Source organism: Apostichopus japonicus, chromosome 19, assembly GCF_037975245.1.
Source record: "Apostichopus japonicus isolate 1M-3 chromosome 19, ASM3797524v1, whole genome shotgun sequence".
Lineage (NCBI taxonomy): Eukaryota > Metazoa > Echinodermata > Holothuroidea > Aspidochirotida > Stichopodidae > Apostichopus > Apostichopus japonicus.
In genome coordinates, this window is record NC_092579.1 from 14,391,126 (window position 1) to 14,660,999 (window position 269,874).

Consider the following 269,874-nt stretch of genomic DNA (forward strand, 5'->3'; position numbering starts at 1 on the left):
GTTTCTGCACATTCTCACGTTGTATTGTAAATGTTTAGTCGTTGTATGGGTATAGTTCGTCGCCACTTACACGGGTTACTTGAAACCATGATTGGTCTCCCAAGACTCACTACCTTACCTCCACCCCTCACGTGTAATGTTCTGGATCCTGCCATTGGTTCACAACTCTGACTTGATTTCCTTCAAGGGACTTTCCTATACAAACAACGATTATAAAATTTCTCTTATTACTTTTCCAATGTTCCCTTCATGAGGTAGAGCTAAGCTGCCGCCCCAAAATCAAAGAATAGCAATGACTGAGTTTTGTGAAATCCGGACTTAACTATAGTTACCAATTTCATGTTTTCCACGCAATATTTCAATATTACATTCAAAATGTCAAGTCAAGACAACAACAAAAACATTGTAAAAGAATTATCTTTTTAAACATGTAAGATATCTTCAATTCATGAATGAAAGTGAAACAGCTTGCCATACGTGTATACAAAAGCGTTGAAAGTGAAAGTGAGGAAGGTTGGAGCATTCTGCACATGACTTTTCATTACAAACAAGATCTTTATCACCCAAATAGTTGTTCTACCTAGCTCTAATTAACTCTAAGTTATCATCGTAATGCTCCTGTGAAAAAGTTTTCTGCACCTTCAGTGAATGTATTGTTCATAAAACTCTAAAGATTGAAATATGAATTATTACAGCTTTAAAAAAGTAGGCAGCACCCAGATTAGTAAACCAAGGGCCGGAATACAGCATGATAAAGCAGCAAGCTGTTTTTGTAACTGTACATAGGCCCACAATTACATTAACACACTTCCTTGTATAAGGATTGGTGCCTTCATTCGTAGTATTTAATAGAAAAGGTATAACACGTTTCATTTTGTATAAATTTTGCTTCTTTGAAACCTCTTTCGATCAATTTCTTTTACTATTAAGCTGTTATTGTTGTAATAAAGCTGTCTTCGCGTTCTCAGGTTGTTGAATGATGTATATTTCTATTAAATATACCCACTTGCGATCGGTAGTAACTGTCTACTAACAAGCTTTACACCTCACAAAGACAGTTAACACAGTAGCAGGCAATCAAATAAATTAATATTTCGTTTCTTATATATCATAATCCGTTAAAAAAAATCCACTTAGTGTCTCAAACTTCCGAGAGAAAGTCAAGTTGTTGAACATGAACAGTCACAAGTTCATTGAACCTCCAAAAGATATATAGTTAATGTGTGGAACTGTCTTCGACAAAGAGACAATGTTAATAAATGTCCGAAGTAAAATTTCAGTGATTACTATATATATCACTTACATTGGAAAAAAAAGTCGCAATTTCGAGAAAAAAGTACCACGAAAAGGAATCGTCCATGTTTACATGTTGAAAATAAATGTATAGTTTCCCATTAGATCAAATGTGTTCAAAACTCTTTACTGTTAACTTAGACATCAAAACATAAGATACTGCGATAAAAATGAATAGCAAATGCGCCCTTTCTATCAAATTTCACTGTTGTATTTAAAAATCAATTTTGGCATACAAACCATTTTCCACATCCGCATTAGGTGTCAGTTCAATCTCTTCGTTGCTAGACTTGTCCATTACTCTAGGCGAGGGAAGTGCTTGAAAGCAATCATTGGATGCGAAATCATCTTCACGGATATCATTGTAAACATCTTCATGTAGATCGACCTCCTCCGTAAGCTGGACTGATATTACTGGATGTGCCTGAGAATCGTCAATATGGGTCTTGTCGCCTTTCCATTCTTCATATGATTCATTTGATATCATTGCAATCGGTTCTTCTTTCAATCTGTCTGATTCTTTCAAAGTGTTCGACCATTGGAACTTGTCCAAAGTAACGAATCTTCGTGATTTTGCCGAAGTCCCGACCATATTTGATGTCGAAGGTAGTGATAGCCAGCTTGCTAACTTGTTTGCATCATATTCACTAATCTGCTCTGGATCCTCTTCAAAATGGTCATTGGATGACTCTTTAACATTGTACGACACTTCTGAATTAACTTTTAGCTTGGTATGGCGTCTTTTGCCACCCTCACATCGAAGCTGATGAACATTCTGGGAGAGCTGGGTAGAATTTACGACTGACATCTTGTCGTCATCACATATTCTTGGTGGAATATGTGAAACATTTCTACCATTTTCATCATTCTTCTTCGAGTCTGTCGGACATTCGTCAGCTCGCAAGTCCATTCGTGGTTTTCTTGTCCGTTTAAGAAAACTGTATACTATGATTACACAGAAAAGGACAATCACAAGCAACGTAAAATAAGTGCAGCATCGAGTCCATATTTGATTCTGACGAGGAATGTTGCAAGACTAGCAGTGCGTTTGCACTCCCGATATGATTCCGTACCTTACCGAAGCACTCAAAAACTATCGATGCATTATTGGACATTTTGGAGTTGTTCACTTGAAAGGTTATCTGGTCATGTTTAGCAAAATTCGTGACACTATTTGGGACTTCGGATTTGATCTTCCAAGTAACATTATCTAGAGGTCCTGCGTTACTTGAGCAGGTGAAAGTAATGTTACCTGAGTCATTCATGGCATACATTGATGGTGTTATCATTACTTGAAGCTCTTCCAAAAACAAGATCGGTGGAAATGAACAAGAATCTTCAAATGATGTAGTGCTCATTGATGATGGAATATCCTGACGAACAATGCAGGAAATATAGCTGTTGTTCATACGCACAGAGGGTAAAATTGAGATGGAAGCCTCAAGACCATTTCCGGATATGATCACACTAGAATTCACTGATGATCCGTTTTGAAATTGGAAGGAAAGTGTAGATTTTGGTAGTCCTATGTCACCAAGGCTGCACTGTAAAACGGCTGTCGCATTTGTCACATCATCTTTGAAGAAAATGAGCTTCTGGGAACTCGAGCAGATGGGATTTGACGGTCTGTAGTTGACCAATACGGTCACAGATATTAATTTGAACGGTTTCTCCTGCATAAAACTGTAAACTCCAGCTTCGTTTCTATCAATGTTCTTTATAATGAGTGTATGCTTCCTTCCAGAATCACTAACTGTCGACGAATAGCCATATTTGTTTGGATTCCCTTCCAGGTGTCCGTTATTTATGATGAAACTGTCTTCCCCTGTGTCTTTAAATATTCTACCAAAGCCATCACTATGATACACCAGTCTTACATCCTCACCCTCCAGTGCTATATATTTGTTGGTAGGCGTAATGGCTACAGCGCAAGTAAAGCACAATAACACGAACATGTAGAAGTTATGTATACATCCATAGATGAACAAGTTTTCCATTTCTTACCACGGAATGATGAAACGTATTTCAAGTTTGCATGTGATTTATCTTCTAAACGGCTGTGATTTTAGACGAGATCATAGTAACGCGATGTCTTGCCAGCTGATAAAAGCATTCACAACGGAGATATGAATAATATATATTTTATATATGTAGACAATTTACTTACAGTATTTGATAATGGATTCCTCTTCGAAGAACAATTGAAACGTTCAATTTTGATAGTTTTCCAAAGTGCAATTATTTTCTCATGTGGTAGATACCGCTAGTTTATTAGTGGGACAGACATTAACAACTCCAGGCCTAAGTACATATGACATCGACGTTCGTATTAACTAATATGTTAATTACATTTATGACAATTAGAAAATTGTCATGATTATGTTTGTATACAATTAAGACTATACAATCAGTTTGCAAAGTTCACCAAGTGAAGCCTTTACTAAAATTTAATGTTACAATTAAATGCCAATTATAATTGTGAAAGTGAAATGTTATTGATCACATGTGAAGTCCGTAGAGAAACTCTCAGATGTTACTGTCATTAGTTTTACTTCATTACAGCATACTGAGCATCTGCATCCTTCTCACTTGGAACGAGGTAGCATTCTTTGTCGTAGATGAATTGTAAATCCCCTGGAATCTCTATGTGTTCTTGGTCCTCTTTTGCCTTGCCTTTGATCCGTTGATAATGTCCTGGAATATCATAAATTTGTAAATTATCTTCGTTAGGTTGGTGTTCATTTCCCGACACATTCAGTGTATATTGATTCTGTGAGTTTATTAATGATTTCTTTGTCTCGTAACAACAATAAATCATTAAACAAAGGACAACGACAACAAAGGCAAAGAAGAATGCGAAATAAAAGTATGATATCAAGTCCATCTGTGATCCTAAAATGGAAGCTTGCAGGAACAGAACTGCTTTTGCATCCGCGGACTGACTTCTTATCACGCCGAGGCACTCAACATAAATCGATGTATTATCGATATTTTTGGGAGTATACAGACGGAAATTCAAGCGATCGCAGTTACTAGCAACGAAATACTGCTTTTTGGAAACTCCAACGTAATTTTCCAAGTTAAATTATTTAGAGGTCCTGCGTTGCTTGAGCAGGTGAAAGTAATGTTACCTGAGTCAGTCATGATATACACTGATGGTGATATCATTACTTGAAGCTCTTCCATGTAAACACTTGGAGGAAATTAACAAAACTCTTCAAAAGGTGTCATGTTCATTGATGAGGAAACTTCCTGACGAACAATGCATGAAATTTTTGTATTATTGAAATGTTCAGGGGGTACAAATGAAATCGATTTCTCGAAACTATTTTCAGATTTCGAAAAAGTAGTATTCATTGTAAATTTGTTAGAAAAGTGGATGAAAATATTAGGCTCTTGTCGTCCAACGTCTGATATGTTACACCATAAGACAACTGTGTTGTTGATCACATCATCTGTAAAGAAGGAGAGTTTCTAGGAACTTGAACAGACGGGTTTTGAGGGTATGTAGTTGACCACTACGGTGAAAGATTGCAGGTCAAACTGTGTCAGTTGTAAAATGTTGTATTCACCAGCTTCATTTCTAGAAATGTTCTTTATAACTAATGTATGATTCCACCCAGATTGACGTACTGTGAACCAGTCATCATATTTCATCGGTTTCCCTTCCAGTCTCCCGTTTCTTACGATGATGTGATTGCTGTCTTCGACGCGATATATCCCAACAGAGCCATTACTCTTATACACTAATTTTACATCATCACCTTCCATGACAATGTACTCGTTGATAGCGATCGTGACTGTAGCGTATTGAAAGAACAACAAGATGGACATAGAGCAATACATTTTTTGTATTCTTCTAAAAGCAAACAAGTTTTCCATGTCTTTGCTATATCATTATCGAAACTTATTTCAATTGTATCCTATTCTTTTAGATTCGCTTCCACTGTTGACTTTGAAACCTTTGCGCTTAGGGGTGAACTTAATAATCGCTTAATCCCTTGCAGTTGATAAGACCCTATCGAGAGTTTAGTAAGGTCTCTGAATACGTAATCCGTTCATTATTTGAGAGAGATTTCCTTTCGGAATGAACAAACTTTAAAAAATAAATTGATCATTAATTTCCTAAATGTCTGATTTCTTCACGTAATACAGATCTTTCGCTGATGGTAGAGAGAAGGTAAAAGATCCTCAATTGTTAATGTGTAACAGTTTTGTATAAGTTTTGCTAGTGCACTGGTAATAGCTCACCACAACTAAGATAAAGTAACTGATAAAATGAGAATATGGACAGATGAAAAACAGACACACTTCCTTGTTTCAAGTCATTGTGCCGTGCCCCAATCGTGCAAAAAGAATTATCAATCCGTAAGATGCGACTTATGAGAACCACTGGCATGCAACCTTCAAAAAATACAGTTACTGATACAGCTTAAGCATTCAACTAACTAGATAAGAACTCTGTTTTGTTCATAACTCCCCATAATATGATCGTAATGGATCTCTATTTCCTTTTAACGATTGAAGTGGCGTTCAACCATGTAGAGTGATAGGTTAGTTCAGAAAAAGAAAAGAAAAACAAAGACTTTCTGTTTGTTTCACATGTCAGATATCACCTGTTTAGTAAATCGCAAGGATCGCCGTTTAGTTGTTTTCATTCCAAAAAGCTTCAAGTTACCATTTTATATTTAATGGTCAACATAAAGAATATCTAATGCAATCATTACGTTGTCGTTAAATGCATCTGTTAAGCTCAAGGAACATTTACTGCGAACAGCAATGGAGCATTGGGGGAGTGGTGGCTTCATGGCCTTGGCTGGCTTTAAGAAGATCGCCTCGCATGTAGCTGCAATGGACGGTTTCGATAAGTGATAGAATAAATCTAACATTACTCAAACCTGTTCATTAGGTGGTCACCGTACTTGAAGTAAACTTAGCCATAGAGAGCATTTCCGGTTTGGCAGAAAGTGTAGAATTACAATGGGGTGTTTAATGTTATAAACTAATTTAAGTGAAACTTTTTACACTAGTGCAGAACGTCCCCCGTCAGTATATTGTACTATTGTACTAGTTCTTGTCCCCCTCTGAAAACCGGTTTTGTCTTTCTGTGTTATAAATTCACGTCTGGCATCACAACACTGAATTTTCGACAGACTCTCCGATCATCTAAGGGGCAATAGCCAACTCATTTTATTCGAGATCTCGCGAACCAAGTTAATCCGCGAGAGAATCTCGAGGATCAATTTAGGCAACGTGGGTTCGCGAGAGCTCCATCATTCAGCCAATGCTGAAATTCTTCTAAAAAATGCTTATAATCGAAATCGTACATGGGTAAATAATTTCCAATGTACACTCGGCAAATTGCATAAAATCTCATCAAGTTGCCAAGGACACTTTGACATCAAATGTTGAACCGCGTCATTTTCAGTTGTGAAATGAAATAAGTTTCTTTAACAATCATGTAATTATTGTATATAGGCTTAAGTGCAAATTTCGTGAAACGGGTACATTACTCATAAATCAGGCAATTGCAGTCGGATAGCCTCAGAAATATCGTGGGTAGAAAAAAAAAGATTCACAAATGGTTTTGAAATATAACTGTAACAACAGCAATTTATTTTTGGAGCAGTAAACAATTTTGTATATTTAACGTAGGCTATTAAATTTCACAGGCAATGCAAACTTTGCTCACACATCAATCTGTACAAGTAGTACATTGTGGATGATGTGACTGCCGCTTTCGATTCATGAACAATTTAGCATCCTTCAAGCCCAAATACAGTATTGGAAAATACTTAGATATTTCCCTACCGTGTATCACGCCTTTAGTAATTCAACACAATAAATGTGCAATCCTGACAGGCCCCTTTGTCGTATTAAAGAATTTGGCATTTTTCAAATCAATCTAAATAATTTTATTCTGCAAATTTCCAATAACGTAATTGCTTTAATTTGAATGTTCAGCCACGATAGACAAATCGATAGCCTTTTGAAGAATTTACACAGGAAGGGGTAATATTAAAACGAAACTGAGTAGAGTGATAACAATAACGTGTTCAACAACAGGATGTGTGCATATGATTAAGCGAAACATATAAGTGTCACATTATAGCTAGGAGTGAGGATAATAACAGGAAAAGGTTAATGTTCAGTTGAAATGTTACAACATGTTCGCGTTACTTCAATTCAACAATACTTTATGTACAATTTTTAATTACCGGCAATACCAGATGGCCAAACATTTAAGTCACGAACTAATTTACTTGCTACAGATTTATAAACTGTATTCGACAGCAGTTTGTAACTCTCCTGAGCCTTTGGACGCTGTTCCAATGTCCCCACTCCTTGCCCGAGTCAATACCACCTGTGTGTGGAATACCAGAACGGTAAGTAGAAGATACGTTTACCCTCAATCTTGTAATTATCCCCTGTTACATTAGAACGGTTCCTCGAAATATGTGACAACTACTTATCACAAAATTATTGCACTCAGACTAACAACTCCATCATTATACTTGAGAGTACGACACAATAGCTGTGGGTTTCACATTGAGCTATTACGAGGGTACAAGCAAAAAATGTACAGTATTGTCAACGAATGTATAACCCAACCAGTTTAATCATTTCAGATGTTACTGTCATTAGTTTTACTTCATTACAGCATACTGAGCATCTGCTTCATCCTTCTGACTTGGAACGAGGTAGCATTCTTTGTCGTAGCTGAATTCTAAATCCCCTGGAATCTCTATGTGTTCTTTGTCCTCCTTTTCCTTGTCTGTGATCTGTTGATAATGTTCTGGAAAATAATACAAAGAAAAAAGAACGGAGCAAGAAAAATAACATGGTACACAATATGGCAGAAACATTAAAACCAATGTGGGTGCGCAGTTTCGGAAACTCGTAGACAAGCATTTCCCTTGTGATCATGCCTACGCAAGAACAACGTACATCAAAATTGGCTACAGCTATATGGAGTATGCTGCAAATAATAGCAAACCCGAAGACCAGGAAATTAACTTGCAACTGTAGAAAAAAAAGGAGCGAACTGCCCCCTGTCCGGGGAATGTCTCGCCAGCGATGTAATCTAAAAAGCAAAGGTCACTACTGGTCAAGAGACAGCCGTATATATCGGTCTACAAGCTAGTGGAAGCTTCAAGGCAAGCACAATTTGGTGTAGGACTTGTTATAGGCTTAAACTTTGCAACTGCTCAAAAATATACTTCAAAATCAAAGTCAATCAAAATCAAATGTAAATTAAAAGTGAAATGTACAGATGTTTTATTTCTCAATGTCTGATGCATGGTTAAGTTTAAAGTCGAAATTCTTGTAAATATGATTGAAATTTTATTAAATGAATGGGCAATTAAACAACATATTGCATTCAATATCTGACAAAGCAAACGAGAGGTAAATTCAGGCGTAGAGCGATAATTCGGTTAATATATAATTAAAGATTGCAAATGCCAGCCTCTCCCTATATATCATGTAACACCCAAATGATGATAGGGTGAAGGAGGGCGGGGGTGGGGGGGGGGAGGATGAAGAAAATATAGCTTTAAATGTAATTTCCTTTTTTGTTTGCCCTTGAAATTGGATAAACTCCAGAAACCTATACACTACCGAGTGAGTAACCAATTAAGGAGCAAGACGAAACCTAACAGTGTCATTATCCACCTTCACCTAAGCGAAAATATATGTGCGTTCATTTTCTTCACATTCTCACGTTGTATTATAAACAGGTAAATGTTGAGTCGTTGTATGGGTATAGTTTTTCGCCACTTACAGAGGTTACTTGAAACCATGATTGGTCTCCCAAGACTCACTACCTTACCCCCACCCTTCACGCTTAATGTTCTGGATCATGCCATTCACATTTGGTTCACGACTGTGACTTGATATCCTTCAAGGGACTTCCCTATACAAACAACAATTATAAAAATTCTCTTATTACTTTTCCAGTGTTCCCTTCATGAGGTAGAGCTAAGCTGCCGCCCAAAAATGAAGGAATAGCAATGACTGATTTTTGCGATATCCTGACTTAACTCTAGTTACCAATTTCATGTTTTCCACCCAATATTTTAATGTTACCTTCAAAATTTCAAGTAAAGACAACAAAAACAGTGTAAAAACATTTTTTTAAACATGTAAGATATCTTCTTTTACGAGTTACGATACTAGGTTTGGTGTAAACAATAAGGGGTTAATCAACGGTCTAGCGTGCGTTACTCACAGGATTAATGCACGATCGGGGATAATGCAAGCGATGCACGAGGGCGGGGCGTAGCGGAGCCCGAGTGCATCCAGCGATAGCATTAACACCCGGAGTGCATTAATCATGTGAGTAACGTACGCTAGACCGTTAATTAACCCCGTTCATTCATACACTACCATTCGTGTGGGGGGAAAATCATCAAGCAAAACATTTTTGGTTACATATAACCAAAGATTTGTTAAAGTGATGCCCCGTAATTTTACCGTGCGTTACTCACAGGATTAACCACGGTCAGCTGACCTGAATGGACCTATAGGATTTAGGAATCTTTACTAAGTATAAATGAATTAGCGTTCAGGTCGTCGTATAGAACATTTTATATGTGGATGGCAGTGTTGCATCGAAGGACATAGGTCTAGTGCAGTTCGCATATAGATCCTGGTCTAATACCGAAATACGTGATGTTCCCCGACCACTCGGTCGAGTTCGAGACCAGCCACAATTGGTTTCATAGCACAATTGTACATTTGTTTAAGGCGTCCATTCACACACACGCGTTATGATAGACCATATATAGTATATATATATATATATATATATATATATATATATTCCCCCCTCTTTTTTCCTTTTTTCTTCTCTCCTCTTTTTTCTACCCGGGGCGCGCCCCCCCCCCAACGCCCCCCGGAATACAGCATGATAAGCAGCAAGCTGTTTTTGTAATGTACATAGGTCCACAACTACATTAACACACTTCCCTGTAATGATTGGTGCCTTCATTCGTAATATTTAATATATAGAAAAGATATGACATTACGTTCATTGTGTGTAAATATTTCTTCTTTGAAACCTCTTTCGATCAATTTCTTTACTATTAAGATGTTATTGTTGTAATAGAGCTGTCTTCGCGTTCTCAGGTTGTTGAATGATGTATATTTCTATTAAAGATACCCACTTGTGATCGGTAGTAACTGTCTACTAACAAGCTTTACACCTCACAAAGACAGTTAACACAGTAACAGACAATCAAATAATTAATTTTCCGTTTCTTTTATGTCATAATCCGTAAAAAAAATTCCACTTAGTGTCTCAAACTTCCGATAGAAAGTCAAATTGATGAACATGAAAAGTCACAATTTCATTGGACCTCCAAAAGATATACAATTAATGTGTGGACCCGTCTTCAACAAAGAGACAGTGTAAATAAAACTACGAAGTAAAAGTCTATGATTACTATAGATCACCTAACTTGGATAAAAAAAGTCGCAATTTCGAGAAACAAGCACCACGAAAAGGAATCGTCCATATTTACATGTAGAAAATAAATGTATAGTTTCCCATTTGATCAAATGTGCTCAAAAATCTTTACTGTTAACGTAAACATCAAAACATAAGATACTGCGATAAAAATTTAATGGCAAATGCGCCCTATCCATCAAATTTCACTTTTGTATAGAAAAATCAATTTTGGCATACAAACCATTATCCACATCCTCATTAGGTGTCAGTTCAATCTCTTCGTTGCTAGACTTGTCCATTACTCTAGGCGAGGGAAATGCTTGAAAGCAATCAATTGCTGTGAAATAATCTTCACATATATCAAGGTAGACAGGTTGGTGTAGATCGACCTCCTCCGTAAGCTGGACAGATATTACTGGATGTGCCTGAGAATCGTCAATAGAGGTCTTGTCGCCTTTCCTTTTTTGATATGGTTCATTTGATATCATTTCAATCGGTTCTTCTTTACATCTTTCTGATTCTTTCAAAGTGTTCGACCATTGGAACTTGTCCAAGGTAACGAATCTTTGTGATTTTGCCGATGTCCCGACCATATTTGATGTCGAAGGTAGTTTTAGCCAGCTTGCTAGTTTGTTTGCATCATATTCACTCATTTGCTCTGGATCCTCTTCAAAATGGTCATTGGATGACTGTTCAACTTTGTACGACTTTTCTGAACTAACTTTTAGCTTGGTATGGCGTCTTTTGCCACCCTCACAACGAAGCTGATGAACATTCTTGGAGAGCTGGGTAGAATTAACGACTGACATCTTGTCGTCATCACACTTTCTTGGTGGAATGTGTGAAACATTTCTACCATTTTCATCATTCTTCTTCGAGTCTGTCGGACATTTGTCAGCTCGCAAGTCCATTCGTGGTTTTCTTGTCCGTCTAAAAAAAACTATATGCTATGATTACACAGAAAAGGACAATCACAAGCAAAGCAACGTAAAATAAGTACAGCATTGAGTCCAAATTTGATTCTGACGAGGAATGTTGCAAGACTAGATCTGCGTTTGCACTCCCGGAATGACTCTCTACTTTACCGAAGCACTCAAAAACTATCGATGCATTATTGGACCTTTAGGAGTTGTTCACTTGAAAGGTTATCTGGTCATAATTAGGAAAATTCGTGACACTATTTTGGACTTCGGGTTTTATCTTCCAAGTCACATAATCTAGAGGTCCTGCGTTACTTGAGCAGGTGAAAGTAATGTTACCTGAATCAGTCAAGGTATACATTGATGGTGTTATCGTTACTTGAAGCTCTTCCAAAAACAAGATCGGTGGAAATGAACAAGAATCTTCAAATGACGTAATGCTCATTGATGATGGAATATCCTGACGAACAATGCAGGAAATATAGCTGTTGTTCATACGCACAGAGGGTAAAATTGTGATGGATGCCTCAAGACCATTTCCGAATATGATCACACTAGAATTCACTAATGATCTGTTTTGAACTTGGAAGAAAAGTGTAGATTTTGGTCGTCCAATGTCACCAAGGCTGCACTGTAAAACGGCTGTCGCGTTTGTCACCTCATCTTTAAAGAAAATGAGCTTCTGGGAACTCGAGCAGATGGGATTTGACGGTCTGTAGTTGACCAATACGGTCACAGATATTAATTTGAACGGTTTCTTCTGCATAAACCTGTATTCACCAGCTTCGTTTCTATCAATGTTCTTTATAATAAGTGTATGCTTTCTTCCAGAATCACTAACTGTCGACGAATAGCCATATTTGTTTGGATTCCCTTCCAGGTGTCCGTTATTTATGATGGTACTGTTTTCCCCTGTGTCTTTAAATATTATACCAAAGCCATCACTATGATATACCAGTTCTACATCCTCACCCTCCAGTGCAATATATTCGTTGGTAGGCGTAATGGCTACAGCGCAAGTAAAGCACAATAACATGACCATGTAGAAGTTATGTATACTTCCATAGATGAACAAGTTTGCCATTTCCTTACAACGGAATGATGAAACGTATTTTGCATGTGTTTTATTTTCTAAACGGCTGTGATTTTAGACGAGATGAGAGTAACGCGATGTCTTGCCAGCTGATAAAAGCATTCACAACGGCGATATGAATAATATATTATATATATGTAGACAATTTTCTTACAGTATTTGATAATGGATTCCTCTTCGAAAAACAATTGAAACGTTTAATTTTGATAGTTTTCCAAAGTGCAATTATTTTCTCATGTGGTAGATATCACTAGTTTTTTAGTGGGACAGACATTAACAACTACAGGTCTAAGTACATATGACATCGACTTTCGTATTAACTATTTTTTTAATTACCTTTATGACTATTAGAAACTTGTCATGACTATGTTTGTATACAATTAAGACTATACAATCAGTTTGAAAAGTTCACCGAATGAAGCTTTTACTAAAATTTAATATTACAATTAAATGCCAATTATAATTGTGAAAGTGAAATGTTATTGATCACATGTGAAGTCCGTAGAGAAACTCTCAGATGTAACTGTCATTAGTTTTAATTCATAACAGCATATTGAGCTTCTGCTGCATCCTTCTGACTTGGAACGAGGTAGCATTCTTTGTCGTAGCTGAATTCTAAATCCTCTAGAATCTCTATGTGTTCTTGGTCCTCTTTTGCCTTGTCTTTGATATGTTGATAATGTACTGGATAACAATACAAAGAACGGAGCTAGAAAAAATCATATGGTACGCCATATAGCAGAAACATTAAAACCAATGTGGGTGCGCAGTTTCTGAAACTCGTAGACAAGCATTTCCCTTGTGATCATGCCTTGCGCAAGATATTTGACAAGAACAACGTGCATCAAAATTTGCTACAGCTGTATGGAGTATGCTGCAAAAATAATAGCAGCCGCAATAACAAGATCATATCGTAAGCAAACCCGAAGACCAGGGAAAAAACTTGCAACTGCAGAAAAAAAAGAGCGACTGTCCCCTGTCCGGGGAATGTCTCGCCAGCGATATAATCTACAAAGCAAAAGTCACTACTTGTCAAGAGACAGCCGTATATATCGGTCTAGCTAGTGGAAGCTTCAAGGCAAGGTACAACTTGGTATAGGACTTGTTATTGGCTTGAACTTTGCAACTGCTCAAAGTTATACATCAAAATCAAAGTCAATCAAAATCAAATGTAAATTAAAAGTGAAATGTACAGATCTTTTATTTCTCAATTTCTGATGCATTGTTCAGTTTAAAGTCGAAAAACTTGTAAATATGATTGAAATTATATTAAAAGAATGGCAACTACACAATATATTGCATTCAATTTCTGATAAACAAACGGGAGGTAAATTCAGGCGTAGAGCGATAATTCGGTTAGTATATAATTAAAGATTGCAAATGCCAGCCTCTTCCTATATATCATGAAACACCCAAATGATGATAGGGTGAAGGAGGATTTAAATGTAATTTACTTTTCATTTTGCCCTTGAAATTGGATAAACTCCAGAAACCTACACTACCAAGTGAGTAACCAATTAAGGAGCAAGATGAAACTTAACAGTGTCATTTCCCACCTTCCCTAAGTGAAAAAGTATGTGCGTTCATTTTGTACACATTCTCACGTTGTATTATAAACAGGTTAATGTTGAGTCGTTGTATTGGTATAGTTCGTTGCCACTTACACCGGTTACTTGAAACCATGATTGGTCTCCCAAGACTCACTACCTTACCCCCACCCTCACGTGTAATGATCTGGATCCTGCCATTGGCTCACAACTCTGACTTGATTTCCTTCAAGGGACTTTCCTATACAAACAACGATTATAAAATTTCTCTTATTATTTTTCCAGTGTTCCCTTCATGAGGTAGAGCTAAGCTCACGCCCAAAAATGAAGGAATAGCAATGACTGCTTTTTGTGAAATCCGGACTTAACTCTAGTTACCAATTTCATGTTTTCCACGCAATATTTCAATATTACATTCAAAATTTCAAGTCAAGACAACAACAACAAAAACAATGTAAAAGATTTTTTTTAAAAACATGTAAGATATCTTCAATTCATGAATGAAGTGAAACAGCTTGCCATACGTGCATACAAAAGCGTTGAAAGTGAAAGCGTGGAAGGTTGGAGCATTCTGGGCACATGACTTTTCATTACGAACAAGATCTTTTTCACCCCAATAGTTATTATATCTAACTCTAATTAACTCTAAGTTACTTTCGTCATCCTCCTGTGAAAAACTTTCTGCACCTTCACTAAATGTATTGTTAATAAAACTCTAAAGATTGGAATATGAATTATTACAGCATTAAAAAAGTGGCCAATACGCAGATTAGTAAACCAAGTGCCGGAATACATCATGATAAGGCAGCAAGCTGTTTTTGTAAGGTACATAGGTCCACAATTACATTAACACACTTCCCTGTGTAATGATTGGTGCCTTCATTCGTAATATTTAATAGAAAAGATATGACATTACGTTTCATTTTGTATAAATTTTGCTTCTTTGACACCTCTTTCGATCAATTTCTTTTACAACTATTAAGCTGTTATTGTTGTAATAAAGCTGTCTTCGCGTCCTCAGGTTGTTGAATGATGTATATTTCTATTAAATATACCCACTTGTGATCGGTAGTAACTCGGCTTTACACTTCACAAAGACAGTTAACACAGTAACAGGCAATCAAATCATTAATACTTCGTTTTTATATATCATAATCCGTAAATTTTTTCCACTTAGTGTCTCCAACTTCCAATAGAAAGTCAAATTATTGAACATGAAAAGTCACAAGTTCATTGGACCTACAAAAGATATGTATTTAATGTGTGGAACTGTCTTCAACACATTGTTAATAAAATTCCAAAGTAAAAAGTCAGTGATTACTATATATATCACTTAAATTGGAAAAAAAGTCGCAATTTCGAGAGAAGTTCCACGAAAAGGAATCGACCATATTTACATGTAGAAAATAAATGTATAGTTTCCCATTAGATGAAATGTTAACATGTTCGTTTACTTCAACTCACCAATACTATGTACAATTTTTAATTACCGGCAATACCAGATGGCGACAACTTTAAGTCACGAACTAATTTACTTGCTACAGATTTATAAACTGTATTCGACAGCAGTTTGTAACTCTCATGAGCCGTTGGACGCTGTTCCATTGCCCCTACTTCTGCACGATTCAAGACCCCTGAGGAAGTACCAGAACTGTAAGAGGAAGATACTTTTACCCACAATCTTGCAAATATTGCATGTTCAATTTGAACGGTTCCTCCAAAACTGTGACAACTACTTAACACAAAATTAATGCAGTCATACTAGATTCTGCATCATTAAACTTGAGAGTACGACACAATAGCTTTGGGTTTGCCATGTAGCTAATTAGTGGTAAGCAAAACTTTACAGTATTGTCAACGAATGTAAAATCCAACCGGTTTAATCATTTCAGATGTGGCTGTCATTGGTTTTAATTCATCACAACATACTGAGTATCTGTTGCATCCTTCTGACTTGGAACGAGGTAGCATTCATTGTCGTAGATGAATTATAAATCCCCTGGAATCTCTATGTGTTCTTCGTCCTCTTTTTCCTTGTATGTGATCTGTTGATAATGTTCTGGAGATTCGTCAGGTTGGTGTTCATTTCCCGACACATTCAGTTCGTATTGATTTTGTGAGTTTATTAATGATTTCTTTGTCTCGTAACAACAATAAATCATTAAACAAAGGACAACGACAACAAAAGCAAAGAAGAATGCGAAATATAAGTATGATACCAAGTCCATCTGTGATCCTGAAATGGAAGCTTGCAGAAACAGAACTGCTTTTGCATCCGCGGACTGATTTCTTATGAGGCCGAGGCACTCAAAATAAATCGTTATATTATTGATAAGTATGGGAGTATACAGACGGAAATTCAAGCGATCGTAGTTAACTAGCAACGAAATACTGCTTTTTGGAACCTCCGATGTAATTTTCCAAGTTACATTATCTAGAGGTCCTGCGTTACTTGAGCAGGTGAAAGTAATGTTACCTGAGTCAATCATGGTATACATTGATGGTGATATCATTACTTGAAGCTATTCCAAAAACAAAATTGGTGGAAATGAACAAAAATCTTCAAAGGGTGACAGGTTCATTGATGACGAAACTTCCTGACGAACAATGCATGAAATGTTCGTATTATTAAAATGTTCAGAGGGTACAAATGAAATCGATTTCTCGAGAATATTTTCAGATTTCGAAAAAGTAGAGTTCACTGAAAAATTGTTAGAAAAGTGGTTAAAAAATTAGGCTCTTGTCGTCCAACGTCGTAAATATTACACCGTAAGACAACTGTGTTATTGATTACAACATCTGGAAAGAAAGAGAGTTTCTGTGAACTTGAACAGACGGGTTTTGAGGGTATGTAATTGACCACTACGGTGAAAGATTGCAGGTCAAACGGTGTCAGTTTTACAAAGCTGTATTCACCAGCTTCATTTCTAGAAATGTTCTTTATAACTAGTGTATGATTCCACCCAGATTGACTGACTGTAAACCAGTAATCATATTTCATCGGAGCCATTACTCTTATACACCAGATTCACATCATCACCTTCCATGACAATGTATTCGTTGATAGCAGTCGTGGTTGTAGCGTTTTGAAAGAACAACAAGATTGACAGAGAAAAGCATTTTTTTATACTTCTAAAACTAAACTAGTTTTCCATGTCTTTGCTATATATTATTATTGTAGTGTTTTATTCAATTGTATCTAATTCCTTTATATTCGCTTCCACTGTTGACTTTGACACTTTTGCGCTCAGAGGTGAACTTAATCGGATGTAATCGCACAATCCCTTTCAGTTGATAGAACCATATCAAGAGTTTAGTAAGGTATCTGTATACGTAATCCGTTCATTATTTGCAAGAGATTTCCTTTTAGAAAGAACAGACTTTAGAAGATAAATTTATTCTTCCTAATGAATGATTTCTTCACGGAAAACAGATCTTGCACTGATGGTAGAGAGACTTCAAGGTAGAAGATCCTCAGTTGTTAAACAATATGACAAAATGTGTAACAGTTGTTTTTAATAATTTTGTATCCCTTTGGTTATTACACTGGTAACAGCCCACCACAACTTAGATAAAGTGACTGATAACAAGAAAATATAGACAGATGTAAAACCGACACACTTCTTTGTTTCAATTCACTGTGCAGTGCCCCAATCATGCAAAAAGAATGATCGATCCGTAAGATTTGCTTCCACCTGTTGACTTTGACAAGTTTCTAACATTTTTTTTGTATAATTTTGTATCCTTTTTGTTAGTGCACTGGTAACAGATCGCCACAACTTAGATAAAGTTACTTATAACAAGAAAATATAACAGATGAAAAACAGACACACTTCCTTGTTTCAATTAATATCATTAATATCCGAAGAACCATTGAGTGCAACCTCATAACGAAAGTTACTGATCAGTTCAGAAAGATAAACAAGGGCTTTTTGTTTGGTTCACAGGTCAGATATCACCCGCTTAGTATATCACATGTATATCGCCATTAGGTAGTTCTCATGCCAAAGAGCAGTAAGTTACCATTTTATATTTGACGGTCAACACAAAATAATTCAATCGAATCCTTATACGTTTAAAGCATCGGCTAGGGCGTAGGAACATTTGCTGCGAACATCAATGAAACATTGGGGCAATGGTGGCTCCATAGCCTTGCCTGGCTCAAAAAGATCGCATCACAGGTAGCAGCAATGGACGGTTATATTTCAATAAGTGATAGAATTAATCTAATATAACTGAAACCTGTTAAGTAGGTGGTCACCCCATTTGAAGTACACTTAGCCATAGAATTATTTCCGGGTGTGAAAGACAGTAGAGAATTACACTTGGGTGATTAATCCGGAAAGTGTTAAAAACTGATTTAAGTGAAACTTTTTTACACTCTTGTAGAATTTCCCCTGCCATCAGTATATTAAAATATCGTACTGGTTCTTAGCCCGGATCTGATAATCGGTCTTATCTATTTTGTGTTATTAATACACGTTTGGCATCCCAACACTTAATTTTCGGCAAACGTCCGATCAGCTAAGGGGCAATAGCCAACTCATTTTATTTGAGATCTTGCGAACCAAGTTAATCCGAGAGAATCTCGAGGATCAATTTAGGCAACGTGGGTTCGCGAGAGCTCCATCATACAGCCTATGCAGAAATACCTCTAAAATATAACTGTTTATAAAGGAAACAGTCATATATTTAACGAACGAATATACTAAACTATACCATATTTGCGATTTCTTGTGCAAAACACATTAACGGACGAACGGACGAGTCAAAAAGAGGTATTATTTTGAAACGCGTTGTTATGTGAGCATCACTGGCACGTGCACATGATGGGGGTTATGAGCCAACTGAAAAGCCTCTAGTCTATAAGTTGAGGCATTTTCAGATAGGCCTATCATTACACAACAACTGCATCTGAAATAAGAGGAAGAAAGACTTGGGATAGTCCTTAAGAGTTGGAGTTCAACATGTATGGTTTCTTTTCTGTTTGAGAGGGGGGTGGTTCAAATTTCTAAGGAGGTCCTTTTTGCGACCACAATTTTGGGGGTCCGACGGTGGTGAAAGTTTGTTTTGATTTTTCAAGATTCGACTGGGGAAAAGGAGGGTGGGGGGGGGATTCGTGGAATATAACGCTCGCCACCATGCACCCCGATATGCTGCTACCGTACTTAGATATTCCGTCATAGTGAAATCTTGTTTCTACCTCCTTGTTAAACTCATCATAAAGTTAAACAAAATACAACAAACTGACTTTAAAATTGTCTGGATACGGCCAATTGGCGTTCGATTTAGCACCTTAGCATATAACCATAAGTACCCGGTATAGCATAGTTAAAAGTACAACGAGTTGACAACCCACTCGTGTATGCTGCTGAAAATTTCGAACTTGCGGTACGGCACCTCTCCTTACGAATCCACCCAGTTGGAAAATATGATTCCAGTTGAAATACTATGATTGTACACCCCTCTAATCACGTCTCCCTAGCAACGTCCCTTCTGCACGGGGTTCAAAAACAAGCGGCGAACAATTTTATGCTACAAATATCTGACAAAATTGTCCGATAATTTGATTGGCTATTAACGGTGGAAGGAACTTTTACAACTTCGTTGTGGCGTCTTCCGTATTCATTGTGCACAAAATTCATATTCAACTCCGAAAACTGGAAACGTTGTTTTAATGTGTAAAAGAGCGTAATTTTTGAACGATGGGCTCCCATATACAAATCGTGTAAGAGCGCTTCAAGACTTAAAGGGTGTGAAGACTCGCGCAAAAAGAAACGTCTAATGCCGGTAATCTGACCTAGTTTCGAATGAGGTGTAGCAGAAGTGTTAGACACCACCATCGATCCCAGAAAATACACACACAGCTTGCTACCGTCGGTAATTAGGCACTAGTGTACAGTCAGTACATACAGCTGCGGTCTATACCCAGATCACAGTGTACACACGATACAGTTATTGACATCTAAGTTCCAGCTAAATATAACAAGGTATCACGTTTCATTACTGTCTGCATTTTGTAGCGACAAGAGAAAAACTTCACTTGCAGGCAACGGAAAGTAAACTTTTTAAAGATGGCGGCACGCTGTTTGGGGCGAGTTTTTAATGCCTTTAATCACTGAAAGTTAGCTAAGGTTTTGTTTTCTGCTTACCTGGAGTGCATGTTTTGTTATGTACCTCTCCTTAGTTTCTCAAGTTTTGGATTACGAACTCCCGATTTACTTCAATATGTTTTTGTATTACTGACTTGCATGAACCCAATATTTTATCTTTTGCCTGACAAAACAGTTTCTGAATAAAAGTCCGTAATTGTTCAGCTGTAAGCCCCTCTGAGATTCGTTGAACGAAATTGGGGCCTGAGTTAATATTGAATAACGCTAAATGTTGATAGTATAGTATTGTGTTGCAGACCGTAGAAATAGTTGTGTATGTCTGGTAAGGAACATTATACACTAATGTATACAACTTTGTACTTTATAGTGGAATCCAGATTGATCAACATATTTCACAGTTGGTGTATATCTGACAGGTCCTAGCCTGTATGTTAATATTCTATTGATCACGTTGTTTTCTTCCATCTATTTGCTTGCGACCCATCATTATGGCCCCTGGAACAGATCATTTGACCCAAGGGTGGACACGACCCTGACTACTAGGAGCGGAGATTGGAAACTCCAGAGATTACAGCTGATGTCAATCAAAGTTATCATTTTAATTGTTTAACTTCCTACCTTAACATATATTAAAACTACACATTATTATATGCAGAGTATTCAGAGCAACAGGTAAAGATCATATGAAACATAAATTCTCGAAAATATTAACTTTATCTAAATTTCCGTCCTTTGATCAAGACAACCGTGATCTACGTATCGTAGTCTACGTAGATACCTGGAAGCAAACTATCTGCGAAAATATCTTTCAAAACTATTTGCAAAAGCTAGAATAGACAGTTAACTCATGTGATTTGACACTGTAATGTGACAATCTCGTGATACTTTGCCAACTTCAGGTGATAGTGGCAATCCTGAGTAGTGCTCATGCTAGCTTGAGCGGTAGTTCATCGTGGGAGACTTGGATCTGTTCCGGATCTACAGGAAAATAGAACGACTAGTTTCCTAGATATAAAACAGATTAGAATAGACAGATAACTCATGTGATTTGACACTGTAATGTGACAATCTCGTGATACTTTGCCAACTTCAGGTGATAGTGGCAATCTTGAGTAGTTCTCATGCTAGCTTGAGCGGTAGTTCATCGTGGGAGACTTGGATCTGTTCCGGATCTACATGAAAATAGAACGACTAGTTTCCTATTTAAAACAGATGTCCATGGTTCGTGTTTCGATGCGTTTCGACGTTATCATACGATAACCGAAGTTGAATCCGACTGATGGATGACAGTTTAGCACGGTTTCACAATGCCAGGAAAGGATATCCGTATGTAAGGACAACTGGCCATGTTAAGTTTATATCATCAGCCAATATTAAATACAATATGTAATGCTTCAGTATCAGTTTATATAACAGAAATCGAAAATTAATATATTAAAGGTCAATATCAGCATGTTTACGACAAAACGATCAGTGACATTGGCCGGTGCCATTTGTTTCAAAATTTCAGAATTGCTATCCACATATTATCATGAAAAATTATTATACTGCAATTTGATATCAGCCTATTGCACTTCGACTCAAAGAAGGTTCTTTTAGGTAAATTTGACAGAAATCGATCTATTCATCATTCGAAGTTAATAAAGAACAACCCGGTAGATTAGGTAACTTGGTAGTGGAATTATAGTAAAATGTAACAACGGTATAAGGTTAGAAATGAAACTTCACAGGGCTTAAGTATGTCATACGTTGTGATATATAATTTATGCAGTGTCACATTTACTTAAAAGTGCGGATCACAAAAGCAAAACGTTAGTGTTCCGTTGAAATGTTAACATGTTCGTTTACTTCAATTCATCAATATTTTGTACAATTTTTAATTACCGGCAATACCAGATGGTAAAAAATTTAAGTCACGAACTAATTTACTTGCTACAGAATTATCAACTGTATTCGACAGCAGTTTGTAACTATCATGAGTAGTTGGACGCTGTTCCATTGCCCCTACCTCTTGCCCGATTCAAGACCCTTGCGGAAATACCTGAACTGTAAGAGGAAGATGTGTTTACTCTCAATCTTGCAAATATTGCATGTTACATTTGAACGGTTCATAGAAATATGTGACAACTACTCAACACAATATTAATGCAGTCATACTAGAATCTCCATCATTACACATTAGAGTACGACACAATAGCTTCGGGTTTGCCATGGAGCTAATTAGTGGTAAGCAAAACTATACAGTATTGTCAACGAATGTAAAATCCAACCGGTTTAATAATTTCAGATGTGGCTGTCATTAGTTTTAATTCTTCACAGCATACTGAGCATCTGTTGTATCCTTCTGACTTGGAACGAGGTAGCATTCTTTGTCGTAGATGAATTGTAAATCCCCTGGAATCTCTACGTGTTCTTCGTCCTCTTTTTCCTTGTATGTGACCTGTTGATAATGTTCTGGAGATTCGTTAGGTTGGTGCTCATTTCCCGACACATTCAGTTCGTATTGATTTTGTGAGTTTATTAATGATTTCTTTGTCTCGTAACAACAATAAATCATTAAACAAAGGACAACGACAACAAAAGCAAAGAAGAATGCGAAATATAAGTATGATACCAAGTCCATCTGTGATCCTGAAATGGAAGCTTGCAGAAACAGAACTGCTTTTGCATCCGCGGACTGATTTCTTATGAGGCCGAGGCACTCAAAATAAATCGTTATATTATTGATAAATATGGGTGTATACAGACGGAAATTCAAGCGATCGTAGTTAACTAGCAACGAAAAACTGTTTTTTGGAACCTCCGATGTAATTTTCCAAGTTACATTATCTAGAGGTCCTGCGTTACTTGAGCAGGTGAAAGTAATGCTACCTGAGTCATTCATGGTATACATTGATGGTGATATCATTACTTGAAGCTCTTCCAAAAACAAGATCGGTGGAAATGAACAACAATCTTCAAATGATGTAATGCTCATTGATGATGGAATATCCTGACGAACAATGCAGGAAATAAAGCTGTTGTTCATACGCACAGAGGGTAACATTGAGATGGATGCCTCAAGACCATTTCCGGATATGATCACACTAGAACTCACTAATGATCTGTTTTGAAATTGGAAGAAAAGTGTAGACTTTGGTCGTCCTATGTCACCAAGGCTGCACTGTAAAACGGCTGTCGCATTTGTCACATCATCTTTAAAGAAGATGAGCTTCTGGGAACTCGAGCAGATGGGATCTGACGGTCTGTAGTTGACCAATACGGTCATAGATATTAATTTGAACGGTTTCTCCTGCATAAACCTGTATTCGCCAGCTTCGTTTCTAGAAATGTTCTTTACAATGAGTGTATGATTTCTTCCAGAATCACTAACTGTCGACGAATAGCCATATTTGTTTGGATTCCCTTCCAGGTGTCCGTTATTTATGATGGTACTGTTTTCCCCTGTGTCTTTAAATATTATACCAAAGCCATCACTATGATACACCAGTCTTACATCCTCACCCTCCAGTGCAATATATTCGTTGGTAGGCGTAATGGCTACAGCGCAAGTAAAGCACAATAACACGAACATGTAGAAGTTATGTATACTTCCATAGATGAACAAGTTTTCCATTTTTTACCACGGAATGATGAAAGGTATTTCAAGTTTGCATGTGATTTATCTTCTAAACCGCTGTGATTTTAGACGAGATGATAGTAACGCGATGTCTTGCCAGCTGATAAAAGCATTCACAACGGAGATATGAATAATATATATTATATATATGTAGACAATTTACTTACAGTATTTGATAATGGATTCCTCTTCGAAGAACAGTTGAAACGTTTAATTTTTATAGTTTTCCAAAGCGCAATTATTTTCTCATATGGAACATATCGCTAGTTTATTAGTGGGACAGACATTAACAACTACAGGCCTAAGTACATATGACATCGACGTTCGTATTAACTAATATGTTAATTACCTTTATGACTATTAGAAAATTGTCATGATTATGTTTGTATACAATTAAGAATATACAATCAGTTTGCAAAGTTCACCAAATGAAGCCTTTACTAAAATTTAGTATTACAATTAAATGCCAATTATAATTGTGAAAGTGAAATGTTATTGATCACATGTGAAGTCCGTAGAGAAACTCTCAGATGTTACTGTCATTAGTTTTAATTCATTACAGCATACTGAGCATCTGCTGCATCCTTCTGACTTGGAACGAGGTAGCATTCTTTGTCGTAGATGAATTGTAAATCCCCTGGAATCTCTATGTGTTCTTGGTCTTCTTTTGCCTTGTCTTTGATCCGTTGATATTGTCCTGGAATATCATAAATTTGTAAATTATCTTCGTTAGGTTGGTGTTCATTTCCCGACACATTCAGTGTATATTGATTCTGTGAGTTTATTAATGATTTCTTTGTCTCGTAACAACAATAAATCATTAAACAAAGGACAACGACAACAAAGGCAAAGAAGAATGCGAAATAAAAGTATGATATCAAGTCCATCTGTGATCCTAAAATGGAAGCTTGCAGGAACAGAACTGCTTTTGCATCCGCGGACTGACTTCTTATCACGCCGAGGCACTCAACATAAATCGCTGTATTATCGATATGTATGGGAGTATACAGACGGAAATTCAAGCGATCGCAGTTAACTAGCAACGAAATACTGCTTTTTGGAAACTCCAAAGTAATTTTCCAAGTTACATTATTTAGAGGTCCTGCGTTTCTTGAGCAGGTGAAAGTAATGTTACCTGGGTCAGTCATGGTATTCACTGATGGTGATATCATTACTTGAAGCTCTTCCATGTAAGCACTTGGTGGAAATGAACAAAACTCTTCAAAAAGTGTTATGTTCATTGATGAGGAAACTTCCTGACGAACAATGCATGAAATTTTCGTATTATTGAAATGTTCAGGGGGCACAAATGAAATCATTTTCTCGAAAATATTTTCAGATTTCGAAAAAGTAGTATTCATTGTAAATTTGTTAGAAAAGTGGATGAAAAAATTAGGCTCTTGTCGTCCAACGTCTGATATGTTACACCATAAGACAACTATGTTGTTGATCACATCATCTGTAAAGAAAGAGAGTTTCTGGGAACTTGAACAGACGGGTTTTGAGGGTATGTAGTTGACCACTATGGTGAAAGATTGCAGGTCAAACGGTGTCAGTTGTAAAATGTTGTATTCACCAGCTTCATTTCTAGAAATGTTCTTTATAACTAATGTATGATTCCACCCAGATTGACTTACTGTGAACCTGTCATCATATTTCATCGGATTCCCTTCCAGTTTCCAGTTTATTACGATGATGTGATTGCTGTCTTCGACGCGATATATCCCAACAGAGCCATTACTCTTATACACTAGTTTAACATCATCACCTTCCATGACAATGTATTCGTTGATAGCTGTCGTGGCTGTAGCGTATTGAAAGAACAACAACATGGACATAGAGCAATACATTTTTTGTATTCTTCTAAAAGCAAACAAGTTTTCCATGTCTTTCCTATATTATTATTGACACTTATTTCAATTGTATCCTATTCCTTTAGATTCGCTTCCACTGTTGACTTTGAAACCTTTGCGCTTAAAGGTGGATTTAATAATCGCTTAATCCCTTGCATTTGATAAGACCCTATCGAGAGTTTAGTAAGGTCTCTGAATACGTAATCCGTTCATTATTTGAGAGAGATTTCCTTTTGGAATGAACAAACTTTAAAAAATAAATTGAGCATTAATTTCCGAAATGTATGATTTCTTCACGTAATACAGATCTTTCGCTGATGGTAGAGAGAAGGTAAAGATCCTCAATTGTTAAACACTATGACAAAATGTTTAACAGTTTTTTGTATAATTTTTGCTAGTGCACTGGTAATAGCTCACCACAACTAAGATAAAGTAACTGATAAAATGAGACTATGGAGTCCGACATGAAAAACAGACACACTTCCTTGTTTCAATTCATTCTGCCGTGCCCCAATCATGCAAAAAGAATTATCAATCCGTAAGATGAGACTTATGAGAACCACTGGCATGCAACCTTCAAAAAAGACAGTTACTGATACAGCTTAAGCATTCAACTAACTAGATAAGAACTCTGTTTGGTTCATAACTCCCCATAATATGATCGTAATGGATCTCTATTACCTTTTAACGATTGAAGTGGCGTTCAACCATGTAGAGTGATAGGTTAGTTCAGAAAAAGAAAAGAAAAACAAAGACTTTCTGTTTGTTGCACATGTCAGATATCACCTGTTTAGTAAATCGCAAGGATCGCCGTTTAGTTGTTTTCATTCCAAAAAGCTTCAAGTTACCATTTTATATTTAATGGTCAACATAAGCAATATCAAATGTAATCATTACGGTTGTCGTTGAATGCATCGGTTAAGCTCAAGGAACATTTACTGCGAACAGCAATGGAGCATTGGGGAGTGGTGGCTCCATGGTCTTGGCTGGCTTTAAGAAGATCGCCTCGCATGTAGCTGCATTGGACCGTTATATTTCGATAAGTGATAGAATAAATCTAATATTACTCAAACCTGTTCATTAGGTGGTCACCGTACTTGAAGTAAACTTAGCCATAGAGAACATTTCCGGTGTGGCAGAAAGTGTAGAATTACAATGGGGTGTTTAATGTTATAAACTCATTTAAGTGAAACTTTTTACACTAGTGCAGAACGTCCCCGTCAGTATATTGTACTATTGTACCAGTTCTTGTCCCGGCTCTGAAACCGGTTTTGTCTTTCTGCGTTATTAATACACGTCTGGCATCACAACACTTAATTTTCGACAGACCTCCGATCATCTAAGGGGCAATAACCAACTCATTTTATTCGAGATCTCGCGAACCAAGTTAATCCGCGAGAGAATCTCGAGGATCAATTTAGGCAACGTGGGTTCGCGAGAGCTCCATCATTCAGCCAATGCTGAAATTCCTCTAAAAAATGCTTATAATCGAAGTCGTACATGGGTTAATAATTTCCAATGTACACTCGGCAAATTGCATAAAATCTCATCAAGTTGCCAAGGACACTTTGAAAATAAAATGTTGAACCGCGTCACTTTCAGTTGATGAAATGAAATAAGTTTCTTCAACGATCATGTAATTGTTGTATATAGGCCTAAGTGCAAATTTCGTGAAACGGGTACATTACTCATAAATCAGGCAATTGAAGTCGGATAGCTTCAGAAATATCGCGGGTAGAAAAAAAGATTTAACAAATGGTTTTGAGATATAACTTGTAACAACAGCAATTTATTTTTGGAGCAGGAAACAGTTTTACATATTTAACGTATTAAATTTCACAGGCAACGCAAACTTTGCTCACACATCAATCTGTACAAGTAGTACATTGTGGATGACGTGATTGCAGCTCTCGATTCATGAACAATTCAGCATCCTTCAAGCCCAAATACCGTATTGGAAAATACTTAGATATTTCCCTACCGTGTATCACACCTTTAGTAATTCAACACGATAAATGTGCAATCCTGACAGGCCCCTTTCTCGTATTAAAGAATTTGGCATTTTTCAAATCAATCTAAATCATTTTATTCTGCAAATTTCCAATAACGTGATTGCTTTAATTTAAATGTTCAGCCACGATAGACAACTCGATAGCCTTTTGAAGAATTTACACAGGGAGGGGTAATATAAAAACGAAACTGAGTAGAGTGATAACAATAACGTGTTCAACAACAGGATGTGTGCATATGATTAAGCGAAACATATAAGTGTCACATTATAGCTAGAAGTGAGGATAACAACAGGGAAACGTTAATGTTCCGTTGAAATGTTACAACATGTTCGCGTTACTTCAATTCAACAATACTTTATGTACAACTTTTAAATACCGGCGATACCAGATGGCCAAACAAATTAAGTCATGAACTAATTTACTTGCTACAGATTTATAAACTGTATTCGACAGCAGTTTTAATCTTGAGAGCAAGACACAATAGCTGTGGGTTTGCCATTGAGCTATTACACGGGTAAGCAAAAATTTACAGTATTGTCAACGAATGTAAGTTTAGAGCGGAAATATTTGTAAATATGATTGAAACTTTATTAAATGAATAGGCAATTAAACAATATATTGCATTCAATATCTGACAAAGCAAACGAGAGGTAAATTCAGGCGTAATTCGGTTAATATATAATTCAAAATTGCAAATGCCAGCCTCTCCCTATATATCATGAAACACCCAAATGATGATAAGGGGAAGGAGGGCGGGGTTTGGGGGGGATGAAAATAATGTAACCTTAAATGTATAAGTTACTTTAACTGTTTGCCCTTGAAATTGGAAAACTCCAGAAACCGAGTGAGTAACCAATTAAGGATCAAGACGAAACATAACCGTGTCAATTTCCACCTTCGCTAAATGAAAAAATATGTGCGTTCAGTTTCTACACAATCTTACGTTGTATTATAAACAGGTAAATGTTGAGTCGTTGTATGGGTATAGTTCGTCGCCACTTACACAGGTTACTTGAAACCATGATTGGTCTCCCAAGACTCACTACCTTAATAACCCCATCCCACACGTGTAATGTTCTTGATCATGCCATTGGTTCACAACTCTGACTTAATTTCCTTCAAGGGAATTTCCTATACAAACAATCATTATAAAATTTCTTTTAATTTTTTTCAAGTGTTCACTTCATGAGGTAGAGCTAGGCTGCCGCCCAAAAATGAAAGAATAGCAATGACTGATTTTTGTGAAATCCGGACTTAACTCTAGTTACCAATTTCATGTTTTCCACGCAAAATTTCAATATTACATTCAAAATTTCAAGTCACGACAACAACAACAAAAACAGTGTGAAAGAATTTGATTTTTTAAACATGTAAGATATCTTAAAATCATCAATGAAAATGAAACAGCTTGCCATACGTGTATACAAAAACGTTGAAAGTGAAAGTGAGGAAGGTTGGAGCATTCTGCACATGACTTTTCATTACAAACAAGATCTTTATCAACAGTTGTTCTAGCTAGCTCTAATTAACTCTAAGTTATCATCGTAATGCTCCTGTGAAAAAGTTTTCTGCACCTTCAGTGAATATATTGTTCATAAAACTATAAAGATTGAAATATGAATTATTACAGCTTTAAAAAAGTGGCCAGCACCCAGATTAGTAAACCAAGTGCCGGAATACAGCATGATAAAGCAGCAAGCTGTTTTTGTAAAGTACATAGGTCACAATTACATTAACACACTTCCTTGTATAATGATTGGTGCCTTCATTCGTAATATTTAATAGAAAAGATATGACATTACGTTTCATTTTGAATAAATTTTGCTTCTTTGAAACCTCTTTCGATCAATTTCTTGTACTATTAAGCTATTGTTGTAATAGAGATGTATTCACGTTCTCAGGTTGTTGAATGATGTATATTTCCCACTTGTGATCGGTAGTAACTGTCTACTAACGAGCTTTACACCTCACAAAGACAGTCACACAGTAACAGGCAATCAAATAAATTAATATTTCGTTTCTTATATATCATAATCCGTAAATTTTTTCCACTTAGTGTTTCAAACTTCCGAGAGAAAATCAAATTGTTGAATATGAAAAGTCACAAGTTCATTAAACCTCCAAAAGATATATAGTTAATGTGTGGTCAACAAAGAGACAATGTTAATAAAACTCCGAAGTAAAAAGTCAGTGATTACTTTATATATATATATATCACTTAAATTGGATGAAAAGCTGCAATTTTGAGGGGAAAAAACACCACGAAAAGGAATCGTCCATATTTACATGTAGAAAATAAATGTATAGTTTCCCATTAGATCAAATAAGCTCAAAAATCTTTTCTGTTAACGTTAGCATCAAAACATAAATACCGCGATAAAAATGAATAGCAAATGCGCCCTTTCCATCAAATTTCACTGTTGTATAGAAAATCAATTTCGGCATACAAACCATTTTCAACATCCGCATTAGGTATCAGTTCAATCTCTTCGTTGCTAGACTTTTCCATTACTCTAGGCGAGGGAAATGCTTGAAAGCAATCATTGGATGTGAAATAATCTTCACGGATATCATTATAAACATCTTCATGTAGATCGACCTCCTCCGTAAGCTGGACAGATATTACTGGATGTGCCTGAGAATCGTCAATATGGGTCTTGTCGCCTTTCCATTCTTCATATGATTCATTTGATATCATTGCATTCGGTTCTTTTCTCAATCTTTCTGATTCTTTCAAAGTGTTCGACCATTGGAACTTGTCCAAAGTAACGAATCTTTGTGATTTTGCCGATGTCTCGACCATATTTGATGTCGAAGGTAGTGATAGCCAGCTTGCTAATTTGTTTGCATCATATTCACTAATCTGCTCTGGATCCACTTCAAAATGGTCATTGAATGACTGAATGACTTTGCCACCCTCACATCTAAGCTGATGAACATTCTGGGAGAGCTGGGTAGAATTAACGACTGAAGTCTTGTCGTCATCACATTTTCTTGGTGGAATGTGTGAAACATTTCTACCATTTTCATCATTCTTCTTCGAGTCTGTCGGACTTTCGTCATTTCGCAAGTCCATTCGTGGTTTTCTTGTCCGTCTAAGAAAACTATATACTATGATTACACAGAAAAGGACAATCACAAGCAAAGCAACGTACAATGAGTACATCATCGAGTCCAAATTTGATTCTGACGAGGAATGTTGCAAGACTAGCTGTGCGTTTGCACTCCCGGAATGATTCCGTACCTTACCGAAGCACTCAAAAACTATCGATGCATTATTGGACCTTTTGGAGATGTTCACTTGAAAGGTTATCTGGTCATGCTTAGCAAACTTCGTGACACTATTTGGGACTTCGGGTGTTATCTTCCAAGTTACATTATCTAGAGGTCCTGCGTTACTTGAGCAGGTGAAAGTAATGTTACCTGAGTCATTCATGGCATACATTGATGGTGTTATCATAACTTGAAGCTCTTCCAAAAACAAGATCGGTGGAAATGAACAAGAATCTTCAAATGATGTAGTGCTTGATGATTGAATATCCTGACGAACAATGCAGGAAATATAGCTGTTGTTCATACGCACAGAGGGTAAAATTGAGATGGATGCCTCAAGACCATTTCCGGATATGATCACACTAGAATTCACTAATGATCTGTTTTGAACTTGGAAGAAAAGTGTAGACTTTGGTCGTCCTATGTCACCAAGGCTGCACTGTAAAACGGCTGTCGCATTTGTCACCTCATCTTTGAAGAAAATGAGCTTCTGGGAACTCGAGCATATGGGATTTGATGGTCTGTAGTTGACCAATACGGTCACAGATATTATTTTGAACGGTTTCTCCTGCAAAAAACTGTATTCTCCAGCTTCGTTTCTAGAAATGTTCTTTATAATGAGTGTATGCTTTCTTCCAGAATCACTAACTGTCGACGAATAGCCATATTTGTTTGGATTCCCTTCCAGGTGTCCGTTATTAAGGATGGTACTGTTTTCCCCTGTGTCTTTAAATATTCTACCAAAGCCATCACTATGATACACCAGTCTTGCATCCTCACCCTCCAGTGCAATATATTCGTTGGTAGGCGTAATGGCTACAGCGCAAGTAAAGCACAATAACATGAACATGTAGAAGTTATGTATACTTCCATAGATGAACAAGTTTTCCATTTTTACCACGGAATGATGAAACGTATTTCAAGTTTGCATGTGATTTATCTTCTAAACGGCTGTGATTTTAGACGAGATGAGAGTAACGCGATGACTTCGACCAGCTGATAAAAGCATTCACAACGGCGATATGAATAATATATTATATATATATATGTAGACAATTTACTTACAGTATTTGATAATGGATTCCTCGTCGAAGACCAGTTGAAACGTTTAATTTTGATAGTTTGCCAAAGTGCAAATATTTTCGCATGTGGTATATATCGCTAGTTTACTTGGGATTGACATTAACAACTGCAGGCTAAAGTACATATGACATCCACGTTTCGTATTAACTAATATTTAATTACCTTTATGCCTATTTGACAGTTGCTATGATTATGTTGTATACAATTAAGACTATAAAATAATTTTGCTAAGATTCACACAATGAAACCTTTATTAAAAGTATAGATTAAATTAAATGCAACAGTACTTACAGTACTTGTTTCGTATTCGATAATTGTGAAAGTGACATGTAATTGATTACATCTGAACGAATGGTTGGGAGATAATACAGTGCATACAAAAAGCGAACTTCTGCAACGCCCACGGAAACATATCAATACTTATTGGAACTATGCAGATGCTATGCCTCCTGTAAAAGTCTTCATTAAAATCCTTAAGGCCGTTTGTGCAATAATCAAGAAAAGTCCGTAGAGAAACTCTTAGAACGGAATTATTCTTTAGAATAGATTGATTCTTCGAATAAAGGCGACCCCAAGAGCCACCCGTTATTTTTTAAACTGACATATACTCCACAAATCGAACATCCGACATAAATAAAGCATTCTTGAAACAGAATAGCTGGAGACCCGCTGCTTTCCAAACTTTTCCCTAAAGAGCCGATTATTACCTACAAAAAGCACATAATTTAAAGGACTTTCTTGTTAAGTCAATATTTCGATCGGCTAAGGAAGAGACGAATGAAGTTGCAGACAGTTTAAACTTGCAAGCTATATGCAGAAATTAAAGCACCTTCCATGAAAGTAGTTATCCAAGTGTGAACTATTGATTACCCGGTACAAACTCTCAGCATGATATCAGAAATCGATCTATAGATGGTATTGAACCAATACGTCAACCCCCACCCCAACCCTTGCCTAATATACATGCCTTGTTTTAGATAACTGGTTGAAATGACCAAACATTTTCTAAACAGAAAAAAGAAAGAAATAAACTTGCGATTATTGTGACAAAACTAGTCACTTTACACAGTCTTGCACAACTTGAGTAATAGTGTACAGACTAATTTTGTACTCACGCAGTGGCCATCACCTCATCGACCCCCTCCCCATCCCTCCGACCCCATCTCCTTGTCAGTCGGTAAGGGAAATCCGTTCAATCGGGAATTTTCCCTTCTCCTTTCCTTTTCCTTTTCACAATACGTTCAATCGGGGATTTTCCCTTCTCCTTTCCTTTTCCTTTTCACAGTCTTACATGTAGACCTAACTATAGACATAATTTATAGTCTGAACATGCCTCAGAATGCACACGTTGACGTTCAAACTTCTTTTTTAGTCGGGAGGACCACCTTACCCCCATCCCACATGGGGAGTCGCATTCAGCAACCACCCACAGCGACACCCCTAATACGTCAATTTTTCGTTCAGCCTACAGCCGGTCCATAAAGGTTCATCCCCTACCAAAAACGGCAGTAGGTGGAACCGCCACCCCCACCCCCGCCCGCGAATTTTTTTTTTTCCAAACAGGTTTGCAATTGTGTGTAAATAGTGGCTCATGATTGGTCGGAGAAGTTACGTCATCACAATGGAAACCTTCACTTCGAGGTTATCAAAATGTCTGCATCCATTCGTTGCAACGAAGATATACCCGTTCAAAATTACCCGCAGCTTATCGTAAATATACGTAGATGTGTTTGGAATTGGTTTAGACATATTGAGCACACTAGTATTGTATGATCTACTTTGATCGAAGATTTCTGTGCAGGCATTAATCGATAACATCGCACAGTGAAAGTTTCGTACAGGGGTACATAACACATATGTATTAAAACTGTGTAGTAAAGGCTTCATAATTGACGCACCTTCAATTATTACTAGCAACGACACAGCAGGCCACTTAAACTTTTTGCAGTCTAGCAGAATTAGATATTTCATGAGTTTGAATCCATTTCAGCTATTTGCTGACCAAATTGTGGCACTTTTTAAGCTTTTAAAACCTCGATCCCCCTAGTTTTGCACGTTTTTTGGGCATTTGGAAATCTTACACCCTAAAAATAACCAACATTACCTCAATATGATAACCCTACTCTCTGGGAACTGACCTGTCTGAGCTTAGATGCTCAGAGCATAGCAAACAGCATCTAAAGTCAATGGATGTATACTAAGGCCTACACTACAGTTAGCTTATCGACGAATGTGTCAATTTAGGGGTATGAAAGAACTTGACACGGCAGACATTTTGTGGTCACATTCTGCTGAAGTGTACGGTGCATAAGCACAGAACCTTAAATATTTTGAGATTATAACATTTCTGAGGAACTACACATATGAAAAACACATACAGTTGAGTGATTTGGATTTTTCCTTGATAGACATCGTTGATCAAATCCTTAAGTGCGTCAATTATGAGCCCAACATGCTACACAGTGCAGTGACGGAAATATATCATATTGTACACTATACTGTTTTGCGTATATTCATTCAAGACTGTACTCGCGTCGTGAAGTTGATTTTGGTGTAGGCCTACCCATTCCACGAAACGAATTCTGATTTCAATAGAACGGCTGACGAATCTTGGATGACGTAAACACGAACCCGATAGAATGTAGCGTATGTATCATAAGTAAGGTCAACATGTTATCCAAGCATTAAAAGTAAAGTTAGAAGGAAATACAACCTCAATGTTGACAGAAAACAGTTTGAACAAGACTATGGGCAATGAAATGAGTTGCAGATCTCATCTCAAAATTTGAATATGTGACCAGTCATCACTCTAGCTTACAGAGTTGAAGTACAAGAGCCTTGAATTTTACTTACCTCATAACATGTGATAGTCAATGTCAAAAGTTATGACATTCGTACTAAAAATTCATTCAAACAGTCATTACTTCCTATATGGGTATGACACTTATTAATATTTTGTCATTGTTTTGCATGGGCACAATAGCCAAAATTACACTTTTATTACCAGAGTAATGCAGTAACTTTGTTTCAGTTGACAATCAATTTCAGCCATTGCAATTTCATTTTTCGTGCATTTGTCGTATCTGCACTTGATCAAATTTGGCCAAGTTCGACTTGGTGACCTTCGTTGACCATGTCACCCTAGGGGCTTGATATAATCAATGCAAAGTAATATTTCAGAGGATGGCTATACGTACAACTGAAACACGCTTCTTCACACAACTTTTGAAATTTTTTTGAACAATTTGAACTTTGATCAAGTGACCGTTGGCATTTCACATTGATAAATGCACTGTAAACAGATAGTATGTGATATGCCAATTGTGTTTGAAGGTTTGGGCGATATATTTATTTTGATCACTCCCCCACACAAGTGCACACTATACACACACCTCACGTTTCATCGGTGTACCAATTTTTAATTTATGACAATTTTACTTTTTACATGCATTTCAAATTTCTGACAAATATTTAATGTCATCTAACCAGGGTCGTATACATTCACCGTTTTTCAAGAGGCCGATTTAGTTGATCGATTTCGAGACCGGCTCCGTGCTTTTTGCGACCCGAACTGCAGTGTTTCGAAAAATTTACCACCAAAAGCGGTCAATTGATTTTGGCCGGAGTGCAGGGCACTTATAGGCTAAAGCACCTTTAGATAGATTTTGTTCACTTCAATGGCGATTCTGTCAAATTAAGGAATTACACTTACTTAGTTTCTCTGTAAAGTATATCTCGGGGCTCCGGTGGGGGAGGGGGGGTCAAGGAGGCCCTAGTGGGGATATTCTTTGTTCTCTCGTAGCGAATTTGAAGCACAAAGTACATGTGAGAGAGAAAGACAGAGAGAACGAGAAAGGTCAATGGAATTCAATTCAAAGCCCAGATGGGGGTGTACGGAGCGCCCCCCCCCCGCCCCCCGGAAGTTCAAGCGTTTTCATATACTCCTTGTGTTTTCGAAGCGAGTACATAATGCATGTGAGAAAAGATATTCAATATCTATGGAATTTATTTCCAAGCCCTCAGAATTTGGTGGGTTTTCAGATATTACACTACCGAGTGAGTAACCAATTAAGGATCAAGACGAAACCTAACAGTGTCATTTCCCACCTTCCCTAAGTGAAAAAAATATGTGCGTTCATTTTCTGCACATTCTCACGTTGTATTATAAACAGGTAAATGTTGAGTCGTTGTATTGGTATAGTTCGTCGCCACTTACACGGGTTACTTGAAACCATGATTGGTCTCCCAAGACTCACTACCTTACCCCACCCCTCACGTGTAATGTTCTGGATCCTGCCATTGGTTCACAACTCTGCCTTGATTTCCTTCAAGGGACTTTCCTATACAAACAACGATTATAAAATTTCTCTTATTATTTTTCCAATGTTCCCTTCATGAGGTAGAGCTAGGCTGCCGCCCCAAAATCAAGGAATAGCAATGACTGATTTTTGTGAAATCCGGACTTAACTCTAGTTACCAATTTCATGTTTTTCCACGCAATATTTCAATATTACATTCAAAATTTCAAGTCACGACAACAACAAAAACAGTGTAAAAGAATTATTTTTTTAAACATGTAAGATATCTTCAATTCATGAATGAAAATGAAACAGCTTGCCATACGTGTATACAAAAGCGTTGAAAGTGAAAGTGAGGAAAGTTGGAGCATTCTGCACATGACTTTTTATTACAAACAAGATCTTTATCACCCCAATAGTTGTTCTACGTAGCTCTAATTAACTCTATAAGTTATCATCGTAATGCTCCTGTGAAAAAGTTTTCTGCACCTTCAGTGAATATATTGTTCATAAAACTCTAAAGATTGAAATATGAATTATTACAGCTTTAAAAGAGTGGCCAGCACCCAGATTAGTAAACCAAGTGCCGGAATACAGCATGATAAAGCAGCAAGCTGTTTTTGTAACTGTACATAGGTCCACAATTACATTAACACACTTCCCTGTATAATGATTGGTGCCTTCATTCGTAATATTAAATAGAAAAGATATGACACGTTTCATTTTGTATAAATTTTGCTTCTTTGAAACCTCTTTCGATCAATTTCTTTTACTATTAAGCTGTTATTGTTGTAATAAAGCTGTCTTCGCGTTCTCAGGTTGTTGAATGATGTATATTTCTATTAAATATACCCACTTGCGATCGGTAGTAACTGTCTACTAACAAGCTTTACACCTCACAAAGACAGTTAACACAGTAGCAGGCAATCAAATAAATTAATATTTCGTTTCTTATATATCATAATCCGTAAAAAAAAAATCCACTGAGTGTCTCAAACTTCCGAGAGAAAGTCAAATTGTTGAACATGAAAAGTCACAAGTTCATTAAACCTCCAAAAGATATATAGTTAATGTGTGGAACTGTCTCAATTTCGAGAAAGTACCACGAAAAGGAATCGTCCATATTTACATGTAGAAAATAAATGTATAGTTTCCCATTAGATCAAATGTGCTCAAAAATCTTTACTGTTAACTTAGACATCAAAACATAAGATACTGCGATAAAAAAGAATAGCAAATGCGCCCTTTCCATCAAATTTCACTGTTGTATTTAAAAATCAATTTCGGCATACAAACCATTTTCCACATCCGCATTAGGTGTCAGTTCAATCTCTTCGTTGCTAGACTTTTCCATTACTCTAGGCGAGGGAAATGCTTGAAAGCAATCATTGGATGTGAAATAATCTTCACTTATATCATGGTAAACATCTTCATGTAGATCGACCTCCTCCGTAAGCTGGACAGATATTACTGGATGTGCATGAGAATCGTCAATATGGGTCTTGTCGCCTTTCCATTCTTCATATGATTCATTTGATATCATTGCAATCGGTTCTTCTTTCAATCTTTCTGATTCTTTCAAAGTGTTCGACCATTGGAACTTGTCCAAAGTAACGAATCTTTGTGATTTTGCCGAAGTCCCGACCATATTTGATGTCGAAGGTAGTGATAGCCAGCTTGCTAACTTGTTTGCATCATATTCACTAATCTGCTCTGGATCCTCTTCAAAATGGTCATTGGATGACTCTTCAACATTGTACGACACTTCTGAATTAACTTTTAGCTTGGTATGGCGTCTTTTGCCACCCTCACATCGAAGCTGATGAACATTCTGGGAGAGCTGGGTAGAATTTACGACTGACATCTTGTCGTCATCACATTTTCTTGGTGGAATATGTGAAACATTTCTACCATTTTCATCATTCTTCTTCGAGTCTGTCGGACATTCGTCAGCTCGCAAGTCCATTCGTGGTTTTCTTGTCCGTTTAAGAAAACTGTATACTATGATTACACAGAAAAGGACAAGCAAAGCAACGTAAAATAAGTGCAGCATCGAGTCCATATTTGATTCTGACGAGGAATATTGCAAGACTAGCTGTGCGTTTGCACTCCCGATATGATTCCGTACCTTACCGAAGCACTCAAAAACTATCGATGCATTATTGGACCTTTTGGAGTTGTTCACTTGAAAGGTTATCTGGTCATGTTTAGCAAAATACGTGACACTATTTGGGACTTCTGATTTTGTCTTCCAAGTAACATTATCTAGAGGTCCTGCGTTACTTGAGCAGGTGAAAGTTATGTTACCTGAGTCATTCATGGCATACATTGATGGTGTTATCATTACTTGAAGCTCTTCCAAAAACAAGATCGGTGGAAATGAACAAGAATCTTCAAATGATGTAATGCTCATTGATGATGGAATATCCTGACGAACAATGCAGGATATATAGCTGTTGTTCATACGCACAGAGGGTAACATTGAGATGGATACCTCAAGACCATTTCCGGATATGATCACACTAGAACTCACTAATGATCTGTTTTGAACTTGGAAGAAAAGTGTAGACTTTGGTCGTCCAATGTCACCAAGGCTGCACTGTAAAACGGCTGTCGCATTTGTCACCTCATCTTTGAAGAAAATGAGCTTCTGGGAACTCGAGCAGATGGGATTTGACGGTCTGTAGTTGACCAATACGGTCACAGATATTAATTTTAACGGTTTCTCCTGCATAAACCTGTATTCACCAGCTTCGTTTCTAGAGATGTTCTTTATAATGAGTGTATGCTTTGTTCCAAAATCACTAACTGTCGACGAATAGCCATATTTGTTTGGATTCCCTTCCAGGTGTCCGTTATTTATGATGAAACTGTTTTCCCCTGTGTCTTTAAATATTATACCAAAGCCATCACTATGATACACCAGTTCTACATCCTCACCCTCCAGTGCAATATATTCGTTGGTAGGCGTAATGGTTACAGCGCAAGTAAAGCACAATAACACGAACATGTAGAAGTTATGTATACTTCCATAGATGAACAAGTTTTCCATTTTTGACCACGGAATGATGAAACGTTTTTTCAATTTTGCATGAAATTTATCTTCTAAACGGCTGTGATTTTAGACGAGATGAGAGTTACGCGATGTCTTGTCAGCTGATAAAAGCATTCACAACGGCGATATGAATAATATATATATTATATATATGTAGACAATTTACTTACAGTATTTGATAATGGATTCCTCGTCGCAGACCAGTTGAAACGTTTAATTTTGATAGTTTTCCAAAGTGCAAATATTTTCGCATGTGGTAGATATCGCTAGTTTATTAGTGGGACAGACATTAACAACTGCAGGCTTACGTACATATGACATCCACGTTTCGTATTAACTATAATATGTAATTACCTTTATGCCTATTTGACAGTTGTCATGATTATGTTTGTATACAATAAAGACTATACAATAATTTTCCACGATTCACCTAATGAACCTTTACTAAAAGTATATATTACAATAAAATGTTTCGTATTCGATAATTGTTAAAGTGAAATGTTATTGATTACATGTGAACGAATGGTTGGGAAATAATACAGTGCATACAAAAGCGAACTATTGCCATGCCCACGGAAACATATTAATACTGATAGGAACTATGCAGATGCTATGCCTCCTGGACAAGTCTTCATTAAAATCCGTGAGGCTGTTTGTGCAATAATCAAGAAAAGTCCGTAGAGAAACTCTTAGAACGGAATTATTCTTTAGAATAGATTGATTCTTCGAATAAAGGCTGATTTTTCTCTCTCAAAGAGGAAAGATAATCTTTCTAAATTGGTCATGACCCCAAGAGCCATCCGCTAGTTTTTAAACTGACATATACTCCACAAATCGAACATCAGACATAAATAAAGCATTCTTGAAACAGAATAGCTTGAGACCCGCTGCTTTCCAAACTTTTCCCTAAAGAGCCGATTATTACCTACAAAAAGCACATAATTTAAAGGACTTTCTTGTTAAGTCAATATTTCGATCGGCTTAAGGAAAAGACGGATGAAGTTGCAGACAGTTTAAACTTGCAAGCTGTATGCACAAATTAAAGCGCCTTCCATGATAGTGATTGTCCAAAGGTGAACTATTGATTACCCGGTACAAACTCTAAGCATGATATCAGAAATCGATCTATAGATGGTATTGAACCAATCAGCGACGTAGCCAGGAATTTGAAAGGGGGGGGGGGAGCACTTTTTGCGATTGATATAGATTTTCAAAGTTGTAGGCACGACTATCTGAGCGGAGCGCCACCATCGGTTGGCGCGGAGCGTACAAGAAAATTTTTGGTTTTACAAACCCCCCCAGATGGCCGGAAACGGCCCTTCCCGAGTGTTCATTCTGGTTCCCTGGCCTCTTGCTAACTTGAGACACCTCATTCAATATCACTTTAAAACCCAAAAAACAAACGAGTTAAATAGTACGTAGTTCAATACTACATAATGTATTAAAATTAGCAAGGTACATGTACAGAGTAGTCTTACTTTTTAACTTCTGATACTTGTAGATACAAAGATAGGCCAGAAATGTCTTTGATACAACTGTAGCCAGTAGTTGTCTTTGATACAACTGTAGCTAGTAAATGTTTAAGTTAGCCTAAGAAGAGAAGGCGAGAGCTATCCGACGATTGCCATCTGATGCAAATTTCTCAACTGTTTTCTCAACTGAAATATTATCTGCGTAAACGGGTTCTTAACTAGATGTTAAAAAACTGACAAGATCGGATCCTACTGTCTTTTTCGGCGGGTAGAGTGTTGAATGAAACGGCTCGCGATAGAAATGACAGCCCAGATGACAGAAGAATAGGTCACCTAATTTAGCCATATTCTTGCTACGTTCATTTCAATACTTTTTCCTGTCTATAGACTCTTAAACTCGTCCAGCAAGCTTATCGATTTGAATTATGGGTGTTTTAAAAAAAAAGATAACTTGGCCAAAAAAATGTAGGCCCGGGCCAACAGTGCTACATACTGGCTACGCCCTGATCATATGATATCATTATCAGCAGATTTTGTTTCCTGTTTGAATTCCTTTACATATTCTTTTGCATAATATATCAGAAAGACAAACATAGTGCTCTTTTACAATTTTTCCAGTAGGATGATTCTTGTTTATTGTCCAATGTCTGGAATTTAATACATTTGACGAACTTAACTGATGGACAATATAAACTTTCATATTTTGTAAGCCAGATATGCAGTGGCCTAAAAACAAATATCGTTACCGCAGTGTATTAGCAGTGTAATAATTATTTATAGGAAGTGCGTATCACGTACGATTGCTAGCTTCGCTTCATAACATGCTATTCGTGCAACAACTTAGGACGACTCATAGAACGACGTTGTCGACGTTACAGTTCGTGACATTCCATAGAGTGCGGTTAGGTAGGCAATATGTATTTTATTACGCAGTGGCCAACTGTAGGCTTGTAATTGGCTATAAGCTAAATTTATCTAATTGCATCTGCCAAACTAAGTAAGTAGTTGAATCAGTAGGCGTGGATGTTACTACGATTACAATCAAGTTAACGGAGCTGACGAGTATTCAAGATCAAAAGAGCACTGACAAAATACCATGCTAAAAAAACGACAGTTTAAAAAAAAAATCGACACTGAAAGGGGGGGAGCGGTCGCTCCCCCTGCTCCCCCCTGGCTACGTCCCTGGAACCAATACGTCAACCCCCACCCCAACCCTTGCCTAATATACATGCCTTGTTTTAGATAACTGGTTGAAATGACCAAATATTTTCTAAACAGAAAAAAGAAAAGAAATAAACTTGCGATTATTGTGACAAAACTAGTCACTTTACACAGTCTTGCACAACTTGAGTTACTTGAGTACTTGAGAAAAACTTGAGTTTTTTTTACCAAATAATGCAGTAACTTTGTTTCAGTTGACAAACAATTTCAGCCACTGGACTTTTATTTTTCGTGTATTTGTCGTATCTGCACTTGATCAAATTTGGCCAAGTTCGACTCGGTGACCTCCGTTGACCATGTCACCTTAGGGGCTTGATATAATCAATGCAAAGTAATATTTCAGAGGATCATGGGCTATACGCACAACTGAAACACGCTTCTTCACACAACTTTTGAACTTTTTTTGAACAATTTGAACTTTGATCAAGTGACCGTTGGCATTTCACATTGATAAATGCACTGTAGACAGATAGTATGTGATATGCCAATTGTGTTTGAAGGTTTGGGCCATATATATATATATATATATATATATATATATATATATATATATATATATATATATATATATATATATATATATATATATATATATATATATATATATATATTGATCACTCCCCCACACAAGTGCACACTATACACACCTCTTGTTTCATCGGTGTACCAATTTTTAATTTATGACAATTTTACTTTTTACATAGATTTCAAATTTCTGACAAATATTTAATGTCATCTTACCAGGGTCGTATACATTCACCGTTTTTCAAGAGGCCGATTTAATTGATCGATTTCGAGACCGGCTCCGTGCTTTTTGCGACCAACTGCAGTGATTCGAAAAATTTACCACCAAAAGCGGTCAATTGATTTATAACTTTATAATTAGATTTGTATACTAGTACTATTGTTGGCCGGAGTGCAGGGCACTAATAAGCTGCAGCACCTTTAGATAGCTTTATTCGCTTTAATAGCGATTCTGTCAAATTAAGGAATTACACTTACTTAGTTTCTCTGTAAAGTATATATATCTCGGGGCTCCAGTGGGGAGGGGGGGGGGGGTCAAGGAGGCCCTAATGGGGATATTCTTTGTTCTCTCGTAGCGAATTTGAAGCACGAAGTATGTGAGAGAGAGAGAAGTGGAGAGAGAAATTTCAATTGAATTTAATTTGAGCCCCGATGGGTGTATTCGGAGCGCCCTCCACCGTTTTCAGATACACCTTGTGTTTTCGAAGCGAGTACAAAATGCATGTGAGCAAAAGGAATTCAATATCTATGGAATTTTATTTCCAAGCCCTTAGAAGTTGGTGGGTTTTGAGATATTTCTTGTTCCCTCGTGTTCCCTCATATAACGACCACGCGTCCGAAAGAGGAATTAATCTCTTTAATTAATTAAAAATTGAACTAATTTTTCCAAGCCCGGAAGCTGCAGTGCTCTCAGACATTTTCCTAATTATACTAGCTATTTTCAATGCGCAGAAATACAATAAAGAGATTCAAAGCTTAAAGTGGTATATTCAAAAGCCCCTGTGGCGTCCAGGGGTCGAGGCCTCGAAGGTGTAGCATTTTGTTATTCTAATATTACCCAAACAAAGCCTGGGGAATGTGGGAAATTTAGGGAGAGTCAGTTTAAAGTTTACGCAGGCAACATGGGGTGGTGGGGAACTTGGGGGAGCATGCATTATGATTGTTTGAAGTTTCCCCTTGCCTGCCACCATAGGCGTACGGGACCATTTCAGTTTGGGGGGCAGAACTTTTTGTGCCCGAAAGTTCACGTGACACTATCTAAGCGGAGCGCCACCATCGGTTGGCGCGTAGCGTACAAGAAAATTTTTGGCAAATAATGCCTCTTAGAATGCCGGAAACGGCACTTCTGAGGCCTTGCAAGTTGCATCTAAACATTCTTTATTTTATAATCTCACGTTTTAGAAATTTACACTTCCCCAAAAATTTGGTAAATTAGAAGAAGAAAAAATGGTAACATCACTTTGAAGGGGAAAAATGGGACAGTATGTTTTTTAAGCTCCTAATTAGTTACATTATTTAATATTTTAACACAGTACTCAGCTACCTCCAGAAAAACATATATTGTTCAACGACACGTAGGCGGGATAATGTCGCTGTGTCGGGTGAGACTTCAATTTGTCTCACAAAAAAAGTATAAAATATAACAAAGAATATGATAAACCTGTACTTCTAGGCACCCCCCCCCCACACCATCCATGAAAAAGAAAATGCTTCTTATATACACTCATGTTGGGGATGTCCAGGTCAAGGGCGGCATAAACACTTTTAATCTGGGGGGGGGGGGGGGCACCGACATCAAAGGGCACTTTGCAGAAATTTGATTGGACTGATGCAGCCTTATATTTAGTACCCTTTATAACTCTTATTGTATTATTTGTGTATACACATCACTCCATCTACGCCCCCCCCCCCCCCTTAAAGGAAAATATGCATACTAGCACTGCAATATCCAATGTGCAAATTGGGAAACAAAGAACAAGTTTTCTTTTGAGACAAAATGAGGTGAAATCATGCTAGTTGCTAATGTAAGTATCTTCCGAATTAGAGTTCTTTTTAATATCTTAACAATTTTTTTCCATTCGAAATAGCTTTGAGTTTGACCCACAGAAATTCATTAAAAGTCACGGGCTTAGCCAGGATTTGCAAAGTTGTATGCACGACTATCTGAGCGGAGCGCCACCATCGGTTGGCGCGGAGCGTTCTAGAAAATTTTTGGTTTTACAAACCCCTCAGATGGCCGGAAACGGCCCGCCCCGAGTGTTCATTCTGGTTCCCTGGCCTCTTGCTAACTTGAGGCACCTCAATTTTTATGTAGAAAAAAGGCACATTTTTAACCTGAGGAAAAGTGGGGGGGGCACGTGCCCCATGTGCCCCCACCCCGGTTCCGTCACCCTTGGTCCAAGTATACAATTGACTAGTTAGGAAAAAATTGATCGTGCAAAAAGCGTGGTAGCCCAGATAAACTGCGCTTACGGTGGTGTTACACGGAAATATTCGGGCATCATGATGCTAAATAAAGAAAATCATGGAATTGTCGGGCAAGAATTTGAAAAAGATTCGGGCAAGCTACTGCATATTTATAAATATATATATATATATATATTTCCAGAAGACAAGAAATTCGGGCAGCCTAAGAGGAGAAAAAAAAAATTCTCCTCTTAGGCTGCCCGAATTTTTCAGGACTTTTGCCCGAATTTCTTGTCCTCTGGAAATTTGGGGGCAGTCTGCGCCCCCCTGTCCCCCCCCCCCCCGCCTCGTACGCCTATGCCTGCCACCTTCTTGACGTCGCCACTGCGCCTGTGACGCCTCATGGTGTGTTGTTAATTTGAGAGCTACAGCGTTGTTGCAGAATTTGAGGCTTTGTCGCCGCATATAAAATGTTTTGTTTGGGGATGGGGTGGGGTGGGACTAAAATGTCAGCAAGCCTAGCTTTCAAAGTTCAAGGACACCCCTGGTTACAAATACTATTTTTGTTAATAATGCACATATAAATTACAACATGAAAGAAATATAAGTTGGGAATGCGAAAGGTTTGACTGAAAAGAAAGAAACGCTGGTGGGATGGGGTGCCAGGGGTGGGAAGTAGTGAGGATTTGGATTTAGTTTTTCAAATTTATGTCGTCGTTAAACTCCTTGAAACTTCAAAACGAGCGTACGTCATAAAGTTTGTAAATACGCTCCACCCGCTTCTCCATTTTTGATTGGTGAAGAAGTTTCATGACGTCATTACCTGTCTTATAATATAACAAGTTTTCACGTTACTCGTACCGTGTGAAGTGGCTAACCCTATTAATACTATATACTCAAAAGTTGTGGTACCTGTTTGTCAATCGATTCTTCATCGACTTATTCTCTTCTATGAAAGGATGAAGAAAATAGTGTTTAGATAACGGTAACACCAGGAGGTCTATATGAACTGAATCAAACAGTTAGGAAGTTTGGTATTACTTACATTATCTCTATCTAGGCCTAGGCTAATGAAGCAGCAATCGGTCAACGAAAAAGCCTAGGTTAAGTATGGTCCTAGCTACTCCTGGTTCGACTCATTGATGAAGTTGGTGTTTTTGTGTACATTCAAGTTTCAGGCAGAAACGAGCGACATCTACCATAGCTTTTTGCAGCAATGTTTAATTTCTAGTGTTGTTTATAGCGTAACGAAACAATTTAAGCAACACATGTCTGGATGATATAACTGCAAGAGGATATTTCACTGCAGTAAGTGATTGTTCAAACACGATAGTTTGAGTGATTTTTAAGAAACAGTGAAAGAGGAATGTTTTCAAAAACTGCCAACATATTACATGGCATGTAGCTGCCTTTAACACCAGGTAGGCTAACCTAGATCCACCTCACAACAGACAAATATCTTATTGATATGAAAATATTCAATGGGATTATAAATAATGCATGCCAGCAAACTCTGTTTTCAATTCTTCTTTGGCTATCACCCTCCTTTTGGATCCCCATTACTCTTATACTGAACACAAATAGGCTAGAGTGGCATGTCTGGCCACGAAATATCCAGTTACTAAGTAGCATAAAAAGATTTAGCCTACTTCGATGAAGTTTTGTATGATACTTTGATCCAATGTTGAAGTAACATTTTCAAAATGGATACAGAAGAGCTGAAGGCTTCAGTCATGTCCCGAAAGGACAGTACTGGTTTAAATATTCTAACAGATCCATCGGTTCATGAGTATTTATCCCATATCTTTGAAAAGAATGACAAAGATAGCCAAAATGGGGGGCCTGATAATGAACTAACATCAGAAGTCATCAAGGCAATGTTAAGAAGGAAAATTGCTCAGTACAACATGCGGAAAGGAAGTTTGACAGCATACTTTGTTGAGGTAAGTTGTAAAAGGAAAACTCAAACTATTTAAGGTAAAGCCTGACAAATAAAAAAAACATATAAAATCATATGTACAATGGGAATTATGATAATGCAAACATAGACAGGCTTCAAAGAACGATATTAAATACCTAGCAGATTTTTAGAATGATCGTATTGTCAATTTAGCCATTTCTAGCAACTTGCAAAGGGACGTACACTTATTGGAATGATAATTTCTCATTTAAAGCAACCTGCTTTTAATATCACCATGGTAACGACAGGTTGGATACAAAGCTGAATCCTGCATATATTTCAGCAATTACATAATTAATCTCAAGAAAATGAATGAATTTTATTCAATTTCTAAATGAAACAGTACATCATTATGTTCATAGCTAATTCACAACTTTTGTTTTGACATAATTTCTTTATCTTTTAAACAGGGAGTCTTATATGAAGGTATTGTGAAATTTTTATATCACCATAGAAACCATTGTGTTACAAAAATGTTGAAGATCTTGAGCAACAAGACTGTCCAGTCTCTAGTCCCGCTACTGAAGGAGCAGTTGAGGCTTCCTCCTCAACAGCTAGATGAGAGGCTGGTGATCTATCAAATCACAGGCTCAGGTAAGAGACAGGTCATACTTTCAAAGTCAAAATTATATGCTATCGGGTGATAATGTTGTTAAAGGCATTGAAGACTCGCCCCAAACAGCGCGCCGCCATCTTTTAAAAGTTAACTTTCCGTTGCTTGCAAGTGAAGTTTTTCTCTCGTCGCCACAAAATGCAGACAGAAGTGAAACGTGATACCTTGTTATCTTTAGCTGGACGCTGTATCGTTTGTACACTGTGCTGTGGGTATTGACCGCAGCTGTATATGTACTGACTGTAGACTAAGTGTCTAATTACCGACAGTAGCAAGCTGTATGTGTATTTTCTGGGATCGATGGTGGTGTCTAACACTTCAGTTACACCTCATTCGAAAACTAGGTCAGATTACCGGCATTAGACGTTTCTTTTTGAGCGAGTCTTCAAGGGTGTTTCTCTTAAGTTGGTGGAAGGAAATAAATGGTTAAATAGCAAGGGACATTAACTAAGTCAGGACTGTAAACTGTGCAGACTAGTTCAGTTGGTATTTACTTAGCCCTGAATTTGTGTATTCATGAGTTCACTGACTGATAAGTACAAAGTTAACCAATTCAGATGTCAGTTTTGTTTCCAACATAGCACCCTCTTTTCTATGAAGAAATTTGAGTCATTCACTTTATTTTATGAGAATTGTATTAATATGACTAAAAGGGATTTGATCCCTGGCCATTTGCTACTTGAATGGAGAAGAACAACCCCCACCCCCTGATTCAGGCTCCTGGCCGCCTTCCCCTGTAACATTTTGTACTAGAAGTGAAATTTAAAGCAAACAGGCGCAACGTTACACATAAAAAAATATATATATATAAATTGGTTTTTATTTTGTTTTAATAGTTGGTTACCTCTCAAGTGAAGTTGATTGCCAAGCTAAGCTAAAAGGGAATGTGATGAATACAAAATGCCAATGAATGGGATATTCATTGTAATTTAAAAGGATAATTGAATACAAAATCTGGAAAACAGAACAAAATTAATGAGATTAGAACTGGCATTATCTACAACGTCTATACAACCTTGATTCTAAAACAAATGGTAATGGAGGTGGATGGGGTGAAGAAGGGGCCTGGCCCTTCATAAATTTCATACAGTAGCAGTGGTATTAATGCAGGGTTGTTGCTGCCAGGTGGATAAAATTTGCACCTCCACAAATTAAAACCATGTCTCTCCATTAATAATTAATTGTTATGATGCTTGCATGCATCTTAAGACAGCCATTCAGAATTGCATGACCCTACAAAGTTCATTTATTCAGTAAAAGAAATCCACAAAGCTAACTTTTTTTGCATTGGTAACTCATACATATTCATGACATTGAGTCATGTGAGTACAGATAGATCACATGTAACTGTTTTAGAATAGAAATTTAAACTGTCAGCTTACACTAACATTGATTAATATCAGCAATGCTTAGATTGAAATATTTAACAAGTTCTTATACATAATGGTAATTGAGGGAGCTATTGACTTTCTAATCCCCTGACATGTATAGCCTACTCTGTTTAGGATAGCTCCCCTATTGCGTAGTTCAGGACCCACAGGAAGGTTCATTGATTTCCCACGGCAAGGTTTAATTTAGAGTTGTTTGTTTGATTTTGATGAGCAAAGGGAAGTGATAAACCTTACATGCGCTAATGAGAGATATATATTAGGACACTATATATCTTCCACTGATGTTTAAAGTTTTGACAGGGAAGGTTGTGTAAGCTGGTTAAAAATATTGATATTGCAAGAGCCTAGTTTGACCTGGACTTTAATAACCTCAAGAGGGGAATTTCCACTACTTTCTTTCCTACTATACCAGTGCTTGCAAATGGTAGAAGTTATTCTTAGGTATCAGCTCCTTGGAAATGGAGTATGTGACCACAGTTTAATCAAATCTTATTCAAGTTTTATGTGGTATAGACCAAATGTTAAATATTTTCACATTCTTCCACCCCCCTCCACCGGCCCCCCCCCCCCCATTCCCCCAAATTTATCTGAAAACATTAGCTATAGTGATGGTTAGAGAAAATCCCTATGATTAACATACATGTCTCAAAGTATCAAGATATAATAAAGATATACCTGTAGATGAATTAGCCTCTGAAGAAGATCCTGCTAGGATCGAAACGTCAGGCCAACTTAGTGCTTTTACACAGAGATATTCAGTGTTGAAAAAACGGTTTAAGAAAAAAAGAACAATACAAAAACCTTGATCCACTCTACCACACCCCAGTGACATCTCGTACCTGTATCATGTATGTCAAAGATAAGTGATTAAAACTACAAGTAGTTACACTGGTTCCTTGATCAGAGGAATTACTAGGGAACTGCTGAGGGCCTGATTGTTGGAAGGTCTAATCCTGCCATCTGGTCACTTGGTTCTGGTATTAGTCATATATGTATCTATAGTTCCACTAAGAAGCTTATCTTCTTACCAGTAGAGGACAGCTATTCTATATACAGTTAGCTCTGGGAACAGTAGATAATCTGAACTAACTTGTGAAATCGTGTAATGACTGGCCAGGGACCGAAATCCTCTTATAAGCCCATGCTGTCTTGGACATGTACAGTAATCAATTCAAAAGTGGTGTTCTTTGTATGAACATCTCCACTTTATATTCTTCATTATCGGCATCCAACTGAGGTCAATTTATTGCAGGATATATATATTAGTGGTAATGGGCTGTAGTAAATGATAGTGTTGCATTGTCCCAGTGACTGAGACAGTTATAGGCCTATATAGTAATGTGGACTACTAACCGCCCATGCAATATGGCTCCTGCATGAATTATTGTATATACTTGTTCATGTCTTCTTATAAATATCAAAGGATACTGAATGTATACAATGTTCCTTTATTCCAATGTACACAAACATGGATGAATCCAATACTTTCACAAAACACCAACTGAAAGCATGTACAAAAGCCAAAGAAAACCCAAAACAAACAATAATATTAATTAAAAAAATGCAGTGAGTAAAGGAGGATAGTGTGGAGGTGGGGGGATGGGGGGTGGCTATAATAAAAAAGATCTTTGTTGCATGTCCATATAGTATCATTACTGTATGGTTTCTGAAATAAAGTCAAGTGTATTTTAAAGGGTGAAAAGGTATGTAGCCTACACTTAGCTAACTTTAACTGCTATTGTAGTTTTAGATCCTCCTGCAAGCAGGGACTTGCGAAGAAGCCTCATTGGCTTATCAAAGCCGCAAGCTGACCAAAGTCAGTCTCTTTCATTCATATTTAACGTCCATGATTATGAATTGTCAATTGTCAACAACTCTGTAACTGGACGACATACATTAATCTTGGAGTGACTCAGACTGGGGACCTTATGATTGGAAGGCACCTGCGTTAACCACTGAGCTAACACTCCTATTGCCCTTCTTGTTTCTTTGCTCACTCTAGAACCAAGGACATTGGCGATCCTGTGTGAAGGGAATCTGACTATGATTAACAGAAAATTCAGAAATTAATTTTACTTCTACATTTGAAGGTCTAGAGTGGAAAGGCATTTGAAAAGTACATTTAAATTGAGGCTGGGTGCTCATTATTTAATGGTTCACATTGTGCTCTACTCCAATTCATGCTACTTTTCATTTATGAATCATCCTGAATAGTTTGTTATTTGACCAACATTCCTGAGATCCTCACCAGAGGTTCATGACCTCCAGGCAGACAATTAATATTTGATCAGATGCCTGTTGTTCTCTTTGAAATCTGAAGTTTATCCAGAGGGGTCAGTTATTGATTTCCTTTGCAACGGAAGATAGAAGGAATGTAAATCACTGCTCCTCGATTCCATACACAAGTATTTAAACCTTGGCACAAACACCACTTAGTAAACAGAAAAAATAACTGTTTATCATCCTCTGTTACTGCCAGAAAAGGGATTTGTTATTCATACTGAAAGTGACAGAAGCTATGAATCTATATGTACAGTGAAGATCGACTCTTCTGGGAGAATTTCATCATTGAGTTTTACTTGTATTACACAATTAAATAAATTAATAAACTTGCAAAAACAAGTATCGTAACAGTCAAATTAATGGGGAGAAATACATGTACAGTATGTTAAATTATTGTCCAGCTGACCTTGAAAAAAATAGAAAACAAGTTTGTACTATAGTGCTACGTACCTCAAACTATTATGACCTTATGGTTTATCTAAAATTTGTTCAATAATTTTATCCTTATTTTTTTAAAGTTTTGAAATTTGCCACTTAATAAGTGAAAACAAATCATTTTATATTTATTTGTTGAATTGGTGACATGTTACATATTTTAAATTAGCTACTGTATAAATAGATCTTTCATTTGAAGTTTGATTCATTTAGATTTCTCAAAATGTTTAACTACAGATTAAAGGTAGTCACTACAGGCCCCCAATTATAGCACGCTACACTTGCTAGAAGTTTCAAAAAGTACTTTCCTGCAGGTCTTTACTCTCCAAATTGTTCTCAGACAATTTTTAAGGAACACACGTACAACATGACTGAATGTACTAGTGAGAAATTTGTAGTGAAATTTCTAGTGAAATTTCCTCAAAGGTTGTAATAAAGTAAGTTTAAGAATTTTGTCCGACGGTGACCATATTTGGGGCCAATACAGTATAACTTTAAGGAAGAGTCAAAACCTGAAAAATTCAAGATTTTCCTTCTTGGCATTTTGTATGACAGCTTCTTTAATATCAATGACTTAAATGACCGTGCAGATGAAGCAAACCTTTTGTTTGTTCATAGATTAATTATGTAATTATAATTAATCTAAGTGTAATATATAGTGCATTTATTGTTAGGTATGCATGGTAATAATCGTTTAAATACATGTATATACATACATCCTGTACAAACTGTACACTTAAGCTTTATCAGTTATTTTTTGCTATGTGTTTGTATTAAGTGTATAGAAAGTGATAGAGCCTGATAAGTCATACACATTACTTTGTAGGACAATAGTTTTGATGCATAAGTTTTGTATTTAAAGGATTAAAATGCCCCATTATTCGACTCTGGACAGCTGTCTCACTGATATTTGGCCATCTAGAGTTTTCTCATGATAGAGTAACTTTACACAAAGGCTGCCCTATATGTGTTTTACTACATGGTGTACTTGGAGTATTTATGTAGATCATTATTACCATATCTGCACATATATCATTTTGAGCTGTGATGATAATAAGTGCAACAAGTTATTACTGTAAAGTTAAATGCAATTTTAAAATGCTAGACCAACAGCATCACCATGGTTTCAACAGCATGTGCACAGTTTTGGGTAAGGTTGTGTAATGTACAAATACAAGCTATGCATCACAAAAATATATTTTGTTGTTGGACTGGACAATATTTTTTTTTTTGGGGGGGGAGTGGCAGTTGGGGGAGGGGTTGCGATGGTGTGTTAACACACAGAATAATAATAATAATAAGACTTATAATGCGCACACACCACTCGAATGTTCATGGCGCAAATGACAATGAGAAATGATACAAATAATACAGAATAATACCAAACAATGACAGAAGAAAAACTTAATGGTATAAGATCATATAAAAGCTTTTGTCATTAAGTGGGATTTTATGCTCTTCTTAAAGTTAGAGAGAGTAGATGTTTTTCTGATTTTTAAGGGAAGTTGGTTCCATAAGCTAGGGGCAGAAACAATAAATGACCTATCCCCCCAAGAATGTTTGGACTTAATTTCAGATAATAAAAATTGAGAGCTGGATCTTAGATTACGAGAGGGGACATAAATATGTAATAAGTCAGAATTATACATTGGACCATGTCCTTTAAGTGATTTATAAACAATAAGGAGAATTTTATACAAAATACGATATTTTACAGGTAGCCAGTGCAAGTTTTTTAAGACAAGTTGGATATGACAATGCTTATGAGAATGAGTTACAATACGTGCAGCTGAGTTTTGGATTAATTGGAGTCTATGAATCTGTTCATGTGGAAGACCGAGGAGTAAGGAATTGCCCATATCCAACCTTGAAGTGATAAAAGAATGTACAATTTGTTCAGTTGCCTTATCATTTAAATAGTTTCGTAATTTGTAGATGCCTCTGAGATGAAATGCAGCAGAACTTGTTATTTTGGAAATGTGGCGTTTCATAGACATATTGGAATCGAAGATTACGCGCATGAGTGGAAGGGCGAACCTGAACATTACCAATTGATATGAATGGAATATTTATTTTAGCAAGCTGATGACAAGAACCAAAAAGCAAAAACTCAGTTTTTTCTTCATTAAGCTTAAAAAAATTACGTCTCATCCACAAACGGATATCATTGATGCAACTCTCAAGGCATCTGATGGCTTTAATACTCTCATCTTGAGAAGGACTGAAATCAATGTAAATCTGGGTATCGTCTGCATAAACGTGATATGAAATATTGTGCTTCACCAAAATTCTACGAATTGGAAGTGTATAAATAGGGAACCACTGAGGTCCAAGGACTGAACCCTGTGGAACTGAATAATCCATGTATACAGGATTGGATAATTCATCCCCAATACAAACATATTGAGGTCGTCTGTTTAAGTAAGAGTTGCACCACTCCAGAGCAACAGCAGAAAGTTATGATGTACTCTTAACACTCTTGAAGTAATGAAAGACTGTCCATTAGATTTGTCACACATTCTACATGCTGGGAATCATACAGCCAACCAGGGAGTCCCATCCAGTAGACAAATTAAATAATTCTCTTCCTGCTCACTGTGGTATAGATAGCATGTATACACATACAAAGTGTACACTATAATAGTAAGATACACCTACTGTATAAATATCGTTTTTGAACCTAGTTGAAAATGGTCAGTTTGAGATCGTTTAAAGACACAGTGTGATTGTAGATTAAAGGCATGCAAATTAAGGCTCTACAATTGAACAAATTTCTAACTTCTACATCATTAATTGAATTCCATCCAACCAAAGCGATAATTAATTAACCTACAAACATCTTTGCTTGATGTACATCAAGTTCGCTAAAAATGTGTTATATACTTTCAAAGTAACAAGCAATTGACACAAACTTTATAAAAGCCCAATATTACATAAATTTGTAAAAAAAAAATTATAAGTTTTGTTCAAATTATACATGCTTCATCATGAACTACTCCACAATGGGAATAAAATACAGTTATCCTATTACATTCCACTGTCAGTTACGGACCTGACCTGTTTTTCATTTACTGTCTCAAGCTACGGTTATTTACTAGCAGCTATTTACTTAAATTAGAATGAAAGGCCGCAATTTTCTTCAATATACTTCCTCTCAGGGGAATTTATTGACTGACGTGTGGCCCAATCCATTGGACAAACGTGCCAACCTCCAAGGGAACAATCTTTTCCAAGCATTTCCTTGTTCGGTGATTAATACTAGCCGATTGTTACTGTCATGTACTACTTAGCTCTCCCCCCTCTCTGCCCCTCTCAGTCACTATGATCAGTTTAAGAATTATGACCACAGGACAAATGACAAACAATTACAGTAGCTCTTTTGTGATATTGTTAGTACCTGCTGTTGTTATTTAAATGAGATCCAGGAAAGAATAGACGAATCAAATTAGAGCTCTACGGTAACTGGCACAAATGATGAAGAGCAGTAGTGTGTAATGCACAAACAAGTAGAAGAATCAATAAATGGATCAGGTGGTTAAGAGGGGGTGAAATACTTTGAAGGACCCGAATATTGCCACCGATTCAGGTTGTTCACATTTTGTCTTCAGATCAAAGGGAGGATGGATATACTAAGCAGATAACTAGTGTTATTTAAAGCCTCAATATATACTCATACCAGACTTTGACTAATCTGTGGCAATGAAGAATACATTTCAATTGATCTTAGATGTTTATCCTCTGCATTGGTTATATATCTGTGGAAATAATCATAGCCTATTTGTTAATTGTTTTTTCGTGGATGCTTTTGAAGGAACTTCCAGATCATTTTCTAGAGGATAACTTAATGGACATTGTCTCCAAGAAGGTAAAAGTATGGACTAGGATAATGTATCTATATTTTGTAATATCTTAAGCAAATTAATTATGCAATGGGAATTGATTACTTTTGTTCATGTCTACTTTTTCTTTCATTGTGGATGTGCAGAAGATATCATGACCTATGCTCTGAAACGTATTTGAACAGTTTAATTATATGAAGTAATGTGATTTGGTTGGGGTGTCATGAAGGAAATTCAGTGGATAGCTCAACTATGTAGAAATAGAAAATATAGTTTTGATCAAAAAAGAAAGAAACAAAATATTGCAAATTAATTACATAGAACATGTTTGTAACACTCATATCTTAATTGTTGTTGAACATACAAAACTCATGTACAGTCACATATATATATGCATTGTAGTGGGAGGTAATAGATTGCCAAATGGTAAATATTCTGTACAGGTTTAAAATTGCTTACAGTATATTTATAGATTTTAAGCGAAAGGCAGAAGTACTGTAGATTTGTCAGCAAGTAAGATTAACATGAATGTCATGTGTATATAAACAAGTTTTAAAACCAATAGAAGAAATGTGTTAAAAAATTTCTAACCTTGCTCTTTGCACATTTATGCACTTGATATGTGTCACTAATTTATGAAAAAATTAGTGCTTGGCATTGTTTTCTTAACTTGAACATAATTATCCCATATTGTACATATGTATCCATCTTTTTGTTAACAATTATTGAAGGATCTCTATACATATTGTAACCGCTTGATGGACTGAGATATGATATTAACTTTTCATATGTATCGTTTGTACAATAATGATGAACTGCATTCAAAATAAAGGCTGCTGCCTCACATAAATGTAGCCAAGTATGTTTACAAGACTTTTTCGTCCATGTCGTTTGCTTGGGACAGTTCTTATTTATTTGTTCTATAGTATTGTACGTCCTCGGTAAAATTAAGAATTTTTTTTATCTCTAGTTTAATTTAATATTAGGATTGACTGATCCCATTAAAATTGTGCCTTGTAAAGAAAAATGAATTACTTAATTGCATGAACTACTGTAGGACAGTACAGCACTCATCCTCCTGGGAATCGCTACCCTGGAAGCTAATGATTATTGGCATGTAGAATATATTAACAGTAATTATTGTAAGCTAGAAGCTGCTCTCTGTGTTTTTGGAGAAGTCCTTGACAGGTGCTTGATACAGAAATTGATGTTTGTCTACCAAGAGTTCCACAAACGTCATTGAATTAGTACTGACCCGTCCAGTAGACTTAATAGCCTATCACTAGTTACCTGCAATCGCTATTTGTACAATAAATCCAATTGGGACTGCGTCTGGACTGCATTGTCCAAGTATATCCTAGCAAATATAACTTGTTTGTGTAAAGAATTATAGCAATACTGTAGCACACAATACCCTTCAATTGATGAGAATGTCCAAACCTGGGAAAGCTGATTCTTTATAACTTTGCAGGCAGCATTTAAAATGAAAACAGATACTGTCGGTGATTGATTTTGATAACTCCAGATAAAGTCTTTTCAAAATTGAAAAGAATTCATTAATTACTTAAAGTGAAAATAATTACAAACTGGTAATGTGATCCTTTAAGTTGTGCAATATATAAAAGATTAACATTAATTGCAAAGTACAATAGCTACGTGATTGTTTTATGTTCACCGGATTTATGATTTCTGCCCAAAAAATAAAAATAATTAAAGGAAGGGGAAAAATAGGTTTTGTCACAGGCAGGCATGGTGCAAATATTGTAAGATCATGTTCAAAAGAGATTTTGGGGGTCCTTTGTCAAGCTATAAAATGATAAGACTGCATGATATATCCTCAAAGTGCTGTTAAAGTTCTGTTAATTCATATGTCATTTGCAGTAAGTTGATAACCCTCACCCAAGAAACCAACACACGACTGTTTCATCAGTCCCCAAATTCATGTGGTTAGCATGCTATATGTAACTTGAGTGAATTAGTTAGTAACAATAGTAAAGAATAAATTATATGTTACTATGTACACTACTGTCATATTAACCAGTACAGATGGTTAATAGTTACTGTAGATACTAAAATTGGCTGAAGAAATAACAATGTATCCATGTGGCAGAAAAGCCCTTTGTAGTTGGGGACTGGGGGTGCCAATATGGACATTTAGTATCTAGGATACATTTACATGCCGGTCTTAGAAAGTATTTTGTAGCCATCTTTGTCCAGTTTTTTTTGTAAATGAAATTGCATGATAGCTCCTTAATCATCTTAATGTGCTCTTAATTAATAAATATTCATTATTCATTGCAGCTGCTGGACTACTGTTTAGCATTAAGCCAATTATCCAGATCTAACCCTAGACATAATTAAACAAAACAACACACAAGCCAAATAGATAATTTTCGGAGAGGAAATCAATTAAGGGGCATAAGTAGGGTGGGAAATGGAGGCAAGATGCACAGATGAGAGAGGGAAATTGAATCAATAGGATAGGTGCGGCTCTAACACATTCATTCATTGGTTGTATCCTCAATGACGACTTCTTCGAAAATTCTCAGAGGGGCAGGTCAAGGGAATTTACGTCGCTTCTACTAGATGACTTGTGACGGCTGCTGGGTGCGAAGGGTCCGTCTCACAAAAGCGATAGGTACAGTAATTAAAGCAGGAAATTTATTTTAGTTTTTGATAATTAGGGTGACGTCACTCGTAGTGTAAGGCATTTTATTGGGGGACAGTGCGGTGAAGATGTTCCAGCAGTCAGTTATTAATTTCCTTCACTTCTGAAAATCAAAGCCAGGTGGTTATTCACACACACACAGTCATCTTACGTTTCTTGCAAAGGAAAAGCTCATTTCTGGTCCGCGGGGTTCCGACCACTAATCACATGGATATAGCTAAGTTACAAACACTCCCAAAATGGGAGCAATTAGGTCAGTAATTCCCGTATTATTCAGTTCTCTCTCAGGCAGTGCAGTTAAAAGTTCTACTCAATATTTGCTACAGCTACATCTAAGTTGTGCTTTTATAATCGTCCTTTCGATGTTCCTCTCATCATTATTTCTCTGTGGTCTTTTTCAGATGAAATCCTTCTCTCGTCAGAAGAGTGCCCGTTAGAGATTGCTGTTAACAGTCATCGGAATGTGACATTTGAAGTCAAAATGGCTACTATGAAGAGTGGATCGAGTATAGAGTCTTTCTCTAGTCTAGAGATCTCTTCGGGTTCTTCAAACCGGAAAGCTCTCTCGAATTTCTTCGGCGTTAACGAGAACGAACTCGCCGTCGCATTCTCTCCTTCATTGAGCGGCAAGTCTCTCAGCGGAGGGAGTGACTTTGAACCGAGCACGGCAGACGAAGTGAGTTTGCATAGCAGCAATAGCAGCAACAGCCTCTCAGAGAGTTTCAGTAGGCTGAAGAAGAGCCCTAGATTGTTCTCGAGTAACAACGGAACGGGGCTCTGGCTAAGAGACAAGACACCTACTTTCAAACGGAAAGGTCCCTTGAGCTTACAGCCGGCATCATCCGAGAAGGATCTCGCCCAGAATGGGCGACAATCTCCCAAGCGAAAAACAAAGAATAGGAGCATAACTGCTCTGCTAGAAAATGGTCTGAATCTTAAGAAGAGACAGGCGGAGCATGGTAGAGGCCCTGCCGGTTCCAGCGATCAGGACGAAGGACTATTTAAGCTGCATGCAAACTTCCCCGAGTCAGGGTGCACCTGTAGAAGGGTGTTCGTTGATAAGTTTTCAAAGGCAGAGGACGTGGTTCGAGATTTTCTTGATCTTTCCTCTGTGTCTTACGATTCGTACGATGATTTCGTTCTCTGCGATGTCGTAGGATGGTACCACTCGGTGGCCAATGGTAACTCAGCAAAGACTGCAGGGGAGACTAAGCTCATGAGGAGGGCTTCGGTCGGGTGGAAGGAGGAATGTTTCAGGACTTTGGACGATAAAGAACATCCGTTGGTGGTTCAGTCGTTGTGGGTGCCGGGTAGCGGACGCTCTCGCAGGTTCGAGATCAGACGCAAAACAGACATCGTGCAAGAAAACGGTGAGTTGGCGTTCTTTGACCTGGTCAACGGACAGTTGGAGAGAAAATCGGAGATGAAGTGGGAGCAGGACTATGAATCAATTACGAATGCATCGAGTGGGAGTCAGAGAAGTAGGTTATATTGCCCGACGATTTCAGAGTTATCAGTAGAGAAGGAAGACACTGAGAGTAGCGATGAGCATGCCGTCAGTAGTAGCCTGCTGGCCCCTCGTGATCGACCCTACGTGGTCTGCATCCAGGGTTATTCTGCGGAGAAGGATTTACTCTTTCACACTCTGAACAAAGAGACTCTCATTGTTGGAAACCAGCTGAGCGCCAGGGCAGAAGGGTCGGCGATGAAAGCTCCCGACATACAGTTGCACGGCCCGGACGTCTTGCTACAGCATTGCATTCTCTCTTGCCATCACGTCACAGATTTGGACTCCTCGTCGTTCAGTTTCGATAAGTTCTTGGTGACCCTTGAGCCTTGCAGCGGGGGTAAGGTGTCCCTAAATGGTTCTCCTCTCGACCAGGAGATCGAACTGAGGCCGGGGGATCTCGTCTCTGTAGGAAGCTACTACCACTTTATCTTGCGAGATGCGTCCTCCAAATGCCAGAATCTCTTTGGACTGCGATGGATGAACTCGGGCCTTCCCGAGGGAGATGGTATCTACTCGGAATTCCCCCATTTGGCCGAGGAGGCCGAAAAATATGAAGGAGATACGGAGAGATGGAAAGTGGCGTACAAGGTTGAACATGAAGATGATTTAGTAGATTTCATGATGTCTTTGTTACGAGAAGAAGAAGGAGGAAACTTTGGAATCGCCAGCGGTCATCTCTTTTTGATGATTGTAGAGTTTGCAGCTTATACACAGGGACCTGACCATACCAGGACAGCACTTCTAAAAGTTGCAAATGCTCTCTTAGAAGTAGCAGAGGTGAGTTTATTATTCTGATGTTTCTTGTAAAGGGTATAATAGATACAAGGATTGCAAAAATGAAGATTTAAGAAGTCATTAGTGTTTCCTTCAATACTTTACCATGCCAAATATATTGAAAAGTTGTTTTGTGATTGTCCTCAATAATAAGTTACTCACAGTGTTACAAAGTCAGTTGCAAGTTTGCAGGAAGGGTTCGAGGAGAGTCAAGACAGATGAGACATCTGTAGACTCTAGGTACAAATTAACATAATTTAATTGCTTCATTAAATTTGTTGCAATATAAACTAAATATGAGAGATAAGTTATATATACATGGGCACCGGTATCTTACAAATTACCGGGGAAAAAACTTACAGAATCACTGCTAAAGCGCAAGGAGGTACCTTCAGGACTTATACTTGTCAACAGCTAGGGTGGATACTGCTGTGACTTTGGCCAGTATGCTTTCCAGAAGGAGCCTCAAACTTAATTATGTGGAAGGAGGCAGCAAGTTTGACAGATTGAAAATTACAGTCCTTTCAGCTGAAGTGCCCGAATCCAGTGACTGAAAAGTATAGGCAGCATGTTGTAAAGGTTGAAGATTTAGGTGCTTAACATTGGTTAAGAAGTCTCAGTGAGGGCCGAAATTGCTTTGACAGTTGGGTGGCAGTGAAATGCTTGTTGGAGTCTGAATGTACTTACAGATATAAAGTTTAAAGAATGAAAATGTGCATCTGAATGTTTCCCCCCAGGACATTCCCATTTTCAACATTCATCTAAATTATAAGCTGATGTGAACTATTTCTCATTAACTTCAAATCAGTGTGATAGTTTGTCTTTGGGACTTTCATTTAAAGGGTGGTTTTTCTGCACACTTTGAGAATTAGTTAAATGGGAAAGCTGTATACATATCACAAAGATACCAGTAAAACTTTCGTCACAGAATTTCTCCTGCAACCACATTATTTCCATGGGTTTGTGTCCAGTTCCATCAGTTTTCAAAAACACATATTCTAAGAATTGAGCATGTCACTGCTACAAGAAAAAAGGGGGAAAAATGGAATAAGAAAAGAAAAAGATGTTAAACCTATCCAATTTGGCTTAAAGATTGTCGAAAATGTTGGGAAGAATTATAAAATTCAAGATCCATTAGTTTCCAAAACTAGCTCTTGTCACTCTTCATGATCCTATTATGAAGATTTTTCTCCACTTTCAAGAACAGATCTATAGCAAATTATTAAGTATATAGTAGTCTAACTTTCAATGAGGAGTGCAACCACACAACAGGAACTGGAGAAAAAAAATTAACATAATAATTTTCTGAAAAGAAGGCGGAGATGCTGCTATTTCTTTCAAAAAAGCAGTATCCGTGCAAAGATGATCCCTCAGGGATTAACAAGAAGGAAATGAACAGATAAAGAAAATAACATTAAATATGTAAATTGCAGTAATTTAACACATAAGTAAATGTTAAGGACAATTAAATGATGTTGAAGTCTGGAGATAGAGGACATATGATTACTGGTACAGCATTTGCCTGGGAATAGCAGTTCACTAAGGATTCTGTGAATGTAGTCAAGTACTTCTTATCTGTATTGTCAGGTGGAGAATTTTTCAATTGGCATGGACTTTGGTTTTCAATAGTACTGTTCCTTCGTTCAGTGAACTTTCAAAACTCCCATTTGATTTGCTTTTCAAAGTACTCTCGTTTGCATAGAATCGGTGTATACTGTACTGTGGTTATCCCTAAAACTGTCAATTGAAAGTGACAACTTTAATGTCATTTTGATAGATTAATGAGTCTGTGTAACTGTTAAATGGACAAGTCCCAATTCTCAACCCTGGTTTTTCCATGAATTTCATTCGTTTTTTTTTTTTCATTTTCAAATTTTGATGTCACAACATAGATTTTATTGAATAATTGCCAAATAATATAGCAAACATCTCTTTACCACTGACCGCATTTGACAGTTTGAGTTGTCAAAGGCAGTTAGATTTGATCCCTCTTAAGTAATTTTTCACTGGCGTCTAAATTGATGGCAGTGTCCTGTTTGTCGATTGAGTAAATTGATATCCTAACACTGACATCTTTATTTTTAAAGGGACAACTTTGAACTCTCCGAAGGTTCTATGAACTGGCCTCTTCTGTTATTAATTAACACTGCAGAAATTGTGATATGAATGATTTATTAATTATAAAAACATCATCATTCTTGTCATCATTTCTTGTACAGTATACAGAAGTTCCAATTTGGGGGTAACAAATTGGGGGGTCGGGGTTTGGGAGGAAGTAACCGTTCCGTTATGGCACAAAAAAAGGGAATTTATGACTCATTTCTGACTATTTAATTAAAGGGTCATATCCTGGCAAATCCCACTGAAAGTTATCAAAATTCCTCAGAAATACTTTAATATCCTAAAAATTCTGGGTGTGTGCAAAAACTTTCTCCCTGGAGGTGCTACTCTGAAAGATTATAAGCACTTTTTATTAATTAGCAAACGTTAATTGGTGGTGACTGCCAAGCCAGGGTTCAGTGTGCAGCTTTTAGATCACAGTTAGTAATAACATATAGAGTGTTCAAGTAATATTATGAACATTAATATTCCAGATGGCCGAAGCAGAAATGGTTATAGATTTGTGTCATTGTAATCCTTTAAGTCACTTAGCATAAATTTATAAACATAATTAAGTCTCAATTATGGAGATAAAATTCAATATAGGTTTTAGACAATGAAATGCATGGTATTGAAACGACCAATCAGATACTAGCTGAAGTCAAGCGGACAAAATATTTTAACTGAAATCTTCCAAATTAGGTCTAGCTGACAGTGCACTTGCTTAATAGAATCTTATTAATTGTACGCAATTAGCTAAACATTACAGTGAAATGTTAACAGAACTTTTGGCTTCAAATTGCATTTTGGGAAGAAATGATCAAATAGACTAATGTATGCGTTTTCAGCTTGGTTTATAAAATTGGCTCAAGAATACAATTTTAAAAATACTAGGGAGGTCAAGAAAGGGGGTAATTTTGGTCCTAAAACAGCTAATGTTTGGGGGAGGAAGTAATCCTTTAGCTTATGACAACAACAACAAAACTCTTAAAACTAACAGGACCAGAAACACTGAAAAGTTGAGCACTACCATCTTCAGGAAAAGGACGATTTTGATGATTATATCAAAATTGATGAAGTATGACTCATTCTGACTATTTAATTTAGTGGTCATTCTTGCTAATCCCATTGAAGGCCATCAAAAATTGTTCAGGATATTTAAGTTTCCTAAAAAAAAAATGGGTCTATGCAGAACCTTTTCTTCCTGGAGGTTCTGCTCTCAAAAAGATAAGTACCTAGACTTTGAAGAGCATCATATTAATTAAGCATCAATTAAATGTCTGACCGGTTGAGTTGAAGTGATGGGCATGTTTGCCATTAGGATTAACAATTCAGTTACAGTAGCCATGATATTGTCTTTCTTTAATTAACTTATCAGTATACAGATGATCCAAAGACATAGTTACAACTGATAACTTTTTTGTAATTTTAACTACTTGAGTACCAGACACCCCTATTATTTAAGACACCCATTCCCTTTAAGACTATCTGGAACCAGAAGACATGTAAATTAAAAACCTCACAAGATGACAGGATGTAGATGACATATTATGATATAAACTCCAATAATTAAATTAGAATTCTGTGACCTTTCCTTAAACTTTGTCAGGACAACATGTAATAACTGTAACTAAGTCTCCTCTGATTCTTTAATGAATATGTACCAAAATTTGTGACTTTTCTTCAAGGATGCTCGGGTCTAGCCTGTAAGTTTTTGAAAACTGAATTGTCTCGGCAGCGATGAGATCATTCTAGAATCGAATGGCATTGACAAACAACTCGCTGATATACATAATTAAAGGGTAAATATTTGATTGTTTAATCTAGATGGGTTGTTTGAATTTTTGACCATTTGTAATATTATTATATTAATTAGATTTGGTGAACAGATTGTCAGAAATTGGCAACTATATGGTCACAAATTATCGCAAAGCAACCCGAATTTCTGTGCACACTGGGAATAATTTGGCGTTCAAATTTTGCATGGCAGCTTTGAGGGCTAGATCTGAATCTTTTCTCGTACACTAAACTAATATTCTTCCTGGGTACAAAAACTGCTATAAATCTTTGCACTTACACATACATAGCGAATTGCTGAAATTTGCGATGAGATACTGGATACTTGTTTCTGTATATATTAAAGAGCGTGGTGGCCAATTGGTTAAGGCGTCGGACTCGTAATCCAAGGATTGCTGGTTCGATTCCTGCCTAGTTCATTACGTTGTGTCCTTGGGCAAGATGTTTTATCTCAATTGCCTCTCTCCACCCAGGGGTTAAATGGGTACCTGTGAGGTAACTTGTCATTGGGCGCAGTATATAACTGCTGCCGACTGGAATATTGTCTCTGGGACAGGTTATCATTGACCAGGGTTAATATAACATCTGTAAAGCGCTTTGAGACCTATCCCTGGTATAAAGCGCTATATTAAAAGCAAATATTATTATTATTATATATCTTTGACAAAGTTGTCTTTAGAAAATACATACATGTGTTAGTTGGGTGATAAGTGAAAATCAGACCAATTTGTTAACTAATTAAACAGTCTACCAAATTAGGCCTACTTTGTAACTTATATTGTTTAATAGCTCAGCTCTGGATGTGTTTCCTTTGTGATGACTTTTGAAACCATGTCACTTATGGTCTATGAATCCCAAAAAGTTAGAAAGAACCTTCCTTTGTTTTTGATGTTGATATATCTCTTTGATAAGTACTAGATCTATATATAACATCATGTTTGTGATAACCATAGTAACAGACGAGTCATCTTCGATTGACAGATCCCACCTGACGAAATAGCAACTGCTCTTTTCGAACGTCATAAGTGTACTCTAAGACTATAAAAAATCATTAATGGTGGGTTTGACTATACAAATCCATGTACAATAGAAATTTTGAGCTGCTTTCACCAAACAATCCTCCTCCCTCATGCAATGTTCCTTCCTCTGATCACACCTTCGGTAGACGGGAACTTTCAAAGAACTGGCAGATGTATTGATCTGTGTATCCCTGAACATGAATATTTAATAACTCTTCATTTACATCTTATCTTATACTCCTCCACCTATCAAACACTAGATTCATTGTTTAGTTTCAAGTAGTCATTGAATGTGCGATTGATATCAAAAGGCGTCTGAGATAAAGTAGCCTTCATATACTCTTTATGACTATATGTTTCATGATTGCTTATAGTTAAAGTATACTTGGCTCTAAAATTGCCTTTGTCCCATTTTGACAAGTTATTTAATCCAATTGAACCCTTCACTGTGATCATTGAAGCTCAATAACTGTTTAAAGTGCTTGAGATATTTCTGTGCACTAACACCTACAGGTGGTAACTTTGAAGTGGTAGTATATCGATACATTCTAAGCTTCCAGGAATTGCTTGGCTGTAAAGTGTATATGTCCAGTGTCATTTTAGGTCTTATTATTGGATGACGTCTTTTCATTGTGTTTTTGTCTGGCTAATTGAGGTAGTACCATGGCTGCTGATATCTTCCCATGGCAACTGGCAAAGAGGATAACTTAAATTTATTTTGTAATTTGATCAACATATTTTTGGCAAAGAGAAGTTGGCAGAAGATCATGGCATGAAAATGTTGGATAAGATTAAACTTTAAAACAACGACAGAATTGTGCTATTGTTCTTGTCAAAATACATTAGTAAGAACTTTAACTCACATTCAATACAATAGCTACAAATAGGGTCATCGTTTTAACAAAACAATCTGCCTACAATTGTACTGCCAGAGTCTAGCTGTTCATGAATGTTTTCTTCTTTTTTTGCTGTGTTGTTGTTATGCACTGCTTTTGAATGACATAATAAGACAATATCAAGTTTGGATTATCTTACAAAATTGCAAAAATATGATATAATTTTTGTCAAAAAAAAATTGGAATCTAGACATCAGAGAAAGACTTTTAAGTTTTACATTTTATGTTGTATAACAGCTGTCCTACTGTACATCTTTGTATTAACATTTGTGAAGCAATTTACACAGTTTATTTTTGTTCGCTGACCATATAAATATAGCATTTTGCTGTTAAATTACAACATACATTTTCCCTGGAAATTCCATTGTATGTACTGCTTATAGCTAGTGAAATAATTGCATTTGCTATCATATTATTTTAACAGTGTTAACTGACCAGAAGTGATTCTAAATACAGTTTCAGAGTAGTTCCTATATTTGGTTGACATAATTATCCTTATTTATGATATAAAAATATGCTACATAAATTATCTCATGACCAAAATTCATTACATTTTTACACTTTTTCATACTAAGCTTAAATTATTTTTGTGATTGTTTTGGTAATAAAAATATATATATTTTTGTTCCAAAATAAGATTCTTTCATTCTTCTCTTCTTACTTTTTCAGAATAAAGCCAGAGAAATGGCCACAACTCACTCTAACAGGTAGAATTATTTGGGTTTTAGTTATTATACAACTATTAGTATCTGTGTGTACCTTCCTAAATACTGTACAATACTGTATGCATGCATGCACACCCATGCAACATACATTTTCATTTTGACAGAGATGGTTGGCAAGATTTGAGGCAAATGAAACTATGCTTCGAGGTCTATACTTAATACATGAATAAGTAGTACATGATAAAACAAGCTTGTATAGGCATCTTACTTGTTTCATAGCTATAAGATGAGATTCAAGTGAGGATTGAAAGCATTCATGACAAATTGGTGACATTTTGAGACAATGATGACATTAATTGTCAGTTATAGTAAACTAGGCAAGCCACATCATTGAATTCAGTGAATTTGATATGTGATGTATATAGCTCTATACACACAACATGAACCCCCATTACACAAAAATAATGTCAATAGAAGTGAATTTATGATATGTATGTATTTAAGATCCTCCTGCAAGCAGGAACTCGCGAAGAAGCCTCATTGGCTTATCAAAGCCGCAAGCTGACCAAAGTCAGTCTCTTAGACTCATATTTAACGTCCATGATTATGAATTGTCAATTGTCAACAACTCTGTAACTGGATGACATACATTAATCTTGGAGTGACTCGAACTCAGGACCATATGATTGGAAGGCACCGGCGTTAACCACTCAGCTAACCCTCCTAATATAACTCCTAATATAACTCCTAATATAAATCCTGATATAACATGATGTACAGTATAATATATTTGTGTATTTGTATTTGCCCAATGCATTGTAACAACAAACACATTTTACTTTGTAAACAGATCTGCAGTGTGTGCACTGTTGCAGATTTGTTACTATACTTCATGAGTTTTGTGTTTTTGATACACTTTGCTGGACATAAAATTAATATTGTATGTCACATGTGTCATTTCATTTCATAGGTTTATGGAACCTCACCTTTTCCTCTTAGACCTCTCAAAGTTTATTAGCCTAAGAATCCTACTGTATATAGCCTATTGTTCCTCACATATTACAATATGAGCAATTTTTTCTTTTTCCATGTACTTTAATTTGTAGTTAACATTCCCTGTAAGTGAAAATCACTTCTAATAGCCCTGATTAATAGGCCTAGAGTCAAAGTGTTTCATTTTCTGTTTGTAATTATTCTGTTTGTCTTAGAATTATAGTGGTCTTCACCGACAAGGTGAATTGTTCTGAATACACCAAGGGTACTATTCTGTTAAATCTATTTCACAGTTGAGGAAATACATTTAAAGGTCTACAGACAAGTCTAAGAACAACGCTGCCCTCATCACTCAGTAGGCATTAGAAATCATGAAAATAGAGAGCTCTGCAAAATCCATCAAAGATTGACCCTTTTACAAGTCTTTTCTCAATTCTATAAGTTTTATTCATGAATAAAAATTAGCTAATTATGCACATTGATGATGTAAAGAGAGTGCATGACTGCCAAATTTTCTGTTATGCTAAATCCTTTGCTTTTTAATAACCTTCCTTCCAAGGAAACTGAACATAGGTTTGTGGCCTAAGGGGATTTTTGGAAATATTTTATTGTCTTCCTTGAACAGACCTGAACATTGACATTAATCAAATGATATAAGTGGGCTTGTAATTAGGGTTTCACTTATTACAGGCTAAAATAAGATATTTTGATGAGTGCAATACTCCATGTCATAATTTGCACATATTTTATTAGTTTTTCCCAGATTTATCAAAACTTCAAATGTGTATATCTTGGAAACGAAAAAAAGAAGCTTTTTGAATAATTTCAACAGATTTTGAATAAAATCATCACAGTACACAACAAATGTAATGAATATGGCACAAATTGTCTAGGTGTCCGTAGTACTATAAGTCTGTGCATTTTTTGGACTCTGTTTATATCGTTCTCTTTGCGAAGCTCATCAAAGCCATCAATGGAATCTCTCGCACCAGACCTCAAGGTTCTTCTCATCGCTCTGGCAAATGCCCTGGAACTGCTCAACTGCCTTCAGACTAAACTCCCGGACTACCTACCCCCTCAGGAGAAAGACGAAGATGCACAGACTGAAGATAACAGGGAAGCAGGGTGCTACCAGGAGGTCCTATCTGTCTTGGAGGAGGTCGTCATGTATTCCTTTCAGCAGTGTGTGTATTACATTACAAAGGTAATATTGTCTTTAAATTATTACTGTATGGTAAATAATTAATATTTCAAGTTCAATACAAGGAAAGGAATAGTCCTTGGTGCATTTAATATTGATATTTTTTTGGAAAAGTTGCAAAATTTCTTGAGATTTCAATCAACTTGCTTTGACTCTTACTTATACAACAAACTCACCATGACAATTTGAACTCTTGATTTACTTCGCTTCTTGTTTACATGTCTCCCCACAACCTCAGCACTCTCACTTTACCGTGACTAGTGTGAATTGGTTACCTGTTTAGCACTGAGGACTTTACATTTATGTTGCAAACATACTTACAATTTGCTCTAATTTGCATTGGACATCTGAAGTATGACCACCAATATTCTATCTTTTTGCAGACGTTATACGATGCCTTGCCTACTATCCTCTCAGCAAATCCCTTTGCAGATGGAGAAGAATCGTCTGGCATTTCCAATATCATTAGCATATTTCAGGGGACCTTTGACCTTCTGAATGGAGTCTCAACACACCCTGACATCATCTCTCAGCTCTACGCATATCTCTTGTTCTTCATGAATGCAGCGTTGTTTAACGTCCTGTTAGAGAAAGGTACGGGCATTCACATGATTTACATACTGTACATGTAGCATTGTGGATCCAGAATCATGGACCACGGTGAATGAAGTATAGGCATTAAAATAAACTGTAGAGTCTGTATGAATTATATCAAGGAGAAAGTATTGGGTCGGTATGAATCAGATCTATTACTACAAGGTCAGTATGAATCAGGTTTAGTAACTATTAAGTCAGTATGAATCAGATCTATAACTACAAGGTCAGTATGAATCATGTATAGTACTATTGGGTCAGTATGAATCAGATCTATAACTACAAGGTCAGTATGAATCATGTATATAAACTATTGGGTCAGTATGAATCAGATCTATAACTACAGGGACAGTATGAATCATGTATAAAAACTATTGGGTCAGTATGAATTAGATCGATAACTACAAGGTCAGTATGAATCATGTATAGTACTATTGGGTCAGTATGAATCAGATCTATAACTACAAGGTCAGTATGAATCATGTATATAAACTATTGGGTCAGTATGAATCAGATCTATAACTACAGGGACAGTATGAATCATGTATAGAAACTATTGGGTCAGTATGAATTAGATCGATAACTACAAGGTCAGTATGAATCATGTATAGTACTATTGGGTCAGTATGAATCAGATCTATAACTACAAGGTCAGTATGAATCATGTATATAAACTATTGGGTCAGTATGAATCAGATCTATAACTACAGGGACAGTATGAATCATGTATTGTAACTATTGGGTCAGTTTGACCTACGAGTAGAAACGTAATTATATCTTGGGACACACATGTATATGCATGGAGATCATTCTTGTAACGCATAGAGCAAATAAAGGGACAGTATGAAGCTGCAAGTTCTGGGGACAGTATGAATTGATGAGTTGAACCTTTAGGGTCTGCAACTGTGTATGCATAGTCTCTAAAGGGACAGTAAGAATATGCACAGCATCTAAAGGGACAGTACGAAGACAAGTTATTGAGACAATATGACCTGATGAGTGAAATCTGTAAGCACTGTAACTACATGCTTTGTCTCTATAGGGGCAGTATGAAATATTTCCTGAAACTATTGACAGAAATTCTATGGACTGATCATAGGCTTAGGAGCCCAATTTGATTTGGGGGGACTGTAACGACTTGCCCGAAAAATATAACCAAAATTTGGGATCATACTGTGCACATCATTTAGGCATGCATCGGTTATTACATCGCATGCCAATACATGCAATCATTTGCCTTGTTATTACCCTTCCATATTGGTTAGAATTATTGGAGAAATCGTTACAATAATCATGATAATAATGATATCGCAAATTATTTTTCTTTCAGTAGGTGCCCGAAAATTCTCAGCATATTGCCCAAATTTTCACTTAAATTTTGGGTTGGGGGCTGCTCCCCCCCCTACCCCCCGCCTCCTACGCCTATGACTGTGACTTAAAAAGTTGCACAGCTAATGGGAACAGTATGACTCTATCAGCAAATGCTGTCTTGGGATCTTATTTAGATATATGCACCAAAACTATTAACTGCATGGATTGTGGGCAGAGTGTAAGGGGACAGAATGAAAAATTATATACATTTGTTTATAAGTTATAAGGACAACATTTATTAATTATGCTAAAAAACTACAGGGATAGTTAAAATTATGATGTGGAAGTTGGAGATTAGGTATAGTATGACAAATGATTAAAAACCCAACAAAAATGGTAAGGACAGTGTAGAAGCATTATATTTTTCGGGCAAGTCGTTACAGTCCCCCCAAATCAAATTGGGCTCCTAAGCCTATGATCAGTCCATAGAATTTCTGTCAATAGTTTCAGGAAATATTTCATACTGCCCCTATAGAGACAAAGCATGTAGTTACAGTGCTTACAGATTTCACTCATCAGGTCATACTGTCTCAATAACTTGTCTTCGTACTGTCCCTTTAGATGCTGTGCATATTCTTACTGTCCCTTTAGAGACTATGCATACACAGTTGCAGACCCTAAAGGTTCAACTCATCAATTCATACTGTCCCCAGAACTTGCAGCTTCATACTGTCCCTTTATTTGCTCTGTGCGTTACAAGAATGATCTCCATGCATATACATGTGTGTCCCAAGATATAATTACGTTTCTACAGTATGACTTAATTAACAGACAGTAGGGATTGTACTTAATATTGTACTAAAAGCTATACAGACAGTCTGACTATTAATGCACAAAAACTAATTGAAGGACACAAAGAGCAACATTTGGAGCCACTTAGAAAGTTTTAAGAACGACATGAATTATTCACAAGAACATTGCATTAGCAGTTAAAATTATCAAGTGGAATTTGTTGGGAGCATAAGGATGGTTGGTATCAATAATTAGAACCTAAAGAATAACATTTGGCATATACTTGTATGGATATACAGTCAATCTTGTGGCAAGTACAGCATATATAGCATTATGCACATATACTACATGGACAGTATCGGTATAGAAGTTATTTACAATTTAGGACTTGAATATGCTTAGCAACAATAGCAATATTGACTGAATTAAATAATTAGCATATTGTTGTGGTTGGACGGTTATGAATGATTGGATTTTTGTTTATAGTTTGGAACAAGATGATATTGTAGCATTACTGAGACAGTGCTTTATAGAGTTATCCTATACTGAAGGAATTCCATCACCAATTATTTGTCAATGATATGTTGGGATATAACGATATTTAGTTCAAAAGACGATACTTTATCGATTCAAGAATAGTTTACAGGTTTTCTACTTTTTTTTTCCTGACAATTAATCATACCTTTGCTTGGTGACGAAGAACCTGGGCACAAATTATGATACATATATACTTTTTGCTGATATCACACAAATACTGCACCTTATTAAGTTATGGAATTGTGTCCCATCTCACCTGTTTTGTGGCTATACTTGATCCTAAACCCATCACTGATTTGTTCTCATGTAGCTGCTAACGGCAAATACCTGCGTTGGTCAAAGGGGGTGCAGATCAGGGGCAACTTGGACGTCATAGAATCATGGATAATGGATAAGGGACTGGATGGCCAGATTCACTTCCTACAGACAATGTCATCAGCAGCAGACTTACTGGCTACACCAAAGATACAGCTCATGCAGGTAAATGAATAGGTCAACCAGTCCTATACACATCCCTCCTTCTACTCCCCCCCCCCCCTTTCCCTAATTGCTGCATTCTCAGTATGCAAAAGGTGACACTGTGTTCCTACGATATAGATTTGCTGCCCCAAAGTAAGTCTTTGTTTAAATACAATAGTTACAAAACCCTTGTACCACCTTCTTATAGTAACTGATTCTTAGCCATTTCGTTATGCATTTGACAGTTGGATACTTGAATTCCAAAATCCATTGTTAGTTTGACAAATTGTGTAAGTAGCAGTTTTCGAAAGGATTGGTTTTATAATGTATTTTGATATTTGATATCCTTGGCCATGTGAAAATTAGAGGGTCTTTGGCGCTCTCCTGATTCAAATACAGGTAATTTTCGGGCTCTCATTTTTGAGATATCGTAATTTTCTTTTAATCACAGGCAACTTGGTCCAGCCTTCGTAGTGACTTTTCGTCTTTGAGGCCTGCTCAACTCCATCAGCTGCTAAGCAAATATGAATTAAGCAACTCAAAAAAGAGTCCGACGGGCTGGACTCCTATCGGTGAAGACGTAGAGACAGTAACACAGAGAGGTGAGATATGCATGTACAGTCAGTGGTAGTATTGAGCAGTAATAGTAATGTCACATGTATATCTGTAATGAATATCTGTACTGTGATCCACCAGGTAGCATTCGCCTATTAAAAGTAGTGTTTACACAGGTCCAAAACTCAGGGAACCGGGTACCCGAGAGCTGTTACCCTTCGGGTATCCGGGGACCCGGAAGAAAATTGTTTACCCTTGTGTATCGCGATTTTCAAGAAATTACATATTGGATGCTGTAATAAATCAATTATATTCTCCACTGACAATGTTTTCATGTTAAAATACGTAGGTGTGTAATATAAGGTATAAAACCCTCCTCAATAATTTCTATTTGCTTTTGTTTCTTTCATTAACTTGTTAATAACTTCATATAATTAACATCACTACTAACATCGCACTGCTGCTGCAATGTTTGCTCTCAGCCTCTATTAGATCAGACCATATATACTAGCAAGGGCGTAGGAACCAGGGGGGCTGGGGGGGCACCAGCCCCCCAGTGAAAAATATGGAGGGGCAGAAGTATCATTCCGCCCCCTGCTTCGCAAGTCAGAAAACCCATTTTTCATTTCCAAATGAGAAAAAAATCTCATTTGGAGCACCAAATTGCATCTAAGGCCAGGTGAAAATGCAAAAGTTTTTACAAGATGGAGTGGGTGTTGAAGTGTGCTACATTGCACCAAATTGCATCTGAGGCCACCTGGAAATGCCAAAAAATTCCTTAGACCCCTCCCCCAGGCCGGCCATCAGTCTTCAGCCCCCCACTCAAAAGTACCTTCCTACGCCACTGTATACTAGGAAAGTATTCTTTTCTAAATGTTCAAGAATTTTTGCTGCAAAAGTGGCCTGCTGTTTTGGACTTGTTCGTCTGATGGAACATTTGTGTCTACACATTCAAATATCACATTAATTATCATCAAAGTTTAAATTGCTTCTATGAATTTTCACATGGGGACATTATATGCATGTTTACAAGTGTATTGATATTTTCCCATCTCACCACCAGAAACCATACTGGAAACTTTTGATGACCACCCACCCCTCACTCTACCTTCTGAAATCTCCAAACTAGACCTCTACGCTTTCCACAACCTTCCTTCCTTCCATCGCTTTCTAGAATATTTACGTCAAGACTTGCCATTTGTACATGTTTATCAGGGTAAGTACCATAGATTCATCCTAATGTATGTATGTGTATATGTGTGGGTAGGCTATACATACATCATTCCTCTCCTCCACCCAAAATATGTTGGACCGTGCAGGTTCTTTTAATATGAAAGGAAATTGTAAGTCAACAAATTTTTCAGAAATTAGCTATTAAATGTCATATGAAATGTATGATTTTAAATGAGGGGAACTTCAATTTAGTGGGAAGTCCATTTCATATGTTAACATTTAATCATGTGAAGAACATTTTTCCCTTTTCAACAATAGATATAAACCCTATATACTATTTTTCATGCAACACTTTTTTGAAATGGCAAACACAATCATTGCTCATTTCTCACCCTGCTATTGGTTTTACAGTGTCAGTGTAAAAGGACTACATGAAGGGAGGTTGCTAAACGCTTATTGCATGTTCTCATTTTTCTGGATGAGTCTACCTGACTTAAAGCAACTTTTAGTGTGTAGCACACCTATATTACACTAAAATCCTTGTTAATGTGCTCGCGATTGTTAACCGATTTTCTCTGATTTTTTCAGGGGTATCTCGTGTCAGTTCAAGGCGCCAGAGTCAGGCATCTAATAAGTCCTTCAAAGATCAGTCGATCAGGAAAGAATTCTCTCCAGAACCACTCAAGGTAAAGTCGCCATCTCCAGCGAAGCCTGAAACATGCAAAACTCACATTTACGCCTCCGTAAAGTTTGACGAAAAGAGTGGCGTGATAAAGGTTGACTGCAACGACAACGAATCAGACGTCAAGAGCCCTCCACCAGGCCTCTCCAAAGTTTCGGAGGACGTCTCTTTCGAAGCCAAAATCCTCGACGAGAAAACTGTACCGCCTGCTCCATCCAAGAGCGGCTCGAAAAAGTTCAGAAAGCACAAAAACAGGAACAAGAATCCCTCATCGATTAAGAAGACTGACAAGAAAAAGGATGGACAGCACGCACAGCTCAAACCTGTCAGCTCTGAGGAGGAAGCATCAAACTTACTTCAAGCATACTTCTCAGGTGTCAGCGGAGGTTACTTTGACAGCATCCCAGAAGAAGAGGATGACGAATCCTCGGGAGTCGAGGACTTTCCTCTTCTCGACGATGTCCCAGTCAGTCCTTCCTTCAAGGGCAAAGGGAAGCCTGTCTCTTCTAGCGACGAAGCAGTCGCCAGTTCGGAGGGGTCTTCTGGTATCAAGGAGGAGTACCATGACACTGCAGTGGAAAATTTTGATCCTGTGAAGTATGCTGTGGGGACCACAAACAACAAAGCAGCGTGCCAACGATCCGACTCGGGTAAATGCAGCTCGTAACTTCTGTTACGTTTGGTGACGTGTATGTAGTGCTCACTGGCAGAAAAATTATTTGAAGAGATGTCAGGGGATGGGGTTTAGATATAAATAGCCTCACAGGAGATGGTTTCTTACTGTGGCTGTTTAATAATGTAACTACAGTGCAGTAACGGTTTCGTTATTGATGGGGTTTTTGGAAAGGGATACGTTAGGGATATGTCAGGGGATGGGGTTTAGATATAAATAGCCTCACAGGAGATGGTTTCTTACTGTGGCTGTTTAATAATGTAACTACAGTGCAGTAACGGTTTCGTTATTGATGGGGTTTTTGGAAAGGGATACGTTAAATAATGTAGTAAAATTTGTTCATGTTGTAACAGCCTTCTTCAATTAATATATCAATTAACCATCAAATGGACGTAGTGGTGCAGTATATTCAATAATGTATAAATTCACTATCAGGTTCATTTTGACCCATGTTCACACTGCGGAGGAATTGCATCCCGAGACCATTCCTACTAACCTTAAATTAATATCTGATTACACTAACGAGATGCAAAACGGGGGAAACCAACAAACTACATTCTTTATTTAGCATAATGAGTAATTCAATTCATTTTAGCTTTCAGCCTGTAATGCATTTCAATTTTAAAATATCATAGAGCTTATCAAATTTTGATTTTCCATTAATTTCATCATCTCTTCAGATCAATCCTCTGTAAGTAAATCTGAGAAGCCTTCATCCAGCAAAGACACCAAGCCCAGTAAGACCTCTTCCAAGAGACACAGAAGAGGAAGACGGACCTCCTTGGACGATGTTTTCGTGGTGGACCTAGTCCCAGAGAACGACCAATTAGGAATCAGATTTGCAGATGGGATGGTGAGTATTATAAAGTATTTAAATAACAAATTTGGGAGGAACAGAATTCATTCCAAAAGAGAGGTCAGTGGATAAGACAGCAAAGGGTTTGTGGTCACAAATGTCGATGGCTGACAAATAAACAAAAGGAGAGTGTATCCGAGACTAATGGATTGTGGAATCTGGAAACAGGTTTATACTGGCTATGGGATGTTTCGGTGTAAGATTAATTAATAATTAAGTTTGGAATGAGTTTGCATGCATGCATGGGTGTCTCTTTGACTTCCCCCAGCTCCCATCATTACATAACCCAAACTTTTCTCTATTAGTTGTTTTTGCCTCGTTTGTTAAACTTGTTCTTCATCTTTGTATTGTATGTATGTATGTATTTTAGATCCTCCTGCAAGCAGGAACTTGCGAAGAAGCCATCATTGGCTAATCAAAGCCGCAAGCTGACTGAAGTCAGTCTCTTAGATTTATATTTAACGTCCATGATTATGAATTGTCAATTGTCAACAACTCTGTAACTGGACGACATACATTAATCTTGGAGTGACTGGAACTCGGGACCTTATAATTGAAAGGTTAACCACTGAGCTAACACTCCTTTATATTGCTCATCCCCACAGAAAACGCCTCTTGCCACTCCCGGTGTTTACATCCGTGGATTTACTAAAGATTCGGTAGCTGTCTCCTGCGAGCAGTTGAAAGTTGGAGACAGGGTGTTAGCCGTGGATGGTACCAGTCTGGTAGGCTTTGAGTATGACCAGTAAGTACAACCACAATTCTATTGATCACACAGACTGTCAGTGATCCTTCTTTCTCTTAATGTTTTTGTGGTCTCCATCTTGCTTTCCCCATTTTTCATAGAAAACCTTTCCATTTCCTCCTTTTTTGGTCTTCTTTAATTAGTTAACATGTGATCTACCAAATTGCTGTGAGAGTGTACTTATCATCACCTCCATTATTATGAATGTCAGCAATTATGTGAATTTTTGTTCTATTTCTTTTGGACATCTAAGGTACCGATTGAGTGCGATAGAAATGTAACTGTTTTAGTCCTATTTATTCCCTTTGCATTTGCCAGCATTTTAGCCTATATAGATACATTTGTAAATTTTGATGAAAGTTTTTTTACTGAGTTCAAAGTTGACAGTAGATCAGCATGACCTGTACCAACAACGTAACAGTTACAAAGGACTTGAGTATTTTATCCAAAACATAAATGAACATATCCAGATATTTCACACTTCTGAATGACTGGATTCCATATTGATCAGTATTGTGCTAATGAAGAATTTTACAATGAAAAAAAAGGAGAATCAAAATGTATGTATGTATGTATGTATGTATATGTGATCTTCCCGCAAGCAGGAACTCGCGAAAGAAGCCATGGAGGCTTATAGACTCGCAAGCTGACCGAAGCCAATCTCTCGGCACACATTCATTTAACGTCCATGTCAGGAAGTTGTTATTGAACAACACCCTTGCCAGACGACACACATTGCTGTCGGCGGGGAATCGAACCGGGGATCTCATGACTGGGAGACGCCGGCGTTAACCACTAGGCTATACACTCCGCTAGGCTCCACTCCACTAGGCTATACACTCCGCTAGGCTCCACTCCACTAGGCTATACACTCCACTAGGCTATACACTCCAAATAAAATAAAACTTGTCATTTAGCCTCTGAAGAAGATCCTACTAGGATCGAAACGCCAGGCCAACTTACTTTACACAATGAAAAAAACAGAGACAAAAAAAATAAAAACTAGTATTTCAGCTTCATATATCCTTCTTTAAAATAGAAATTGTAGTCAGTTGTTTGTTTTCCTTATTTTCAGGGCACTAGAGTTCATAACACAGACCAGGGAGAAGTACAGGATCTTAGTAGCCCGGTCTGATCCTAGTTCAGTTATGAGATTGACAGCACCAATTACAGCAATTTGACAAAGTGATCCGCTGGACTGCTGGAAGGATCATCAACTCACAGATGAGAAAGAAGTACAAGATCTTCGTAGGCAGATCTGATTCCGGTTCAGTTATGATATGGACAGCTTCCATTTACTTGAGTTTAATGAAGTGATCCGCTGGACTATTGGAAGGATCATCAACTCACAGATGAGAAAGAAGTACAAGATCTCGTAGCCCGATCTGATCCCGGTTCAGTTTTGATATGGACAGCTTTTACTGGATTTTAATGAAGTGATCCACAGGACCATGAAGATGATAGACACAGAACAGAAAATAAATCCTGGATCTTAGCAGTGCCATCTAATCCTAGTTCAGTTATGATATTGACAGAACTTGACATTCCCATCTTATGAGGTGATCCAGAAGACCCTCATATGGACCAAATAGATCTGGGAGAGTCACATGACAATAATAGCCAATCTAGTCCCAACTTCAGTTGTGAGATTGACAGCAAAACTGTTACTGCAATTGTGTGAAGTGATTCAGTAGGCCCTTGGTGTTGATTAACGATGCCCAGGAAAGGTTGAAGGTCATAGAGGCTGGATATTATTGCAAAGTTCACCTAATATGATTGGATTAATAGTTTATTACACAGGCCAGGAAGCAGAGGAACCTTTAGGGGCTCAATTTGATCCTAGATTCAGTTGTAAGATTAGGGGCTCAATCTAATCCTAGATTCAGTTATTAGATTGATGGCTTCCATAGCTAGCATGTGATGAATTGCTATTGTTAATATTTATTTTTGGAATAAATGAATAGATACAAAGGTAATTTATGTCTCACATTTGCCTAGGTATGCCAGCTCCTTGGATATTTTATTTCAAAATAGATCACAACAGATATAATAGAGACTTGTATCTCTGCATTAATCATTTGCCTCACCTTAACTACACTTATGTGGGTGAAGTTTATAATAACTTAGTCCTTGCATTCAATATAATTATGACTTTTATCTCTGCATTAACCATGTAGATGAAGATTATAATTACTTAGTCCTTGCATTCAATATAATATAAGACTTTAATCTCTGCATTAAACATTTACGTCACCTTAACTACACTGATGTGAGTGAAGTTTATAATAACTTAGTCCTTGCATTCAAGCCAGATAAATGTAAATTTGGGCAGTTGATTGATCCTTGATAAGAGGATCACAAGATAAAGATGAATGTGTGTAGTGGTCAGAATCTTAACAGTTCATATCATATTGATTTATTTGGTATGTCATTGATAGGGAATACCCTTCCTCAAGTCACTCTATTATCTCTAGTGAGTAATATCCTACAATTTCCTGTGAGAAACAATGATTGAAACAAAGGGCCAGAGGGAAGTGAAATTTTACTATAGCCTACCTAGAAAAGCAAGCAAGGTGGAAGGTAGGTCCGGTAAAGCCTCGTTGGCCCCCTGCATACCAGATTAGTGCAAGATTGTGGGTCACCTGTTTGTTTTTTAAATGGCTGGTTTGAAACCTTTTCCAGGCATGATTTGGGTTGTGGCCCACCTATTGAGAACCCTTGATTTAAACAACAAGAAACACTCCATCATTGTTAGTATTTAACACAGGCATTATGCAACCAAAGTGGATACTTGTTTGTACATTGTGTAAAAGGTCTGTAGTAACAAAAGGTGTAACCTGAATAATGCACATAACAAAGAATTAAATTTCTTCTATTTTTATTAATACAAAGTGTAAGCGCTGCATGATGTAGTATCACCTCCCAATAATCACATTTACCTGCTTGCCATCTTGGCAAGGAAAGAATAACATACTAGAAGAAATATATTTGAGGCTGAGCATTAAGTGTATAATATATATTTAATATGCAATATAAAGTAGCTAATAATTTTTGTAATTAAAAATGTCCCTTCTTCATATATGTGAAATACCTTATATGTTGGATACGGATGAAAACAAAAGAAAGAAATGAGAAAATGAAAATATAGCGTTTGTTTTTTATTGTCTTTATTTGGAACTAATATCTGGATGTTTGAAAGACAAAAGGAAGTAAATAGGATGAGTTAAGTCCAATCAATGAAGCCCAGGCTTTTTATTCCATCAAACATCACCTAAAATTTGTTATTTTTCCTCCTGCCAATGTAAATTGACAGAAAGGTGAATTTCTAATAAAAGAGTTTGTATATTACTTCCAAACTTTGTAACATATTTTGCCGATTTGGTACCTTTCAGAAATTTAAAAAAAAAATGATTTTGAATAATTTAAAAAAAATTTGGTGGCAAGTCACAAAAATGACAGTTTCACATGCACAGAGGACAGCATTAGCGACCAGGTTGGATCACACCATAAAACGACTTCTATGGACAACATGTATTCTCAAGATGTGACAATAACATACGTTTGATGCATAATTGTTACACAAATAGTATACAAAAACGTTAAATTTATCAAAAGCAAGCTTTTGTTGGAAACACTAAGCTATTAAACATGTACGATAGATATCATTTTAAAACTGATTTACTTCTTGTGGATGACATCACTTTAAAGGGTGTGAAAACTCGCGCAAAAAGAAATGTCTTATGCCGGTAATCTGACCTACTTTCGAATGAGGTGTAACAGAAGTGTTAGACACCACCATCGATCCCAGAAAATACACACACAGCTTGCTACTGTCGATAATTAGACACTAGTGTACAGTCAGTACATACAGCTGCGGTCAATACCCACAACACAGTGTACAAACGATACAGCGATGGACATCTCAGGTCCAGATAACAAGGTATCACGTTCATTACTGTCTGCATTTTGTAGCGACACGAACAAAACATCACTTGCAAGCAACAGAAAGTTAACTTTTTCAGGTGGCCGCACACGGTTTGGGGCGAGTCTTCAATGCCTTTAAACATATCTGAACACCTTTAGGAGCAATAAAACCTTCATTTTGAAGGAGGAGTACATTGCATATCAACCAAGTGGTATCCAAGAATTTATGCATTCTACTAACACTGTTAAGTAGAAGCATTAATAGGAATAATAAACAACTGTACTGTTATATTATTTCCAAACTTTGTAATGTCTTGTGCCGCGTTGTACCTTCAAAAAGTGGATAGGGTGGCTCCTTTAAAGACTTCAGCGAGATTCACAAAAGTCGGAAGCTGATATGTGCAGCAAAGGGATTCAAGTCTTTCTTCGATTTTGATTTTGAGAAACAAAAGTGCCTGGTTATAAAAACAGGGCAGATCACAAAATAGAAACTTCTAAAAAACACGTCTAAATCCCTAAATATTGCAGTGATAAATCTGATAAATAAGAAGTATACAAGTGGTGTATAGGGAAACTTACTAGAGTAAACTTTTGTTGGAAACATTTTGATAAATATAACAGATATGCTTATATGTATATATATCATTGTAAAAAAAAGGAGTAACTTCTTGTAATCTACAACTTTGTGGTAAAATAGATCAACACTATTAACATATCTTGAACGTTTTTGAAATAAAAACATTTATTTGAAAGGTTAGAAGGACATTGTATTTCAACCAAGTGGTATCATAGATATTGTTCATTATATTCACGCTGGAAGCAAAAGCTTTCAAGGAAAAACAAAATTTTTATCATAAAAAACTAAAGCTATTTCAGTATTCCTTCCCATCAATTATAACTTGCATACATGTAAGTTACAAATATGATTCATACATCAAGAAAATATTTTCACAAAGTATTCAAGGGACATCACATTTTGAAAAGCCCATTGCTTTTCGTTCATAGTTTTGTGTTCTCTTTGTACAATGACACTCACAGTAACTGTTTGTATCCTAAGGGTGTTTCTATCTCATTGAAAGTATTTATGACTGTAAAACTGAAAATGACATGATCACCACAAAAGGTCATGATAAAATGTCCGGATAAAACGACCCTGTTCAACTTCGACACAGCTCAGAATTGCTTCTACTTTCTGCTGCATATTTTTACAAAATTGACTTGTGAGAAAAATATCGGCTGCTTTAAAAGAGCATGAAATTCGGTGGTGACTGCACGTTGTTACGATCAGACAATAGCACACACAGCAAGTAAAACAACAACAGTTATTTATATCCAATGTGCTATCTTACAAACAAACAGAAAAAAAGAGAAGCACAAACCCACTACCTGCAGGCTTAATAGATTTCTACTTGCTCAATGAATTATATTCAATTCTTTGAATTGTAAGTTTTAAATCTAAAAAGCAGAAAATTGCAAGTACATTATTAGTAACATACAGTACATTCTTTCATCCCATTTGAGATGCAAATTCAAAGTGAAGTTTATACCCTGCAACTGAAGCAAAGAAGTGGTGAGGACTACAAAATAGAACAATGGGATAAAACCAGCTGTCAACTAGTACATTTTGCCCGTATTGTTTACGGAAACCATGGTAAATACTGTATGAGATCATGATTTCCTCCCGCCCCCCCTCAAAAAAATATGGGATTCCTAAGACCCTCAATAATAGTGATATATGCCTTGCACAAAAACAGTTGCAACAATAGACAAATCCCAATCTGACCTTATCTGATCTTAGAGTCCCCTAAAGAACTATCCTGTTTGATTGATTTGATTTTCATCAACACTATTATACCAACCGACGAGCGTAATTTGTATAAGCCGTAATAGAATTGCTGGCAAGTTTCAGTTGTTTGCTTGTACACACAGAGGCAAGCATGCATACTGGTTTGTATGAAAAATACTGACTTTGAAAAATACTGCACTGCTTCTAAAAGTTGGCAGCTGTGTACTACTTTAGCCATACATGGACATTTCTAAAGGTTTGACATTCTCAACTGCCATTAATCTAAAGGGCATGTTATTACATTACACATTTATTGTAAGAATTAGTAAATTGAGATATTTTTCCCCCATAGTTTTCAGTACTTTTCTTCTTCTTTTTACAGAATGCATACAAGGAGAAACTCCTTGAAATAGTAGGAGTGACAACTCTGGGACTCCTAAAGCCATTGCTATTCAATGCAACAACAAAAAAAGTGTGAAATCACTGCTAGAAATCATGAGACTGTTTCAAAGTAATTTGGAGCCTGGATATTCCATGTTTTGGCTAATTAAAATTCATGAATTAGAGACATGAGACTTGTCTAGAGCTGATATATGACATTCAGATTTTGGTGATTATTGGTCATTATTGGGCAAAAACATACATGTGGAGTATATATTATTATAGTTTACTTGCAGAATAGGAAACCAAGCAACCAAACCAACAACAGCGTTATTGCTTGCATAGCCAAATGACACCAGTACGTATATCTGATGGGACACGATCGCCTCTGTTGTGGAAACCACCAAAAAGTTAGGAAAACCCCCAAAACGAGGAGTTTCACGATACTGAAACGTTTCATGATATCCTTTAATTCACTGTCAAAATACAGACTAGGGTATGGAGACAGGTCAACAACCAGTAGTCTATGATGACCTCTTTCATATTATTCAATTTATAAGGCGTTTTCCCTTTTGTATAACTAATGTAGCCTATATCTGAACCACATTCTTTGTCATTTCAGTGCTTAGATACCCAGGGATGCTGTAGTTAATCAATAATCTTATCAATAACGTAGATATTCTCTATGCGTAACTTTCAACACATTGCACAGACTGTCATGTTCATTACTGTTAACCCACTGTAAATATAAAACTCTAGATATCAACTGCACTGTAAACCTCCCATTCCTAATCAAACGTAAATCTTGCAGTACAGGAACAGCAAGGCAGCTCTTCAAGTAGGTCCCAAATTTGTTTGGTCTATTTAGCCATACCAAAATGCGTGCAGCTTTTGTTTGCAATATCCATACAATAAATCATAAAATGTAATTTTTTTCCTTTTTTATTGTGGCTAAATTCTATACATCTATTCAATTGATAATTTGAGTGGAGGACTCGTTGCATACACAATTACAGTATGTCACCTAAAGACATTTCTGTAAAGCTAAGCAATATATGCTTTAATTTCTCAATTCTTTGATGACATCTCATTTCCACTACCTGCAGCAAAAATTGGCAGATAATTAGAAAAGATTCCAAAACTTAACCACACACACAAGCAAAACAAGAACAACAACAAAAACCAGTAAAAAAAAAAGCAAATACTGCAGCAGGCTATAACTAACTTCTGCTTGCACATGTAGCGTTGTGAATGATCTCACCCGCTTTGGTAAAATTCAATGGTCCTATTAAGTACTCTTGTATTGCATACTGGTGTATGAAAGCTCCTCCTACTACAAATAGATGCCATATGGCATGAGCGAACGGTACGATCCCGTCGCTCTTAAAGAACAGCACTCCTAGAAGATAGACCAACCCTCCGAAGGCTAGCTCGTACGATCCATCCATCCCAGGCTGAGAGAAGAGAAAGAATATTGTGTACAGTATGAGTGTGTGGTAAAGTAGTACTCAACATGAGAAAACTCATTTGAATAACGAAAGAAGGTCAGGTTTGCCTCTGGTGATCGAATTTATGCAAAAAGACGAAAGCAAACCAGTCTTGAAAAGACATTACTTTCCTCTTATGTTTAGAGCTGTTTGGATTCAGAGGAGGAGAACAACATTCCTTACCTCTCAGTATAATCCTCAATACCTTGAAGAAATACTTCCAACAGACACTTTAAAAATTTTTGGTTTTCTGAATTTTTGAGTGTTCGACTGGTAAGAGGTATTGAATCTCAAGTCACTTCATGTGTAGCATTGTTTTGACAACATTGTGAGACAGTGGGCTTTTAGCAATTTAACACTATAAAAATATCTTATTAATGGTTGGCTGTGACATAGGCTACTATTATCAACAACAGTCAAAATGCCTCTAGCTTAATAACCATGATGTATTTGAGGCATTATTCACCTCATGACATGATCATTCATGACTGGTAGTACCTGAGACCTTACAATATATACAGTTAGTAAAGCATAAATTAATGGTTATTTCTGGATGAACAAAAGCATGCATTTCCTTAGCATATAACCTTGATAAACAAGAACATTTTCTATGTAGAGAAGATGTGAGATCCAGTGTTCCTGATTTACGTGGGAAGAATGCATGCGATTCAAGTGTTTTGCATTCTGTTATTTATGAATATTGTACAAGAAACTCAAAAACAAAAATTTTTATTCTCCTCACAAAAATTATAGCTAGTGATAACATAGATGCACCTTTGTTGGACTCAAGAGTTATAATGTTAACATGCCCTTTGGATGATTACATTTTAAAACCCACTGTTTCTCTAATTTCAAATAATATATGTACGTCAGTCTCCATGACGGTAATTTTAGTATTAAAAATTGTTCCCACAAGTGTGCGAAAGCTTTCATCAGTACCAAACTCATGGTCTCATCTACATTCTTGTATAGGCCTAGTACTTACTACTTCTAACACAGCTAGACTTGGAGCGACAGCAAGAATAAGATACAGAATAGTCTCCAGTCTTTTGTTTCTGGTTTGGAGGAGAAGAAATATTTTAACAATGGAGGATGTTGAAATTGACAGATAAGACAATACACATTAGAACACAAATACCAATAAATAGTTCTTAAGATATTAAGCAAATGATAAAGACTAGGCACTAATTGGCTTTTTTTTGGCTTAGTGAATGACCATTTTGAAGGATTCTAGCACATCTGAAATAAACAATACACTGCTGAACAGGTATACTCCACAAGGCATTCCCATAACAGATAATTTATATTAATTAATTAATATATGTGATGTATTGTAAATGTCATCTGGAGAGGTCAATTAAAAGAAACGACATGGTTGAATATATCACACCAAATTTGATTTACTTCAAAGTTTTCTGCGATGTTGTACAATGAGATGAATGACATCTTTATTTTCTAGTAATTAAACGTAAATTTAGGTTAGTAACAACACAAAAAACATAAATGATTGGGGTGGATGCAAGCCACACCAACTAAAACAATATTTAGACAACTAGAAAAGCAGAAAATAACAAAGAAACTCTTCCTTAGAAGACCAGTAGAACCATTGTTGACAGACAAGGGAGAATTTCAGATACGATAAAATACTTTCAATCACTTTATAGTGCAAACTGCTGATGGTAATCGTTCTTACAGGAACCAGTTGCAACCCTGTTTGTGTCACTTATTGTGTTTTGCCAATGTATTTATATATACCAATAATATCTAGCTGTAAGGCAGCTATTTTAAGATGATAAGCAACCATGTGTGCATTTTGGAGAAGCAAAATTTTTATAATTATAATGATAATAATCAGCAGTTATTTCTACGACCCTTAAGTGACCACAAAATGTGGGAGAAACACGCAAGGGTTTATGGATTACAACTTACACATCGGGTGGCTTCCGATTCAACATTTTTACTCAACTTTGGAATCTTTCAATTTAGAAAGTCGTTTCAGATGGGAAAACCGTAGATTGCTATTGGATGAAACACTCACCTTACTATGACCCGACCGGGTATCGAACCCAGAACCACCTGATTGCTAAGCCTCATTGCTTCAAATGCCCCGCCTTTATCCACTCGGCCGAAGCACCGCTTTGTAACTTATACATATCAGTTGGCTATCTAAGTTACACTTTTCTTCACCATCTGAGAGACCATTCAGATGAGGAAGCCGAAAATTTCTTCTGGATGAAAAAACTCACCTCAGTTTAGCGGCCAAGGACTTAAACCCAGAACCTCCTAGACACCTAGCCTTCTATTGCACCACCATTTTTATCCACTTGTACACAGCACTGGTTGTTATAACGTAACAAAATTTTTCACAACCTATCCTTGCCATCGACAAATATTTTACAAACCTATTTACTGCTAGCCAACCTCAAAGTATTATTTTTCCTTCATAAGAGGTATTTAGTTGCTAATTTTATTTGACTTTTCTCAGAGTTTGAGAGCAATATAGAGTCTAAAGCTTCTGGAGAGTACTTTAAATTGTTCAGTCAGGATAAAAAAAAAAAGTGAAAATGGATAAACCTTAAAATTTTAATATAGCACAACCTAAAACTCACTTTTCATAGAAGCAGTAAGAGTAGGCGATACCAAGTAATGCGCCGAACCACATGAGCCAACGAAGGTGGAAACCAAAGAAACCAACTGGCATTATTGTTAGCCTATGAGTAAAGCAAGGGAAAGAGTACACAAAGGTATTAAGATTCAACTCTTTGGTCAACATGTAAGCAGGAAATAGGGCATATTTTAGAGGTAAACACACTCTGACATTAGCCAGCTTGTCAGCAAAACAAAACATAGAAATGAGTGTTGCTCTAATCAATGTGAAAGACACAAACTGATGCTATTCCCATTTCTATTGTATTTTGTCTGCGTTGAGTTGGTTGTAAGGATATTCAAGGTAATTGAAATGAAATTCAAGGTACGTAGAACTAGAAAAAAAAACCTATGCTTTCAGTGTTTATATGGTTAATAAAATCCCTTTTAAATTGAGAAAAAGGGCAGGAAAAAAAATCCAAATGCCACAGATCCATACAGTAAGATCGTTGGCTGTGAATATTCCCCGAATACTTAAAATATATTCAGTAATTGGCCAATAGGGCAGAAGAAGTGTGTGAGAAGAACAAGTACAGCTTTTGTAAGCCTTGAGAAAAGCAAGATGTCAACAAATTTTGTCTTTTCCACAAACTTATGAACATTTGGTTTCAGACTAGTAATTTAAGCTACATATGACCCTTTTCATATTTATATGCCATATCAGACATTTTCAAGTTCATGCTGGACAGTTTTGGTTTCACTCACACAAAGCACTGAGCTTTAACAAGACTTACCAAATACTTTTTCAAATTAAATTTACAAGACTATGTAACTACAACCTGCAACTGAAGTAAAAGGTTGCAGGCATTCATTGGAAGTGATATTTCAGAAAATTAAACGAGACGGATTAATTAAAGAGACCACCTATGCTGCAATGTTGCAGATATTATAACATCTTACCAGGGGGTGTACGAGGCTGCTATAAAGAGATAAATGACAGCTCTGTCAGTCATGTGGAAGTAAAATCTTAGTTTTCTGTTGAAAAAAGAAAAGAACAGATATCTGTGACAATTAAGAAATGTCAGGGAGAATATGACAAAAAACCTATCACCATAAATAATCCATATTTCGTGAAATACAAAAACATTTTTAGTTGGCAAAACAAGCTTGTACAGGCTTTTCTGACTGATTTAAGCTTATTTCAAAGATCAAATCCTTGAAAAAAAAAAAAAACTTAATTGAAAAAGACCCTTCAGTGCAATTTTTAATAAATTCCATTTCCATTTTGCAATGAATAAAAATTCAGAAATCAGGAAAAGCTATTTTCATAAATGAATCTTCTTTACTCAAATACTGTAATAGTTACAAACAAGTGTAATAACATTTCCAGTCAAATATGCAGATTCTTACAGTGAGTCATACAGTGAGCTAACAACTATTTCATGAAACTATAATCCCAACCCCCCCCCATCCTCCCCACCCCTAAAAGAAGCTTTAGCCAGCCAGTTTACAATTGGATACATGTTCATTGTTGGCAATAGTGCTTAAATCTCACCCAGCTTGACCGCAGAGACACAGCGTATGGAAACAAGTGGACACCGAAAATAGTGTGACTAGCGCAACGGTGAACAGCACAGCATTGGATCTCTCTATGGGATTACAGGCTTCCTTAATCATACCATAGCCAGCAGTTATACTAGGGAGGATGAAAAACTGAAATGCAAATGAAATGTACAATTTTCACAAAAACGGTATTAAAGAAACTTTCAAACGGGTGACTTTGCATCTTCGGTGCTCTTTTGAAATTCAAAAATAGAACATTCCAGCTGATGGACATCCAGCTGGAGTGTACAGTACCACACAGTCAGTTGATTTAGAAACAAAGTCCAACCTGCAGTATTGATCTGGCCAGGACTTGCAAAAAGAAGGAGGGACTAGGCCCCAAAATGTTTGTCCAACCCCCCATCTCTCCCCCCACCAAAAATAAACGAGTCAGGCAAATGTTCTTATAATTAAGAAAACAAGTCTGAGGAGTACTCCCCCTAGAAAGGTATTGCTTCTCACTATAAAAACAAGTCAAGCTACGCCGCCCCTGGTCCATAAGTACATCACTTGACCAGATCTTTATTTAATCAAATACTGAATAATTGAACAAACACAGTACTTACAGCATGTGTCACACTATTAGCAACATGTTCTATTTTTGCTGGTACATAGGCAGCATTTCCAATGGCAGGCTCATTGCTCACTCTGTATTATGAAAAGAAAAAGAAAAATATCAACTGATATTGATAATCACCAATCTCGGCATATAACCATGATTACCAGATAACAAATTATAGTCAGTCACTTTGCATTGCATTGGCAAAACATTTTTTGAAAAGTAAATTTTTATTCCTCTGCAATCTAAGCTTAAAATTCCTTTGTATTTGAAACAAGAAATTATTCCTGCCAGCATTCCATTTATATATACATTTTTTATTACAATACAGTACATATGTTATAAGGGAAAGAGTTTGCATGTGGGCCAACCAGGGCTTTAGCCAGATTTAAAAAATACACAAAGCAACCCCCATTCATGACATTGGTGATAACCCATGTTTGAGAGTCTGCAACTCAGCAACCGAATGGCCAATTGCATCTCAAATGATGTGTGTCTTTATATTTTACATTCATGATGGAATATCGTAGTGAGCCCGAGAGTTCCAGCATTATTTGGCATGGACTGACCCCTATATCTCACTATTTTCAAGGATTCAGATCGCTTACGGTAGGTAATTCAAACCTCGAGATCTGGCTACCACATATATAATTATAGACAAAGAAGACCTGAAATGAAGTACAAATATCGGTATGTCAAAGTTGATTATATCATATGTACTAACTTGGAATGAAGGAGGTAAATAAAGTATGCTAATTATGCTTCAATGGATGGAAAATTTTGTTCACTGCCCCAACTGGTATGGGATGGAAAAATGAGGAGGGAAATACTTTTGAAGCTGGTAAATGCTATAACAACAATTTGTGATCTGTGTTGTTTGATTAATAAATAAATATAAATCAAACTTTACAGAATACAGTCACACAAACCTGAGATTATAAAACCATGTTCCTTTTTTTCTTCTTTCCATCTTTGAGGATCTCATATTCAAAGGAGGTTAGATGGCAGATTAAAAGTGGAAGGTTTTTTATGGAAACAGAGGAATAATGATGCCCTCAAGAAGTCATGATAAGCCTGCTAGTGAAAACTGCAAAAAGAAAGAGAAAAAAGAATGAGAAAAATAAAGGTTAGGCAGATATCATATGGGAAGACCACAGCCGTATCTCAGATCTATGCACCGTATATTATACAGTGCCCGCCACAGCTGATTTTGGTCGTCCTAACACTAACACTGTAACAGAAATTGCATGTGTCGTTCATACCAGTTACAACTGAGCGACCGTGAAAGAATTTGCCCTGCAATATATGACTAACTTAATAGTACAATAGATTAAATTATGCTAGCAAACCTAACAAGTATCAAAATTCCCCTGAGTGTGAGCAATCACGAGTTTTATCCATAGCCTATTTATCAACTACAGCGGGCCTAACTTACTTTACGCTAGGATTAGAAGCACTAGTACAATATGCATGTAGGCTACCAGGATTTCGCTGAAATAACTCTTACTGTAGATGGGAACACATACATATGCTAGGCCTACCGCCACTGTACAGTAATCTGTAGACTTTTGAGAGTGGTTACTGTCAGAAAATTACGGCGACGAAACGGAGGTGATCAAGTGAACTAAATGTCTGCGATTTACCATTGAAACCATGATTGGATATCAAGTTATCTTTCGAATATGTAAACATACATGTGTACGTATCCACATGTCAATGTCACTTTGGAGTTTGGATAGTTGCAGCAGGGAGGTGCTACTCTGTCTAACGCCGGTTGCAGTACTAACTCCAAATACATGTACATGGTTGGAAATACTTTGTGAAACAAAAATGTCGCGTATGAACCTACACAAATAAGTAGTTGCTCCCTAGTTATGGTGTATTATTTACACAAAGTGTATAATTGATTCCTGCTTTTTCCAATGTAAACCGAGTAGCCTAATCCTCGTCGGGTTGGTGCCGTGCTTCCTCTATAGTAGCATATAACAATGATCTCCTACAGTGAGTAGCTGACCTCTCCGAAGATCTAGTCTTACACACAGACATGTATTAATTTCTGTGTTCCCGCATAGTAACACAGCAATAATGGCTATCCCTTACCACTGTAAACGTGTTTGTGTATTATGCCAGTAGCCCAGCTTATAATTAATGGTTACGTTATCGCATATTGGCACATTTGGCGCAAAGATATTAGTGAATTCACTTTGTTTGGCGTTCCTTCGTATAATGCAGTTACTGCACGACTGGCGTAGATAAGTCGGGACAACAGGAACGCTGTGCGCGCGCAGGCTGTGGGCCACAGAAATTAAATTCTATATCGCACCTGCTCAACAATACGATTTGCATCTATTTTTGGTCGCGCGCCATATTGGTACACCCTAAAAAAAAAAGACTCGCGCAAAGGGTGCCTACGTTATAGTAACGAGGTTTCGACGAAATCGTGATCTTGTCGTCAAAATATCTTTCATTTTCACATATAGAAACACTTGATGCACCCGATTATTTTTGGAAAAGAAACATATACTAGTGGAAATGAGTTACAACTCACGGGTATTTATAGTCACTGCTTACACAGTTCTTACTTCTTTGAAAACGAAAAACTCATAGCATGTTCGCAAATGCCCAATCTTACATTTAGCGCTGAACTAGACACATAGGGCACAAAGCCCAGCCGTCTTTATTGTTCACCCATGCAAATATTGATTATAACGAAGAGCTGGGGTGGGGGGCGGCTTTGATCCCTGGGGAGCAGGTACACTGAGTTGGTGGGTGCCAACAATTGATAGAGGGGAACCAATAACTAAAGGAGGGGCACAGTACTAATGCACTAGCTGTTGTTTGTGAAGTTTATGTTCACATGATGGTGGGACAAATTAAGGGGATTGGGGTGCGTGAACACTACTCTGACAGTGGAGGGGGAACGCCTCCTGGGCCCAGCGTAGTTACCGGACTGCTGGGGAGGGATGCATATTCAAATAGAGCCATATAGCCACCTTAGAAAAATGCTCAGTGAATGATAACGACTGATATATACTGCAAAGCCAAGTTGTGCATGGTAAAACATTTTTTTGGATATTTTTTATGGCAATTTAAGTCTAAAAACTGAAGCTCAGTGAATGATCTTCGAAAAATTGCTGTTATTTTTTAACTGAAAGGTACCTAACAGTAATGAAACAACCAAGATGTCATTATTGCGATGTATAATGGTGCTTGGAAAATAGGTCAAAACGCAAAACGATTTTGGTTAGAACTTCGCAAAATATATTTCTCTGTATACTTTCTAACTACTTTCAATGGATGAATCAGATCTTCCAAGAAGAAACTGGTAAATACATACTTGCAAAATAAAGTCAAGATATGGAAGAAGTAATAGATAACCTCTCTAAAAATATTCAACCCCCCCCCCCCCCCTATAACATGGTTATATAGGCTTTTTCTTTGTCTTTTTTAAATATTTTGCTTAACAATGTTTGAAAAGCTGTTTCTGATTTTTGTACAATGTGACTGCCTTTATTGAAGAATATTACGTTACAATGGAACAATTAGGCACCATCATAGATGTAGGCCTATAAACATTTTGTAAATTAACCTACATATTGTAACTCTCTGATAGGTCTTCAGTGATGCATTGTGACTCACATATATGCATCCTTTAAGTTGTCATGTAATACAATTTATCACTCAGAAAAGATGCATACATTTACCAAAAACATTTAATCTTCATCGTCATTTGCTTAGAGGTTATAACAAGAACTGTCGTGTTGCATCTTAGGCTTCTTTATTGGCAATTAGGCATATATATATATAGGCCTACTTGAAAAACAGCAAGAGCAGGCTGTCATCTCAGTCCCAACAAAGTATGTTATCATCATTACTTGAGGTGAATTCTACTTTCCTATCCTTCCTAGTAATGGGATATAGCTTTGACCTACTGCAGCTTCAATACGATAACTGTATAGCTATGTTACTATAGTACTACTACTACCATAGAGGTGTTAACCTAGTCAGTACTAATTAACTTGTAAGTTGTAGCTAGGCAAGTCATATGCTATCGCCGTCTGTCACAGTGTCACTGCCAATGAATAGCCAAATGACAGACAAAATCTTGCGGTAATCTAACTACTGATCGATGAAAACTTCGGTTACATCCTACAAGTTGCATATTTTTTCAGATAAGAGTCGCATTTCAATATCTTGGCACGTTGAACACGTCGTTTAACATGCAGTATGCTTCCGTAGATATACGTTACGTCCCAGCAGTACAGATCGAGCGGCAACAATGTTTCGTGGAACGAAGTTTTTTTAATAGAAACATGATCAGGATTCCATTTTGCTTTCCATTCCGAATACATATACCCTTAGAAGTGTCTCACAGTTCTGTGTACTTATTTAATTTCATATTTTAAAAATTTCTTTCAATCTGGAAAATTAATTGGACACTTCATTTGCCTAACCATACGACTTGTACTGTTGACGCTGTTGATCTTCAATTTGCTGCAAGAAACAAGCCGGAAGTGGCTTCTATGGTATTATATTTAAATTTCTGTGCTGTGGGCCCACTGAACTGCGATGTGGACCGAATTGGACCGAAGTTTCAAATTTTCAAACCACTTCGGTGTTTAACATGGACCCTATGAACACTATGGAAAGGTTGGTGCATGAGACTTAAGTGATTTGAAACTAACGATCAATCGGTAACTACGCCGAGTATTACTATACTAGCACTAGGCCTAGGAACTAAGTTTGCCCGGGCTAGGCCTATGCCTAATATTAGTTAATACGGTATGTTTGGCGGAACCGCTACTTCCAGCGTTAACTGTACTTTTATTTTTTTTTATTTTTTTTTATGTACTTTATTCGTAACCAGGGATCCTGTCACTGGTGAACCAGTGTTCTCCCCACGATCCCCGCACATATAAAACATACAAAATATAACAAACAGAACACATAAATAAATAACAAAATAAATAGGCCTATATAAAAATGGAAGGCATACATACCTAAGAAAGAAGATGTCAAAACATACACTCCGAACTGAGTTCTAAAATTGATTTTAAAGATTCCAGAAAGCCAGGCCATTTCTAATTGCACATTTTAATTTAGATTTAAAGGTATCAGTGTTATTGCACATACGAATATGCCGAGGCAGTGAATTCCATTGATTAACCCCATGGCAAGTTTGACGACGTCTCCCCCAAATAGTGGAGGAATTTGGAAGGCAGAAACCACCAGAGGTAGAAGCTCTTGTGGAAGATTCACTCGAGGAGACATGGACATACCTGTCACAAAGATAGTCAGGAGCAGCTGCTATGTGAATTTTATGCATAAAAACCTGACAGTGGTAATTCCATCTTTGCTCTATAGGGATCCAGGATAGAGCTGAGAGAACATCAGCTGTATAGGTGCAATCCTAGGAAGATCTAGAATAATCCGACCAGCTCTTCCTTGCAAAGATACCAGACATTTTTTATACTTGGCACAGGTGTTAGACCAGGTACAACTAGCATAATCAAAGTGGGGGCTTATCAAACTATTGTACACCATAATTCTGTATTTGTGTGGAAGATACTTCTTAACCCTACCAAGCATCCCAAGACGGCATGACATTTTCTTGCAAATCATATGGTCTTTGAATGTTAAGGTACTGTCCAAAAGCACCCCAAAGTACCTAAAAACATCAACCTGTTCTATATCATGTGAGTCATGATGGAGTATGAAAGGGTCAGCCTTCATCAATATGGTTGGTGTGCCAAAAAGCATACTTTTGGTCTTTTTTACATTCAAGGTCAATTTGTTTTTGACCAGCCACTTGCCAATCAGATTAAGATCAGTAGATAGAACCTGCTGTATTACACATATCTTCTCAGAGCTATAAATAGCAGCTGTGTCATCTGCATATATTGCTTGGCTTTCACTTGCGGCAGATGGAAGGTCATTTATGTAGATAGAAAATAGTAATGGCCCAATGATTGATACCTGTGGAACACCAAATTCAATACCCATCATATCAGAATTCTGGTTCTCAATCTGAACAATCTGATTTCTGCCTGCAAGATAAGAGTCAAACCAATCCAATGCAGAGTCAACAACTCCATATGACCGAAGTTTGTCAAGCAAGATGTCATGATCAACTGTATCAAAAGCTTTCTTAAAGTCAAGGAACAAGATGCCAGTGTCGTTTGTTCTTCCACAGGCACCGTTTGACAAAACATTAATTAGTTCGTCATACAGTATCTCTGTACATTGTGTACAATCACTGTAAGAGTAAACTTGCCTAGAGGCTATATATATCTATCTTGATCTTAAATGACAAATTACCGATTATTAATTCAGTGTTGTTTGGTGCCTTGTGTTGTAGTCATTATTTTTCATAATCGGGAAGTTTCACATAGACACTTCTTTTTTACCTTACAGCCCTGATATTAGCTTCCTGACTAATGTCCAACAGGATGTTTTTACGATACTCTGCAGTCTTTTTCCAAATTTTTCTCATGATGTCCTGATTGATTCGGTGACCAGTGAAGTCAACTATATCCCTGAAAACCAGAACTCAACAGTGCTTCTGAACAGCTGCATAGATGACCTTAGTAATCGTGTCCCACTGGTTGATTTTACAGGTAACGTTCAAACTATTGGTCACTTGAATATTGTCCCAGTTGATCTTTGATTCCTTGTCGAATTGGCCCCATAAAGTCTCGCAGTGAACTTTGATTTCAAGTTGCAATAAGGTGGTAATGAGTCCATTCACTAAATAACAAAATTTTTATAATCAATATAACATAGGCATGGTTCAAATAACAATTATATTTGACAGAAAATATTTGGCCAAATCTCAATCTTTGTAGTGAAATCACAACTCTACAATATGCTTGGATTTACTTCATTCCTATCTTACTGTACCTGTCACCTGTAAATGTACTCGACTCTAAGTAGCTTACAAGTTAACAACAATTAGCAACATTTTGGGACTGTGCCACCCTCCCCCCTCCCCCCCTCCACTAATCTCTTTAGGTACTTACCCTCTTCCTTCTGGCATTTTAAATTTGACATGATGTAATTCTATTTGTTTGTTGTATGCAAAAGGTTCACATGCTGATAGATATTACTCTGGAAATGTAATTATGTTCTTTGTCTATATATTGTCATTAGTTCTCTTATTTTTTCAAGTACCATTTTACAAGTCATTGTCTTTTTTCTAGAGGCTTCCATCTATAACTCTGTTAATCATTCTTTTGCAGGTGGGTTCACTCCCAATCTGTCTGTTATCACACCAATGGAAACAGAGGAAGTCGCCGCCGGTGGTCTTACCACCCCGCGACCACCCGAAGCAATCCTTACTCTGCCTTCGACATCTTGTGCCGGTGGTCTTACCACCCCTCGACCACCCGAAGCAAACCTTACTCTGCCTTCGACATCTCGTAATGAAAATCCACCCGAAGAAGAAAGTAAGCCTGGTATGTATCAGAAAGATGCAGAAAAGACAATTGGTCATCCTTTAACAGATACTCATGACAGCATCAGTGATGAGGAGGAGGAACACGCTGCAGTCGTTGAGTCAGGTGTGTTCACTCCTGATCTGTCTGTTATCACACCAATGGAAACAGAGGAAGTGGTGGGCGGTGGTCCTACCATCCCTCGACCACCCGAAGCAAACCTTACTCTGCCTTCGACATCTCGTAAAGAAAATCCACCCGAAGAAGAAAGTAAGCCCGGTATGTATCCGAAAGAAGCAGAAAAGACAATTGGTCAACCTTTAACAGATACTCATGACAGCATCAGTGATGAGGAGGAGGAACACGCTGCAGTCGTTGAGTCAGCAGACTCGGAAGATATCAGTGATGAAGTCATCGTGGTCGCAGATGGTTCCGACTACTCTTCCTCTCCTCCTGCAATAACTATCGAGTCAGACTCAGAAGAGACCTCCGACCACATTCAGACGAATAACAATGACACGGAGGAGGAATCTAACCGACTTAAAGAGACAAAAATTGAAACTGGCTGTCCCATACTGCTAGGAACATATAGAGATCCAATGAACACACCATTGAAACAACAGGATCAGATCACTGGAAGCGATTTGGGTGCCGTTTCGATGGGTATTGATCCCGATGTCTTTTCACACGATTCCAGTGCTGGTAATTCTGGTGTTGTTTCAAGAGAGACTCAACGACCTGCTATTGGAGTTAGTTCAAGCATCTGGCATACGTCAGAAGTTGTAGGTGCAACTTCCTCATTCAAGTCACATGATTGTGTAGCTGAAACCTCCCACATGTCTTTCAACGTTATGGTAAATAGTAGCATCATCAGTGGCAAAGTCGTATCCGAAATGTCATCAGCGACGGACAGGAATGTCCTAAGTGACCTGACTAAGGATGGTGCGTCAACCAGTTTACATGGATTAAACAAATCTCTTGTGACACCCATACTGACTCAAACAGCTGCTCATTCGTCAACTGGAAGTATACTCTGTAAAGAAGCCAAGGAGTTGAAATTTGATCTGGCAAAGTATTGTGATCAAACTTTTAATGTGAAGTCACAGAAAGATTCGGCTAGTATTCCTAACGAAAGCTGTGTGACAACACATGGCATCTCAGGACAGTCCCAAGTGTTTCATAACCCTCCTGAGAGATGTTCAGAATACAAGAAAACCGGAGGACCGAAATTTCCCCCCATTATTACCGTTCCTCCGAAGACATTCCATACGCCATCAACATGGAAGCATGCTGCTAAGAGATTTGACAGCTCATATTGTCGGGTACATCATGGTGTTAAAAACTGTAATTGTCGTAGTGAACACGGTTCATTGAGCTACAGTAGTTCTAGCTTGGGGTCTTCCAAAATAGACAGTAGTGTGTCACAGCCCAAGAAAAGAAAAGTCGAGTTTAATGAATTTAATAATACCATCTCTGAGTCACATCATCATAGTTTTCTTGGGTCAAGCAACGTTTACTCGACCCATACAGGGTTAGCTGGAACATCTTTTAATAGTTTCCCTGTGGAGAAGAAGGGAAAGGAAATAGGAAAAGGGAAAGGAAAGGAAATGGTAGCCAAGTTTAACGGTGTCAGTACAAACACCTTACAAGGATATGAGTGTTCAACGAACAGGTCCGACATGAACGATAAAACAGAAGATGTCACAGTTGGTAATAAAACTGGCCATCTTGAATGCCTTCCACATTCCATTCAAAGTACTACTTCAATCACTAATGCTGACAGACCAGCCGGAACGTCACAGAGTGACCTCCTACATTGGAATGATTTCAAATTGTCAGAGAAGACGTCAGTCGTTTCTGAGACAGGAGAGAGTGATTCAGCTTCAATCTTGAATTCAGCAACACCAAGGAATGTGTGCAAAGACGCACCAATTCGTCCTCCAAAATCAACCGGTCTGCCATGGACTGGTGCAACCAACATTGCACCAAAGTCAATGAACAACCCAACTAACCCCCAGAGGGTATTTCAGCCCTACCCTCCTTCCAGATTAGACCTCCCCAGCACATCCAATGGACCTGTCATGCCGCACCGTCCAGTCGCACCACGAATACCTCCCACCAACGGTATCCCAGGATCTCAAAATACCCGTCCGGGTATGCATGCAGCTTTCAACCTGGTCGCACAAAATGCTAGGCAGGCACTTGTGCCGTCAAAGCAAGGTACTTCCTGGCAACCTGAGAGCTCCGCCATCGCCCAAGGGTTCCTCCCAAGAAATGTAGCTCTGGCTAATAGACAGACTAGCAATGCAGCTGATACTAACAGATTCCAAATGTTACCAAATGATTTCATCCTTGGAAGAGAAACTACAGAGACTGTGGCTCCTGGAGTAACTCCGTGTAACTGTCAGGTCATGGGTCGGCCGTGCAGTTGTCCATTTCCAGGAGCGGGAATCATCCAGGAGACCAAGAAGAAAGATTTAACAGAAATGCTTGCTCAAGTGGTGGGTGTAATACCTTTAATACAAAGGAAAATATACTCAACAATTTTGGTTTGTCTTTTCAGGTTTTAGTGTATACATCACTTGGGATAGAAAAATTATAGTAATCAAGTCAGAGATCCATATTATTGTGACTGTAATGATTACTTAAATAATCAGATAAATTCGAAATGAGATATTGTGATGGTATCGGTTACATACATATTTTGATAGAAACATTTTTTTGAGATTCGTAAACCTTGTGGTATAGCAGCACATTTTGTTCTTATCTAAGTACATTATGTCTACTAAGATAAAAGATTTAAGATAGACAATTGTTGATAAACTTACTGACCATTTAATGATATATTTACAGGTTTGTGACACATTAAAATAAAGACATTGGAACCTTTAACTAATATATATCAAGAGGCTTCCTCCATAAACCACCAGCAAACACATACGCCGTCTTTTGTTACAGATTAACCTGTTTCCAGATGCTAGTCCTGACTTTGTGAGTGAGAAGTTAAAGACTGGTTCTATGTCATATCCTGACCCCGTACAGTGGCTGTGTAACCTGATGATTGAGGAAGCATACCCCAGAAAGCCACCTGAGAAAAAAGCAAAGCCAGTCCAAGATGAGAAAGGAAAGAAGAAAGTAAGGTTAACTGATATGAATGTAAACTGCCAAGTATCAAGAAAAGAGAGGATTTTAATAATAACCAAGAGTCAATGTAGCGTTTAGGATCCTTGCTTTGGTGTTATTCAAGCAGTTAAATGAGCAATATTTAGTTCTCATGCAATAATAGGTTATGAGATGCCTTAACTTGTTGCCATGAAATAAGGATAATTATTGCCCAAATGTTGCTTGTTTAAAAACAGCAGAAATTGACCAACTGAATCCTGACAGTGAACAGAGACACAAATTTCTCACTGTTCTAAATGCTGTCACTGATGTTGTTGTTGCTAGATGCAATGAAAATTATACTCTACAACAGCACTCTTGTCAGGAATTTGAAAAAAGTTCTTTAATTATTTCTAGAGAAACTGAATGACAATTTTGTTGTTACTTCCAGGGGATAAGTTCATGCCCCTAGTGTTAAAGAGTGTATATCACCATGGTGATTGATGTAGGACTTCACCCAGAATAAGGATCACCAGCCATGCCCAAAATTAACAGATGGTACCGTCATATCGTTTTCCATCTAGTTCCTCGAAACTTGAGGAGGTGCAATCTCTGAAATCACTGAGAATTCATGATTTTGGAAAACTACTTGCACATCCCTAGTTCACACTTAGAGTGACATATTCAAGGTTAAAATATGGTTTCTACCACTCATACAAAACTAGTACAGATAAGTAACAAAATGTTGCCCACAGTTGGCTTGGCAACTTAGCACACGTCTGAAACATCAACCAGTCAGAGAGCTTCTTTGACGTATTCTGCAACCACATCCGCTAGACTCGAAATAAACTGGACTCGCACCTGTGCGTCTTAGTTGATCATTGGTTGTTTATACAATTTTGTTTGTAATCATTTTAGACAAGCTCTTTTCAAAATAAGCACATACGGACCAGTATAACAGCGCCTTTGGTAGGAACATTTGAAGATCCCCATTGTAGTGTTTCCATTTCATATAGTCTAGCAAACAAGCAAAAGTTGAGTGCTAGTATTATTTCTAAAAATATTCTGATTCTCAAGTGGCAGCTTGCACGTGAGTTGCCATTATTTTGACAACTGGGGGTCATACTGATGACCTTAAGTCCTAATACAACATTTTTATTAAATTCTTTCAAAGTCAAATTTATGTGACTGTGGACTTCTGTCATTTATCCTTTTTTGGGTCAAGCTCCTCATGTTTTTTTTTTTCTCTGGTTGCTAGATGAAAAAAAATTACTTACAAGATTGGAGGGAATTACCACGGCGATGGCTGCATGAAAGCTATTGCAAGCAAGTACGGCAAGTACTTGCATCAGTTTACAAGATGGTAAGTAGGCTACTATATATATGTGTGTTGTAGTGATCAACTGGCACGACCATCACAGTATCTGGCAGTAATGTTAGCCTTGTCAAGGGTAGTGATTGTTTCTGTTTGCAAAAATGTCAGTTGTAATTCGGAAAGCTTGAATCTTACAGAATCGCTTACAAATTTATATTTTTCCAAGTACTTCACTATGAAGACTTCCATATATGTAAATAGCTATATATACAGTTGTACCTTGATCCCTTAATCAAGCACGTTTTCTACCAGATATGTTTTGGTTCATAAGATAAAGGAAACAAACTTTATAGACCCCAATAAATGTAGGTGTGTAAAGTCACAGCATTAGAAAACAGCCACAGAATGATGCCAAGAGAGTACTTAGTTTAGTTTAGTAGAAAAAAAGGATCAGGAGGGACACTTAAGTCCCCATGAAGGACCCTATAGAGAGAGAAAAAAACTGAAGACACAAACACTCAGACCCGATTACAATGCTTAAAGTGCTTGTCCAAAGCATTCTTAAACCCATTGACACTACTTGCAAGTACAACTTTCTCAGGCAAACCATTCCACTCATTTACGACCCTATTAGAAAAAAAGTTATGCCGAATATTAATCCTACTATGTGACTTTTGGAGTTTAAGACAATGACCTCTGGTACAACTACTGTTAGCAAACATGAAAAAGTCGGTAAAGGATAAATTGTCGAAACCATACACAATCTTGGAAACCTGGATCAAGTCCCCACGTAACCTCCTAAGCACTTAGTGTGGCGTGGTGGAATTGGTGCTTGTACTTGTCAGTTATAACCTTAATAAGTAACTCAACTGCAAAGAAGTGAATCATCTGTAAAAGACCACTTACTGTACTAAAGTCCATGAACATTAGTTTATGCTTGACTAGCTTACATGCTGCAATTAACTTTTATTGTTTAAAAAGTGTTTGTTTACAGTACAATATACAATAATTAATAATTAGTTCTGCAATGTAAATGAGTTACTTGAAGGTTCGCAAAAGAAAGTAGGGAGCTTAACTTAGCCAAGGAAATCAAGATATGTGAATTTACCTAGAGAATGCAAGAAGAAGTTGCTCAAAAATTTTCTGCCGAGATTTCCCCCAGAGGCCCAGACCATATATCCTAGCAACCTAGGTTTTCAGTAGTATAGGACTGTTTCCCATGATTATATATACAGTAGACCCTGGATTTACAGGCTAAATATGTTTGTGCATGTTGCTGTTGCATAATTACCTTTTCTTTTAAATCAAAGCCTAAACCAATTAAGTTTAGGGTTTTGATGGCATTTTATGTTCCTCCTTTTGTTGGGTATTTTACTTTAGATTAGTATGACCTCCATTGATGCAGTCATGAAAGCCACTAAGGGGAGGCTGTCTCCAGCATTATACGTATTAGATCAAGTGCTCGAGAGTAAAGAGTTCAAAGAGACTGTGAAAAATCAAGCGATCAGCAGCTCCGCTGTTAACAGTGCACCCCCTCTCTGCCTTAACTTAAATTTACCAGGAGAAATTAACGATCTAGTGAATGGGAACCGGAAGGAAAGCAAAGGTAATCTGAAATATTTATCTGTCGTTTTGTCTCAAATTGTTAATCACAAATGGGAAAATCATGAAATTATACTTCTTTGGAGGACTTTGTATAGAGGCATAGGCCATACTTACTATGATATATAAACCAACGTTTCAACAGATTAACATACACATGTGCGGCTTTCTGATCTTCTATTTGAGTACATAATTTAAGATTCACATTCTATGGGAGGAGGTGCACCCTCAAAGTGTTGGGTCCCACGGACTGGGTGCAAAATGTCGCCGTGGCTCATTGGATCCATTTTGTGCCCACCACAGTTACTTGTCACCCTCTCTGTATATGGATATATGGTAATTTGCCATTAAACATCTCTGGCATTCCAGCTGAGATGTCATCACCACTGTTTCTGAGATCATAATGTACTACAGCTTTCAGTTGGGTTGACTAAATTCTGGAAATATTTGAATTTCTGACTGCATTGTTCTGTTGGATAACATCAAAAGAAATATTTGCGGGTTTGTAACTTTCTCGATCTTTCTTCCTCCTGTGACTGAATGATAAAAACCCAGTCTTCCGGATAAAGGTGAACAAGAAAGCAAGATCGTTCGTGGCTCCATGGACTGATGAAGAGATTTTGACAGAAATAGAAGAATACAGATGCTATCAAGAGGGTGTACAGGTGGTAAGTACAAATATATACGTCTGTTAGCAACAATATGGAACAATTACCTCAGCTCAAATCCATTTGCATTGTCTCATTGCTCTTTGTTAACAAATGAAAATCAAGTATACCGTTCTGGTTCTCTCTATGCACACAGTATCCCCTTTGTTCGGGTACTCAGGGCCAAACTTTGTTTACCACACATTATTCATGTCTGCTAAAATATCGTCTTCGAACATGTAAGCAAAAATCTTTATTTTCTTTATTTCATGCTGGATGTTTTTTGTTTTTCATTGAAAACTGTCTTAATTTTGATTTAAACTTCTCATTTTCCAGGAGTTGGACCACCAGCTGGCCATTGATATTAATCAGAAAGAGTACGATCAGGTAATTTTGGCTATCAAAACAAAAAACAGATCGTTAATCTTAATTTGTGATGGAGGGATGCTATAGTGCACAAAAAAAATGTTCTCTACCTAACCTCTTCCTTTACCCCACTGGTGAGATAACAGAGCATGAAGAAAGTATTCCTTTAAATATTAGAAGATACTAGAATGGATAAAAACAACTAGAAGGAATGGAGGGGGAAGACAGTATCTAAGAATGAGATCACATAGCCACCACCTTTTCTTTTAAGTATTGGAATCTTTCTTTGCTCATAAACATTTATATACCTCAAAAACACTTCCTGCATCTCATCTCTGCCAAATAGAAGTCGACAGTTTTGTAGCGTAGTCTATCTTTCAATCCTTGTTTTAGCTGTGAAAAGTAAATCTTTAGAGGTAAAAAGTAAATCTGGCCAAAAAATTATTTACCTATCGAAAGCAACCGATAGAACAGATGACTTTAACCACAAATTTGATCAGAAAGTAGACGCAATATCTGTGAGTTGGGCAGGATTTAATAAAGAAAGGCTTTCCAAAATTATATCTTGCATTCGAGAAACAATGTAAATTATGCTTTAGGTTTCAAAAAAAAAAAAAAAATGATGTTAAATTTTTCATCAAAGCGTTTCCTCGCAATCTGTCTCATTTCCAGAACCAACAAGGCATCGAGTGTGAATGCTGCTTTGCCGAGTTCCCATTTGAAAACATGGTCCAATGTTTCGAGATGCACCTCTTCTGTGAGGATTGTCTTCAACGATACGTCAAAGAGGCCATCTACGGCCAGGGCAAAGGAAACTTAGCATGTATGGCCCCCGAATGTGGCAGCACATTTCCGAGAGGTTAGATCAATCGTTTACAGTGTTTCTCACAGTTTTCAATTCTTCCCCTCTAATATCTTCCAGTTTCAAATCAAAACTGAATTATATTTCAAAGACCATGCCGATCAAAAGTGATGAGTTGCTTTTGACAACGGTGTTGTGACTTGTGTACCTGTTGTCTGTCTCTTTTGGTCACCATAGTGACTGTTTTCAGTGCCTTCACATTAATGTTCAGGGGATAATACTGAATGTGACACTTATATCTAGTTGGCTGTGGCTTATTTATTCCACAGGCCAAGCTCATAATAAATGTCACAACTTCTCTCATTGAGGATCTCTTAATGTGTCCGGGAATAATTTACTGTTCAAATTTTTGTGTAGCAGCAGTTTTGAAGGTTCTCTATTTCCTGTCTTTGTAAATTACTTTGGATCCTGTGTAAACAAAAACGCTATGCATCTATGCACTTGTGTAGCAATTTGCCTAGCAATTTGCCAATTTTGCGTAGCGTTCTGAGATTCGATACCAGATAAATAATTCCCGGGAGTGTGTCTCTCTGTGTTTATAACTCAACGTCCACATCAGCATGAGAGTTTTCTCTTATATGCCAGTCCCTTAAATTTATTACTTTATGTATGCTGTCCTATAGTTCAGGGTTGAATTGCTGGAATAAAGTACTGATCATAATATGAAAAACAATATCATGATCTCAACCAACTTGTTTGTTTTATATCAATTGCTTCATGGCAATATGTGTTTATTACAGCAAAGGTTATAGCGTTATTTTTACAGTTTTTTTTTCGTCATGTCATATCAGTTATACTCACATTTTAAGTATTATACTCACATTTTAAGTAAGTTATACTCACATTTTATTCTTTATTGCCCACTTTGTGGGATGCATATTTATCTTTAGTTCCTTTTTCAGGTGAATAGGCAAACATTTTCTAGTCTATGAGGTTTTGAAATCAAACACTTTTTTGACATAAAGTTTTATTAGTAAAATAAGTTATCTTTAATATTGGAAATATATACAAAACTGTACAAAAGTTGTTCATTTTTTCTTCTCACAGACCAGCTGGAGAAGACCCTCGCCCCTGATGTTCTTGCCAAATACGATGAGAGATGTAGCGAAGAATCTGTTCATAAGGCCGACTTGGAAAACCTTGTGCGCTGCCCTCACTGTGACTATGCTGCGATCCTTGCCCCAGAGTTGAAAGCCTTTCTATGCCAGCAATGTGGCAAGGTATTGTATTATGTCTGATCATTGCATTTATAACAAATTCATTTCATCAATAAATTTTATAATAAAACTCCAAATGTATTTTTATTGTTAAAAATTGAGTCAGCTTGATATAGCATGTTCCTCTTGAATATTGAAATTATTAGATGGATGGTATACGTTTGTAGTTTAAAGCAGACATATGCTCCATGGTAAATCACCTTACATCTTGGGAGACAAGAGCGTGACAGGTTGGACTGGTTTGTTTTTCAGGTCGAAGCAACATTTTTGGAATCCATTGATTTGTATTAAAACCTTAAATGTAGTCTACCTTAAACCCTGACGATTTGAGGATGTTGAAAGTTTAACTTTTAAGTCCTTTGTCGCTGTTTTGATACAACAGAATGACTGTCTTAACTGTGAGTTTATCACACATCATAATCTGTAGAAAACTCAGAATAGATTTCACATAAGCTACTGGCTGAGAAAAATTCCTCTGTCAAAATTTTGTCTGCAATGTCTTGGTCAGCTTGTTCGTTTCCTTTCGAATACAATTTACTTTTTCTCAGCTACTTCAGCATGATACTGTGATTCTTTGTAATAACAATGAGTAAGACTTGTTTGTTTTCCAAACTTAACCTCAACAGGAAACCTGCCGAAGCTGCCAAGTCGATTGGATGGAGCATTTTGGAAGAAAATGTGAAGAAGTTAAATCGGAAGAAGCATTACGAACCAAATAGTAAGTGACTTCTTCACATGTTGAAGTCATCTGTTTGTATGGTGAAGCATGCCATCTCCCCCAGCCCCAAATAACTAGAATTATATCACATTCTGTTTTTTGGGGGACTAAGACTTGGGACAGTAACCTTGTAAAGACTAACACTGTATAATATACCTCTAGAAACTCTTCTTCATGTGTCATCTCCCTTCTAGACTAGGAACATGTTAAACTGACGAAAGATTTGAGTCATTATGTTGTATGTATGTATGTATTTTAGATCCTCCTGCAAGCAGGAACTCGCGAAGAAGCTTCATTGGCTTATCAAAACCGCAAGCTGACCGAAGTCAGTCTCTTACATTCATATTTAACGTCCATGATTATGAATTGTCAATTGTCAACAACTCTGTAACTGGACGACATACATTAATCTTGGAGTGACTAGTTGAATGTTGAATTACAAGAATTGTTGAATTACAAATGCAGATAAGAATAATTTCCTTTAACCAGCTGTCTTGATGGTAGACCAAGAACTATTGGTGGTATTCATCGGTGCGGTGGGGACTAGGGATGTCAGAGAAGAATTCACTGGAAAGATCTTTACAATTCCAGGATAGTTGGTGAATCAGATATATACTGTACAAGTGTTATTTACTTTATCCACCTCTGTATGAAGAACAAAACTTCATATACCTCATTTTAAACATTTTCTACGATCTTGGAAGAAAGTTGGGTTTAGTCTTTGTCAAACCTTTGTGTATTAATCAAATTCAGTACTTGTAATTCAGTAAAAAAAAAGAAAAAAATGAGAACTTTCCCAGGACTAAAAGATGAACTAGTTAGATTAATAGTTTTCAGGCAAATCTTAATTAAATTTAAGTTAATTTAAAGTAATTTAAAGTAAAATTAAAATAATTTAAATTAAATTTTTGAATTGGCTGTAGAAGGTCACTCATGCCAGGTTCGTCTCACATGTTTGTATTCACAGTGAGGAGAAGTTGTCGGAAGCATTGATAAGAACTTGCAATAAATGTAAAGCCAGCATTGTCAAGGAGAACGGTTGTAACAAGGTGAGTATTAGATCTACAGATACCATATGTTTTTTTTTCCAGTTTATATATATATAGTTCAACATTATTTTAATATGTGGATGTACATGTCTGATGAGTAGTCTTTACAGTCTAGTTCATGACATTTACATACAGACAAATACAAGATTAAATTTAAATTATTTAACACGAAAAAAAAACTATTTCAACCCCATCGGCAAAGTTCAAATTACTATGATACTCCTATTAGCAGTAATAATATCCAAAAACTATATTTCAAAACCTAATAGATTAGACCACGGCTGCCAATATCTCTCCCAAATATTTACTTTCATATTTTACTTAAAAATATAATAGTTTAGTTTAAAATAATATTTTAAATAATCTAGTAAGAAACGAACTGATGTTATTTTCTTCATCAGTTTTGACTGAAAAATCTGATACTTTACTAAAATTATTTTTAAGTTTAACTTGCCGGAAAAATCTCCACCAAAGAGAACAATCTACGTTTTTTTTTTAAATCAAAGTTTGTTCTTGCCTACTACATTGCTGACCTACAATGCCTTATGATATAAGCGGTCACACCATGGATAAACCACATTGATTTAAATTTACAGTAGTTAGTGGCTTGTGTTGACAGGGGATTTCAGGTGGTTGTTTTTTTTCTCTAGCAATCTGATTATCGTGGAGTTTTGTTTAGGGGATTTGTTAGGACATTTTTTGACAATTTAAAAATTGCTTATCGTAACACTATTGTAATCATTCTCAACTCTTCTCTGTTATTACACCGGTTAAGAAACCATGTTCTGGGGGAAAAAATCCTTGTTGCCCTTGCTGGACACTCTCATGAGCTATGGTCAAACTATGTGCGTTTTATTTTTATTTAATGTGACCTTTAATGTCATTGTTTGAGAATGCATATATACATTAGACATCCCCGGTTATTCAACCAAGGTGTGGTAACGGGGAATTATAGATTAATGAGGTGAAAGGTTAAAGTTGAAAGGTGAAATTTAAACTTTCTCTCAGTATGGCACAAACAGTTACTTGCTGTATTTAGCAGAAACCCTATGATCACCAATGACACTCTGTACCTTAGTACATCTTTCATTCCAGATGTCTTGTGTTTTTCTTTTGTTGCAGATGACTTGTCGTTGCGGTGCTAAAATGTGTTACATTTGCCGAAAGCCTGATATTGATTATAACCACTTCTGCCAGCATTTGAGGGATCCTCATATGAAAAGCTGTTCTAAGTGTAATGCTTGTTGCCTATGGGAAGTTGCAGAGGTAGGGCTTTAAGACTTTAATGGAGACACAACTTCAACCATTATCATCGGTGTATAGGATAATCGTTATAAACGGCTTCCCACAACAAGCCAAGAAAAATCGTAATTCTTTTGGGAGATATCACAGGTTGATTGTTCTATGACTTGAGCTTCAAGTTTTTATTAAGTTCAATTTATGACAATTTCTAATTTTCTGTAATAGAGATGGGTTTTGTAAATGCTGAATCTTAAGTTTTGAAGCAGTTAACCTGTCTAAATAATGGCATTGGTCTCAGTGTCAACACAGATGACACGTTTCAGATACTTGTGTCATCGTGACATCACACAGACACTGAATAATATTTTTGTCAAACTGAAATGTCTCTAAAACAGAGCAAGAGTTGTTTTTTTCTTTAGCTGTTGAAGGAGATTCTCTATCATATCAACTAAAGCTGATAGTTGGTTTGGTGGTGCTCCTTTAATTAAATTACTTAATATCGATTAAATAATTATTAAATCTGGTATGTGTGATGCAAGTTACACAGAATGCAGCAAAAGCAGTGCAGCTTCTGACTGGCACTGACAGCCATGAAATAATTTGGGATTGCCACCGACTGAGGGCGCTGTGATAGCAGTTCTGTTGGTAGAGCACAAGAATTGCACCCTGGCCTTAGGTCATGCCTTTGAATTCTCTAGATGGGTCTTTCAAAATCGGTTCAAAAGAAAGCCCTTCTTTTCATGATTTTGTTCTTCCTAAAGTCGAACCACCGAAATGGGGAATATGTATCTCCTGAATTATTTGCTGTTGACAAACTTTGTAAGGAAATATTGACTGAGTGTAACAGGCTGTTAGTGTAATATAAGCATTTCTTGTAATCGATTCAACTTCAAAGGAGCAAATGGATTCTGGAAACATTTTGTTGTTGATGTATTCCATTTGGAGGGAAGCTTCATTTTGTGTACAATGTTTCCACTTGTTATTACAATTTCAACGTCTCTAGTTATCAATTTGGAGTATAAAAGGGAAAAATAGATTCCCAAAAGAATTTGATGTTAACTTATTTTGGAGGTATGCAATCTCCTTTCCAGTGATCAGTTTGTTTGTATCATTTCATTCGTCAATTTCACCTTTTTTTTCACTCATTTTATTTGGTCCATGATTATACATAATTTTATATTTTCTGGGATTCATTTTCAGAAAGTAGACCAAAAAAACATGACAAAAATCAAAGATGAGCTGAAGAAAGAACAGGATGAAAAAGGTAAGTTCATCACAAATAAATTGTCCCCACTCCCCCTCCCCCCCCCACCACACACCTTGTATCCAAATCATTGTAATGCTGGCTATTTTGATCATTTAAATCCCTTTTTTAGCAATTTACCCATTTATTTGAATTTTTCAGGTATCAGTTGGACCAACCGGACTGTTGGTGTGCCAGATCATCTCTTACCTGGACAAAGCAAATAGCCTCGGATGATGTAACCCTAGACTAGAATTCTTTCAAGTTTGCTATGCTTACAGGAAAGGTTCTTCATGAGGCAGCTGCAAATTTATAACACTGTATCATCTGGAAAAAAAAAAGATAACAATCCAATCTGAGTCTTTGAAACTTCTTTTAGCATGTGCCTTTTACGATATACATTGTGCAGGTCCACCAATGGTACTGGTATTTTAACTTTCCTTACATTTTCAGTTGAATTCCCTCTGTTCATTCTGCTACCTAGCTGTTGTTTGATGCCATTTTGCAAACTCGTATTAGAAAATTCTTTTTAGAGTATCCAATGTGTTGTGTAGGCTGTGACAATTTGTCTTGTATGGAAGGGAATGGAGATGTTTGAAAATAGGATCGCATGGTTTAAACCCATTAACCTTTGTTTCATCCAACTGCTTTTGAGAAGGGTCAATATGCAGGTCTCTTGAAAAGGCTAACTTAGGATGTAGATAAATTAAGTCATTCAACGTACATGTAGGCAATCCATAAATGGTCAAGCATTCTTTATTTGGTTGAGTAGGAAATTATATTTGAATGTAACAAGCTCGTTAGTGGTCATCTGTTTGAATTTACATTGAGAAATGCTTTATTGTTTCACACATTTCAGTACTTAGTTTTAACAGTGCCTTAATACAGAGTACCTTAAAGGTGTTGTGACAAGTCACCTTATGGTCAAGTCTCAAGCTGACTCCACTGGTGCATTCATAAAAACTCAAGTCACTTATCTCACAAGTTTGCCGAGTCAAGTCAGACACATTGTCTGATCAAGTCAATCATTAGTCAATGTCAAGCAGAAGGTGTTATGGAGTCAACATGGAGCAACTCAAATCACATTCTGTGACTTGACTTGTTATAAAAATCCAAATTTTCAACTCAAGAAGAAGCAGAGAAAAATCTATTTAAGACTTTGTTAACATTATAGAAAGGTTACAGCCAGTACTATATTTCATGTTCCTATGTTGTGGGTGGTTAAAGTTCTAATACTAAGCATTAAGGAAAAGTGGCTACTTTTTTTTTATCCCTCCCACTACGTATTACAATATACTTCTGCAGACACACATGTGAATTTGAGAACTTCTATCTTTCTCTTTATCCTTTCGTATCAATTTTTGCTGTCCGAAGAACAATAATTGTTTCTCATGCACCACTCCTTCTAACCTCTCCCACCTTTATCACATGAACAAGATAAGTTCCCTCCTGAAGTATAATCTTTGACAAATTAATTTGGTGAAATGGGATTGACCACTCCAATTTACTCCTGCTCTATGAATTTCCCCGCCTCTGCAGAGATGTAAAAGAGGACTTACCGACAGTCAGTGATTCTGTTATATGTCAGCTGTTGAGAAGTTATCTCATATTTGTTATTGTTTAACATAGTTGTAAAATAAGTGGTGAGCCAACTTAACTCTATCCTACATTGTAAATCTTTTCTGTATCTACGCAGATTGTTAATAGTTAAGACATTGACACAGAAACTACAGTACTCTCACTTTTTCGTGTTTATTTTTATGGAACCAGTTCAAACACTATCATTTTCATAACATGTTAGGGATCATGTCCCATTCGTTGCGGGTAGTTTTATTTTGGATTATACCATTTGATAGTAGGTTGGTGTCGACAATAGTAAAAGGTTGATTTTATGTAACTTAAACTTATCAGCCACTCCTCATGCTGCCAAATTGTTTAACATCACTCTTGCCCTTAATTTAAGAAGTCTCAGTGTACATAACTCCAAATGGCTGTGAAGTGTTTACAAAACCTTTATCTTATACATAATTATATCTTAATGTAAAGCAAATTAATATTAAACTCACCAACAATATAAAATTATATTTTTGCAAGAACAGCAACAGATTGTTGTTATGATTGCGATGGTACTGGAATCTTTGACTAGAAAAATGCAAGTTAAGTGTACTACATTTACATGTTGTGGTTCCCACATGTTGCACAACACATGAAGTACCATGGCTGTTGACTTAGTACCCTTAATAATGTAAGTAAACAGGAAAAACCACCATCTTGGGACTAGATCACTCAATAAAGTTTCTTTGGACACCGATTTGTATCCTATTCTGGCCAAGCTTTTCTTTCTTTCAAATACAAAGGACAAGAGTTTTTACCAGACATGTCTTTATCATTATACATGTATCTCTATGTTCACTACACCTGTACCTGTATATGTGCTACATCTACATTGCTTTACACCTATACCAATCTATTCCTTACACCCTGCATCCATATGTTCATTCCCCTACATCTATGTAGTCCTCACACCTGCATCTGACTATATCATTACACCTTTATCTCTATGTTCACTACACCTGTACCTGTATATGTGCTACATCTACATTGCTTTACACCTATACCAATCTATTCCGTACACCCTGCATCCATATGTTCATTCTCCTACATCTATGTAGTCCTCACACCTGCATCTGACTATATCATTACACCTTAATCTCTATGTTCACTACACCTGTACCTGTATATGTGCTACATCTACATTGCTTTACACCTATACCAATCTATTCCTTACACCCAGCATCCATATGTTCATTCCCCTACATCTATGTAGTCCTCACACCTGCATCTGACTATATCATTACACCTTAATCTCTATGTTCACTACACCTGTACCTGTATATGTGCTACATCTACATTGCTTTACACCTATACCAATCTATTCTTTACACCCTGCATCCATATGTTCATTCCCCTACATCTATGTAGTCCTCACACCTGCATCTGACTATATCATTACACCTTAATCTCTATGTTCACTACACCTGTACCTGTATATGTGCTACATCTACATTGCTTTACACCTATACCAATCTATTCCTTACACCCTGCATCCATATGTTCATTCCCCTACATCTATGTAGTCCTCACACCTGCATCTGACTATATCATTACACCTTTATCTCTATGTTCACTACACCTGTACCTGTATATGTGCTACATCTACATTGCTTTACACCTATACCAATCTATTCCTTACACCCTGCATCCATATGTTCATTCCCCTACATCTATGTAGTCCTCACACCTGCATCTGACTATATCATTATACCTGCATCTCTATGTTCATTACACCTTTACTTGTATATATCCACTATATCTACATTGGTTTACACCTATATCAATTCCAATCTATTCCTTACACCCTGCATCTGTCTGTTCTTCCACCTACATATATGTAGTCTTCACACCTGCATCTGACTACAGTATATCATTTTACCTGCATCTCTATGTTCATTACACCTTTACTTGTATCTATCCACTTTATCTACATTTGTTTACACTGCTATTAATCTATTCCTTACACCCTGCATCTGTATGTTCTTTCACTTACATCTATGCAGTCTTTACAACTGCATCTGACTATATCCTTATTCCTGCAGCTCTATGTTCATTACAACTATCTGTTAAAGTCTACATTGGTATATTCATTACACCTGTATCAATCTAATCGTTACACCCTGTATCTGTCTGTTTATTTCACCTGCATTGTCTTTAATCCTGCATATTTATTTATCTCTACATCTGTCTGTTTAGTAGTACACCTGCATCTGTCTGTTCTTTTCATCTGCATCTGTGTTCATTTTATCTTCATCTGACAGTTCATTTCACCTGCAGCTGTCCGTTCTTTTCACCTGCATGTCTGTTCATTTCACTTGCTCTGTTTGCTACACCTTCGTCTATCTGTTCTCAATCTACAAAAATTCCATTAATTTTGTTAAAATTTTGCTCAGATTTTCATCCAGTAGAGGTCATTGCTCACAAGCTAAAAACTTGTCGCAAAAAAGCATGAATGTACATTTCCATGGTTAAAGAAATAGTGTCATCAGGTTGTTTAGGAAAGTGAGGTCCAATTTTGTTGTCAGTGCTCAGCCATGTCAAGCCCATTGTTTTAAGTTTGCTATTTCTTGATTACTTGATTTTGTACTCAATCTGTAATTTAATTGTAATTAAGAGCAACGAACAAGCTTGTAGCTTGTGACAGATGATCAGTTCAGTTTAGTGTTGTGAAGGGTCTCTATAGGATTTAAACAAAACATACAATCATCCAGGAAATGAAATCTGCTTTGAAATTGTAGTTTTAAACCTGCACTGACACTGTGGTTATCAGTTTTCACCTTCTGAGCTATTCAAGGGGTCAACAGGTGTTCTCATTTGGGCAAATAATTGCCACAAGTGGTCAACCAACAGGTTATCTCAAATTGGCTCAAAATTGGCCATTTTCTCTGTCATATATACTACATGATTTTTGCTTTGGCAGTAGGTTGTGAAAATATTTCACAGTACATAAGAAATGTCATATAACTCTCATTCATTCAAAACAGTTATTAAAGCATGGTTCTGTAGCAGAGCTGATTTCCTAGCTCAAAATTGGTAAAAGAAAATGCTCTTTTATTCATACATCTGTGTCTGTATTCCACATAGCAAGACTGTTCTTTCTAGATATTGAAACATTTTGGAATAAACATTCTATACTGTAAAATCCTTACCAGTAAATATAATGGTTGATCTGCACCAGGGAGTACTACAAATAAGAGCTGGAAATTGTTTATCTTTTCTGATTCTCACTTAATTCTTATCAACTCAATTTAACTTGTATGACTTACTACACTATGAATAGTTAGGACATCAAAACCAATAAACATTTTCATTTTCTAGTCGTAACAGTTTGGTGATTTGCTGAAATAGCAAGTTAGAAAATTCATGACATGATAGCAGAAAACTGATGTTTGAAATTTGTTTTCACTTTCAGCTGGCTGGTTTTTGCAAACATCAAACACCATCCGCTGTCATTTGTAATGTCTGAATGACGAATATTCAACCGTTTTCTCTGTAATAATGAACGGACTTAGGTTTAAAAGCTTGCTTTGGTACTGTCACATAGAACGGCGATGAAGAGATTTATGTCATTTCAATAACATATTTGTAAGTTTTCTCTGCTTGGTTATTTATAGTTCAGAGGTTTTATCAGGTACTTTAGAGAAAGAAAGAAAAACAGTTTTATTCAATGAAAACTGTTGAGAATATTCTCAAAATAAAATGCATGCCATTATAAAGAATGTGTTGACCATTTTCTTGTTTTCATTATATTCCTATTTTTATTTGCCATCTTTCTGAAAGGTAACATGTAAACTAGTCATTTTGTTTTTTTGTGGCAGTTGGAGAGAGAGAGCGAAAAAAAAACATTGTTTAACTACTGCAACATGCCTGTGTAGGGTAATGTATAAGGAGAGCCTGACATGTTTGGTTCAAAACCTTCAACAGGCAGATGAAATAGTTAATTGTAAATTAATTGTTAACTAATTAATGCAAGAATTAATAATGGTCACAATGAGAGGCAGACAGTGGACAGGACATAAACTGAATGAGGAGCAAAATCATTATTAAGAATTGAACAAACTTCCCACATGGTCTGGAAAATTTTAAAAAAACTATTTTCTAGGTCTTCAAAATTATAGAATTTTAATGTTTAGTCTAGAAAAAAAAAATTCATTTGAACACTTCTTTGTCTATGATATGAGACTTTAGTAAGCAAGGTTTTTTAATAACAGATAAAATTCATCGGAATAAATCAACTTGGTGAAAGGTAATGGCCACAGCTTGTAATATCTGGGGTTCATGGCTCCTTGAATGTCTCCCTCTCCAAAAATTTAAAGAATGAGGTTAGCATAAATTTTGCAAGAGCTCCAATCGTTAGGCTTGCTATAGGTAACTATAAAGCAGTACGTCATATATAGTGTGTAGGCTTCATAGCAAATCTTTAGACGTGTTCTTGAAAAAGTCTGGAATTAAATTTGTTTTGAAGCATGTGAACATTAATGGCCGAATACCAATTAAGATTTATCCTGTCTAAAAGAACAGTGTTGGTATCAGGTCATGTTCAGGGAAGAAAATTGAAAGAAAAGTTAGATGTCACCATTTTAAATTGATGTGACTTTGTCTTGAGTTCAATTGCACCTCGAGGAAAATATAACTTCAAATGTCCCAGATGCTCATTCATCAGTCTGCTGTGACAGTAGTAATGGGTCTCATAGCATTGAAGACTCGCGCACAGAGAAAAGTCTGATGCCGGTAATCTGACCTAGTTTCGAATGAGGTGTAACAGAAGTGTTAGACACCGCCATTGATCCCAGAAAATACATACACAGCTTGCTACCGTCAGTAATTAGACACTAGTGTACAGTCAATACATGCAGCTACGGTCAACACCCACAACACAGTGTACGGTCAACACCCACAACACAGTGTACATAACAGCGATGGACATCTCAGGTCTAGATAAAAGATAACAAGGTATCACGTTTCATTACTGTCTGCATTTTGTAGCGACAAGAAAAACTTCACTTGCAAGCAACGGAAAATTAACTTTTTGCAGAGGGCAGCATGCGGTTTGGGGCGAGTCTTCAATGCCTTTAAAAGAAGCATTTCGAAAATGACGAAGGAAAAAAAGAAGACAGCACTCCAGATTTGTTAATATCAACTTTGACCTCAAAGTATCATATTAGTTTATTACAGCCATACATTGGTGATTTATGTAACATCAGATGGAGTGTGGGAGGGGGGGGGGGGGAATTACATGATACACATAAATTATTAGGCAAGTATTTCAGATCAAATACTATTGAAATCTGAAAAAAAAACTATATGATACACATAAATTATTAGGTACTTTAGATCAAATACTATTGAAATCTCTGTATTTGGGATGTAACAGAACCTTCTTATCTTCAGCATGTTAAACATGTGACATGATGTAATGCTCTTGCACATAGTATTAGCACACAATAATTCCCTGCATTGGAAAAGATCACTGCCCTTGATAGTGAGTATTTCAATCACTAAATTCGAACAGAAATATGTGATCACCCGGACAGAACAAACTCTTTTAAATATATCAAAATGAATGTTCGAAAGATAGATAAGTCTTTCTCATAAATTAGATGATATGGATAAAATCAGTAAAATGCAACAAATCATGATAGTGGTATTGTTCAACCACTAACATTAGTGTTCAACCACTAACATTAGTGTTCAATTAGATGATATGGATAAAATCAGTAAAATCAACAAATCATGATAGTGGTATTGTTCAACCACTAACATTAGTGTTCAACCACTAACATTAGTGTTTCATTAGATGATATGGATAAAATCAGTAAAATCAACACATCATGATAGTGGTATTGTTCAACCACTAACATTAGTGTTCAACCACTAACATTAGTGTTCAACCACTAACATTAGTGTTCAACCACTAACATTAGTGTTCAATTCGATGATATGGATAAAATCAGTAAAATCAACAAATCATGTTAGTGGTATTGTTCAACCACTAACATTAGTGTTCAACCACTAACATTAACTTAACAAGTAACTCCACGGAAGGGAAGTGCTTAAAACTGAGCAGCTTTGAAAAGTGTCTGAATATTGATTTTCAGATACAATTATGATTCTAAAGCGAGGGGGTAGTGTAGCATTCCAGCTCATCCATTCCTATCCCTCCCACTCCCCTCCCAACCTTAACCATCCTCCAACCCCCCTTACTCATACCCATTCCAAGCTACATGATCATGTTAAATTGGCTCTTTGGTTCATTCTACACTTAACATGAAAAGAAAGCAACTCAGAAATCGGTTGTTCCATGCAAGACAGTTTTATCAATTTTCCCAAAGTTCCCTTCCCCAACCCTCACCTTTCCCCAGATGCTACTACTCCCACATTAAGTTTACCCTTTCTCTGTTTAAATATTTCTCTTCCCAGAAGTAGTAATTGTAAGTGCCTTGCCTGAGATGCATAATTATAACATAAGGCACAGCTGTACTTCAATGGACACCTCAGCATGAGAAATAACCGAACCAACGAGGAAAATAGAGGCAGGTATTGCACGGTATTACCACTTAAATGTTTGAGACTTTAAGACAGCGATGTTCAAATAAGTTAAAACAACATTTGTGTCACCATTAGACATAATTATGAAAGGAACTAAGGTCCATTCTTCAACCACCATATTCCATATAGCACCAAACAGACAGCAGTACATACAATGTTAGGCAAAACAACCTACGTAACTGGGAACGTGCAACTATACAAAGGAGACGAAAGAAAACAGTAACTGTCACTGAAAAGGTCAAGGGTCAAAGTGACATCACCCACTGATCTTTGACTGCAGGGTGTGGGTGGGTGCATACATGGTTACCCTGTCATCCTGCTGGTGCATATATATATATATAATGTTTCAGAGATCTTCTCCATGAATTTTCAACGGTATTGTACTAATACACCAGCATATATACATACAGGATGCATTGAAATTGGCCCTGTGGCCTACCAGCACCATCTAGTACAGCAAGGTACACCTCATCCTCACCCTTCAAGTCTTCACTGTGGTTAAGTTTGCTCCGAGGATTCTGAAGATAAATGCTGCAATCTTCTCGTAGCAAACAAACATGAGGGCAGCAGTCAGAACTGTCTGTACCAGTTTGGTCTCCAGTCCCTTGTAGAAACCGTTACGACCCTGAGTCCTGAGGAGAGGAGAAGATATCAGGAGGTGATGCTTGATAATAATAATATTAATACTGAGAATTTAAAAAGCGCAGACATATCCACGATAACGGTGCTCAAGGCGCATTACAATATTACCCTGGTCAACGATAACCTGTCAAACATAAAGACATTCCCTCCACATGGCAGCAGCTAAACAGCGCCCAACTGACAGTTTATCTCACAGGTCCCCATTTATACACCTGGGTGAAGAGAGGCAATGGAGATTAAGAACCTTGCTCAAGAACACAATGTAATGACCTGGCAAAGACTCAAACCTGCAAACCTTCGATCACAAGTCCACTGCCTTAACCGCTTGACCACAATGCTCTTCTCAGAGAGAGAACCTGATACTGAACAATACATCCAAAAAAAAAATCCATGTTTAACTAGCAAAGCAACAATTTGCTATGATCTTGTCAAGTTTTCGATACTAAAACTACCAAAACGATAACAATTCATTCTCTATGACTGGTCAGGTTTATATTCCTAATTATGTTGATGCCAAGTCAACAGTTTATGAAAATATATGCTTTGCTTCTTGGATACATGCGATTAGTGCAAATATCAAACAGTTTCGGCATGGCAATTCAGTTTAAGCACCAATGGTATTCATCAAGTACCCCACTAAATATTATTCATCAATGAAAAGAATATCTGAAAGGTTGACTATGATCAATTGGAGTCTTACTTGAATTACTTGCTAAAAGTTCAATGATGTGCGCTGGCATGGTTCAATAACAGGCAAATAACTCTGGGGTTGTAGAGTCTGGAGGCTTCGGTCCAACCATCCAGCCCCCACCCCAACCCCAACCCTCCTTTCCTTCTGTTACCACCTTTGAATATTAAATTACCCAAATTATATTAACCAAATTAAATCACCCAAATGGAGTGATGTTAAATTGCAAAATCAACTATTGTATGGTCTTGAAAGTCAAATCTTAAATACTCCAATACTCAGACACAGAGAGACCCACTGGTTCTCATTATAACATGCTATCACTTACTGTAGTATATATTTAAATATGTCCAACATGGTCGGCTTTTTTTCGCCATCTTCCGTATTGTCACGACCATACTAGAAAGAAAACACAGAAATGCCACAGTTAATTATGATGCCGGTATTATGATGTTAACTGTTTGAACTATGATGAATCTGTTCAAGGTAAACTGCAGTAGTAGGAGTACTTAGGTACTCTGCTGTATATGTCAAGAGACCTAGTCTGTCATTATCAGTCAACACTTTACTACTATCTGTGCGACATCACAATAATACAATAAGGTAGCCATGGTGACTGTAAAGTTGAACAAAAACAGATGCCTTGCAATGTGATCTGTACCCTATATATATGAATAAACAGTTGAAAGATGTAAATATATATATACATGATAATAGATGTGTTATAGCCAAGAGGAAGTACATCAAATGTAGTACACAAACATGCTAGATACAGTAAAATACCTTACACATCACCCACACCATGGTATCCTTGACACAATGCAAGAATAGAAATATCACCACCCTTTGTACTAAAATTAACACAAATTATCATTTATAAAGGGAAAAGAGAAACTTACAGTAATATGAATGAGTATACTATCATAAATATACTTAAACTCGAAATGACTGATGAAAATGAAAAATGGCTACTTAAGAAACTGTCATGCAGTGTTTTCTCTGACCTTGATTAGAGTTCCAGACATATAACAAGCTTGTGTGAATTTGTGTGGGTACTATGGGTGTATAGTAATTCAAATGATTGTTTTTATGAGAAAACTTAATGCAAGGAATACATGCAGTGTGTTTAACTCATCTTCCAATCAGATAAATTTCTTATTTTGGTTGAAATGTGACTCACCCTGAGTTTGGATTGGATGACCTGTAATGGGTAGGTCGCTGTTGTTGACAGTGTCTTTGCGATTGCACCAATGATGAAAAAATGAAGAGCAGATGGGGTCTAGAAACATAAACAGAGAATCAACATCAACATTCACATAAACATTTAAATAACAAAGAAAATGCAGGATCACAATTAATGCCCTTTGTTTGTGAAAGAGGTCTTGATATTTGGCTTTTCATTTCATAACCATAACATTCATAAAATTTCCATAGCATACTATGGCTTCTGAGCAAATAACTGCTATCTACGTTATTGACTTGTATTTATAGCAGTTTGGTAGGTAGGTCCGTTTAGAAAACTTGCTTGCACAGTTCATACAATTTTTCATCCAAACACAAACGAATACTTCAATGTGAGGTTGAGGTGAGGTGCATTGAAGATACTGCCAGCTACTTGGAAGTGGGTAATTCATTAACGATTCTTACAGCTCCCTAATTGGTACTTCTACTATAATACTGTTTCAGGAATGTTGACTTCAAGATGCTTGTAGTTCCTTCTGTTCATCTACTACAACATCATTGAGGTGAGTTGATGTATATTTTTCAAGATACTCACAGCTCCTTTTGTCAGTCTGCTATAGTACCGTTTGAGGGATTCATAGATCATAAAATGAAGGGCAGGGTTGATGACTAAAGCCAGTGATGACACTGTACCACTCCAGAGGGTACTGACACCCTCTTGGCTAATTATCTTCTGAAAGGCATCTGCATCAAATTGAACGAAACATAAATTGAAGGATATCGGGAACAAAAATAGCTGCAAACATCACAATTGAGATCTCAATAAATGAGTATATTATGCATGGAGAGCAACAACTCATGAATATGTATGCAAGAACTGACCTATTATACCGCTGTACTTTGGAAACTTTTTCTTCTCAATGCGTTCCGTCTTGAAATGGACCCCTTGCATCTTCAATCGAGTGTTGACCACCCACATGGGAGTTGTGGAGAGGACGTTAACAATACCTGGAGGAGGAAAACAAACAATTGGTCGGTGCCTCTGAAGACACTATCGTCTTTTCAACATTATTCTGTGATTTGTCAAAAATTGTGTATGAATAATTCAAAATTAAACAATTTTGAAAACTATTTTTTACCATCATGATGCGAAGTCTTGTGTATAAAGGTATTAACTGTGGAGTGCAGGTAATGAATTAACCACTCACATGTGAGTTGTGTATTTAGATGTTTGGGTATTTAGTAAAGAGATGCTGTAAAGATGACGTATTTACCTACATCAAAGTTATGAAAAGTTTTGATACTATATTTATATGGAAAATTTCAATGAAAAGCACTTCAATTTTTAATGTCACTGTGCCATGTCCTAACAATATAAATTAAGCTGAATATCCTGAAATTTCTTCTTTTCTTCAGCTCACATAACTTTTAAGGACGACATCTGTATACTGTAGATGTACCGAAGGCAGACACACTCACCGTCTATAATTGTTCATGATAAAACTATGCTCATTAACATAGACTTAAAATGCTTTCGAATCTTTGGTTCCAATTCCAACAAGACTGGTCAGCATTGCCCAAATCACAAACAGACAGAGGTCAAACAGCATTAACTTTACAAAACTTTGTTCAATTTCTAGGATACTTTACCAGCGGATATTCCCATCAGTAGATCTTTTAAGGCCTTCCGTGTCCTCATGCTATCAACCAGGAACAGTTTCAGCCCGTTAAATGTGTAAAAGTAGACAAAGTTTGACAGCCAAAGACTGGTAATGACTGGGCGCCATCCTCTGTATAACGACGACCTGTGAGGAGAGAATTAAATGCTACAATGTCATCGTTAGTTTAATTAGTTCATTAATTAACATCGTACTGCTGAATTTGATGGAGACTTGTCACTGGTTAAGATTACTGTGAAAAGCTATTCAAGTTCATTATAATGAAAGTAGTCTACTACTTCAACAATCGTTGTTACAGTATATATTTTGCATACTATTCATTGTCCTGCATGTTTCATCTTAGAACTACTGAGTGTTAGTCTCATACAACAAGTACCAGATACTTGTTTGAATACCTCAAGAGTCAAGACTCTGATTCAAAAAGTCTGCTGGTACATGATTACAGTGATGTATATTAATCTCTAGAGAATTACTACACTGTAGCTCATTGCTACATCCTATATAGCTCTATTAAAATTGACTGCAGTATCAACTACTAAACACTTGTACTTGTTCTTTCCACTCAATGCAGGCAAAATTGTGTAATTGGTTTTGAGGAAATGTCCAAATGTGGCTCACAAAAAGTAAGTTATTTTTTGCACAAAACAGCTTAATGACCCATTTTCCCAAATTCATATTCATAAATATCTACAGTATATTTTCAAAGATACAAGGCTATACAGAGCAAATATCACATTGAAGATGCTTGTTGCACTAAAAACAGACATTTTAATTGAAAGTTGTAAAAATTAAATTTACAGAAACTTTAGAAAGTCATAAATGTAGACTCACAGTCCTTCTTCACTGAGAATTTCTGCAATAACAACCGGAGTGTGTTGGGCCTGACGTTTGTCATCAACTGCAAAGGCAAAGACGGAGTAATTTATCAAGTACCGCATCGCAAAATGTACAATTTATAGTGTACAATATATAGGTAATTGCTATATAAATTCAGAGATGTATAGGCCTATATACTGTACATAGCAGTTCTGTACACAGGGACCATAGAACTTTATGAGAGATAAACTTCAGTGACTTCATATTGCTACACGAAATATGAACGGTAAATTATTCCCTGAAAGAGATTAATACATACCACGACAGATGGAAAAAAACACACACAAATAAGCTGGAGATTTCCTGAGAAACTTATATACTGAGATTTAATGTGATACCAAGTTTGTTACACCCCCCCCCCCCTCTCTCTCCCACCTCCAAGATCCATACACACCCATCTTTAAGCTTTGTCAAGGCTACAAAAGAACTAGAAACATTGGCAAGCATGGGAAAGTGGTTAAGGCCGGTGCCTTTCAATCATAAGGTCCCGAGTTTGAGTCACTGTATGTCGTTCAGTTACAGAGTTGTTGACAATTAAAAATTCATAATCATGAACATTAAATGTGAATCTAAGAGACTGACTTCGGTCAGCTTGCGGCTTTGATATGCCAATGATGGCTTCTTTGCGAGTTCCTGCTTGCAGGAGGGCCTAAAATACATTCAATATATACAAGTTCTCTCAGATCAGAAATGTTTAATAGATATTGTCATCTATTGACAATTGCTGGAATTATTGCAGTTATATAAATGACTCACGTTGAAGCCTTGTCCGAGCTGTATCCAAGGGAAAAAAGACAGTCATAGCCACAGTGCTACCCTACAAATGCAAAACAGAAACCTAAGAAGTTATCATACATCAATATATCAGTAAATGAACAAATAGAAAAATGACTGGCAAATCATACACAATGGAAAAGAACAGAGGAATATTTGGCTATAACAGGACTCAATCCAGTAACCCTAGGTACAGAACTGTAGGCTAGCACAGGACTTTACATACAAAGGATTTCAGAGGTGGGGAAGGCCTGAACTCTATTACCGACACTCCAAACTGACATAGCTATAGGGCATGAACCTTTATGGAAGACCAGGGTATGATCCTGAAATCACTGAGGCTGACTCTCATGCATGCATGCATGCATGCATCTTTGATTCTGCTCGGTGGTTCAGTTTCAACCTTCAACTATTTGATGTTACCAATACCAGTACTTAGGCTTACTTAGATCAGAATCCACAAACATAAGATAGATTTATTGTACACCTGAAATAGTCTTCAATTATAACAGTCCAGCCAGGGAAATATTCCCCACTTCGGGCATGCGAAAATGGGTAAAATATTTTATGAACCTCAAAACATAAAATTTCTGTCTAGCACTGTATTAACTTTAGCTGGTTTCCTCAAGACTGTATGGATTCAAAAATGCAATTTCAACATTACAATTTGACTTTCAAACACATCAGCTGCAGTTACATGTCTCTACTGTACCACAGCATGCAAAATTAGGATGCATGCAAAGTTACCAAATACCACCACACAATCTGAGAGTGGTGTTGGGAGAAACTCTAATTATCCATACCCAGGACCCCTGCCATGGGGGAAATTGCTACAGCAGCAGGCAAATTGAACACCACTGACTCCCACCCACAAACCCTCCTTTATATCGTTACCCGCTGCCCCTATAGCTACTGTGTCCCCTCTCGACTAGAGCCTCATATAGTGCTCCCAACTAGTACTAGTAGCATGGTGGGTTCATAATTGACGCACTTAAGGATTTGATTAATGATGTCTATCAAAGAAAATCAAAATCACTCAACTGTATTCGTTTTTCATATGTGTAGTTCCTCAGAAAAGTTATGATCTCAAAATATTTATCGTTCTGTGCCTACCTAACATACAATTGAGCAGAATTTGACCACAAAATGTCTGCCGCCTCAAGTTCTTTCAAACCCCTAAATTGATACAATCGTCGATAAGCTAACTGTAGTGTACTGGCCTAAGGATACATCAATTGACTTTGTATGCTGTTTGCTATGATCTGAGCCTCTACTAGTCTAAGCTCTGACATGTCAGGTCCCAGAGCATAGTGGTATTATAATATTGAGGTAATTTTTGTTATTTTTAGGGAGTATATTTCCAATGCCACAAAAATGTGCAAACTGGGGGGAGGGTGTACACTATTTGATCAGCTTAAGCCTGAAATGGATTTAAACTCATCAAATATGTAACTCTGCTTGGTTGCCTGCTGTATTATTGCTTATATATGTTTGAGGGTGCGCTAATTATGAAGCATTTTACTATATTACTTAGTGTTGATCCACTGAAAGTAGAAAGTCACTTTGTTCAAAGTAACCCATCGACATTGTGTACAAGTTCGACAGATTATGAAATCACGTACGATCACACATTGACTCTAACTCCAAGGTACGGTGACCAAGGTCTTACTGATATTTTAAGTACTAAATTATGCCTAACACTGGTAACAGTTAGTACTACGGTTCCAGGGAGAGCTCAACATTCAGTTTAAGATGATATTTACCGTTGCCCCAGCTACAGCATGCACAAGAGTGTCGTATGAAAGTAAATTACTGGCCATTGTCGGAGAAATTTTGAAGAGTCTTTCTGGAGAATGTGTGTTTAGTTTTGTCACATTGTCATTAGCACTCCCTAAAATCAATCTGAAACTAGTCGCATATTCAGCCACACATTCAGCCACCGAAATATCCAAGTGTATGCGGTGGCACCAAAGTAAAAGAGATATACTGATACATATCAATCGGGTGATCGCTACCACACCACTACGGAGTAGTAGGAGGAACATCCTTTTAATTCAAGGACAGATTTCCAAATGTCTTATCAGGAAAGTCCATCTGATCAACAAGGTTAATGGATATATCCGCACACGGACGGCTGCTGGGAGCACTAGCAATTCTCAATGCAGGATCTTCAAAACGACCTGAACTTAAGAAGTTGATACTTTACCATTTTCAGCGACGGCAGAGAAGGCCTGAAGGGGAGGGGTTGCAGGAAACTATTTATTAAAAGTATGAAAACTACCCAGACCATAACACGACTTACCATTTTCTTAGTGAACTGTACCGTTTCTTCATTATTGTAATTTAGATATGACTTTCTCTAGAATGGTGTTGAAGGTGAACTGCATGCCTTTTTGCTGGCAATTAAAACCTGCCCAAGTAAGATTTGAAACTTAGCATTCAAATAATGGATATTGCCACAAGGAATTCTCAGATAAAAAGACTCATTTTGCCTGGAAGATTTAGGGTAACTGTTGCAGCTTACCCCCCCCCCCCCTCAAATCAAGGTCAACTGTCCTGCCCTTAAAGTTTCTTTTTGCATTGCCGAAAAATCAGGTCTTCCCTATCAAACCTTTCTTAATTAATACATTTATTTTTGCCCGTATCGGTTTGTTATTTACTCATACTTCATATATTTCAGTGTATGGAAGTCTTCACATTCTCAATGGGATACACAGAGACTTAAGAAAGCTTGCTGACAGTTTAAGCCCACTCTGCAGTAGCCACAGGCATGCCTGTAAAGGAGGGGGAGGGGCAGATGGAGGGGGAGGGGAGAAGGAGGGGAGAGGGAGGAAGGAAATGCCTCCGATCAAATCATACTCAAAATATAGCTAAATATGGTTTATTTTGTATTGTTTACTGATGAAAATCTCCTCAGCAAGGAGGATTCAGCAGTAGGCTCTCCACGTAGCAAGGTCTCTAAGTTATAGCAATCTAACTGCCAATTGGCCTCAGCAGAGCTCCCCCCCCCCCCTCCCTTAATGACAATAATAATGGCAGCCATTCCAGAATTGGTGATTCTATTGAGTAATATAGACAGCTAACTTAATGCTGTGGAAATAAAGATTAGACCCTCTGGGTGCGCTATAAAGGACAAAACAATACTTTTAAAGCAATTGAGTAATTTCACAAGTTTTTATTGCAAAAACAGATCAGCCTTATGTTGCACTTGAACATTTTACAGATAGTCACATTTGAAGCAAACAAAATTCAGACATTGACTTTACCAAAAAGAAAGCCATTTTTACATTAACAGAAACATTACAATTATCTTTATCATCAACAAATGGAGGAATATGATTTGATGATAGAATAAATAAAAGAACAGTTTGACAACATGCAACCAGCTTTTACTTTTCTGGCATGTAGGAGGGGTGGTGGAGTTTGGAAAGTGAAAATGGTGATGAGTAGGATATACTGATTCTCTTCAATCCATTGGTAGAATATGATAACTGTAAATATTACTTTTTTCTTAGTAAATCCACAGTGACTCCAATATGTTTTGTCACTTTAGTGCATAAAGGAACAAAGTAAAATATCAAAGACCTCAGCCCTTAGGCATTATATAACATAAAATGGACAAAATTACAGACGTGTCTGACTAGACATTACCAAGATAAACACACTGAACAAATTTGGTTAGCTCCCTGGGTAATTTTTTTGGCATAACTTTTTGCTTGCAAATATCATTTATATCTTCATTGTCATTGACTAGATCCTCTCAGAAAAAAAATACTTGAAGCTAATTTCAAACATAAAAGGTAATTTTAAATTCATTATTATTATTTTAATTAATTAGTTTTATGAATAGCCACCATTCTGGTGTTGATCAATTGAAATTCTTCTTAAATTTATACAAAATAAGGAATCTCCTTCAATTGCTATTTTTGTTAAATATTATTTGATACTAAAAAAATTCATAACAATTCAAATGATCAGCTTGACTAGTAAAGTTTCATTTCACACAATGGATGAAATCATTGTAACAAATTTGAAAACATTTCTCCAATTTTACATACCCAGTCTAAAAAAAGGACCTAAGTAATGACTGGAGATCTCAAATTAATTCCTTAATAATTTATGTACTGAATGTTTTGGAAGTTGTCTTAACTGAATCAATTGTTTTTGTATTGGAGTAATAATTAGTAAAGTAATTAGTAAAAGGATTTTGCAAAGAAACATTGTCAGCTGCTTCAAGCAAAAACAATAAACAGGGATATTCTTAGAGAAAGATGTGTCAGGATAGCAACACCCATCATTGACAGAAGCAACAGAACCTTACTTATTAGTATTTGCATACATATACCTCCAGACTTTACTCAGCATTTCACAGTTTGCAGTAATCTCAAGAGTAATTTTGTTAATTTTTCTTTCTTAAATGAAAACATTTTTGCAAAATCCAGCTGTCATATTCCTCAAAATTTACTTCAAAGTCTGCATTTCACATTTTGCACTAATCTCAAGAGCAAATTTTGTTAACTATTCTTTCTTAAATGAAACATCTTTGCAAAATCTAACAGTCCAAAAATAGCATCAAGTCATGCAGAATCCTTAGTTTGATGACACTTTTGATTGCAGTTTCAGAAATGTTTAACAACCTGGCACTCAATTAAAATACTCTTTCCATCATGAAAATAGCTGTAACTCCCATCAAAAGCCATCAAAGATTGACACTTTTACAAGTCTTTTCTTAATTCTAGTTTTATTAATGAATAAACATTAACTAATTTTGCACATTGATGATGTAAAAGGAGTGACTGCCTAATTTTCTGTTATGTTATCCCTTTGTTTTCAAAACCTTCGTTTCGTGGACATTGATCACAGGTTTGTGGCCTGAGGTACTTTTTGAAAATATTTTTATTGTCTTCTTTGAAAGGAGGAACATCACATTATTCAAATTGCTATATGTGGGCTTGTAAATTAGGGGTTAACTTATTAAGGGATAAAATAAAATATTTTGATATTAAGATAGTTTGCACATCTTTAATGAGTTCCCAGATTTATGAAAACTTCAAATGTGTATATCTTGGAAACGAATTGAGCTTTTCCACACAATTTCAACAGATTTAGAATGAGATTATCACACACAACAAATGTACTGCATAAATGGCAAATTGTCTAGGTGACTGTAGTATTTTAAACTGAATGATCACATAGCATGACAAACTCATTTAAATTACTTGTTATTAAATGTTTGGGGATAAAAACTTAAAATAAAAATAATAATAGACTCAATCATAACAAATAGCTGTGTAATGACCTTCAATATTACTGTGATAAAAGGATAAGTTTGTGCAGATTCAGGAAGCAAGTTGTGTTAAGGGAAACTAAGAACTGTAGAAAAATATTGAAAATTTATAGAGCAAAAAAAGTCAAAATGTATGTAATTTAGCAAAAGTTGTTTTTTGATTTCTGAAATTCATCGCAATAAGCAACCTTTAAGTTTTGTCATCTTAATCATCAAGACAAAGAGGGCAGTAGACGATACATGTTTACTTCACGCTGTCGTACTGTCTGCGATTTGCATTCTTTCTTGTCAACTTGAAACTTCAGGCATTATGCACAATTTAGTTGAAACACTCTTAGCATACTCAACACATAGCACAGACAGTCAACAGATGACTCACTTATCACAGTTACATACAAGGTTATAACTGATTATGTGTAGCACCAGACAACAAGAGTCTACACTACACACAACACAGACAGTCAACAGATGACTCACTTATCGCATTTACATACAAGGTTATAACTGATTATGTGTAGCACCAGAAAACGAAAGCATAATGATCTTCTACATTATTGTTACCATTGGAATACCTATCTTCATTAGTTTGCATGCTGAGATAGAAGTAAAACTTAGGTATACAGAATTGGTTTCACTGTTTTCAGCCAGCTTTCCTCCCACCTCAATTCCTGAAATTCTTTGAGGTTTTTACGAAATTCTTCGAGCTTTGGTACATTGGGAAATTCGTTAAGGAGGTCTTGTATCTGGGATGCAAGCTCTGCCTTGTTCTTAAAGACGAGCCCATTCTTGCCATGCTGCACTAATTCATGAAGGCTGTAAATGAAATTGAAAAGATTCCAATAAAAGTTAAGACTGATAAACATGAAAACATCAAGATACATCACTAATCAAGATAATAGACAGTCAAGCAGCACTAATATTACTTAAGAGTGGAATACCAGCCAGGCCTAGAAATTCACAAGCCACCTGCTTAAAATATGCATGTGCTTCAAAAAATCTACTGGCTGAATGTCAAGTTAACACAGGTAGTTTCCTGAATTGCAATACATATTAGTTACAGTATTGGCTTTATAAGAGCTAGCCGATAATAACATTTGCTCACAATAAGTGCTATTCCAAGGCTCATGTCAGGTACTGAAATCAAATGGATTCTTTGATGATTAATAACCAACTTATGAAGAGTTTACAATCTTAACGATAATAAATTGCAATTTCTTCAAATAAATTGCCATTTCGACAAATAAAATTCCATTTCTTCCCATTGCCAAACAGCTACAACCACTGGCAGTTAGTCAATAAATTAGCAAGTATTTCAAGGCCTGCTGTCTTTATTGTGAAAGATGTAAGGACTCATCCCAACATTAAAAGGCTCAAAACTTGCAGCTTACCAGTTAAAATGAATTGCACATACTGGAAGCCCACAGCCAAACATGTCAACAACTTTCATGGGAAGGTCAAGACCACTGGAGGAAAGGTGCAGGCAAACCCCAAGATCAGCAGCTCCTAGAATTAAAAAAAGAAACAGAAAAAATAAACATTGATAAAATCTTTACAAAATAGCTACACTAAACCAAATACAAGTGAAAGCATACAATAGATCTCATGTTATCATACAGTGAGTCACAGACTATGACAAATAAAGAAACATACTGGGAAGAGATGTTTAATGGTCATTCTAGATGACCAAATTTATGTTTGGACGACCAATATCAGCTCTGAAGGTCAACGTGGAGTGGGGGAGGGGGGGGGTTGACTAATTGTTAACATGTAAACTTTCATATTGCATTGTGACAGATACAACCAAGAAATTATAAATTGGTATGACCAACCTCCATTACTTTGAAGATACTTAAAACAAACAAAATATAGTGGAAAGCCTATGATCCACAGGTAGAATTGTTCTATTCACCAAAACCTCACATCTCTCCTACAGTGTACAGATTAGTCATTCTTTGTTGTTTTGCTTCCTTTTTGTCAAACAACCAGATTTCCTCTTTGGGAAACCGTAAAGTAGGATCTGGTTGTCAGGGGGACACCCAGAAAACAATCATTCGCATAGCTTCAATGAGCTGATACACTTTGTGTGTAGACTTCCAACAAATTTTGCTACTACTATGTGAGAGCGGCACCCAGATAGTACGAGCTACAGCAAAGATAAAGACTTTAAAAGTTTGATGAATAGGGAAATTATACATATTGGAAATACATATGACATCATGTATCACTTATTCAACTGAAAATATCTCTCGGATGGTACCATAATTTTGCCACGGAGGCAGATTACCCGCTCAAAAACAGAAAAGCCTTGAATCACAGTATGCGAACAGCTAAAACAATACTTCCTAACATATCACATTGAGTAAGTTCAATAGAAATCAAAAATACGATCTGAAAAGAAATGAAGCTTTTCAATATCCTGTACCTTGAACACACCACAGACAACATAGTATAGTGTTTATGAAGGTTTTATCTCGCAAGAGTTTGTGGAAATTTCTACAGTTAGAAACAAGACAATCAGATGTTTTCAACTAGCAGTTATATTGTTGAAAATATTGTTGGTTTCCCTGTATGGGTGGAATTGTTCTAGTACTATCTATTCATTCTTTCTTGTCTTTGTCCTTCTCCAGTTTATTCCCTTCCCTTTATCCTCTCTTTGTCCCTCCACTGTTTATCTCCTACCTCTCCTCTTCCCCTGTTGGTTTCTTTCTTTCTTCTCTCCATCCCTTGTCTACTAATCCCCTTTCATCCATCTCTTTGTGTTCACCATGCTTATTAACTGGTCTGTATTTTGTGCGTGTTTTTGTCCCTTCTGCTACTGTTACTTGTCATTTAGCCTTTGAAGAAGATCCTGCTAGGATCGAAACGTCAGGCTAACTTACTTTTACACATTCTCCTACACAGGCTCTCTAGTGGATAAGCAGTTTGCTAACAGTTTTATTTTATTTTACTATCTATTCATGTAAGCTGAACTTACCAACAAGGAGAGGGTAGTCCTCAGCAGTCAACCATGGTGTACATATTGTCACGTGTTGGAAGGATTTCTTGCTAATTATTTCTTCATAATGTTGTTTCTGAGGGCCTTTTCCTGTTATGGCACAGACAATGTCTGGTAAGGTCTTGCTTTTACTCGCAGCCTCTTCGTAACCTGTCAACAAGAAATCAAGACATCGTTCAGAACTGTTTATCATGAAACTTTATAGCATACAATAGGGTAATTTAAAATGTGAGATACACCCTGGTATGATGATGGCAGCATTGATAGCTCGTCTTTAACAACACTAGAATGTTCTTGACTTACATGTTTTCTCAACTTCTATTTCCATTTTTTTTCGAAAGTAAAATAATTTTTGCACCTAGGACGTTCAAATACATAAATATTTTGGCACAATATTGCTCATGCTCTACATGCACTATTCTCTTGTCAAACATGTGCATCTGGTTTGCTCGATGCCTTTTGTATTTTAGACTAAACAGACACATTGAAAGAAATGCAACAACAATTTCATTTTTATGTCACTGAATCTAAAACAGTAAACAACAGAAACTTTCTTGAGCACCTACTATATCAACGATCATCAGATAAATCAAGGCTGATCAAATTATTCCAGTAGTATCAACTATTCATGACCAGTGTAAACTATGTAAATATCCAACCCCAAGATTTAAGAACATTGACATTACTTCCATTATTTTCAGTTCTGCTGTCACATTTCCCCCTCTAGCAAGCCCCACCACACCACACCCCACCCACTCCCAACACAACCCACCCACAACGGCACTGAGCTTTTATCACAGACCTGAATACTGAACTATGGGAGAGTTTCCCTAAGTCGAATTTCTCCCCAAACTAATGCAGAAATCTTACTCTTTAAAGCATCAACATCTTTCAAACTAATACAGAAATCTTACTCTCTGAAGCCTGAACACCTATCAAACTAATGCAAAAATCTTACTCTCTAAAGCATCAACACCTAACAAACTAATGCAGAAATCTTACTCTTTAAAGCATCAACACCGATCAAACTAATGCAGAAATCTTACTCTCTAAAGCATCAACACCTAACAAACTAATGCAGAAATCTTACTCTTTAAAGCATCAACACCTAACAAACTAATGCAGAAATCTTACTCTCTAAAGCATCAACACCTGTCAAACTAATGCAGAAATCTTACGCTCTAAAGCATCAACACCTAACAAACTAATGCAGAAATCTTACTCTTTAAAGCATCAACACCTGTAGAACTAATGCAGAAATCTTACTCTCTAAAGCATCAACACCTGTCAAACTAATGCAGAAATCTTACGCTCTAAAGCATCAACACCTAACAAACTAATGCAGAAATCTTACTCTCTAAAGCATCAACACCTAACAAACTAATGCAGAAATCTTACTCTCTAAAGCATCAACACCTGTAGAACTAATGCAGAAATCTTACTCTCTAAAGCATCAACACCTGTCAAACTAACGCAGAAATCTTACTCTCTAAAGCATCAACACCTAAAAAACTAATGCAGAAATCTTACTCTCTAAAGCATCAACACCTGTCAAACTAATGCAGAAATCTTACTCTCTAAAGCATCAACACCTAACAAACTAATGCAGAAATCTTACTCTCTAAAGCATCAACACCTGTCAAACTAATGCAGAAATCTTACTCTCTAAAGCATCAACACCTAACAAACTAATGCAGAAATCTTACTCTCTAAAGCATCAACACCTAACAAACTAATGCAGAAATCTTACTCTCTAAAGCATCAACACCTGTCAAACTAATGCAGAAATCTTACTCTCTAAAGCATCAACACCTGTCAAACTAATACAGAAATCTTACTCTCTAAAGCATCAACACCTGGCAAACTAATGCAGAAATCTTACTCTCTAAAGCATCAACACCTAACAAACTAATGCAGAAATCTTACTCTCTAAAGCATCAACACCTGTCAAACTAATGCAGAAATCTTACTCTCTAAAGCATCAACACCTATCCAACTAATACAAAAATCTTACTCTCTAAAGCATCAACACCCATCAACTTACTCTCTAACGCATCAACACCTATCAAAGACTAATACAAAAATCTTACTCTCTAAAGCATCAACACCTTTTAAGCTAATGCAGAAATCTTACTCTCTAAAGCATCAACACCTGTCCAACTAATACAAAAATCTTACTCTCTAAAGCATCAACACCTATCAAAAACTAATGCAGAAATCTTACTCTCTAAAGCATCAACTCCTGTTAAACTAATGCAGAAATCTTACTCTCTAAAGCATCAACACCTATCCAACTAATACAAAAATCTTACTCTCTAAAGCATCAACACCTATTAACTTACTCTCTAAAGCATCAACACCTATCAAAAACTAATACAAAAATCTTACTCTCTAAAGCATCAACACCTTTCAAACTAATACAAAAATCTTACTCTCTAAAGCATCAACACCTATCAAAAAATAATGCAGAAATCTTGCTCTCTAAAGCATCAACACCTTTCAAACTAATACAGAAATCTTACTCTCTAAAGCATCAACACCTATCAAACTAATGCAGAAATCTTACTCTCTAAAGCATCAAGTAGTATTGAAAAGTCCTCATCCTCTGTCCAGCTGGTGCTACTGATCAGTAAAGCCGGCCTGTCCTCTTTCACCAGGACTTCTCCGTCTACCACTTTTGTAAAAGCAGATTCAGCTGCATTGCCTTCCTTGTCTTTAAACTCTGGATATTGCTTGCCAAGTCGCAGAAATAGCTGAAAAAGTTGACACAGAAAGATGCTTAAAATGTCAATATAAAGCTGTTAATCTGTTGTATGGACAATTCATTGTTCTTCAAAAGTTATAATGCAGAGAAAGGCAGTAAATAATTTATCCAGCATCACATCACAAAATGCTATGCAAATGTGGTCATTAGTTGCTGATCAAGTCCAAAGATGTCTGGTATCTAGCAGTATCAACACAGGAAGCTGAGTAAACATAGTAAGAGACAAAATTCAGAGCCTTCAAAACTGCTTCACAAAATTTGTACACTAAATTATTCCCTGAAAGGTGCATTTTACCAGTCAAAACAAAAGAATGTGTAAAAGTAAGTTGGCCTGACGTTTCGATCCAAGCAGGATCTTCTTCAACTTTAGGCTAAATGACAAGTAACAGTAACAGAAGGTACAAAAACATGCACATAATACAGACAGGTTAATGAGCATGGTGAACACAAAGAGATAGATGTAAGGGGATTAGTAGACAAGGGATGGAGAGAAGAAAGAAAGAAACCAACAGGGGAAGAGGAGAGGTGGGAGATAAACAGTGGAGGGACAAAGACAAAAGAAGACGTCTAAACAAAAGAAGACGTCTAAATCTGAAATCGTAGCATTGGCAATGAAACAGGAATGCTGGTAAATCTACATCTCGCTGCAAAACAGGTACTCCTTACTATGCACATCATAGTAATACAGGTTGAGTATGTATGATTCACAAAGCAGTTGCATTTCAGAGAGGATAAAAAGTGCTAAAGAGACGTAAGATGGTTACTTGCATTCTGAGATCACAGTGATCATTAACGAGCAGAACATTCCATTATTATTTTGAAAACTTACAGATTACCCATCATACAGTACATTGGTCCAAACACCTACTGCTGGCATACACATCCCAAGACGCAATATGGCCTAAGCCCAGGTTACTCAACCTGTGGTCCGCGGACCCCTAGGGGGTCCGTGAAATTTATTAGGGGGTCCGTGAGGGCAAAGGGGTCTGCAGGGGGTCCGTGAAAAAATAAGGGTCCGCGAAAGCCGAAGAGGTTCGTGAAAAATGGAATGAGAGATATAGTCGAAGGAAGAAGTATGTATGCCTCTAGAAATCTAGGCTAGGCTAGCCGTCAGTACGTCGGACCCTGATGATCAGACCGTATCGTCAGTAGTCGATAAATGTTGAATCGTGCATTCCCCGATGAAAACAAGTAATATAGTTTCTCATTGGATTACATTCGGTGAGGTATGGATAACATGCCACCCGAGTGTTGTGTACAACTTAACTGCACACTATACATCCTAATATGCAGAGCAATAACTATGATGCGTTGCTCACCGTTGACACAGCGAAGCGCGGCAGTTATAAGGCTTTGGTGGAGGATAAGTTATAACTAAATTGGAATTGACACACACAAAAACCGGTGCCGTTTGCAGCTATCTGACAAAGAAAACACATAATTCTCCTGACCTCATGCAGAATCAACCAGTTTGTATCTGACAACTCATCGCTTCCAAATTAAAATGTAATTGGGAAATATATCATTTGAAAGTAAGAATTTCCAAGTAGGCCTATGCCTAGCAATACTTGCAGGTCTAGGAAAACTGCATTCCATGCCCAGAAAAATGCATTTCTAAACATAAATTCTTGAACATAAATTTACTTCAAAAGTCACAAAATAATGCACCATTTCGCATCTGACCCTCAATATTGAAAAAAATCAAAAGGGGACAGGAAAACCCCCTCCCATTATACCCCTCCCCCAGGCCGGCGGACACTGTCCGGGGGTCCTCCAAACATTTCAGTTTATCTCAAGGGGTCCCTGGATAGAAAAAGGTTGAGAACCTAGGGCCTAAGCCACACCTCTTGTGATATTTCCTCAAAATAGTCATCTCTTGAATAATCGTTAATTTCCTTTAAAGACATTCATACTATCATGAAGCTTGTCTCCGGTTGCCCAAGACTTCTTAGTTTTATCAGGTTTCTAACATACTTTAGCTAGAGGGACTTTCCTTTTCTTGCTTTACCTCGTGTTTATCTGCTACAGAGGTCTCTTTGAATACATCTGCTGCTCTGTCATACAGAGTGGTCACGTTCTGTAAGCCCCAGTTCATGGTAAGGTCATCATTCATTGCATTTGTAACACAGAGATTGTCATTTGCGCACCTGCAAAATGTCCGCTCAAACCTGCCATTTGAACAGAACAATGTCAAATCACATTTTGTATTAAATCATTGCCTTTAGCAAGCTTGTTTCACAGTTATCTTATACAATTTATGGACGTTGCTGTAAACTTGATAAATTGCACATTTAACAACCTCTTATAGGCGTGAGTAAAACTTCTCCCAGATCCATGTTTAGTTCCTCCATGATATTATAGAAAATAGACAACCATCTTTAACAAAACACAACTTTAGCGAGCTTTAACATTGTGTGACTAATCACTATCTGAACATACTTTGAGCTATCACCGCAGCAAATTACTTTTGATACATTGGAGCAATTTTTAGCAAAACTTGTAAAATCCAAGAAATTTATTGCCCATTATGGCCATGTCTGCAAGTTAAATTTCTTGCACATAATCTTGTCAGTTCTATTATACTACAGAATTGCACTGAAACAACATGAAATCATGTAACTTCCTGCAGTAAGTATCAAATTAAAGGCCTAGATGCTGTTGAAATAATTAACAACTACAAACACCAGTTTATTTGTCACCACATACCTTTCAGCTAATCCAACAAGCAAGTGATTTTTGCCCAAGGATAGGCCAAGGATAGTATAGCCATAGTTGTGCCAATCAATGATGAATTTGCTACCATAGAGTCTGCCCATAACCCAAGCAACTGCTAGGGTTGGAATGGTTGGTGGATTCTGAAAAGTAAACCAAAGTATTTAAAGAAACTGTAACTTCTCGTGAGGCTCTAACACATTGCAGCATAACCATAACATTGCATGCTAACAGAAGGTAAGTCGATTATCTAGAAAATAGCAGATGTACATCCCGATGAACTTGTAGGAAGTTTACTTACATACTTTGGATGTTTTAAATTTGATGACAGTTTAAATAGTAATGTGAATAACTGGAGTCCAGTTCTTAGCTTTGGGTAGATAAAATCAGCAGAACATGAAATGGCTAAAAGATTGAAGAGACTTTTGGTAATCTCAGATTGGAAATGATTACAAACCTGGACTATAATGTGTGATGGCCACTTTATCTTGATGAAGAGAGTCCAGGTCAGCTGGAAAGCTTGGAGTAAAACTTTGGTTGGGTACCTCAGGAAAGTTGGCAAAACTATAGCAAAGACAAAGTTTGTAATGTAAAAGGCAAATGTACAGGCAAAGAAATTTCAGACAAGAAAAAAACAAAATTTGAAGAGACTCATAATTTGAGTTTATATTAAAGATTATGTACAGTAAAACTTAACAGAAGATTCTGAGTATTTTGCCAGGAATGATTGAATTAATCAATCAAACAGAGAGATCTACATCACATTATAAATACTGTACCTACCGTACTTTATCCCCATCAAAGCTACTCAGCTTGCTAGTAAAAATTTCATTTCGAGTTTAACAAATCTGTTGCTCTGACACTGGTAGTGTACATTAGTGTTAATCTCATACATATTACTATAATTAATAAATGTTTATAATGTTATGGTTATTCTGCATGAAATAGTTGGGATGATCACACAGAAAACATCTTTATACTCAAAGCAAGTTTCTGCATCGTTAGTTTAAGTGAAAATGAAATACTGCTACAGTATGTACCTGACACATATTAAGGAATCTGATGCAAAGAAATTTAGTTTTGGAATCCATCCTTACATACTGTAGGAATACTAGGATGCAGTCTTATGGCTAAGCTATAAAGGAGAAATGAAACAATTTTAAAACAACAATCTGGGCAAGCTGAGGGGAGATGAAACAGATAGGCTCTTGGGAATAACTGTACCATCCTGCCTCTCAAGCCCTCTGCTCTGATGGTTTTACATTCTTGAAAATTTAAATATAATTGCAAACATTAACTACATTTGACATTGCTGTTTTACATTAACATTACTGCATTAACTCACATATCAGGTTAGGTACATCGCTCATTGGATGAAGGCGGACTTTGCTGCTGGAGTTCAAAATTTCATTTGGTTTGGATCCTGAGAAAAAAAATATTCAGTACATCAATACTAAAAAATAGTAATTATGTGCCTAGCATAAGATGATCAATCCACATTTACACAAGCTTGTTAATTAATGTCAGGTAAGTATTTTATAATACTATATATACAGGAAACTTGTACATAGTCCATTTTTCTATATATACATCGAAAGTAAATCTGCAAAAACTAAATTTTTAGTGAAAGATGTTAGTTCTGGATTTTTCTGAACAGCAAGAAATTCAGTAAGAGGCTTGTGTTATTATTTATTAAATCTACAAATTTTAAAGTGTTTATCTTTTGGACAAATAACAGAACAATGTGGACAAAGGCTAAATATTTCAAAGCAATCTTTGTATTGTTTGTCTTTGCCTGACAATGTATGGACCCGCTTCCTGTGACATGTTTACAAACAGGAAGTTGATATTTTTCAAGATTGGTTCTCTTGAACAAACTTTCACAATTTTCTGATGTTGGTGTTTCATATGTACACTGTACCTAATGACCGAAGAGTCATGGGTTATAGTAAATGGTTTATTGTTTCAAAATCATGCACATGTATGTTGTGTTGTGTAGAGCATTTGCTCACTTCTAAATGTGTTCTGAAATCATAGGCTATCTTTATGGTATGAAAATCCACTGATTCACAATATGTAGGAACAATCAGATAGTTTTTATGTTAATTTTACATTTGTACAAGTAGCCTAGTCTCACACCATTTTTACATACCATATGCTGCGATTTGACCTTGGGTCAGAAGACCTTGCACTTCTGACCGACAGAATACTGCATGTACAGTTGGTTAACTAAATTAGGCAAGGTCTAGGCTGTAGGCCTAACGTAGTTCAACAACACTGCATGGAATCCGTATGGGGATTTACTGGAGCCAAATGTATCACTGTAAGTTATTGTAAGCCTAGGCCTATCAAAGTTAGGCAGAGAGTAGGTATACAGTAGGACTAGGCTAGGCCTAGTTAGGCCTCCAGCAGGCCCAACATAGTCTTTCTTAAACGAAACTTACCGCCATATCCGACAATGTCCACATCGAAATTCAATTTTGCAAATGAAGCTGCATGATACTGCATTCTTGGGCTACGACCAATATCTCCTAGAACGATAATACAGGCTGTGGAACCCATTCGAGCCTTACGATAGCCAGACGCCATATACAAAAAGACAAGGGTGACAAACATCAGGCTGTAAAGTCCCTGAAAATATAGGTAGACTTCCATGAAAAGGATCATAGATCCTTGGACTACAATGTCCATATACTGGTCTGAAATGAGTGCCATTATTGGTCAGAACGGTAGCCAAATTACGCATTCAACAGCGAAGAGTTAGGACGTAGTACTGAACCCGTTTTAACGATTTCCTTTCACAACGTGCATCAGTACATGCATCAGTTTTGCGAACAAATTGTCTTACTAGCACAAAATTACTAGCACTTACTAGCACAAAATTACATGTCATGCATTCTGCGCCGACTAGCAGGGCACATTATTTCTACCGAAGCGTGGAAAGAACCGCCCATGAACGTTGGCCGTAGGCCTACTGGTGGATATATTTACATGATATCCGGATTTTAAGTTTACCTAGATTTTGTAAAGATAGCGTCAGATTTTTTAAGTGAACGTTTTCTTACAGTATTTTGACTGTGGAATGTTAAAGGTAGTCATATTTGTTTATTTCCGAGGAAATTATACTTCCGGTTCAATTGAATACGGTACTTATAATATTATAACAAAATATTTCTTTCTTTTCTTTAAATATTAACCACGTTTTGGTCTCGTTTGGACGGTATTGCCCTAACCCAGCTCATTTTAGGTAACTTCTAATAACGATTAAGGGCGAATCCAGGTTTTTAAAAAAGGGAGGCCAATGATCGAGTACCGTATAACCGAAGCCATGAATGAGAAGCGATGTGTCGAATTGGGGAGGGTTAATGAAAGAGGTGTCCTCCTGCCTTTTGAGATAATTTTAACAATCAGGTTACTCAGTGGTACTCAGATGCAATCTGGTGCAATATTTTTAGATTTTTTAGATCCAGAATTTTCATGTTTTACGTTAGTGTGTCCGATATTTACGTTTTTAATGAACGCGACTGCGCTTGATCCGGATTAAGAAATTATTCCAAAATATGAAATCGACCCTTCCCCTTTGAAATTGAGTTTCACTCAGTCACTTTATATTTGTTAACAAGATCATAATATGTAGGCTACATAGCCATAAGAAGTTAATAAGTATCCAGAATTTTTAATTCTACATATAACATGGTATCAGGGACGTAGCCAGGGGTGAGCAACGGGAGCGATCCCCCACCCCTCCCCCCCCCCTTGAGTACCCCGAAAAATAAAATTTAACTAAAAGCCGGAAATATCTTTAAAGCCATCTTTCAGGTTGAAGAAAGCTTAGCGAGCCTTCTCATTCTTTCCTCTTGAAGTTCGTCTGCTACGGATCAATGAATGAATTAAGAAATAGGACTCTCAACAGTGGAAAACTGATCAATTCTCTGATATTATTCGATACTAAAATTCCCATAGGTTTTTCATTATTTTGAGTAATATTGCTTAATGTCAATTAAAGTTCCTTCTTTTAATTGATCCAATTTGCTTTCCACATATGGATAATCTGGTTGGTGAGAGCCTTTTTAACCTTATCTGATTAATTGTTATCTAATTTGAGTTGCCCCACTTGGATTGGTAAAGTTGACGACCAAATTGAAAGAGTTCCTTTCAAAATATTTTTATTAGTCATATTAACATCCCCTTGTTGTTGTTGTTTTTTTTCGTTTATTTTTGGCAGCCTTTTTTTGGTGGTGAAGCACATAGTAACTGTTTATTCACCAGTCGAATTGTGTCTATTTCATATACGCTCCTTTTATTTTCCAGTCCATTCCTTTAAGATAATATTTACCTTCTCTTATGAAATACTTTAACTATGTAACCTCTTGTCCAATTATAAAAAAATTCTGATAGAAAGCGAAGAAAACCATTCATAAATTGACTTTATTTTGCCCTCTATTTTTTCACAGACTTTGATGAGTGTAGCGACGGGATTATTTGTACCAAATTGGCGCTGCTTGTGAAAACATACCAGGTTCTTTCAGATGTGTGTGTATTTCTGGTCAAAATTGTTAACTATTGTAAGCACATTAACTCAGTCGAGTTTAACACAAATAATATTTATATGTATTTTTAGCTATTTGTATAGGACCGTTTGGAATATGTGTATGGCGCAAAATGCCAGTGCTATATGGTATCCGTTACTTAGTTATTTACTCTTTAATGATGACCGACGAGTAAAGTGAGCTTTCTCATCAAATCTTCATTTGTTTACTAAAAACAGAAATGCATGCACATTTTGTCTTACTTAGTTTTATTGTCCTCTTAGGCTGAGTTGATTTTCTTAAAATCCCTAACGACCGAGCAGACAACGCTGTCTTAACTTCTATAGGATATCTTATTAATAGCTATGTTTGTAATAAATGAATACCAAAGAAAAACTCAAAACCAATACGCATGCATACACACTTTTCTTTATTCTACTCCATTTGAACATAAATTATGACTACTGCAAAACCGGAATAACAAATGTTTACAACTCACAAATCTTAGTATCTTGTTTGATTTTTCTTCCAAGTAGGGCAATACACATAACATTCATTGAAAATGTCTTCTGTGTTGAGCGATTACATTTCGTCGTCACAGCATCAGGGTTAACTTTTCAATTTTTTCTTGTTTAATTCAATATATTACATTTACAGTAAATGCATAATTATATAATTTACAGTTATAATACAATAAAAACATAGATTTTGGTCATTTATCAACTTGGAATCTAGTGCAGAATTTAACAACTATTACAACACAATGCAAAAGTAAATACCTGCTTGGTTATCAGAGTATCTCCGTATTTTCCTACTATGTTTACATAAGACAAGTGAAATTTTTATTTCAACCACCAACAAATACACAGTTGTCAAACTGGCGTCTCACGATCTAAAACACATGTATATTATCCAGTAAGGTTTACATATAATATATTTATTTTAGCAGGATCGTCAAAAATATTTGTTGAAGGATGGTGAACAGAAATATGGATGATTAGGTCAAGGCCAGTACACATAACATGAAAAATATCTTCTTTTTTGCAACTCTATCGATGAAAAGGACTTTCTATGACCATCCACCCTCCCCTCATTGCATATGTAAACGTTGTTGCATTTGCTGTGTCGTACTACCAGGCAGGCCTTTAAGTATGTGTTTAATGTGTGATTTCTTTGGTAATCGACTCATTCTGTCTTGTAATTATAGCGAGATTTTAATTACAGAGCGCCCAGTTTCTATAAATTGGAAGCGTTATCTATCCAGTAACGCTAAATACGTCAACTTTTATTAACGTTTCCTTGTCAAACTGAGGGTTTTGAATTAATAATTAATTTTGTTTGTCAATGGAGAATATCCACAAACCCACAACATTTCATGTTGTTCTCTTACTCACAACGCTGATAATGATTTTATAAAAAAAAGTTATTTGTGACCAACAGTGTTAGATTAAATATTTTCAAATCTTTACAACCATCAAGAAAGTGTGTCGAATGGTTCAATATTTTTATCGGACGAAATTCAAGTGACATATTGCCATCTATATAGCCAATTCATATTCAACAGTTGGCAACAAAAGTCACGTGATTAAGTTCTTAATTTTTCGTTTCTCGTTTTGTTTACATAGGTATTGAAGAGTTTTAATTAATTTTAATATAAGAGATATCATATATCTCTTGTAAACTAGAAAACAATATTCTGCGATTTTTTTTTTTATAATTATATGATTAGGACGACTGTACTCTGTTGTAGAAATCGGCGCTGTACCACAATATTTCAAAAAGTATATAAATGCTGGGTGATTTTCATTGCTTGTGCTAGCCTTAACCACTGCAACAACAATTCATATTTATTTATATATTTCCTTAACAATTTATGCTGTTGCTTATCGGTGCTTGGTAGAAGTATGGCTTGTAAGGTAAGGTCACCATAAGGTACCTTTACACTCCCAATCCACGCAGTCCTTGGATGGGAATATGTCAGGAACCATGTTGACTTCTGTCGTAAACGTAACGTGTTGGCCCTTTGGTGCTTCAAACATCATCTGAAAAAGTAATGATATAGGAATGCTTTATTAGAATCAAGGTAATTCAAGCCACCCGAATATATAACAGACAGTTTGATAACAGTTTGATCCCAATTGTCATTCAGCCTTTGAAGAAGATCCTGCTAGGATCGAAACGTCAGGCCCACTTACTGTTACACATTCTCTTACACTGCAGACTCATTAGTGGATAAGCAGTCGCCAGTTTTGTTTTATTTTAGTTTCAATTGATAACTTGTCAAAAACTATGAGTTAGCCTGTCCTTCTACAACACGGTATTGTGTTCAAACTCGCTAACAAACCTTTACGAAAGTATTGCGTTAGAACAGTCTTTAACAATGATTAAAATGCTAACAATGTTGAGAAAAATGCTCAGAATTATATCAGATATGATTAACAATATGGGAAACATCCTGTTTGCTTGATTAAAGAATAAGTTTAAAATAATCAAAAGGCATTCACTTCTTAAAATATGGTTGCCACTGTTTGATGCTTTAAATTGAAAGTTTGAATTACTGACCTCGATAAAGAAACAGGACCAGCCTTTCTTGGGAATTTCAACAACCGCTTGGTATGTGTTCTCCGCCTAAATAATAAACAAATAAGGTTATTTCAACTTTTGAGATCATGGGATATAACATTACTATCTTTGCCATCCATTGCCATGTTTTTATCTGATTAGAACCATATCAAATACGTGAATATTGTTTCATTTCTCGTATTTGATAACATCGTGTCATTTTCAACCCTCCTAAAAGATCATTTTTACTCAGACCTCGTTTCTTTCTTTTTGTCAGTCAAATAGCCATACTTTCTGGTAATACCAGCATTACTGTCAAATTATTTTGCATCACTAACACTGATGGCAACAGTAAACACAACAGCAAGTCTTGCTATAAGTCTTGTTCTATGTTATGGAATGGTTTTAAAACTAGAACCAAACAATCAAAATAGAGTGTTATACTGTTGCAGACATCGCACTGTATAAGTTCTGATGCACACATCCAGCCGCTATTTAACACATGAATCTATGGAAAGTTACTCCAAGTCGCATTAATGATGTCATCTCATCCGATATGTTCAATGTTCCAATCACTTGATTGAAGTTTAAGTCTTCACCCAGAGTTTTGAAATGTCTGACGTACTATATTAAATATCATATTTCATTCAAATTCACTCACCGGATTTCCAACGCCGATGTTTCGGTAGATAGTCGGTTGCGGTTTGATATCGGTGGTGTTAGGTGTTCGAGCTATCACCACTCTAAAGTCACGTCTGAGGAGCAGAATGTAATGTCGTTTTTAACATCATATCACGTGGTTTACTGTAAAACTTCACGCAGTTTCTTAATCTCATGTATTTACATTATTAGTACCTTTAAAACAGCAGTGATTCCATTTAACAATTTTGAAAAGTATTGAAGTGAAGCATCTACTTTCATTTTTGTTTGATTATTTTGCTTTTTTACTAGTAAACAGGTAGTCTGAATACAAAACAATGGCGGCATAATACATGTTGACATCGTTGTGAAAACGAGCATAATTTTTATAGACCGTAGTTACGTTCGAAGTAAAGGTATACGGTGCAGTGCGCAAGGGTGCCCTGGGGCGGTGGCCACCCTACCACCTCTGATCGTATAAGTAGGGGGAATGTTTCAGTCGGGGAGAAATTGTTTAGTCGGTGGATTTCTGCATTCAGCCAGGGACGAATTGGACCACTACTATACCACTCTTTACCTGCCCCTTTTTTGAACCTAACACAAAGTATTTATCAGCAAATCCTTACTAGGTTTTGTGACTATTTATATAGACTTTATATGTATAGTCATAATATGCCTCAAGAAAGCCAAATTTGACGTCGAAAGTTTTGTTCCCCTGGGGAAGGACCCTAACCGGCGATAGCTACACAGGAGCCGGTTTCGATGATCCCAAGGCAGCTTCCTGTCCATTATAAATCTCATGATTAGACTCTGGTCCTTCCATACAGGTTCAGCTCCCCCACTTCTATCAATCAGGAGAAAGTTTCAATTGAACACACACAAACCTTTGAAAATCCTGTGCACGACACTGATATACGTAATACAATAAAAAGAGACGTGAAATCAGATTATACAGTAAGCTGAAAAGTACAATTGGCTAAGCAGCTGCCGTGTGGACAACAAAAGCATTTAAATTGTCGTTACAGAGTTTGAAATGTACCTGTAATCTGTATACGTGTCCGCCTTCCATGCCGTAACGTTAAATGGTGTCCTGTCGGTCGTAACGGTTATCATACCTAGGCCTGCACCCTGTGCAAAAAAAATAAGCTCAAGCATCTACAAGCAATAATCGTGGAATTGGGGCTTGTACCAATACGTGTGACATACATGACACTTATCCCACAACAGGGCGGGGAAGCTAAGACAAAGGGCTTATGGAATGTTCCCCTTTCCCCTACCCCTCCCAACTCATCAAGGGTGCTCCTTTTCATACATAAGAAGTGCCCGTTTTTGTTTAAAAACATAGCTTTGCTCTTTTTGGTCATAACAACTTTTATTATAATATATCGCCATGTTGAAAAATACTAAAACAAAAGTTTCATTTTTGTTAAAAATATTCAAATACTGGAGTTTAGTGTACATAATGCACAAATCTCCATTTTTCGGGACGTTTCAAAGGCGATTTTGCGGTTTACTGCCTCAGATCAGAGTCACGTGTCTCACAACGCCTCTAAGGTTGTGCCGAAAAAAACGAAGGAATAGTTGTTAGTCCAGAATTCATCAAAGATTAAATTAACATACCTCGGTTCTTGTCCATTGGAGTTTCGGAAATTCCCATCCCTGCAAAACATGAAATGTCATTTTATTATCCTGGGAATAAGGTACATATGTTTTCTGCTGACCAGATTAAGAATCAGCATCCTTGGTACCTCTTTTATAAATGTTTATTACCTCTTAGAACTATACTAAAACTCTGATCGTCACGCATTTCAGCTGATTGAAATTTCATGGAACAAATCATTCATAAGTATAAAAAATAAAAAAGTATTTACTCCATTTCGCTTTGTGTTTGGAAAGTTGTTGTTACTGTTAGTGTGACTTGCAGCAACATTGCTCTATGTGTGCTGACAATGCTAACTGTTATATTTATTTACAACACTACGTTTCTCTCTCTTCATTCTCATAATATAATGTACAGTGAACACTGCAACACTGGATATACAAGCGGGTATGACTCTTTACAACACTAGGTTTCTATTAGACCACATTCTTCATGTAATGTACACTGTAGCACTATGTTATAGTGTTATGAATTACTAAACCACTCTAAGACTGTTTGACGTGTTACATTTCTTGATTCGATTGAATATATATACCTCTAACACTGTCAGCACGAATCCCACGGCCTCATCAACAATCTCGCGGTATCTTCCAATCAAAATATGGTCTGTGTTTTGATGGACTCTGTGGGAAAAGAAAACGAACACAATTTACAAGATCAGCATTTGGCAGCAAAAATAGCCTTACGTATACAGGAAATAGCACACGGTTATCAAACCCATTGTAAAATTATCTCTAAGCTTTCACGCAAACGTGTCTTACATTTTTGGGATAGACAGCGCTGGTTTATTAATAAGGACATGCTTTATACGTCGCATCAAGATTCTATATGGCGGTAACTTTGAGCATACTTTTATTTCTTACCTGAGATACATCGGTCCCAGCATTTTATCATAATAGTAATGGGCGTCGTCAGGAATGAAGAACTCATCACTACCGGCTGATATGCTGTATTTCGGCATCGTCAGCAGCTCTCGGTAAGCTGACAAAAATCAAAGCAAAAATAAAAAAAAAACCTTTATATAATGATAAATATTTCATGTTTTGAAGGGAAAAGTTTGTTTGTATCCGCTTTAGTTTTCAAACCAGTTCTATATCTTAAGTTTCGAGTAGGGCAAAAGATGCATGGTCAAATTAATAACGCATGTATAGATAACATTTTTTCAAGAAAAATATGTAATGGGAAAACGACTAGGCCTACAGGTAAACTGGTCATGAAAAATTTAGTTTCGCAACTTTCAAAAGGGTCGTTAGTATATGATATCTTATTGTGTACAAATTCACCCAATTATAATATAGGCCTATATAACGGTCTATATACCTTCGCAGTTCGTTCTTACCAAACGGATCAATGAAGCCAATGTTCAGATATGCATATAACATCTATAGTTATTGTTTCTACATGTTTTATGATGCGTTCGAGGTAATTTTCCTAAAAAATATAATTTCATCTTTGAGTTATATAAATCGTATGCAGTGTAAAACGGCGTTCGCAGCTGGCACATTTCTTACCGAACGGGTCAATTATATCTGTGGCAAGGTAAACATTAGGCTCGTTTAAGTACATGGTGACGTTGTGGTACCAGTAGTCTTTAAGAGCCCAAGACCAGCCGTTCATTGATCGATAATGATGTGCAAAATTCTGAAGAGGGAGACACAGAGAGAGGGAGATAGAGAGGGAGTAAATACTGCATATTGATTAAAATAGAAAGGCAAGTGTTCAACGCAAAAAATCTGTTAAAGTCGTTTAATATTAATGCATTTTAAAATTTAGAACAGAAATCTCACGGAAGTTGACCGAAAGCTGCTTCGAGTATCACCTATATGAATCCATAACGAGACATTGCTTGACCAAGTAAATTACACATTTTACATAATGATATTTGACAATTCGAAACCGTGTATCAATTCTTTCAGATTCATGAATGTATATATGCTTACCGGGATCATGTTAAGAAAGTCCAACACCAATGGAGCCACACCAATGACCCTTTCATCAACAGCCGCCGTCAACCAAGCTACCCAACCTCTCTGAAAATAAATGACAAAGAAATACCTGTTGAGGTGTGTATCGGTGTATAGTGGGCCAGACTAGGGAGTTCCCGATGGGTACAACTGTCAGTCTGTCTCCCAACCTCAAATGCAGTTGTTAAAGCAACTTCAAGATGCACTGAGGTAATGCAATGTAATGCGTAATTCTCCTATTACCAACCCCACATGAAATATTAAAGCAATTATTCACACAACCGTATACGTGTGTATACTTTCTTAAAGGCCAAATTTATAGCCTCAATTTGCCTCAGAAAGTGCACAATTTCATGTATAAGATGTTAACTTTTTTTGTCGGTATCAATGACCTGCTATAAGAAATAGTTTGTCTTTACCTTTGATGCTCCAGTCACAAAAAATCTTTTAATTCTAGAATCAGCAAAGTTAGTGATGGTGTCCATTGCTCGAACTGCAGACTTGAGAAGAAATAAAAACAAAACATTTTGATTCCATATATATCAGGCGGCTGCCATTTAGATGGCGAAGATAATATGTTGTTACCAATGGTCTTTCAGCACGCAACACTCATCATTTAGTGAGTTAAATTGACATCAAGAGCAGTTACTTCAGCATTTTTCAGTCAAATACACACTTTAACATAAACAGCAATATACGGATCGCTCTTATTGTAATATGCTTAGTACTCGCTTGATGCGTTTGAAAATAAGAACCAGCAAAACAAGTAAAGTCACTCATTAAGGAAACTCTTGTAAAACTGGACCCCCTACACGTTCCTATATTATACCTGTTTCACATAGAAGAACATTGATCAACGGCTAACGTCATGACTTTGAAATTCCCTTTAGCAGCTGTTCTGCGCCCTTGGGGTGGTAAATGGGTTTCTTCAAGGAGGAACAATGAAGTAAATTAAATGGGAAGAGGAAATTCTGTTTTACCAAGATTACAAAACAGCGAGAGAGAGGAACACAGCTGCTGTATTCAAAGGTTTAGGTTCAACAGTGACTAACCCTTAAACATTGAGGACAGAGGGCTAAAGCCCCTAGGCCCGCCGCTCATTTGCCATGGCTGTTCATTAATTGTTAGTGTGTTAGCGTTCGATCCTCTATGCCTAAAGGTTTCTTAAAATTTGACAAGGCGAAAAAGTTTTACCTACTGGTTTACATTATGCAAAAGATAGCATGGCTTTGAAAGCCCAAATATATCAAGTTTACCTTTGTCATTGGAGACAGGAGAAGTGATTCGAAGTCATCTTTACCAGTTTCCATAAAATACTTCATAGTAAAAGCAATCAAATCGTCACCGCTGCGATATTTATTCTCTGGATCGACCTGGAGGTAAAAAGGGAACCATTTATATCGTAAATAACTAATCATATCATATTTATTGTTTCAAACTTCGATATTAAGTGAATATTTGCTAATATACTCAACTCAACACCACATGTATAGCTCACTTGACTTGTTATAACATATAGGTATTTTGATGTTTATCTTTTGATACACGTGATCACGAATGATTAGGCAAAATCTATGCAATCCTCCCAGTAACCCTTACCATCCTGATTCCCATTAAAGTAGTCTCAAAGATTCCCAAATAAATGGATGTTAATATATACTTACGAAGAACTTGAACTTTCCGTTCGGGTTTTGCCTTTGTAAAGCACAGACTCTGTCAGAAGAAGGAGAATAAAAACATAATAAAAATAATAATAATAATAACACCAATAATAACACCAATAACAATAACAACAACAATAATAATAAAAAATAAACAAAATAATAAAACAGTCACATTTTTAGAACGTACGCGTGTATTTACCACTTCCTACTTACTCTGGAACACAAACTGTGGTCTCTATATTAGTATTCTGTAACATTCTAATAAACATACTAATAGTAATATTCGTGACGTAAGATGCATTTTATTTGAACAGTCATCGATATAGCCTAAACATTTTAGTCCTACAACAGTTCAGTGACAGACGAAGCAACTGGGCCTAGTCTATGATGACGTACATGTAAAACTTTGGCGGTTTGTTGTATTTGGGGATTACTATTCAGTACCAGCTTGTTGCACCACAATTGGGCGGGATGACATAATTCACGAGCAGTAACTGGGGCGACCTGAAGTCAAAGATTCAAGCTTCTGGTTGCAACCAGCTGCCTTAACTTGGAGGCTGTCGTTTGTAGGACCCTCTGCATTATTATACGAGAAATCTAACCCATGTTATCTCATCTCAAGGGAAAATTTAGGAATTGAGATAAATGTAAACTACTTACCATGATGAACGTGTAAGCGTAGAGATAAATACAAGGGTAACTCTAAGTAGATATTCCCTATAGCTTAGTGTAATATTGGAAACTTTCTGAGTGACTCAGGCTATATATTTAGACGCCACGGCATCAGGATTAAACTTTGAAAACCTTTTTCTTCATTTCTAGTTTCTTCTCCAAGCTTTTACCGATGATTTGAAATGTACACTTACATGCCTACTCTGGTCGCTACTTGTCTAATCAGAAGTAATTCGGCGTCGGTTGCAGGATCTACTGGGCTATAATGGGGGGAAAAGAAATAAAACCAGTTGAACACTTATATTTACGAGAAAATTTGGGAGTATGACTTCTTCTGTAATAAAAGATTAAGTTATCATGATGGGGATTAATGGTTTGAAATATAAAATGGCATGATATTTTCTAAATTCCTCGGTCAACGCAAATGCATTTCCAAAATATTATAATAGCGATTGTATAAAGGAAGAAATTGTAGAATTCAGCATCTTTACTCTCACTCGATTTGGATACAAAGTTCAAATTGTTATCATTGTATGATTTTATTGCTGGCATTCAACAAAAAGGCGGTCATAACTTGCCAGTGGACGCAGGGGCGTATCCAGGATTTTCCACTAGGGGGGGGGGGGGCGTCAGGCATGAATGATCGCCGTCCTGGGGGATGGGTCTAAGGGGAGGGGTGGACAATTTTTGCTTTCGAAGAAGGGCTGAAATGCAAAATGGTGCCATATGTGATCCATTTTTCGACCTTAATAATAAGCAACATTTCCAGTAAAAATGGACACAAAATGCACAATTTAGTATGGCTGGCATGTCACTTAGTGTTTATAGTGATAATACAAACACAATTACCATCTATGTTTCTAAAACTATTATGCCGCCGAACTTCGCCAGAACCTTTTTTTGGCAAACAAAAAATAAAGCATACGGGAGGGGGGGGGGGTTGAACGATCACCGACATCTCACATAAAAGTCGTCATCAATTTTTTTTTTTTGCTAAACTTTTTTTTGGGGGTGACGGCCAATGGGTGGGGGTGCGCGCCTGTTGCGCCCCCCTGGATACGCCCCTCGGACGGGTATATCTCCACCCTGCACCCCGCCTCTACCCCCTTAACATATATACACAGACCATTAAGAACAACGTCTCGCTTTTTACTTGCCCCATCTAAAACGTGTTACAGTGATATTTGGAAATGATAACTACTTCTATAGCAAGAAAGACAAAAAATAACTTACTCGTCCCGATTCGAGCCACCTGTCACATAAAGGCATCCAACATCCGGGTAAACGATATTGTCCGGAATAACTACGGTCAGGTAATGCCACCAAAGAGTTCGGTCAACTTTGTCCTCTATAAAGGTAGAATCGAGAGAGTAATTAGTGTTAGACTACAAAACGGAACCTGCGGGATGCAAGCCACGAAGAAAGTTGGGCAAAACATCAACCAGGTCAATAATATCAACGTAAACACAACTTGTTTTGTAGTTCCGACCAACCACCTCCCTAATCCCAACCCCCGCCTTTCAGTCCTCTTTCCATATATCAGTAAGCATAGGGTCCCAGTTGAAATTAAACTTATAATTATTTGTTGTGAAACATTATCTACAGTAGAGCAGCCCTCTCCCCTCCCTCCCTCCCTCCTCTCCCTCCTCACCTCACCTCCTCTTCTCTCCCTCCTCCTATTCATCTCATCTTCTTTCCTTATCCCCCTCCTCTCCCCTCATACTTCCCTCCTCCCTCCTCCCCTCCTCTCCTCTGCCCTCCTCTTCCCTCCTCTCCTCTCCATCCTCTCCCTCCTCCCCTCTTCTCCTCTCTTCTCACTCTCCCTCTTCCCCTCTCCCTCTCCCTCTTCCCTCCTCTCCTCTCCCCTCCTCCCCTCTCCCTCCTCCCCTCCGCTCCCATCCCGCTATATAGCAGGAGCTTCGAGGACAAGGAAGAACCACTGGGACGAATTACGTCACTGAGCTCACGATAGAGTTTCAAAAGCACCATCGAATCGGGTGTTGTAAAACATAAAACTTGTGTTGAATTCGTCACGGTTTTGAAAGAGTGTAAATTACTTGAATTAATTTAAAACAATGCACTAAACACCATTTGTGAACGGCTGAACGTAACCGACTTCATTAGATATTCATGACCTAGGCCTACTTAGCGATATTATGTCGAGACCCAATCTAGTCTTAGAACAATAGGGACAGGGTGCTGCCGGATTAGAACAGCACTGCTTTTACTCTTTTAGAGACAAAATTTTAAATTAAAAAAATATATATATATATACTTGACAACCACTGGTGTGACGTCATATTCAGCACAAAGGCAGTAAAGCTATCCCCCCGGTTTCGCATCGTGTACTCTGGTAGAACTCTGTAACCGTATTCAGGATCCTGTTTTTTCACATATTCTTGAAGGAATGGGTGATTAGCCTTTGGTACATTTTCTTCCGTGACTTCCGTTTCGTCGACCCTAGTACTCATAGAGATCCATGTAGCGATCAATGCAGTTGCCGCTAACGCGATGAAAATCCCGATTATAACCGGTATTGAAGCTTTCTTCGATCCCATCTCAAATATAAAACACACTGTTTTTTTTTTTTAAACAATTTAAACTTTCCAAAGTCGTTTTCTGTATACGGAAAGTATTTTGTACGAAATATTCAATATATAACTTGTCACTCTCCAAAATGCGTACGAGGGTACCAAGTGTAACAGTGACAAATGCCCCGCTTTCTATATGGCAGTGTTATAATGTCACCTGTACTATCAAGAGGGTAAACGTTTGTCCTTTAAGTTTGCAATTTTAAGTATATATTTAACTTTTGTCCATTAATCGCGATTCCTATCTAAGATCAAATCTAAAAATTGCTAAGAGATAAATCCCATTATAGTTCCTACCAAATTACCTTTAGCTTCGATCCAAAGTGCGAAGCCTTCAATTGCTTAGGTTTGTATGTATGTACGTGTGTGTTTGTGTGGGTTGATAGGGTATAGAAGATTTTGTGACGCTAGTCTAATTAGTTTATAAACGTGCCAAACTTGTCAGGTTGATACGGTACAGTTATAATGATATGTTTCCAACAGTAATCAGCAATTAAGCACAGACTTTGGTTTCTAAATGGGGGCTCGTTTATTTGTTTACGATTAATTAGTGTCAGATGCTTTAGAGTTTCTTTGTTTTGTTAGTTTCATTAAGATAAACAATTATCATATTGACGCTTAAAGTTTGTTTTCTTTTGGGCAAGATTGCTACCTATACAAATTTCGCGTATATCTATATATATATATATATATATATACAGTCGGTTAAACTACACCTTCTCTGTACCGTTGTTGTTGTTCGGTATATACTAAAGTACATACCAGAAAGCAGGCTTTCTTGGCTTGACTAGTATAAAGATTAAACAAAATTCGATTGAGTTATTTCATAAAGTTATATTATGGTTCTGTTACTCATGAAATACTGTATATGACTTTGATTATGTAATCTAGGTACAGGGTAGGTATGTACTGCATCCACTCAAACACAATAGGGGGAATTATGTCATCTGATCTAACTTAACCTGAAGTTACGGTTTGATTCGCAACGTCGAACGATTTAACAATACTATAAAAAGCTCGCAACCAGTGGTTGACGCTATATAATATTGATTGAAAGTTTGGAAGGGAAAATAGGACTACTTCTCATCTTTCTTGCATACCGAGCACACATACACCCCCCCCCCCCTCACTCTTCCCCCTCTCTCTCAAACATACACACATATCGACACGGAGTAATCTCTTCCGTTCGGTGTTAGTCCTTGTGGAAGGTGAACAAGATGTAAGCTCTCGACATTTACAAGTTGGTTTACTTTTTAGCATCATTTCAGACATAATATAGCAATGCATGTACAAAATTAAAAAACAATAAGAATCTAATGATAATCTTACACGAAGTCTCTATTTTAAAATTTTATTTCAAATTACGAAATATTTACAACTATTACCATAAAATGTAACGTTCGTTTGATATGCCAATCATTGATCGATATTTTATAAAGTGTTAGTAATTAATAAATACTAAAATATATAATGTGAGAAATAATTAGCGCCAATTTCAAAATGATTTAAAATGTATTTCACACGTGAGCATAAATTTAAAAGAGCCATTTTCCGACCCTTGACCTATTAGAAAGCATATATGGGCGACAATAACATAATAAAAACAAATTGTAATACTTAAACCATACATGTGACCAATTATGGGCTTATAGCCCCACCTGTATAGCCAAAAATCCCGAATATCTTTATTTTACAATGAATAACGAAAATTCGATAAATGTGAAGCAACGTTGCAATTACAAAATATACAAATTTTCTCCAAATTTTTCGGAATATTTGCTTTTTCCTAAAATCCCTTGACTTTTCTGCTGGCAGAGGGGTGTGGGGAGGTGGATAACTTATTTGCATATATGCTAAACTCCATAGTCCAGTCATTATGACTCATGAGCCTTCATAATTTAATGTTAAATTTCTCAAAACCTTATTAGGTTTGCCTCAAGTTATCGTTTAAGTACAATTTTAAATGTATGAAGCGGTAACAGTTGTCTTAGGTATTGAGCTTTCCTCTCCATATTGTTACAGCATGGGGATGGGGGGGGGGGTAGGCAGATTGAAGGAGGATATGTATTCAGTCAGTACTTGACATAATACTTTTATTATACTAAGGTTCCTTTGCATTCTGCTCCGTTGCAATTTTCCGCGGGAAAAGTATCCGGAATGATGTTAACCTCTGTCGTCACAACAATGTGACTTCCTTTAGGTGCCGGGAATGTCATCTGTTGAGAAGAAACAAAGGAATAATTAACCACTGGTCAGAGTTAATTAAAATAATTAACACGTCAATAATCTGCATAAAAACATCTATTCCGGAGGTTATAAGTTTGCCCAAGAATCATTTGGATAGCGTACCGTAAAATTTCATTTGAAAAAATGTGAAATCGTGTCCATTGTTTACAAGATACGTCATCGTAACATGAATATGCATACATATGCAAATTAGAATGCTCCGTTCTGCAGTGTATTAAACGTTACACATGGATACGTGTTTGAAAACATCATCATAAGACATTGTTTCTATATTATAACTCATACTCTGGGTTACGGTGTTCATCTAACTAATTCTGATTATAGATATAATCCTTCAGCTAGGGTAATTCAGCGAAATAAACTCAAATGGATCACCTTTGATTTCTATACCGACTCAGAAAACCCCTGGAAAACATTTTAGTCCGTGGGACTTTCCTTGTTAGCTTGTGAGACACAAACTTGCTGGAATGTTTTCTATCATTCAATATGCTATGAACCTCTTGGCTCATAAAATGCAGTGTTTGCACATCGGGTGCCTTATAAGATCCGCCCATGGATAAACGATTTAGAATTAATAGGTAACCAACTTAAGGATCGGAGCTCGACAAAGGAACAGTTCTACACGACTGGGGCGGAGCGGGAGGGAGAGCCACTGGTTTACCCTTAAGGTGACAGGTAATTGCGTTACCTGTGGTGAAATATTCCCATGGAAAAGTTGTCTCTGCGTGCACACTGCCCCCCCCCCTCAAGAAGAAAAATAGCCCCCCCCCTCCTCTCCCAGTAGCTACCTAAAACGACCAATGGAAAGTAATCAACATCGAAATATAGGATTAACTGTGCAGTGGAATACAAAAGCGAAGTGATTAGCTAACTATACAACGCAGATCTACAAACAACTAAAATCAATGTTAACCTTTGACCTATAAGTTTTAACTCACCTCAATGAAGAAACAGCTCCACCCACTTTTCGGTGTCTCGACGGTAGCTGTGTAATTGGCACCCTGTAAACAAAGCAAATCCGAATGACGTCATTGTAAATATCCATGAGTACAGTTCAAATCATTCCAAATGTGCATGTACTGAAAAGTAGTTGCTAAACGAGAATTTTACATTAGTAGAATAAAATACAAATACTCGTGCTATTATAATATTCAGATATTTAATTCCAGATTTGCATAAATTCATATATTCATACGATATTGTGTTTTTGTTTCTCGTTATATTTTTGACAGAGACTTCAGCTTGTTTTTCCCCTCTAACTTTATGGACAATTTTGCACTAAAAGATTTTTTTCATGAAGCAGCCCATTTTGCTTTGTCGCACAAGCAACCCTACTTCGACCCATCCCCCCCCCTTCCCCTCCTATACCCCTTACTCAATTTACAATCTTTCAGAATCCTATTCAGTACTCAATAGGTGTTTAATTGTGGGCTGGTGTGAGTAGGCTATATTTGTTGTACGAAATAACCCCGTCCGCCATCCCACCCCAACCCCACCTCTCATTGTCTAGACCCCCATTAATCGTTCAAATTATTTACATAGTCTCATGTTTGCATTTGCATATAAACTGCGATATAGAGTAATACTGTCAATCGCTGAGTATATGAACGAACGACCTTTCTTACCACTCGGCTCACACCGATATCGCGATACACCGTCACTTGTGGTTTCACATCTGTAGTGTTTGGAGTCCTGGCAACAATGACTCGAAAGTCACGTCTATATATATAATAGAATCGAAAAACAGATGGTAATGAAAGAATGAATTATGTTTTTATTAATTAAATTCATTTAAACAATTCACCAAATCCCAGATTGAATAATCCAACAGTTTCGCCAAATGAAACGTCGATAGTGTTTAGGTGTTTGTCTATTCCATCATTTCTTAATCTGAACAGATCAAGTTTGATGGCGCTCTTCATGTATTCTTTCTTGCTATAAGAACTAAGAACGATCACTCTTTATACGACCGTATTTTTCTCTTATCAATTGGTGACGTCACGTCAGTTTAAACCCGCAACAATGAATCTCATCACTGTACAAGAACAAATATAACTGTATTTGAGCTAGATTTGTAAGGATTCACTTGCATAAGACAAGACTGAAATCTTTCAGAGTTTAACTAAAGAGAAATCGTTGCAGACACTCCTCCCAAAATTGAAATCTCACTCTTTTGAATTCATAGTGTATTTTTTATGCATTTTGTATCAAGTTTCGAGACGTACTTTTGACAAACTGACGACGATTACGTCAGAGTAGGCCTAAGTGTTTGGGTCCTTAGAGGTCATCAAAGTAACCCTCGAATATGCTAGAAAATAGCAAACATGTCAAACTTCAACAAAAAGTTAACTGTTACGCATAATAACATTCTTTCTCATGGAGTTATATTATGAGAATAATTGGGAAGCTTTGAACATCCAGAAAAGTGTTTTTAATTGACAATTCTCAGCAACTGGTGATTCCCCCTTCAAGAATCATGATAAGATGTAGCGAATGACTCCAAAGTAAAATAAGAAAAACACTAATTTTGCTCCTTTCATTAGATCTAGAATAATTCAATCTAGCCGCCATATCATTGAATATCAAACCCAAAGTGCAGCTTTCTGCGTTTCGTTTTCCGTCTGCCACAAACCGCGATATAAATTATTACTGTCAATGGGCCGGCATATGAATGAATTTTCTTTCTTATCACTCGGCTCACACTGATATCGCGATACACCGTCACATCGTCACATTACTCGGTTTACGATTGTTATTGATCATCAAACCAGTAGACCACAAACGTCAGTTTCTTTTCTCTTTGGTTTTGCAAGGGAAAGTTAGCAAATAAATACTGCTTAAACATTCAATTCGAAACAGTAATCGACCAGACAATTTGTTATATTTAAGTTAAATATTGAAAATGGGACGGTTTAAAAAATGTTCAACTATTTCCTTCTCTTTCAAATGAAACAGTAAGAAATCAAAACAATAATGAATTGTATTGTTACTGATTGATTGTGTTTGGAAGTTCTCTAGAATTTCTAGAATTTACTATAAATAATGGAGAAGAAGAAAAAACTTTTAGTATCATTATCAGGGGCGTATCCAGGATTTTCCAATAGGGGGGGCGCCAGGCATGAATGATCGCCGTCCTGGGGGATGGGTCTAAGGGGAGGGGTGTACAATTTTTGCTTTCAAAGAAGGGTTGAAATGCAAAATGGTGTCATATGCATGGGCGGCGATCCGTACTTCCGAGTAAGGGGGGGGGGGGGGATATGACCTTGTTAACTATCTAAGCGTAGCGCCACCATGAGTTGGCGCGAAGCGTACAAGAACATTTTGGGATTAACAAACCCTGTAGATGGCCGAAAACGGCACTTCCCGAGGTTTCCAAGCGGCATATACCCAACTTTAAAATAGGGATGTCATGTCCGAAATATCTCATAATCAGGATCCAAAATACTTTTTTTTTTAATTTCGGGCGTTATTTTGGGAAAATTGCCCCTGTCAATCTTGTTTCAGGCGCAACGTTAGAATGTTCGAGAGCTCTGTTATATTATTCGATGAAGAAAATGGCCTCATGCAGGCTATTATAGGCCTATACACATGCAATACACAATTACACATAGTTACATTCCTAGGTACCGATTGCTAGGGCATCCAGGTGAAACGTGTATTAAGCATTTACCCTGGTTACATGAGATTCTCAGCTGTTCGAGGGAACATGTACGTGTGTAGGCCTACTATAGGGCCTATATGAATACTATGAGGGTGCATATATGTACTATATCAATACCGTGGGCGCAATAATACATTTTGTTGTTATAGGGCCAATGAAGCCTACAGTCAACTATTTTTGCTTTATAAAGACGCTTTATTTGAAAAGATCGCACTGCGTTTATGGTAGGCGAGAAATGAAGCTAAAAAAGAGCCGTACATTAACGAAGATGCATAAATGTAGGCATGAAAATATTCTTATCCCTGGCATTTGGTGGGGGGTGGTGATATGGTGCATTACATCCCCTCCACCCATTTTCATGGGGGGATATATCCCCCCTCCACCCAGGATCGCCGCCCATGGCCATATGTGATCCATTTTTCGACCTTAATAATAAGCAACATTTCCAGTAAATATGGACACAAAATGCACAATTTAGTATGGCTGGCATGTCATTTAGTGTTTATAGTGATAATACAAACACAATTACCATCTATGTTTCTAAAACTATTATGCCGCCGAACTTCGCCAGAACCTTTTTTTGGCAAACAAAAAATAAAGCATACGGGAGGGGGGGGGGGGGGTTGAGCGATCACTGACATCTCATATAAAGGTTGTCATCAATTTTTTTTTTTTTTTTTTTTGCTAAACTTTTTTTTTTTTTTGGTGACGGCCAATAGGGGGGGCGCGCGCCTGTTGCGCCCCCCCCCCTGGATACGCCCCTGATTATGTCAGTTTGTTCTTTACCTTGAATCTGTAAACGTGTTAGCTTTCCATGCAGTGATGTTGATGGGTTCAATGTCGCTATGAACAGTAATTCGTCCAATACCAGAACCCTGTTGAAACATTTGCAAGATGCAAATATTTGTGAATATAGATTACTTACAGGATACAATTGGCACGATAATGAGAGAAAAAGCAATTTGCCAGACTTACAAATAGAGCCTTTAACTTGTGTTAAATATCATATGTGTTATATCATATTGGATTGTAAATTACAAACGTTGCTTAAAAATGTCAAATGTAAACATTTTGAGCACATTCCATGATAATAAATCCTTTCTGCATTTTTAATTAACTAACATTATGTCATAAAACATATGTCATACGTCATATAAACTCACATAAGTGATAAGATTAAATTATCACCATTTATCTTGACTTAAACAGCACTTAAGTTATATTATAGCAAAAAAAGAAAAATGACATTATAATTACTAAAAAACTTACATCAGTTCTTCGCCATGTTAATTTTGGCAATGTCCCATTCTGTTAAAGGAATATAAGTTAATTTGTTATTAATTATTTTAAAGCTATATCGAAATTTCAATCAGCTCTTGGATAAATGAAATATTCGATAAAGCAACTTGTACCAACGTGTGACAAACAAACAATTTAAGTGTGAATATTTACATATAAAGTATGTAGTGGCGCTATTTCACAACTCTACAATCATTCCATCGTTCATATATTGTTAGCAATCTGGATGGTTGACCCTTGGTTTCTAGAGTAGTCAAGAGGTTTAGTTACTTCTTTACTGACATAAAAAAGGAAATTAGTCCAATCGTATAATACTTCACTCACCTCAAGAATTATATTGATGAAACCGACAGCCTCATCAACAAGTTCTCTGTAACGACCTATTAAAATATGATCTGTGTTAGGGTGCACCCTGAAAAAAAAATGATATTAAAACACAAAACATATTGACGAACTTATCATATTAAATACTCGAAGATATGGAAAAGTTTGTTGATGAAAAAATGAACAGGCAAACGATATAACTATTAAATATATCATCGGCGGAAAGTCAAGAAAGGAAAAATTTCATTTAATGAGTTAACCTTGAAAGATCTGTTGTTTTCCCCTCGCCCCCCCCCCTAAAACACCTACTGTTGAGCATTGGGATGCAAGTTGCATATACGCTTGCGTTTAGTCTTGTTCATATAGTGCCGAAAATCAAAGTTTTACAGTTTTACTAATACTCCGATTATTATTATTATTATTATTATATATATATATATATATATATATATATATATATATATATATATATATATATATATATACAGTTGAGTTTCTCGCATGTCTTAAAGGTATAATGGTCAATGAAACTCTTTAAGGTTTGTTACTCAAACCTACACATTGAGTATTTTAGAAGAACTGCAAGATTCACTCCAGTAAAATTTTGTAAGGAACTTTCTTGACTTTTCTTGACAATCTTTTGTGTTCATACTGTGGAGAAGTTGGGCCATCAAATTACAAACAACAATGTAATTTCGAATTGAACTTTTTAACACCTACCTTAAATAAGTCGGACCCATCATCTTATCATAGAAGTAATGGGCGTCGTCTGGTAGGAAGAATTCGTCACTTCCGGCAGTGACGATGAACTTGGGTAACTTGAGTTTGTCCAGGTAAGCTATAAACATGTGAATAATAGTAAGCAATCGAAAAACCAAAATAAGAAAATATATCACTGTAAATATTTATCGTCTAAATCTCTTTTGGTTTTGTATTAAAATTAGTGATGATTTTGTTCAAGTATATGGTCCATTGTCTACTGGAACAATTCAAACATTACAAATATAAAAGGAACACTGTAACAATAAGATTAGAAAAACGGCGAAAACGCATTTACGGACTAGGAAGGTATGCAATGAATTTTTGTATCTCAAAATTAATGAATATGAAATTCATTAGTAATGATTCATTGATAGTAGACGTAAGGGGCAAAATTGAGTTGACAGAAACCTAAATTCACTTTTAATTTATATATAAAAGGGAGCACATATTATATTGCGTGAACATGATTGATAAATATCTTACAAAATGGATCGACTATGTCAGTAAGGATCACATTGGCCGGATCGGTCAAATAATTGGTGACGTTGTGGTACCAGTAGTCTTTAAGAGCCCAAGACCAGCCGTTCATTGATCGATAATGATGTGCAAAATTCTAGGAGGACGACAGAAGCAGATTATATGAAACGTTATTAAAGTTATTCTTTAGTTATGACGTAAAAATATACAACTACATAGCTTAGGTTGAAATCTCTCCGGTTTATCTTAACATGATTCATACTATAGTAACTAAAGAATACTTTCTAACTAAAGAATAACCAAAGAATACTTTTCCTATTTATAAATGTTTAATGATTTATACTGGAAATAAAGAATTGAATTGAATTAACATCAAACTGTATACGACATAGATTATGTGTAGTGGCGTGTCTACAAACCCAGTACAACTGATTAATGTTTGGAGAAATGGAACTTACCGGTTGCATATTCAAGAAGTCCAGTACCAATGGCATGATACCTATGACCCTGTCATCTACAGCCGCCGTTAACCATGTTGCCCATCCTCTCTGAACGAGAAGAGATTTCCAAAGATATAAATAAGAAATCAAGCAAATGACGAGTTCCTAGCATAATTTCTCTCGGTATCAAGAACAATGTTCAACATAATACAAATATCAGTATTGTGAACCTGTTATGTTGATGCCACAAAAGATGTGTGATGTATTTAATGGTATGTTTAACAGTGATTACTTGAAGAGATTTTATGTGATTGGGTGTACAAAACGTTACGTCATTATGCCATAAGTAACGCATACTTTTTAAAGAAGTACATAATGACTGTGAAAATGGTCCTTGCAAATTTGTGTTTGTTTATCAGAGGCGTCGGGAGCGAAGGCGGGCAGCGGTGAAAGTCATTTTTTTTTCATTTTTCTTTATGCCTATACTTTGACCTCACCTCCTCGCTCGCATTTGAATTATTTTTTTTACGAAACGAGGAACGTATTATTGTAGGCACATTGTACATTGTAAGGGAGTGACAAGTGATTTATTTACGTGTCGCTAGCTATATAATCTCGTTTACTTACCTTCGAAGCACCACAGACGAAGAAACGTTGGATTCTTTGATCCGCAAAATCAGTTATTGTGTCCATCGCTCGAACCACAGACTAGGAATCAAGGCAGAAAATACAAAATAACTAACTATGAGAACAGACTCACTACGAAAAGGATCAAACTGAGTACTATACGTCATACATATAGAATCAAGTGAAGAATAAGGGGAATGCCACCTCCCCCACCCTATCCGCATCCATACACGCACCCCCCCCTAAATAAACTTCGTCATATACTCAGAATACCTACGGACTTTGTTATTAGCAACCTTATTATATATACCCCTCAGGCTCCTATATAGTCCCCTTCCTTAACCCGAATAATCTGGGTATCCTCGCAATCATATCATGTTTGAGTACTGGTAGTCAGTGTGATTAGGTCAATATGAATTAAATAATTAAAACAACGCTTACCTTGACCATTGGTAAGACAAGAATAGCCTCTGGATCATCCCTATGGCCTTCCATGAAATATTTGAAGGTATAAGCTATCAAATCGTCGCTCCTGCGGTATTTATTTTCTGGATCTTCCTGTCAGAGAAAACGTATAATATCACAACATGTCAAAATAATTACGTACACAAATCTATAAGAACACATATCTCTCAGAACATCATGATCATATTGTTTGAGTCGTTGTACTTCATCAGCTTCTGTGATCCTTCTTACACGCAAGTTCTTTTCCTATGTTCGCAAACTTGGGCAACATTTGGCATGCAGCGTCTGTACAACTCATTTGTGAACTTGAGGTTGAATGTGTATTTCACTAGCTCTTGTACACCTAAACCCAGAGGATGACAGGAGTTTCTTACAAAATGAAAGAACAACATTGATTAATCCTCGACACCAGCACCTTTCACTTTCCCCTCCCCCTACCCTCCACCCCTCAAAAATAAGACCCCGGGATAACTAATACACATTGTAGTATAAGGAAGTAAAACAAACTACAATAGGTGTTAGTGACTATTTAAAATACCACTGAAAGGGAACTGATACTTACGAAAAACTTGATTGGTCCGTTTGGATTCTGCCTCTGCATTGCGCAAACTCTATTCGGCAAATGAGAAGTTAGCATGCACGATAAAGAATATACCAAAAACGCCAATGGGTTACTCTATATATAAATAAATGTTTTGAATTATACACGTCAAGATATGTTGCAGTGGAGTACACAAGATTTTATAGGTTGAGGGACGGTTAAAATTCCCCCAGACTGATTAAGGTTACATTATGAACACCTGTGGAAGGTCCAGAGGATTAAGTAAAATGCAAAAAAGGAGTTTTGCGGACCTGGGCTCGTTGCATGACTCCGATGTAGAGCGATCTGGGTTCTTTCTCCCACCCACCAAAGAAACAAGTTTAGACGTCAAATGATGCACTCTGAGACATATGTAAGTAGCTCAAAACACAAGGTTGTGCTAATACCCTTATTCTTGTGTGTGAGGATGAAAGTGGGGCGAACATCTGTAGTGCGCGTCTAATTCTTCGCCGGCTGAACGGAAACATCGGCCGACTAACATTGCCCCACCCCCTTCTTGCACATGCCACTGCAATTATGCATACCACACTGCCTTGGGATGTTTCTGCATGTATTTAGACGGTTGTGATGGATGCGAAATATGTTTGTATATATTTGGTTTATTGTGAGATCAAGAGTATGTCAAGAGTTTTGTATTTGGGCAGTTGTGAGGTCAAGGTCTTGGATGGATAAACGGTTTGTAAAACGGATTAAGTTGCCGATGCGCCTGTAGTTCATTTAACCCATCAACAGCCCTCTTCAGGTTGCATTCGGCATAATTGAAAAGCTGTTCCAGGGAACTCAATTATCCGTAATTTCGCTCTCATATATCTATAAGATATGCCCATTAAGAAACTTATATGCAAAATAAATGTATTCCTTTTTAATGGAAACCCAATTTCCTTAGATATACCCTTAAATTTATGCGTAACTATTTTATAACAAAATATCCATTGGCGATGCAGAACGTAACACAAGATTGTCGGATTAAATACAGTGGTCTAGATATTACTTTCCTACATTTTCTTTTTATTCCAGGCCCTATTTCGCCCCTGCACCAGCTGGTTGCTTCAATACGTTGTTAAAGCATCCATCTGACAGTTTCTCATCAAACAACAATTATATTAGGTTAATACTTACATGCCAATTCTTGACGACAATGATGCAACCAAACGGAATTCCGGGTCTTGAAGGGGATTTCTTGGACTGTAAAATAATAATACAATAGAAGGTATACATAACGACCAAACCTTGGTATGGTAGCATAAGTTAAACCTATATTGAAATGTAAATATGGCACATATCACCATTACAAAATCATAGAAAGAGTTCTCTCAATAAAATAAGTTGATAAATTATATGCATGTCGACATGTAGAAATGTCGACATGTAGAAATGTCGACATGTCGACATATAGACATTAAACTTATCTGGATCGTGATTACATTTGGCCCATTTTGCACACCTTAAAATCGGCAAGAAAATCAATAGAGATTAAAAATCGGATGGAACTATTCCCTTTCCTCTTTCCCATCCTCAATATAGCCATTATTGTTTTTTTTCAGTGGAAACATTGTCTCAGCGTATTATTTTATAACTTCACATTCTCCTGTTACCAACCAGACATACATTCGTTGCACCATGTTTTGGACTTCTCAAAAGCTTTTCATAAAAAGCAAAAGATATTTTCTTATGTTACTACGTCATTGAAGATATTGATGTCTTTAATTTCTTGTTTTTAATATTTGTGTTTAACTAACTAGAAAATGTGATGTAAAACAAACAGGGACCTGTGAACATTGACATTTATCTTGCTTGAGATGAGTAGCTCTTATTTGTTGACAATTTATAACAGTGTTTATAAAGCAATTATCAGTTCAAGTGGAAGATAAAACAATACGCAGGGTACAAAGATGAATTGTATTTTTTCCATCGGACGGCGGTAGGAAATGTGATGTTTTCTCAACAATTGATATATCTCTATAGCGGATCAGTCGTTTGGTAGTTTGGTTTTCGTGCCCAGGTTCTTTCCTGGGTGACTTTTGCTTAAAAAGTATCTCTATAGCAACATGAGTCAGCTTAATTTTAAGCATTTATTAGATGAAAAGAGACTTTTCTTACACGCTTGAATGCAACATGTTTTAATCTTTTGAAATTACATTCGTATAAAACAGAAATTAAGTAACATGTTTTGAAAACGTGTCAGTAAATGTACGCACCTTTAGTGGCTAGCAAGAAAACAGATCGTTTCACAAGGTGACTTTCTCAGACTTACTAGATATATTAATGAATATATCAATAGACGCAGTCATTACTTTAGATTACGCTGATACACTGTCAATTGAAATTGTAAAAGCACTATTGCTACCTTAATTTCAGTATCTTATGATTATCATCGAACATTATATTTATGGATTAATATCGTTTGTCGATAATATCTATAAAAGCGGCTGGTTGCTTTCTGTATTTTGTATCCTTGTTTCATTGTTTGTTTACTTGTTTACTTGTATGTTTCTAATTCCATAACGTCTCTCGCCCATGTGTACAGACTCTCGGTATTATTTCATTGTTATGTACTTGATGTTCAAATATGTTACTAAGACATCGAAAAGTTTCTTTCTTATTAAACACAAACATCAACACTTAGCACAGAGGCAAGAATACTTTTACTTAAAGTTCGTACAAGATACGCCTAACTTAGTTTGCATAATTTGATTTGGAGCGAAGTCGTAAATTATTATGGATGTTGTGTGCACCTACTTGAATCAAAAGAAAGATTCCTTCTACCTATATAGGGATCAATAATCTCTTTATTCCTGGGAGGTGGCTCATGGATACGATTTTGAAGCGCCAAGACTTAGCTAAACAATATACAGTCAATACAAATTACGTATTAGTCATACTAAGATATGAATATTCATGACTTACGCATCGCTATTGTAATCTCCTGTGACGTAAAGACATCCGACATCTGTGTAAGTGATTTCGTCAGGTATAATAACAGTCATATAATGCCACCATTTGGTATGAGTCACTTTAGTACCTGAAACAACAAAACAAAGAACAAAAGATTATGGCAATTTAAATATTACTGTATTAATATAGTGCACTGTCATTCAACTTTGGAAGTTATATAACTGGTAAACTTAGATAAGAGATATGCCTGTATATAAAGAATACTGTATTCTGATTATCATAAAATACTTACGGAAAATCGAAATACTATGTGAATTTACCTCATAAAATGCCTCCTCTTCCAACAAAATAGATACAGGGAATGATCATGTCAGGCCCATTCTTCTAACGCCCATCTTAGCATGAATTTATGAATACTTTGAAATGGGGCGGCACCACTTTTAACCACGGACCCAACCTGGATCTCGATGAACATTCGTATTGCCAATCAAACAAAAATTTGTAAAATGTCTGTTGCATAAAAGAAAATTATCTGCAAGTTCTCTTAATGTGAACATGAACTCTTGTACGCACAAGGAGGGACGGAATTTTCTTATGGGCGGATGGGTGGGGTGGGGTGGGGTGGGGATTGGACGTGTTCTTATTTCATTGGTGATGTTTTCTTTAATTGACATTTCGGTGACCGACAATGTGGACGATATTTAACTCTATATAAGTATAAACTCCATGTCAATGTCCTCTTCTTAATATTCTATAGATAGGGTTGTTTCCATACAAACCTTTTGCATAACATTAACTCTTCCTTGCCCTAAGCATTGTATCATAGGAGGAGCTATTTGATATCATTATGACTGAAATTCTTACAAAGCTCTCCTTATATACTGCTGTTATTGATTTATCCTTGAAATATTTATGTATCTTGTCAATGTCTTCTTAACTTTTTATTTTAAAAATATGCAGCTTGCTTGTAGCAATGTTATTTTCATCAGTAGATAATGTTATACATTATATAGGAAAACAAAAAAACTTCTGTCAGCTCAATGGTCATGATGATATCTAACATTTACTGTTGCCAGAAGAGTTAATAAAAATTTCCCTAAAATTGAGAGATTTATAGTTCTAGGATACATAACGTTGTTTATAATGTGGTTTTGACAAAAAACAAAAGTGATAGAAAGTGCATGTCGTTTATGATGAAGTACATGCACATACTTATACGTTAAATTACTGAATGACAATTTAAGCGAACACAGAATTAATACTCACTTGACAGCCATGTTTGTGACGTCATATTCAGGACAAATATAGTATACGAGTCATCTCTCCCTCGTGTGGTGTATTCAGGTAAGATCCTATAAGAGTAACTAGAATCTTGTTTCTGTATGTACTTCTCCAGCTCAGAGAATTTAAGAAGTGAATTTTCGTTCGATATTTCATCCTGGGTGCTGCGATGTATTATAATTCCCATCAACACAGAAAGAACCAGAGCAAAGCATAACAAGAACACTGTCCAAACCACAGTGCTGCCCATTTTAATGCCGCTTAATTATGGCGTTTTGTATAAAAGAATATTATAATTTGACAAATAACGTCGTTACACACCGCTAGAATGAATTGTTAGTCAATGCTCTCTGATACCAACGTGTTAGCCCCCTGTATAATTTTTTTAATTAAAGTACTCGGTAAGAAAATTAAAGAGACCATATTGATAATTAACAAAGTCAAACAATCCAACTACGATTCCGCTATTGTCTCTTACTGATTATTATGCCATTAATCACGATAACTTCCAAACAATAAGGTTAAGTTCCAAAGATTAAAATTAATTGACTTTTAATCTGTTGAGGTTCAACTAGCAATGGCATGTGGTCGTACAGATGATAAGATAATCTATTAACAGTTTACTCTCTGAGTTTCTGGCGACGGTAAGGTTTGATCCCAAAACGAGTTTTATCAGAATAATAAAAGAAAACAAGACAGAATAATTCATAAGAAATAAAAGTTCCGACCGGATCTCACAGAAGACTTTCTATATATCATGCCCTTTCGTTTGCTGGCCTGAAATAATGACGAATCACGCAATGCACTCTACTACATCACGCTCTCCACGCCAATAATTTTGAACTTGAAGAAGAGATCCGTATATATGATGTAACAAATCTGCTTTGCTGTAGTAAAATCAATCTGCTGTCTTCTCCGTAATATCGAGTTCTTGAGCAAAAGCAGACGTGATATCACCGAACCACTACTTTGATTATTTCTCTTCAGTATATGTATATATTTATTATATTCAAACGGGGAAAACATTCTATAAGCATTGCGCTTCTTTTTGTCTCCTTCTTCATGAACTTGTATGTTAAAATATTGTATATCAATTATCATGATGAATGTTTTCTTTTCCTTTCTTTCTTTGTACCTGTCTCTCTAGATTGTATTGTATATCAAACTATTCGTTTATACTTTGTTGAACATTCATGTACTGAACACAATTGCTGGAAATAAATTCTTGTCATTGTTATTGTCATTGTCCTTGTCATTGTTTATTTCTCGTTGACGTGGATGGTGCCTTACAAACATTATCACCAAAGTTGGAAGTTACTTTAAAATTGGTCAAACTTAGGTTACTGAATATTGTATCTACAATGCCATACCCAATACGGGATAATATGATATTTGGTACTTTGACATATTAATTTTGAAAATATAGGGCCTCACCCAACGGGAGTTTGTTATCCCCGATATTTCCCAAACTTGACGTATAGTTTTCCTCAACTTTACGGGGTAGAGTAATGCGATTTGTAGATAGTGGGTGTTTCGATTACAGTGTAAGTTTATGAACTAATCGACCATTAACTTTCATTTGTTGAAAACATCAGGTCTATGTCTTCCTGTATCAATCCCAATCGTATTGTTGAGCTATCGAAACAGCAATGTAAAAGTATCCTCCAATAGGCATGAGTCTATAAGTATTATCCTAGCTGTTGTTAGCAACAATCATGCAGAAGTTAATTGTAAGTTCGTATCCTATTTCTGGTGATAGCCTTCACCCTTTCAACCCAAGCAAGCAAGAATTGTACACATATGTAGATAAACAATTGTTTAATTTATGTATACACTTGTTAATTATTAATTAATAACTAATAACTCACTCAATTAATTGTTTACTCCATCTTCTGTTTTACTATATCCAATGATTATTTCGACCTATTCCTTGATATTGCAAGTTCATATTTTATGTGGATCGTTCGACTATTCTAAATCTCAAAATGAGCCTTCAGGTCTCCTGGCGGGGTAAACAGGTTTTGTCTTATGCACTTTATGTTTTGGTCAAAGAAAGCGTTTCCCTGTCTTGTTTAATACGACGTGTAGATGGGCATTCGTTAGGTTGATGTAGGAATTTCCTTCAGCTTTATGGTTGTATAGGGGATTAGCCAGTTCACATCTAAAGCCTCTATTGCTAGCGTTAGCAAAACAGCAGCATTTCAATCATTAACGTGGTTAGCATTTATCCTGTATTGTTCTTCGAAGTCATCAATAGCAGTTTGGCGTTAGCCTATTGTACATAGATCTTTCAAAGCCGTGAACCAACATTGTAGCGTAGCGTAATCGTTTCATTTATTCAATACTTGCTGCTAATTCATCAACTTCATTGTAGTTTAAGACTTTTATACATTTATATCTTCCAAAGAAAGCATTTCTCATTCCTTGTGTGTTGCGACTTACAAAGAAACAATGTGCTTATTGTATATTTAATATTCTCATCCATTGTGTTAACGTAAGGAAGGCTGTTTGAAACGTGATTTTGTTGAAAGTAGCGAAATGTATTGCAATGAAGGGAGGGGGGGGGTGGGTGCGAAGAGGGTCGGATTAATCGACCAGAAGCGTTCTAGGTAGCGTGCGCGAATCTTTGCTTTTGGTCTAACTTCACTCTTTGCGACCGGCATATGTGCAGCCACGATCTATTACGTGGCCTAATGACACCTTATCTCCTATTGTGAAATGTATGGATGCTTTCAAAGGACATCATTGTATTTTCTATAATAAATATTGTGTTGCGTTTTAATATTAGCGCCATCACATCAACTACTGTAATAGTTATATACAATACAGTTCAAATATAATTACTGTTTTACTAAGTAATAAAGAGGGTTTGCTCTATTGATACACTGAAAACATGGAGTAAGATGTTACTTGAAATCCTGCAGTATATCTTCTTTTACAATAGGTTGAACAGAAAAACAATGCAAGTGGTTGATGTTTACGGACAATTTCATGTCAAGTCATTTAATGTCATATTGTGTAGACGTGTACGACAGGTTTTCACATTGAAACTTATATGTGAAAATGGTCCATCGGGTAACACTTTCTATACGTTAGTATTATATATGTACACGACGGAAAGGTAATAAACTTGCGCAAGATTTATTTCTACTTCTGTAAGGTACGTCTGCGATTCCATTTACCTTTTATTTGCTTTCAACTGTCATTTTTCGAATTTTTCAACATCTAGATGTCTACAGATGCTAAACTGGGCCTATGAAAGAAAGGTTATGTCCCTAAATATACATTAACATGTAATATTATTCTTTTCTTTTCTCGTTTTCTCTTTCTCTCTCTCTCACTTTATCTGACAACCGCGTGATGCTGCACAAACCATCATGCCGACATTGCAATATCCTGTGAATATATCTAGCGTTGAAATAAAATGTCGAACAGAATTTCACATCATCATTAGCTGTATATACAAAAACTGTTAATATCGTTGACGTTAGGCTTGTATATGACATGACCAATCAATTAAACCATCTGTTTTACTTAAGTTTATACTTAATTACTTGTTTAACTGACAGAAACACTTTATTATTATAAAAATAAAGACTAATTAAAAACGATCAGTAAGATATATATGAGAGATCTGGTTTAGAGATTTTAAGTCTTTTTGATATCATTTGTCTCCTTTTTGTGTTTCACGATGAACTCTGATTTTACACAAGCGTTCCTTTGCACTCTTGTCCGAAACAATTACCAACTGGATAAGTATCTGGTACAATATGTGCCTCTGATGTAAAGACAATGTAGCTATTGTTAGGCGCTGGGAATGTCATCTGTAATGGGAGAAAGAGAGACCTAATTAGTATGTACATAAATTATATTGGAATGGGGCGTATATACAACCTGCTCGTGTGAGCCACATAAGGGTGACATGCCCCCCCCCCCTCCCCTCTGATTCCAGACTCTCCCCTCCCAACACTCACACACAAATGCATCCATTGAAAACACATGTAATCTGTATGTGTTAGTTGATTAAAACCAGAGACAAAGGTTATAAAATAATGCAAGAAATTACTTTTATAGAACCTTCCATAGAAATCCTAATATTGGCCACCAAAAAGATATTTGCTGAAAGTTGTTATCATGTCGTTAGACACATAACGAATATTTTTGTTATTCCGACTCTCTCCTATACTCAAATTGAATATCAAAGAGCTATATATATAGTGTTTCTGATGTTACATTCTTTATATGTAACAGGTAATATCTGTGGAATGAACTTACCTCTATAAAGAAACAACTCCAACCAGTCGTTGGTTTCTCAATCTTTGCAATGTAATCTGTACCCTATTATACAAAGAGAAAAGCAGCACCAATTTACCTATATTTTATTACAAGTTCTACATGACAACAAAATCACAAAGCGTTACATTGAATTTGTGTGTAACTATTTTAATCTATATACGCACCACTCGACCAACTCCAATGTCACTGTAAGTGGTTACTTGTGGCTTCACCTCAGTAGTATTCGGTGTCCTGGCTACGATGACGCGGAAATCTCGTCTGGAAGATGAATGATAGAGAAATGAATGTTTTGCCACAAGAAACTGAAGTGGCATACTGAAGGAAATTATAGTTATAGTTAACTTTGATGAATTACTATTTAGTTCTATTTAACGGGTCATATTTCAAAGTTATTTCATGTTGACTTTGTGAGTGATAACGACAGAATGACGTCATCTGTCAGATGTGTTTTTAATATGGTATATCGTTTTGTCGGCGTTCCCTCTTTTGGAGTAGCTTTGGGTGAGAGTTATACATAACTTAGTGGTTGTACTTTCATGGTATGCGTGTCCGGCCGCACACATTACACTGGAACCCATTCTAAGTTTGTTGAATGCGTTTATCACACTCAGAGTTTGAAAGCATCATGGAAGTCCAGTACTGATCAATGTCAACACCAGCAAAAACGCTACCACAAGTCTATGACAACTGGCAGGTTTGCTTATGAATATTACGATAATGAGAGAAACGTTATTCTATATGCGATAACATTTCCCTGACCCCTGATTGACCTCAGTCACGAATGCTGTTTTCCCTGACTCTACCCCCCACTCCCTCCTTATAGTCAGGGCTGTTATTGTAATTGCTCAGTAACATAAGTCACCGTTTTAGATTCGTTTAGTTTTCTTATTTATTTATCGCTCTTTTTTTCTCCTGACAAAGAAAACAGTAAACAATGAGTGATTCCTTGAAGAGACCACATCAATTACAGACCATCTGTTCCTGCCTATATCCCTCAAGGAGCTGGAACAATTGTCCTTGTTACATTCATGCATAGCCACAACAGCCGCATGTCACCATGCTGTTACTTAATTATGTTTAACTTTACAGTTTGTTATTATTAACATTATATAAATAGAAGGAAACTAACTTAAGACATAACTCATGTACTCTTTATACCAACCAAGTTGAACGAGAAACATTACATGAATAACATGAACAGGTGACATTATACCGGGAGTCTGTGTAGCTGTTGGCACTCCATGCTGTGATGTTGATTGGTTCTACATTAGTTGTTAGCACTATACTACCTATGGTGTTACCCTGTGATATTAAAGAAAGAAGGGTTATAGATTACGTGCACATTTCTAACCATGATGGAATTCATAACTACAACAGCACTGTAAAAGTCAGCAGTATTGTTATACGAAACATGCTGAAAAGATGAATAATGGTCACTTATGTTCAAATTTTAAGATGCATGTTAATGCCACCCTTAAAAGTATTTCCCTACATGAATTTACCCCATGCAGGGTATAGTTAGCCTACCGGCATATAATGGCTCAAAACAGGTGCGCTGCAGGGTCCGAATAAGGCTCCAAATGCGCCGCTTATTTCAAGACCTCGGGTTGGATCAATTAATGACACGGTAGCAATTTATGCCCCTGCCCTCGGGTCATTGTCTATGAAACAATGGCATGGTCTGAATTATCACAAAGGTAATTCTTTAAAAACTATTCATGGGCGACGGCGAAGGCAATACTGATGACGTAATGATCTATTAAATTATTATTAATAACAATAGAAATAACTTTTAGACTCGAGCTACAATGATCTATTAATGCTGTGGTTTGTCAAAGCTAAAGCACAGGCCAAACAGCATGATGAGACACGAAGAGAAAAGATACTGCTTACGCACCAGTTCACATGCACAACAAAATTGTTTCAGATATGGGTGCTTCTCTCCAGTTTTCTTCAACGATCATCTGATTTTACAAACAAATCTTAATAGAATTATTATTCGCATGTATTACCTCTGTTCGTCTCCAAGTTATCTTTGGAAATACTCCATTCTGTTAAACAGGAACGAAGATAAGAAAATTACACATCAGCTGCTGTACAACTTCATTCAAACTACTGTTGTATAAAATAGCAATTATGAAACAGAGGCTTATTTAACAAGAGTTACCGATGCAACAAATTGCCCCTCTTTTCTCCACCTCACATCGGTCACCCACGTGCTGCTCATGTTAAGAGTTTCTTGATATTATATTTTATTTGTTCCATGTCATGCATGCAATCACACTTTTCAGAACAATATATCTCAGTCATTTCTCATTTTGAATAATCATTAAACAATTAAAATTGTTTTCAGTCAATAAATGAGACCAACCTCCAGCACCATGTAGATGAATCCTTCTGTTTCGACTATCAACTTTCTGTACTTCCCGATCAAAATGTGATCTGTGTTTGGATGGATTCTGCAGACAGGGATAAGATATGAATACTGCTCTGAAATTTACTCAATTTCGTGCTCTTTTAAATCGGCAATAAACATAATAAAGAACCTTATATTTGAAGTTTTAGCTAGATAAACAATAGCTGTTATGATTAAATTCCTTAAATGGTGAATTATAGGACTGAGGAAAATTTGGGTTTGCTTTGTAGTCCATATATCTATTATCACAAAGACAATACAAACTGCAAGGAAGGACGGACGGTAGGAGGGATTGGAGAGAGAGAAAGGAAGGCAAGAAGACATATAGGGTACATGATGGGTAGGAAGGAGTATGTTCTTTTCACGGAAACCTACTATTACATATAGAGTGGAAAAGTTACATAATTCTTGCAATAAATATGTCTACCAAACGCAAACGATAAATCTAACAGATGGCACTTAATCAAATTAAATATATACACCGCAAAATGTTACCGTAGATATGTCGGTCCAGACATCTGGTCGTAAAAGTAATGGGCGTTGTCAGGCAAAAAGAATTCATCACTTCCAGCAGTTATGATATATTTTGGTAAAGTGAGTTTATGTCTGTAAGCTACAGATAAGAAGAGAATATCATCAAGTTTTATAATTTACTCCTCAATTAAGAACTTCTTCTTTGCTTCGTTATTTGCAAAATCAGTAAAAACGAACACCTCAAGAATCTAGCTTCTTTATTTCTTCGGATTTGTTAAAACTCTGTTTTAAAATTTGTTCATAAAGGGATCTGTCAGTCACCAAAAAGACGTAATTCAGTTATACCACCTTATCAGTGTTACGATATCACTTGAATCCTTTGCAATAAGTTTTAATGTATTTAATATCTACATGCTGCTGTGTCATATAAGGCATTATCATTAGAAGCAATCTGTCTGCCTTTATAAACGAATATATAAGAACCATGTTTGGTCAACGATGTTTGGTTTACAAATATGACCTTTCTTCATGTTTCATTCAAATTTATACTTGCTTGATTGAGCCATTTAAAACATTTATGACTGTCTTCAGAGAGTCATTATGATCTTACATGGATTACCTTAATTTACTAACAGACGTAAAAAAAAGTCAAAAATATTTTTGTGTTTATTTTTTCATGAGGGTTTCCCGGAAGTTGTGAGAGGTTGAATAGAGCAATAGATACTTACCAAATGGATCGACAATATCAGCCAGGACTTTGTTGATTGGGTTCGTCAGATAAGTTGTAATGTTGTGGTACCAGTAATCTTTAAGGGCCCAGGACCAGCCGTTCATGGAACGATAATGATGGGCAAAATTCTAACAGTGAAATGACAAAGCAAAGACAGGTATATGACGGGTAACAACCGGTAAAACAAAGCTTTCAGAAGGATGAAGATAATAGCTAAAGGAAATGGAATCTATACAATGTAATATAAGCTTGACTAAAGAGTTTCAAAATAGTCTTAAAAGTGCTCCAATAGGAGGGAAATTCATCACATCATATGATAAAGCAGAGAAATAAATATGTTTTCATTAATGTATGTAAATAGACAATGGAATACCGACTGCAAATTGTATTAAATAATTTTGAAGAAATGAAAGAAAATTGCTTTTGACGATGACCGGTATGTGAATCAGTGACATCAAGATTACATTCCTGTGCTCAGTCAACGTATCAATCCATCCCTTATAGTCTATGGTGATGTCTTTATAATGAGCAAAGGAATAGCAATATATGGAACACCACCAACCAACATTGAGCTGCATAGCTTATATGGCTGAGCACCTTTAATACCTACAGACCAGAAGCCGCAATCTTGAAGTAATTGTTCACCAATTTATACAAATATTTACCGCTTGCATATTGAGAGAGTCAAGGACCAATGGCATCAACCCAATGACTCTGTCATCTACGGCAGCAGTGAGCCACGCAGCCCAGCCTCTCTGAGGACCAAATGAGAAAGAAAATAAAACAACAACATCCTCAGAAAACAAAAGTGAACATTAGCATAATATATTACAGCATGCCTCGTCATATTTACTGTTTAACACTAATGTTAAGCATTCATGTACGTAACATGGGGTTTTATATGCAATTTTCACAATCACAAACTTATGGCAATAACTCCATGTAAAGTTAATTTAAGTGGTTGCTATGACATATCAACCACTAAATTATCTGGTTTTTACAGTCATCCTTTATCAGTTTTGTTCATTATGCGAAGGTTTTTCGATAAAAAATAGCTAGTCACATCAACAAACAGAATATCACTTACTTTTGAAGCACCGCAAAGCAAGAAACGTTGAATTCTGGAATCGACAAAGTTGGATACAGTGTCCATAGCACGAACAACGGACTGAAACAAAACAGATGAAACAAAATAGATGAAACAAAATAGATGAAACAAAACAGATGAAACAAAATAGATGAAACAAAATAGATGAAACAAAATAGATGAAACAAACTAGATGAAACAAAACAGATGAAACAAAACAGATGAAACAAAATAGATGAAACAAAATAGAGGAAACAAAATAGAAGAAGCAAAATAGATGAAACAAAACAGATGAAACAAAATAGAAGAAACAAAATAGATGAAACAAAACAGATGAAACAAAACAGATGAAACAAAATAGATGAAACAACATAGATGAAACAAAACAGATGAAACAAAATAGATGAAACAACATAGATGAAACAAAATAGAAAAACAAAATAGATGAAACAAAACAGATGAAACAAAATAGATGAAACAAAACAGATGAAACAAAACAGATGAAACATAATAGATGAAACAAAATAGATGAAACAAAATAGATGAAACAAAATAGATGAAACAAAATAGATGAAACAAAATAGATGAAACAAAATAGAAAAACAAAATAGATGAAACAAAACAGATGAAACAAAATAGATAAAACAAAACAGATGAAACAAAACAGATGAAACATAATAGATGAAACAAAATAGATGAAACAAAATAGATGAAACAAAATAGATGAAACAAAATAGATGAAACAAAATAGAAAAACAAAATAGATGAAACAAAACAGATGAAACAAAATAGATGAAACAAAACAGATGAAACAAAACAGATGAAACATAATAGATGAAACAAAATAGATGAAACAAAACAGATGAAACATAATAGATGAAACAAAATAGATGAAACAAAATAGATGAAACAAAATAGATGAAACAAAATAGATGAAACAAAATAGAAAAACAAAATAGATGAAACAAACTAGATGAAACAAAATAGATGAAACAAAACAGATGAAACAAAACAGATGAAACAAAATAGATGAAACAAAACAGATGAAACAAAACAGATGAAACATAATAGATGAAACAAAATAGATGAAACAAAATAGATGAAACAAAATAGATGAAACAAAATAGAAAAACAAAATAGATGAAACAAAACAGATGAAACAAAACAGATGAAACAAAACAGATGAAACAAAATAGATGAAACAAAATAGAAGAAACAACATAGATGACACAACATAGATGAAACAAAATAGATGAAACAAAATAGATGAAACAAAACAGATGAAACAAAATAGAAAAACAAAATAGATGAAACAAAATAGATGAAACAAAACAGATGAAACAAAACAGATGAAACAAAACAGATGAAACAAAATAGATGAAACAAAATAGATTAAAAAAATAGATGAAACATAATTTATGAAACAAACTATACGTTTATCCTTTGAACATTATTTGAGCAGTTTTGTGAGAAAATAGTATCTGACGTTACAATCTTACTTCATAAAGTTAATTTCATAGCAAATTAATATATCATTTGTCCTGTTGTTTTAGGTTTCTTGCACCATTTGTCTTACTCCGTCTCTGTCATTGGAATGTTGTTTACCTGGTTGTTGTCATTGTCGAAAGTTTTAGCGTGTACTATACGTAGATATGTATATGTCTGTGTGTATGTCTGTCTTTCTGTCTGTTTGTGTGCGTTGTTTCTCATACGCGCGCCAGTGTGTTTCTGATATTGTCCTTTCCTTTAGTCTACTGTCTTGAAATTCTTGTTTATATATAAAGGTTTATGCATTAGAGATATCCGGGTGATTTTATAAGTACTAGTAAAAACTGGCATACATGTAAAGGTTGCAACGTAGACCGGTTGTACATTGACTTTTTTTCTCGAAAATATTTATCTTTTTGGACAAGTTAATTAGGGTAATTCATCCTACCCTTAATCTTTATATTTTCCATGAAACTAATATATCAGCAAGTCATTACAGAAAGTAAACCAGTTGTGACCCTGACTGACTAATATTGTAAGTTACCTTGACCATGGGCATCAGCAATACGGCCTCTGGATTATCCTGATGTTCCTCTAGAAAATACTTAAAGGTGTAAGCTATCAAGTCGTCGCTCCTTCGGTAAACGTTCTCCGGATCATCCTAAAAAAAGGAGTTTAAGGGGTCGAAAAGAAAATCGAAAATGCTGACATAGTTTATATCTTAAGGCGAAAAAAACCCTTAGTATATCTTTCGGAATGAATCTTGTGGGGAGGCCGGTGCCCTCGTTACTGTACACTATAAAATGTCTTTCACAAATAAGCAATGCATCTTTGAATATCCCTTCCCTACCCCGTCACTACCCAATCCCCTTGCGGGGCCTTGCCCAGTTGTCATAGTGTCCTATCATGTTGCGCTCTCTTCAAATCGTCTACTCCGCGTTTCATTCATGATACACCGCTGATTTATTAAACTAAAAATGTTAATATTAAACAAACGTGTCTTTCAAAGCAATATATTTTGTGACTTGGACGCGACCCATAAAGCACCGGTAATATCGGAATCGGTTTGGTATCTGAGAGGAAAATCCCAATCTAAATTACTATAGTGACTCTGTGTACCAATCTGGCATTTGCTTGGTTATAATAAACATCATAGATGAATATATCCATTATAAATACTCACACGATATGATCCGTTACTGAATTGTAAGCAAACGTTATAAATTCTAAACATTTGCCTTCATGTACGAACAGTATGAGACGGTTAATTATTACTAATATCACCAGAATGTAGGCTGCTTAAAACGACAACGTTTTACGCCAAGATTGGCACGCAAGCATGGTCCCAATAAAAATCTTTAACCAATAGTTTATCAAACGTTGGATGCGAATAGACGACATTCATTTCAAGTCCATGCATTTTACTTTAAAACGGACCGTGAACAAATTCGTTCATATTTAAATATTTAAAATTTTTCCATGATAATCAAAATTCGTTTTGCTTAAAGCAAACAGAATCTACTTACGAAGAACTTGATTGGTCCGTTAGGATTTTGTCTTTGCATTGCGCAAACTCTGTGTGGACGAAAAAATGTTACAATTGTTTTATTGTTTTTATTTATGATTCATTTATTTTGCAATGTGCTCTAGTTATATCCTTGTTTAAACATTCGATCCTTTTCTAACGGATATGAAATATTTCATTCATCTAATCTCATTCACTTCCTTGCACAATCGTCATCTCATCAATATGAAAATTGATTAATTTTGAACTATTATCTTTGAAACTCCCTTCCCTTCCAAACCCATTGCTTCGTCCCATTTAACCAACCTTACCTTCACAATTTGACTAAAATAAGAAACACTGCCTCCCGAAGAAAGAAAAGCAGTCATTATCTCATTACCATTTACATATTTTATAGAGAAGACAATTCCATACGTGCATATGTTCATAAGCAATCTAAGTGGTTGGTTTTATTAAACCGTTCAGTAAAATTCTATCAGCAAATATATGGGTTCAAACTTTTCACTTCATAAATAAAAAGATTAATTTCTTACAATCCTGTCCGTTTTGATAATTCTATAACCAATCGAAACTCGGGGTCACGAAGTGGATTTCTTGGCCTGTAGAAGAAAACAGATTAGGACATTTTTATGGTGATTGTATACAGTATTTATTCAATAGGCTTATGATTATAGAATACAGTAATCTTCATTGTGCTTGTGGTACTGAGTTCATGGTTGATCTAGTTTGGCTTGGGTAATCTGCATGCATAGTTCCTTATACATGTGGTTGGATCCCATATTTTACTTGATATTGATTATTGCATCATATGTATTTGGTACAGTTAGGCTTTACGCGCGATTGGAAACAATATATATCCATGCAAGCCCAATACATTCATGCGCAAATGATGGTTTCATGTAAGTTCTTTATCACATCATATGGATTGGGTAAACTTAGTCCTTACGTATATTTGCTACAAAAGTTCAAATCCATGTATTATATTCCATTATACTAATAAGGAAATGTATCTCATGCGACGCTTACATACGTGGGTCGCGTTTAACTTCAAGTACCTTAATTAAGTACGTTTATTGGTGTTCTGACCTTAACCCCGGTGCCGCAAACTTTACCCTCTTCTAAAAAGAAATCCGTATTTTACTTTCCAAGTTTGAGGGAGGGGGGGGGGGGTTGGTCACACTTTGAAAAAAATCCAAGGACTTACTCATCGTCATTTGTATCCCCTGTGACGTAAAGACATCCAACATCTGTGTATTTGATATCGTCAGGTATTATAACAGTCAAATAATGCCACCATATAGTGTGCGTCACCGTAGAAGCTAGAGAGACAAATGTGTAGAAACGGTTATAAACCAGCCGATGCTCATAGCTGGTACATCAACTACAGGTCATGTCCCACAACCGTGCATTGGTAATTACTACTTTGTGTTCGTAACACGGTGACATGTGTTACAGGTGGCACTGTAACAAATGCTAAGCTGTTTACTTGTTCACATGTAAGACAAAGAACTGCGAGACTGGACAAGGAGTCTATGAAGATGAGAATGCCTAAAAGATGAAGTAAAGGAGGTACGGTACCGATTGATTCCAGTTCACACCTCTCTTTAAATTACGCCAATTCGTCATTCCGAGAACGAATAAAGGCCAAGTTCGGGTATACCCATAGGCCTACTTATAGCATAAAACGACTAGATACGACTTCATTTTAGAATCTCGTATTAATGAACTCGCACTTAATGGTTGGTACAGCGACTATACTGTTCATGTCCCACAACCGTGCATCAGTAGTTACTACTTTGTGTTTGTAACACGGTAACACAACTTGAATGTGCAAAGAACCTTCAGTTGCATCGTAATGTTGTTTTAACGATTTGTGCAAAACCGTATAACAGCAAACAATTGACATATTGATTTAACTAATTCTACGCGATTTACATCAAACTACATTTTTTTAGGCTTCAAAATGAACTATGTTTAGACTATACTCACTTGACAGCCATGTTTGTGACGTCATATTCAGGACAAATATAGTATATGAGTCATCTCTCCCTCGTGTGGTATATTCAGGTAAGATCCTGTAAGAGTAACTAGAATCTTGTTTCTGAATGTACTTCTCCAGCTCAGAGAGATTTACTTCTGTGCTTTCCTCATCTTGTTGGGTGCTACGATGAATGACAACTCCCAATAGAGCCGAAAGGGCCAGCGCCACCAGAAGCAAACATATTGTCAATATCGTTGAATTCTTCATTTTGGACTTGCTCAAATTGGCTCAAAAGAAAGAAGTTTTAAATATTTGTCTCAGTTTATAATTGTCGTTATATATCTTCAACTACGTTATTCCGCTAGGATTGTCCGCCCTGGTCAACTGTAAGATCAGAGATATCTCATAAACACATCCCTGGTAAGACCCTCTGTTAATCAAGACAATCACAACATACGTGATTTGAATCTACAATGCATTAAGTACCAAACGTTTGTATATCTAAAGGGCAGTAGATTAGGGAGAGGATTAACAAGGTAATCCGGTTAAAAAGATTGAAGGTCAAAAGATTAGTCCCTCTGTAAACCCGGAGTGCTTACTGTTCATTTGTTACCTATGTTTGTTAACTGATATAGTTAAGATGACATGATGCGGGAAGATTCGATGACCACGGAAGCATCTATGTATATAGTATTGACAAATGTTGCAATTGAAATTGTATCCTACCACATAATACAAAAAACCTAATGTTATAGTAATCTTTCTACTTCATTGTTGAACCAGGAACCGAATTTCATAAACGTCAACCCATATTATCCTGTTAGTTGAATGTTGTTCTTTTTCCCCTTTTTTTAAGCCGGGTCTGCCTTCGCTATAGGAGCAAGGATATGGCCACATAAGATAGAACAGAAGGATGTAAGCTATATCAGCAAATTTGTAAGAAAAAACGATTTTCATTTGTATGGAGTAAACGTGTACGATTATTGTCACTATATTCCATTTGTTTCATTACTAATATATTGTAACAACTGACAGATTGATTTAACTACTTCTGTGTGTACTCAAGGATCCAGAGGCCCGCCAAACGTAGGGCCTGGAGCTTGTGGTTTTCATCGTTTCCAGTATCAACTTCACATCAGCATGATGTATAGACGTGGGTGGGTAAATTATAGTCAGTATTGGAGAGCACCAATCATTCCTATTTTTTTTTAGTTTTGTTGATCGATAAGAAAACATGGCAAGAGCGCGGCATCCTTATCTCTTCAGTGACTCAATTACAACATGTTGTAGGTTCATTCTGTGCACTGTTTATTACAACAGGGTAAATTACTGGATTGAAAGATTAAAGACAACTATAACGTATGATGCATCTGTCAACAAGATGTTTGATTAGTAAACAGGTACAAGTGTAAACAGTAACCAGTAGAGCAATGCAATGCTCTGGATTACTAATGCGAATCAATCTGTCAAATCGGTGGTTATTTATATTACACCGGAGATTTGATGATACTATTCCTAGGTTTGTACAAAGTACATGGATAGTATTATCACAACTATGATTCTTTATAGGGAGCCTAACGTATGTTTGAGCTAGAAACTGAGCATTTAAAAATCGTTGCAGCTAGACTATATAGATATGACTATGTGCTCGTACAAATAAGCTATTATATATGAAATTGTCACACAGAGATTCAAAATTATCTAGTAATGAAAATTACCTCGGCGGTACGAACAATCGAAGACCGCGATATTGACGGTAACAAAGCCAGAAGAAGATTTAGAAGTTAGGTCTTTCATTAATTTTACTGTCCGTGAAATATCATTTATACAATAACTGTTGGTCAGTATAACCGGCTAAATTTTGCATGAAACCTATAACATGTACTTGAATGTCGATGAAACACATACAGAGCTAGAAATGCATCAAAGTTTAAAAGACTAAAACGCAGCGAAGAGGAAAATACTTAACGACCCTGAAAAGTTCAAAGATTGATGGCGCTTCTAGTTTTCGTACCGTCAGACTGCACCGTAAATATCGAAATGCAACAGAAGTTTATACTTATTGTGTACAAATGTATAGGTGCAACATACTGTATGTAGTTTTTAAAGCTATTATTTTCTTTTATGTTTTGTAATCAACCTTACAATACCCCTTCGTGATGCTCTTGCATACATTGCCTTTACTGTCCGTAACGTTTAGGACATAGGCGTACGGGACCATTTCAGTTTGGGGGGGCAGAACTTTTTGTGCCCGAAAGTTCCTGTGACACTATCTAAGCGGAGCGCCACCATCGGTTGGCGCGTAGCGTACAAGAAAATTTTGGGCACACAATGCCTCTCAGATTGCCGGAAACGGCACTTCTGAGGCCTTGCAAGTTGCATCTAAACATTTTTTATTTTATAATCTCACGTTTTAGAAATTTACACTTCCCCAAAAATTTGGTATATTAGAAGAAGAAAAAATGGTAACATCACTTTGAAGGGGAAAAATGGGACAGTATATTTTTTAAGCTCCTATTTAGTTACCTTATTTATTATTTTAACACAGTACTCAGCTACCTCCAGAGAAACATACATTGTTCAACGACACGTAAGTGGGATAATGTCGCTGTGTCGGGTGAGACTGCAATTTGTCTCACAAAAAAGTATAAAATATAACAAAGAATATGATAAACCCGTACTTCTATGCTTGTAGGCACCCCCCCCCCCCCACCATCCATGAAAAAGAAAATGTTTCTTCTATATACACTCATGTTGGGGATATCCAGGTCAAGGGCGGCGGAAGCACTTTTAATCTGGGGGGCACCTACATTAAAGGGCACTTTGCAGAAATTCGATTGGACTGATGCAGCCCTATATTTAGTACCCTTTATAACTCTTATTGTATTATCTTATTTGTGTATACACATCACTCCATCAACGCCTCCCCCCCCCAAAGGAAAATATGCATACTAGCACTGCAATATCCAATACGCAAATTGGGAAACAAGGAACAAGTTTTCTCTTGAGACAAAATGAGGTGAAATCATGCTAGTTGCTAATGTAGGAATCTTCCGAATTAGACTGGTTTTTTTTCTTGTTAATATCTTAACAAAATTTCCATTCGAAATAGTTTTAAGTTTGACCCACAGAAATTCATTAAAAGTCACGGGCTTAGCCAGGATTTGCAAAGTTGTATGCACGACTATCTGAGCGGAGCGCCACCATCGGTTGGCGCGGAGCGTACTATAAAAAGTTTTGGTTTTACAAACCCCTCAGATGGCCGGAAACGGCCCTTCCCGAGTGTTCATTATGGTTCCCTGGCCTCTTGCTAATTTGAGGCACCTCAATTTTTATATAGAAAAAAGGCACATTTTTAACCTGAGGAAAAGTGGGGGGGCACGTGCCCCTGTGCCCCCGGTTCCGCCGCCCTTGGTCCAGGTAAACAATTGACTAGTTAGAAAAAATTGATCTTGCAAAAAGCGTGGTAGCCCAGATGAACTGCGCTTACGGTGGTGTTACACGGAAATATTCGGGCATAATGATGCTGAATAAAGAAAATCATGGAATTGTCGGGCAAAAATTTGAAAAAGATTCGGGCAAGCTACTGCATATTTATATTCCAGATGACAAGAAATTCGGGCAGCCTAAAAAAAAATATATATATATATATATATATATTTTATTTTTCTCCTCTTAGGCTGCCCGAATTTTTCAGGACTTTTGCCCGAATTTCTTGTCCTCTGGAAATTTGGGGGGGCAATCTGCCCCCCTGCCCCCCCGCCTCGTACGCCTATGGTTTAGGAATACTTAGACTCACTCTCATGTTCTAAAAGAAATATGGCGTATAGTTTTACAGAGAGAATAAGAGAATGTTTAACACGTCATTTTCTGGAGGGAATTGCAAATTGTAAATAAAAGTATAGTGACTTGGATTTTCAACAGTCTCTCCTGTCGCAGTATATGACCCTACCTGGCAAAATCAGTGACGTAAAACACTGAACAAGTAATCAGGGTTTCATGGAGAAAGATGTGATCATATATTTAGTCGAAAAGTTACACATTCGTACATAGTTTACATAATTTAATCGAGTACAAATCACTTACAAGTTTAACTTAAAATATCCAAATCGTTGATCAATCTTTTAATATCTCATAAATATTTCTGTTGCGCTTACATATGTCTAACATGTTAATATTTCACACAATAAAATATAATCAAACTGAACTTTTCTCCAATCCACATCAATTTTACACTATTATCAATTTTGCGAACAATAGATAAAGTAATATTTAGCACTAATTATTAGAGGTATGGTATTATATGTCTCGTAGTAACTGTATCTACCGCCGAAGACAGCGTGACGTCACTAGTGGTAACCTTAGTAACGGTTAAATATTGTGCGTCGTAGTCGTACATCGATCCTACATACGTACGTTGACATGTGATTGACAAGGAAGTTTTCCATTGCGTTCAAAACGCGTCTTGTCATGATTCTAACGCATGATATCACGCACGTGCGTGGTATGGTTCATGTTCATGTCAAGTGACACAAGAAGAAACAGATAATGCGCCCATTGCATACCAACAGAATCGCCTTTCAATTTTTATTTGCAATGAATTATTTACTTAACTTGATTATTCAACTTTAGACGCCACCATAGTAAACATGACGTCACTATCGGAAGCCTTAGTAACGACTACACCATGCACGTGACAGTTATCTATCCTACGTTGACATAGGATTGATAAGGAATTTTCAGGCACTGTACAATCCATTAAATTGCGACTTGCAGTGCTGTAGTGCCCGAGTCCTGGCTACAATACATTTTTCTTCGAACAGTTGAACTTGTCTCGGATTCGGACTCATTTGGACTCTCCTAGCTGGATCTAGATTCCAGCTTCAAACCGCAGTATTTCATGAATTTGGCTTAGGCGTCTCACAAACGACTTACTGTAGTTCTGTTTACAATGCATGAATGTGCAGGTGAAACAATGGTTCAGTGAAAATGTATTGTCATATTGCGTGTATTCTAACGATCAATCAAAGTTATTAACTACTTTAGTAAGTATAACTAATATGTACACCACGTAGCCCATACCGTAATAACATAAGACGGATAACTTCACTTTAATCATACACAGCAAATACTGCACGGTTGGAACGATCCAACAACAGTGTGCTGCTTCACGGTATACATCATAAACCGCAAACCGAATATCGAATACCCTATACAGCCTACACAGCAGTAGTGCACGAATGGAACCATCCAACAACAGTTTGCTACTTTCAAAGTATACAGCATAAACCGCAAACCGAATACCCCACACAGCATTACTGCACGGTAGGAACGATCCAACAACCGCAGAGTGTGCTGCTTCATAGTATACAACATAAACGGCAAACAGATGACAGAATTCATATACAGCATACATAACAGTTCTGCACTGTTGGAAAGATCCAACAACAGAGTGTGCTGCTTCACGGTAAACACCATAAACCGCATACCTAATACCCTATACAGCATACACAACATACGACATAATTTGATTTTAATGAGTAAATGTTGAACTTGTTTACATTGACTGTGATTATAAAAACGATTATATATGTAATAAATAATGATATCAAAATCTAAGATAGAAAAATATCCCGTTAGAAATGACCATGTATAACTTACATTACCAAAATGATCATAAATTGGATGCAATTTGAAGCATGTTAAATTACAAATGAAAACTTAACAGTAATCCTAAATATGAGACCAACGACAAAAATACAAGATCAATTAAAATTACACCACAAGACTTGTACAAATCAGTTGTACTTGTAAAATGTAATTAAAATTAACTAATACATGATATAATAGGGTATTCCCATCTACCCGACCACCAAATCTAAGAACTGTATAATAATCATAACTATACATGAAATGAAACTATAATGAAGATATTTTTAGACATTGCTTTTCTTTCATTCTTTAAGATGCTACGTTTTATTCAGACACGGTAACGATATTTGTAAACTATTTACATTATATAATATCAACAAATTTCCCTTTGTATTGTAAGAGGAAATTCAAATGATAGAAGTGAAAACCAAAAATTTAATTCAAAGTAAACTGCAAAAGATGAAATTCCATAATTTGACTAACTCAGAAATTAATCATAATATTACCTCAATTCTAATATATACCGCACGTTATATTTCTAGACTAGATACAACGGGCTGAAATATAAATAAATACCTCGGTTATCATTCTTGCTAAGAGACCCCTCGGAAGGAAATGTAAATTTAAAGCAAACATATCTTGATGTAAAACAAACATCACTCTTTGCAATGCCAAAGTAACTACAACTGCCAAGTTTTAGCAAAATTTTGATCACCAGTTTGGGGAAATCATAATAATTCAATGGATCTAAAAGAGCACGCGTCGTAAACAGAAGGTACTCATAAGTTCGTGGGGCTCTTCTCATATTTATTCCAATGTGCTTTAGTCAGTTGTATGACTAAGCATGGGTCTAAGACTTTCGCATAAAATATGCCATGCCAGTAACGTTGCGTCTATATAACAGTCGCCTTCACTGGAGCAGTGGCCGGTCGGACTAACACGCAATATGCTGCCTTCAGTTTAATTACTTGACTTATCACTGAATAACCAATGAAGTTTTCGAGCAACAAATTTGAATGGAAAGTATATAGACTCATGCATGTAAAATCTTAGTGTAAATTCTGATCTTTATGGTAGAAAGTATGCTCTTGGAGGGAGGTACCGCAAATAATGTTGTCGCACAACAACAAAGTAGCTACAGGTTATTTTCTTTCTCTTAGACAAAACATATTAGGTTGCAAACACTACGAGGCTCATTAATTTATATACAAGATCATCAACTTGTTTTAAACAAGTCTACCCACACAACTGTCACCAGAACATTCTTCTTCCAGAGGATATACATCGGGTATGACACTCATGTCTGTAGTAACTGTGAAATGTGTTCCATTCGGTGCAGGAAAAACAATCTAGAAATAAAAATACAAATCAAATATAATATAATATAATCATGATGATAATGATGTATTTCAGACTGTCAATTATCTAGGGGAAACCAATGGAGCTGTTACAGAGCTCTCTGAGCAAGCTTGGTTCATTGATTTTCCTTTAAAGCTATATTTTGAAAATATTACAGACACGGAGACATTGAGGACGTGGGTACGAACGTATTTGTGTATATACAGTGATAAGGACACATCGTTTATCCTTTCCTAACTAATCGACAAGCCCTATTCCCTGGACGCCATGTCATGTCCAACCGGACAAGTAGAGATAAATTATCCTGGTGAAATAGCGAAAAAATCTTACCTCAATGAAAATTCCAACCCATCCATTCGTAGGCTTTGCAAGCGTGGTCTCAAATTCAACTCCCTACAATGAAAAACAAAGAAACTGTGAGTTTAACTATATAGTTCTTTGCTTTTTATGCAACGTGCTATTCCTGACTGTTTAACAAATATAAAAATGATTCTTCCCATTTGTTAAAATTAGTTCATTAAAGAATGACTTTGGGCACTGTGTGTTATAAAATACTGCTGACAGTCCAAGTTGCATTTCAAGACCACTTTTATTTTATTTATTTATTTATTATTATTATTACTTGGGGGCCAAAAGCTAAGTACCTGAGGGTCATCAATTAGAGTGGCTTGACTGCTATTCTAACTCACGGAATATTATGTCAGCTCCTCAGAAAATATTGGTTGAATATAAAGTACTTTTATGGCCTCAAATATCATGTTTATAAAGCATTACAAACTTGAAAAGAACAAATGGTGTTTAATGTTATCCAGGGTTGCCTTTTGTTGATAGGACGCTGAAAAAAACATGATTTGGTTGAGTTATTAGAATTTATAAAACACTAGGCTAACATTAACATTTACGCCTGCAGCTGACGTCATCATCAATTTAGCCTTAGAGGACCATATTAGTTTTAGCATTCTATAAAGCTAAATATCTTGAAAGATATACTATCGCTCACTTTTTCTTACTTTTCTTTCTTTTCATTTTTCTCTTCTTCTTAGACTTAGACATCTCAAGACTAAACTTATGCCTAAAGTCGTCATTTAACAACTGCATGAAACATTAAGCAGTAAATCATGATAAAACACATAAATGTAGAGGAAATTGTCCATAGCAACATGTTCGCATCCACCGATCTGTGCGTACTTGGCTGCACAGTGTAATTCAGTTGAGAGTACGCGCTGATAAGTACTGATATGTATGGAACGCGAAAAGGCAACACATTTGATGATAACCTTATCAGTAACGCCGTAGTAAAACTTGACAACCGATACGTAGAAACGTCGTAGTAAAATTAACAAGAACGGCCCGATTAGCGACAACGTGCAAAATGTTATTTGTGACGCAAATATCGTTTTCGCGTTCCATAGATAAGGCTTGTATAGAAGTAGTTGGGTTAGAAACTTAACAGCTGCAGTGGTAGAGACTTCAGTAGGATAACCTGTTCAATATGATGTAGTATGATATATTATGCTCACCGGATCATCGGTTTTAGTTTTCTGGAATAAGACTGACTGTGGTATACTTTCTGACATGTTTACACTTTTTGCAATCCTGAGTCGAAAATCACGTCTGGAAAGAAAATCATTTCATAGAAAGAAAACAAGAATCTTCATAAAAGCATTAGGACTTTGGACAAAACAAATCATCATTAAATTAAAAAAAAATATATTGTTGACAAAAAGACAAATACTTAACTTTGAAGAGAGTCGTTATGCAAATGTCGAAATAGCCAACACATACATACTTGATTATATGTCTAGCACGAGTTATAGAATAGGGTGAAACGAGAGGCTTAGGAAAAACATCTGGGGATATTTTGAATGGGTCTTTCTCTCTTCAATTAACAAACTTTTGTATGGAATATTTAAATTTCTCAATCCTTTGAACTTTCTATAATTAATGTTTCTTAACTAGATCACGCACTGATATTCTGTTCATTCATACTTAGTAAAGATACCTAAATCCTATTGGTCCATTCAGGTCAGCTGACCGTGCATGGTTAATCCTGTGAGTAACGCACGGTAAAATTACGGGGCATCACTTTAATAAATCTTTGGTTATATGTAACCAAAAATGTTTTGTTTTATGATTTTTCCCCCACACAAATGGTAGTGTATGAATGAACGGGGTTAATCAACGGTCTAGCGTGCGTTACTCACAGGATTAATGCACTCCGGGTGTTAATGCTATCGCTGGATGCACTCGGGCTCTGCCCTCGTGCATCGCTTGCATTATCCCCCGATCGTGCATTAATCCTGTGAGTAACGCACGCTAGACCGTTGATTAACCCCTTATTCAATCCAATCCGTGGTTCGTTAAATGCGTTCTGTCTAATTGAACATAAATTTATGCATCCTCTCCTTGGTACAGACTTCACTGTGCTTAGTGTATACCACTTACCTCGCGTCAGTAGGTGTATCAGCGACCCATTTGGTAAATGACAACGGTCTTAAGTTAGTCTTGATGGACACGGTCACGGCAAGGTCGGTCTAATTAAATGTAAAATATTTGAAGTTAAAATAAACAACACCTCTAACAGATATTCTTCCTATATAACTTCATTTCATATCTGTAACGTTGTGCAGTCATTTCACCACTTGATCACTAACCATGTGTTTATTTCGTTTTATTGCTGTCACAGCTTAACAGTCATAAAAGTCTGACCTTACCAAAATAAATAAAAAAGTCCGCTATTTGTTCAGTTTTACCAAATTGTTAAATTAATCTATATTAATTTAATAATCAGACTTTTTTTCCATTTTAGTCATTATCGTATTCAATTCCATACCTCTGTTAAATTCCATCTGACATCGGGTAGCGGCCACTTCTATAAAAAGCAAAAAAAAAATACTTAGTTCATAGCAAATAATGTTTATTTACTTTGGGTTTGTATATATTCAAATCAATGCACCGAAGGACGCACATAAGAACTACAATTCCTACACGTCTAAACGATGATGAATATTCAACAGCCAGCCTACATAATAATGATTATATTGAGGTGGAACGGATGAATGTTTCGTCTCACTATATGACCAAACTGATTTTCGTTCTTTGAGTTTGTTCTAAATTTTTAGTTTTTGAATAATTTCTTAATTTTTAAGAAGCTTTTCCATTTATCATTTTTATGACGGCCAGCAACATCGCATAATGTCTGTGGAATAAAGGGCCACTCACAGCAGGGAGTTTTAAAATAACCTGTTCACAGCAGCTTTGACATGAACTGTGAAAATGACATCATATTTAATTAATGGTAGGACATATATCATCATCACACTATGACATTTACTGATAGTATTTAGGCCTACATATATACACTGTATATTTCTCTATACTGGACCAGACCGTTCAAAAAGATTGTAGGTATAAACTGTTCTGTTTATATGATAATTGCATGCATGAAAATGCAGGTCTTTATTTAACATACTGCTAAATAGCAAACTCCAAGATTTAAGAAATAAGAAATTATCAAAATAATGATAAAGAAGTATCGTGAAATGAATCAAAGATCACTTGTGTTCAAATTAACTTCAACAGGCTCAAATTGTATTTTTTTTTTTATGGTTTCTAATACTAAGTGTATTTTCACTCTAATGCTACATATTTCAATTTCGGGAACAATTTGGAGGGCAAAGACCTCATGAGAATTAATTTTGAAACATTGTAGTGAACTTTTATTGCACTCATATTTTGGAGGTAATATTTATCACCTTTACGATAGGATACAACGGTTTATTGAACCTGTCTCGATACACATCTTACGATTTTTTTTAAATGTTATCTTACCTCTTCCACTGAGAGTATAAATCCTGTGAAATCATTAACCATGCGATTCCAACTTCCTAAGAGAGAATTATCGGTGTTTGGATAAATTCTGTGATAAAATACAAGACAAGAAGAGAGCAAATTTACAAGTTAATTCTAATACATCTTTTATGAGTAGTAACAACTGTTATACTTCATCCAATGCACTCATCCAATGCACTCACCCAATGCACTCATCTAATGCACTCATCTAATGCACACATCCAATTCACTAATCCAATGCACGCATCTAATGCACTCATCTAATGCACACATCCAATTCACTCATCCAATGCACTCATCTAATGCACTCATCTAATGCACACATCCAATTCACTCATCCAATGCACTCATCTAATGCACTCATCTAATGCACACATCCAATTCACTCATCCAATGCACTCATTTAATGCACACATCCAATGCACTCATCCAATGCACTCATCTAATGCACTCATCTAATGCACACATCCAATTCACTCATCCAATGCACTCATCTAATGCACTCATCTAATGCACACATCCAATTCACTCATCCAATGCACTCATCCAATGCACTCATCCAATGCACACATCCAATTCACTCATCCAATGCACTCATCTAATGCACTCATCTAATGCACATATCCAATTCACTCATCCAATGCACTCATCTAATGCACTCATCTAATGCACACATCCAATTCACTCATCCAATGCACTCATTTAATGCACACATCCAATGCACTCATCTAATTCACTCATCCAATGCACTCATCTAATGCACTCATCCAATGCACACATCCAATGCACTCATCCAATGCACTCATCCAATGCACTCATCTAATGCACACATCCAATGCACTCATCCAATACACTCATCCAATGCACTCATCCAATGCACTCATCCAATGCACTCATCCAATGCACTCATCTAATGCACTCATCTAATGCACACATCCAATTCACTCATCCAATGCACTCATCTAATGCACACATCCAATTCACTCATCCAATGCACTCATCTAATGCACTCATCTAATGCACACATCCAATTCACTCATCCAATGCACTCATTTAATGCACACATCCAATGCACTCATCCAATGCACTCATCTAATGCACTCATCTAATGCACACATCCAATTCACTCATCCAATGCACTCATCTAATGCACTCATCTAATGCACACATCCAATTCACTCATCCAATGCACTCATTCAATGCACTCATCCAATGCACACATCCAATTCACTCATCCAATGCACTCATCTAATGCACTCATCTAATGCACATATCCAATTCACTCATCCAATGCACTCATCTAATGCACTCATCTAATGCACACATCCAATTCACTCATCCAATGCACTCATTTAATGCACACATCCAATGCACTCATCTAATTCACTCATCCAATGCACTCATCTAATGCACTCATCTAATGCACACATCCAATGCACTCATCCAATGCACTCATCCAATGCACTCATCTAATGCACACATCCAATGCACACATCCAATACACTCATCCAATGCACTCATCCAATGCACTCATCCAATGCACACATCCAATACACTCATCCAATGCACTCATCTAATGCACTCATCCAATGCAATCATCCAATGCACTCATCTAATGCACTCATCTAATGCACTCATCCAATTCACTCATCTTATGCACTCATCTAATGCACACATCCAATACACTCATCCAATGCACTCATTCAATGCAATTAGCCAACCCTAAATTGAGTATTATTTATTTATGTTCTAACAATACAAACACGGATTTATAGCTACAAGTCGGAACAACTTTCTTGATTTAACAAGATCTATTCGACAATTGTTTTTACTCTTTATTTTAATAAATTGTATTTACTTTTTCTTTTAATAAATTGTATTTACTTACCTTAAAAAAACTGGTTCTTTCATTGATTGGTAGAAGTACTTAGTGCAATCAGGCATGTACTGTTCATCGTTACTTGATAGAACAATATATTTCGGCATCGTTAAAAATTTGTTATATGCTTCATTGATTTGGGAAAAAGAAAACAGAATAAATATAAGATTAAGTTCATTAAGTATTTCAGGTTTATACATAACAGAAGAAGGAACTTAAACAATAACACGAAACAGGGTTTCTGAAGGGAGCACGTGTTTACCACGTCATACAACACTGGCGAACCTTTCAAGAACTCTTAACTTTCAATTGTTTTATTTGTTTTATCTCTTAGATCAGTTCAATGCATGAGTGGTTTTCTCAACTTCGCAAAAACATCATGGAGGAGCTATATAGGATACGTTAAATCTTTTAACGAAATTTATCCAGAATTACAATGAAATTTGAATCCAAGTTATAAAAAAGTTACTCATACCCAAAGGTTCCAATACGCTGAGTATAGACTCCCTTGTTGGTTCATCAATATAGTGTGTAATGTTCTGTTCCCAGTACGGTGATATTCCCCAAGAATAACCACCCAAAGATCTCTGCTGGTGTTTAAGATTCTGCAAATCATAATATAGAATTAAATAATTGTATTTTGGTTATCAGTGGTATAACCAAATTTAACACGATTAAATCATTGTTAACTGTTAACTTTCATGGATAAGCTGATTCACCAGATTGATTTCCAGACTTATCAAAGAAATACAAAACTTACGATAATGCAATCATTTCTTCTACTACGTATATATATATATATATATATATATATATATATATATATATATATATATATCCAGTATAACATATAGCTCTCTCAGCGAGCCTATGTAATATATTGGTTGCAAGTGAGATAAATATATAATCCATAAGCAATATTCCGATAATATAATATATATATATAATTTATAGTTAAAATTCATGTTTGTATTTTCAAGCTATACGTTGCAATTTTTTTGCTGGTATTCCTTAACGTTTTTTTTATGGCATCACCAGTCACGTGACTACAAGTGCGACATTATATCAATTTACACTTACTTTTACGAAGTTTAAATTTCCGTAAACCAACGGAGCTATACCGACTATACGGTCGTCGACCGCTGCAGTCAACCACGTGACCCAACCTCTCTGCGAAAGGAGAAAAAATGCACCATATTAAGTTTAAAGAGATGGCATACATTGAAATTAACAATGAAATATGAAGAGGCAGATGAAAGGTAAATCCATTCTATATCAAATGCAGTATGCCCTGGGAGATACAGCACATTGTCACTATATGGTAGTAGTAATGAAAACAGTTGAAAATATACATATGGTATACAGGAAAACCTCGGTGGAATATTAAATGTATAGGCTACACAACATTGTAAAACACCTTAATGCAAACCTAGGTTAGGCTTTCATTTGCAAGTTTAAAAGGAAACATTAACAATTGATTCTGTTTTCTTAGTATGACCGTTTTTAATCCATTCGATAGAATGCATTTACTTTTAGTTTTACATCCTTTTGAAAGAAACTGTTATGAATTCTACTTCGTTTTCTTCGTTTCAAAAGTCATGAAAATATTCATTTCTGTTAAGGAAGTAACGACTATGCTATCACATTTTTCCTGCATATGGCTTTGAAATTGCTCTGACTTCGTTGTATCTCGCTATGTGTTGTATCAAATGTCGTTTGCTATATTGCTATGTAACGTCAACTTCTCTTTAAAACAAATGTTATACCGGCGCGATAATTTCCGCGTCCCTTGTACTGCTAACAGCATTTCCTGTTCATAAAATGTCTGACTCGATTCAAATCCTGTATTCTAGTGTGGTTTTACAATGCCAACAGCACTTATTGAATCTTCCAATAGTATTTTACAATTTCCTTTCTATTATTTCCATGTATATTAATTCAGCACGATTTACCTCTTCAACTCGTCACTGCATAGTACCGTAATTCTCGCATGAGTATTGAACATAGTTACATTGAAATGTGCCATATAAGACATACCGTTGAGGTTCAGATGTAGTTATGAAGATGTATGTCAAAATGTGCTTCAAAATAAACATAGAAACCGATGTGATGACAATCAAGTATAATCTTACTTCATAAAAAGTTCATTTATTTATACATAATATACATTAATTCGCTTATTTATTTATTCACCATTCGTTCACGGTCTTTCGGTTATGTGCTCATTCATGAATGCATGCATTCATGGTTTATGATTTTATTCAGTCATGCATACATTCATTCATGCATTCATTTATTCATGCATTCATTTATTCATTAGTACATTCATTCATTTATTCATTCATTTATTCGTTCATTCGTTCTTTCGGTTATTCGCTCATTAATGAATGCATATATTTATGGTTATTGATTTATGTTTCCATTCAGTCATGCATACATTTATTCATTCATTAATGCATTCATTTATTCATTCATTCATTCGTTCGTTCATACGTTCTTTCGGTTATACGCTCATTAATGAATGCATGCATTTATGGTTTATTGATTCATGCGTTCCTTCAGTCATGCATTCATTCGTTTATGTCAAGACAATTTAGTGACATTTGAATGAAAATTTGAGAGATTATTATTCATATTGCATTCTTTCATTCGATAATTGTCCTTTTGTTCTTTTGATTATCTTTTGATTGGTTCATTTTGTGTTTGTTCACTGATACATTCAATCATCCACACATACACGCTTTCATTCATTCATTCATTCTTTCATTCATTCATTCATTCATTCATTCATTCATTCATTCATTTTTCCTTTCCATATTTCGGTGTCATATAGTACATGCATGCATTTGTTCCATTCGTTTAGTCGTTCATTTGTTGAATATTTCATTACCATAGTTTATTAGTTAACTCTTTCACTAACGCATTCATTCAATCATTCATTTATTTGAAGTTATCCCGCAGACTGCCCTCATTATTTCAAAATATGAAAGTTCAAATTCAATCCAAACTAAAAAGCTGTTGCTTTTTTTCTCCAAAACTACTAATTTGCATCAACCCTAGGTTTTACGTCTCCTAACCACCCTACTTTCAAATGCCAAATCTCATGTACTTTCCATCTATAAGGTATTGGCCTGTCACCAAGTCCTAGTTCAATACTGTAAACACAGTGATGCTCTGTAAACATCTGGTGACTTGTTTTTAGCTTCCCAATATAACCCTGCAGGGCTCATTACACGTAAACGAGTCAGATAACATATTCTAATCTCCTGTCTATCTGTCTAAAGGAATATAAGCCAATGAGAATTTCATTGTTTACTATATATACATTTCTTACTTGTCTCTGTTTTTTATTCGTCATCAAATGGAATATAAAAACATCATTCACCCAGTAATAACACAATCCCCATCACGCACAGCGACGTTATAGGTCGGTATAATTTACTCCACAGCTTGCTAGCGCCGCCGTAAGTAGAGTCAATAACAGCATGTCGTATGAAAGCTCCATATCATTCTATATAGTGTTATTAATTTTTCTAAATAAAGATGTAAAGTCTGCTAAGGTTGATGTATCAGTGTTTTGTATAGAATGTTAGGTATGCACATCACGGCTGGGTTTCGGTTATTGGTAATATATATATATATATATATATATATAAATGAAAATCGTAATGAGTTGGAAAATCAAGAACAGTGAAAAAACTTTCAGCCTCCACCGGGATTCGAACCACGGGCCTTCCGCTCTGTACGCGGACACCCTAACCACTAGGCTATGGACGCTGATTGTATGTCCAGAGGTTCGAAACCGGTAAGGAAGGTCGTAATTCCACTGTAGGCGTTTGTCACCTGTATCGAACAATACTAGTTCTGGTTTTTGGTGACATATTTTGCCTTACTCTAGAGATCAAACATGATGCTATCCAACTCGAAATCATTTGTGATTCCTAAAGCCGGATCTCGAAAGAGATACTTTGAACAGACTTTATGTTAATGCAATGGAGGTAAACGACAATATATATATATAAATATAAATATATATATATATATATATACACTGACGCTGAAAATGTTACTTTACAAAATAAATACTCCATACGGTATGTTCTCTTTGTATAGAACCCTCCCTTATGCAATGGGCTTGAATTCACATTTTCATCGTAGTTAACAACTCTGCCGTTTTCTTTTTATCTGCATGATAACTCCACTCAACGTGACGTCATTAAATAAACTACGGTAGTTAATAAAATCATAAACTGACATTTTGTTTGATATCGATTCGAAGTTTAATGACACTCACACGAGTGCCGGGATGCATTATTCCATAACCCAAAGGCAATTATATTAAGATTCGTGTGGCTACAACCGGCCCTGAAGATAAATGAGACAATTTAATGAGGCAATTCGGTGTCATCTGTCAAGTATCGGCACTTGAAAAGATCTCCAATAGGATTTATTGGATAGATTAAGTTTCAGTTACCGATGTGTATATTGTGATTCCTTTACTTTTACTACCGTACATTATATTAATATCGACGTGTAAGAAGGAAATATATTGTAAGACTCGGTGACAATTAGATTAGTTTTTATTTTAATATTTACTTTTGTTTTTTCATATTATGATTTATTGGATTAACTTGATAGACTAAACAGTTCAATAAATTTGTCGTTGCAGATGGTTTATGTATATTATAGGCTTAAATATAGTCACCTAAACATGCGGTATATTACATCGCTCTATATATATCAAAATTTAGCTTGATACCTCGATCTGCACTTATACGTGGGTTTTGTCATTATTGAATGGGATTACACACTAACAATAGGCCCAGTGGCACACTACTCTTTCATAAGTCAACGCAAAAAAACAAAACAAATTTTAATTACGTAATGTACAAAGTTTTGCCATTGATATAGGCTATATCCCTTCCCTTTACTATCAGTAATGGATAGAAAATGATCTTCAGGCATAACGTAAGGAGATTTCAGTTTTGTATATAGTGTTGTAGTGCTATGATGCATATTTAAGGCTGACGAGTTATTTACTCTGACTAATCCTCAAGGTTTAGTCAACTTTTAATGCTGCAGCTGCCGAACCATAGACGCCATTTTGTCTCTCTTTATGACATGCAATACACCAAACGCTACCAGGCATAAGCTGCCATACGTCCCTTCTCACTGCATGGTTACTAACATCTACCTATCTGACATCTATACAGAAGGTGGTATAGCGACACTACAAAGAAGTTCGACAAATTATCAAGAATATCAACAACAACAAAAGAGAAGAAAAATGAGATAAAGATCAGAAAATTGAGTTTGTTTCTTACTTCGGCTGCTCCGCTGACATAGAACCGAGTGACAGATTGGTCCGTGAAGTTGGTAACAGTGTCCATCGCACGGACCACAGACTGCAGGCAAAAAGACGAATATAAATATATAAAAAATTATCCGAATGAGTATCTGAGGCTTTCATTAAGTTTATTCTTTGCTCTCTTTTGTTTTACCAAAATTATTCTTTACATTTATTAAAAATTGCCTTGCTTTTTATTTATGATTTTTAAATTTTTGGGGGGTATTTTTATTGTGTACTAATACTGCATTGACCTTCTCAAACATTTTGTTAAATCCAGGAAGCTTACATGGCCATCATACAAACTAGTTGTTACCGTGTCTTTTTTGCCTAAACCAGAACCATATAAATTCAAATATGAATCGATATCAGCAGTATCATATCAAATGAGATTATACATTATAAGATAATTTCAAGGGAATGCTTAAATATATTGTAAGGATATATACCCAAATATAATAATAAATATTAATATTATTTTACTTACTTTAACCATTGGAAATAGCGCAATGGAATGGTACTCGTCAACGGTACCTTCAAGAATTGCGCGAAGAGTATACGCTATGATGCTAGCGCCTGATCGAGATTTCCTTTCGGGATCATTCTGTAAAGAAGACCAAAAAAAGGTTGTTGAAAAGAAGTATTTTTGTTTAACAGTCAACACTTCAAAATATCGGAAAGTATGTTAGAACGTTATAAAGTGTTACTGTTAAGCCCATTCCACTCGCTTCCAATACATTTACTTAACGAAATTAAAAATTAATAACTTAAATTTACTATCTACATGTGTATCAATCACATATGTCAGCCGACGATAATTAAATCAATGGTCATTAATCAGAAAGATCTTATACTTTCTGAAAATAGGCATCGGCTCAGCCTAATATTTTTGATATATAACTTCCCAAATTTACTAGCCGGTAAACAATAATGCATAAGTTAAACTGATAACGAAATGAAATGAAACATCGCACGCATCACTTACTGTGAATGTTATTGGTTCGTTGGGTACCTGTTTTAGAACTGCAGTGACTCTGTGGGAGAAAACATAAATATAGAGATATTGTGAGTAGTTATTTTAGATATTAAATATTGCCGAAGGTGTAGTGTTGATGGTGATGTTGTATTGTCTTGTCTTGTCTTGTCTGTTCTTGACTTTTCTTGACGTGGCTTGTTTTGTCTCATCTTGATTTGCGACGCCTTGTCTGTTATTGTCTCGTCTCGTTATGTCATGTTTTGTCTTGTCCTTCACATATTGAGTTGTTCTATCGTCTTGTTTGATACCTTTTCTTGACATTGTCTTTTCTCATATTGTCTCATCTTGTCTTGTATTTTTTTTCATTATATTGGCTTTCCATGCCTCGAGTTGTCCTGCCTTGATTAGTCATGTCCTGTTATTCTCGTATATGTTTGTCATGTCTCATCTCTTCTTGATGTGCTGTCTCATATTCTTGTGTATCTTGTATTTTCTTTCGCATCTAGTCTCGTCTTGTCTGTTCTAGTATTGTTTTGCCGTGTGCTGTCTCATCTCCTTGTGTATGTTGTATTGACTTTTCTCATCTAGTCTCGTCTTGTCTGTTCCAGTATTGTTTGCCGTGTGTTGTCTCATCTCCTTGTGTATCTTGTATTTTCTTTCGCATCTAGTCTCGTCTTGTCTGTTCTAGTATTGTTTTGCCGTGTGCTGTCTCATCCTCTTGTGTATCTTGTATTGTCTTTTTGTGTCTAATCTCGTCTTGTCTGTTCTAGTATTGTTTTGCCGTGTGCTGTCTCATCTGCTTGTGTATCTTGTATTGTCTTTTCGCATCTAGTCTCGTCTTGTCTGTTCTAGTATTGTTTTGCCGTGTGCTGTCTCATCTGCTTGTGTATCTTGTATTGTCTTTTCGCATCTAGTCTCGTCTTGTCTGTTCTAGTATTGTTTTGCCGGGTGCTGTCTCATCTACTTGTATTTTGTTTTGTTCCTGACGTGTTATGTTGTCGTATCTTGCTTTGTTTTGTATTGTTCTTGTTCTTGTTGTGTTTTGTCTCATCTCGACTTATCTTTTACATATGTTGTTAGGTTAAAGACTTATATTTATTACAGTTTATCGACCGGATACTTTTACTAAGACAAAAACACCAGATGAGAAAGTGTGTTTGTTCTTCCATCCTCTTTATACTACGTTCGTTTCTGTTCGTTAAACGGACGTAAGCTATCAAACGTGCTTGGACGGCAATATTCCCATTTCCCACATTTTCGCACATTCTGCTTATGGTATGTTTTTCTAAATACCTTAACCAGTTTCCTTAATCTACTAAAATCAGATCAACACACGTCACTGATCAAGAACGTGACATTCTCCCACCTGGAATTAGTGCTTCAAATCTCAATGGGAGTTTAAGGTAGGTTAAACATGTAAGCTCATGCGGAAACGATTAACATTTACCTGCTGACATATAAGTTGTTGTTTTGCTGTGTTTTTTCTATGATAATATGGCCTGGTATAGACACGAGAATCTCACCACACTTTTATTCAAAACGTAAAAGCAATTAAAAAAGCGATCAAATTCACTTCATTTATGAGTCGTATTTACGTCACATTGTTGTCTGATTTACAACGTCAGGCCCTCTTACTTCCACACATTGAATTACATTACAAGAACATTGGAGGCAGAATCTTAGCTGCTTAAAGGATATGCCGAAGTATGCCGAAGTATTTCGAAGTATGCCGAAATATGCCGAAGTATTTCATACGTTATATATACGTATTCACTTTGTTTCCAAACTGTCAAACTCGACTGTGCCAAATACCTAGTATGGGTTACTGACCACTATGGGTATATAATATGTGAAGTCTCTATGGATCCTTTTACAAGTATGTTCAAATATAATTTTACATCTCAAGCCATCCGAATGATCTATGACTCTTTCCTTAAAACATTTGCACAGGTTGCAGGTGTTCACAAGATTCTAGCAACGGCCATTTTTCTTCATTAAGTTCGTTATACTCGGGTGTACGTCTCTTGCGGCCTGTTTGATGTTCATCTGTTTGATGTTTACTAACATGTATACATATTAGAACGCGGGCCATAAATATACTCGGACGGCTAAACAAGTGGTCACCTGGGATAACATTATTCAAACTCTCTTCCTCAGCCTTCATTACCTGCTTTATGTGAGGCTACGTAGTAATATTTGACTTAATATGCTTGATGAAGCATAAAAGTATGAATGATTAAAACTTCTCTTTCTTTAAATTACCGTTCATCATTTTTTTCTTATGAATAATTGAGCAGTTTGGAACTTTTGGTACAACCAGCTAATGTTATGATGCCATTCACCTATATTACTTGAGACTGTTTATCTTGAAGGCTTGCAAAAGCTACACATTGTCACAATCGAATGATATATCTCTGAGTAGATGTTAAGAATCGTCTCAACCAATCGCATGAACGTCTTTGTGTGATCTGTAAATTCTATAAGACTAATTGCACTTAAGAGCAACTGTCCTTGTTATTACTTTAGAGTAATTATTTGTAATTTTAAAGGGATATAGAATCAAAATTATTAACAAACCGCAGGGACACAGCATACAAACCGACCTTCATTGCATACAATTAACTGACATATATAGCTACATACAGTATCCTTCCTCTCCTTTTTGCCAATGTTTGTTTTATTTGGAAACCTGTTTTAAGATAAATTTTGGTTTATTCGCAGCTGCACAAACTTCATCAATCAACTGGGATTTCAGTAAAATGACAGATTTAATGTTTGTTGAGTATTGTTGTTTACACTAAACTTACTGGTCATCCATATCAAAACACGAGGCTGCAGAGTTTCCAACAAGAAAATCCAAAAGTCGAAAGAAATTGCGATAGATGATATAACACCATGATTGTTTGAATATACAATAGATCTCTGAATCTGTGCCAAGACCAGATAAACTTAACCTCGTATTGAAACATATATGTGTGCTGTAATGTGTGTTAGGCGATACCAGGGGTTCCAAAACCCAGGTCGGTTCCCGCGGGTAACTATATCACCGAGTCTTTTTTAACATTTTCCTTAGGTATGTTATACACATGTGAAAAAATTATATTGTTATTCCATATTCCCCGGTGCCCTTGTGTTCCCATCTCAACCCGGTCTCCTCCTATACTCCCCCCCCCCCCTCTCATCAGGCGTGGGCTTTATCATCCTGCATCCAAACAACCGTGCACTACCCACTTTCAACCTCTGTTCCCTTACATGTAACGGTATGATCATGACGGTGTTACTTCAAGTGAAGTAACACCGTATGATAATGACGGTGTAAATTCACGTGAAGTAACACCGTATGATCACCGATGACGGTGTTACTTCACGTGAAGTAACACCAGTTCCTTCGTAATGGAATAGATACTGCGCAATACCCTGGTTAAAGTTTCATGAGCAATTTATATATTTTTTGTTTATTGTATCTCGAAAGAACAATACTTATACTTAGTGGATGTATATCAGTATACTTTTCGTGTAAATGCATGTAGGTGGATTTGAACCGGATCTGTTGTGTTCCGGTTCTGTTTTAATATATTTTTAACGATCGAGTGAAATTCAGAACTTCAGCAAAAACCCCTGTTTAGTGGTGTAGTAACTCACACTCCTAACGTAGAGGCCATGTGGGAGATTAAACGGCATTCTACATCCGTGAGAGGATCCGGTAACCTGTAAAAACGAAAACAAGATAAATTGTTCAGACGATGGTTCAACAATTGTTTTTTGTTTGAAAGAAATAATAAATAAATAATACAGTGTCATCAAGATTTCATAATGTAAATATGTTCATGAACATATTGGTACATGAGCCGGAAGGTCAATACTATTGACCCAAAAGTTTATTAGCATGCTCAAAATTGTTGGAAGCTTTCAAATGTATTTTCCTAAGGGCAACAGTGATTATTACCGTTATGTGTTATATCTAGACATAAAGAGGTGATTTCAATTAGATATTTTAATGTCTCAGTGAGGCAAAGTGCTTAGAGAGTGGCAGTTTAAGACATTGAAGACTCGCGCACAAAGAAACGTCTAATGCCGGTAATCTGACCTAGTCTCTAATGAGGTGTAACAAAAGTGTTAAACACCACCATCGATCCCAGAAAATGCACAAACAGCTTGCTACCGTCGGTAATTAGACACTAGTGTACAGTAGGCTATACATGAAGCTACGGTCAATACACACAGCACAGTGTACATAGCAGCGATTTGACATCTCAGATCTAGATAAAAGACAACAAGGTATCACGTTTAATTTCTGTCTGCATTTTGTAGCGACAAGAAAAACACTTCACTTGCAAGCTACGGAAAGTTAACTTTTTTTTCAGAGGGCGGCACGGGGTTTGGGGCGAGTCTTCAATGCCTTTAAGCGCGTGCTGAAATCTGAGATTGGGTGACCATTATTTGACTTTTGTAGCATATTTTGGGGTAATACTAATGACCCTTGATATTGCTCCTGAAATACGCTATAGAAAGTCGACCATATGTCAAGTTATAACTTGAAATAAAATAAAAAAACTGCTGACGTCGTATAGTGTATTGATCGCTTTCATCCAATTGATGTTTTTAATATCACTTCCGCCTTATAGCAAGTATCTTTCCAGATAACAACCCAATCTTTCCAGTACAAGCGCGCGGCTAGTAACCTTGAAATCAGTCGTTTATATTTTAGACCATAATCGAGCGGTTTGCACATGTGAGTGTGCTAGGGGCTAAATCCATTGTTGCGTGTAAAGTAGCCTACAATAAAATATACTCCACGCACTTATATAGATTAACTGAGAACATTCATCACATGTAACCTCTTGCTTTCCTCTTTTTTTCTGGGGCAAAATTGTCTTTACTTGAAATGGCTCTTCGATCAGTAATAATATCGTGAATTGTAATTAACTGCTTTATAGCAGCTTTATATAACGTTAATACCCTTTTGGATAAAACAAATCTAATGTGATTTACATTTTTTTTTCCAACAAAAAGAATGATAATTAAGAGTTGTCATTTCTCAGCTTGTCAAGAAAGACAACGCTCTTGTGGAAAGCGAAACGTTGAACGAGATGGAGCCTCTGTTTGCTAATCGAACAGAGAAAAACAAAGGATTTATTGCTGTGTATTATTATCTTCAAATGGGGGGGGGGGTGTTAAAATTAAAAGGAACATAATCTGTTCGGAAGGTAAAGTACAAAATAACACAGAGAAAAGTGTTGTCGGATGGTTTAATCATGAATGACTAAACACGTTTGTCTATGCATGTGTCCTTATATATTATATAAAGAAAAGGGTCACAACAAGCGCGGGGTTACACGTCAATGTGATTTACCATCAAGCGTAATGTATACCTAACGTTTGGCGTTCCATGGTTATTCATAACATATCTAAAGGAGGATGTCTCAGCAGGGTTGTATAGCTAGGGCAATTTTTATGGCGGGCTCTAAATTAGAATTTGGAGAGCGCAGCGTGCATCGGCGATGGTCCGGCGAGGGCAAGAGGGGCAGCCCCCACAGAAGCTCCTACGCTTTAGATATTTGCAGAGCACAAAAAACTGGTATATCACCACCCCCACCAACCCCCACCAAATGTGGTCAAGACTCCATGGGTATTTGGACACCCATTAAAACAAACCTGTCAAGGGAACTTTTAATGAATTTGCAAGGTAAACTGACATTATCTGCATTATCGGGCTGGTTCTGTTTAGCATAAGACGGGACTGGTCTAAAGGCTACACTGTATATTGTTATGGGTGTATAGCCTATGTTATATGATTGCCATGTCAAAATGTACGTAGTGTGGCTGTGATTGTGCCAATACTATCAGGCATATGTCTTCACCCCTACTGGTGGGATATACCAATATTTCATTCCACCCTTCTGTACAGGAAAACTGCTTTAGGGCAATACCATGACTGATTGAGAGGGTGAATTTTTGATTGGATTTTGTTTTTACGGAACCGAAATAGCTAACTTTAAACGCCTAACTAACAATATCGTTTGTGCTTATAGCAATGTGTGTGACTGTTATTTTCTCAACTTCAAATTAGGAATGTGATAATTTATTCTGGCGAAAATTGTCCCGGGTATAGCACAGGCTATTTTGGCTTCCAGTCCCGGGCGCAAATTTCGAGTGCCGGGACCGCCAACCGTGGCTACAACTCCGCTTCTCAGTAATGTAGACGCAATATTTCACAGTGCATGCAACAAAGTAAAAGTGACAGTTTTAGTAAAGTTTCTCAACATAAGGACTCTGGTGTGCAATATTAACATTTAAATATATATTGGAATGATACTCTTTTAAGGCTTAATCGACGATGACTTCGGTTTCACAGTTCAGGGCTAAATGTTAATGATAATCTATTGTTTTATGAACCCTAATAATTCTATCCAAAAATATGTTCCTAACTGACGTACATGAAACAGAGCACCCGTGCATGGATAACATTCACCGCCATTTGTTCGTGTCAAATTTGTCACGCATCATTGCAAAACAATTTATTTGTAAGGAGCGCCGTATATTTCAAATACACCTGACATAAGATGAACATGTCCAAACCTGATATGGGTGTATCATCTAAGTCGATAAGAAAATGTCACAGAAAATAGAACTAAGTCAAAATCGATATGAGTATGAGGTATATCAAAAATAGGATGTTTGTCTAATAAGCTTTGCGTCGCTTCTGCGGAAATGACCAGAATGTGTGCTATAGAAGAAGAATTGAGTTACATTATAGTTCATATGCCACTGATGCTTGAAGGGGGGGGGGGGGGTGGTACTTGGTTAACGTTCTTCCTTTTATTTGAGTGTTTTCAATGACGAGTCATTTACAAGGATAGTCCAAGGAAATGGTATTTCGGTAAAATGAAAGAAGAACATATTCTAAAAAGCCTGACAACATTTGCATTGATTTTATATGCATCGTCTCGGGGGGGGGGGGGTAGGTACCGCGGGTATTGTTAATTTCACATCACCTAAAGAAAAAGTTGGGAGCCCCCTATATCCAATCCAATGTCTACACAATAATGAGTGAATATAGAGCGGGAAAAAACTACATTTGACTATCAGTGCTTAACTATGACATCACACCTGTTTGCTTCAAGTTCAGTTAAGGTACGGTCTGTGTCAATTTCAATACCCTCGGAGACACAATGTATTACAATGTATGCAAGTTTCACCAGGATGCATTTGTTCTTCTTTCATATAGGCCCAATTAAATTAATTTTCCTCTGGACTAGATTTTGAAGGATTTCGTTATCTGTTTTACTGAATGTGAATATTTTGAAAATTTAGCCATAAAGAAATACCTTCACAAGATGAAGCTTAGGTGTCAGTTGCAAACTGTACCAAATTTGAAAGGTTATTTGCAAAAGTAACTTCATATCCAAATATTAAGGTTAGGGTTACGGGGCATACTAATAAGTTATCAATGTAGGCCTATATAGTAAAAGGTCTAAAAGTGGAGACTAATCGCCTTCACCCCCACCCGCCAGACTTTTTCATCTCGTTTACATTCATTTTTATTCAGTACTTTACGTGAAGTTTCATCATTTGTTAAATGCATTTTCATTTGCAATATGAGTGCCTAACAACTGTCGATCATAACATGGCACAGGGAAGATTATTGGAGCCTGGAACAGATGTAAACATCGCACTACATGTGAGTGAGGAACAGAAGGGGAAGTTTCTAAGAGAGAGAAGTGGCAGCTAGCTCGAAGTTTAATGATGGGATCGCGTGTATCCGAAACAGGTATATATGCAGTAATTAACCGAAAGCGTGTATACGAAATAGTTAGGCCTATGCATTAATTAACCGAACTATGCATTTATAACGTAACAGTGTTTAGGAGATCGTCAACGTTGACCAGTATTAGCCACGAATATGCTAGATTATTAAATATTTTAAGATTATTTATTTAAGAAGCATTTTGAATTGTACATTTTCAAAGTATTTTCCCTCGGCGAGACATTTCATTCTTTAGTTGTTAACGTTCCTCAGTTGTTTAAGAACATTTTTTTAGCAATTTAATTCAGCATTCCGTTTTTTAATGTAACGGAAGGTAAGACTAAACGGATAGTTGATGCAAACCTGTTATTAAAAGTGAACGATGGAGGGAGGCGGTATATATTTAATACATAAAAGCTATAGAAACGAATACATCACCCATTGTCATTGCTTCCAGATGAAACAAACAGCAGACCCAGATCCTTGTATACTATCGCATCCGGGACAGTGATGATGACGTAATGCCACCACACGTCGCGATCCGAGTACTCAGCTGTAAGACGAGTAATACAAAGGTCATTATAAGGTCATTGAAGTCGTGATGTAATCTTATATGACGTCACTTTACGGTATATCTTCCTTCTGTTTCTTTCTTTCTACATGTATGTATGTATGCATGTATATTAGATCCTCCTGTAAGCAGGAACTCGCGAAGAAGCCTAATTGGCTTATTGGCTTGTTGTTTCGTTTCATATTTGAATACTGAATACGCAACTCTCTCCACCTCTCTCTCACACACTCTATCTCTCTCATGACTCTAATCTGCTTGAAAGAGGGGGTACCACATTCGCATAGTTAGGGGAACGATTGACTAAGCGCAGTGGCGTAGGAAAGTACTTTTGAGTGGGGGGGGGGGCTGAAGATTGATGGCCGGCCTGGGGGAGGGGTCTAAGGGGAGGGGGTGTCCCCCTCCCCTTTGGAATTTTTTGCATTTCCAGGTGGCCTCAGATGCAATTTGGTGCAATATTGCACACTTCAACACCCACTCCATTTTGTAAACTTAATTTTGTATTTTCACCTGGCCTTAGATGCAAATTAGTGCTCCAAATGAGATTTTTTTTCTCATTAGGAAATGAAAAAGGGGTTTTCTGACTTGCGAAGTGGGGGGGGCGGAATGATACTTCCGCCCCTCCACATTTTTCACTGGGGGCTGGCGCCCCCCAGCCCCCCCGGTTCCTACGCCCTTGACTAAGCGAGTCAGAGACCTAAAAGAGATATGTCAAATCGACAAAAGAGTGTGTCGACACAACAGAAGGAAATAGAAGCTCCCCTCGTGGTTCCTCGCAACCCCCGCCATCCACCTTTACACAAAATCATCGAAAAACATTTTCTATCTTACAGTTTTGAACTTGTTAGTGTTCAAGGATAATTTCAAGTGCCACCCCCCCCCCTCCACCCCACTGCCATTTACTGACAACCCCCGAATTTAAAGTCGTTACTTGTGAAGAAGGCTAAGAATCAACAGAACAAAGAAAGTAGAGGGTGCTTCAGGTCACGTGACAAAAGGTGTGTCACATGCTTCCTGACACTAAAACCATATACACAACGCTCCAGTACTGGCCAAAAGTTTAATGTAAGAGGGAACGCTACAAGTACCACCGCAGGGGTTATTTATGTTATAAATTGTATAGACTACAAAAAACAGTATGTCGGAGAAACTGGATTAGAACTTATAGAATTAGACAGAGAGATCATCAATTTAAGAAGGGTCAGCCTCATATTGGTAAACCTCTTTAATAAGCGTAAACACTTTCAGCCTGTAATCATTGAAGGGATCAACAAAAGATTTCGGGAAGAAGTGGAGCTTAAGTGCACTTAAAGGTATTAAAATACGAGACGTAAGCCAAGTTAATGGGGACTACTGCGCATGAGTAAAGAGAAGTTCAAAATACAGCGTGGCTGCTGCATGTTTTAATTAATTTATAATACGTGATCAAGGAAGTTAATTGTATCCTTCCAAAACGTCGTGCAATATTTTAAGAAGCAATATTTTACCTTTTACCAATTTTACATGTCTGTTGTTGCCATGAAGATTTGGCACGATCTAACTGTACTATTTCTTTATAATAAAGTATTTTAGATCGTTTTGATATATATATATATATATATATATATATATATATATTATACATATATATATATATATAATATATATATATATACATATATATATCAAAACGATCTAAAATACTTTATTATAAAGAAATAGTAGTATAGTAGTATATATATATATATATATATATATATATATATATATATATATACATGCATGCATGCTGACAACTCCAGCTGCTGTAACCTTGGAATTAGTTAAGCTATTTCAACCATCAATTTAATTCCATGAAAAGTTACGAACACATCATGACACCGAAATAAATATATGAACAACACACTTCAAGCCCTTCTCTTGCTGTTCTGGAAAACTCATTTGCAAGAAAGTCTGGGCCTGCGATACTAAAACACTGTTTTCTAAACACTGCAACAGCTTTTTTCTTGAATTTTGCTATGATGCAGGTCATGTTCCTAGTATTATTCTTAACTTTTTCAGTCAAATGTCTGTTCATTTCAAACTAAAATATCGATATCAATAGTCAGCCTTTTTCAAGCTTATAACTAAAAACCCTAGTTTCAGTTTCTCTTAATAACGTGGTTATGTGTTTTTTGTTTATTTTTTTATTTTGAAATTGGGAGTACAATTTTTTCCATTAATCACGTTATCCTCCCATGAGGTCTTTATTTTTAGTAATTATTATTAACTTTAATTGCATCGATCTAGTTATGAAGGATGCTTTGTATAATAGAAGGTTATATTCATTACATCTCCTGGGAACGATTAAAGCAATAATAAGAACAATTAAACCCATTATGACGTCATTCAAGCTTAATAGAAAGTATTCTCTGACATAAATATGCCCTAATTAATTTGTCCTCGTACGATTAAGGCTAATTGTTCAGTCTGTCTAAAATACATTTTCAATCATTAACAGAACAATTCGATTTGTTTTTCGCGGCATGTTGTATTGGTTTCGGTGCAGTTGTTCGATAGGCCATTTGTGGAAACCCAAAATAGTATATAAAACCATTTTGAAGATTGTTTTAATTTTGATCAATTTTAATCTTATTTTCAAAAACATCAATACCGTATAGATTTTTGTCGAAGTTATCGTTAATCAGTGTTAACAGGCCTCGTTTAAATCATAATAAAACTCGTGTAAATCAGAATAAAATTACCATTATGGTCATTATAGTTGAGATAAGAAGCTATTATTGTCGATCAATTTGTTTCATTCATCTGTGCATGTCGTGGTGAAAACCAACATGTAATATTTTCAAAAGACTGACTATTAATATTGTAAATCAGTTTTGGGATTAATATACAATTTAGTGCTCTGTCGACTGCACATCCATTTATTCAACAATGAATTGATACCGTAGCGTTTCACTCTGTACAAATTGCGAGGATTGTTGAAAGCGATATATCGGTAGTTTATTTTGTATAGCTTGTTTTTCCTGTGTTTACCATAATACAAGAGCTCGTTTCTTTTCATACATTTTGTGTCTGTTAACAACCTGTGAACCGAAAGTGTTATTTATCAAAACAGGTACTTGTACTTGTCAAAGTAAACACGTGATTACGCCATCTCTTTATCTACTGACAGGTGTTATTAAAATGGCGAATATTTGACGGTCTTGGCAAGAGGGGTGATAAAACAACAGCAATACATGTAAATATATATGCAGACGACGGTGGGGGGGGGGGGAGGTGGGCTGGCTGCTGGGTATCACAACCATATCTCAGTGTCGTCTTCTCCGTGTACCTTGCATCACCTTCACATGCACATTTCATTTAGCATTTCGTTGTTCTACTATATACGGAGCTGCTATTCTGAGCAGCAGCTCCCTGGATGAAAGTTCAAGAACCCATCTCTCTTACAATCTATAGAATAGACTCTCTCTGTCTTAACTGTCATTGGCAATCAACATTTATGAGATACTTAAGAACTCATTTGTTGCCCTTGCGTGTTTTGCCAGGAACCGTATGGACGATCACGGCCTCGGCAATCTACATGAAACAAAAGCATATTAAACATCTTTGATTGTTTGCCTAAGGTCTAAATGACATGTTTCTATATAATACGGTAGAACCTCGTGGTTTTACACGTCTCGTGTTTTTATTAAAGGGAAACTCGTCGAACGGCGGCCAAGTTCAAGAAGAGTACTATGAGCTTAGCTTTATAATAAACAAAGAATATGCGAAATATATACATAGACAAATGTACTTATAAAAATACCCATTACCACCTTGTATGAAATACATTGTCCCTATAGCAGCAGCGAACATGACTGGATGCGAATGAAACAAATTATGATTCTATGATTTCTCTGTTTTCATGATTCCGACATGTGGATGATGTAAATACAGAGATGTTTTAATGAAGACATATAGCTCCCCTGCTATCCTATCACCTTATTTCTTTCCTATAGCCTATGGCCATTTGAGAGCGTTGTCTTCTCATGGAGAAACCAAACCCTTTCCTCAGTATTAGCTCTCCTTTAAATGGAATCTTCAATATTCTGAACCGTCATAAGTAGACGGGCGTCGAGTGCTAGGTCGGACCCGGAGGGCGTGGGATAATTATGTCACCGGGCCTCCATTTTGCACCATGGATATATCCCATATTTTCCCCGCCGCCTCTATTTTAACCGGGCTTACAAATTGATCTAGGGTTCGGGGCTGTAGCCGCATGACCCCACCCTCCCCTATCTCGTCAGTCCTGGACACATATGATAACAGAAGTCAGGGACGTCTTGGTTATAATTACTCGCAGAATCACTGGTTCCTTGCTTTGACTCTGGCTCCACCCACCAGTCCCAACCATCCGTCTCCATCCATCCACCCCTCCCCTACCCCACCCACGCCGATCGTCGCTAGCCCACTCATGCCACTTAGGAAATTAATATGTGCAACTTTAAATCCATCACTCAAATGAATGATAGACTGTTTGCCAGCAAAATAGGTATCTGTTCAGTTTTTCAAATTTTAGTTTTTTTAGTATTATTATCATTATTCTTGGTTTACCTTCACGTATCCTGTATATTCTATCTTATCAGGGTAAAATCTTGCATAAACTTCCTATATAACATCACCTTTTACACTTCCTTTAATTATTGTTATTTCTGTAAGCCAAAACATACCTTTCACAGATATAAAACAGAGGACAATATTATTACTTTACAATAACCTCAGCAAGTTAAATGTTACCCTTTAAGAAATGAAAATAAACTGCGAAGATCGTTCTACACAATGAATCTGTCGTTTCATAGGATAATAACTGTTCGTTTTCTTCCTATATACGGGATATTTCGATAACAAGTTGTAAGTGTATACTCATATAACAGAACTGCAGGCAACTGATGTAATTGTAAAGATGCACTCGTGCCCTCCACAAGTAAGCTACGAACATCCGAAAACACATCGACAAGTCTTGAAGGATTTTCAAGGCTTCATTTCCATCTTTGCCTTTTTTTCTTTTTTCTTCTTCCATTTCTCTTTTTTTTTTGTTATTGGACACAATTAGCAGCATAGATTATTAAAAACTATCCCTCAAATTCTCCGCAATAAGTACAAAAATAACAACAACAACAGAAAAAAATCCTTGAGAATTATTCGTTGTGCGGAATAAAGTCTAATACAGACTAAGGTCGATTAAACAATTGATAAGATGGGTGACTGATATTTCATATTTTCATTTTTTCTTATTTCATCTCATATATTTTTTTGTTAGTCATGAAAACGACGTTTGCTGTGGTTGAGAGATTTTGAAAGGAAATTATATTAGCTAAATTGATCCCATCGATGTAAAGGTTATGTCGCAACTAAAGGTAAGACGGTCACTAAATATAACTTCCATCTGCAATTAAAGTGGATTGTTCAATTAAACAACAGAAAACTGAAAATATTTTGCATTTAATACTTTTAGAAAAAAGTGAACGCTTACCAGTTCTTACTTATACAGTGACAAGTTTATATAGGCTTATCATTTTCACGTGGACTAGAATACTCCTTGCAAGAATCTGATGGTTAATATGTTCATAAATTCATGCATTGTTATTTCCTTGAGATAACTGTATAGTTTACCATCCTCCCTTTGTCCCTCCACTGTTTATCTCCTACCTTTCCTCTTCCGCTGTTGCTTTCTTCTCTCCATCCCTTGTCTACTAATCCCCTTACATCTCTTTGTTTTCACCATGCTCATTAACCTGTCTGTATTCTCTGCGTGTTTTTGTCCTTTCTGTTACTGTTACTTGTCATTTACCTCTGAAGAAGATCCTACTAGGATCGAAACGCCAGGCCGACTTACTTTTACACATTTATTTTAGTTTACCATCATTCAGAAGTTATATGTAGGCCTACCTTTAAAATATGGATCTATTTAAAACGGTGTTGATAGCTCCATTACTTGCACTGAAGTTAAATTAAGAGCGTTGGCTGAACTTTGCCACCATCTAAGATTGTAAATATCATAAAGCTTATATTATACTAAGCTATTCTATATGTAGCTATGTGTTATCATGACTCCATGTTTATCATACCAATTAGGTGTAGGGCGCCACCAAATGTAGTCACCATTACAGTTGCACGGTATACAATTAAGCTATAATAACATGGGAAGCAAATGTCAGTTGCATATGTCGATTGCAAAGTTTATTATGATCATATATTAATAAGGTAACACGGTGTTAATCGCTCCATATATATAACATCGCACCTAATGTGAGGGCGTCATATCGTTCGATGAAGTTTACTATCGTAATATCTTGGCAGAAATTGGCAATTCTTAAAAAAAAAATAGAAGATGGGGATAGGATCCTTCTCCTCCCTTCATCCACAATCTGAATTATCTTAAAGTTACAAGTAGCATTTTAACTAGCGACTGGAATCCTATCTTGCCCCCCTCTCTCCGACGCGACCCCCCCACTCCCATCGGCACTTCCTCCTTCAGCCTTGTACTACGCCTTACCACATGTTCGTTTCTTTCTTTTGGCTGTTAACAATTAACGCATTTCTATCTTACAGAGAATTCCACCCTCTTGCCCACATCCTCCCCTCTCCATACTCTAGACCAGGGGTTCCTAACTGGGGTGCATGAACCCCCATGGGGTGCGTGAGTCCATCCCAGGGGGGGTTCGTGAGACGTTTCTGAAAGTCAAAATAGAGTACTTTTTGTTACTTTTGTACTTTTTTTAGTAATGTACAACAGTCGTACCTATCGACAAACTCTTTTCGCGTTCCATACGCATATGTTGCCATAGTAGTACCGTATAGTGCATTTTTCATTACATTATTACACTATGATCTTTTACAAAGCACTTTTGCGTATTATAGTATAATAATGACTCAGATCGTGTCTCGAACAGTTGGGGGTTCGTGGACAACTCTGATATCCACAGGGGGTTCGTGGGGGGATAAAGTAAGGGAAACCCTGCTCCAGACGGTCAATTTGCTAATACTAAATGTTTTGACATGAATGGAACTTGACAAATCCTTTCTCCTCTTAGTCTGCTCAAAGATGAAAGTTGACAAGTCTCACCAAAATACAATCAAACGAGGGATCAAGTTAATTTTAAGTACTGCCATTTGTTTCAAAAAATACTGAAATACACGGATTTATCCCTGCACCATTAATTACTTTTCGTTAGTATTCCTGTATATACTATAGTTAAGAATTCATTCAAGGTGACCAATCCATAACCTTGATAACCGTTGTTTGCTCGGATTCTGCTAACTTCCATTTCAGATTCTAACTTGACAATGAAGGAAGATGATACATCGAATGATCTGAATTACTATATACGCTTGAAAGGCAAATTTCGGATGCTTGGGTGATTTGACATGGAAAGCATTTTAGCTACTTAGCCTATCTGACAGCATCGATACAGTCCGTGGCAAGTAAGAGGTGATGATTTAACGCAAGACGTAAAGTACTCTTCTTTTTTTTTGCCGTTTTCAAGGATAATCCCAGTGGCAAACATTTTAACACTTTCCTTAGTTTCGGCAAATAAATTAATTTTGAAATGCCTTAGACCATGAATACAAAACTTCTTTAAGTACAGGTTTTATTTTTTTTTTAAATATACCAAGTTTTGAGAAATTACCCTTTAATTATCGTCGTTTAAAGTGGCTGCACTACTTAGTCTGATTCACAAAGCATAAGTCAGTTCCTCAGATGCAAAACAAAATTCAAACTGGAAGACATTTAAAATTCTATCACCTCAAGATGACATGTTATACAATGTCAAGAACTATTCTGTTGAATGGCATGTTCATATGAAAATAAAAGAACATGTTTTGGTTAATTTATTATTTGTAAAAATTTATATAAAATTAAGGCTTGCATTGAGTAGCTGACGTCATCATCCTTTACCCTTAAAGGAGCAAGTTAAGGAGCGGCGTGACGACTTATATATTAAAGTATATATATTATATATATATATATATATATATATATATATATATGTGGGGGTGGGGTTAACATAACTTTGTAATGATTGACCTCCGCTTCATACTCCTTTAAGGTAGCACACATGTGTTTAACTCATCGTTCACAGGTATAGATTCTGTCCTTAGGGCAAAGCTAGCATGAATAAAAAATGAACTAAGGGTATTTATTCAGATCATATATGTCTTTGAGTTAACAATGGTGCCTTATTTGGATGAGGATTATCGTGAAAATGTTGCAGCCGTTCTCATGATGCACAAATTCATATGGAACCATTCGTCTGGTGTCTCAGTTCGTAAGCAACAGTAACATACCATATAAATACGCACACTGTTGTAATATTTTCAGTTATACACACCCAGTTTATAAGGTCATTATTCTGTCTATATATTACAGTGACGTTAAAAGAAATCATTTTATTTCTTGATTTAAACTATAGAGCCAGTTCCTTACTGGCCTATATAAACGCTGTCATACAATTCACGTTGATCGCCGGTGTATATTTGCTATTACTATGTCTTTATTATTGACGTGGGGTTAAGGCCTATATACTGCCATTAACTGAACACCTCTGCATGTTATACCATTCAGCTCCATTATCAAGTGTTGTAAGTTATGTTTCCGTTATCAGAACTGTACGTTACCGTCCTTGAAATAACATTCAACCTAGACGGAAATGTTATAGTTACGTCACATACCTGACGTATCAATAACCTCGCGGAGTAAAGTTTGATGGATTTGCAGGTAACATCTGACAATAATAAATAGCTAGGTCTTAATAATAACCCAAGGTAGAAGTTACATGGCTATATGATCCTTTACATACAATATACTCAAAGATTTGCTACTGTCCTCTCTCATGTCTTTTCCGTATACCTTACAGAAGTTTATTGCATTGAGAAATTATACATATCTTAATGAATATTGATTCCCGAAATGCATTAATAGGCGTCTAAATATTGCAGAAAACTTAGTCACATGTGCGTACCGAGGATTTACCGAGGATTTTGTGTTAGTGTTGTTGTTGTTGGGGATCGCATCAGTATACGCATGGAGGCTGTTCTATACGAAAAGGAAGGTTAAACTGTAAGGTTGCCTATCTGACTAAAGCCTATACTTGACTAAACCATATACATACTTGGGCTGGGGGTATGAACATCCACAGCGCCCACCCCACCCCGTCCCCAGCCCCACACACTTTACTTTCCTCGTTTGGCTCAACTGGATATAAGCTATTCAGGAAATCAAATTACTATACATTGGTTAGAGGAATACTCACATGTGAACCATTGTTGTGACGTCATATTAAGCACGTATGACGTAAACCCCTCTCTTTCGTCCCTCTGTGTACTTTCATGCAGCGTCGTATATGCGTATGTATCATCCCGTGTATTAATGTAATCCATCAAAATATTTGGATCCTGTCCTACATTGTCCGATTCTGTTTTGTTGTTATCGTTGCTCCATGGTTTTAGGACTATAACCACGAGACAAATAGATATCAAAATTACTACAGCTACAACTACGCTAACAATCTTCTTACGTGATATGGCCATCTTCACTACAGTAGCTTATACTAACGCTCTATGCGTGTGCCTTACAACCGAAGCCATTTACAAGTGGTTCATGAGATAAAAATGAATATTGATGAGGTCATCGGCAACCTCTGGTGATGAATAGGTTCCAAGGATGAGAAATGCAGATAACTTGCCCATGTTCCCCAATCGGGAACTAAATATATCAATGTTTCGCAAATATCCTAACTATACACCAATGTCTCCCGATATATCCACCGTTCAAATGTGCTTGAGTTAAAGCTCACATATGTCTTACATTCCTATTACTCGAAACTGAAATCCCGTAGTAAGATTTTAAGCAAATGCACGCATCCATAAAAATTGATCAATAAATCAAAAGCTTCTAAAAGCATCAATCGTTGCTAAATCCGAACAAAAATATTTTTTACATTTTCACCTAAATTGTAAGCACTATGACTAAGCCTCGGGGGTTCAGTAGCATCCCGGCCGCGAGAAACTTAATGCAAACAAAAATCACATTTGGAATTAAAAAGCTAAACGAGAAAATCTCAAAATCTCAAAAAACGCTAAATCAGGAGCACTTTTAAAAAGCTTGGTTTAGCTGATCAAACGTAAAACAAACAAAAAAAGAAAAGAAAAAAAATCACGACAGAAAAAAGACCGTTCCTTCGATCCTTGAACAAGCTTATAAATAGACGAACATAGCCAATCTCTCTATACTTCTGCTATTTGTAATACCACGAGATGAATTCTTAACGTCAAGGGTTCTTTTCACGTACAAGCTTCTACTGGCTAACATGTACACAGCTTCCTCTCTGACGTACCTGTGCGCCGTTTGAAATGTTGTTCTAACTGTGGATAATTTGAATCATCAGAATGCTGCAGCGTCGCTTAATTATTGTGAGCTACGGTTATGTTTAGAAGCCACAACAATCAATTCGCTTGGTCGATAATTATAAAAAAAAAAACATATTTATCTTCTAATTAGAGTAGAGAGCACGGATTTTTTTTTTTTAGATTTTTTTTTGAACGTGTATATTATTGCACATGTACAATATTACACGTATTGATTATAACACATTGTTCATTGTTATATTTTTTTAGTTTTATCATGATGACTTTTATTGTTATAGGTGAATATTACAATCATATGGATATTTTCTCAACAAATAAACTTCCCATGAAAAACAATGGGGACAGTCTGGGGGAAAATGTGATGTGAAATTATACCGTGAAATGAAACACCGCAACTACAATAGGAGCGGTATGTCAATGTTATAATTCCCTATAGCTTTCCATTGTGTAAAACGTGAATCATTGCTGTCCTCTACAGAAACATTAAACACCCACAAGAATAAAGTATTGTAAATACCCGCAGGGTTTCAGGGTACAAAGACGGGTCGTTTATGGTTCCCGTTTTCCGCCTTCTGCTCTCTCTTTCTTTCATTCCATACAGTGTACAATTTCATGAACTAAAACCGTCTTGAATTCGATTTCAAGTGTCTAGTTAGCCCCACATATGTCAATTTTACATTCATATTGTGAGATATTATATGTACGTTGTTCCATTAGTCTGCTGCGCCTAGCTAGCTATTAAAGTTTTTAAAAATAATTGTTTCCCAATTTTAATGGTACTGTTCGATTTTGGTTGTTGTCAGTTTCATTTTGAAATCATTTGAAGAATACAGGCATATTTTTGGGCTTCATCCATGGTGCGGTGTTGTAAACTCAATTATAAGATAATATTCTTAAAGGAGACAAACCATCATCAGTTGGTCTCTATGTAATGAAGAGAACTCCGAGGCTTCCTCGAACAGATAAGAAAAATAATCTTATTCCATTTGGGATATATTAGAGGTATCATGTTACTTCACAACAACCGATGAAAACTAGAACTATATTCTATATATAGAAATATGACATCATCGAGCCACATGGGCCTCTTTGCGTGTGTGTGTGTGTGTTTTTTTTTTTACCGTTGTTACCTTTTTACACAGAAGTGAATCATGGTCAGTTTAGACTGGGTTGTCCAACCTTTTGCAGAGGAGGGCCACATGGAATGATTATGATGAAGGATGGGGGCGCATCAACCCTACGCTCGATTTTTCGATTTTTTTGCCCGAAGCTCGAGGCAACAAAATGTGAGCACTGCGCGCAGAGCGCACTGATTTATTTTCCTTCCTGATAAAACAGATGAATAAAGTCCAGCCGCCCCCCCCCCCCCCCTCCGCTGAGAGTGTCACACAAACTGACCTGTTTGCAGTTTTTTGGACCCAGAAGGTTTGATTGATTGATTATATAGCTCCAAATTGTTATCAACAAATCTGCTCACTAAAATTTCGCACCGTAGAGCATCTCTGGCGGGCCGGACGCAACCCTGCGGCGGGCCGGACTGTGGCCCGCGGGCCGTAGGTTGGACAACCCTGGAGGACATGTTTCATCTTTGTGTCAACAAAATAATTAACTGCTACATCTTTAACCAATATGTGATTGACTTACATATTAGTTAATATATTTTTTCATACAGTAAAAATAATAATTTAGTCTGTTACAACCCATGCCCAGAGTTAGTGAAAGCATGAAATAGCTTAGCATACATGAAACGCATCATTAATTTTGTTCAAGTTAACGAAGAAGAGTTTACGTAGCATTTTCACGTTATTTTGAACTCCAGTGACAAAATATCAGTTTGCAGGCAGTCTGTCAAGTTTTACCTTCTGCTGGTTTTTGAAAAGCAAACCATCACTAAGCCTGTCTATATATGTATTCCACTATATGTATATTTGTCATTGGAAATGCCAGTTTAGTCAAACCTGTGATATCCGTCAAAACAAAGACAAAGAACACTTGATAATGTTCCCGATATTTCAGTCTATCACAAAAAGTATAAAGATATCTCATATTGTTTTTCCCTTAAAAAAAAAACGAATAAAACTAAAAGTATAGTTAACAAAATCTTCTCAAATATAGTGTACATAATATTTTATTTCATTTTTATTCTGTAAGTAAATAAAAATCAGAAAACGTCCTGCAGGGGGTCGTTGCCAACTTAGAAGCTTACACAGTTCAGCTGGTACAAAACAGGACTTGTATTCCTGGGGTTAAATTCTCTTCTAACGAATAATATATTTGAAATCTTAAAATTAATGTCTCTTCCTGGTTGCTTAATTGATCTTGTTTTGCTATTTTTTGTTTATTTCATGTTGTTTATTTAGTATTTTCTTTTCCTACCCCATTGTTTTGGTTTCATTTCTGTGTGCCTTTGATTTCGTATATTGTGCTTAGTCACTTTGTGATTGAAATGAAATAATCAACGGGATTCTTAAATTAATAATCGATCGCAGAACTGGCGCATACATTATACTCTCCATATATACACTATCTATGCATATTGGTATTGAAAAGATCGTGCTATAGGCCTATCTTTCATATTTAATTGTAATCAAACTTTTAATCTTGACTAAGAATTAACATTGCTTGCATTTTCCCAATGAAACCATAGCAACATTCATGTAAAGCAATACCTCTAGTGTACAATACTATATATATATATATATACACGGTAGTGTTTTTGTTTAGTGTTTTTCAACCGAGGATCCGTCCCTCGGATAATTCCATTTGTGTTTCTTCGTTTCCTCTATTTTGTGTGATTTTCGAGGAGTTTCCCTTTTCTTTTCTTTTTTCAGCGATAACCATTCGATTTTATAAGAATGTCATGCTTTATATACAAAATGGCCGTAGATGGCTATACACTTGGGAGTTTTTCAAAGGTCACCTCGCTTGATGTACAGAAAGCTTTTGAGAAACTTATCGTGAAACAGTTAAAGCAGCATCTTGCGCACCTGTCCTTAAAGTAGCGTTCCGGGTTAATTTTGAAACATTTCTTTCTTTGATAAATATCTGAATATCGGTCATATGTCTTATATTAGCATGAATAGCCAGTAGGAAGAGTTTTAAGCTTAAAAATGTCGAAATTTCCGTTTTTGCCTCTTCTTCTTCTTTCTTTCTTTGTTGTTTTCTTCCATGTGAATAATCCCAGGTAAAAAAAAAGTGTCGGTCCGACAATTTTGAAATGAATTTGAAATATTAAGATCACAATTCACTCATTACTCGCTCTTGCCACAGTAAATGGGATAAAAGTCAATAAATAAAATATTAAAAAGGCCAGGCATAAAGTGCCTTTTTTTGCTTTTTAACTTTTAACTAATTAGTTAGATGCAGTGAATTGGTTATATCCACAGAAACATCTTAGTTAGATTGAAGAGTAGCCAATTAGAATGATTGATCGGAATAGTCAGAAATATTAAAACCCAATCAAAAAGTTTGATAAAATATATATGTGTGTGCGTGTGTGTGTGCGTGTGCTTGCGGGTGTCATTACACACATCATCCACAACCATACATATCAACGCAGTTTGTACCGAGCCATTTGCTGAATATATAAGGTATAGACCAGTTAAATTACACATTAATGTCATTTTTCTTTGTATGAAGAAATTAAATACTGTCACTTTTTAGTTTTTACTGTTTTTCTTCTTACACTGACCAATCACGCTCAGTCTTATTTTCTTTCTTACGGCTTGTGTTATATTATTCACATATTAATTGTTTGGTTAAGTTACATACGGGAGACATTAAACATTCCTATTCTTATTCATAATGCCTATTAAATTCATGATAACACATTTATGATTGTGGTATAAATGTTTGTAAAATCTTTTTGCGACCGGAAAGGAAGATTAGTGCTTTGCAGTATTTTGTAGTAGTTCATCTTTTACATTCTTAAGGGTTCACATGGTATTAAAAAGTTTAAAACTTGAAGACATGTGGTTTTCTATAGCTAGCATCAGCCATGCAGATAAAGCCGTATTTGCTAGCCTTTCCTCCGTAATTTTAATAAACAAAATTAACTATTCATCGTTTCAAGGGCGTAGGAACCGGGGGGCTGGGGGGGGGGCCAGCCCCCCCCCAGTGAAAAACATGGGGGGGAAGTATCGTTCCGCCCCCCGCTCCGCAAGTCAGAAAACCCCTTTTTCATTTCCAAATGAGAAAAAAATCTCATTTGAAACACCAAATTGCATCTAAGGCCAGGTGAAAATGCAAAATTCTTTTCAAAATGGAGTGGGTGTTGAAGTGTGCTACATTGCACCAAATTGCATCTGAGGCCACCTGGAAATGCAAAAAAATTCCAAAGGGGAGGGGGACACTCCCTCCCCTTAGACCCCTCCCCAGGCCGGCCATCAGTCTTCAGCCCCCCCACTCAAAAGTACCTTCCTACGCCACTGCATCGTTTTAACGTCCATTGAAACTCTACGGAAAATCGAATACCATCTTCATGATATATAGTCATATATGCCTTTAAATAACGAGTTGAAATTAACGCTGTTATATATGCATGCCTTTAAATAACGATTTGAACTTAACGCTGTTATATATGCCTTTAAATAACGAGTTGAAATTAACGCTGTTATATAAGTCTTTAAATAACGAATTGAAATTAGCGATCAAAACAACATCAACCTTAGCTTCTAAGACCTTATAATTCTTCCATAGTGTCAAAATACATTAGAGTAAAACTGGTCAGAGTTGAATCTAACCTTTTGATATTTCTTGCTCTTAGCCAGGCTAATTTAATAAAGAGCGTTGACAAAATATGAAAGAATGTTATGCTAAGAAAATCGTAGATCACTCGATGTCTTTATAAGTTGACATTATTTGAAGTAAAATGTAGTTTTAATTATGTCAGATTAATTATAAATTTCTCATCTCAAATATGGATCCATTAAAAACGTGTCTTATCGGGGTTAATATTTGTCTCAGCCTTTACTTAACAAGGTAATAACTATGTTGTCATTCATTGATTTCGTACCATTATACAGGTTCTGAACTATACCCGAAATTTGTAGGGGTTAAAATGCACAATTAAATTTCTCAGGGGGAGGGCGAGGGGAGGGTAAGGGGAGGGTGGTGGGAAGGGGAAGAGGAATGCAATACGGAAAATATTTTGTTCATCAATAAACATTGTCCAGCCTACTTTCTAGCATATCGTAAAGCAACACTCATGACCTTTTAGAGGTGTACAAAAGTTCTGAACATGCGCACTAGAGTTCTTCAACCTGCCTTATAGAGACTAGTGAATAACTTAGCAAAATAATATTCTCATGATGTACCTATACCAGCCTATTAATGGATCTAAAACGACACTACCTAGACCTTTTTTGTTTTGCGTTATAGAAAACACGAAAGCTTTTACGTACCACATTTTTGCCACATTATGATGCATACATATAGCCTTCAACGTAAAATAATAAAATCGATTTCCCCCAAACAAATTGAATTTAAACAAGGTCTTTTGCACTGGAAAACATTATATTGGAAAACGCGAGTTTTAGGGAGATGTATTTCAATTGCTTCTATGTTATTTTCATCATGCAAATTGTGCAGAAGGTTGTTTTCTCTGCAAGTTGTATAAATTACCGTGCAACGAGATACAGAGAAAGTGAGGGCGTATTTATATAACATGTAACACTGACTATCGTTATCTGCTACATGTAGGGTACAAATCGTGAAAATAAAACGACTGCACTCAACAAAGTAGTTAATCATTCTTTCACACAAGCAGGAACAATGAATTGGATTTCAACAACCCTTAAACTGAGCATTTACATGTTTCTACCGTTATTATTTCAATTGATTCAAATATAAACGAACGTGTATAATCAGGCATGTAGAATGCTTTCTTGTAATCGGCCATTTAGGCTGAGATCAAGAAAACAAAGTGAAACAAGGAGGAGAATTGCTTAAACAATATAATAAATACAATAAATCATGACTTATTGTCTTTAGTCGATGTTTGTTTATCGCTTTTAAAAGCTCTCGATCTTCAGTTTTAGTTTGAACATGGAAAGGTTGTTCTGAGTCAGACTGAGTGGAGTCTTATAGTTATTAGTATTATATACAGGCAAGGGTTAGTCCTTAGGGTAAATATGCTTACTAGGTATATGATGAACGTACATCACATGTCTTCTTACAGACTTGACTAATGCTCTTTGGTGGACTCTGACAGAGGGTGGAAGGACACTACAAATAGGCTGCAAGTATAGGCTATACTCAGTGTGTATGTTTGATGATCGTCTATGGGAAGAAAGGTTCGCGGAACGCCTCGGTCATCGTACAGTCAGAACGCTGAAGAGGACGCCATTCATCTTTACCAAAGATGTGGCTTTTTCCCTCCAACATTAAAATATTAAATTATTTTGGGGGACATTCCATGTAGACTCGATATCAATCGGTCTGCTCTATCAGGGAAAGTGTAAATAATCAACAGGGGTATCTGGTAAAGGAGAAATGAATCCTGAGCAAAACAGAGTCAAGTATTTGCATATTTGCTAGGCTAATTAGTCCAGCCACTTTGATTAATAAGTATATATATATATACTGCCCAAATTCCAAGTGTGGGGGATCATGCGCACGGATTGGGAGTTCATTCTAAAGGGCAGGTGCAGCAACAGAAAATGACGGTAACCATAGCGAGTCCTTAAGAAGAATAGAAGATGAAGAGAAGGGAAGTTTAGAAGGTAAGTGTTTGGGTTATATTGTTCGCACTTTGGATAGTAGAATGAGAAGGAAGGGCATTGGCCAGAGGGGCCGTTTATAGAGGGGAAGCAGTGTTAAAAGGTTACCAGGTCATTATAGGCACGGTAGAATTAGGTGCATGGTTGTGGGGAGACAGGTAAGCGAGGAACGAAGTAAATAAGGCAAGTTTAGAAGGCAAGTATTTCGGAAATATTGAAAGGATTTTTTATTTGTTTTGTATGAAAGCCCTGAGTCAACTAAAAGTAGAAACAGTAACAATGCAGTAAATGAAACATGTAACAACATGACAACCACCGTAGTTGTGTAATTTGTCAAATCCAGATCAATTAGTTAGGCCGATCACAAACAACATGGATATAGGCCTATGTGTGCAACCAACCATCCGATCAAACCGAAGTGCACGTATAACACTGATTAGTAATTGTCAGTGTAAAATTATGAATAATGTTAGTATTTAAACAAACTGATCCGATAAAAAATAAAAGCAGACACGGTGCACCATATGCTCTAATAAACAACTGGGACTCCTGTAAAATGATTACCGTGGTGTTTCTTTCAACCAACTTTACTGTGCCAGGGGCAGCGTCATTCCGCCATCGGTACTTACCGCCATTGAAAATGTGCTCTTTGCGCCATGTTACCGCCAAATTGTGCACGTGTGTAGTTAGTTCCATTCTCACATGGTTGATTTTGAAAGACAATAAAAAAAATCATGGTTGAGCGCCTGGGGAACTGCCCCCCGAGGCCCTGCCCATGCCCTCTTTTCGTCCCGTAGGACATGGCGAGGAGTTAGTTCCATAACTTACATTGATACCTTCTAAATATGTTACACATCGGATGTTCCAAACAGTTTGAAAACAGCCCTCGGAAGTCTGTCCGTTGAGCTGGTTCCGGTCTCGTAATCATCCCAGTACCTACACAGTCTAGCCTGTATATGGATTTGTAAACCTTCTTTTGCAGTTGGAAACTTGATTCGCAACGCAACCTTGTATTCATACTCATTCACAAGTAAAAATTTATTCTTGGAAAGCTGTTTTAAATGATTAATAAGTTCTTCTGTTGAGACTAATTTACAACGCGTACATAGAGTTTCGATGGAGCGTGTAATTGTACAGAGACTATATGAAAGTTTTAACGTTTAGTCATGTAGGTAATACCTAAGTGAGGGCGCTTGTGAGCGCCGTGACAAGCTCAGATGCTTACGTAGCTAGCCTCTGCAAATTTACAGAGACTATGTGGAACTAAGTTTCAACGTCCAGTCATGTATAGATATCGTTCACTTTGCAATTAATGCCAATATTGTAGTGCGCACGCGCACTTCAATACTTGCAAAATACCCATATTTAATAACGTCGTTGTTTGAATGTTTCCTGAAGCGAAAAGAACGCAGTTAATTGTTATTCTTATCTCAAACGTATTGTTCTATTTCTAAAGAAAGGAAAAACTTGTGTCAAACTCTTTGATAGACTCGACTTTAGGCCTGGTAGACCAAAAATATGAGACACGCAGACAATCAGACAACCAGAAGCGCAGACAACCAGAAGCGCAGATGACCAGAAGCGCAGACAACCAGAAGCGAAGACAACCAGAATCGCAGACAACAAGAAGCGAAGACAACCAGAAGCGCAGACAATCAGACAACCAGAAGCGCAGACAACCAGAAGCGCAGACGACCAGAAGGGCAGATAAACAGTAGCGCAGACGACCAGAAGAGCAGATAAACAGGAGCGCAGACGACCAGAAGCACAGACAACCAGAAGCACAGACAACCAGAAGTGCAGACAACCAGAAGCGCAGACAACCAGAAGTGCAGACAACCAGAAGTGCAGACAACCAGACAGAAGCGCAGACAACCAGACAGACAGACCATCAGATCATCAGACAGACAGACCATCAGACCATCAGACCACCAGACCACCAGACCATCATACCATCATACCATCAGACACGCAGGCAAGCAAACACGCAGACAATCAGACACGAAGACAATCAGGCAATGAAACAATCAGACACGAAGACAATCAGAAACGCAGAAAATCACACACGCAGACAATCAGACATGTCGACAATCAGACACGTACACAATCAGACACACACACACAATAAGACACGTAGACAATTAGTCACGCACACAATGAGACACGTAGACAATCAAAAGGGCAGACAATCGGCCAATTACACAATCAGAAGCGCATACAGTCAGAAGGGCAGACAATGAGACTCGCAGACAAGCGGTCAAAGAGACAATCAGACGCACAGATAATCAGACAAACAGACGCACAGACGATCACGATCACACAATCAGACCATCAGAAAATCAGAGAATCAGAAGCGCAGACAATCAGAAGTGCAGACAATCAGAAGTGCATACAATCAGAAGGGCAGACAATGAGACAAGCAGACAATGAGACAAGCAGACGCGCAGACAATCATCCAAGCAAACAATCAAACACACAGACAATTACACTATCAGACGCGCAGACAATCAGAGAATCAGTAACGCAGACAATCAGAAGCGATGAAAATCAGACAATCAAAAGTGCCGCCGATCAGAAGCGCAGACAATCAGACACGCAGATGAGATAACCAGACAATTAGACAACCAGACACGCACACACACAGACAAGCAGACATTTAGACAATCAGAGGCCAATCAGACGACAAATACGACAGTCAGACGACGGTCAGACGACAATCAGAAGACAATCAGAAGACAATCAGACGACAATCAGACGACAATCATAAGGCAATCAGACGAAAATCAGAAGCAAGCAGAAACCAATCAGACAAGCAGACAAGCATACATGCAGTCACAGAGATAATCAGACAATCAGAAAATGAGACACGCAGACAATCAGAAAATCTGACGCGCAGACAATCAGACAATCAAAAGCGCAGACAATCAAACAAGCAGAAGCGCAGATAATCAGACAATGAGAAGCGCAGACAATCACACAAACAGAAGCACAGACAATCAGAAACGCAGATAATCAGAAGCGCAGACAATCAGAAGCGGAGACAAACAAAAGCAAAGACAATTAAAACTGCAGACAAACAGACAAGCAGACACGAAAACAATCAGACTATCAGAAAATCAGAAGCGCAGACAATCATACACGCAGACATGCAGACTTGCAAGCATGCAAACATACAACCAGAAACGCAGAAAATTATACACGCAGACAGTCGGAAAAATCAGACAATCAGACACGTAGACAATCAGACACGTAGACACGTAGACAAGTAGACACGGAAACAATCTGACACGGAAACAATCTGACACGGAAACAATCTGACACGTTGACAATCTGACACGTTGACAATCTGACACGTTGACGATCAGAGACGATCAGAGACGATCAGAGACGATCAGAGACGATCAGAGGCGATAAGAGGCGATCAGGGGCGAGCAGACCAGCAGACGGGCAGACCAGCAGACGAGCAGACCAGCAGACGACAAGCAGACGACAAGCAGACCATCAGAATATCACACCATCAGACCATCAGAATATCAGAATAGCAGAATAGCAGAATATCAGAATAGCAGACAAGCAGACGATCAAAGCGAAGACAATCAAGCAATCAGACAATCAGACAAGCAGACAATCAGACAAGCAGACAATCAGACGACAATCAGACGACAATCAGACGACAATCAGACGACAATCAGACGACAATCAGACGACAATCAGACAATCAGACAGTTAGACAGTCAAACAGTCAGACAGTCAGACAATCAGACGACAATCAGACGACAATCAGACGACAAGCACATGACAATCACACGACAAGCAGACGACAAGCAGACGACAAGCAGACGACAAGCAAACGACAATCAGACGACAAGCAGACGACAAGCAGGCACACAGACAATCAGGCACACAGACAATCAGGCACACAGACAATCAGGCACACAGACAATCAGGCACACAGACAATCAGGCACACAGACAATCAGGCACACAGACAATCAGGCACACAGACAATCAGGCACACAGACAATCAGGCACACAGACAATCAGGCACACAGACAATCAGGCACACAGACAATCAGGCACACAGACAATCAGGCACACAGACAATCAGGCACACAGACGACAAGCAGGCACACAGACAATCAGGCACACAGACAATCAGGCACACAGACAAGCAGGCACACAGACAATCAGACGACCATCAGACCATCAGACCATCAGACCATCAGACCATCAGACCATCAGACCATCCGACCATCAGACCATCAGACCATCCGACCATCCGACCATCCGACCATCCGACCATCCGACCATCCGACCATCCGACCATCCGACCATCCGACCATCCGACCATCCGACCATCCGACCATCAGACCATCAGACCATCAGACCATCAGACCATCAGACCATCAGACCATCAGACCATCAGACCATCAGACCATCAGATCATCAGACCATCAGACCATCAGACCATCAGACCATCAGACCATCAGACAATCCGACAATCCGACAATCAGAATATCAGAATATCAGACAATCAGACCATCAGACCATCAGACCATCAGACCATCAGACCATCAGATCATCAGATCATCAGACCATCAGACCATCAGACCATCAGACCATCAGACAATCAGACAATCAGACAATCCGACAATCAGAATATCAGACAATCAGACCATCAGACCATCAGACAATCAGACAATCAGACAACCCGACAATCAGAATATCAGAATAGCAGACAAGCAGACAAGCAGAAGTGCAGACAATCAGAAGTGCAGACAATCAGAAGGGCAGACAATGAGACAAGCAGACAATGAGACAAGCAGACAATGAGACAAGCAGACGCGCAGACAATCATCCAAGCAAACAATCAAACACACAGACAATTACACTATCAGACGCGCAGACAATCAGAGAATCAGTAACGCAGACAATCAGAAGCGCAGACGATCAGAAGCGCAGACAATCAGACACGCAAATGAGATAACCGGACAATTAGACAACCAGACACGCACACACACAGACAAGCAGACATTTAGACAATCAGAGGCCAATCAGACGACAAATACGACAGTCAGACGACGGTCAGACGACAATCAGAAGACAATCAGATGACAATCAGACGACAATCATAAGGCAATCAGACGAAAATCAGAAGCAAGCAGAAACCAATCAGACAAGCAGACAAGCATACACGCAGTCACAGAGATAATCAGACAATCAGAAAATGAGACACGCAGACAATCAGAAAATCTGACGCGCAGACAATCAGACAATCAAAAGCGCAGACAATCAAACAAGCAGAAGCGCAGATAATCAGACAATGAGAAGCGCAGACAATCACACAAACAGAAGCACAGACAATCAGAAACGCAGATAATCAGAAGCGCAGACAATCAGAAGCGGAGACAAACAAAAGCAAAGACAATTAAAACTGCAGACAAACAGACAAGCAGACACGAAAACAATCAGACTATCAGAAAATCAGAAGCGCAGACATATCATACACGCAGACATGCAGACTTGCAAGCATGCAAACATACAACCAGAAACGCAGAAAATTATACACGCAGACAGTCGGAAAAATCAGACAATCAGACGACAATCAGACGACAATCAGACGACAATCAGACGACAATCAGACGACAATCAGACGACAATCAGACGACAATCAGACGACAATCAGACGACAATCAGACGACAATCAGACGACAATCAGACGACAATCAGACGACAATCAGACGACAATCAGACGACAATCAGACGACAATCAGACGACAATCAGACGACAATCAGACGACAATCAGACGACAATCAGACGACAATCAGACGACAATCAGACGACAATCAGACGACAATCAGACGACAATCAGACGACAATCAGACGACAATCAGACGACAATCAGACGACAATCAGACGACAATCAGACGACAATCAGACGACAATCAGACGACAATCAGACGACAATCAGACGACAATCAGACGACAATCAGACGACAATCAGACGACAATCAGACGACAATCAGACGACAATCAGACGACAATCAGACGACAATCAGACGACAATCAGACGACAATCAGACGACAATCAGACGACAATCAGACGACAATCAGACGACAATCAGACGACAATCAGACAGTTAGACAGTCAGACGACAAGCAGACGACAAGCAGACGACAATCAGACAGTTAGACAGTCAGACGACAATCAGACGACAAGCAGACGACAATCAGACGACAAGCACATGACAAGCACATGACAATCACACGACAATCAGACGACAAGCAGACGACAATCAGACGACAAGCAGACGACAAGCAGGCACACAGACAAGCAAGCACACAGACAAGCAGGCACACAGACAAGCAGGCACACAGACAAGCAGGCACACAGACAAGCAGGCACACAGACAATCAGGCACACAGACAATCAGGCACACAGACAATCAGGCACACAGACAAGCAGGCACACAGACAATCAGGCACACAGACAATCAGGCACACAGACAATCAGGCACACAGACAATCAGGCACACAGACGACCATCAGACCATCAGACCATCAGACCATCAGACCATCAGACCATCAGACCATCAGACCATCAGACCATCAGACCATCAGACCATCAGATCATCAGATCATCAGATCATCAGACCATCAGACCATCAGACCATCAGACCATCAGACCATCAGACAATCAGACAATCAGACCATCAGACCATCAGACCATCAGACCATCAGACCATCAGACCATCAGATCATCATATCATCAGACCATCAGACCATCAGACCATCAGACCATTAGACCATTAGACCATCAGACCATCAGACCATCAGACAATCAGACAATCCGACAATCAGAATATCAAAATATCAGACAATCAGACCATCAGACCATCAGACAATCAGAATATCAGAATAGCAGACAAGCAGACAAGCAGAGGATCAAAGCGCAGACAATCAAGCAATCAGACAATCAGATAAGCAGACAATCAGACAAGCAGACAATCAGACAGTCAGACAATCAGACAAGCAGACGACAATCAGACGACAATCAGACGACAATCAGACGACAATCAGACAATCAGACAAGCAGACAATCAGACGACAATCAGACGACAAGCACACGACAATCAGACGACAAGCACACGACAAGCACACGACAATCACACGACAAGCAGACAATCAGGCACACAGACAATCAGGCACACAGACAATCAGGCACACAGACAATCAGGCACACAGACAATCAGGCACACAGACAATCAGACGACCATCAGACCATCAGAATATCAGACCATCAGACCATCAGAATAGCAGAATATCAGAATAGCAGACAAGCAGACGATCAAAGCGCAGACAATCAAGCAATCAGACAATCAGACAAGCACACAAGCAGACAATCAGACAGTCAGACAATCAGACAAGCAGACGACAATCAGACGACAATCACACGACAATCACACGACAAGCAGACGACAATCACACGACAAGCAGACGACAATCAGACAACAAGTAGACGACAAGCAGACGACAAGTAGACGACAAGCAGACGACAAGCAGACGACAATCACACGACAATCACACGACAAGCAGACGACAAGCAGACGACAAGCAGACGACAATCACACGACAAGCAGACGACAAGCAGACGACAAGCAGACGACAAGCAGACAATTAGACAAGCAGACAATTAGACAAGCAGACAATTAGACAAGCAGACAATCAGGCACACAGACAATCAGGCACACAGACAATCAGACGACAATCAGACGACAATCAGACGACAATCAGACGACAATCAGAAGCCAATCAGAAGCCAATCAGAAGCCAATCAGATGCCAATCAGAAGCCAATCAGACAACCATACAAGCAGACAAGCAGACACGCAGACAAGCAGACACGCCTACAAACAGACAAGCAGACAAGCATAAAATCAGACACTCAGAGTCACGCTTTTCAATCACTCGATTTGATGGGATACATAAGCGTATGCCCATGTACTATTTTATTACTACTTTTTGTTTATTTTTCAAGGATTATCCAAGGGAAAATGTACATCTGATAATTGAAAGTCCATTCAATTGAAATGTGCATTTAATTCCTTAGTACCAGTTCTTAAATTCTCGAGATAACAACATTTAAAGCTGACACGTTTTGCAGCAGAAGTGAACTTGAAGCAAACAGGTGTGATGTCATATATACAAGCACACCCTACCTAATCTGTTTTTTAATCCGTTTTTGAGATATAATTAACCACCTTAGGTAAAGTTGGATCCCTAACCAATCCTTGTGCAAAATAACAACACATTTTGCTGTAAGTGTGCAGTCTATGACATCCAGCCTATTTGCTTAGAAACTGTGACAATTTTTCTCAATATCTCTAGAACGAAGTTACAAATTGGATGCGTTTTCCCTTTAATCGGTCAAAAATTTGTTTTCTTGGGGACTGTCCTTTCTAATTGTAATGTTAGGCTACTAATAACAGCGCCTCAGCAGCGGCGTAGGAAACCTAAATCCATCTATGAATATCTGTGGCTTGGAATACACACGAAAAAAGTTATATATGAATATTTGTGGCTTACAATACTCTTATAGCTAATTTATTTATGAATATATGTGGTTACACATACGGAGCCAATTAATGTATCGATATCAGTGGCTAAAAACACTTACATTGCTTATTTTTTTATGGATATTTGTGGCTTACATCACATGCATAATGGGTTTATCTATGAATATGTGTGGCTTAGAATACCTACGAAACAGACTAATATCTGTGTACTACACTTACATTATGGATTTATCTAGGAATATCTTTGACTTAGAATACATTCAAATCATATTTCTCTATGAATATTTATGGCCTAAATAACAGATTAATCTATGAATATCTGTTAACAAATTAATCAGACAGTCTGTGGCCTAGAATGCTTACATTGTCGATTTATCAATGAATATCTGTGACATACATCACGTACATACTGGATTGATCTATGACTATTTTTGGCTTAGTAAACATAATATTTATCTATAAATATGTATGGCCTACATAGAATATTAATCTATGAATATCTGTGGCTTAGAATACTTACAAATAGTTTAACGAATACTGAAGTGATGTATACCACATATTCATAATGGATTTATCCATGAATATCTGTGGCTTACATTGCATACAAAGTGTATAAATCTATAAATATTCTGTGACTTAGAATACATATGAATCATATTTATCTATGAGTATGTATGACCTGCATAGCAGAGTTATCTACCAATATATGTGGCTTAGGATAATAGGATTAATCTATGAATATCTGTGGCTTACATCACATACAAAAGGGATTTATCTATTAACATATATGGCTTAGAATACCAACATAGTCAACTTATGAATATGTGTGGCTTACACCGCTAACATTTTAGATTTATCCATGAGTATAAGTGGCTAACAACATTATATAGCGTATTTAGTTATGAATATCTGTGGTTTGAAATACATACGAAACAAATGACACATACATACGAAACATAAATACATACAAATATACAACATACATACAAACACACAAACATATATACAAATATACAGCCATACGAAACATACGAAAGGGATACGAAACAGATCTGTGAATATATGTGGCCTATAAAACGTTAATTTACTAATGAATATTTATGGCTTACATCACTCACATAATGGATTTTGTATGAATATCTGTGGCTAAATAAAGTTACATAGTTAACTTATCTATGCATACCTGTGGCCTATAACACTTACATTATGTATTCATCTATGAGTATTTGTGGCCTAGGGTACATATATAAGAAGCATGTTTACCCATGAATATGTAGGCCTAAATAGCATATTGAACTATCAATATCGGTGGCTTAGTGAACTTACGAATAGGATTAATATATCAGTATCTGTGGCTTACAAAACTAACAGTTCACTTATTTATGGAATTATCTTTGAATATCTGTGACTTAGAATACATACGAATCATATTTATTTATGAATATGTATGGCCCAAATAAAAGATTAATCTATCAATATCTGAGATTAGAATACTAACATAGTTATACTTATGAATATCTGTGGCTTACACCACTTTACATTATGGATTTATCTATTTTATGAATATATGTGAGTTACAATACATACGAATCATATTTTTCTATGAATATATATGGCATAAATAACAGATTAATCTATCTATAATCTATCAAGCGCTTAGAAACGCTGTATTAAGCGCTATATAAATGTATTTTATCATTATTATTATTATCATCAATATCTGTGGTTTATAATACTAACATAGTTATACTTACTCATGAACATCTGTGGCTTACACCACTTAACATGGATTTATCTTTGAATATCTGTGACTTAGAATACATACGAATCATATTTATATATGAATATGTATGGCCTTAATAACAGACTAATCTATCAATATCTGTGGCTTAGAATACTAACATAGTTATACTTACTTATGAATATATGTGGCTTACACCACTTTACATTATGGATTTATCTATGGATATCTGTGACTTAGATTACATACGAATCATATTTATCTATGAATATGTATGGCCTCAATAACAGATTAATCTACCAATATCTGTGGCTGAGAATACAAACACAGTTATACTTACTTATGAATATCTGTGGCTTAGAATACTTTACATTATGGATTTATCTATGAATATCTGTGACTTAGAATACAAACGAATCATATTTATCTATGAATATGTATGGCCTCAATAACAGATTAATTTATCAATATCTGTGGCTTAGAATACTACGTAGTTGTTCTTACTTATGAATACCTGAAGCTTAGAAATACTAACACAGTTATACTTATGAATATCTGTGGTTTACACCACTTTACATTATGGATTTATTTATGAATATCTGTGACTTAGAATACATACGAATCATATTTATTTATGAATATGTATGGCCAAAATAACAGATTAATCTATCAATATCTGTGACTTAGAATACTCACATAGTTATATTTACTTATGAATATCTGTGGCTTACATCACTTTACATTATGGATTTATCTTTGAATATATGTGACTTAGAATACATACGAATCATATTTATTTATGAATATGTATGGCCCAAATAAAAGATTAATCTATCAATATCTGAGATTAGAATACTAACATAGTTATACTTATGAATATCTGTGGCTTACACCACTTTACATTATGGATTTATCTATTTTATGAATATATGTGAGTTACAATACATACGAATCATATTTTTCTATGAATATATATGGCATAAATAACAGATTAATCTATCTATAATCTATCAAGCGCTTAGAAACGCTGTATTAAGCGCTATATAAATGTATTTTATCATTATTATTATTATCATCAATATCTGTGGTTTATAATACTAACATAGTTATACTTACTCATGAACATCTGTGGCTTACACCACTTAACATGGATTTATCTTTGAATATCTGTGACTTAGAATACATACGAATCATATTTATATATGAATATGTATGGCCTTAATAACAGACTAATCTATCAATATCTGTGGCTTAGAATACTAACATAGTTATACTTACTTATGAATATATGTGGCTTACACCACTTTACATTATGGATTTATCTATGGATATCTGTGACTTAGATTACATACGAATCATATTTATCTATGAATATGTATGGCCTCAATAACAGATTAATCTACCAATATCTGTGGCTGAGAATACAAACACAGTTATACTTACTTATGAATATCTGTGGCTTAGAATACTTTACATTATGGATCTATCTATGAATATCTGTGACTTAGAATACAAACGAATCATATTTATCTATGAATATGTATGGCCTCAATAACAGATTAATTTATCAATATCTGTGGCTTAGAATACTACGTAGTTGTTCTTACTTATGAATACCTGAAGCTTAGAAATACTAACACAGTTATACTTATGAATATCTGTGGTTTACACCACTTTACATTATGGATTTATTTATGAATATCTGTGACTTAGAATACATACGAATCATATTTATTTATGAATATGTATGGCCAAAATAACAGATTAATCTATCAATATCTGTGACTTAGAATACTCACATAGTTATATTTACTTATGAATATCTGTGGCTTACATCACTTTACATTATGGATTTATCTTTGAATATATGTGACTTAGAATACATATGAATCATATTTATCTATGAATATGTATGGCCTCAATAACAGATTAATCTACCAATATCTGTGGCTGAGAATACAAACACAGTTATACTTACTTATGAATATCTGTGGCTTAGAATACTTTACATTATGGATTTATCTATGAAAGAATACTACGTAGGTGTTCTTACTTATGAATGCATGTGGATTAGAAATACTAACATAGTTATACTTATGAATATCTGTGGCTTACACCACTTAACATTATGGATTTATCTACGAATATCTGTGACTTAGATTACATACAAATCATATTTATCTATGAATATGTATGGACTCAATAACAGATTAATCTATCAATATCTGTGGCTTAGAATACTCACATAGTTATACTTACTCATGAATATATGTGGATTACACCACTTTACATTATGGCTTTATATATGAATATATGTGACTTAGAATACATACGAATCATATTTATCTATGAATATGTATGGCCTCAATAACAGATTAATCTATCAATATCTGTGACTCAGAATACTAAAAGAGTTATATTTACTCATGAATATCTGTGGTTTACACCACTTTACATTATGGATTTATCTATGGATATCTGTGACTTAGATTACATACGAATCATATTTATCTATAAATATGTATGGTATAAATAACATATTAATCTATCAATATCTGTGGCTTAGAATACTAAAATAGTTATATTTACTTTTGGATATCTGTGGCTTACACCACTTTACATTGTGGATATATCTATGAATATCTGTGACTAAGAATACATACGAATCATATTTATTTATGAATATGTATGGCCTTAATAACAGATTAATCTATCAATATCTGTGGCTTAGAATACTAACATAGTTATACTTAGTTATGAATATCTGTGGCTTAGAATACTAACATAGTAATACTTATGAATATCTGTGGCTTACACCACTTTACATTATGGATTTATCTATGAATATCTGTGACTTAGATTTCATACGAATCATATTTATTTATGAATATGTATGGCCTCAAAAACAGATTAATCTATCAATATCTGTGGCTTAGAATACTACGTAGGTGTTCTTACTTATGAATGCATGTGGATTAGAAATACTAACATAGTTATACTTACTTATGAATATCTGTGGCTTACACCACTTTACATTATGGATTTATCTACGAATATCTGTGACTTAGATTACATACAAATCATATTTATCTATGAATATGTATGGACTCAACAACAGATTAATATATCAATATCTGTGGCTTAGAATACTACGTAGTTGTTCTTATGAATACCTGAAGCTTAGAAATACTAACACAGTTATACTTATGAATATCTGTGGTTTACACCACTTTACATTATGGATTTATCTATGAATATCTGTGAGTTAGAATACATACGAATCATATTTATCTATGAATATGTATGGCCAAAATAACAGATTAATCTATCAATATCTGTGACTTAGAATACTCACATAGTTATACTTACTCATGAATATCTGTTGATTACACCACTTTACATTATGGATTTATCTATGAATATATGTCACTTAGAATACATACGAATCATATTTATCTATGAATATGTATGGCCAAAATAACAGATTAATCTATCAATATCTGTGACTTAGAATACTCACATAGTTATACTTACTCATGAATATCTGTGGATAACACCACTTTACATTATGGATTTATCTATGAATATATGTGACTTAGATTACGTACGAATCATATTTATTTATGAATATGTATGGCCTCAAAAACAGCTTAATCTATCAATATCTGTGGCTTAGAATACTAACGTAGTTGTTCATACTGATGAATATCTGTGGCTTAGATTTCTAACATAGTTATACTTACTTATGAATAACAGATTAATTTATCAATATCTGTGGCTTAGAATACTACGTAGTTGTTCTTACTTATGAATACCTGAAGCTTAGAAATACTAACACAGTTATACTTATGAATATCTGTGGTTTACACCACTTTACATTATGGATTTATCTATGAATATCTGTGAGTTAGAATACATACGAATCATATATTTATCTATGAATATGTATGGCATAAATAACAGATTAATCTATCAATATCTGTGGCTTAGAATACTACGTAGTTGTTCCTACTTATGAATACCTGAAGCTTAGAAATACTAACACAGATAAACTTATGAATATCTGTGGTTTACACCACTTTACATTATGGATTTATATATGAATATCTGTGAGTTAGAATACATATGAATCATATTTATCTATGAATATGTATGGCCTTAATAACAGATTTATCTATCAATATCTGTGGCTTAGAATACTCACATAGTTATATTTACTTATGAATATCTGTGGCTTACACCACTTTACATTATCGATTTATCTTTGAATATATGTGACTTAGAATACATACGAATCATATTTATCTATGAATATGTATGGCCTTAATAACAGATTAATCTACCAATATCTGTGGCTGAGAATACAAACACAGTTATACTTACTTATGAATATCTGTGGCTTAGAATACTTTACATTATGGATTTATCTATGAATATCTGTGACTTAGAATACAAACGAATCATATTTATTTATGAATATGTATAGACTCAATAACAGATTAATTTATCAATATCTGTGGCTTAGAATACTACGTAGTTGTTCTTACCTATGAATACCTGAAGCTTAGAAATACTAACACAGTTATACTTATGAGTATCTGTGGTTTACACCACTTTACATTATGGATTTATTTATGAATATCTGTGAGTTAGAATACATACGAATCATATATTTATCTATGAATATGTATGGCATAAATAACAGATTAATCTATCAATATCTGTGACTTAGAATACTCACATAGTTATACTTACTCATGAATATCTGTGGATTACACCACTTTACATTATGGATTTATATATAAATATATGTGACTTAGAATACATACGAATCATATTTATCTATGAATATGTATGGCCTCAATAACAGATTAATCTATCAATATCTGTGGCTTAGAATACTACGTAGTTGTTCTTACTTATGAATACATGTGGATTAGAAATACTAACATAGTTATACTTACTTATGAATATCTGTGGCTTACACCACTTTACATTATGGATTTATCTACGAATATCTGTGACTTAGATTACATACGAATCATATTCATCTATGAATATGTATGGACTCAACAACAGATTAATATATCAATATCTGTGGCTTAGAATACTACGTAGTCGTTCTTACTTATGAATACCTGAAGCTTAGAAATACTAACACAGATAAACTTATGAATATCTGTGGTTTACACTACTTTACATTATGGATTTATCTATGAATATCTGTGAGTTTGAATACATATGAATCATATTTATCTATGAATATGTATGGCCAAAATAACAGATTAATCTATCAATATCTGTGGCTTAGAATACTCACATAGTTATACTTACTCATGAATATCTGTGGATTACACCACTTTACATTATGGCTTTATATATGAATATATGTGACTTAGAATACCTACGAATCATATTTATCTATGAATATGTATGGTCTCAATAACAGATTAATCTATCAATATCTGTGACTCAGAATACTAAAATAGTTATATTTACTTATGAATATCTGTGGCTTACACCACTTTACATTATGGATTTATCTATGGATATCTGTGACTTAGAATACCTACGAATCATATTTATCTATAAATATGTATGGCATAAATAACATATTAATCTATCAATATCTGTGGCTTAGAATACTAAAATAGTTATATTTACTTTTGGATATCTGTGGCATACATCACTTTACATTATGGATTTATCTATGAATATCTGTGACTTAGAATACATACGAATCATATTTATCTATGAATATGTATGGCCTTAATAACAGATTAATCTATCAATATCTGTGGCTTAGAATACTAACATAGTTATACTTAGTTATGAATATCTTTGGCTTAGAATACTAACATAGTTATACTTACTTATGAATATATGTGGCTTACATCACTTTATATTATGGATTTATCTATGAATATCTGTGACTTAGAATACCTACGAATCATATTTATCTATGAATATGTATGGCCTTAATAACAGATTAATCTATCAATATCTGTGGCTTAGAATACTAACATAGTTATACTTACTTATGAATATCTGTGGCTTAGAAATACTAACATAGTAATACTTACTTATGAATATCTGTGGCTTACACCACTTTACATTATGGATTTATCTATGAATATCTGTGACTTAGATTACATACGAATCATATTTATTTATGAATATGTATGGCCTCAAAAACAGATTAATCTATCAATATCTGTGGCATAGAATACTACGTAGGTGTTCTTACTTATGAATGCATGTGGATTAGAAATACTAACATAGTTATACTTACTTATGAATATCTGTGGCTTACACCACTTTTAATTATGGATTTATCTACGAATATCTGTGACTTAGATTACATACAAATCATATTTATCTATGAATATGTATGGACTCAATAACAGATTAATATATCAATATCTGTGGCTTAGAATACTACGTAGTCGTTCTTATGAATACCTGAAGCTTAGAAATACTAACACAGTTATACTTATGAATATCTGTGGTTTACACCACTTTACATTATGGATTTATCTATGAATATCTGTGAGTTAGAATACATACGAATCATATTTATCTATGAATATGTATGGCCAAAATAACAGATTAATCTATCAATATCTGTGACTTAGAATACTCACATAGTTATACTTACTCATGAATATCTGTTGATTACACCACTTTACATTATGGATTTATCTATGAATATCTGTGAGTTAGAATACATACGAATCATATTTATCTATGAATATGTATGGCCAAAATAACAGATTAATCTATCAATATCTGTGACTTAGAATACTCACATAGTTATACTTACTCATGAATATCTGTTGATTACACCACTTTACATTATGGATTTATCTATGAATATCTGTGACTTAGAATACATACGAATCATATTTATCTATGAATATGTATGGCCTCAATAACAGATTAATCTATCAATATCTGTGGCTTAGAATACTAACATAGTTATACTTACTTATGAATATATGTGGCTAACACCACTTTACATTATGGATTTATCTATGAATATATGTGACTTAGATTACATACGAATCATATTTATTTATGAATATGTATGGCCTCAAAAACAGATTAATCTATCAATATCTGTGGCTTAGAATACTAACGTAGTTGTTCATACTGATGAATATCTGTGGCTTAGATTTCTAACATAGTTATACTTACTTATGAATATCTGTGGCTTACACCACTTAACATTATGGATTTAATCTTTGAATATATGTGACTTAGAATGGATACGAATCATATTTATCTATAAATATGTATGGCATAAATAACAATCTATCAATATCTGTGGCTTAGAATACTAAAATCTGGGGCTCAGTATATAAACATAGTTATACTTACTTATGAACATCTGTGGCTTACACACTTTACATTATGGATTCATCTATAAATATCTGTGACTTAGAATACATACGAATCACATTTATCTATGAATATGTATGGCCTAAAGAAAAGGTTAATCTATCAATATGTGTGGCTCAGAATACTGACATAGTTATACTTATGAATATCTGTGGCTTACACCACTTTACATTATGGATTAATCTATGAATATCTGTGACTTTGAATACATACGAATCATACTTGTCTATTAATATGTATGGCCTAAATAACAGATTAATCTATCAATATCCGTGACTTAGAATACTTACGAATATGATTAATAAATGAATATTTGTGGCTTACACCACTTTGCATTATGGATCTATCTATGAATACCTGTGGCTTAGAATATATTTGAATCGTATTTGTCTATGAATATGTGTGGCTTACAAGACTTACATTGCTAATTTACTTATCTGTGGCTTACATCACATACTTAATGAATTCATTCATGAATATTTATTGCCTACATAGTAGATTAATCTATTAAATATATGTTGCTTACAACTATTACCTAGCTAACTTATGAATATCTATTGCTTACTTAACTTACATATAGCATATGTATCTATGATTATATGTTGCCTACAACACTAACATAACAGCTATATCTATGAATATCTGTGGCCTACAACATTAACATAATAGATGTATCTAAAAAGTCTGTGGCCTACAACACTTACATAACAGATGTATCTATGAATATCTGTGGCCTACAACACTAGCATAACAGCTATATCTATGAATATCTGTGGCCTACAACACTAACATAACAGCTATATCTATGAATACCTTTGGCCTACAACACTTACATAACAGCTATATCTATGAATATCTGTGGCCTACAACACTAAAATAACATATGTATCTATGAATATCTGTGGCCTACAACACTAACATAACAGATGTCTCTATGAATATCTGTGGCCTACAACACTAACATAACATATATCTATGAATATCTGTGGCCTACAACACTAACATAACATATGTATCTATGAATATCCGTGGCCTACAACACTAACATAACATATCAATGAATATCTGTGGCCTACAGCACTAACATAACATATGTATTTGAAACTATATGTGGCCTAAAACACTTACATAACAAATATATCTATGAATATTTGTGGCCTGCAACACTAACATAACATATATGTATGAATATATGTGGCCTTCAACACTAACATAACATATGTATCTAAAAATATATGTGGCCTACACTTACATAACAGATGTATCTATGAATATCTGTGGCCTACAACACTAACATAACATATATTTCTATGAATATCTGTGGCCTATAACACTTACATAACATATGTACCTAAAACTATATGTGGCCTACAACACTTACATAACATACATGTATTTATGAATATTTGTGGCCTACAACACTAACATAACATACATGTATGAATATCTGTGGCCTTCAACACTAACATAACATATGTATCTAAAAGTATATGTGGCCTACAACACTTACATAACAGATGTATCTATGAATATCTGTGGCCTACAACTCTAACATAACATATATTTCTATGAATATCTGCGGCCTACAACACTAACATAACATATGTACCTAAAAATATATGTGGCCTACAACACTTACATAACAGATGTATCTATGAATATATGTGGCCTACAACACTAACATAACAGATGTCTCTATGAATATCTGTGGCCTACAACACTAACATAACATATGTATTTGAAACTATATGTGGCCTACAACACTTACATCACAGATGTATCTATGAATATCTGTGGCCTACAACATTAACATAATAGATATCTATGCATATATATTCTACAACAATAGAACATTAATAAGCCAACATTTTTTACATAAATACAAAGAACTTGTGACAAGCGTAAAATGTAAAATGTGATAATGAGTTAACTTACTGTATATTGACATAGTAAATTGAACTTGACACCGTTTTATTTTCAGAATCCGATGTTGCTAGTGTAACCGGTTCCAGAATGCCTCGGTATTGTCTCTCTTTGGCGATACCGTCAATACCGCATCGAGAATGGAATCGACATCGGCAGGTATGGAACTGCCGTTCGGTAGTGCGTTTGTACATATAAATACACTGACTGTATTATCCCTTTCGTGGGCTTCCGTTCGCAAATATTTTGCATTTGATGCACACGTGCATAAGTTATATCTAAGCCATACTTTTTCGGGAAGGGTAAGATAACGTGTGGTGGAAGTTATGTCTGTGGTTGAAAAGGTAAAACCAAACATTTCTTTGAGATATTTCCTATAGCGAGGCACGGAGTGGATAATAGGGTGAAACGCTTGTACTCAAGCGACATACTTTCATGAAAGCAACATTATGCAACATTTCGCTGAATAATAGGTATTTTAATGAATTAGATATTTCAAAACGAACTTTATTTACTGAACTTAAAATGTAATGTCTTGCCATAGTAGCGCCTTTAGGCACATAATAATGTTCCCCGAAACAAATTCTTTACAAACGTGCCCTTGCAGTAAAAAAAAAACAATTTGAAAAGTGGTGTACAGCAAAACCCTAAATTTGTTCTTTTCGCCATTAGCGATGAAGATACAAGTGAGCTACGATGCAAAGGAAATAATGAATACTTTCGTGACGGTCTTCAAATTTAAAGAACGTGGAGAGATTAAAATCAAAGTGTAGATGCATCCGCTAAATATTTGTTCTCTTTTAAAGGAGAACGAAATGTCAGATGTCTTACAATCGCTGGTTAAGTTGATCCACTTATCCGCGAGATAAGTTAATAATGTTCCCAAAACAAATTCTTTACAAACGTGCCCTTGCAGTAAAACAACAAATTTGAAAAGTGGTGTACAGCAAAACCCGAAATTTGTTCTTTTCGCCATTAGCGATGAAGATACAAGTGAGCTACGATGCAAAGGAAATAATGAATACTTTCGTGACGGTCTTCAAATTTAAAGAACGTGGAGAGATTAAAATCAAAGTGTAGATGCATCCGCTAAATATTTGTTCTCTTTTAAAGGAGAACGAAATGTCAGATGTCTTACAATCGCTGGTTAAGTTGATCCACTTATCCGCGAGATAAGTTAATAATGTTCCCAAAACAAATTCTTTACAAACGTGCCCTTGCAGTAAAACAACAAATTTGAAAAGTGGTGTACAGCAAAACCCGAAATTTGTTCTATTTGCCATTATGATGAATGTACAAGTGAGCTAGGATGCAAAGGAAATATTGAATACTTTCGTGACGGTCTTCTAATTTAAAGAACGTGAAGAGATTAAAATGAAAGTGTAGATGCATCCGCTAAATATTTTTCTTCCCTTTAAAAGGAGAACGAAATGTCAGATGTCTTACAATCGCTGGTTTAAGTTGATTCACTTATCTGCGAGATGAGTTATGGGGATTTGTAATGGGAATAGAATTAAGTAAATTAAGTGATTAAATTTGTTTAAGTTCACATTTGTAATTAGTTAGATACTTAAAAATTTGTTTAAAAAATTGTGTAAGAGTTTTAAGCACACTTTTTTATCGATAGAACAGTATGGTTTATATTGCCCATACGTAGTTTGTTGAATTACAGATAATGATGTATAATTACGTTGGCATTTGTAATACATTAAGCTTTGTTTCGTATCCGTTGAATAAATTATTTAAATGGGTCTCAAATGCGGTCTCAATGTACGTAATTAAATTGTTTGGGTGCAACTTCTTCCAGTGTTAGTAAGACGATCTGGAACATTTAGTACAGTAAAAGTGTACTCACGGTTTTTCTTCTTCATCTGTTCCCTTCCTTCCCCTCGGTCCCTTTACTGTCCCCAGTTACTTACCATGGACCAGCGAAGTAAAAGACCATTCAATCACCACGATCGACGTTACGAATTCAACCACTCCGAGAACGCAAGAAAATCTTGTATTTAGTTCCAAAAATCCTGAATTAGTTCCAAAATCCTGAGTTTAGTTCCGAAAATCCTGCATTTAGTTCCGAAAATCCTGAATTTAGTTCCGAAAATCCTGAATTTAGTTCCGAAAATCCTGAATGTAGTTCCGAAAATCCTGAATGTAGTTCCAAAAATCCTGAATTTAGTTAAGAAAATCCTGAATTTAGTTAAGAAAATCCTGAATTTAGTTAAGAAAATCCTGAATTTAGTTCCGAAAATCCTGTTTTTAATTCCTTTACGAATCCAATCAGCCTTCGAGAACGCAAGAAAATCCTGTTTTTAGTTCCGAATTACGATAATGTGGGTATCGAAAATAAGTTTTCAGTTCGAGACCAATTGTTATGTTACAATGACAAATTTCATTACGAATATATTGTTGTCAACATATTTGATATATATGAAACCATAATATTGCCGAAATCTCCGGTATGTCGAACTTTAGTATAATGCGCTCCATATTGTTACACGAGTTAGAATGGTTCGCATTGACTTATACAAGACTATATTCTCCAACAGCATGTTCATGTGGAATAAACGCGAGTTTTTTTCCGGTTATATTATCTGTCAATGATAAGATATATAATATTGTTCTACTGGAAACCGCGGTAAGAAACATTTGTCCATAAATATTATTGGTACTAACATAAAGATAATTCAGTACCAACACTGTGGAGAAGATAAACCATTCCGAAGTGTGCAAATGAAGTTACTATTTAAGAAAAGTAACCCAAAAATAGAGCCTGTGTAACAAACAACTTGTTCCACACTCAACCCTATAGTCCCAAGTGGTGAAGTTAACGTACATTGTACAAAGAGAGGCCTGCACGTGTAGGCCTATACAGTGCATCAATAGATCAGATAAACCAGTCTTTTATCTTTTCCGTATGGGAGTATAGCTGTTAATTTAAATAACAATATAGCAGTTAAATTCCTGCATACTTTGATGAATAGCTGATGAACGCTGATGAATAGCTGATAAACGCACAAGCTGGTAAATACATTTGTGATTATCTGAATTAAGGAGGTATACTTACCTCTGTCTGACATAGCCTTGATGCGCTTAATCCGACCACTGACAAACAAAAAGAGAAAATCCTTTTATAACAGTTTCAATGAAATGCATCATGCAACAGACTGAACGAATACCAAAGTTCCGCCTTCAAGGAAAAGAGGACAAACGAACAAAAACATGATGATTTAGTTTTATATTGGTAATATTGTATTTACAAGAATTAATTGTGAGCGGTAAACAAACTAACATTCCCATACCATTTTGAATATCCTCATAAAATCATCTCGTATCATAACGATCAAGTTATATATTCGGAAATTCTTGCACAGATTTGAATAGATTAGTCTTACATACAAACATTTGATCAGAATTTCTTTAGTTGGATTTGCCTCTGACGTCAGGACAGATAACGGCGAGTTTATAGTAAAGATATTAGTTATGGTAAAATTTATGGTAAAGAGTGGTTAAGGCAGTGGACTTGTGATCTAAGGATTACAGGTTCGAGCCCTGGCCAGATCATTACGTTGTGTCCTTGTGCAAGGCGCTTTATCTCCATTGCCTCTCTTCACCCAGGTGTATAAATGGGGACTTGCGAGGTAACTTGTAAATATAGTTGTGTGCGCCGGTTTGTGGCTGCAACCTATGGGAAGTCCCACGGGGGACACGTGGTTGTGGTGCACTGTGGTGCCCCAGGAGAGATTGATTGAATTTTGCACACTTTGGTGTGTAGGTGTGACAAGTTACCAATGACCAGGGTTAAGTTGTAAAGTCGTGTGAGAAGGCCTTGGCCCTGAACAAGACTGTAAACCTAAAATTATAATTATATGACTGTAAGACCGACAATACCTGTATGGTGACGTCACACATTTTTCATGTGAGATATTTTGACTTCGAATTTAATGGGAACCAATCAAATATATTTATTAAATCTATTGAGATCGGTTAATACTTAATGGAAGTTAACTTGAAACTTTCGGATGCGGTTAAACTAGAATAGATTAATTCCCGTATATATATATGTATTTTTTCTCCTTACAGGGACAGTATTTCAGACGACATTTTGGTACTGTAGCTACTAAGTCATGTTTGGAAAGCAGACGACACACTTCAACTGAATTATATTGAAGAATATACATACACGGAACACAAAAAAAATTCTTTTAGCTTACCTCTGATTTCTCTCTCCGTTGGATGACGAAGAAATTTCGGATTTCTTCACAATGACGTCATTAGCACAAACAGGTGCACCGTATGGACTATCTTACACTAAGTGTGACGCTTAAGTCAGTTTCGTATTTATGTTATAATCGTGTATAGTCTCATAATTCATACCAGTATATTGGCTTATATTTTTATATGTGGATTATTTTCCATTTAAAAAGAGAACGTTTAAGATTAATCATTTGAACAAATCAGGAGTAGCCTTCCTCATATCAAATTTGCTTTTTCTTTGTCATTCATGCAGATGTTTTACTAGACTGTGTTTACTAGGTTTGTACCGTAAGAGAAATAACATATAAATTTGACTGTTTCTTGGTCTCAAAGATTTGTGATTATCGGTCTTAATCATTATATGATGATCACAACAGTCCTGATGACTGCCAGGATTCATAATAATATTTGCACAAATCGAGGTCATTCCTCTATATACGTGTGTGTGTCTGCTGTGAAGGTATTACAGGCTTATAAGCAGTGCCGAATTACCCGATAAGAAGATGAGGCGAGGACTAAAGCGACCGGAGTTACCAAGGCCCCTTGTCTCAAGGTCAAGAGGGCCCCATAGGTCCTCTAGGGTTCTTCGTGAAAAATACTCCACAAGATATACCAAGTTTCCATTTTGTTTTTTGTGCCTCCCAAAAGCGGTGGATGGGGCAAGCATATGTGGTCTATTGCATGGATAGAAGGATAACACGTTTGTTCTAATTAGGTAACAGCCGTTCATTTATCACAGAAAGACACATATAGCTTGAAATGTATTGTTGTTATGTCATAGAGAGACAACTTCAACTCTAACCTCAGTATTGCTAGAAATCATACATTCGGACCCGCTATGCTTGTCTGACAAGACAATACGAAGCTATGACAAATTACTGTGAAATAAATCATCGAACCTATACCAGGGCTTAACTACTCGAGTCCATTTAATTTCTGGACTCGGATTTGGATCTTCTGGAATCCACTACATTCGCTGTGAAGTTGCGGTGTTATTGTAGAAGTTTTTCGTGGCTTGAGGATAACTATTTGGTGTTTCATTTGAGGAAGAGTGATCCTTTTTACCAATAGTCAAACGACTTTCTCGAGATATTAAAACTGCAGGAATCTAACAAAATATTTTATGCTTTATTATATTTGCGTGCAGAGAATGTTAAAGTTACAAATGCAGCAATCTTGTTCTTAAATATAATAGTTTTATAATTAATGTAGTGGCTCTTGTGAAAGGTCTGCATTACTCGTACTAATAGGTCTACAAAATTATGCGAAATAAGTGTACGATATTGGAAAAGATCAATTTCATTTCACTTAATCTTACATTAAAATATTGCTGTACAGTAGATTGCCAGACAGGAAGAAGCCGGTCCTATACCGGATAGCAAGTTGAATATATTTCTGGCTTCCATATTTAAAAAAAAAAAATACATGAAAGAACTTTAAAATATTTTAAGAAGTGTAAGTATACTTTAAGTCACTTGGTTTGCTTTGTCAAACAGTCCGTTCTTGATATGACCTATAAACAGAAAAGCAACTTGTCTCTTAACTTTACATCTTGGTCTTTCTTTGCATGTGATTTTTTTAATTTTATATCCCCCCCCCCCCCCGTAGCCCTGTAGCTATAAAGGGGCCTTCTAACAAATCATCTCGAGTTAAAAACAGGTGTACAAGTTGAAATGGGAATTACAATAGTATGCACGCTAGATTATTTTAATAGTTTTTTAACCTGGGTGCCCGGGACCAAGGATAAGATGGGAGGGGGGGGGGGGGGTAAAGCGAGTAATTGCGATACCGCATTAGGGCAATGAGATTCGATTCACACATTTTCTGGACAGTATTTAACCGGTCACATTTGAACGAAATGTGCTGTGTGCACCGCTTTTTTGGGGGGCTCGAGGCTTATAAGGCTTCCCCTCTCACGTATATGTATATATTTATATTTATATATATACATATACATATATATATATATATACATATATATATATATATATTTATATATATATATATATATAAATATATATATATATATATATATATATATATATATATATATATATAAACACCAGAATTGTGTATCTCACGTTGTCCTTGGAACTATATAAAGATAGGCGCTTTAGATGTAAAAGAAAATACCTTGGACAGTAGGGACCAGTCAAAGATTATCATTAGATTACTTGGATTTGGTAATCTGTGGTCAAAAGTTTGTATTAGGTTTTTGTTGGACATTTTAAGAGACAAATTAAGCAAATTGTTGCGACTTATGGTAAGCACTGATGACGTATATGTAAAAGATGGAGCTATTCAAGAGATCAAATTTTGTATAATATTAAGTCATTATGTGTTAATGTTATAACTAGATGGCTTATGTAACAACTTCAAAGTTGATTATATAGAATAAAGAATAACAAGAAAGCGAAACCCAAAAAATGACTTTATATTCATACATTTGTGATCGAACAAATTTTGTTTACTCATATTTATATCAGTAATTGCTGATAAATGAACAAAGCAAAACTATTTACTAAATAAGTAAGGTTGAAAAAAATGTTCAAATTAATTATTTTCATTGTATTCCTCCTTCTTTTGTATATGTTAACGTTACAAGATTAATTAAAGAGGGGGTATGTCCCTTTCTTTAAAGAAAAAAAAATGAAAACGTACATTTTAAACAATTGTATTTTAACAACTATAAGAGATCATTATCTACCCCCTCACATGCCCCCCCCACCTATCCCCACCTTGCTTCTATCAAAACTTGATTTCATGCCCCGCATTAGATCATTATCTCTCTTCTATATTTATAATTATTTCGGTTATTTCAGAAGTTGAAGAAAGTTCTTTTATGTCTTTGTTTTTTCACATTTTCCTTTAATTTGTCACATGATAACAATTTACTATATGTACATATCGTAGTGATGATGGTAATCAGCTTATCGTTTTAATACAGTGCTATGCATATGCTAATTAAGAACTATTGATTTGAGTTGTATTCACTTAATTTATAGTCCATTACATCCTCGTCCTCCCCCCCCCCCCCCCCTTTCTGTCCTCCTTTCTTTATCACAATTTCCCTGAGAATTAGGAGGACTCGGAGTCACGTTTGGGGTACTAACTTCAAGATGAAAAGAAGTGTAGTAAACAAGAACAAAGAGTGTAAGTTACTATACCACGTAACGTTGGCCCCATATTATTCAAAGCTCGTTGAGTGACTAACAGCCAAATTAAGTAATGGTTTGTTTTTGTTTACAATAACCATTTTAAATTGTCCGGTATTTATGGACAAGAATCGAGATCTGAGTGGTGACAGTATTGTCTTACAGCAAATAGATACTTTCAGACTTTCTTTCCTTCACCATGTTAGAAAATTCTACCATGTACCTTTACAATAAATTTAATAATTATATGTGATCATAAGTAGAAGTTATATTCCTGTCCGACGGTTTTGAAGTTGGATCCAATTCTTAGTCTTATCACTATACGTTAGGTTTTATGGCCTATTTACACGTTGTTTTGAAAAGTCGAAAGCGATTATATCGATTTAAATATCATAATCTCGACATAATCTCGTAATCATAATCTCGACAATTAGTTTTTGAGCAGGTTAGACTCTGAATCGCTGTTTTCAGTTTGAATTGAACCTATAATATGAGCAGAAAAAGAGTGTTAATTGCTGCGACTCGGTGTTACATGGATTGCTTACACCAAGCGTCCTATGCACTCATCCTTGAAGCACTCATCTACCGGGAATGTATTCGGTACGATGTTTACCTCCGTAGTAAATGCAATCTGCGTTCCCTTTGGTCCAGGAAAGAACATCTGGCAACATAAATAATAGAATAAAAAAAGAGAAAAGAGGAAAATTGTGTTATCGAAGGAGACTTCTGATCATTGCCCGAAAACGCGCTCAGTTGGTCCACGACAGGCCTTTGCCTAGGGCGGCCCTGTATAGTACCATAATGCATTACATCGCAGGCCAGATAGTTAGTTCTGACCAATCAATATTGTCGAGATGCCCTGTCCCCGGTTCCCTTAAAAATGTATTGCAAATAATTCCTGTCGATATTTCATAACATGTTTTGTATACCATCTTTCCTCCCCATGTCAACTGCCTTTAACTCTCATTAAATTTACAGGACGCCATTAATAGGGACGATCTAACAAATAGTAGCTCTAATGTGATAGCGGAGTAATTAAGACTATAGCTTATACGTCCTATAGCCGCAACACAACCAATCATGGATTGTTCTTCCTCCCTTTGTACTCTGCATGGACCTTATTTCAGGTTTATTAAGACCGACAATGAGAATGTATTTTAGTTATAATATTTTACCAATGTCCCAATTTGCAACTAGGATGATACGGTAAGAAATCCGAAATATTGTCAAAACGTCTAATTTCTGTTCTTTCTTTCTAGAACAAGCAATCTTTAGACCTTTACAGTGAACGGTCTGTTACAGTATTATGACGTAATATGAATTAAAAGGCTAAACAAGTAAAAATAGCTCACCTCGATGAAGAAGCAATTCCAGCCTATTTTTGGTATCGCGACCTCAGCCTTGTACACATTTCGCTCCTGTAGCGAGAGGAATGGAATACGTCAATTACTCTATATATCATCCCTTTGATTGATTTGACTTTGATCGATTTATCAACTTTATTATACTCCTGAAAGTCTAAATACATTCTCGCACTAAAATATCAATAATCTTAAGTAAAAATATGCAAAAGAAAATAAAACATACAAAATGACCACTATATAAAGTTTGGAATACAGTTGTAAACAAGAATATATCTTTATGGAAATCCACCAAAAATCTGGTGATATACCGTACATACCGGACTTCCCACACCGACATCACGATATATTATGGCTTGCGGTTTTACGTCAGTGGTATTTTCCGTTCGTGCGATCAAAAGCCGCCAGTCGCGTCTGATGAGAGTTTAAAATGATGAAAGGAATATTAGTTGCTTTAACGTGATAGTTCATACATGGCCTTTGGTGTTACGTCAGACATTAAACTGTATAGGCGTATATGATTTAATTATCATAGAGCAATGCGCACACTTGTAGTTTGGTCATATTACTAAGCTCCGCATGGTCTTACAAACTAATACCACTTTGAACATGACTATATATAATGTGCATTATCCATCACGGTCAGCTGACCATAACGGGCCAATCAGATTCGAGAACTTTTATCAAGTATGAATGCACACTTGACATAATTTTAAGTGAATAAAATGTAATAGCATCATAGCGCAATTGGCATCACTATTATATTATTTAAAAAAAACGTCATCGGTATAGTATAAATGGTGTCCTATTACTGTATGGTTTGTATGAATAAGCTATTTAAAACCTAACAGGTTCAACATTAATACATTAGTCGATTCATTCCTCTCTTGTGTTTTATTGTTGTTTTTTCCCGTTCTTTCAATTGTTTTCAATTGTATCTGTGCCTTACCGTTGATGCTGTGTTGTGTCTGCACTAAAGGCCTTGATAGACAGAGGTTCTACATCAGTTTTAACGATGATACTCCCGAAATTGTGATTCTAAGAGAAATATATTTTAACAAAAGAGAAACATTCAAATATCAACAATCAAACAAGGTGATGAAATTAAGAAATTCAGATATCACGAATAGTCTTCTCATTTCGGCATACGTTTTCCTTCAGTATATATATATATCCCTTCGGAAATAGTTTCATGTAAAAAAAAATTACATTAACCTTAAGATACATAGTGTTTTCAAAGATAGATGTCTCGCATGGCACAATTACAAAGAACTGGTTGGATACAAATCATACAAAATAACGGAGAAAACTAGCTACTTTTCAAGACAAGGTAGTTCAGAAATTATCTATGACTGATGTATTTTCGAAATGGATTACACCTATACTAAGTCAACTAATTAATTAAGTTAACACTGTCCATGATAGCGTTCTTCTGGGTATAGAAATTCATATGTTTATGTACAGATGTACAAAAACCCTTCCAATTTCCTTCAATATCAAAACTGCAACACAGTGACGTATCCAGAGGGTGGGGGAGGGGGGTCAGTGATTGCAAGGTCCCACAGAAAATTTCGGTGACCAAACGGGGACGGCCAAAAGTTTGTCAAAGAAAAATAAATATTGATGATATATATGATACTGGAAAAGGCTACTTTGCTTTTATAGCACGGTGTGATCTGTATCTCATAAGGTCTTTCACATATGCCATACTAAATATAGAACGAGATTTCTCTGAACAAATTAACTTAGACTCAGTAAGTGAGCATCTTGTCATGGTTCCGTGTGTCGTATGGTACTGGTTTGTCGTCTTGAAGCAAGAAACACATCTCCGTTTGAGTCACTGCATGAGATATTTGAGATCCCTGGGTATACTTACCCCAATACACACGTTCTATTAAGTAGTTGTAAATGTTTGATATCGTTAATATATAGAGAGCCGTAGTTGCGAGGGAGCATCGAAACACGTGACAAAGCCGTAGCAACGAGGGAGCATGGAAATACGTAACTCCCCTCCTATTAGTTCATGTGCTTGCTGTATATGTATATTATTCTATAAATCTCACACCAAGCCGTCTATATCGGAGAACTTCTTAGATAATAATACAAGCTATACACTGCTCACCTCATGACGTGTCCACGTGATGTTTGGCCATTTCCATCCCTAAAGTAAAACAATAAATAACTACATTTTAATAACTACATTAACTACATAACTACATAAATAACTACATTAACTATATCGCGAGTTCCTGCTTGCAGAAGGATCTAAAATGCATACATACATACATACATTTTCATTGTCATCCTCAATTAACGTTGATTTACTCGGAATTAATTTGAGAATTGCTGCAAATGAGCAAAGATAAAGGCTATATCCAAATCCTAATAAACGTAACCAATTTTAAGAAATATTCAATTTCTATTTTAGTTAATAACTTGTAAGACTCGTCCCTTATAGCTTGATTTACTATTTTCTATTTGATGTTTGTTTAGTGAATATAATCTGGTAGGTATTGTATTGTGAAATGTAAGGTTATTGGGCATGCGTATTGATGACTATGTCGGACCATATAGTTTGAACAACAAATATTTTGAAAATGAAATATTTCGATGAAAAATCAATTGTGACATCACACCTCTTCATTCCAGAGAACAAATGAGACGCACTCTTGGGCCATACGTCTCCAGTGACCAGCCAATGAATGCTCTGCATTCGGATGGATCCTAGAAATCGAGATAATAAAAAACAAAACAATGAATTCTAGTAATTGCTATGTTATGGCATCATATTAACCTTCTGTTTCAATATACGAGATATTATATCAACAACAACAAACATGGGTATAATTAAAGTCATTGTTGAAGAAATTCCATCGAGTAACTACTACTCTCGTACCTGTATCATTAGTCTCACCTCAACATGGTTGGCCCTTGCATATTTTTGTACCAGTAGTGATGATCGTCTGGCAAGAAGAATTCGTCACCACTGGCGGAAATGACGTACTTAGGCTTCGTTAGACGTGGGATGTATTCTACGTTGTGTAGAGATAAGATTGTTAGCGTTTCAGCTGAAGTAAAATAACGTTTTTTTCTACTATATGCCATTATTATAAACTAATGTGGTTAACTGTTCTTACACATAACGCGGTTAAATCTGATGGTAAGTAGCCTTGTCCCGTTAGGTCAAAGTTTCTTTGAGATCTGGTGAGGTATGGGAGGGCCGAAAGCAAGGTTGGGAGGGGGGGGGGGGGTGATATTATAATATACCGCACTACGTTCATCGACACTAATAAAAGTTATCAGACTAACTCTGAATATATGAGAGATTCAGATACTCTTGTAAACAAACGACAGCTTACCCGTCGGTGACAAGATTTGACAACTCACCTTACAGGGAATCTAACTGAACTCATCGGAGAGGATTATCCCTTAACTCACCGTATGAATGAAATTAATTCACAGTTACATACAGGTTTCAACTATATAACTCACTGTAGAGATCAATCTTAACTCACTGTATGGATCAAATTAATTCATATACATACAGGTTTCAACTATAACTCATTGAAGGGAACAATCTTAACTCACTGTAGGGATCAAATAATTCATTGTCATATGTAGGTTTCAACTATAACTCACTTCAGAGGTCAATCTTAACTTACCGTAGGGATCAACTATTTCCAGTAATTTAGGAGCATCAGGATGGTCCAGATACCGCATACAGTCTTCCTCCCAGTATGGTCGGATGGCAAATGACCATCCATTTAGAGATCGATAATGATGCTTGAAATTCTACAAAGTGGATAACAATAATTTGCAAAATAAATAAAATAAATAAATAAAGTGCACATTCTAAAAATAATATTATAAGGGTATAAGGTGACGTAAACACCAGGATACATGCACATGAAACACTAGTACCTTAAAACTTTTCCATTAACCGTTACATCTACCCCCCCCCCCCCCCCATTTTAATTTGTGACATTGGACCTCTGAAGGTTTTACCTCAATTTTCAAATCCTAATTATAGTGAAAGCTGTCCAAACTGTTTATCCGGGAGGATCTGTGTGTTATCTGAAGTCATTTCAATGTTTATCATGCATGTTGCTATGAAAAGTCATTGCTGCATTCAATAAATATCGTACACCGTTAACAGTGACCTCATTTGTTTGTTGTTTACTCGAAAAATAGCATCAAGCATCAAACATGTCTACAAATATTCCCATGACATCCCTCTACAACTCTCAACCAGTAAGCCTTGGTAATAAATAGATGCAACGAGAATCAATTTTCAGCTCTTTTTGAAGCCCGCCCTGACAGACTAGTTGAGGTTTTCTCTTGGTCGCGAACTTATACCTCAATCTGCCCTTAGTAGGAGTGGCCGAGGTGAAATTAATTTTATTGTTCTCACAGAACCCATATTTACATGTAATGTTAGCTTATTCGGCAATTATAGGCCTATGAGTTTTACAGAGCTGAAACAGTACTTACCACTCCATAGTAGGTATCATTGTATCACAATACAGAGGTATGGGGGAATTAGGTGTGCGACACATGTACAGTTATAACTATAATAAGCAAATACTTATCTGGCTCATGTTAGTGTTCTAGCACCATACTTACCGGTCCCATGTTGAGTAACGTTAGCACCATAGGCATGATCGCAACAACTCTATCGTCCACAACACCAGTCAACCATGTAATCCATCCTCGCTGGAGAAGTAACAAGATTTAATGCCATATTATTGGACCAGAGCAATTCAGCGTGTAAAGCTATATATTCTAGAAAAAGAGGTGGGTATACGTAATTGATCTTACGGGCAAACCTTTGTACCAAGTCCAAATATGGGAAATAATAATCAGAGAGTTCTAAATATCTGCACTATTCCATCTGTTATGTTGAAATATCCTACACTCCCCCTACAACCACCAACCCACCCCAAGTATCCATAGGTCTAATACATGTATCTATTGCTATAGGCTCCCTGCATGTTTGTATTGCTCCCTGCATGTTTGTATTGCTCCCTGCATGTTTGTATTGCTCCCTGCATGTTTGTATTGCTCCCTGCATGTTTGTATTGCTCCCTGCATGTTTGTATTGCTCCCTGCATGTTTGTATTGCTCCCTGCATGTTTGTATTGCTCCCTGCATGTTTGTATTGCTCCCTGCATGTTTGTATTGCTCCCTGTATGTTTGTATTGCTCCCTGTATGTTTGTATTGCTCCCTGTATGTTTGTATTGCTCCCTGTATGTTTGTATTGCTCCCTGTATGTTTGTATTGCTCCCTGTATGTTTGTATTGCTCCCTGTATGTTTGTATTGCTCCCTGTATGTTTGTATTGCTCCCTGTATGTTTGTATTGCTCCCTGTATGTTTGTATTGCTCCCTGTATGTTTGTATTGCTCCCTGTATGTTTGTATTGCTCCCTGTATGTTTGTATTGCTCCCTGTATGTTTGTATTGTTGTTGTCTATTCGGTCTGTTTTTCTGTCTTTGTTTGACTTCATGTCCTTCATCTACCTATATGAGTTTCGAACTTGCTTACTATTTAATTGCTTTTTATGCCTTTTCTGTCAGTTTCTGTCCTACTCCTTGATATTTGACTTCCGTGTTTATTTGTCTGTTTGTATTGTTACTTGTCAGTGTACCTTTTTCTGTTATTTCTTTCTCTACCTTAATGTCCCAATATGTTTTTCTATTTGCATTCTATTTCCATTTTGTTTGTATCTCTTTTGATATGTCGGTCTGTTTACCCGTCAGATATCACGAAAACCTGGTAGTTGCCTGTCCTGTCATCGGTCCTTTACTTTAATATGAACTCATGAACATATTACGTTTACTACTTTGTTTTTCTTGTCTTTTTGTTAACGCTCCTCTCTTATTATGGGGGGGGTCTTTGTTTTTTTCATTACGGTATACCTTTGACGCTCCAGCGACATAAAATCTGTTAATCTTTGAACTTGCAAAGGAATTCATAGTATCCAGGGCCCTGACAGCTGCCTGATGAAAGAAGATAACAACATAAAATGGCTGGTTAGCTGGTATATTAATAGTTGCTCTGCTAGTGATTAGTTTAAACTCTCTTTAAATAAAACTTATTCGACAGAATAATATTTTATGGTCGTCGATCATTCCCCACCCTCACCGTCACCACCCACCCCCTCCCTCCCTCCCTCCTATATCATCCTACCTAACCATTACCATAGCAAAAACATCTCGCCGTACACGAAATCAGTGGACGGAGAAAAATTCTTTCCGAAGCTTTTTCGGCTCCTCGGAGAGAGTTATTCGTCGCGACAAGTTAAAGAGATTGAATCAAACTTTGAAAGTGAGTAAAACAGAGAAATTGTGATGACTATTAGAATTTGAGAAGATATATACTCTGAGACCATCACGTGATATTCTTTATTCACTTTTCTTAAGCATAGTTCAACATTAGGTTTGTTATAAGAAAACTGATAGAGTAGAAGACGACGGTCATCTGTATTGTTTTATACTCGAGTTTTCAGTGACGTGCGGAAAGAGGGGAGGGGAGGGAGGGGGCGGGGTCATGGCCCATCACCTTCATCGTCAGTCTCGTGGAAGTACTCTTTTTTACCCGTGTTTAATATCTTATACCTTGACCATTGGAAGTAAGACCACGATTTCGGGATCATCGGAAAATGGTCCGTCGACGAATTGACGGAATGTATAAGCGATGATATCATCTTCACGGCGATTCTTCTGTTTTGGATCGTTCTGAGAAATAGAAAAAAAAAACATGAATTTATATAAAATACAATCAATAATTTTATTTCAGTTTTTTCAAAATAATGCCAGCTTGTTAGTTGATGGAATTTTTTTTTGAAGTTTTAACATTATTTTGAAAAGAAATAACTGTCTTAAAACAGCTGTCTATATATATTTACAAAGAAAACTATTTGTATAGAATATAGTTAAGTGAGTAAGTCAAGGGGCTGACTTTTCGACCCTGGTACTAGAATAGAATAAAATACACTCTAACATTATTTTGAAAGGGGGAACTAAGACACAAAACTTTTTGATTGATTAATTTATTTTCCAAAATAGGTTACACTTGACGTCAATAGAGCGTATTGAGTTTATATGTAATGATACTGTTATTATACTCGTGGAGAATTTCAATTGAAGCTGGTGGGAAATTCATGCTCTGTCGACTTGTATACTTCTGATAGTGTAGTTGAGATGGTATTTCAACCAATCTGATTAACTATTGCCTTACCTTAAACTTAATTGGTTGATTAGGATTCTGACGCATCATAGTACCAACGCTATAGAAGGTATAAGGAGAAAGTCATTGTAGATAGTTGCATATGATAGTATATATATATATATATATATATATATATATATATATATATATATATATATATATATATATATATATATATATATATATATATATATATATGTATGTATGTATATTCTTTTTTGATCGCGGCATACTAGTCACCTGCTCGCACACCCGACCACTCTCCCACTTAAAGATGAAGGCGTGGTATCGTGCATGGTTTTGGTGAACACCCCACAATTATTAGATTCCAGGTTCAAATTTTCACCAGTAACCATGGAGATTCTCTTGATCTATTTCAAAATGGCTGCTTTGCAGTGTTATTGAGCAGTCTTCCGTGGGGTTGGTTTTCCTTTTCTGCGAATTGGGGTTTTGTTTTGTTCTTACAATGGTTTCAAAAACATCTTGGTTCATTATTGCTGCACTGCAGTGGTGATGTAATGAGTGTCTTCACCTCAGTCAGTATTTGAGAAAGTGGTCAGTATAGCTGAGGTGCACATTTGTCCATCGGATCATGGGAACGTTAAATGACAGGAGCATGAATGGGTGCAAATGTTACACGCGTGTCTCGTAACTATCTGAACACTCATCAGAAAGATAAGGCTTGGTATAAGCCGGTGTTTCATCCACGAGCATCACATGGATAGGGTTTCAAATGAGCCTAACCTTTGAAAATTACTAACTAAACTAAAGTTTTTATTCATAGACACAAATCAACCATATCAATCATATATACAATGACTAGTGCCTTACACCCTACCGATGATCCAATGGCACTAGACAGACCAAGATACAGTAACTGTATCATGTTTTACCCGCAGCACGGTGGTGCATGCCTTCGTGCCAAATACTATATGACTACATCATTTCATAATGTAAATTTATAATGCTTGAAAATGAAAAAATAAAATCATTACATTTAACTATTTGAAACCATAATAAATCAACCCCCCCCCCAAAAAAAAATGGACAGATCAGGTACGCAGACTCACTTCACCAGAACATTTATGCGAACTAACCTATATGTAAATTTGTTTGTAAGTTAATACATACCACTTTAATTCCTCAGCGGCGAAGGTAATTAAACGCGCTTCAGCGTCAGTCGAAGGATCTGGTGGACTAAAACACAAGGTATCAAAGTCTAGCATTTTTATCATGCTTTTTGAAAATGTTATGAAAGTTTTGTTTTGACTGCGGGGCGGTAGTAGCCGGTTTTCTAAGTGGTCTTATATATATACCCCTACCCGTATACATAACATAAAAAAAAAATTATGAAAGGAAAACTCTACAGATCAAAATTCTCTACAGTATATATTGCAAAGTTCTTAATATTTTTATTATACTGATATTTGAATTAGGTGATGGTAATTACCTAATTACCTAATTGGTAATTAGGTAATGTATGACACCTGAGTGGTCCTGCCATCGATACTGATGGTAACCACGGTAAACAATGAAGACTATGTGTCATGTACGAGTACTCCATGTTACGTTTTACGTTTATTTTAACAAACGTGGACATATCCACCTTTTTAAATCCTTATGAATTGCTATTTAGGGCTTAAATTTAATGTTACCAGGCATTCCATCTGATATCATTAAATACTGTAACCATTTGTATATATACATTCAGTTTTCTACGACATTCAGTATGGAATAAATCAGTCATTCAATATATAAAGAATCACAAAACATTAATGATCACTGGCGGGGATACCACCCCCCCCCTCTCCCCCTCCTTCCATCTTCATCACGAGGCGTTGGGAAATAGTTAAGAAAGGGAATATTTTGCATTCATTCAGAGAGAATGATATGCATCCCTTGGTGTGCACGCTCCTATCCATTTAACATCGCACATACATTCAAAGAGTATTTATTAGCATAACCTTGCGTTTATATGCCAAATTATAGACTTATACCTCAAACTGTACCATTTGACGTTTAAATTTAAATTTTTCGAATTTTTAATCGACTTAAACGACCCTTCGGCCTCTCTCTCTCTCTCTCCCATTCGCATGTGGCCCTTCAATAAAGGTTCATTCTCTTATCTAAATCAATCGGGGGATTTAAAACCATTCCCCCACCCCCTCACATCTTTGAAATCCCGTGACCGTCACTGATATCTTGACTAATAATATAATTATACTACAACCCTACACCCCCCCCCCTCCACTGCCCCATCCTTCTCGGGTTCTAACTGTAAACATAAGTTGCCTCCGTTCCTTGCCCTTCATTAAAGTGTCGCGGTATTATGTGGATATGATTAGCTCTGTTACACATGCAGAGGCGATCGTGTTTGGAGACAATACTCTGATATTGTATATTATTATAAATGTATGTATTTTAGATCCTCCTGCAAGCAGGAACTCGCAAAGAAGCCACCATTGGCTTATCAAAGCCGCAAGCTGACCGAAGTCAGTCCCTTAGATTCATATTTTAACGTCCATGATTATGAATTGTCAACAACTCTGTAACTGGACGACATACATTAATCTTGGAGTGACTCGAACTCGGGACCTTATGATTGAAACGTAAATATGGAATAATATTGAATGATTACCAAAATATTTGAAACCCGTACTCATAGCTAGTAATGAATAGCCCTGCATGATCAACCCTGTTTAACATCACAGATGAATTTAAACGCTGTTGTATTATTTAAACTAAAACGTTAGTTAACTCGTTAATTACAGTCACATAGTCAAGATCCCTACATCGGGCATTTCAATGACATGTTAGTTACTGTTATTGTTATAGCCAGACACTAAGCATCCTATGTTACTCTCTAGACTCTACGTCATATCAACACCTCTATATCATGTCTTTGAATGACCTGCATTCACTTACCTGTTTGTGTTACTTCCTCCTGTAACGTACAAGAATCCTACATCGGGCATTTCAATGACATCGGGTATGGTTACTATCAGGTAATGCCACCAAATATGTTGGCTGGTAACATTCTCTGAGAGAAAATGAGACAGATATTACAAGATAAAAATTGCTAAGATTCTTGAATTTGGATTACCGATGATAAAAATAAGCTTTCAAGTTCACATAAAAATGTAAGGCTATTTACTAGCACAGCCTTTCGCTTATATCTAATTATAGATTTTTTTTCACTGCCTAGAAATGCCCCAGAATGCACAAATTGTCTTCTAAACTGCTCTCTTTTGTTTGGTGGTGGTGGTGGGGGGGGGGGTATCAGGCTTCCTGCATGAGAGTCGTTTTCAACAACCTCATGGCCACACCCCCTAGCTCTTTTATAACTACATTGATTTGCCTCTGCACCATTCAGAAACGTTCTCGCCCTTATCTTAAACAGAAGGTGGAATTAAGCCCCCCCCCCCCCTACACACACACACAATTTGACATCCTGGGCACATCGCTAACTAACAGTTTATTTTGTTATCATGCATGGGCTATATTTACCAAGAAATGGACGTTATGTTGTGCAATAATAAGTTCCAGTTTTGCATAACCTGGATCTGAATTTCCTACAAGTTACATTTCCTTGCATAGTTCAAAAAACAGTTCTTGTAGAAAGATACTTATGGACGCTCGACCTAAACTGTTTTACACTGAAGTAATTGAAATACTTACCAGTCATCCATGCTTGTGACGTCATGTTGATAACAAATGACGTAGATGCCTGATTACGTACAGTGTAATCGGTCAGAACTTTATAAGAATAATTCGGATCATATTTCCTAACATACTCGTCCAAAGCTGTCAATGTTACCCTCGTCACCGTCTCTTCGTTGTCTGGTTTCTTGTTCTTAGGTTTATCCTCCCCGACGAAAACAAGCACCATTGCAACGCCAATAACTAATGCCCAAAAGAGGGCAATCAGCGATGCCGCTTGCTTTGAGGAAAGGGCTCCACCCTTGCCCGCCATTTTTGTTAAAGTTCAGGACAGAGCAGTGTATGACGATAAAGTATAAAGGAAGTCTTCCTATTTCTCTCTTCTCGTTTTCCTTTCAAAATATCAAGTGAAGTATGAATACCTATAATTTTACTGTGTAAAGTAAATGAAGAGACAACACTGCTACTGCCAAGCACGAGTTCACTCAGCATTGGTAATGTGATCATATTTTATGCTAATCTATCACAACTTTTGTTAACTTTCAAAGTCAACCTTTGAGCTGATGCCATTAGATAGATAATTTCATATAACTTCAGTTCCAATTATCGTGTTACTAATACAATTAAGTTTTTTGAGTCAATATTTCCATTTGAATCACCATAATTAGTTCTTTATCAGATAGGGGCAAAGTACCTTTGATAAAGGGTGTATACAGTGGCATCTAATAGAACTAATCATAAAGAGGTGAACATAAGAAGTTGCGTGTACTTTTAGGGTATGGGTCTGTTATCTTTATGAACACTTACTATTGTTTCAACACTAGCGTGGTACTACTAGATTAGTTGACACTTTCCACACTACCTACACACCCATATATACTGTAGGCCTATACTTGAACTTTAAACACATATATACACTATTTCTAATTCCCAAACAAATGTGTGGATTTTATCACGTGATAGCCAAACACAATGTCATGTTATGCCATCCCTCTACAGTCATTTTGTACGAATAAATGACAGTGGTTTTGTTGGTGTCCCATCCACTCTTTGATTGTTTATTTTCTGTTGCTTTTGTTTTCTCTTCTGTCAAGTTTATCTTAATTTGGTTAGTATTTCTTTCTTTACTTTGGAATACCTGAAATTAATCAAAATAACAAAATAATAAATACACGATTTATAACATACCCTGTGCAGGCATGAACTGGTCCAGTAGAGCTTTTCACTCGAATAACTTGTGAATTTGACGTTATTTACGTTAAAAACAATAACAGCATATGTTATTTTTCGCTAAAAACAGCACAAATGACGCAATTAAGACTAGTGATAACACCTTGGTCACCTATGATAGCGATGTTATTTAAAAACACACACCTATTAAACTATTAGTAGTACAATTCTGCTATGGGAGTATTCAAGGCCTAAACTAACACCTTTAATAATTCACTTATAGGCCTACTAGTACACATACAACCACCTTTAAGTGTATAAGTGGTGATTTGCCATCATATACACTAGCAACAAGCAGGCTTGCGTCTATCATACAACAACCAGGCTTGTACATGTGTATATGTATATAGTAATTACCCAGTCGTGCTCGATGTGTACAGCGAGAAACAAGAAATCTCATTTTGATTCTCTGCTTTACACACCGTTCTTATGTTTGTTGGTGTTGGTTTGATTTGACCAACACCATTGACCAATTTGACCAACACCAAGATTGACCAACACCAACACCGTGTTGGTGTTTGGTTGGTTAAATGTGATTTGATTGATTTAACGTTTTTGTTCTGATTGAGTTTTTTTTTTGGCTTGTTTTTTTGTTTTCTAATCGTACTAGTGGATGTTTTACTGAGCAGCCCATAAAACGGGATAACCTGATGGCAAAGCAATGTCAAACTAATTTTGAAGAGAAAAATATGCCACATTGCAAGTTGAAAACTACAAATAACTCCATGAAGTTGGATCACAGTACAAGACGTATTTAATGTCATCTGTGCCGAAATGATCTCCAAAAGCTTTCCTTGGGTCATATAATAATATCATGCTCAGCCCCATGATAAACTTTTAAATTTAACTTTACATTTCTCATGTG

At 36.4% G+C, this 269,874-nt stretch overlaps 11 protein-coding genes across 30 annotated transcripts; 2 read left to right on the plus strand and 9 right to left on the minus strand.

Moving 5' to 3' along the window:
- Nucleotides 1-420: 420 nt before the first annotated feature.
- LOC139960114 (uncharacterized) lies at nt 421-12,958 on the minus strand. 3 transcript variants are annotated; one of them, XM_071958232.1, is made up of 3 exons: nt 10,986-12,958; nt 4,927-8,089; nt 421-4,545 (listed from the first exon to the last, which is right to left on the minus strand). In XM_071958232.1, exon 3 carries the CDS (start codon nt 3,288-3,290, stop codon nt 2,223-2,225), a length of 1,068 nt encoding a protein of 355 aa, XP_071814333.1. In that variant the 5' UTR covers nt 3,291-4,545; nt 4,927-8,089; nt 10,986-12,958; the 3' UTR covers nt 421-2,222. The 3 variants fall into 3 exon arrangements, with proteins under 3 accessions (XP_071814333.1, XP_071814332.1, XP_071814334.1); XM_071958231.1 differs by having other exon boundaries at nt 421-8,089; XM_071958233.1 differs by having other exon boundaries at nt 421-8,089; nt 10,986-12,953.
- An 8,078-nt stretch (nt 12,959-21,036) lies between these two features.
- Nucleotides 21,037-26,600, minus strand: LOC139960115 (uncharacterized). Of its 3 annotated transcripts, none has more exons than XM_071958234.1 (2): nt 25,674-26,600; nt 21,037-25,292 (listed from the first exon to the last, which is right to left on the minus strand). In XM_071958234.1, the coding sequence occupies exon 2, from the start codon at nt 24,031-24,033 to the stop codon at nt 22,723-22,725; it is 1,311 nt and encodes a 436-aa protein (XP_071814335.1). In that variant the 5' UTR covers nt 24,034-25,292; nt 25,674-26,600; the 3' UTR covers nt 21,037-22,722. The 3 variants fall into 2 exon arrangements, with proteins under 3 accessions (XP_071814335.1, XP_071814338.1, XP_071814336.1); XM_071958235.1 differs by having other exon boundaries at nt 21,037-24,733; nt 25,172-26,600.
- Nucleotides 26,601-46,072: 19,472 nt separating this feature from the next.
- On the plus strand, nt 46,073-84,089 carry LOC139960640 (ras-associating and dilute domain-containing protein-like). 6 transcript variants are annotated; one of them, XM_071959164.1, is made up of 14 exons: nt 46,080-46,219; nt 47,049-47,177; nt 47,605-47,788; nt 58,825-60,710; nt 67,189-67,226; nt 69,135-69,381; nt 69,762-69,972; nt 72,923-73,092; nt 73,523-73,673; nt 74,690-74,842; nt 75,388-76,131; nt 76,835-77,007; nt 77,616-77,755; nt 78,831-84,089. In XM_071959164.1, the coding sequence occupies exons 2-14, from the start codon at nt 47,112-47,114 to the stop codon at nt 78,934-78,936; spliced, it is 4,269 nt and encodes a 1,422-aa protein (XP_071815265.1). In that variant the 5' UTR covers nt 46,080-46,219; nt 47,049-47,111; the 3' UTR covers nt 78,937-84,089. The 6 variants fall into 6 exon arrangements, with proteins under 6 accessions (XP_071815264.1, XP_071815265.1, XP_071815266.1 ...); XM_071959165.1 differs by having other exon boundaries at nt 46,081-46,219; nt 47,649-47,788; XM_071959163.1 differs by having other exon boundaries at nt 46,073-47,177.
- LOC139960644 (monocyte to macrophage differentiation factor-like) lies at nt 83,812-94,368 on the minus strand. 9 transcript variants are annotated; one of them, XM_071959174.1, is made up of 8 exons: nt 94,234-94,368; nt 91,010-91,167; nt 90,088-90,169; nt 89,475-89,632; nt 88,880-88,954; nt 87,943-88,044; nt 86,319-86,388; nt 83,812-85,300 (listed from the first exon to the last, which is right to left on the minus strand). In XM_071959174.1, exons 2-8 carry the CDS (start codon nt 91,063-91,065, stop codon nt 85,067-85,069), a joined length of 777 nt encoding a protein of 258 aa, XP_071815275.1. In that variant the 5' UTR covers nt 91,066-91,167; nt 94,234-94,368; the 3' UTR covers nt 83,812-85,066. The 9 variants fall into 9 exon arrangements, with proteins under 9 accessions (XP_071815275.1, XP_071815280.1, XP_071815273.1 ...); XM_071959179.1 differs by lacking the exon at nt 94,234-94,368 and adding an exon at nt 93,785-94,049; XM_071959172.1 differs by lacking the exon at nt 94,234-94,368 and adding an exon at nt 91,930-92,150.
- Nucleotides 94,369-94,595: 227 nt separating this feature from the next.
- On the plus strand, nt 94,596-112,012 carry LOC139960642 (uncharacterized). Its single transcript, XM_071959169.1, has 15 exons — nt 94,596-94,730; nt 96,495-96,697; nt 97,319-100,014; nt 100,472-100,648; nt 101,874-101,978; nt 103,311-103,536; nt 104,088-104,200; nt 104,516-104,566; nt 105,218-105,404; nt 106,455-106,627; nt 107,251-107,342; nt 108,310-108,391; nt 109,514-109,657; nt 110,834-110,897; nt 111,039-112,012. The coding sequence occupies exons 1-15, from the start codon at nt 94,705-94,707 to the stop codon at nt 111,101-111,103; spliced, it is 4,404 nt and encodes a 1,467-aa protein (XP_071815270.1). The 5' UTR covers nt 94,596-94,704; the 3' UTR covers nt 111,104-112,012.
- A 5,687-nt stretch (nt 112,013-117,699) lies between these two features.
- On the minus strand, nt 117,700-126,840 carry LOC139960643 (peroxisomal membrane protein PMP34-like). The gene is made up of 9 exons (XM_071959170.1): nt 126,644-126,840; nt 124,863-124,923; nt 124,062-124,128; nt 123,202-123,356; nt 122,434-122,559; nt 122,147-122,295; nt 121,550-121,648; nt 120,698-120,768; nt 117,700-119,671 (listed from the first exon to the last, which is right to left on the minus strand). Exons 1-9 carry the CDS (start codon nt 126,698-126,700, stop codon nt 119,521-119,523), a joined length of 936 nt encoding a protein of 311 aa, XP_071815271.1. The 5' UTR covers nt 126,701-126,840; the 3' UTR covers nt 117,700-119,520.
- A 1,184-nt stretch (nt 126,841-128,024) lies between these two features.
- On the minus strand, nt 128,025-141,511 carry LOC139960102 (chitobiosyldiphosphodolichol beta-mannosyltransferase-like). Its single transcript, XM_071958196.1, has 9 exons — nt 141,083-141,511; nt 139,984-140,061; nt 139,096-139,202; nt 138,633-138,781; nt 137,935-138,094; nt 135,729-135,915; nt 133,142-133,312; nt 131,556-131,670; nt 128,025-130,980 (listed from the first exon to the last, which is right to left on the minus strand). Exons 1-9 carry the CDS (start codon nt 141,351-141,353, stop codon nt 130,779-130,781), a joined length of 1,440 nt encoding a protein of 479 aa, XP_071814297.1. The 5' UTR covers nt 141,354-141,511; the 3' UTR covers nt 128,025-130,778.
- A 2,897-nt stretch (nt 141,512-144,408) lies between these two features.
- LOC139960204 (autocrine proliferation repressor protein A-like) lies at nt 144,409-155,521 on the minus strand. The gene is made up of 15 exons (XM_071958389.1): nt 154,604-155,521; nt 153,562-153,676; nt 152,523-152,588; nt 151,657-151,705; nt 151,249-151,365; nt 150,412-150,492; nt 149,969-150,058; nt 149,540-149,669; nt 148,892-149,009; nt 148,564-148,651; nt 147,989-148,027; nt 147,408-147,496; nt 146,391-146,484; nt 145,730-145,795; nt 144,409-145,209 (listed from the first exon to the last, which is right to left on the minus strand). The coding sequence occupies exons 1-15, from the start codon at nt 154,884-154,886 to the stop codon at nt 145,090-145,092; spliced, it is 1,545 nt and encodes a 514-aa protein (XP_071814490.1). The 5' UTR covers nt 154,887-155,521; the 3' UTR covers nt 144,409-145,089.
- A 1,428-nt stretch (nt 155,522-156,949) lies between these two features.
- On the minus strand, nt 156,950-184,421 carry LOC139960205 (autocrine proliferation repressor protein A-like). Of its 3 annotated transcripts, none has more exons than XM_071958392.1 (15): nt 184,004-184,323; nt 168,730-168,844; nt 166,942-167,007; nt 165,784-165,832; nt 165,198-165,314; nt 164,757-164,837; nt 164,148-164,237; nt 163,696-163,825; nt 163,171-163,288; nt 162,451-162,538; nt 162,097-162,135; nt 161,614-161,702; nt 158,792-158,885; nt 158,105-158,167; nt 156,950-157,135 (listed from the first exon to the last, which is right to left on the minus strand). In XM_071958392.1, the coding sequence occupies exons 1-15, from the start codon at nt 184,260-184,262 to the stop codon at nt 157,016-157,018; spliced, it is 1,518 nt and encodes a 505-aa protein (XP_071814493.1). In that variant the 5' UTR covers nt 184,263-184,323; the 3' UTR covers nt 156,950-157,015. The 3 variants fall into 3 exon arrangements, with proteins under 3 accessions (XP_071814493.1, XP_071814492.1, XP_071814494.1); XM_071958391.1 differs by lacking the exon at nt 184,004-184,323 and adding an exon at nt 169,984-170,385; XM_071958393.1 differs by lacking the exons at nt 156,950-157,135; nt 158,105-158,167; nt 158,792-158,885; ... (9 more) ...; nt 166,942-167,007; nt 168,730-168,844 and adding exons at nt 172,904-173,822; nt 174,274-174,336; nt 174,459-174,552; ... (9 more) ...; nt 182,548-182,613; nt 183,219-183,333 and having other exon boundaries at nt 184,004-184,421.
- A 3,622-nt stretch (nt 184,422-188,043) lies between these two features.
- LOC139960358 (autocrine proliferation repressor protein A-like) lies at nt 188,044-221,755 on the minus strand. The gene is made up of 15 exons (XM_071958671.1): nt 220,648-221,755; nt 211,246-211,360; nt 206,703-206,768; nt 203,070-203,118; nt 202,572-202,688; nt 202,062-202,142; nt 197,818-197,907; nt 197,213-197,342; nt 196,747-196,864; nt 194,838-194,925; nt 193,840-193,878; nt 193,452-193,540; nt 192,527-192,620; nt 191,337-191,399; nt 188,044-190,996 (listed from the first exon to the last, which is right to left on the minus strand). Exons 1-15 carry the CDS (start codon nt 220,922-220,924, stop codon nt 190,874-190,876), a joined length of 1,539 nt encoding a protein of 512 aa, XP_071814772.1. The 5' UTR covers nt 220,925-221,755; the 3' UTR covers nt 188,044-190,873.
- A 32,187-nt stretch (nt 221,756-253,942) lies between these two features.
- On the minus strand, nt 253,943-268,301 carry LOC139960389 (autocrine proliferation repressor protein A-like). Its single transcript, XM_071958723.1, has 15 exons — nt 267,798-268,301; nt 267,045-267,159; nt 265,251-265,316; nt 264,129-264,177; nt 263,507-263,626; nt 262,808-262,888; nt 261,514-261,603; nt 260,553-260,682; nt 259,805-259,922; nt 259,527-259,614; nt 259,013-259,051; nt 257,840-257,928; nt 257,211-257,304; nt 256,882-256,947; nt 253,943-256,190 (listed from the first exon to the last, which is right to left on the minus strand). The coding sequence occupies exons 1-15, from the start codon at nt 268,090-268,092 to the stop codon at nt 256,071-256,073; spliced, it is 1,560 nt and encodes a 519-aa protein (XP_071814824.1). The 5' UTR covers nt 268,093-268,301; the 3' UTR covers nt 253,943-256,070.
- Between the last annotated feature and the right edge of the window lie 1,573 nt (nt 268,302-269,874).

Coding starts and splice junctions, on each gene's coding strand:
- LOC139960115 (XM_071958234.1), bottom strand. CDS start 24,033: ATGGAAAACTTGTTCATCTATGGAAGTATACATAACTTCTACATGTTC.
- LOC139960642 (XM_071959169.1), top strand. CDS start 94,705: ATGGACCCTATGAACACTATGGAAAG. Junction 101,979..103,310: donor TTGCATCAGTTTACAAGATG/GTAAGTAGGCTA, acceptor ATTTTACTTTAG/ATTAGTATGACCTCCATTGA. Junction 107,343..108,309: donor GAAGCATTACGAACCAAATA/GTAAGTGACTTC, acceptor TTGTATTCACAG/TGAGGAGAAGTTGTCGGAAG.
- LOC139960644 (XM_071959174.1), bottom strand. CDS start 91,065: ATGAGATCCTCAAAGATGGAAAGAAGAAAAAAAGGAACATGGTTTTAT. Junction 88,045..88,879: donor GCAGCCTCGTACACCCCCTG/GTAAGATGTTAT, acceptor CTTTACTCATAG/GCTAACAATAATGCCAGTTG. Junction 85,301..86,318: donor GTCTAGCTGTGTTAGAAGTA/GTAAGTACTAGG, acceptor CTCTTCTCTCAG/CCTGGGATGGATGGATCGTA.
- LOC139960389 (XM_071958723.1), bottom strand. CDS start 268,092: ATGGCGGGCAAGGGTGGAGCCCTTTCCTCAAAGCAAGCGGCATCGCTG. Junction 267,160..267,797: donor GTCACAAGCATGGATGACTG/GTAAGTATTTCA, acceptor ATTTTCTCTCAG/AGAATGTTACCAGCCAACAT. Junction 261,604..262,807: donor ATGTCGCTGGAGCGTCAAAG/GTATACCGTAAT, acceptor TTACTTCTCCAG/CGAGGATGGATTACATGGTT.
- LOC139960643 (XM_071959170.1), bottom strand. CDS start 126,700: ATGGCCAGTAATTTACTTTCATACGACACTCTTGTGCATGCTGTAGCT. Junction 124,129..124,862: donor AGCTCGGACAAGGCTTCAAC/GTGAGTCATTTA, acceptor TTGCCTTTGCAG/TTGATGACAAACGTCAGGCC. Junction 121,649..122,146: donor GCAGACTGACAAAAGGAGCT/GTGAGTATCTTG, acceptor TTATGTTTCTAG/ACCCCATCTGCTCTTCATTT.
- LOC139960204 (XM_071958389.1), bottom strand. CDS start 154,886: ATGGGATCGAAGAAAGCTTCAATACCGGTTATAATCGGGATTTTCATC. Junction 150,493..151,248: donor TCCTGTCTCCAATGACAAAG/GTAAACTTGATA, acceptor TTTCTTCTCAAG/TCTGCAGTTCGAGCAATGGA. Junction 146,485..147,407: donor GACACGTATACAGATTACAG/GTACATTTCAAA, acceptor TCTGCTCCTCAG/ACGTGACTTTAGAGTGGTGA.
- LOC139960114 (XM_071958232.1), bottom strand. CDS start 3,290: ATGGAAAACTTGTTCATCTATGGATGTATACATAACTTCTACATGTTC.
- LOC139960358 (XM_071958671.1), bottom strand. CDS start 220,924: ATGGCCATATCACGTAAGAAGATTGTTAGCGTAGTTGTAGCTGTAGTA. Junction 206,769..211,245: donor TCTGGAAGCAATGACAATGG/GTGATGTATTCG, acceptor TCGTTTTTACAG/GTTACCGGATCCTCTCACGG. Junction 197,908..202,061: donor ATGTCAGCGGAGCAGCCGAA/GTAAGAAACAAA, acceptor CTCCTTTCGCAG/AGAGGTTGGGTCACGTGGTT.
- LOC139960102 (XM_071958196.1), bottom strand. CDS start 141,353: ATGGCACTCATTTCAGACCAGTATATGGACATTGTAGTCCAAGGATCT. Junction 138,095..138,632: donor CTTGTTGGATTAGCTGAAAG/GTATGTGGTGAC, acceptor TTCAAATGGCAG/GTTTGAGCGGACATTTTGCA. Junction 135,916..137,934: donor CTGTAGCAGATAAACACGAG/GTAAAGCAAGAA, acceptor CAACTTTTTCAG/CTATTTCTGCGACTTGGCAA.
- LOC139960640 (XM_071959163.1), top strand. CDS start 46,938: ATGGATACAGAAGAGCTGAAGGCTTCAGTCATGTCCCGAAAGGACAGT. Junction 69,382..69,761: donor GTGTGTATTACATTACAAAG/GTAATATTGTCT, acceptor ATCTTTTTGCAG/ACGTTATACGATGCCTTGCC. Junction 76,132..76,834: donor GTGCCAACGATCCGACTCGG/GTAAATGCAGCT, acceptor TCATCTCTTCAG/ATCAATCCTCTGTAAGTAAA.
- LOC139960205 (XM_071958391.1), bottom strand. CDS start 170,248: ATGGGCAGCACTGTGGTTTGGACAGTGTTCTTGTTATGCTTTGCTCTG. Junction 162,539..163,170: donor ATGGGTCCGACTTATTTAAG/GTAGGTGTTAAA, acceptor TTTTTTTTTCAG/GGTGCACCCTAACACAGATC. Junction 158,168..158,791: donor ATATCGGTGTGAGCCGAGTG/GTAAGAAAGGTC, acceptor CTTTGTTTACAG/GGTGCCAATTACACAGCTAC.